Source organism: Ovis canadensis, chromosome 8 (genome assembly GCF_042477335.2).
Source record: "Ovis canadensis isolate MfBH-ARS-UI-01 breed Bighorn chromosome 8, ARS-UI_OviCan_v2, whole genome shotgun sequence".
Taxonomy (NCBI): Eukaryota; Metazoa; Chordata; class Mammalia; order Artiodactyla; family Bovidae; genus Ovis; species Ovis canadensis.
In genome coordinates, this window is record NC_091252.1 from 32316221 (window position 1) to 32559681 (window position 243461).

Sequence of the window (243461 nt, forward strand, 5' to 3'; positions counted from 1 at the left end):
TTTTCTAACCTGACTCCAAAGAATACGGATTGTTTCTTCTTCTGTGTTAGTTTTTATTTTAAAATGGTGCAAATTTTGAGTGGCCATTTTTACTCTTTGTGGACAAATGGAAACAAAATTAAAAAACCGAAGTAAAGTTTGACAGAAAAGCAGCATTCCTTAGAGGTGCTTATGATCTATACAATGAAAGTAAAATAAACTTGGAATAATACCCACCCTTTCATCTTACAAAGAAACAGAGGTTAACATAAGGGGTCATTGTTACAGTTCCTGGTGCTAATTACTGATAGGGATGGGAAGAGACTTCAGTCCTCCTGGTTTCTAGCCAAGCTTCATTTCTCCCACTTCTCCATGCTGCGTCATTGACCAAAAAGCACACTTAACTTCTTTCTTTCGAGGTCCTCATATTTCCAATGAACTATGGCCCTGCTTATTCAACTTATTTGCAGAGTACATCATGAAAAACGCTGGGCTGGAAGAAGCATAAGCTGAAATCAAGATTGCCAGGAGAAATATCAATAACCTCAGATATGCAGATGACACCACCCTTATGGCAGAAAGTGAAGAGGAACTAAAAAGACTCTTGATGAAAGTGAAAGAGGAGAGTGAAAAAGTTGGCTTAAAGCTCAACATTCAGAAAACAAAGATCATGGCCTCTGGTCCCATCACTTCATGGGAAATAGATGGGGAAACAGTGGAAACAGTGTCAGACTTTATTTTGGAGGGCTCCAAAATCACTGCAGATGGTGATTGCAGCCATGAAATTAAAAGACGCTTACTCCTTGGAAGGAAAGTTAGGACCAACCTAGATAGCATATTCAAAAGCAGAAACATTACTTTGCCAACAAAGGTCCATCTAGTCAAGGCTATGGTTTTTCCAGTGGTCGTGTATAGATGTGAGAGTTGGACTGTGAAGAAGGCTGAGTGCCAAAGAATTGATGCTTTTGAACTGTGGTGTTGGAGAAGACTCTTGAGAGTCCCTTGGACTGCAAGGCAAGGAGATCCAACCAGTCCATTTTAAAGGAGATCAGTCCTGGGTGTTCTTTGGAAGGAATGATGCTAAAGCTGAAACTCCAGTACTTTGACCACCTCGTGCGAAGAGCTGACTCATTGGAGAAGACTGATGCTAGGAGGGATTAGGGGCAGGAGGAGAAGGGGACGACAGAGGATGAGATGGCTGGATGGCATCACTGACTCGATGGACGTGAGTTTGAGTGAACTCCAGGACTTGGTGATGGACAGGGAGGCCTGGCATGCTGTGATTCATGGGGTCGCAAAAAGTCGGACACGACTGAGCAACTGAACTGAACTGATGGCAATTTATTTTAAAATGTCAAGATTCATTTTTTCCACTAACAGAATGTCAATGTATAAGGAGAGATAAGCTTTATTTTAGGGAAAAATCAAATGCCTACTCAAAATAGCACATTTATCATCATTAAATTTGATGCCATAGGTTACTGATGATATAATTTTCCACTGAGATTTAGGCAAAGTAAGCTCAGTACCACATACTTGCAATTGCTACCAAACCACACTTTTGTCCTTGGGGTGAAATCTTCAGTAAACTTTTACCCATGTTGGTAATTTATTCATATTATACCTGGGGGTTTTAGGGCATTCAGAAAAGTTTTCATCTTTCTATTGCACAAGTCAATTTTCTGTTTCTTGCTATTATACAAGAAGGACAGTACCAGTGTTTCTGTTCACAGTGAGCAAATTAATATTATTGTGTGAAGGTCAACCACATATATATTCATATACATGTATGCATGCTTGCTAAGTCACTTTAGTCATGTCTGATTCTTCTGCAACCCCATGGACTGTACCCACCAGGATCCTCTGTCCATGGTATTCTCTAGGGAAGAATACTGGGGTGGGATGTCATTTCTTCCTCCAGGGTATCTTCCTGACCCAGGGATCGAAGCTTCAACTCCTGTGGCACCTGCATTACTAGCAGATTCTCTACTGCTTGATCCACTAGGGAAGCTCATATACACATGTGTGCGTGTGCGTGCATGTGTGTGTATGTGTGTGTGTGTATGATCTCACTTTCTATTCAGTCTTTAAGCATGTGGCAACAAACAGCAACTGTTACTAAGCAGACTCAGACTACAACATTCTTGGATTGTACTATCATGGAAAAGGAAAGTGGATCTGCCTGAATTAAACAAATGTTAATGTTGTTTGGGGGAAAATGAATGGGTTAATACTAGAAACTTAGAGTACTGGGCTCTAGGACTAAGTCTTTCAGATGCCAGCAGTGTGACATCAGAATAAATTTTCTTTTTTTTTTCCTATAAATTTGGAAAAATTCAGCGATTTAAAATTCAGCGTTTAAAACTTGGGCAAAATCACTCAACCTTTTTGAGTCTCCATGTCCTTAGCTATAAGTTGAAGAAACTGGGCTTGATCTGTGGTTTTCAATTCTATCTATACACTAGAATCACCCAGGAAACGTTAAAAAATAATGACACCCTGCAGTACCCTCAGGCAAATTAAAACAAGTTCTGCGGAATCCAGCCTAAGCTAGCAGTGCTCAAAATGTGGCTCACGGACTGCTGGCATCAGCATTACGTGGTATATTAGTCAGCTTGGGCTGCCACAGCAAAATGCCAGAGACTGGGTGGCTTACATGACAGAAATTTGTGTCCCACAGTTCTGAAGACTGGCGAGTCCAAGATCAAGGTGCCAGCTGATTCAGTTTCTGGTGAGAGCTCTCTTCCTGTCTTCTAGCTATAACCTCACACTGCCTTTAACAGAACTTTCTCTCTCTTCCTCTTCTTTTACAACAAGTCCTACTGGATTATCACCCCACACTTATGACTTCATAGAACTGTACTTCTTCAAAGTCCTATCTCCAAATATAGTCATATAGGATCAGGGCTTCAATACATAAGGTGGGGGATACGTTCAGTACATGGAATTGGGACTTTAAAAAAATTTTTTTAATTATTGAGGTATAGTTGATTTACAATGTTGTGTTAGTTTTGGTGTATAGCAAAGTGAATCTCTTATACATATGTATATCCACTCTTATTTAGCATATTTTCCTGTATAGGCCAATATAGAGCATTGAGGAGAGTTCCCTGTGCTATACAGTAAGTCTTTATTACTTATCTATTTTATATGTACAGTGTATATATGTCAATTCCAATCTTCCAATTTATCTCTCCTCCCTACTTATCCCCTCTCCTCTGGGAACCAAGGGACTTTTTAAAAGGTCAGCTCCAAGCCCAGATTCTGGGAGTAAGGACCAGAAGTCCATGTTTTAACAAACTCTACAGGTGGTTCTTAGGCACAGTGTGTTTGAGAATTACTGGCTTCGACCACTTATTCTTACACTAGGCTGCACATTGAATCATTTGGGGAATGTTTAAACCTTTGATGCCTGGGGCCCTATCCCAGAAATGTTGATTCATTACAAGATGCCTACTCTAAGCAAGTTTTAAAGCTCTGCAGGTGACTCCAGTCTGAGAAGTTCTGGTGTAGAAGATCTCTAAGGATCTTTTTGGTTCGAAAATAGTGTGGATTTTAATACAATGACATACATATAATATATGTAAAATAATATTAATAATCTAGATAATATACATCAAAAGGAGGGTGATCAGATAGCTCTTTCTATTTTGTAGTTTCACATACAAACACATTTGTTAGTTTCTTTTCATTTCTTCACTATATGATACATGAAACTGAAATTATTTTGAGAATTTCTATTTTGATAGTACTGTTTTCCTAGATACATGGTCCTCATAGGGACCATATATCTTCATAGGGGAGTCCCTGGTGGCTCATACAGTAAAGAATCCACCTGCAATGTGGGAGACCCAAATTCGATCCCTGGGGTGGGAAGATCCCTTGGAGAAGGAAATGGCAACCCACTCCAGTATTCTTGCCCGGAAAACCCTGTGGATGAAGGAGCCTGGCAGGCTACTGTCCGTGGGGTCACAAAGAGTCAGATACAACTGAGCGACTTCACTTTCACTTTATGCTTCATAAAAATAGAAGATCTATTTGATGGTCAAATGTCTTTCCACAGTAAAAAACTAAAGGAGGGTTTGGGTAGTAGCCAGATGATTATGAGACATTTTAAAAGAATCTTACAAATTTGGAGACCAGGAGTAATTCTAAAAAACAAGCAAATGTGATTATTTTATAAATCTCAGAGAAGTTTATTCAACTGCACAAATAAAGGAAATAAGGGTATTTCTTAGTATTAAAACTTATATTCATTTATATAATTTTAAAATCTCTTTTGATACCAGGATATAAATGGCTCTAGGCTAAAAATGGCAGATGCCATTTCCCCTCAAAATTTATAACAATAGTTGTAGAAAGCTGACATTTTAAAATATCTGAGACTACCAGAGCTCTAACCAATGAATTTAACTGTACTTCTGTCAGCACAAAAGTTAGCACATAAAAGTAGAAAAACACTACTGATGTTTTGTCATTTCTGTTCAGGCACATGAACTATTTAAAAACTTCAAATTCATCAGAGAGGAACAAGTAACTAATGAATCAAAACTAACAATTTTCCTAATAATACTGAGTCTAACTGCAGAGGTATTCAGTTCAGTTCAGTTCAGTCGCTCAGTCGTGTCCGACTCTTTGCGACCCCATGAACCACAGCACGCCAGGCCTCCCTGCCCATCACCAACTCCCAAAGTCCACCCAAACCCACGTCCATCGAGTTGATGATGTCATCCAACCATCTCATCCTCTGTCGTCCCCTTCTCCTCCTGCCTTCAATCTTTCCCAGCATCAAGGTCTTTTCAAATGAGTCAGCTCTTCGCATCAGGTAGCCAAAGTATTGGAGTTTCAGCTTCAACATCAGTCCTTCCAATGAACACCCAGGACTGATTTCCTTTAGGATGGACTAGTTGGATCTCCTTGCAGTCCAAGAGACTCTCAAGAGTCTTCTCCACATCACAGTTCAAAAGCATCAATTCTTTGGCGCTCAGCATTCTTTATAGTCCAACTCTCACATCCATACATGACCACTGGAAAAATCATATCCTTGACTAGATGGACCTTTGTTGGCAAAGTAATGTCTCTGCTTTTTAATATGCTGTCTAGGTTAGTCATAACTTTCCTTCCAAGGAGTAAGCGTCTTTTAATTTCATGGCTGCAATCACCATCTGCAGTGATTTTGGAACCCCCAAAAATAAAGTCTGACACTGTTTCCCCATCTATCTGCCATGAAGTGATGGGACCAGAGGCCATGATCTTCGCTTTCTGAATGTTGAGCTTTAAGCCAACTTTTTCACTCTCCTCTTTCACTTTCATCAAGAGGCTCTTTAGCCTCTTTAGTTCTTCTTCACTTTCTGCCATAAGGGTGGTGTCATCCGAATATCTGAGGTTATTGATATTTCTCCCGGCAATCTTAATTCCAGCTTGTGCTTCCTCTAGCCTGCATTTCTCATAATGTACCCTGCATATAAGTTAAATAAGCAGGGTGACAATATATAGCCTTGACGTACTCCTTTTCCTGTTTGGAACCAGTCTGTTGTTCCATGTCCAGTTCTAACTGTAGCTTCCTGACCTGCATACAGGTTTCTCAAGAGGCAGGTCAGGTGGTCTGGTATGCTCATCTCTTTCAGAATTTTCCACAGTATATTTTGATCCACACAGTCAAAGGATTTGGCATAGTCAATAAAGCAGAAATAGATGTTTTTCTGGAACTCTCTTGCTTTTTCGATGATCCAGCGGATGTTGGCAATTTGATCTCTGGTTCCTCTGCCTTTCCTAAAACCAGCTTGAACATCTGGAAGTTCATGGTTCATGTATTGCTGAAGCCTGGCTTGGAGAATTTTGAGCATTACTTTACTAGCGTTTGAGGTGAGTGCAATTGTGCGGTAGTTTGAGCATTCTTTGGCATTGCCTTTCTTTATTAAGAACAGTATTTGAGCACTTGACTTAATTATAATTCTGTTTTGATGACGCCAAGGGGGCAACATTTTCAAACATATGGATGCATTCAATATCCATACTAATACTCACAAAGTAACCTGAGAATTACCAGTGAATTGTTACATCCACTCAGAAATTCATGCTCTAATCAAAGTGGGATAATGGTGTTATCTTTGTTTACAACTCCTTCAAAAACCATCTTTCAAATATTTTCTGCATCTTTCAACAAGTAAAAACATTAAAGAGAAATTACAAATAAAATATTAGAAAACATGTCAAGATGTAACTTTCTTTCCATACGCAGATACATGGCAATATTCTTTCTCTGTAAGCAAGTTTATAAGCAAAACATAATTTGGCGGAGAAGTGTTTGAAAGCAATGCTGCCATATTGCTTTTGCTTTTATTGGATACCAGTAAGAATGACCATGACCTAGCAACCAGAGAGAATGCTAACCTAAGAGATCTTGCCTCACAAATCAACAGATACAATTTTATGAAACAAAGCAAACTATACCAACACTTAAAACTACAAATGAGCTGAGATTAACAAATGCTTGCAGTGAAAAGGAAGCATTAGACGATTCTGATTTGTAATAATATTGCAAAACATCCAGCTGTTTCCACTTAACCACATCACCTGTTGTATATGCTGTATTGAAATAAAAGATCTCTATTATAGAGTTTCTACTTATGAGTGTGAAAGAACAGTAGTAACTTTTGTATGTTCTTGATCTTCAGATGTCATTCTCTGAAAGCCAAAAACCTTCCTAATGTCACAATTGAGTATTAAACTGCATTTGCTAAGTATTAAAACAGTGTTTACCATATATAGTTGTTGTTCAGTTGCTCAGTCGAATCCAACTCTTTGCAGTCCCATGGACTGCAGCACACCAGGCTTCACTGTCCTTCACTGTCTTCTGGAGTTTGCTCGAATTAGTCGGTGATACCATCCAACCACCTCATCCTCTGTCATTCCCTTCTCCTCCTGCCTTCAATCTTTCCCAACATCAGAGTCTTTTCTAACGAGTCAGCTCTTCACATCAGGTGGCCAAAGTCTTGGAGCTTCAGCTTCAGCATCAGTCCTTCCAGTGAATATTCAGGGTTGATTTCCTTTAGGATTGACTGGTTTGATCTCCCTGCAGTGCAAGGGACTCTCAAGAGTCTTCTACAACACCACAGTTCAAAAGCACCAATTCTTTGGTGCTTAGCCTTCTTTATGATCTTAATATATATAGGAGACAAAATATATGAATATAGTAGCTAAACCAAAGTTATAAATAGGAAAAAAAGATGTATTTAAATTTGATCATGTATGGCTGACAATGACTACTGAAAATTATAAGATTCTGACAATAATGGTCATTATTAAATTACTAAGAAACTAGGTCATTACTAAGAAACTGGGTAAAATATACTGTTTATTTTCAGGGAGAAAATTGCTAAAATATCACATTAAATATAATCTTTGTTTTTATTAAAAGAAGCATTGTCAGTTAGAACTATTATGCTCTTTTCTCAGTTCAGAAATATATTAAAAAGTTTTATTTGCCAGTTTTACGAGGAACTGACACCAGTGTCTGTATCTTCCTTTCCCCAATAAAAAGAATAGTTTTAATAAAGCACCTGACCTGCCTCTTGAGAAATCTGTATGCAGGTTAGGAAGCAACAGTTAGAACTGAACATGGAACAAGAGACTGGTTCCAAATCAGGAAAGGAGTATGTCAAGACTGTATATTGTCACCCTGCTTATTTAACTTATACGCAAAGTACATCATGATAAACATTGGACTGGATGAAACACAAGCTGGAATTAAGATTGCCGGGAGAAATATCAATAACCTCAGATATGTAGATGACTTCACACTTATGGCAGAAAGCGAAGAAGAACTGAAGAGCCTCTTGATGAAAGTGAAAGAGGAGAGTGAAAAAGTTGGCTTAAAACTCAACATTTAGAAAACTAAGATCATGGCATCTGGTCCCATCACTTCATGGAAAATAGATGGGGAAACAATGGAAACAGTAACAGACTTTATTTTGAGGGGCTCCGAAATCGCTGCAGATCGTGACTACGGCCATGAAATTAAAAGACTCTTTCTCCTTGGAAGAAAAGCTATGGCCAACCTAGACAGCATATTAAAAAGCAGAGACATTACTTTGCCAGCAAAGGTCTGTCTAGTTAAAGCTATAGTTTTTCCAATAGTGATGTATGGATGTGAGAGTTGGACTGTGAAGAAAGCTAAGTGCCAGAGAATTGATGCTTTTGAACTGTGGTATTGGAGAAGACTCTTGAGAGTCCCTTGGACTGCAAGGAGATCCAACAAGTCCATCCTAAAGGAAATCAGTCTTGAATATTCATTGGAAGGACTGATGCTGAAGCTGAAACTTCAATACTTTGGCTACCTGATGCAAAGAGTTGACTCATTGGAAAAGACCTTGATGCTGGGAAAGATTGAGGGCAGGAGGAGAAGGGGACGACAGAGGATGAGATGGTTAGATGGAATCACCAACTCAAAGGACATGAGTTTAAGTAAACTCCAGCAACTTCACTTTCATTTTTCATTTTCATGCATTGGAGAAGGAAATGGCAACCCACTCCAGTGTTCTTGCCTGGAGAATCCCAGGGACAGGGAAGCCTGGTGGGTTGCCGTCTATGGGGTCGCACAGAGTCGGACACGACTGAAGCGACTTAGCAGCAGCAGCAGGAGTTGATGATGGACAGGGAGGCCTGGAGTGCTGCAGTCCATGGGGTCGCAAAGAGTCATGACTGAGCAACTGAACTGAACTGAATTGAAATGAAGAAAATATAAATTATTGTTGGTTTCTATCTCTGTAGGTAACTTCTATTGCCTAGACTTTGAGATGACAAATCACAGCTCGATTATTCTGGATGGACAATAAAAGAAGTGTCAGATTCTACAGTCTGAGTGGAAGACTTCAGTATCAGAATGTATAGGGAAGCAATAATTCTCGTCAACTCCTTTAGAAATTATGCTCTGCTTTTCATATCACTATAAAGTTTTCACTTTAAATTTCTGTTTCTGTTTGGTGTCAGTATTGCTCAGAAGTTTAAACAAGGTTCACTGGCTACTGACCTCCAAGCATTGATACATGGATGAAGTATGAACATGAAGGACAGTATTTGAGTAGGTCCCTGATCTTCCATAACCTCCTTCATCTGATGCACCATTAACAGGCAGTGCCCACCAAGGCAAGGACTGTGAGCAGCTGACATTCCACCTGTTTCTTCCGTTAGATGGCATCAGTAAGGAGGAATATGAGCTGAATCTGGCCCAGAGAGCTTTGAGCCAAGATCCAAAGGCCTCTAATAATTGATCTAGGTGTCTTTAAAACTCAACATTAAGCATTTTTCATCTTTCTACACACAGTTTGTAAAAGCAAAAAAAAAAAAAAAAAAAAAACGCAAATCTCCAAACTCCCCCAAAATATCCAACATGGAGTTCTGGGAGGAAGATGTTATAAAAAGAGAATGTCATTATATATGCAGACTTACAAGAAGTGTTCCCTATTTAGTCTACTCGAAAATCATAAGAATTGTTACAAAATCTAATAATATTTCTAACAGTTCCTTTAAAGCAGATTTTCCTCAACCCTTTTTTTTTAAACTAAAAACTAATATGGATAGAGGAGATGATAAAAAATAGATATCAATAATAGCTAGGTAAATAATATATGATAAAGATACTGAAATAGGTATGTATAAAACAAAGTTTCAGAAACTAGTTTATTTTAGTCTGTTTCACTAAAAAAGAAAGATTTTCATTGACTAAATAGATTTCAAAACTCACTAAGAGATTACGACTTGTAGCTTAAAAACTTTGCGCTGGTGGTTTCTGTGTACATGGAGAGAGATCTCGTTTATGTTTACTTTCAAAGTTTAAAGATATAGACCTCTCAGAAGTATAAAACTGAAACAGTGGCATCCGCATTCTTTCTAATCTACATAAATCTGTTGAATATGTAAGAAGATGCCTTGATGCTTTAGAAAGAGAAGTAGAGGCAAGTCTGCATAAAAACAGATACCATGTGATATTGAGAAGTCTGTTCAGAGTAGCAGGAGAAGAAGGAAAGAGCAGTAACACAGATAAGGTTTAAATCAATTTGCTGTTGTTGTTCGGTCGCTTGGTTATATCTAACTCTCTGACCCCATGGACTACAGCATGCCAGGCTTCCCTTTCCTCCACTAGCTCCTGGAGTTTGCTCAAGTTCATGTTCATTGAGTCCGTGATGCTATCTCATCCTCTGACACCATCTTCTCCTTTTGCCTTCAGTCTTTCCCAGCATCAGGGTCTTTTCCAGTGAGTCTGCTCTTTGCATCAAGTGGCCAAAGGATTGGAGCTTCAGCTTTAACTTCAGTCTTGCCAATGAATATTCAAGGTTGATTTCCTTTAGGATTGACTGGTTTGATCTCCTTGCAGTCCAAGAAACTCTCAATACACTACATTTAAGATTTTTCCAAGGGTCACATAGATCTTTAAAGCAATACACTACATTTAAGATTTTTCCAAGGGTCACATAGATCTTTTAACATGCATTTTTGAAATACACCAAGAAAATTAGCAATTGTTAGAGCTGTTAGGCACCAGAGTTTTCCCACAGCTTAGAAGTAATCAGTTCATCAAAGAGAAGGTCCACCTGAATGATCATGAGTCATCAATTCCTGCCACTGGGAAGAAGGCTTCCAAGGACTGCACATCCCAGTCTTGCCCAATTTCTTCATTATGTCATCTCAGGTTTTTTATCAGCAAAGAATATCTCTTTCCCTCAACAAAGTTAAGACTGTCAAAGACTCTTTCTACCTCCTACATTTATAAATAATCATATGGTAGTATACATACATGGAGAAGGCAATGGCACCCCACTCCAGTACTCTTGCCTGGAGAATCCCATGGCCGGAGGAGCCTGGTAGGCTGCAGTCCATGGGGTTGCTAAGAGTCGGACACGACTGAGCAACTTCACTTTCACTTTTCACTTTCCTGCATTGGAGAAGGAAATGGCAACCGACTCCATTATTCTTGCCTGGAGAATCCCAGGGACGGTGGAGCCTGGTGGCCTGCCGTCTATGGGGTCGCACAGAGTCAGACACGACTGAAGCGATTTAGCAGCAGCAGCAGCAGCAGTTTACATACAAGCATAGGCTGCAGACTGCTGTTGCAGATGGTGTCAATACTGTAGAATCTCTAAACAGTCATGTATTGATTATTATTTTTATGCCTTTTCACAAGATGAATATCTCTATGGTCAGGAAGAAGCAGCAACAGTGAAAGACACCTGTAACTTCTGAGGAAAATAGCATAGTGATCAGAAATTTTTACTGCACTGGATATAGGGCCTTGGAACCAGGGAAAGAGAACTTAACTTGCTTGCCTTCTGCCAGTGTCAGGGATTCAACTAGATAGTGATGAACTGAAATTAGAAAGCATTTTATGACCTAGTTCTAAGAAATTCTGAAACAAGATTTATTTACCTAGTCTTATTTGCCTGGAGTATTTTAATTTATCAGTGACTTGGATTAATCACTCTATAAATTCTTCACTTGACAGCTCACCTTAAACCTAAGGAATCCAGAAGAATATACATCAAAATGCAAAGGCTTCAGCCAGGTATTTCCCTGTGTCTTCAGACTTTTGACACACTTCCATAAACAAACAGATTTTCATATATTTTGGGACATGTACATACGTAGACTTCAACAGGCTTGGAATCATCTGGGAAAGTGGGTCCCTGGAACGTAACATTCAGAGCAGCAGATATTCCTATTGCAGGGTGATGGATTCTAGAAATATTTTGGATGCTACCTATTTACTTAAAATTCTCAAATAGTTTATTAACAGATGAGAAAGAAGGAAAATATTTTTGGCTTTAAAAAAAGTCTTATATAAGCAAGGCTATGTTGATGTCATGTAAAAAATAATTTGTTTTTACAGCTAAAGGGCAGAAGCTAGGGAGTGGCTCACCACCCATCAGCACTTGATCCTTCGGAAGAGTGTACTAGTACTGGAGAAGTAACATTGTTTTCTGGATGCCAGAGAAAACCAAAATGTAGTAAATGTTGGGGGGAAACATAATAATGAATTTCAAAGTTTCACACTTCTCAATTAGCTAGAAGGGGTTTGTTTCTGCTTTTTGTTTTTCTCAGTTGGTTGGGGTTTTTGTTTTTCTGAGCCATGCTTTGAAAAGATACCAAGACCTTACTAAAACCACAGCTCCCTGTGGATGTCAAAATCAGTAATTAATATGAGATGATAAAAGGGGGAGACATTAACTTGAGGCCCAAATATGTCTTTTTAGAAATGAATTTGGAAGCACCAAAGAATCGGACACGACTGAGTGACTGAACAACAACCACCAGCTATGAAGACAGATCAGGTGAGCAGAGATGACAGCAGGGGCTGAGGCTAGTAGGCCTTTCTGTGCCCCAGAATTAGAGGAGTCCTGAAATACTCAGTGTGGCTACTGCAGCCAAACACAGGCATCACGGGAGGGAAAAGTCAAGTAGACACTTGATGGAGAGCCAGGTATGTACTTTCTGACTCTATCACCAATTGAGGGACATGAATAAGTCACTGCACCCAACCGGGTGCCAATAACCTCATTCATGGAATGAAAGTTTGTTATCATCTACAAGATCCCTTCACCTTTAGAATTTTATGACTCAGGATTTCTGAACTGTGGTAGCTGTGGCGTTCTAGATAAGGATAGTCCAGAAGAAATATAATGCTGGCCACATAGGTAATCTGAAGTGTGTAGTGGCTACATTAAAATATATCAAAACAAACAGGTGAAATAAGGCTTTATAAAATTTTTCCTTAATCCAGTATGTCCGAAATATTGTTATTTCAACACCCCTTTGAAATCTCAAATAGCCGTGTGACATCAAGTGCTCACAAGCGCTGTGTGTTGCTAGTGGCAGCTACCTCCCATTTTGGATAACATTGCTGTTGACAGTAGTGGAGTTCACAAATAGGAAGGAGTAGGAGTTACATTTCTCTTCGATGCTGTGAGTCATGGTTCCAAAGCATGGCTATTCACCAAAATTATTAGAGGAACTTAAAAAAAATATTTCTGAGCGCATCTCATTCCTTGAGCATGGATCATATCTTTAAAAATCTCACTAGATAAATCTGAGATGCAGCCAGTTCATTCCAATCTACAGAGCAGTGTTTAAAACCTTTTTACTGACCTAACTGAGGCTTCGTGCTGTTCAGAGTTAGCTGGCCTAAGGGAAGCAGTGATTTATGGTTAGCAACCCCCGCAGAGACCCTCCAGAGAGAACTATCTTGTCTGCTAAGTGAGCTGGAAGATTTCAACACTAATCCTGACAGCAAAGGGTGCTTTCAGTTATGGAGGGCAATTTCAAGTTAAAACGTATTTAAGAAACCAAACAAAATAGTGAGCTGATGTTGCAAAACAAAGGAGGCCAGATTCTGCTCTGCCAACGGGTGACTTGATGGAGCTGCAGCTGTGGTGATAGATCTGCTTTTGAGCCGCTTACCATTTGTTTGTAGACTGGCTGCCTTCAGTCTGAGATATTCTCCTCTTCAGATGTCTTCCAATGAGTGGTAACAGAGTGGTTGGGAGAACTTATCAGAGTGAAACATCCCACAGTACTCCATTTCACTGACAGAAAAGGCCTCCTGAAGTGTGCACACCTAGAGGGGACTGTGGAGACGCAGAAGAGCAGGCGGACAGCCAGGGCCCCTGCAGATTCTAGTGAACCTGTCATTGGCTCCTAACCCCCAGCACTATGTGTGTGTTTGCAGCCAGACTCCACCACTACACAGGCACTTGCAGCTGTCCCCCCCAGCCGACTGTGTCATGCCATCTGCTCCAGCTACTACTACTGCCTTCCCTGGTTCCTAGCCACCCGACCTAGAGGCGTCACTGAGGACCCCAATAGCCCCTGCAGCCACTGCAGATCTCTAGCAGTATTCACTAAGCATTGCACAGTTGTCAATAAGGCGGACCCCAGCAGCCTGAGCCCATTAACTCTCCCTAGGAACCCAGTGCTGCTACACACCCTAACTTATCAAGGACAAATATGAGGAAGACTGCTCCTGTGCAGACTACACCAAATACTATCTTCCTTCTAAGAGAAGGACTGTGTATCAGAAAATATTACCTCTATATAATACTGCAAATAAAGGTATATATTTAAAAGCTATCTGTAGTTTAGATTCTAGAAAATGACACTACATCACTTTTTAAAGCAGATAAGCATTATGATTCGGTATCTGAAGGCTGCTTATGTATACTCTAAAACCTTTTCTAAGAATCTAAGAAAACATATCACTAGGTTTAGATCGCTTCTAAGACTTTTTAAACTTAAAAAAATAATAATTATCAAATTATTTTCCATTGGCCATTAAAGTTCACAAAAAGCAAACATCTTGATAGAGAAGCTCTCATAATTACAAAATAAGTCCCAAATCTACCCGAGTCCCTCTCTGTCATGATGGCAAATGTCCTATGGATAGAGATAGTCAATCTATGTTCAAGTAACAGTTGTACAATTTATTAGCTCTATAGCCTCAGGAAAATTGCTCAGCATCCCCAAATCTCAGTGTTCTGGGGCTATTAATGACCATCTTGCAAGTTTATAAGGATGAAGTAAAGTGTTAGACACAGTGCCAGACAGAGTAGATTCTCAAAGGTAACTATTATTATTAATGAAACAAAGTCTACTATATAGACTTTACTGATAAACATTTATAAGATTTTCTGGAAACTAAGAAGGCCCTCATGAAGAAAGATATTTATTCCCAGTAACTATGACATTTACAGGTTTATTTGGACCATGACAAAGGAAAATATCCCCAAATTTTCCATTAAATAGTACCTAATACACACACACACACAAATCTGCCCCCCGCCACCACCCTTAGTAGTCTTTCCATCTCTCTCCAGAGGAAAAGTAGAACATAAAGTTCCTTCTGCTTAAACACAAAACAAAGGTCAGCACCAGTTCATTTGGAAAAATATCCATCAGTGTTTATATAAGGACAAACCCACAGATATATACACTTCCATGTACACACATACACACAAAGACATTTATTAATATGTGTACTTGAACTATAAATTACTAAAGACCAACATTTTAGTGCTTAGATAAAATAAATGATTAGGGTTTATAGAAGCCCAAGCACTTATGATGACCACAAGACACATGCCTCTGTCTTATTCTTAATTTTCCCTGATGCACTTGTCTGACAAACACATTCCACAATCCCACAGATTATTCTGGAGAAGGACACAGAGAGAGAGAGAGAAGGAAGGGAGAATGTGAAGAAGGAGGAGGGGAGCAGAGAGAAAGAGAAGGAGGAAGAAGAGACTAGACGGAGGGAAGGATGAGGGATGAATGAAAAGAGGATAGAAAAAAGGAAAGAAGGAAGATTCCATGTGTGGGGCATGTGTGTGGGTTGCTTGGCAAGCCAGGTCAGTTTGTGGAAGGCAACTTTTTGCTCTCCCAAAGCCTGCCCAGACTTGTCCTAAGGTTATGTTGCAAAACGGATAGTGATTTCTCTGCCAGGCATGTTATTGGAATGAATGAAGCCCCAGATCTGACTAATATTTTCTCCTTGGCCCTCTTACTTCTTTAGCACAAACATTTGGGCTGTGGTGTTTTAAAGTGGTTTAAAGCTCCTCAAAGAATCCCAAAGTTCCTGTTTTTTGTTTCTCTATTTCCTACTACCTAGTTTCAGAGCTACTGGCCTCTACCCTGACCCAGTCTATCTACACTGACCCTGCAGATTTTTAAAGTCTTTTTGCTTTTCAGAACCACCATTCCCAGCACAGCTACCTCCATGCAGAGTCTAGAAATGAGGATCAATGACCCATGTCAATTCAGTACGTATTGAGAGATTCTTTCAGGGCAGCTCCTGTGTTTGGGGAATCTTTATGATTGAGAGAAGAAATGGTTCTAACTGGTCATTTTAGATGAACTGATACCTGGACATAGTAACAGGATAAGTTAAAGCCTGAAAAAATTAGTTGTGCCTAGGAAGCTACGTGTAGATAGACAATGTGTAGATATATACATATTAATAATAGCCAATTCACACAAAGTAACATTAAGCAAGACTGTATGTGGACACTCATTCCAAAAATACATAAACACATAAAATTATGAAATATCCCAGCTAGACATCTAGTTTGACCCTTTTATTTTACTTATTTATAGACAGAAAATTGAGGTCTGGAGTAACTTTTCCCAGATGATGGATGGAGACTGGAATGGGCTTTGGTTACAGTCCAGTGGAAACTAATTATAACCAAAGAGGTTACATGCAATTAGCAAAGATTTAATGATGGGACTTAAAGTTCTCATAAACTAAGGAGCAGTGCTCTGGGATAGGAGAACTGTGGTCAGTAGAAAGATGTGTAATAAAATGTACGAGACAACTCTCTGGGTTCTACCAGAATTGAGATGAACATTCAAGACCTTTGTCTCATTCATGCTTACCAGGGAGCTTTCTGATTACAAACTCAAAAGTTCCTAAAGTCTTGAGATTAGAATTGGAGGATAGCTGATGACAGAGAGGACTAGTCAGCAAAGACTGATCATTTGAATTAAATTGATAAACCTGAGGTTATAAAAGAATATACTTGATACCACATTCATGAAAAATTAATCCAAGATGGTCAATAAGTCTTATTATCTTTTTATGGAACATTATTAAAAATTTCAGTATACATGCAACTATTTCATAAGGAGGTAAAAATAATGAAGTTATTGATAAATAAAAAATATTACTATAGCAAAATTATAGTAGATTGTAGTTGTGATATATTTAGCAAATAAGAATATATTTAATCATATTATAATCAGCTATAAAAATGGTTCCTAGAAATTTAAACATTAATAAGTTTGCCAACTTATTAACATTTTTCTTAAATAAAAAATACACATTTTAAAGTGTGACATGAGTTATCAGATTTATTCTTATCTTCTACCATACTCAAAACAGACTGTTTTCTCTCATGGTTCTAGGAAGGGTTACTCTCCTGTTGCCAGGAGATCCGAGTATGGAACCATCAAACTAAAAATCAGATGACTATTCTGTTAAAATCAGGGTTCTAAGACTGGATTCATGAGACTGAGAATTCAGCAAGGAGAAAACATTCACATCTCTGTTTTAGAAAAGTTATTAATGGTGTTGACTATATGGAAGTTATAAGAAAAGAAGGCAAAAACCCAAATTTATACTCAATCGAAACAAATGTTCTACTGGCCACAATGTAAAACCAAACTATAGTCTCAATAGTATTAGCCAATTTGAGTAGCTTTTAGCAAATGAATAAAACTTATTTTCTAAGACTGTAAATTCTGTGTAAAATGATATACACATATATAGAAATATAATATATAATGTATAGATACATATAGATGTACATTTATATCTATCTATGAAATGTACACATATTTCTACATATATCTATATGTATATTTTTAATATTTACTTATTTATTTGACCACGTAAAGTCTTAGTTGTGGCATGTGGGATCTAGTTCCCTGACTAGGGATTGAACCCAGTCTCCCTGCATTGGGAATATGGAGTCATAGCCACAGGACCATCAGGGAAGTCTTTACTTTTATATATTTTTTAAACTGAGCAGAGACATCAGCACAAGCAAATGGCAGAGGAAAAAATTTTCACAAATTTAACCCAGGCAAATTCCTAAACAAGCAAACAAAATCAGCAGCAAAAATAACCTTCAGAAGTGAAAACAAAAATCAAAATCCAGACTCATTGAGATATATTGCCTAATATATCTAGTTATGTCAGGCTCTGTGGTGCAATGGATAAGCATTGGATTTCTAATACATCCAGTTTTCAAGAAAATGATTATGACATGTGCAAAGAGATGAGAATGTGTGACCTATATTCAGGAAATAAAGCAATTAATAAAAACATTATCTGATTGTCCTCAAATGTTGAATTTTGCAGACAAAAAATACAAAACACTTCTTTTAAAAAGCAGCTATTTAGTTCAAAGCACTGATCTGGAGTTAGAGGGAAGTATGACAGCAATGAATGACAAATAGAGATTCTCAGCAGGGTGACAGAAATTAGAGGAAAAGTACCAAAGCATATATTCCTGATTTGAAAAACAAAATAATTCACTAGAAGGCCACAATAGCAGATTTAAGATGGCACAAGAAGGAATCAGTGAACTTGAAGACAGATCAGTAGAAACTATCCAAACTGAAGAGACCATGGGACAACATCAAATGTCCCAGTATCTTAGTAGTGGGAGTTCCGCAACAAGAGGATAAAGAGAAGACAGCAGAAAAAGTATTTGAAAAATGATAACTGAAAATATAACAAATTTTATTAAAAACATTAATACGCACATCTAAGAGACTCAAAGAACCCCAGGTAGAGCTTCTGCAAGAAGCTCTCCTCACTGGATTTTTTGTGACTGTGTATCCTCATGAATACTTACATGACTACTGGAAAGATCACAGCTTTGACTACACAAACCTTTGTCATCAAAGTGATGTCTTTGCTTTGTAATACGCTGTCTAGGTTTGTCATAGCTTTCCTTTCAAGAAGCAAGCGTCTTCTAATTTCATGGCTGCAGTCACCATCCACAGTGATTTTGTTGCCCAAGAAGAGAAAATCTGTCAGTGCTTCTGCTTTTTCCCCTTTTACTTGCCAAGAAGTGATGGGACCAGTATCATGTATGGATGTGGGAGTTGAACCATAAAGAAGGCTGAGCACCAAAGAAGGGATGCTTTTGAATTGTGGTGCTGATGAAGACTCTTGAGAGTCCCTTGGACAGCAAGAAATTCAAACCAGTCAATCCTAAAGGAGATCAGTCCTGGGTGTTCATTGAAAGGACTGATGCTGAAGCTGAAACTCCGATACTTTGGCCATCTGCTACAAAGAGCTGACTCATTGGAAAAGACCCTGATGCTGGGAAAGACTGAAGGCAAAAGGAGAAGAGGGCAGCAGAGGATGAGATGGTTGGATAGCATCACTGACTCAATGGACATGAACTTGGGCAGATTCCAGGAGATAGTGAGGGGCAGGAAGGCCTGGTATGCTGCCATCCATAGGGTCACAAAGAGTTGGACATGACTCGGGGACTGAATAAACAAATTTTCATGGGGCCCCCACAACTTCTTGACTATTCCTCTTGCATACTTGCCTTTATCAATCCTTTTTTTCCTCAGTGAATGTATCTTAAAGTCCCATGCAACTCATCTTTCTACACTACATACTGTCACACAGAAATTATATCCATTTTCACAGCTATTGGTAAAGAGACTTTCAAATCTTATAAATTCTGTATTTCCACTGCCTGGTTCAATACCTCTTCTTGGATATTTCACTATCTCCCTAACTGCAGAATGGATTCATTCTTGTGTTGTTCCATATTTCTTAACAGCATTAGCACTAAGAGTGGGCAGTGAGCAACCTGAAACCTCAGTTACCTTTGACTTTCCTTCTCCCTAACTTAGTTGTTAGATCCTGCCAGATTCTACAGACAACAGCTGTCTTCTTCCTATTAATTTCCACTACTACTTCCTTATTTAAGGGAAGATTTCATTACTTTCTCACTCAGATTGATCATACAACTGGCTTTCATGACTGTTCTCTTTAAGCCATCAAAAACACAGTAGTCAGATTAATATTTCTAAACCATAGCTCAGATCATTTCACTCCATGTTTAAACAACAAAATGGTAGTTTCCATGGCTCAAAAAAAAAAAAATGAGTTTGTTAGCAGAACTTTCCCTTCTGAACTGTACCACTTCCCTTCACCAAGTCCCAATTTCAGTGTTGAAAAAAAACTTTGGAGACATTTTTCAATTCAACTGAAATAAATCATAAAGTTTAAAAAAAGGATAGTTTATTTTTTGGAAAAAAAAAAGAAAAAAGATTATTATTTGTGGGTAGGTACATGTTCCCTGACAACTTGTAAATGTTCTAAGTTTTAACATTACGTAAGTTTTTGGAAGCGTGAAGTAGCCACATCAGCTATGGGAGATGAAAAGTTCAGCACACATGGCCATGGGATATGGTGAACAGATGGACAGGACTGAGGTGGAAGATTCTTTCTTGGACTTTGTCATCCAGTTATAGACAAGAAAAACTAATTCATCTACCGAACAGGAGCAAATTACTAGTAAATGGATACAGATGAACAGAGATCCTAGCACAGGGTGTGTGAGACAAGTCAGGATTAGAGCAAACATTTCTGGAATATCGAGCTTTGCTATTTGGAACCGTAGAGGAATGTGCAGTTCCTGATGGACCTAGGCAAGGATGTCTGGGCAAGGCTGCAGAGGTCCAGGCACAAGGGGAAGCTGGAGAATCTTGATTAACTGGCAAGAGCTGCTTTGTTTTATAACATGCTGCTGCCTGTACACTATTTTGCTGGAAAATGGAAAAAAGTTTTCTGTCACTCTACGGCTGTGTGAATGGAATAAGCTACATGAATTCTGCAAATTAGGTAACAAAACTCTGCAGATGCTGGTTGGGTATGGGTCAAATTTCTTAGCTACGCTTTCCACTCTCTCTGTACTTATGCCAAAAGTAGTTTTTGGTTCTGTTTATGAATTATAATGAATCCTTAATTTATAGGATCAAAATTTTAAATGTTTTGCTATGAAAGGATGCATATTAATTAAACGTAAATGGAGCCAGAAAAGTAAGGTTAATCAGGACACAAAACAGAGATGTGAAGAAAAACAAAGCTCTTGTTACAGAAAGGAACTGATGAAGTTTATCCTTTGTGGTTATTTTTGTTTCTTTTACCTGACAGGATCAATGTTAAGTGCGAAATTTCTGCTGCAAATGCTGAAGATAATCTTCGTGTTTATACCAAATTTTATTTTGTCTTCCCAAATTGCTACGGGAAAAAAAGTTTCCATAAAAAGTTTCCATATATCAGAGCAAACTTAACACATTTGATATCCTCAGAGCTATTTCTAAAAAGAGCAAATCACATGGGACATTTTAGTTCACAAACAGTCATTAGGAAGCAGGTAAAACCATTTTCTATAATATATCTGAAACCACAGATTTCATCAAAGCACAATTTTGTAAATCTTTATTTGACCTCAAGACTCTATAATAATTAGTAATAATGCTGCTTTTCATTTTTTTCCAGACTAATTCTACAATTAGAGCATTTCTGATTTTAAATGATGAATTATGGTACTATTGAAAAATTTAGCTAAAGTAAAACTTGCACAAAGCAACTTTTCTTATATATGCTTTCCTCATATATATGAGGTACTGCATAGTACTGCAGTGGGGAGCAGGGGTTGTGGGGACAGATTATTTAGATTTATGTAGCATCTCTACCATTTATTAACTGTGTGACACTGAAAAAATATTTATTGTGGGCCTCAGCTTTCTTACTGTAAAATAGAGATAATGATAGTATTTACAGTGATGGCTATTGCATTAATAAAGACAAAATCTAAACTTAGACATTATCAGTGTTGTGTTTAGTCACTCGGTCATGTCTGACTCTTCGCGACCCCCTGGACTGTAGCTCACCAGGCCCTTCTGTCCATGGGATTTCCCAGGCAAGAATACTGGAGAGGGATGCCATTTCCTTCTCCAGGGGGTTTTCCCAACCCAGGGATCAAAACCACATCTCCTATGTCTTCATTGTAAGCAGATTCTTTACCCACCAAGCAACCAGGAATACCAAATAAAGACAAATTCTAAACTTAGACGTTATCAGTATATCATTATTATTAGCTATTCTCATTACAGTCATAAATATTTATACATATCAGAGTCACTAACTGTTTTTGCAACAAAGACTATGAACTTAACCTAAAATACCCTGATATTTTGAGCACAATATAAATATACTAATAGAATTTGCTGCAAGCAAATACAGCAGATCACATGTCACTCAGGTAGGTGGCATTTTAATATTAGTGTTAAAATAATCTTTATTTTACACAACTTTTAGAAGTTATAACTAACTGTTACATTCAAATGAGCAAGACTTTGGCTAAAATTAATTCTGTCACATCATGTAGCATCTTGTACCTTGTATATCATCTCCCAGGAATGTATTTTCTGTTAACATACTAAAGATATCTATTTTTAGATTTTTCTCCTATAAAACAGATATTTATTTTTAATTACTAAGTATAGCTGAAATAAAATTCTCCCTGGATTCTAAAAAAGTTGACATATGAATGCAAATGTATAGCAGGGATGCAAATTATAATGCTGAATATAATTCTGAGAGACATGTTTATGATTAAATGTACACAGAAGAGGAGAAGAAAACAAAACTTTCAACACATTGTCTGGGTATAGTTTGTGAACCTTGGATAGTGTGTGAATGAATAGAGCAACAAGAAGTGGAATTGTTTGCAAATCACTTCAAATGGAAAGATGAAATAGAACCATTTATCTTTGAGAATGTGATTTGGCTTCAATTTCCCTAGAAGAGAGCAGAGTGATTTCAATCTTCCTTTAAAGAGTTGAAATGTTAAACAGTTGAAATGGGAATTTGCCCATTGTGAGTCAAGATGTCAAGGGTAAGAGTTCATCCATTCGTTCAACAGACATTTGTGTGATATGCTGGGGATATAAAGACACAAAGATAAGAGCTTTCCCACAAAAATATTAGAATCTAGTAATAAGAGACACATGTAAACAAATTAGTACAATAATGTTCACTAAGTAAAAATTTGTTAAAAGAAGACAGTTCTATTTTTAGCTTTTTAAGGAACCTCTATACTGCTCTCTACAGTGGCTGTTATCAACTGGCATCATCATCAACCGTGCAAGTGGATTCTGTTTTCTCCCACTCCCTGTCCATATGACTCAGCAATCCCAGCCAGCTGGGCATATACCATGAGAAAACCATAATTCAGAATGACACATGTACCCCACTGTTCATTGCAGCACTATTTACAATCGCCAGGACATGGAAACAACCTAAATGTCCAATGGCAGATGAATGGATAAAGAAGTAGCAGTATGTATATATGGTGGAATATTACTCAGTCATAAAAGGGATAATATCGGGTCATTTGCAGAGAAATGGATGGGCCCAGAGTCTGTCATGCAAAGTAAAGTAAGTCAGAAAGAGAAAAACAAATATTGTATATTAGCCCATATATATGGAATCTAGAAAAATGGTACAGATAAACCTATTTTCAGGGCAGGAATAGAGCCATGGACACAGAGAACATGTCCACATGTGACATGTGGACACAGAGGGGGAAAGGGAAGGTGGGATGAATTGGGAGATTAGGCTTGACATATACGCGCTACCATGTGTAAAACAGATAGCTGGTGGGAAGCTGCTATATAGCGCAAGGAGCTCGGCTTGGTGCTCTGTGACGACCTAGAGGGGTGGGATGTGGTGAGGAGGACGATCAGGAAGGAGGAGACAATGTACACGTGCAGCTGATTTTCCTCTTTGTACAGTAGAAACTGACACAGCATTGTAAAGCAATTATGCTCCAATAAAAAGTTTTTTAAAAGAAGGCAACTAGGATAGAGATCAGCAGAGCAAAGAACTGAACTTCTTTCACAGATAATAATGATGTTCTAAACTGCATTGTCTTAGGGAAAACAATATGGAGTTGAGAGCTGGAAAGACTTGATTTAGATGCTGGCTCTTCCACTTAGTAAACTTACGCTAAAGATCTTTGGCTTTCCTGAGCCTCATTTTTCCTATTTGTAAACTAGATACTGTACGTATCCTGAAAGGCAGTTGAGACACAAGTCAGTGCTTGCCACCTGAATGTATGAATAATATATGTATACATGCTAATTCCATTCTCTTTTTATGGATAATTTATCACTTTCTAAAATTTTTAACAGTGAATAAGGATTCCACAACCTTACCCATACTTAAGACTGTCAGTAATTTTAGCTTTTCTAGAGGAATTCTAGTAGTATATCACTGTGGTTTTAGTTTGCATTTAATTTAATTTAATATGCATTTGCCTGACTGCTAAAGAAATTAAAGACCTTTTCTTATAGTTGTTGGCAATTGTGGTATCCTATTTTTGTGAAATGCCTTTCTGGTCTCTTGCTTGTTTTTCATTGGGTTGTCTTAAATATTGATTTGCACGTGTTCTTTATATGTATGCTGGATCTAAGACTCATATATGTAATATATTCCTCTACCCCACTACACAATTGAAACTTCTCAATTATGAGAATAATAAAATGATGTGTTATTTCTAGAAATATTAATAAATAGACAAATTATACTTCCTTTTGCTCCTTCATTAAACTTGTTGAAATCATTACACTGCTTCAATTTCTTATCTGCGGCCACTGACAGTAGAGAAGCAGAATTACTTGACTACAGGTTATTAAAACTGTCTTTTGATAAATGGAGGTTCTTAATTTTAGCATGGTTCAATTATCAGTCTTTTTCTTTTATTGGTACTTTTACGTCAAAGGGTATATATCTAGTTGAAAATAGAGGCAACTGATTTATTGCAAAGATTCATCTCTTTCTGTATTCTGATTTGTGCCACTGATCTTTTTGTCTATTCTTACCCTGATACTAAACTATCTTAATTACTATAGATATACAATAAGTATTAATACCTAGTAGAACAAATCCTCCTATTTTTATCCTCCTATTTGAAGAGTGTCTTACCTATACCTCCTTCTTTAATTTTCATATATATATATATATATATATTTAGAAAAATTTTATGATCTTTTCTTTCTCTCCCTCTCACATACACATACACACACTTAAGTGCACATATAAAGCTACTTGGATTTTTATTGGAATTTCATTGAACCTAAAGCTCAGCTTCAGAAAAATTAAAATGTAAAATGCTGGGTCTTTCAATATGTGAATGTGACATAAGCCTGAATTAATTTGTTTTTTATGTCTCTCAGGAATGTTTTATGCTTTTGCCCCACAACTTTTCAATATCTATTGCTAGATTTTAAATATTTTTTTATACTATTATAAATTTTTCAGTTCTATTTGCTATTGCTACTTGTCATAGTCCTGCAATTTAAAAAATCTACAGGTAGATATTAGAATTAAATGAGCTTCACAAAGATAATCTTGTTAAAGTCATTTAATTCTATATCTATTGGTAGAATCTTTGGGATTTTCTATGCACATAATCATAACGAATAATAGCAGTTTTGTTTCTTTGAATCCTTTTTCTTTCCTTCTACACTGACTAGGACTATCGTATAAGGCTGACCAGAAGTGGGGATAATTCTCATACTTGTCTTATTCCTGATCTCAGAAGAAAAGTTTTTAGTATTTCCATCGTGTCTGCCTATTGGTGTCTTGTAGCTTTCCTCTGTTAAAGGAATTTGCTTCTATTCTTAGTTTGCCAAAAGATGGTTTTCATCAGCTGCTCTTCTATTAAGACGGTCATATGATTTTTTTATTCTTTTAAAATATTATTCTACTGATTAGTTTTCTAATATTAAACTAACATTGTATAATTACAACAAACCCATCTTATTTGTGACATATTATTGTTTATACATGTTATTTGGTTAGCTGAAATGAAGAATTTTGATGTATATGTTCATGGCATTCTTTGAATAGGAGGGTAATAGGAGGAGGATTTGTTCTACTAGGTATTAACACTTATTGTCTGACAATACTTATTGTCTGTCTGTAATAATTAAGAGGGCTTTCCTGGTGGCCCAGTTGGTAAAGAATTGCTGGCAATGTGGAAGACCTGGGTTAAATCCCTGGGTTGGGAAGATCCTCTGGAGGAGGGCAATAATTAAGATAGTGTAGTCTGGGGGTGAGAATAGACAAAGATCAGTGGCACAAATGAGAGTTCAGAAAGACATGCACTTTTGAAATAAACCAATTTTTTCTTCATAATTTCCTGTTCATGTTTTCAGGGTTATGCCAGCCTCATGAATTAAATTGGAGAGTGTTTCCTAAATTTTTTTCTCTTGAAAAGCATAAAGGTTTACTCATTAAACATTTGCTAGAATTACATAGTGAAATTCTGGACCTATATTGTAGAGTTTTAAATTAGGGATTTAGCTTTTTTTAGTTGTTATGAAATATGCATAATTTCTATTTCTTCAAGTTAAATTTTAACAAGCTATTTTTTTTTGTATCTTTTTTTTCATTCTACTAAGCCTTTTGAACTATGGTGTTGGAGAAGACTCTTGAGAGTCCCTTGGACTGCAAGGAGATCCAACCAGTGAATCCTAAAGGAAATCAACCCTGAATATTCATTGAAAGGACTGATGCTGAAGCTGAAACTCCAATACTTTGGCCACCTGATGTGAAGAACTGACTCACTGGAAAAGACCTGATGCCGGGAAAGATTGAAGGCAGGAGGAGAAGGGGACGACAGAGGATTAGATGGTTTGGTGACATCGCCGACTCGATGGACATGAGTTTGTATAGGTTCTGGGAGTTGGTAACGGATAGGGAAGGCTGGCGTGCTGCAGTCCATGGGGTCACAAAGAGTCAGACACTACTGAGCGACTGAACTGAAGTTTATACAAAATAGTTAAGACATGAAACATACGTTTATTAGAAATGTAATTATTACCAAAATTTATGGTGCATGAGAGGTGCATTTAAGAGTAGTTCTCTTTCTTATTAAAAGTTTGCCTTATTAAAATGAACTTCTTTCTGACATAATTTTTAAAAACAAAGTTGTGGTACTAAAAAGACTAAAAACATGTTATATTCTTTTGAGTTAAAATGAAAAGATGAATGTAGCAGCACACCTAATGTATTTGACACCTGAAAGGAACCATTTTTAACACCTCTCCCTTAATATAACAAAAATATTTTCAGGAATAATTATGAAATAAACAACAGTTATCATGTCCAGAAAAGAAATGCATAAATAATAGTTCTAGTAAAAAATTAATAATGTAAAACAGTAAAATTTTAGTATTTTTAAGTACACTGATTTCTTTTTTGAAAATGGAGAAAAATACTTACATATTGGTCCCCATGGCAACAAATAATCCCACTGTGGTTTCTGACTTTGAGCCTTCACTTCTGCAAATTTGTCAATGACTTTGTCAAACTGATCTTTACATATTGTGGTCAATAAAATTGGTATGGCCTCACTCATAGTTGAATGAAGGACATGTATCTATTTTAATTTCAAATGCTTCTTGCACATAATAGACACATGAGTAGCTAGGAAAGCTTTAAAATAAAAATAAGTATATCAGAGATTCATAAAAATCCCATTTCACAGTAAATTCCTGAAATTGCAATATTATCCATATCTTTGCTTTTTGGGATCAGCTCTAGTGCTTTAAAACATTTCTTCAGTTGAAAAAGTTCCATTAAAATACCTTCACCAGAAAATTTATCATAAATTTATGTTATACTCAGTAAAATTCTTCAAAGCATGTAGTGGTATCGAATTATTTGAATGTGCTTCAGGCTCAGTTCATATCTCTAACCTCTTTGATACCATGTAATCCTGTGTTTAAATATAGATTCAGAATAAACAATTACAGCACAGTAATTATGAAATTGTAAAAACAGAACTTGGCTGCTTATTCTTGAAATAAACATGTAGCTGAATACATGTCCAGAGGAGTTAGTTTTATTTTCATGTAGACTACAATGTTTGTTAAAGAGCAAGTAACCACAAAAAAAGATAATTTTCAGCTTATAATTATACTATTAAATTTCAGTAAATTTCAGTAACATTTTCTAATGTTATTTAGAACTTAGACCTACAAAATTTCTTTTTAGAGAGGGGTAGAACCTTTAGCATTGCTTCCGCTTGTCAGTGCATAGTGATAATAAAGGGCTTCAGGTGGCGCTAGTGGTAAGGGACCTGCCTGATAATGCAGCAGACTTAACAGATTCTGGTTCAGTCCCTGGGTGGGGAAGATCCCCCGGAGGAGGGCATGGCAACCCACTCCAGTTTTCTTGCAGGGAGAATCCCATGGACAGAGGAGCCTGGTGGACTATAGTCCACAGGGTTGCAAAGAGCTGGACACAACTGAAGTGACTTAGCACACAACACAGTGATAATAAAAGGTAGACTGGCTTTTTATTGGTTTATTTTATCTCTTTAAAATTTTCTACACATAAAGCAGTCCCTTATTACCTATATTAGGGGTGGGCCACTTGCACCATCCCATCTTTGGTACACCACCCCATCCTTGCTACACCACACGCTGGATTATAAAAAATAATGAGGGAAATGACAAGGAACATTTATTTCATTTTAACCCCAGCAGGCCACATATCTTTTAGAATTAAGTGATTCCAAACAATTATGAGAATAATAATGCGTTATTTCTAGAAATATTAATAAATATACAAATTATACTTCCTTTTTCTCCTTCATTAAACTTGTTGAAATCATTACACTGCCTCAATTTCTTATCAGCTGTCACTGACAGTAGAGAAGCAGAATTACTCTGATGTAATAGGGGTGGATAACCAACTGATAAAGTAAGATTAAAAATTTTGGCAAGGCAAACAAACCTCTGGAGTACTATTTGAGGTATTTCCTGCCTTATCTGTCCTTTTTAGCACCCTATTACAAACTGAAGGGAGGTAAAATCATTTTGCTCAATATATGCATATTTTTTTTTAATCTAAAGAGGAAATGCCTGGCAAATTTAATTAAAGACTTGAGAATTATAATGTGACTCTCACTAGGCTACAGCAAATGGTAAGTTGCTGATTCACAGTTTAAAAAAAGAAAAAAATAACAAGATATGGTAAAATTTCAACATCTGAAGAATGTAGTATTGCATAAGTTGTAGCAAGTAAAATGACTGGAAAAACAGCATTAAATTGTTTTGCAGTCAGGCTTTAACCAAAATGACTATACCTTTTACGTGTTCTATGCTTTATTGACAAATTTTGTTCAAAGAGCTAAACTACATGTTTCTTAATAGTCAGAAAATAAATAGCAGAAATGCCCATTGGTGCTTCCTGTTTGGTTCTGCTAATGGACTAATGTTCCCTTCTGCTGTAGCAATTGAGGATGTTTGTATTCTTGACCCCTCCACAGGGAAGCAGGAAAGAATCTGAACTCTGATGACAAGCTGTACTTCCGGCTTTAATGTGCTGTTCTGGCCTCTGCAGAGCAGGAACAGACATGAACTTGTGAAGAGTAGTGAAAATGCTAATCAAGAGTCTGACTTCAGCAGTCATGTCTTTAAGCTTCTTGTGTAAGAACATAATTTCTTAGTAACACACATAATGATTTCAACTACCCTCATAATTAGGCAGATAAAATATCCAATAAGGTATTTTCTAAAAAATATATAAAATAGCCAGTGATATTGGAAGCATACACTAATAATGGGCCTTTAGATAACAGAACTACTTGCTAAGAGCATTTAAGAGTCAAGTATTCTGAGAATGCTTCAAAGTTCTAACCTCTAAATACCCTGTAATCCAATGATTTCTATCCCTTGGACACCAGTTATGTTTCTTCCAGAAAATCATTTGTCCAAGATTCTGATGATGCGTATTAAAAAGAATCCATCATCCTAAAATGCTGTAGCAATTGCTACATCCTCAATTGCTCAATTTTCTGGAACCCCAATATCATACTAGATAATTCAGGGTCAGTTATAAGCTCTCCAGATCACATGTGGAAGCTTAAATTTTATTCTAACCCTGTCCCTTAACTTAACCCTCCTCTTTCTTACTTGTTTCATTCAGCTTGTGATCTAAAAAAAGGAGAAACCCATGAAATATGTATTTTAATTTTCTACTAGAAGATAATCTCCTAAGTCTTTGACTCACCCCTTTTAGTACCTTCATTCAGTCAGTCAGTTCAGTCGCTCAGTCGTGTCTGACTCTTTGCGATCCCATGAATTGCACCGCGCCAGGCCTCCTTGTCCATCACCAACTCCCGAAGTTCACTCAAACTCACGTCCATCGAGTCGGTGATGCCATCCAGACATCTCATCCTCTGTCGTCCCCTTTTCCTCCTGCCCCCAATCCCTCCCAGCATCAGAGTCTTTTACAATGAGTCAACTCTTCGCATGAGGTGGCCAAAGTACTGGAGTTTCGGTTTTAGCATCAGTCCTTCCAAAGAACACCCAGGGCTGATCTCCTTAGGGCCAACATATTACCCTTTGTGATGCGCTGGGTAACCAGGTAACTGAGGAGAACAGGGTCTGTTCTGGAGAAGGATGTCACTGTACCAGCTGAAGACACCTTTTCCTGACTCTTCTCTGTTCTGTCCTCTTCTTACTATCTGCACTGTAATCCCCTTTAGAACCTGTCAATTTATTTTCCCTGGAGTTGTAAGGCCTACATAGAAGGCCTGCATATTTGAAGATCGTATAAATAACACCAAACATGAATCCCAAGGCTACAGTTTAGTAAATGTGAATCATCACATCTCACTGCCTGACTGTAAGCATTTTGAACAGTCTATTTAGGATTGTATTTCTATTTGGGGTTTCCCTTTTTCTACTGGAGAGGATTTAGGAAAATATATTTATTTCTTCACCTTTCTAGTAATTTTTCTGCTGCATTTTGCTCTTACCACTATTTTCCCCATTTAGATTTAGATATATTTATTTTTCCTTTCATGAAGTCTTCATTTTAATTTATGCCCTATAAATCTGCAATAAATTTAAGGGAACACCCAATAGCTTTGCATTTGACAAATGAAGGGAGAATGTTAACAGTTTCTTTGGCCAAGCAAGAGAGAGACAGATTGTAACTATAGTGAGTCATGATTTGGCCACGTCAGCATCAGCCAGAAAACACCTACACTGCCAGAGCACTTAGATGAAAGTACACGGCAGTGAATTTGCAGACGGTCACACAGTACTATGCTGGCATCACTTAAATATTATCAACAAGATCAAAAGAGGTATGAAGATCACAGTAACTTCCAAAAGATTTCACCACAACTGGCCCGAGCAGCTCCTAAGATATTTCAAACAGAAAGGATTTTCTTTCACAGAGAGAGTTGAAGGGGACCCTTACCTCAGATTTTCCTTTCTTCTCTGTCAGTGCTTGTTCCTCAGGCTTCTGCTTTCATCTCTTCTGAGCGCCTTCAGAATGAGGATTCTTTTGCAGTTACCACAATGATGGGCCAGGGAAATTACTGAATGCGTGCTGAAAGTCAGACAACAAATTATAAATGGGTCAGGCATTTGAGGAGGCAGAATTATAAAACAGAGAGTAGTGGTCTTTCCTGCAAGGCAGAGGAAAATTATATATCATGCATCAGAGCATGGGTCACACTATGACAAAACAGAAGCTGTATAAACATCTTAATTTGCAGAAGCCCATCTCTCTCCCCAGTTGCAACACAGTGCATTAGGTTTTCTGAAAAATAATGAAAGGAGCAAGAAATCTGATGGAGAGTCAGACAGTACTCAGAAGTTATGATTAAACTGAAATGTGAGGGTGAAGTGCATGCTAAGTTGCTTCAGTCATGTCTGACTCTTTGTGATCCTATGGACTGTAGCCCACCAGGCTTCATGGGATTCCCCAGGCAAGAATAGTGGAGTAGGTTGCTGTTTCCTCCTCCAGGCGTCTTCTCAACCCAAGGATCCCACACCCCTCTGTCTCTTGCATTAACAGGTGGGTTCTTTATAACTAGTGCCACCAAGGAAACCTGGTTCTAGAGGTATACCAGTGAACACAACAGGTGGAAATCCCTACCCTGTGACATTTACATTCTAGAGAAGGGACATTTTGGCAAGGGAAGGGGATTGAGAGAGTATGTGAAGATTAAACTGATTTTTAATGTAAGGTGCTAGGAACAGTGCTGGAGAAGGAAATGGCAACCCACTCCAGTATTCTTGCCTGGAGAATCCCAGGGACAGAGGAGCCTGGTGGGCTGCCGTCTATGGGATCACACACAGTCGGACACGACTGAAGTGACTTAGCAGTAACAGCAGCAGCAGGAACAGTGCCTGGTATAAAATGTTCAACAAATGCTACCTGCCATTTCCTTATTTTACCAATAAGGAAACTGATATCCACAGAGGGAAGGAGTCTGCCTACATAACTCAGGCAGCCATTCCCTTCTCCAGGGAATCTTCCCAATCCAGGGATCGAACCCCAGTCTCCTACATCGTATGCAGATTCTTTATCATCTGAGCCACGAGGGAAGCCCCCTAAGTAACTAAGAGAGGAGGCAAATCAGGCTCCAGGCTACCCCCATTTCACCTCTCTCAACTCACTCCTAGAAGAATTTCAGTGTGGGGCTGGAAGACAGATACTAAATCAGTGCAGCCAGAACTGTCTCTTGACACAGACCTCTATACCTGAATGGAGAACTTGCTGGTGCCATATATCAGAAGCAAACACTGCTAAATGAAACATTTATTTGACATCCCTGAGGACATAGAAAAGATAAAGAGCTAAAGGAACTCATCTTGTTTGTAGCTCCAGCCAATTCTAAGTACCTTTATAACAGTCATTTATGAGGGGCTACCTACTCTTCTACATTTACATTATGACTAGGTAAAAAATGACTAAGGAAAAAAAATATAAAGTCAGTTCAGTTCAGTAGCTCAGTGATATTTGACTCTTTGCAACCCCATGGACTGCTGCGTGCCAGGCCTCCTTGTCCATCACTAACTCCCAGAGTTTACTCAAACTCATGTCCATTGAGGCGGTGATGCCATCCAGCCATCTCATCCTCTGTCATCCCCTTCTCCTGCCTTCAATCTTTCCCAGCATCAGAGTCTTTTCAAATGAGTCAGCCCTTCATATCAGGTGGCCAAAGTATTGGAGTTTCAGCTTCAGCATCAGTCCTTTCAATGAACACCCAGGACTGGTCTCCTTTAGGATGGACTGGTTGGATCTCCTTGCAGTTCAAGGGACTCTCAAGAGTCTTCTCCAACACAACAGTTAAAAAGCGTCAATTCTTTGGCGTTCAGCTTTCTTTACAGTCCAACTTTCGCATCCATACATGACTAAATAACATGGGTAAATAACAGGGATTCCTGTGGGCAAGAATCCCTCAGAAGAAATGGAGTAGCCATTGTGGTCAACAACAGAGTCTGAAATGCAGTACTTGGATGCAATCTGAAAAATGACAGAATGATCTCCATTCCTTTCCAAGGCAAACCATTCAATATCACAGTAATCCAAGTCTATGCCCCAACCAGTAACACTGAAGAAGCTGAAGTTGAATGGTTCTATGAAGATCTACAAGACCTTTTAGAACTAACACCCAAAAAAGATGTCTTTTTTCATTATAGGGGACTGGAATGCAAAAGGAGGAAGTCAAGAAACACCTGGAGTCACAGGCAAACTTGGCCTTGGAATACAGAATGAAACAGGGCAAAGGCTAATAGAATTTTGCCAAGAGAACGCATTGGTCATAGCAAACACCATCTTCCAACAACACAAGAGAAGACTCTACACATGGACATCACCAGATGGTCAACACTGAAATCAGATTGATTATATTCTTTGCAGCCAAAGATGGAGAAGCTCTATATAGTCAGCAAAAACAAGACTGGGAGCTGACTCTGGCTCAGATCATGAGATCCTTATTGCCAAATTCAGACATAAACTGAAGAAAGTAGGGAAAACCACTAGACCATTCAGGTACAACCTAAATCAAATCCCTTATGATTATACAGTAGAAGTGAGAAATAGATTTAAGGGCCTAGATCTGATAGATAGAGTGCCTGATGAACTATGGACGGAGGTTTGTGACATTGTACAGGACACAGGGATCAAGACCATCCCCATGGAAAAGAAATGCAAAAAAGCAAAATGGTTGTCTGGGGAGGCCTTACAAATAGCTGTGAAAAGAAGAGAAGTAAAAAGCCAAGGAGAAAAGGAAAGATATAAGCATCTGAATGCAGAGTTCCAAAGAATAGCAAGAAGAGATAAGAAAGCTTTCCTCAGCGATCAATGCAAAGAAATAGAGGGAAACAACAGAATGGGAAAGACTAGAGATCTCTTTAAGAAAATTAGAGATAACAAGGGAACATTTAATGCAAAGATAGGCTCGATAAAGGACAGAAATGGTATGGACCTAACAGAAGCAGAAGATATCAAGAAGAGGTGGCAAGAATACACAGAAGAACTGTACAAAAAATATCTTCATGACCAAGATAATCACGATAGTGTGATTACTCACCTAGAGCAAACATCCTGCAATGTGAAGTCAAGTGGGCCTTAGAAAGTGTCACTACGAACAAAGCTAATGGAGGTGATGGAATTCCAGTGGAGCTATTTCAAATCCTGAAAGATGACGCTATGAAAGTGCTGCACTCAATTTGCCAGCAAATTTGGAAAACTCAGCAGTGGCCACAGGACTCGAAAAGGTCAGTTTTCATACCAATTCCAAAGAAAGGCAATGTCAAAAAATGTTTAAATTACTGCACAATTGCACTCATCTCACACGCTAGTAAAGTAATGCTCAAAATTCTCCAAGCCAGGCTTCAGCAGTACATGAACTGTGAACTTCCAGATGTTCAAGCTGGTTTTAGAAAAGGCAGAAGAACCAGAGATCAAATTGCCAACATTTGCTGGATCATCAAAAAAGCACGAAAGTTCCAGAAAAACATCTATTTCTGCTTTATTTACTATGCCAAAGCCTTTGACTGTGTGGATCAAAATATACTGTGGAAAATTCTGAAAGAGATGGGAATACCAGACCACCTGGCCTGCCTCTTGAGAAATCTGTATGCAGGTCAGGAAGCAACAGTTAGAACTGGACATGGAACAACAGACTGGTTCCAAATAGGAAAAGGAGTACATCAAGGCTGTATATTGTCACCCTGCTTATTTAACTTCTATGCAGAGTACATCCAGCTGGGCTGGAGGAAGCACAAGCTGGAATCAAGATTTCCAGGAGAAATATCAATAACCTCAGATATGCAGATGACACCACCCTTATGGCAGAAAGAGGAAGGAACTAAAAACCTCTTGATGAAATTGAAAGAGGATAGTGAAAAAGTCGGCTTAAAGCTCAACATTCAGAAAATGAAGATCATGGCATCCGGTCCCATGGGAAATAGATGGGGAAACAGTGTCAGACTTTATTTTTGGGGGCTCCAAAATCACTGCAGATGGTGACTGCAGCCGTGAAATTAAAAGACGCTTACTCCTTGGAAGAAAAGTTATGACCAACCTAGATAGCATTTTCAAAAGCAGAGACATTACTTTGCCGACTAAGGTCCATCTAGTCAAGGCTATGGTTTTTCCAGTGGTCATATATGGATGCAAGAGTTGGACTGTGAAGAAAGCTGAGCACTGAAGAATTGATGCTTTTGAACTGTGGTGTTGGAGAAGACTCTTGAGAGTCCCTTGGACTGCAAGGAGAGCCAACCAGTCCATTCTGAAGGAGATCAGCCCTGGGATTTCTTTGGAAGGAATGATGCTAAAGCTGAAACTCCAGTACTTTGGTCACGTCATGCGAAGAGTTGACTCATTGGAAAAGACTCATGCTGGGAGGGATTGGGGGGAGGAGAAAAAGGGGACGACAGAGGATGAGATGGCTGGATGGCATCACCGACTCGATGGACATGAGTTTGAGTGAACCCCAGAAGATGGTGATGGACAGGAAAGCCTGCGGTGCTGTGATTCGTGGGGTTGCAAAGAGTTGGACACGACTGAGCCACTGAACTGAACTGAACTGAAATAACAGGAAAGAAACACAGCCCAACCTATCAATAAAAAACTGGATTAAAGATTTACTGAGCATGGCCCCACCCATCAGAATAAGACCCAGTTTCCACCTCAGTCAGTCTCTCCCATCAGGAAGCTTCCATAAGCCTCTTATCCTTCTCCATCAGAAGGCAGACAGACTGAAAACCACAATCACAGGAAACTAACCAATCTGATCACATGGACCACAGCCTTGTCTAACTCAGTGAAACTAGGAGCCATGCCATGTAGGGCCATCCAAGACGAACGGGTCATGGTGGAGAGTTCTGACAAAGCGTGGTTCACTGGAGAAGAGAATGGCAAAACTCTTCAGTATTCTTGCCTTGAGGACCCCATGAACAGTATGAAAAATGTAAAAGTAAACTGTAAAATGTATTTTGATAGCATTTAATACAAAATTATAATAATTATTAAAACCTCTGTCAAATAAAATAGCACTATCTTGTGAATAAAGCAAATCTGATAATTTCCCCAATATATTTAAGCCAGAGTGTTATTTTAAAGCATTTTTAGAGTCAGATGGAACATTGAAAACTTACAGGAGGCCCAGAAAATGTACTGGAATGACTATCTGAGCCAAACTCCTATGAGATGTCTAAACATTTCTTCTAATCCTTTATTTGAATGACTAATATTTGTTTGCCTTACAAGATAACTATAATGGTTAAAATCCACATGATATAACTAAACTCAAACTTGTTCCCATGACCCTCAAGTTTTAAAAAAAGGAAAAGCAAAACTGAAGGGCTTCCCTGGTGACTCAGTGGTAAATAATCTGCCTGTCAATCCAGAAGACTCGAGTTTGATTCCTGGATTGGGAGATCCCCTGAAGAAAGAAATGGCAACCCATTGCAGTATTCTTGCTTGGGAAATCCCGTAGACGGAGGAGCCTGACAGGTTACAGTCTACTAGGCTGCAAAAGAGTCAGATGTGCCTCAGCAGCTAAACAGCACAAAAAAGAGGGGCAATCAATTAAAATATGTTGCAATACATAGTAGAATATAATTTGAAAAACCCAGTTTGTTCCATCAGAGTCATGACTTATGATAACACAACAAAATTTTCTTTTATCCTTATTGTGAAAGCACTTGAACTGGAAAAAAGACAAAATAGTAAACCATGCTCTAAAAGTATAAGAGATTACACTGACTAAAAAAAAGGAAAAAAAAAGGGAAAAAGGAAATCATCAAGGCAGTGACTGAGAGTCTTGAATACAAAGATAAGTAAAGTGAAACTTGATGTAAACAGTGAGAAAACTACTCTGAGCCTAAGAGGGTTTATGTTTATGTATAATTAATGTCTCTATGAATTTTCTGATTCAGGATATGAGTTAGCAAAATTATTAGGATAGTGAGTCCAAAATCTCTTATAATAGTTAAAAGAATAGGCATAATAAATGACTAGATGACAGACTGTTCATGAGCTTAAAACCAAAAAGTTGGAATTTGTGCTTTATAAGAAAACAATAATTAAATCATTTGATTAGCTATACACAGAAATGAATGCTTCAAGTAAGAAAAAGGAAAAGAAAGCCTACTGAAGGTTTAGCTTTTAAACTGGAAAATGTTTAGTGAAGGTTTATGTCTGAATCTGCTGGTGACTTAGTGGCTTAAATTACTCCAACTCTGCTTGCAATTGACTTATAAAGGATTTACAAGCAAAAAGCATTTAAAGATGCTCATGTACTTATAGGTGTTTTGTAAGCAACCATTATCACTAACCAACAAAAAGAAAGAGAGTTCTAGTCATATTTACCAAGTGCTGCATAAACCCATTTAGTAAGCAATGCTGTGATTTACTACGGTTTGGCTTCATTTAAAAATTAGGCTGTATTTTTTTTTAATAAAAAATAAAAATTAGGTTGTAAAAGTGCAGATTGTAAATTCTTTTTCCAGGGCTGCCATACCTAAAGTACCATAAACTAGGTGGCTTAGTACAGAAAAGATGTATTGTCACAATACTGGAGGCTAGCAATTCAAAATCACAGAATTGGCAGGGTTATGCTCATGGCATCTCGTCCCATCACTTCATGGGAAATAGATGGGGAAACAGTGAAAACAGTGTCAGACTTTATTTTGGGGGGCTCCAAAATCACTGCAGATGGTGACTGCAGCCATGAAATTAAAAGACGCTTACTCCTTGGAAGGAAAGTTAGGACCAACCTAGACAGCATATTCAAAAGCAGAGACATTGCTTTGCCAAGAAAGGTCCATCTAGTCAAGGCTATGGTTTTTCCAGTAGTCATGTATAGATGTGAGAGTTGGACTGTGAAGAAAGCTGAGCACTGAAGAATTGATGCTTTTGAACTGTGGTGTTGGAGAAGATTCTTGAGAGTCCCTTGGACTGCAAGGAGATCCAACCAGTCCATCCTAAAGGAGATAGTCTTGGGTGTTCATTAAAAGGACTGATGTTGAAGCTGAAACTCCAATACTTTTGCCACCTCATGCAAAGAGTTGACTCATTGGAAAAGACTCTGATGCTGGGAGGGATTAGGGGCAGGAGGAAAAGGGGACGACAGAGGATGAGATGGCTGGATGGCATCACCAACTCGATGGACGTGAGTTTGGGTGAACTCCAGGAGTTGGTGATGGATAGTGAGGCCTGGCATGCTGCAATTCATGGGGTCACAAAGAGTCGGACACGACTGAGCGGCTGAACTGAACTGAACTGAACTGATGCTCCCTCTAAGCCTCTAGGGAGGATCTGTTCTTGCCTCTTCCAACTTCTGGTAGCCGCAGATGTTCCTTGGAGGATAATTCCAGTCTCTGCCTCTGTCTTCACGTGCCCATCTCTTTACAAGAACACGAGTCATACTGGCCCAGGGCCCTACCCTACCCCCATTTGACCATATCTTAACCAGTTACATCTGCAACATTTCATCTCCCAATAAAGTCACATTTGGAGGTAGTAGGGGTTAGGACATCAACATTTTTAAAAAACACAGTTCAATCCATAATAAGCTATAACTAGTGTTTGGCTTACGTTATCTGTCTACAAAAAAGGAGAAAAAAAGTTTAAAGTATATAAACCAGAAAAATGTGAGAGTAAGTTTCTCCATTATTGGCTCTAAAGATTTATAGATTGACATTCCAGTTTCTATTTCCAGAGCAAACCATATTACAAGTGTTAACTGATTTCCTGTTAAGTCCTTACAGGTTTCTCTTCTCAAATTCTCCCTCCTATACCTGGATCCCCCCACCAACCACTCCTCATTTCTTCACTGCATTCCTGAAATGCTCCTTCCTCTTCATCATCACATCCCTTCTGTCCTTTGAGGATCAGCTGTGTTCTCCTTCTGGAAGGCTGCCCTGACCAGTGACTGTACACATGGTGACTTATGTTCTTCCAAACCTGACTCATGGTCTTATGCCTGAATTACTGAACTGGTTACCATCTTACTGATATTTTTCAAACTGTACTCATGTAGTTAAAACAAAAAAGGAATACATTACACTCTCCAAAGTTGATAAAAGCAAAAAAAAAAAAAAAGTTGTCCTCTCATTGTGAGAGATGGACCATAAAGAAGATTGAGCACCAAAGAATTGATGCTTTCAAACTGTTGTACTAGAGAAGACTCTGGAAAGTCCCTCGGACAGCAAGGAGATCAAACTAGTCAATCTTGAACATTCATTGGAAGGACTATTGCTAAAGCCAAAGTTCCAATACTTTGGCCGCCTGATTCGAAGAACTGACTCATTGGAAAAGACCTCAGTGCTGGGAAAGATTGAGGGCAAGAGAAGGGAATGCCAGAGGATGAGATGGTTGGATGGCATTGCTGACTCAATGGACATGAGTTTGAGCAAACTCGGGGAGATAGTGAAGGACAGGGAAGCCTGGCATGCTGCAGTTCATGGGGGTTGCAAAGAGTAGCACACGGCTGAGCAGCTGAACAACTCAACCCTGAACCCCACATTCACTACACCTCCACACATCACTTTCATCTATTCCGCAAAACGAAGGCTTGGACTAGATGATCTCCAAGGTCTCCTTCAATCTGAAAACACTAAGGTCCTAACATAGAAGATATTAAGAAGGAGGGATAACACACTGTGGTAGTTGATATACTCTAAAATGAAACAGAACCTGATTTAGGAACTCAGTTCCACCTCTTTCTATACTTGTTTCTGAAAAAATATTTTTTTCTAGCTGCAGCATAGGGCATGTGGAATTTCGTTTCCCAACCAGGGATCAAATCCATGCCCCTGCAATGGAAACGCAGAGTCTTAACCACTAAACCACCAGAAAAGTCCCCTCTCATTTCCTGTTTCCACCTTACTCCAGCCACTGTTCTATGCCCTGACGATGCAGCAGCAAATTAGACTGTTAAGGTTACTGTCATCATGGTGATTACATTCTTGTAGGAGAGACAAAGAATCTAAAAACAATATAAATGTATGAGTAACTAATATGATCTTGGATAGTGATAATTACCATGGAGAAAAGTAAAGCAAGGAAAGAGATTAATGCGTGAGGAAGCTGTAAAAGATGTTTTGAATAGCATGTGGGGATATGTTCTCTGGGAAGTGCTATTTGAGAGAGTGAAAAGGTTTGAAGAGCATCCTCGACGGAAGCAGCAGCGTGAGTAAATATCCAGAGGAGGAAGGCAGATGGTCAGGCACAGGTCTGCTACTTACTTGTTTCATTTTATTTTAGAGATAGTATAAATAAAATGGACTGGAATGGTGAATTTAACTCAGATGACCATTATATCTACTACTGTGGGCAAGAATCCCTTAGAAGAAATAGAGTAGTCCTCATAGTCAACAAAAGAGTCTGAAATGCAGTACTTGGATGCAATGTCGAAAACAACAGAATGATCTCTGTTGGTTTCCAAGGCAAACCATTCAATATCACGGTAATCCAAGTCTATGCTCTGACCAGTAGTGCTGAAGAAGCTGAATGGTACTATGAAGACCTACAAGCCCTTCTAGAACTAACATCCAAAAAAGATGTCCTTTCATTATAGGGAACTGGAAAGCAAAAGGAGGAAGTCAAGAAACACCTGGAGTAAAAGGCAAATTTGGCCTTGGAGTACAGAATGAAGCAAGACAAAGGCTAATAGCGTTTTGCCAAGAGACTGGTCATAGCAAACACCCTCTTCCAACAACAAAAGAGAAGATTCTACACATGGACACTATCAGATGGTCAACACTGATATCAGATTGATTATATTCTTTGAAGCCAAAGAAGGAGAAACTCTATACAGTCAGCAAAAATAAGACCGGGAGCTGACTGTGGCTCAGATCATGAATTTCTTATTGCCAAATTCAGACTTAAATTGAAGAAAGCAGGGAAAGCCACTAGACCATTCATAAATAAAATCCCTTATGATTATACAGTGGAAGTGAGAAATAGATTTAAGGGACTAGATCTGATAGAGGGCCTGATGAACTATTGACGGAGGTTTGTAACATTGTACAAGAGACAGGGATCAAGATCATCCCCAAGGAAAAGAAGTGCAAAAAAGCAAAATGGCTGTCTGAGGAGGCCTTAAAAATAGCTGTGAAAAGAAGAGAAGTGCAAAGCAAAGGAGAAAAGGACAGGTATACCCATTTGAATGCAGAGTTCCAAAGAATAGCAAGAAGAGTAAGAAAGCCTTCCTCAATGATCAGTGCAAAGAAATAGAGGAAAACAACAGAATGGGAAAAACTAGAGATCTCTTTAAGAAAATTAGAGATACCAAGGGAACATTTCATGCAAAGATGGGTTTAATAAAGGACAGAAATGGTATGGACCTAACAGAAGCAGAAGATATTAAGAAGAGGTGGAAAGAATACACAGAAGAACTGTACAAAAAATATCTCCACAATCCAGATAATCAGGATGGTGTGATCACTCACCTAGAGCCAGACATCCTGGAATGTGAAGTCAAGCGGGCCTTAGGAAGCCTCAGAGTCAGCCATGACTGAAACAACTTAGCATGCACACACACACAACAAGAACAATAGTTAAGAGTAAGAAGCCTATTAGGCATCCAGATGAGGATTTTAGGGAATGATTGGATATAGGAGGGCCTTGACAGTCACTTAAAAAAAAAATTCCTCAGCCTACAAATGACTCCTGAATATATTAGGAGCCATTTGGTACATGAAGCAACCTAGGGAGGGAGCATATACAGAGGAGAAAAGAGGCCAAAGGCTAAATCTGGAATCCTCCCATAATTAGAAGCTAGGAGGAAAAGAAGGACAAACAAAGATAAGAAATAGCTGCCTGTAAAATAAGAGCAACAACTGGAGAATGTAGCATTCCAAAGCCACCTACAAGTTACAGGATCTAGGGTTTGAGCTTTGGCTTCCTCATCTATAAAACAGTACTTACCTATAAGGACTTGGTGGAGAATGATTGAAACTATAATGTTAAGTATCTACCAGAAAACCTAGCCATGATAAATATTCAATAGACTCTAACAGTTGGCAAAATTTAGAATGTTGTTTATACACATGACTGGGAAAGACTAGAGATCTCTTCAAGAAAATTTGAGATGTGAAGGGAACACTTCATGCAAAGATGGGCTCAATAAAGGACAGAAATGGCAGGGACCTAACAGAAGTAGAGATATTAAGAAGAGGTGGCAAGAATACACAGAAGAACTGTACGAAAAAGATCTTCACAACCACGATAATCATGATGGTGTGATCACTCATCTAGAGCCAGACATCCTGGAATGTGAAGTTAAGTCGGCCTTAGAAAGCATCATGATGAACAAAGCTAGTGGAGGTGATGGAATTCCAGCTGAGCTATTTCAAATTCTAAAAGATGACGCTATGAAAGTGCTGCACTCAATATGCCAGCAAATTTGGAAAACTCACCAGTGGCCATAAGACTGGAAAAGGTCAGTTTTCATTTCAATCCCAAAGGAAGGCAATGCCAAAGAATGCTCAAACTACTGCACAATTGCACTCATCTCACACTCTAGTAAAGTACTGCTCAAAATTCTCCAAGCCAGGCTTCAGCAGTACGTGAACCGTGAACTTCCAGATGTTCAAGCTGGTTTTAGGAAAAGCAGAGGAACCAGAGATCAAATTGCCAACATCTGCTGGGTCATTGAAAAAGCAAGAGAGTTCCAGAAGAACATCTATTTCTGCTTTATTGACTATACCAAAGCCTTTGACTGTGTGGATCACAATAAACTGTGGAAAATTCTGAAAGAGATGGGAATACCAGACCACCTGACGTGCCTTCTGAGAAATCTGTATGCAGGTCAGGAAGCAACAGTTAGAACTGGACATGGAACAACAGACTGGTTCCAAATAGGAAAAGGAGTACATCAAGGCTGTATATTGTCACCCTGCTTATTTAACTTATATGCAGAGTACATCATAAGAAATGCTGGGCTGGAAGAAGCACAAGCTGGAATCAAGATTTCCAGGAGAAATATCAATAACCTCAGATATGCAGATGACACCACTCTTATGGCAGAAAGTGAAGAAGAACTAAAGAATCTAAAGAGCCTCTTGATGAAAGTGAAAGAGGAGAGTGAAAAAGTTGGCTTAAAGCTCAACATTCAGAAAACGAAGATCATGGCATCTGGTCCCATCACTTCATGGCAGATAGATGGGGAAACAGTGGCTGACTTTATTTCTGGGGGCTCCAAAATCACTGCAGATGGTGATTGCAGCCATGAAATTAAAAGACGCTTACTCCTTGGAAGGAAAGTTATGACCAACCTAGACAGCATATTAAAAAGCAGAGTAATGACTTTGCCAATAAAGGTCCGTGTAGTCAAGGCTATGGTTTTTCCAGTGGTCATGTATGGATGTGAGAGTTGGACTATAAAGAAAGCTGAGCGCCAAAGAATTGATGCTTTTGAACTGTGGTTTTGGAGAAAACTCTTGAGAGTCCCTTGGACTGCAAGGAAATCCAACCAGTACATCCTAAAGAAGATCAGTCTTGGGTGTTCATTGGAAGGACTGATGTTGAAGCTGAACCTCCAATACTTTGGCCACATGATGCGAAGAGCTGACTCATTGGAAAAGACTCTGATGCTGGGAAAGATTGAGAGCAGGAGGAGAATAGGACAACAGAGGATGAGATGGTTGGATGGCATCATCGACTTGATGGACATGGGTTTGGGTGGACTCTGGGAGTTGGTGATGGACAGGGAGGCCTGGCGTGCTGTGGTTCATGGGGTCGCAAAGAGTCGGACACGACCGAGTGACTGAACTGATTGGGCTATTTTCATACTGGAGTTAAGTAAAGATGAACATGTTCATTTATGAATATCTGAAGCCACAAAGTGGCAAGAGTAGGATTCACAGAAAATAACAGAAAATCAATAGCCAATTGACCTTCATTTTGGAGTAACGTGTGTGTGTGCACACGTGCGCTTACTCAAATGACATCATGACTAGGTATATGTTATTTTCCAGATCATCTTAAAAGTTTCCTAAAAGGAGAGTTTGTGTGTGAAGTTTGAAGGGAGAACAGAATAAAAAGAGTATTTATGAGTGCTTACTATGTGTCATGTACTACAATAGATTATTCGAATTTACTTACATAAACTTCAGAAAACAGGAGATAATATTAATATGTTCAATTTACTAAAAGGTGTTCTAAAAAATTTAAAATTTGAATAAAAGCAATAATCAATCAGAGATGCTAATTGCCTATCAGTTTATTTTCTTCTCTTGACTTAAAAATTATTAATTATAAAAACTACTATTTATTGAGTATCTACTATGCTCAAGGAACTGGAGCTCATAATTTACATGTATTGTTTCATTTCCAAAATAGTCCCACAGAAAGATAGGTGCTATTATCACCATTTTATAGAAGGTATACTTGAGGGAATTCCCTAGCAGTCCAGTGGTTAGGACTCTGTCCTTTCACTCCTGAGGGTCCAGGTTCAATCCCTGGTCAGGGAACTAAGATCCTATAAGCTATGCAGCATGGGGAAAAAATTCAAGAAATAGAAAAAAATTAAAAATAAAGAAAAGAATATATGTCAATACTTGAGACCTAATGGGTTTATGTAGTAAGTTGTTTTAAAAATATAGTTAATAAGTCACAAAACAAGACCATGGACTCTGGTTTTTCTCATTTAAAAAGGCCTCATTGCATTCATTATACTGGACTATCATCATAATATTTTGATAATTATTCTTCATGTTCAACCTTCCGAATGTTTTCACTTTCATTTATAAAGAAGTATTTTCTGCTTAAACAGTTCTTTTCAAAATATATTACAACAAGAAAGGACACATCCAGTTCTATGTTACTTTACACACTTACAAGATTTACAAATCCCTTATAAAATTTAAGCCAAGATCAAAACAAGCAAAACTCTAGAATTTCTAAGTCTAAAGCTTACTAGGGAACAACTTGCTTCTAATGCTATCAATGTACAGTATGGGGGCAGGCAGTGTCAGCCAAACAAACAGTGTGTGGAATCAGTCAGGCTGTATGCCAGCCAACAAAGGAAAATGAATCTATTCTGTTGTGGACTGAATGTCTGTGTTCCTCCTAAAGTTCACAATCTGAAGCCCTAGCTCTCATTGTGATGGTATTAGGAGCAGGGGCCTTTTATACATGATTAAATTTAGATCAGGTAGTGAGGGTGGTATATTCATGGTGGGTTAGTGCCTGCATAAAAATAGTGAGAGAGCTCGTTGTCGCTTCCTCCATGCACACACATCAAGGATTGGCCATGTGAGCAAACAGAGAGAGTGAAGGATTACAGGCCAGGAAGAAGGCCTTTACTAAGAACTGAATATTTGGGTACCTTGATCTTAGACTTCTTAGCCTAAAGAACTGTGATAAATAAACATCTGTTATTAAAAATGACCCTGCTGCTGCTGCTGCTAAGTCACTTCAGTTGTGTCTGACTCTGTGCGACCCCACGGACAGCAGCCCACCAGGCTCTGCCGTCCCTGGGATTCTCCAGGCAAGAACACTGGAGTGGGTTTCCATTTCCTTCTCCAATGCATGAAAGTGAACAGTGAAAGGGAAGTCGCTCAGTCATGTCCGACTCCTTGTGATCCCATGGACTGCAGCCCACCAGGCTCCTCCATCCATGGAATTTTCCAGGCAAGAGTACTGGAGGGGGGTGCCATTGCCTTCTCCCAGTCTACAGTATTTTGTTATAGCAGCCCAAGCTGACTAATACACTCGGTGACATAGCTAACATAGAGCTGGAATTATATGTGATTCAGGACATTCAGAATTAGTCTAGCTGGTCTTTCAAAGAACATAAAGAGTGTATCAATAGATTTTACAGTTGCTACAGATCTCACTGAATATTCATGGCCATGTAGAGAATGAAATGAAAACAAAGAAATCAAGCAAAAGTGATCTCTGTGTTGACAGCAATTACTACTGGATAACTTAGAATTTAGGAATGTATCAATTTTTTCAGTATTTCTAATACTTCCTCCTAATTATGTTTGAATTTGACTAAATAGTTCATATTTATACAACCTTTCTCCAACTTTCAACTGGAAATATGTACTTCCCCTTTGGAATGATCTTGTGCACATGTCCTCCAATATGCAGCATAGGCTGCACAATTTTGAGTAAAATATCTGCTGAAATGTCTGCTGAGTGAGGGAGTGGGAAGGGGGCTATATAGGGAAAAGTGTTTAATAAAAAATCAGCTGGAGTAAAAGAAACAAATAGAGATTAATGTTCTGCTGATGATGATGCTAAGTCGCTTCAGTCGTGTCCAACTCTGTGCGATCCCATACATGGCAGCCCACTAGGCTCCCTCGTCCCTGGGATTCTTCAGGCAAGAACACTGGAGTGGGTTGCCATTTCCTTCTCCAAGGTTAATGCTCTACCCTTGTTCAACTTTGCACTACCTAATGTTCATAATTTATTTATTGCTCATAGAAATTTATTAATAATGTTACTTCACTTTTTAAAAACTTTCTTAATTAGTGTAGGCATGCTTTATTATCTAGTTCAAAGTGTATGAAGGAAAGTTTCTTTTCAGAATAAGTTTTCAATTAAAATATTCTTTACTAAGAATCCTCTTGAGGCTACTGAATCCATCACTGATGATATAGAAACAGGAAGGCAGGGCTATCGGTAATGTCTCTGCTTCATTAGAAATTGTGGCTTTCTCTGTAAAATGCTAAAATCAATCTGTCACAATTTCAAGCAAAGTCACAATGAATCCATACTCAAACAGTAGAGTTAATGAATAACTGAAGTGTTCAGGTTTAGATTCTGCTTCTTCCATTCAGCAAGCCTGGACTCCAGTGGGCCAGGCACTGTTTCAGGGACAGAGACATAAGGTACACAGCTGCTGCCCTTAGGATTCACTTTCTTGTGTGACAGAAAAATCCATCAGCAACTCATTGTTCATCAGAGTCCTAACTCCCATAGCTTACTTCTAGGCAAATTGCAATGTATACACAGAGGAGATACTTTAGTTTGCTTGGATAATGGAATGCATGGTTTAACAAACATAAATGCATTTCTCATCATTCGAGAACCCCAGAAGCCAAGATCAAAGTGCCAGAAGATTAAGGCTTGCAGAGGTGCACCTTCTCACGGGATCCTCCACGTGATGGAGTAAGAGACAAGTTCTCTGGTGTCTCTTGTTGTAAGGGCACAAATCCCATCGTGAGGGCCCCATCCTCATGACCTCATCTTACCCTTTTTACTTCCAAAGTCCCATCTTAAAATACTATCACATTGGGGGTTAGAACTTCAACATAGGAATTAGGGAACACAACATTCAGTCCATAACAGGAGGGATGTGTTAACTCTACCTACGGTTATGGAGTAGGGCATTGCAGAAGAATTGACCCCTGAGGTCTCAGAACAGGCGTAAGAGGTCGCTAGTGAAGAAACAGTGAAGGCATAGTTTGTAGAAAGAATAGCAGGGGGAAAGAAACACAAGGGGAAGAATGAAAGGTGATCGTTGCATCATGGATAGGAAACAGTGAATGAGGCAGAAAAGTAGTTTGAGACCAGATTGTAGAAAGGTCTGAGCATGATTCTGAGAAGCTTAAAATTTCTTTGGGTAGCAGGAAGCTGACGAAATTGTGTGTGTTATTAACAAAGTTTGTTTGGACTAAAGTACTACAACTAAATTTAATATTTAAAATTGATTTTTTAATTAAGTTTTTATGGTGAAAAACATCAAACTTAGAGATAACAAGAATAACACAAAGAACTGTATAGTCTTTACACAGATTTACCAATTATTACTATTTGGCCACATATACCTTATTCTCTTTCCTTCTCTCTCTCCATATATGTGTGTGTGTGTGTGTGTGTGTGTGTGTGTGTGTGTTATATATAACATATATATATTTCTTATATAGACACATAGATATGCATGGGTATGTATACACACACACACATTTATATATACTCACACGTATATACACACTTTTTTTCTGAACTAATTGAGAGTAGTTCATCCTTTTACCTCTTAATAGTTCAGTTTGTATTTTCCAAAAATAAAGGCATTCTCTTTTATAACCAAATTACAGTTTTCAAATTCAAGAAATTTTAATCCATATAATTCCAATTTTGTCAACGGTTCTAATAATGACTTTTACACTATGAAAAATTTTACCCTGTAGAATCAAATCTGGAACCCTGTATTGCATTTCATTTTCTTGTCTCTTTTATGTCCTTTAATCTGCAAAGTTCCTCAGCCTTCTTTTTCATGATTATGGCATTTTTAAAAAAACATTGAGAATTTTTAAAGAAAACGATATGTTAAATTCTTATTATTGAAAGAGAGATGAATGAATGAGAAAATAAGGGGCAGAGAGGTGACTTGGGAGACAGAAACAGCTTGAGGTGATAAAGATTCAGTGGGAGGGTGAAAAGGGCACCCACATGGGAAATTCAACAGCATTCAATGCCGATTTTGTGCGAAACTAAAGAAATTAAAGTTTGCTTCTAGCTTGGTCCATTCAACGGATGATGATAGGATTATCAGTAAGGATTTTGCCTTCTGTTTGATTCTAGGTTGAAGGAGGATAACCAGTTTTGCTTTCGAGTGCTAAGTGGATCTAAGTATCATGCAGTTGGAAATAAGACATAGAGCTCTGGTAAGATATCTAGGGTAGAGAAGGAGCATCTGAAGAATAACAAAACTAAATAGCCTATCTTCTGCTTAGCTTTCCATCTTCCAGCTGAGACTTGTACACAGGAGATGCTTAAGATGGATTGTAGCCTGACAACCATCTCACAGTAGCTTAAGGGAAAGGCAAAAGGGTAGTCAAGTTTTCTTCCAGGCAGATGAGGGCTGGGAGGACTCTGGGGATTTCCCTGCAGAATTGAGGAAGCCCTGAGCTGATCAGGGCAGCCCCTCCCCTGCTGCAGAGACTCAAATAGGAATTAATAGGGTCCCAGAGGAACAACACTTTGCACCAGCTTCACAATCCCCCGTTCAGAATTTCCAAATCTGGAAAACTCCTATAGAACCTTTCACCTACACTTCTCTTCTACTGTTCTGTCCTGCACCCGCTGTGGGGTTGGGAGGGAGTATGCAAAAAGGAATCAGACCATCCAGTTGGTCATTTATTGGCTCATCATTTATCCATCTATTCAAGAAATATATAGTGAATGTCTCTATTGTGCCAGATGCTGTGCTAGGTTCTTCAAGTATGGCAATTAACAAACATATTTGACGTCGTCATTGCATTTCCAATCTACCAAGGGAAACATTAAATAAATAATTAACTACAATTGCTAAGTGCTACAAATGGGGATGCTGAGTGCAGTCAGAGTGTGTGAGAGGGAGAGGCCCAGCTTGGTGTAGAGGCTCAAGGAAGTCTTCCCAGAAAAGGTCAAACGAGAAGGTAAGGAGGAAGCAGCTGGGTAAAAAGGGTGAGGAAGCAGGGAGGATGAGGTAGAGAGAATGCCAGGCAAAGCAAACTGCATAGAAAGAACCCAAGGCAGGAAGGAACTTTGCCTAAATGTGGAAGTGAAAGCGTTAACTGTGGCTAAAAGGAAGAGAGAGCTCCTGGGGTGAGGTCTTTATGCTAAAAGATAATCAGCCACTGGGGGAGGAGGGGGTTACTGGAAGCATGTGACATAATCAGCTACTGCCTATCAGGTCTCTCTGGTTGTGAGGTGGAGAAGAGATTAGAAGATCAAAGGTGAATGTATGAAGAACAGAAGAATACAGCTTTCCCCTCTTGGGACACACAGACATTTATTAATAATACAAGAGGTAACACAGAAACATAGCAAATGAGCATGACCCTGAGCAGGACTGGACCTCCTTGCTCCTGAAACACAGCCTAGCTCCACATGACTAAGGCCAGGGATTATAGAAGTCCTGGCCATCTCCAGGGAAGAAAAGGAACAAGACTCCCTCTCCAGGTAGGTCCTCAGGACTGCCTTGACCTCCAAGGGAGAAACCTGACCCCAAACAGTTTGCCTGCTCTCTCTCTCTTTATGCCAGCACATACACCAATTCCAAAATCTTTCAGCCTGACCAACTCAGTAATCTAAATACTGCTCTATAGTCAAAGAATGCTCTATCTCTTAGGACCTTGCTCCATAGTTTCTATTTGCATAGTATCTGAATAAAAATCATACTTGAGATGATTTCACCTTTAAATTTACTGCCTATAAATGCTCATCATAAGATGGCTGTGAAGTTTGCATTAAGAATCATATGTTATCATATATAAACGACTTCACTCAACTAGAGCAGCATTTACTCTGGCTTACTTCCATATTCTAAGACTTTAAGGTTGCCTGCTGGCAATAGAAACACTGCTGGAATTCATTCTTGAACAGAACTTTTTCTGAACTGGAACTTGACACTAAAAAGCAGTGAAGAAAACTTGTTACCATTCATTTATTTTGGACTTAAATTCAAAGGGTGAGAGGAACGGGAAGGACAATAGTTCTTTGACACAAGCAAGTTAGTAGAAGGCAAAAAATCTCTTTATTAGACTTGATAGCCTGAGGCAGAATAGTCAGGAAAACAATTTTGCAAAGTAGATCTTTGCAAGGGAGGGGAAAGATAAGATAAATATATGTAATGAAGCATATTAAGCAACTGCAAATGTTGTACCTGGACCCTCTAAATTCTAAAAATTCCCAACTCTTCATTTGGAATTTGATTAAAAAGAATGATAAAATTATATATTCAGAAGTTAAAGGAACTTGGACATTTGAAGTTGAACTTTTTTGCTTTCATTTTTGCATTTATATGGAAATCATATTCAAATATGACATGAAATGAGTACTGTATTATTAAAGTAGCAGTTATTATTATTCCCCAAATAGTAACAGCCACTTAAAATGTACTACTTGGAACTTACTCTTCAAGCATGATTCTATTACTTCCACTTATTTCCTAATTGTGACTGTGGGACCCAAAGGACAACAGCAACTTTCAGAAGCATAAATTTAGAAGTTTAGCGCTGAATGAAATGTCTTCCTGGAAGATGTGAAAGTGTGTCTACACTTTACTTTCTTATTACTGGACAGATCTTCCTAAGATAAACTTGCACTCTTTTTTTGGACTAAGATTTATGAATAACTGTCAAATTAAAAAGAAATGGTTTGAACAAAAGCAAATTATTAGCAGACCAGCAGATTATTAAAATTCCACAACTGTATTTCCATCTCATGTTCTACATTATGGTTGACCATAGCCAACCACTGCCAAAACACTAGCAGTCTCGGAAAATAGAAAAATGTGCAAAGCAATTTTCTTTTAGACCATGTTAATTTTACTTTCTGAACTTCAATATTCACAGTATACTATGGAATTTATTTCTGTACCCATCTCTCCACAAATGCGGCACACATTTCTTTTTTCTTCCTTACTCTGTGCACCATTCAACCCAGAAATCTGAAAAGGAGGAAATCTGGAAGGGCAGAGTCGAGTCTACAAAGCTGACTTAATTTGGCTTATATTCTCAAAAATTTTGGCCTAGAATAGCCAGGTTTATTCTAATCAGAATAGTTATAAGACTCAGACAAGCTCAAATTCTACAAAATCAATGATTTTTCTTTTTTAAAATTTAAGCAGACTTTCCAGATGAGAGAGTTTAATTCTCTTTCAGTTTACCATGCCTTGGGGTCATTTTGTTCCCATAATTTTATAAACCTATAATTACAGATAACTTTTAATTGGTTCAAATTATTCTTAAAACCATGAGAGGGAGAAAAACTGCTAGTTGTTCCTCAATATTCAGTCCTTCTTTTCCCAGAATTTTAGGTGAACACAAAATCCCTTTAGCTAGAGACTCATTTCTCTTGCAAACCAAGTTTTGCCATTGGCCTGTGAGTGGATAAGACTGTGGGATTTTTTAGGTCACATTAGAAAACTGTTTGCCTTCACTTCCTCGTTACCTATATTTGTTACTTAATAATACTTAATAATTTACAAATCGATATCGTCCAGGCAAACCAGGATGGTTAATCACCACATCTGAACCTTTTACCCAAGCCCCAATTACAAAGGTTTAGCAAGAATTTATTAAAAGGCCTGATGGTCACAGACCACATCTAAATTCCAGAGAACTGCACCGTGGTGGGAGACAATTCCTTGTGAGACCAAAAGTTGCCAGAGAAACTCTGCCTCTTCCTCCAAGTCACCTTTTCCCGGGTTTGACAAAAAGTGAATTTGTTGGAAATGGTCCAGATAATTTACCCTAAGAAGATTCATAAGCAGGACCTTGCAAGGAGATGGGAGAACACATCTGAGAAGGAAATGCAGTTCTGTCATCTTGAAGCATGTCCTGTCTGACTCTTTGTGAACCCATGGACTGTAGCCCACCAGGCTGCTCTGTCCATGGGATTTCCCAGCAAGAATACTGGAGCGGGTTGCCATTTCCTTCTCCAGGGGATCTTCCCCACCCAGGGATTTCACTGACAGGTGGATTCAACCCAAGGATCAAACCCATGTCTCCTGCATTGGCGGTACATTCTTAACCACTGAGACACCACAGAAGACCACAGCATGTGTAGCTAATCAAATAATCCTAAAATATTACCTATCAAATGTCTAGAGCCTCCCTGGTGGCTTAGACAGTAAAGAATCTGCCTGCAATGCAGGATCCCTGGGTCAGGAAGAAAAACCAGGCCTGGCAGTAGGAAGCCTTCAGCATCATTGAAACAGTGAATGCCCAGAGAATGTGGACGGAATATAGACCAACAGTCCTGCTATAATTGACCTATCCAAATTATATCCTGAGTCTTGCCGTTTCTTATCTTTTCTACAGTGACAACCCTAGTCCAAGCCAATGTCAACTCTCTCCTGAAATGCTGCAGCTGCTTCCTCATTGGCTTCCTTGCCTGTATTCTTCCACCCGACCATATCCCCACAAAACCACCCAGATGATTTTTCCAAGGCATGATTCCAATTATATCATCCTTACTCTGCCAAAAATGCAGAGATTACAGAACAGAATCCAGCTTCCTTACAGTCTTCAAAGCCTTTTACATGATCTTCTGCCCCACTATTTCTGACCTCATCCCCTCAGTAAAGTTAGTTGACTACCCAGTCACCCACTCTGTGTTGATTAGACTTGTCTCAACCTTTGTTCCGTCCTTCCTTCTCTTAATATTGCTCTTTTCAGTGGATCACCTTCTAACCACACAGGTATAACTCAAATATCATCTCCCCAGAAAGGCCTCCTCTTGATATCTTAGCCCTAATCACCTTATAAACTGCCTTTCCTTAGAGCATTTATCAGTCCCCCTAATTATCTTTTTATATGTTTTCATATTTCTTGTCTGCACACAAGAAAGTAAACTCCTGATAGTCAGGGATTTGGCATGCCTTATTCAAAGCTATGGGCTTCCCAGGTGGTACAGTGGTAAAGAATCCGCCCACCAATGCAGGGGACACAGGAGATGCAGATTCAACCCCTGGTTTGGAAAGATACCCTGGAAGAGCAAATGGCTACTCACTCCAGTATTCTTGCCTGGAGAATTCCATGGACAGAGGAGGATGGCGGGCTACAGTCCATGGGGTCGCAAAGAGTCAGACATGACTGAGCAGCTAGGCATGCTCGCAGGCATTCAAATGTATATCCCCAGTACCTAGAACATACTAGGGATTTCAGAAATATTCGTCACTGAAAAAATGTTTCCAAGGTTAATGAGGTTGAATGAAAGGGCCCCTCTGTCTTATACATTGTAAACATAACTTCAATATACCCTGTTTATCATTGGTCTACAATAATAAAGAAGAGATGCTTTGCTAAGAAAAGGCAAAACTCGTGAGATTACGGAAAATTTTTCATCAGTGGAGTCCCAGTTAATGGAGTTCTACTTCTGAAGAGGTTTTTAATGATAATGTTCTAGCTATTTTTAGAAAGAAAATAAAACAACAACTTCCAATTTTTCTTTTTCCCCTTAAGTAAACCCATTTGTAGCTTTCAGTTAAAATTGTTCTTTTCCACGGTTTAGTCATACATTGAAAAATTACTGAAACTAACAACTTCAGAAAACATAACAATTTCCAGGAGGTAAATTATTGCTTTCTGAAAATCTAAAAGCTTTTCTTGTTTAAATATTTAAATTAAGGTGGTTATATTTTATTTTCCATGTGGTATTTCCTGCCTTCTCTTTCTACATATTGGCTGATTTAGTCATTAGATCACATCTCATCTTATATAAAGACCCTGAAATTAAAAAATGTTTGGGATAAAGTCAGCAAATTTTAAACAGGAAAAAAAATAAATGCACACTGTCAGGGTTCAGTAGGATGCTGATGGCAGAACACAACAGTCCACAGTGAGCATCAAAGCCCCTCAGATACAGCACTCACATTCCAACCTTCCCCCTCTCCCCCTTCTTCCCCTGCCCATGCCACTGACTTTGTCTATACTTGCTCATCTCCAACGCTCTCCTCTAATGCCTTTTGTCTTCCTTCAAGTCCCAGCCTGTGTCCCCTCTTCTATAAAGCTCCCTCCAAACCCCCCAGGGAATCACTAGGTGCTTTTTTTTTTTCTGTGCTGAGTGCTCAGCTTGTATTGGGTAAAACATGCCTAATGTTCCCCTTTTCAAATGGCCTTGTAATGTCCTACCTCCCACTGGATAATCTCTCAGGGCAGGAACTTTGACTTTGTCCTGGAATCCTCCATTCGTATATTTTACTGGGAAGTCTCAATGTGTGTGTGTGTGTGTGTGTGTGCGCGCGCGCACGCGCATGTGTGTGCACGTGCACGTGTGTGCATGTGCGCGTGCATGTTCAGTCGTGTCTGACTCTTTACAACCCCATGGACTGTAGCCTTCCAGTTACCTCTGTCCATGGGATTTCCCAGCTGTGTCTCAACATGTATATGTATGTATGTATATATGTATGTATGTGTGTGTGTGTGTGTGTGTGTGTGTGCGTGCACGCATGCTCAGTCGTGTCCGACTCTTTGTGACCCCATGGACAGTGTTGCCCCATGGACAGTGGTGCCTGAGGCACCACTGTCCATGGGACTTCCCAGGCAAGAATATTGGAGGGGGTTGCTGTTTCCTACTCCAAGGGATCGAACCTGTCTTGCACCTCCTGCATTGGCAGGCAGATTCTTGACCACTGCACCAACTGGGAAGCCCAGGAATGGTGTTCTTGCAATACACTCCAGGGTTCTGAGAGTATGTTCTGCATACTGAACGACAACAGTTGTCGTTGTTCCCTCACTCAGTCATGTCCGACTCTTTGCGACCCCATGGCTGTAGCATGCCAGGCTTCCCTTTCCTTCACTATTTCCTAGAGTTTGCTCAAACTCATGTCCATTGAGTAGATGATACCATCCAACCATCTCGTCCTCTGTCATCCCCTTCTCCTCCTGCCTTCAATCTTTCCCAGCATCTGGGTCTCCCAATGAGTCAGCGCTTCACATCAGTGGCCTTGATAGTTGTTAATAAAGATGGGCTAGGAGGAGATTGAGGGTGAGACTTGCTATGCTCCCGTCTCCTCCTTTTCTTTATATTTTCTTGGTCTCAAGATGGGGCCAGAGACTAGTGGAGTCTGGACTGAGGTTCTGACTTGCTACACTACCTCTAACACCACGAGTAAGATACTAGCTCGCAGGTCTTTTAATTAACATCTTCTACTTCCTTTTATGAATACCTTTTATGAATACTCTCATCTATTTTCAGTCCTCAAGGACTCTTGTACCCTAAAGCTATACACCTTTTCTTCTACTGACTTCAATAATCAGTAGAATAGGGCTTTCTTATTCCTTAACACTTCTAGATTCCAATTTCAACCTAAAAAGGTTGGTTTACAGGTTATTTAAGTTACTTAAACTAAGGCACAAACATAGGTGTGTTCCTATTTTAAATGAAATTCTAATAAATTCTAATAGACTATTTTTATCTTGAAAGCTACCATTTTTGGCTAACTGTAGCACCCTGGTTATAAGCCTTCTTTCATATAAAATAAACTTTTATGAAAAACAGACATACTTAATAACTATTCATTAATTACTAACTTGCATATTGTGACAACTTGCATATTGTGACAGTTAATTTTATGTGTTTTTGGATGCAGTGCCCAGACTAAATACTATTTTTGGGTGTGTCAGTGAAGGGTATTTCTGAATGAGATTAACATTTGAATCAATGAACTCAGTAGAGTGCCCTCCCAATGTGAGTGGGCAGCATCCAATCCATGGAGAGCCTGAATAGAACAAAAAGCAGAGGAATTCGCTCCTTTTTCCCTGCCTCATGCTTGATCTAGAACATCTCTATCTCCTTCCTTTGGACTGGGATTCACACCATCTGCTTCCCTGGTCCTCAGGCCTTTGGACTCAGACTGAATTACAGCATGGGCTTTGTTGGGTCTCCAATTTGAAGATGGCAGATTACGGGACTTCTCAGCTTCTACAATCACATAAACCAGTTTCCCCAAATAAATGTATCTATAGCTAACTCCTGACATTGCTGTTTCTCTGGAGAACACTGACTAATACAGATGTATTATAAATAAAAATTACTATCAAGTAAATCGCCAAGGTCACTTCTAGTTCACTGGTTAAAGCAACCAATGCTCAATAAGACAGAGGTTCATCTCCATGTATTAAGTTTCTGATTGAGTTCCAACTATTTCAAATTACTCTCTAGTCTATTATTGGCCTCGTCTTCAAAATTTAAGCAAAAATAAAAAGCCTTCATTTACCTTGAACTCTGTCACATTTTAAGCAAGTGTTCTTGCTTCAGCTGTAATACCAGTCCAAAAAATTAACATAGCAAATGTGTTAGTTTTTGGTGTTTTCTTTTTTAATGACTGCTAAACTCTGTATTTGATCATATAAAGTAAAATTACTTCATGATTTTATGAGAGGGTTTTCTTCAATGCAGTTTGAAAATATTTTAAATTAATAATGTAAATGTTATTCTAATGTCACCATTTCTCTTTAAAGTTGTAGGAAGAAGTTAAAGATCACTTTCCTTTTCTCATCCCCATTTCCCTGGAGACCACCGCTGTTGGCAGCTGGGTACACATACTTTCCAAATATTTTCCATGTTTAGATACATATATGGGTATCAATTTATGTTATTTATTAAAGTATAATTATGCTATACTTATTGATCTATAATTTTTTGTATGTTTCTAATTTAACATGGATACTTTCCCAAGTCACTATTTGGGATCCATTTTATTCTTTCTTTAGGCTTCCCTGGTGGCTCAGAGGTTAAAGCGTCTGCCTGCAATGCGGGAAACCTGGGTTCAATCCCTGGGTCGGGAAGATCCTCTGGAGAAGGAAATGGCAGCCCACTCCAGTAGTCTTGCTTGGAGAATCCCATGGATGGACGAGCCTGGTAGGCTACAGTCCACGGGGTCCCGAAGAGTCGGACATGGCTGAGCAACTTCACTTTCTCTTATTCTTTCTTTAAAGGTTATGTAACATTCAATTATTTATATATACCATATTTTATACACATTTTCTTCTACTGACTTTAAGTTTGTTTCATTTGTGTGGGAGAAGCTCATGCAATGGACTGAAGGTTTGTATCCCCTAAAATTCCTATTTTTAAATCCTAACCCCTAAAGTGATGGTATTAGGAGGTGAGCCCTCTGGATGGTAATTAGGTCATGAAGGTGATGCTCTCATGAATAAGAATCTTGTCACTGTTTAGTTGCCCAGTTGTGTCTCACTCTTTGCCACCCCATTGACTATAGTCCACCAGGCCTTTCTATCCACGGGATTTTCCAGGCAAGAATACTGGAGTGGGTTGCCATTTCCTTCTCCTAGGGATCTTCCCCACCCAGGGACTGAACCCAGGTCTCCTACACTGGCAGGAAATTCTTTACCGCTGAGCCATCAGGGAAGCCCGAGTGAACAGCATTACTGCCCTTAGAAAAGTGACTCCAGAATGCTCTTGCCTTCCACCATATGAGGATACAATGAGAAATCAGCAGTCCGTGAATAGGAAGAGTGCTCTCACCATGTTAGCACCCTGATCTTATACTTCCAGCTCCTAGAACTATAAAAAATAAATTTCTGTTTGCAAGACACCTAGCCTGTGGTAATTTGTTCAGTTCAGTTCAGTTCAGTCGCTCAATCGTGTCCAACTCTTTGCGACCATATGAATCGCAGTACGCCAGGCCTCCCTGTCCATCACCAACTCCTGGAGTTCACTCAGACTCACTTCCATCGAGTCAGTGATGTCATCCAGCCATCTCATCCTCTGTCATCCCCTTCTCCTCCTGCCCCCAATCCCTCCCAGCATAAGAGTCTTTTCCAATGAGTCAACTCTTCACACGAGGTGGCCGAAGTACTGGAGTTTCAGCTTTAGCATCATTCCTTCCAAAGAAATCCCAGGGCTGATCTCCTTCAGAATGGATTGGTTGGATCTCCTTGCAATCCAAGGGACTCTCAAGAGTCTTCTCTAACACCACAGTTCAAAAGCATCAATTCTTCGGCGCTCAGCCTTCTTCACAGTCCAACTCTCAACATCCATACATGACTACTGGCAAAACCATAGCCTTGACTAGATGGACCTTAGTCGGCAAAGTAATGTCTCTGCTTTTGAAAATGCTATCTAGGTTGGTCATAACTTTTCTTTCAAGGAGTAAGCGTCTTTTAATTTCACGGCTGCAGTCACCATCTGCAGTGATTTTGGAGCCCCCAAAAATAAAGTCTGACACTGTTTCCCCATCTATTTCCCATGGGACCGGATGCCATGATCTTCATTTTCTGAATGTTGAGCTTTCAGTCAACTTTTTCACTCTCCACTTTCACTTTCATCAACAGGCTTTTTAGTTCCTCTTCACTTTCTGTCATAAGGGTGGTGTCATCTGCATATCTGAGGTTATTGATATTTCTCCAGGCAATCTTGATTCCAGCTTGTGTTTCTTTCAGTCCAGCATTTCTCATGATGTACTCTGCATATAAGTTAAATAAGCAGGGTGACAATATACAGCCTTGATGTACTCCTTTTCCTATTTGGAACCAGTCTGTTGTTCCATGTCCAGTTCTAACTGTTGCTTCCTGACCTGCATACAGATTTCTCAAGAGGCAGGTCAGGTGGTCTGGTATTCCCATCTCTTTCAGAATTTTCCACAGTTTATTGTGATCCACACAGTCAAAGGCTTTAGCATAGTCAATAAAGCAGAAATAGATGTTTTTCTGGAACTCTTCTGCTTTTTCGATGATCCAGTGGATGTTGGCAATTTGATCTCTGGTTCCTCTGCCTTTTCTAAAGCCAGCTTGAACATCTGGAAGTTCACGGTTCACGTATTGCTGAAGCCGCTTGGAGAATTTTGAGCATTACTTTGTTAATAGAAATCCAAATGATTAAGACATCTGGTCTATCCCTACTTTAGTAAGAATATATGATTAGGATTTCCTTTGGTTTTATTTCTTACAAACTTTCTTCCTTCAACCCACTGTCTCCCTCAATCAATCACATATTTTCTGAATGGCCGATTATGAAAGAACTGGCCTCACATACCAGCCATATTTTCTTCATTTCTCATTCATTCCTCAACCCTACATCCTGCCCCTCTACTCTTCTGAAATTTTTCTGCTAAAGACACCCATACCCACATAGTTGCCCAGTTCAGGAACTTTTCTTCCCAGTCTTCATCTTACTCAACATGGCTGCATCCTCTTAATCCTGGTTTCCTGAAGTCCTTTCCTCCCTTGTCTTTTGGGATAACATTCTCTTCTGGTTCTCCTCCTACATCTAACAGCTATTTCTCCATTTTCTCTGTTTCAGTTTTCTCTGCTTGTCAACCACATTCCCTGTCTCTGTCATGTCAGTGTACAAAGTTCTATTCTTGGCTCATCCTTTTTTCTCCTTCTACATGTCTTTCTGGTGTTCTCATCCTCTCTGATAGTTTCAACTATCAGCTATACATTTCAGTTCAGTTCAGTCGCTCAGTCATGTCCAACTCTCTGCAACCACATGAATTGCAGCACGCCAGGCCTCCCTGTCATCATCAATATGCTAAAGACATCCAAATATATCTGTAGGCCCCGCTGTTCTCCTGACCTACAAAGGCCCAGATTTATTCTTCAGTATCTCCAAAGGGGTACCTTAGATTGACAACAAAACTCACCTTGTCTATAGCTGGAAAACTCAGCAGTGGCCACAGGACTGGAAAAGGTCAGTTTTCATTCCAATCCCAAAGGAAGGCAATGCCAATGAATGGTTCAAACTACCGCACAATTGCACTCATCTCACACGCTAGTAAAGTAATGCTCAAAATTCTCCAAGCCAGGCTTCAGCAATGCGTGAACCATGAACTTCCAGATGTTCAAGCTGGCTTTAGAAAAGGCAGAGAAACCAGAGATCAAATTGCCAACATCCTCTGGATCATCGAAAAAGCGAGAGTTCCAGAAAAACATCTATTTCTGCTTTAGTGACTATGCCAAATCCTTTGACTGTGTGGATCACAATAAACTGTGGAAAATTCTGAAAGAGATGGGAATACCAGACCACCTGACCATCCTCTTGAGAAATCTGTATGCAGGTCAGGAAGCAACAGTTACAACTGGACATGGAACAACAGACTGGTTCCAAATAGGAAAAGGAGTATGTCAAGGCTGTATATTGTCACCCTGCTTATTTAACTTCTATGCAGAGTATATCATGAGAAATGCTGGGCTGGAGAAAGCACAAGCTGGAATCAAGATTGCTGGGAGAAATATCAATAACCTCAGATATGCAGATGACACCACCCTTATGGCAGAAAGAGGAAGGAACTAAAAAGCCTCTTGATGAAAGTAAAAGAGGAGAGTGAAAAAGTTGGCTTAAAGCTCAACATTCAGAAAACGAAGATCATGGCATCTGGTCCCATCACTTCATGGGAAATAGATGGGGAAACAGTGGAAACAATGTCAGACTTTATTTTTTTGGGCTCCAAAATCACTGCAGATGGTGACTGCAGCCATGAAATTAAAACACTTACTCCTTGGAAGGAAAGTTATGACCAACCTAGGAGTAAGTGTCTTTTAATTTCATGGCTGCAATCACCATCTGCAGTGATTTTGGAGCCCAAAAAAGCAGAGACATTACTTGGCCAACAAAGGTCCGTCTAGTCAAGGCTATGGTTTTTCCAGTGGTCATGTATGGATGTGAGAGTTGGACTGTGAAGCTGAGCGCCAAAGAATTGATGCTTTTGAACTGTGGTGCTGGAGAAGACTCTTGCGAATCCCTTGGACTGCAAGGAGATCCAACGAGTCCATCCTAAAGGAGCTCAGTCCTGGGTGTTCTTTGGAAGGACTGATGCTAAAGCTGAAACTCCAATACTTTGGCCACCTCATGCGAAGAGCTGACTCATTGGAAAAGACCCTGATGCTGGAAGGGATTGGGGGCAGGAGAAGGGGACAATAGAAGATGAGATGGCTGGATGGCATTACCGACTTGATATACATGAGTCTGAGTAAACTCTGGGAGTTGGTGATGGACACGGAGTCTTGGCGTGCTGCAATTCACGGGGTGGCAAAGAGTAGGACATGACTGAGAGACTGAACTGAACTGAACTTATGATTTCTCCCCTCTTGTCAAAACCTGATCCTCTGCCTATCTTCCATAGCTTAGTCACATTTCCACCCATCCTTAAGGTCCAAACTAAAAAAAATATTCAACTCCTTGCCCATCTTCATATCTGTTTTTAATCAGTTTTTTCACTGTTTATCTGAAGTAATCCATTATGTTACTACCACATTTCTAAAGAAATATTCATCAGTCCTTGTCTGAACCATTACACTTCACAACTAATATCCTAGCCTTTAGCCACACAACTTTCATTTTATTGCCAATTAAATTATTATCTGATATAATGTATGTCAGTCCCCTGTTTAAAGACCTCTAACATTTCCTAAGAGTCAGAGGATTTTAAGATGCATATAATTATATATACTATATGAATATAATAACATATATTACAAACATATACACAGAAGTACATAAAGGCTGTTAGTCATTAGACTCCATTTTACTGAAGCATCACCCCTCACTAATTGTCCTCTTTCAGTCACTCCTCAAGCTGTCTGGGCACTTGAGTCCAGGTCTTTGCTCAGGGTATTTCATCAGCTTGTAATTCTCTCTCTCCCTCTTCCTAATAATCTGATTTTTCTACTAGGACTCATCTCAAAATTATTGATATCTCCTCTGTAATAGTTCTCCCAGCCCTCTTGTCAGTTACAGGAATACAAACTTCAAGTTCTGTGCATTCACAACCCTTAGCTCACACCTCTCTTGTTCCATTTATCACCTGGTATTGTAATTATTTGTTTCTGTATCTTCTCCACAATGGCATAAATCCCTAATGAACAAAGTTCACTTCTTTGTATCCTATCACATAGTGCTGTGTCTTGCAGGTAGTATACACCAACAAATATACTTGAGTTTACTATTTGGAAAGACCAGATAGTGTGGTCAGGTCTCCAGCCTGTGCCTCCAGTCTACTGTGCTCCAGGTGACAATGCAGATCACAATGGTGACTAGATAATTTAGCAAATTTAGGTTGGCTGCTCTGTTTACTTTGTCATATTAGTAACATAGTTCTAGGATCAGCATTTTATCAGCAATTTCACTGGGGATGAACCCAGAAAACTTTCTCTTTGGAAGAGAAGAAAGCAGTTAAGATGATCGTGTTCAATTTTTAGAATCAGGGAAATGTTTTCAATGGAAGACTACATAAGGGGTAATGAAATGCTAAGTGGAAAGGATGCAGGTTATCTTCCTTTTCTCAGAGTAAGTTAGCATTACTTCCAAGTTGGACTTCATGTATTTCTTAACAAATCTTTATTTTCAAAATTTCCTCCTGAGTACAGATAGTAAAAACTAACAAAATATTTATTGACTAGAGCTCTCCGGGATATAGTAGAGGTCAGGGAGGCCTGGTGTGCTGCAGTCCATGCAGTCCCAGAGTAGGACACGATTTAGCAACTGAACAACAGCAAGAGCTCTTTTACCTTTCAGTTCATTCATCACAAAGGAACTCTTTGAACTTCGAATCTGGAAATACTGTTAAGTTAGATATATCAGCAGTAGCAGGAGGTACTGTTTCTTAAATCTGTCCCACATTTAATAAATGCTTCCACTGAGGGCACTTGTCTCCTAAAAACCATATGTTCTGTTTAGATTTATACAGTATAGTTTGCATGGCTGTTTATGCTAGATTTCAGTGTGGAATCATTCAATCAATGCAGTAAACACTGCAAGAAGATCCTCTGACTGCTAGGCATGGAAAATGCAAACCCTGGCAAAGGCAGTTATCAGCAAACAGGCTTAAGTTCCCTGGTTACACCCTAAGATTTTAAAAAAACTCAGAAAAGCAACATGACATAGTAGAAAGAGTTTTTTTTTTTTTTTTTGCAAATTATAGCACACTTCTATTGTGTCAGCATTGGACTCAGCAGTATACATGCATTATCTCTTTTAGTCATCACAGGAAGTCAAATGTAGACGTCTTACAAAGGAACTGGAGTTTTGAGAATTTTAAGAACTTCCCAAGATTACATAGCTAGGAAATGTCCAAGCCAGAATTTGAATCCAAAATAACTTTTCCCCCAGCCTCTGACCTTTATTCGCTGCAGTACGTGGTCTCCAGTCTTGTCTTTTCTAGTCCTATCTGGAGCTTCGGTGTTGGAGATAATTCTCCTCCACCCTCATCCTCAAATCTGACCTTGTTTGCAAATATTACTGTAATAGAAGCCATAAAATAAGTATGCACTTATTTTCATCAGGGCATATCTCTCTCATTTTTCCCTTCTTAAGGTTGGTGATGGACAAGGAGGCCTGGCGTGTTGTGATTCATGGGGTCGCAAAGAGTCGGACATGACTGAGCGACTGAACTGAACTAAACTGAACTGAACTGGAGGAACTGCCAATTTTTCAAGATTCTGAGAAAACTGTCCCTAGAGGCGAAGAGACACCTGTATATAGTTGCATATTGGTTCATGGTTATACCCATGGGGTGGCAGGTGCTAAACAAATGCAAACTGATATGACACAAAGCTCAACTATATGATTTAGGATTAAGCATTTGGCATCAAAAATTTGATCTTATCTGAAGTGTGAATCAGTTTTGCAGAACAGAATTACATGCTTTTTCTGAGGTTAAAGTGGGGTCAAATTGTACCTTAGAAAGAGTTTTGAGGACAGGCAAACTGGGCTTATATCCACACTCCATTACTTACTAACTATATAACCTCAGGCAAGTCACTTGACCTCTCTGAGTTTTCCTAATCTTTTCAATAAGATGAATTCTACCTATGTTAAACAAGAGATGAGATAATTTCTATCAATGATCAAATGAATGAATGATAGTCACTTTCCAACCTTCCACATTTTAGAAACAGACGTGCATAGAATGACTTGCTTACAAACCAAAGGAAATTTTAATATACAGTCTTAGAGCCAAAGAATTTATAAGGCAGAAGTCTCAGCTAACAGATGAAGTGTTAATGAAAATCAAAGCATTAAGTTATATACTATAATATGAACTTTTCATATTGAATTAATTTTTATGCCAAAAGTAGTAAATGACTGATGAAACTTGTTTTAAAACTTGTTTATTCATTATGACAGTCTGGTTGTTCTAACAAGGCTCTTTGATCTTGGGACTGTATTTAAAAAAATAACTACTATTTTTGTAACTTATATATGACCTCTGGAGTTTAATTAATAACCACAACACAAATTCATGGGAACAATATTTAAAGAGTTTATCTAGAAAATGCAAAGAAATATTTTTCCTGTATATGAAATTTCTTAACCTGAGGCATCTGAGATGCTAGATGCTTTCAAATATAAAAATTATATTTATCAAAGGGCTTTACTGTCAACTTTTGGTACTGTACTACAAATCATTATGATTTATATTATTTTAAAAATCTATATAATTATTTCTATTAATTGTTTCACATATTTTCATTTTATTAAAAATGTTTTTCACCTTACTAAAAATATAGTAGGAGGTCATTCATCAGACACACATTTTTGGGTTATTTAAATAATTAATGTAATTACACAGATTTTTCAAGTAATTCTGCCTGAATTTGATTCATTTAGTTTAAGTACTTTATCTGAAGGGTAATGGCTCACTTTGGCAAACTATTTTAAATCTATAAGCTTTATAGTAAAGAATTTGGATTGCATAATATTTGGATTATCTTTTTGGTAATAAGTGAGCCAATAGACAAGTACTTCTAGTGAGAATACTTACTCCCAAAGTAAACACACAAAATTTTTGTTAAAAAATAAATGTTAACTGAAAACATTCATTTTACCAAATAATTTTTCTTAAGATCTTTATAAAACATAAGTGCAATCTCTGTGGTATGGCATTTTAATTCTAATCTGCCTTTTTTCTACCACCTGATGGTACTGTATGTATAAAACAGCACTGTCCAATAGAACTTTCTGCCATGATGAAATGTTACACACGGTCCAAGGCAGTAGCCATTAGCCAGATGTTGCTACTGAGCATGTGAAATGTGGTGTGACTGATGAACTGAATTTTTTATTTTAATTAATTTAAATTTAAATAGCTACATGTGGCTACTGACCACTACATTGGACAGTGTAGGGCTAGAATGCATGCTGAAGTAACTGGAGCAAGCAGTGGACCAATATCCTTACTATGTCCTCATGCCCCATCTCCTTCTCAAGCTCTTCAACTCTTATCTACCCCATAGCAGGATACAAGTTAAAACTCATTTCCTTCGTGAAGCTTTCACTGACCACTCTAATACACATGCATGTCTCTCTCTTCTGAACTTCTAAATACTTACCTGTTTTATAACGGAATGTAGTACCTGGTTATACACCACGGACCACAGTTTACTTTTAATGTATGTAAACTTTAGCATAAAAACAAACAAATAATAGTACCAGCTTCTACTCATTGAAAGGTTATAATGTTAAATATTTTATACACATCTTATTTTATCTTTTAAAAATAATTTTACTTATTTATTTTTTGGTTGTGCTGGGTCTTCTTTGCTGCACAGACCTGTCTGTAGTTGTGGCAAGCAGGGGCTACTCTCCAGTTGCGGTGTGCGGGCTTCTCATGGCAGTGGCTTCTGTTTCTGGAGCATGGGCTCTAGGGCACTCCGGCTTCAGTAGCTGTGGCATGAGGGCTCAGTAATTGCAGTTCCCGGGCTCTAGAGCACACGCTTAACCATCACGGTGCATGGGCTTAGTTGCTCCATGGCATGTGGGATCTTCTCAGCCCAGGACCAGGGATTGAACCTGTGTCTCCCTGGACACATTGGCAGGGGGATTCTTTATCCCTGAGCCACCAGGTAAGCCCTTATTTCATCTTTTTAATAGGCCCCTAAAGCATGTATATATAAATGTAAAATTATAATCTCTATTTTACTTATGAGGAAACTGACTCAGAAAGATGAAGTTACTAGTGCAGGTCAAAACAGCTAGTCAGGGGAGCTCAAAATTGAACCAGGTGCATGACTCCAGCAATACAGGGTAGGGACCTTTTCAGAGTAGGCACAGTCATATGAGATTCTTTGGCCTGAGCTGATTACTGGAAGCCATAATAAACAAAGCTCAGTTTGTGTGAGAAAATTAATTGGTAACCATAACAGCTTAAAGGGAATAAAAGACTATGATTCAATTTAAATAACAAGAGTAGAGAACCAAAGTTCTGTCATCATAATCTATCAATACCACTTTCTTATAGACAAGTTGCTCCCTCTAGTGAAAAGTGGTGGGAATACCATACCCTCAAATATTCAAAGGAGAAAAATCTCTGCAGAAGCTATATTTTCCTAAGGGGTCTTTTGGAAATTTGCGGAGGTGAGTTCTATATATTACAAAGAATGGAGGTTGTTATTGGCTTTCATTAGGTGGGGCTTGGGTGCTAGATACCATGCAGGAGGTCCTTATCAACAAAACACTGGCCTATTTCTGAGAGGGAAAACCCATTTATATTTATCTGAGCCTGGAAGTTAGCATCACTTTACATATAAAAACAAAATATTTTTGCACTGTTTTACTATGCAATGAAATTTTCCAGGAAGGAAACTATGGCATTTCACCTGACAAAACGCTGTCAGTTGTATAGTATTTAAACATCATCCCTGATGAAAGAGAAAGAAAAGGGAAGAAAAACACTGCCAATTAAGCTAGGACACAATATATTCTTATACATAGTTTTATCTCTATTTAAATGGTTCCTTTAGACATATTTAGACGTACGTCAAAACGTCAAGTGCACACTTGGACACCTATAAAGGGGGAAAAAAACCCAAAATAAATTAAGGTATTTCTAAAACTTCTTTGTATTCATAAGATTTTTGACTCAGAGTTGTTAACATCCATGTTTTTCAAAACAAAATTATTCTCTTGCCACCAAGTATTTTGATGATGCTGTATTTGTTAAAACACTGCTCAGCTTGTGTCTAGGTTTTTTCCAAAGCCACTGACACCAATTATATACATTTTGACATTGGCACTTTTTTGAGCCTTCCAAAGATATTGATGGTTGAAGGGGTTGCTGCCAGGAAAAACTTGAGCCACACAGAGATGCAACCAAACTTCAACCCAAGGAATATCCCTTTCATACTGTTCTAACAAATAACCACAGACTTAACAGCGTTAAGGTACACAAATTAATTATCTTACAGGTTTGGAGGTTAGATAAAATCAAGATGTGGGTAGGGCTGCGTTCCTTTGGAGGCTCCATGGGAAAATCTACTTCCTTACCTTTCCAGCTTCTAGAGAAGCTGCCTTTAGTCTTTGGATCTTTTTTCCTTCCTCCATCTTCAAATCTTTTTTTCTCCCTCTTTTTCACTTTCTCACCTCTGCTCTGGTCATCAGTTTCACACTGACACTCCCATTTCTTTTTACTGTAATTAAACAGGGTCCACCCACTGGGATAGCCCAGCACAATCTTTCAATTTCCTGATGCTTAACTGAAACATACCTACGGAGTCCTTTTGCCAGGTAAGATAAGATACAGGTTATGAAGGTTAGGACATGGACATTTTAGGGGGCCATTATTCAGTGTACTATAATAGAAAAAAAACAACCACCCCAAAACATTTGCCTCTTTCACATCTTGAGGTAACTAACCAGTTTTAAAACTGGTATCCAGCTGTTTGTGTTCTACTCAAGGCCATCTTGGTTATCCATTTTAACTGGCTTTTCTTCATAAAAATGGAGGTGGATGGCCCCTCTACCAGTAATTCTCCGAGGTCCCCTAGCCCTCTAACACCAGTTTTCCTCACAAGTCAACAAACTAAAACAACCAAAGACACTGACATCCCTTTTGAAAGAACTCTACAAGCTAATTACCATGAACAGATACTTCACCAGAGCCAACTTTTACTACCTTCTTTCAGAACTAAACTTGTTATTAGATTAATAAATTGATGGGGCTGGAAATAGCTTTTCTATTTCCTGCAGTGCTGGGCCGCGGAGAGAGATTCAGCAATTGATTCTGACTTAATTCCTGCAAACATCAAGCAAGCAAGCTCTTCTTTGATAGATTATCAAGGTAAGGCTAGCAAGGAACAATATGCATGAATGACTTTTGTGGTAAAAAGTCGTTCAGTAGCTTTTTCTCCCAGCGATGTTACAGTCCAGAATATTTTCACTACCCGAGAAAAGGGAAACATTTTGCTATTAATTTAGTTAAAAAATAAAGAGAATTTTGCTCCTGCCCATCATGGAGTAACAGGGAGATTTACCCTCTTGCCTACTGCTACTGCTGCTAAGTCGCTTCAGTCGTGTCCGACTCTCTGCGACCCCATAGATGGCAGCCCACCAGGCTCCCCCGTCCCTGGGATTCTCCAGGCAATAACATTGGAGTGGGTTGCCATTTCCTTCTCCAAAGCATGAAAGTGAAAAGTGAAAGTGAAGTCGCTCAGTCGTGTCCGACTCTTCGCGACCCCATGGGCTGCAGCCCAGCATGCTCCTCCATCCATGGGATTTTCCAGGCTAGAGTACTGGAGTGGGGTGCCATCGCCTTCTCCCCCTCTTGCCTACAAAACCATAAAAACATGTTTTCAGACAACAGAAAGCAGTGTAGTACTGGGATCCTTACAATTACCCCAGCGAACAATCTGGAGGTACTTCCAGATGCACAGCCAGGAAGGGAGGGGGGTGGGGGTCTCACTGCTTCAGCCTCTGATTGCGAGCCACATATTTACGTAAGTCAAATTACCAATCCACCGGATTAAATTCGTAAAAATAAAGCTAACACTCGTAAAATTAAAGTGAACACTCGGACCATAGGAAGCCTGGTAAGCCATCCCAGAAGCCGCGAGTTCTCGCGTCACATCGAGATCTACTGCCCTGACGTCATCCTCACGGAGTCACTCGCGAGATTGGAGAGTGGGTGGTACGAGCGAGCAGTTTTCGTCAAGCGGGGCTTCTGAGAGGAAAACAGACATTGGCCTTCGGTTTATCTGGGTACTGCCGACATGAGCTGCCCAGACCGGGGCGAGAGGACCCCTCTCCTTGAAACCCACAGCCTCACCCCATCCGACTGTGCCGCCGGAGCTCCGGACCCTCCCCGGTGCCTGAAAACAGAGGCGTCACAGGTGATGGCGGAGACGGGTGAGGGGTATTTCGAGGCCGTCGCGCTCCCGCCACCCCAGCTTCCAGAGGAGGAAGGCGCACCCCCAACTGCTCCCCTAGATCCAGGCTGTGCCGGTACGTTCCAGATCCGAGGCGGTGGGGATGGCGGTTACGTAGCGCCCGAAGCGGGGCTAGAGCCGGCTCCGCCTCCTACGGAGGGCCTGGAAACGGCGTCTGTGTCCCTGGCAACGGAGGATAGCCTGGGAAATGGCCGTCAGCCCGGAGAGCCGCAAGGCTTGAGTCGAGAGAAGCCGCTAGAAACTTGTGGCGCGGAGAAGTTGGGGTCTGACTTGATGGCGGAGGCGAAGGCTGAGGAAGTGAAGACTGAAGAGGGCCCTGTCTTCTCGGTCGCAGTGGATGAGGAGGTGGTGGGGAAGGAAGGAGCGAAGGAGGAGGAGGGAGTGGAGCAGGGAATGGAGGTGGAGGAGAGGCCAGTCGGTGAAGAAATAGAAATGGTGGAGAACAGAGTGGTGGAGGAGGCGGGGCATCGGCCCCTGCGTATGGATCTCCGCATGAACCCGCTGGAGGCCATCCAACTGGAACTGGACACTGTGAACGCTCAGGCTGACCGGGCCTTTCAACACCTAGAGCATAAATTCGGGCGGATGCGTCGACACTACCTGGAGCGGAGGAACTACATCATTCAGAATATCCCGGGCTTCTGGGTCACTGCCTTTCGGAACCACCCCCAGTTGTCTCCCATGATTAGAGGCCAAGATGCAGAGATGTTAAGATACATAACCAATTTGGAGGTGAAGGAGCTCAGACACCCGCGAACAGGCTGCAAGTTCAAGTTCTTCTTTCGGAGAAACCCATATTTTCGAAACAAGCTGATTGTCAAAGAATATGAGGTCAGAGCCTCTGGCAGAGTAGTGTCTCTTTCCACTCCAATCATATGGCGCCGGGGCCATGAACCCCAGTCCTTCATTCGCAGGAACCAAGAGGTCGTGTGCAATTTCTTCACCTGGTTTTCAGACCACAGCCTTCCAGAGTCTGACAGGATTGCTGAAATTATCAAAGAGGACCTGTGGCCAAATCCGCTGCAGTACTACTTGCTGCGTGAAGGAGTCCGTAGAGCCAGACGTCGCCCAATAAGGGAGCCCGTGGAGATCCCCAGGCCCTTTGGATTCCAGTCTGGTTAAACTTTGCCGTTGGGAAGGTTCCTGCACAAGGTCCCTTTTTGCCTCTTAATGGACCTGTGCTTGGGCAACAGATACGGATATGTCTTCTAACCACCCCTCTCCCCCTCCCCCCCCCTTTTTTCTCTGACATTTCTGGAGCCTTTTTCCTCTGGACATTCAGTTCTCTCAGCCTCAAGATTGAGACAGTCATGGCCATGCTCCTTCATTTCCACATGGCCTTCGTGCTTTTCTGCATTAATATCACATGCTGCATGGCCCATGATTCATACCACTCCTAAATAAGCTTGTGATGTAAATTGTATAGTCTTTATCTGCACTACTTGGACCCTGTTTGTTCCCAGAGCCTCCGGTTTGACTCATATCTAGAGGTATTTGTCTAGGAGGCCATTCTACCCATCCTGATCTCTGCAGCACAGGCATATAGCCTGTAGATAACTGGGCGTTAATGACATCAAGGGAGAATTGCAGTGGGCCACTGGGCCTGTATGATTTATGTGACTCCATTGCTCTTGTTGCACCTCTGGTCACGTACTATTGCTGCCTGCTAATGGCTGTTCCCTTGACTGCTACCTACTGGATGGAGGTCTGCTAGAACGTTGTCAGCCCCACTCTGGTTTCTGGTAAACAATCTCCAGGTTTCCTGCCAGCACTCAAAAGACCCTTCCATTTTCCCCAAAAGACTTCTCCTGTATTCCTCATCCCCCTCCTCCAACCTCCCTTTCCTCCACTCCCATCATCCAGAACCCTAAAAACTGTCAGGCAAGTGGTTGAGGTGACAGGTTAGACTTCTCAGGGCAGGTTGGCCTAAAGATGGTGTCCATTCAAAGTACCAGGCTTTCTCAGTCTCTAGTGAATCACTCAAAAGCTGGGTACCTCTTTGTGCCTCCTTTTTTCATCCTGAGCGTAATTAAGTGCCAGAGTGGCACCTTCTCCGTTGTGTCTGTCCTGTCTTATATGGTAAAGCTCATAAGCATATGCAAACCAGGTCTTTTAATTTGGCTCTCCATTATTTCAAGGAACAGGCTGTCTTGTTTAATAGATTGCCAGAGCTCTTATTTTCTTCTCTCTTCTGCATCTTCCACCCCCTTTAGCAACATCTAGAGGATTTAAAAGGAGACAGATTTAGATGAAAAGTGCTATCTAGGCCATAATTGATGGAAGAATTAAAGATACTGTGATGAGTGCCCAAAGCAAGAGAAACTGAGCAGATCACATATAGGCAAAAATGAGCCAGGTTAAAATTGGGCCTGAAATTAAGACAGAGTCTTCAAGGAGGTTGTCAGTGGTGATGGGAAAAGAGGTTCTTTTCCCAGAATTAACACGTGAGAATTGAAGGGGATTAGAATGTTAAATACATTACCTAGAAAAGAGTTCTGTAAAAAGGGCAACTGAGTACTTTATCTTGTTTTCATTTGACTTAATTTATAAGGAAGGTTAGTACTGTGTGCTTTATTTCACTAGTATTTAGTAAAATCGTGTTATTTTCCTTGTTTCTGGTTACTGGGAAAATTGAGCTATACAGGCTTTATTTTGCTTTCAATTGAGAACATTTGGAAAAATGTGCTATATCTCTATGATATAGACACAAATGAATATCTGTAGTGAATTTCAGCTTGTTTCTGTTAATAATTAAACTGTATGCTTAGAAATATAATCTGTGTAACTTGTTCTTGTCATATTCTTAATACTTTGGAAATTGTCTTCATGAAAAAGTAGCCTACTAAAAATATGTGGCTTAATTGTCTGTCTTCATAATTTGCCTGGTTAACAGCTTAGTAATTCATGTGTCCTTTCCTAAATAGCATAAATACTTGTGAAGCTGCTCTGTCAAATTGAAAGTGTACCATTGATATATTTGTCTTTCTTTATATGCATGATGGTAAAATAAAAGCATGTTACTTGCTGGATTTCTTATATTTCACCCTGCATGTAAATATGCATGAAGAAATTGTTGTAGGCGATGGCAGGTTATGAAATTACTAAAGTTCTTAAATGGATATAGTAGGCATTCTCCCAAAAGTAAGAGGGGCTTCTCTGGTGACGCAGACAGTAGTAAAGAGTCTTCTGCAATGAAAAAGACCCTGGTTCGATCCCTGGGTCAGGAAGATCCCTGGAGAAGGAAATGGCAATACACTCCAGTATTCTTGCCCAGAGAATTCCATGTGCAGAGGAACCTGGCAGGCGACAGTTGCAAACTGTCCATATGGTTGCAGAGAGTGGGACAGGACTGAGTGACTTAACTCTTTCACTTTCAAAAATAAGAAAATGAGGATCACTGCTGTACCTTCCAGTGCAGGGAGGTTTGTTGTTTTATTTAAAATGTTAACAATTTTAACTTCTTACTCATGATTTCATTTTTTTCCATACAGCTTGTGTAGCATCATCCCCCTTTCACTTATCCCCAAGTCATTCAGGCTCTTTTTATTCACTTTTGCGTTTAATAAGCAAACATGCCGAGAGTTCTTATCATGAGTTATATACTTTTATATCCTTATACTTTCTTAACTCTAGAAACTTGTTTGTTCTTTTCTTCAACTTCATTACCTTCTGTCTGTCAAATCCTTTAAGGCCTGTCATAGGTAACATTTTTCTATTCTAAATATTTCTTTATAAACTTGGTGTACTTTGTAGGGATGTATGTTCTAGAAAATAACATGTAATAATTCATTATAGTGAATTTTGCACAGTGATACAGTAAAATACAGAGATATACTTTCACAAGTTTTTCACACCTTCCCTTTCTAATTTGAAAGCTTTGTGAAAATAGAGATAGGGTGTCTTTTACTTATGTTTGCCTATAGTTGTTACCAGATAGATACTAATATTTATTGAATGACAAAATGAATAACTCAAATGGAAAGAAAGAACAACTTAGTACCCAGAAAAGACTTTTGATGAGGTAGTGGAAAGAAGAAAACAGTTTTTAAGGCATTTGTAAAACTGATGTCAACAAATTTGCAGAGCCTTTCTTAAATTTCATGTTTAAATAGAAACGGTCTAAACACTAACTTTTCACTTGCCATTTCAACAGGGCATTACTTACTTAACTTTGAGTCAACTTTTGTGTGCTTTGGTTTTCTACATTTTAAGGTGACTGTCACACTGGGGATAGAAGAGGTTAGACTCTAGACATGTGCTGTCTAATAATAGTCACTTGTTACCAATGGCTGTTGAGCACTTGAAATGTGGTTAGTCCAAACTGGAATCTGCTCTAAGTATAAAATATATACTTGATTTCAAAGACTGAGTGTGGAAAAAAAGGATGTAAAATATCTCAGTTTTTATATTGATCACATTGAAATACTTTTGATAGGTTAATATATATTAATAATTTCCCCTACTTAACCACAGAGAGTGAGACATGACTTAGCATCTGAACAACAAGATTTAAAAAAATGGCTGACAGTAAATTTTATATAGAGCAGCATGGTTCTAGACTTCGTGATGAATATGTCAGAGCATATAAAAAATACCTAAAATGTAATTTTCTCCCCATGAAATTTTTTGTGACTTTCAGTTCAGTCACTCAGTCATGCCCGACTCTTTGTGACCCCACGGACTGCAGCACGCCAGGCTTCCCTGTCCATCGCCAACTCCCAGAGCTTGCTCAAACTCATGTCCGTCGAGTCAATGATGCCATCTAAGCACCTCATCCTCTGTCATCCCCTTCTCCTCCTGCCTTCAATCTTTCCCAGCATCAGTGTCTTTTCCTCAGTTCTTTGCATCAGGTAGCCAAAGTGTTGGAGTTTCAACTTCAGCATAGGTCCTTCCAGTGAATATTCAGGAGTGATTTCCCTTAGGATTGACTAATTTGATCTCCTTGCAGTCCAAGTGACTCGAGTCTTCTCCAATACCATAGTTCAACAGCATCAATTCTTTGGTGCACATTTTTCTTTGGCGCAATTCTTTGTGACTTTGGAGCAAAGTTTATCTAGCTAGAATTCAAGATGCGTAAAGTATAGCTTGGGCTTCCCCGAAAGCTCAGTGGTAAAGAATCCACCTGCAATGTGCAGGTTCAATTCCTGGTTCAGGAAAGTCCCCTGGAGAAGGAAATGGCAATCCACTCCAGTATTCTTGCCTGGGGAATCCCATGGACAGAGGAGCCAGGCAAAACTGATTTGGGGTATGTAGGAAAGATGTCGAGTGCCAAATTTGTACTGACAGTTATATTGGTTATTTAAAGTAGTGTATAACAACATTTAGGACCTGCAGCTTCCTATTTTTCTAGAATGTTTTGTATTTTTTGGTGTACAGATGTATGTGAAGCTCAGAAAATAATTTCAGTCATTAATCATATTGTTTATCTACAAATTTTAACAGTTGGCTATAACAGGAAAAGCAAGTCCCCATCTAGTATTGGACCAAATCCAATGCTTACCACTTGAAGAAGCATATTTTATTTTTTTAATATTTATGATACATTTTAATGTTCTCTGTACCTTACTGTAAAGTGTAGTGTGTTTTAGAAAACTAGTGTTGTCTAAATTGTATTAAAAATTAGTTTGCAGCAATTACAACTTATTTTGTTTGGATATTAAGGATTATATGGAATAGTGAAGTAAAGGTTGTCCTTGGGGAACTGTCTCATTGAGGGGGTATCATTCTTTGGATGTTTCTTCTTCAGGAAATTCACATTCAAACTAGTTACATGCATAAGGAGACTTGGGCATAATGTGGCCTAAAGGAGGTATCAGAGATGATCAGGACCATACTCCCCTCAGGACCATTTTCCTCTCCCTCAATGTTAATATATAATTGAGGTCCTAGACTGTACAGAAGTAACAGATAACAATATATCCTTTTATCAGTATGGGAGGTGTTTCACTTGTGAACAGTTCTGTCTTTAAGTTTGCTTGAAGTAGATTGAGCTCTGATGAGTTTGAGTCATTGCCTCTGCCCTCAGAGTTTCTCAAAACCTTAAGGAGAATTTCTCTGGGGCTATATTAGATATACTGAATGTCTACTTGGCTCTACTTTTTAAGGATTTGCATTTAACATAATTTCCTTGAGAACAGGCCAGGAAGAAATGGTTCTGTTAAGAGTGGAGTCACTTAGGTAAGTTCCTGATTTTTATGAACAAGTGTTTTACTATTGACTTGATGAAACTGGGAAGGCATGCTGGTTTTAAGTTGGAATTAACTGTTTTACAATCTACTACCCAGCGTATTTGCCAAAATAACTAGCTTCCCTGAGCCTCAGTTGTCCATATGCAGGGATGATAATACCTTTATTATAAGCTAATATTGTCCCAGCGTGTATTTGGAGAATAGATTCTATGGTTTCAGAGAGGATAATAATAAACATTTGGGAGCTTGCTGTGTTCCAAGCATTGTTCTAAAGATTCCAAGTATTAGTTAATAAAGGTTACATTGTTCTGAAAATGCCAATGCCTGGCATATGGTATAAATAAAAAAATATTAATTTCCATTTACCTGCCTCATTTAAATTTCTCATTTAATTCATATCCTGACAAGTAGCCATCTAGTTTAATATTTCTCAAACCTAACTGTTCATTATCAATAGCTGGGGAGCTTTGAAAAAAATCCTGATGTTTAGGCCCTACCTCAAACTAATTAAATTAGATTTTAAGGTGCAGATAGGATATAGAAGCGACTTAGCAGCAGCAGCAGGAGAATTTAGAATCATGGATAACCTTTCCTTGGACTCCTCAAATGAGGGAATACTCAACTTTTTTCCCAGTTTTGTTGAATTTACTCAGAATCCACTGCCTTACAACATCTAGCTGTTGCAAAGGGCCTGGCAAATAGTTGTCTCAGCACATTTGCTTCATATTTTGACCCCAGCAGTCTTGCAGAATGGAATTAGCCTGATTCCACAAAAGAGTTCTAAGTACTTGAAGATCATCCTTAACATGCTTCTCAACTCCCCACTAACCAACCTGGCTATCAGTTCCTTCCATTTCATTTTCTGTTCTGTATGCTAATTATTTATTTTGCCAGTGTTCTTCGTAAAGTCTGGTGCCTGGAACTGAATGAGATAACATCCAAAAATAGAATGAGATTTTTTCCCCCTGCCGTTATGATTAGTATGTTTCTTTAAATGGATCCTTGGAGAGCATTAGCTTTTGAGGCAGCAATATTACCCTTTTACTAAACCCTTACGTTTTAAAGTATTTGTGTGCTGCTGAGTTTGGCTAATCATCTTACCACATTTTATTGAATTTTGTGTCCAACACTTTACATGTATCTATACTAAATTTCTTTCTATTACTTTCCTAACCTGTTTACATTTGGAGGATTATTGCTAATGAGTAATTCTCCCTAATTTCATGTTGTTTGCAAATCTAGTCTGTAGTGGTGTCAGGTTCTCCCTCCTAGGACCTTGCCTTCAGAGTCACACAGCATCTTTAAGACATCATCTTTCCATCAACTATGAATCCCATCTATTATCTAGTGTGTGTATAGTTTAACACACACTATAGTTTAACTATAGTTTATAGTTCTAGGCCATCAGAACTTGGTGCCCAAGCATACTTGGCACCTCAAGGAATTACGGAAAGATGCCCCCTCCAGACAGGGATTAGGAAAGTGTGCCAGTTCTTCCCAGATATAGTCCGTTATAGCAGATGTGTTTATCTTTCAAATTTCCTTGTCAAAAAAGAAAATGACGTAGTGATCTTCATTTACCTCTGTTGATCACTCTGCTGTTTTTTTGGAAGGCAGTATTAATATTGTAATATTACTACTTCAACATTTGTGGGTTTGAAATTTTTCAAAATGAAGTTGGAAAAATATTAAAAATGTCATACAGCTTATTTTAAATCAGTCATCAAAATTAGAAAACATAAAGTATGAAAGTGCACAACTAAAAGCTTATAGACCTGATCAGTTTCCATCAAAGTAACATGAATACTCACATGTAAATGATTGTTCTATAATTGGAGACTATAAGAAATGGGAAGTACATATTATTGTGAAGACGTATTGCTGAAAGTGGGTTATTTCTTTCAGCTCTAGATAAGACCCACCATTGCACCAAGCTGATCATATATCTTGAAACTTACGATTCAGGTTCTCCTTTACAAAGTTCTAGAAATATGGGTCTTAGTAAGGGCTTCAGAACTAATTTCTTGAGGCTGAGGCCCACTGATGGAGCAGATTGGCATTGCAGAATCAGACACAGCTACTGAAAGCATGATTTGTACACCAAATTATATCTGTGTCTTTATATTCACATTATATATAAGCAAATCATGGCTCAGAGAAGTCAGGTGACCTGTGCAAATTGAATAGCTAGTAAGCACAATTGAGACATGAAGCCAGATCTGTCTGATTTCAATGTATGTGTGTTTACTCTGTATTAGGTTTGCTAGAGAAATAGAGACAATAAGAATAGACAACTATGAGGAATTGACTTGTGTGGTTATGGAGGCTAAGAAGTCTCATGCTGCGCCATCTACAAGCTGGAGACCCAGGGATGCTGGTAACAGTATAATTCCCAGCTGAGTCCCAAGGTCTGAGAACCAGGGGAGCTGATGGTATGAATACCAGTCCAAGAGCAGAAGAAGAATGATGTCCTAGCTCAAGTACTCAGGCAGGAAGTAAAGGGCAAATTCTTCCTCTACATTTTTGTTCTATTCATGCCTTTCTAGACTGGATAACGCCCACCTAAATTGGGGAGGGCAGTCTACTTTCCTGAGTCCACCAATATCAAATGCTAATTCCAGAGATACCCTCACCGATGCACCCAGAAATAATATTTAATCTGTCAAATTAACCCTGTCAAACTCACACAAAATTAACCATCGTTACCAACATACAAAGGTATGAGGTCTCTCAGGTCAGGGACTTGGCTCTGATTTCACTTATAAAAGCAAGGCTTTTTTTTTTGTGGGGTTGGTGCGTGGGGGTTAAATGTTGTCACAGAGAATCATCATAACTAAATAAGCTAGACTGAGAAAATTTTAATTTTGTAACAGAACCTAAGTATTAGATTATTATTCATTTTAATAAAATATGGAACATTAAACATTGAAAACTCATGCTGTAGTTTTTTTGTTTTGTTTTGTTTTGTTTTTGCTGCAGTTCTTTTAAAGAATGCATGGTTTATAAAATTGGCATAAATATACTCTTTGGAACAGTTTAAACTTTAACACCAAAGACAAACTAGTCAGGTTATTATTATTTTGGTTTATTATTTGCTTTTTAAAGAAAATGAGGTCAACTATTATATCTAAAATTGTTCTGTAAAATATTTTAAATATAATGGATAATTTTAAAAACTATTTCCTCCCTCTAGTGACCAAGAATGGGAATACCACATCAACAAGCATTAATCTGATTCTCAATGTGCTTGTGTACCTCCCACTAGAGGATGCCTGGGAAATTTGCCAGAGTTATTTTGGTTATTACAATGAATGTGGGTGCTACTGGCATTCATCAGGGGCATTAAGAATGCTAGGTAGCATCCTTCAATGTGATGCACGGTGCCCCATATAATTGAATAATCCGTTGCTGAATATTCATGTAAATTAAAAACATTAAGCCTCAGTTCAGTTCAGTCGCTCAGCCGTGTCCGACTCTTTGCGACCCCACGAATTGCAGCACGCCAGGCCTCTCTGTCCATCACCAACTCCTGGAGTTCATTCAGACTCAGGTCCATCGAGTCAGTGATGCCATCCAGCCATCTCATCCTCTGTTGTCCCCTTCTCCTCCTGCCCCCAATCCCTCCCAGCATCAGAGTCTTTTCCAATGAGTCAACTCATTGCATGAGGTGGCCAAAGTACTGGAGTTTCAGCTTTAGCATCATTCCTTCCAAAGAAATCCCAGGGCTGATCTCCTTGCAGTCCAAGAGACTCTCAAGAGTCTTCTCCAACACCACAGTTCAAAAGTATCAATTCTTCGGCGCTCAGCCTTCTTCACAGTCCAACTCTCACATCCATACATGACCACAGGAAAAACCATAGCCTTAACTAGACGGACCTACTAGTCAGCAAAGTAATATCTCTGCTTTTGAATATGCTATCTAGGTTGGTCATAACTTTCCTTTCAAGGAGTAAGCATCTTTTAATTTCGTGGCTGCAATCACCATCTGCAGTGATTTTGGAACCCCCCAAAATAAAGTCTGACACTGTTGCCACTGTTTCCCCATCTATTTCCCATGAAGTGATGGGACCGGATGCCATGATCTTCGTTTTCTGAATGTTGAGCTTTCAGCCAACTTTTTCACTCTCCACTTTCACTTTCAAGAACCTACTATAATCCTGCTGCTGCTGCTGCTGCTAAGTCACTTCAGTCGTGTCTGACTCTGTGCGACCCCAGAGACGGCAGCCCACCAGGCTCTTCCGTCCCTGGGATTCTCCAGGCAAGAAGACCAGAGTGGGTTACCATTTCCCTCTCCAATGCATAAGTGAAAAGTGAAAGTGAAGTTGCTTAGTCGTGTCTGACTTCGGGATCCCATGGACTGCAGCCCACCAGGCTCCTCCATCCATGGGATTTTCCAAGCAAGAATACAGGATTGGAGTGTCATTTAATCCTACATATGAAAACAAAAATTTCTGTATTCTTTATACACTGCATTTTTGAAAGCAACTTATTCCATTTACTCTAAAACATTGATTGTAAGATACATCATTACTGAAGGCTAAGAGTGAAGAAAACTGCCAATTAAGCTCTGATACACACATACACAAATAAATGTTGACACAAAGCTTTTTAAGATTTAGAATTTTTATCAACAATCAACAGAGTGAAAAGGCAACTTCTGGAATGGGAGAAAGTATTTGCAAACCATGTATCTGAAAAGAGGTTAATCTCCAAAAAATGTAGAAAACTTGATTCTATAGTTATAGCCATCCAACTACCTCATCATGTAATTTAATATAGGTATACCCAAGCATTTACAAATTAAAATAGATATTCTAAGACTGATTTACTTGCCTAAATTTCCATAGCTCATGAAAGGCAGAGCTGGAACACCTTCTTCCCAACACCAGTGACAAGAATAACACCAAGGAAATGTTATATCTAATGGGTTGATTTAAGGCATGGAGTGAGGACCAAAATTCTTGTTTCTCCCCTTAGTAATTGGGCACTTTCCCAACAATAGCCACTACTTTGTGGATGTGGGGCAGGGAATAGAAAGATGGGAATGATTTAATATTAAACTTGAATGGCCATATGGTCTTATTTCTAAGAAAGTTGCTTTCTCATTTTACATGTTGTGTACAGTTGAATAATATAATGAATGAGTGTACTCATTCCTGAGTCAGTTTACCTGGATTCAGATTCTGTCACTGCTATATGATCTTGGATGTTTTTGTTCAGTCACTAAGTCGGGTCTGACTCTTTGCGACACCATGGACTGCAGTACATCAGGGTCTCCTGTACTTCACCATCTCCTGGCGTTTGCTCAAACTCATGTTCATTGAGTGGGTGATGCCATCCAACCATCTTATCCTCTGTCGTCCCCTCCTCCTCCTGCCCTCAATCTTTCCCAGCAGGGTCTTTTCCAATGAGTCAGCTCTTTGCATCAGATGGCCAAAGTATTGGATCTCCAGCTTTCGCATAAGTTCTTCCAGTGAATATTCAGGTGTGATTTCCTTTAGGATTGACTGGTTTGATCTCTTTGCAGTTCAAGGGACTCTCAAGGGTCTTTTCCAACACCAAAATTCGATCTTGAATAAACAACTCAATTTCTCTTTGCTTCAGTTCCTTCTGAGGTAAAGTCACTTAAATAGAGGTGATCATACTACCATCTCATGGGGGTGTTGTTGGAATTAAATGAGATAACACATTTAAGTGTGTAAGTGGTGTATAGAAGACACAAAATAAATGTGAGCTATGATGAGGCTTCCCAGGTGGCTCAGTGGTAAAGAATCCACCTGCCAATGCAGGAGATGTGGGTTTGATCTCTGGGTCAGGAAGATACCCTGGAAAGGGGGATAGCAACCCACTCCAGTATTCTTGCCTGGAAAATTCCATGGACAGAGGAGCCTGGAGGGCTACAGTTCATGGGGTCGCAAAGAGTCAAATACGACTGAGCATGCATGCATCTGCATGATGAATATATACAGGCAAACCTTGGAGGCATTTTGGGTTCAGTTCCAGACCACCTCAATAAAGTGAGTATCTTAAGTCTTAAGAATTTTTTTTTTTTGCTTCTCAGTATATACAAAATTATGTTTATACTGTAGTCTTTGGTATGCAATAGCACTATATAAAAAAATAAACATACTTTAATTGTTTTTCCTCTTTTATTTTTATTATTTTTTTCTTTTCTTTATTATTACTATTTTTTTTTTTACTTTACAATATTGTATTGGTTTTGCCATACATCAACATGAATCTGCCACGGGTGTACACATGTTCCCAATCCTGAACCCCCCTCCCACCTCCCTCCCCATACCATCTCTCTGGGTCATCCCAGTGCACCAGCCCCAAGCATCCTGTATCCTGCATCAAACCTAGACTGGCGATTTGTTTCTTATATGATATTATACATGTTTCAATGCCATTCTCCCAAATCATCCCACCTTCTCCCTCTCCCACAGAGTTCAAAAGACTGTTCTATACATCTGTGTCTCTTTTGTTGTCTTGCATACAAGGTTATTGTTACCATCTTTCTAAATTACATATATATGTGTTAGTGTACTGTATTGGTGTTTTTCTTTCTGGCTTACTTCCCTCTGTATAATTGGCTCCAGTTTCATTTCATCTACTTTTCCCATCAGAATCAGAATTAATTTTTGGTCTTGACTCTTGGTTTTTCTAAGAGCTACTCTTTCCTTTTGTTCACATCATCGGTGATGGTTTAGTAACTAAGTTGTGTCTGACTCTTGTGTCCCCATGGACTGTAGCCTGCCAGGCTACTCTGTCCATGGGATTTCCCAGGCCAGAATACTGGAGTGCCATTTCTTTATCCATTGTCTCAGGGGATTTCCTGACCCAGAGATCAAACCCGCATCTTCTGCATTGCAGGCGGTCTCTTGCATTGCAGGCAGATTGTTTATCACTGAGCCACCAGGGTAGCCCTTCTTTCACAGTATCTTGCTTTTATTTTGGAGATATAATATCTACTCTCTCTGTATCTTCATAAGAATATCAATTTATTACATTTGACTATATTTTTCATGCTTATTTTCCCTTTATTTCTTTTTATTTATAATAGTTGGTTTATTTGCCTTATCTTTTACGTTGAAGGCTTTCCTAAAATCTCGTCATTAGTGTCTATGCCTATGTAAGAGTAAAAACTGAAAACCTAACTAGAGATTGTGAGTATTTGAGTAAGTCTTGTATGAAAGGTTGGCTTTGCTCTGGAAAGGCAGGAATCCAGCTCTTTCACTGGGGACTTCCTTATCAAGACCTGCAAGTATTCTCTCCAAGGAGGATAGCTTCTCTAGAAAAGTGCCCTCCAGGAACATGTTACAGTTATCTTCTTGTGGGTATTTGGATTTTAAGGTAAAAATATTTTACCCCTTCTATTCTTAAAAATCATCTTCAAATAATAAGCACAAGAAACAAACCTACTACTTCAATGAAACTAGAAAAAATTTCCAATGAAACTAGAAACATATGTAGAGTCAAACTACAGTATATGAAGACTGAACTCATAGAGGAATGGCAGATAAACTGCACAGCAGAGAAAGGTCAAGTCAAACTGCCAGCAGAGGAGTATATTGACAGGCTGGTTTACCCTGAGAAACAAAAAGATTTTGAGGAGTTGATAGGGCACTAGAAGTCAGGGGGAGTAGGAAAAATATTTACATGTTTAAAGTTTCTATAAAAAGTGTATAAAAAGCTTCCAGCTGCCCACAGGTTTGGACATTCTCCCTCAAAAGGAAGAGAGAAGTGTATATCCTGATGAATGTGAAACAAATTACTAACTCTGGGACCCCACACATAAATAAGAAGTTTGAAGCAAAGGCATATGTTCATGAAAATATCAATGATAGAACATCCCAGCTCCTTTTTGCTGCCCAGTTACAGAACCAAATCATACTACCAAATTTATTCTTATCCAAAAAATAAACATACTTTAATTTTAAAATAGTCTGATTTAAACAAACGCTAACCATCATATGTGCCTTCAATGAGTTATATATATATTTTTTTGCCAGTGAACGATTTTGCCTTAACAGCCGATGACTGATCAGGATGGTGGTTGCTGAAGGCTGGGTGGCTGTGGCAATTTCTTAAAAGGAGACAACAAAAAAGTTTGCCACATAGATTGACTCTTCCTTTCATGAACAATTTCTCTGTAGAATGCAGTGCTGTTTGATAGGATTTTACTCACAGTGGAACATCTTTCATAATCAGAGTCAATCCTCCCAAAGTCTGCTTCTGCTTTATCAACTAAGTTTATGTTGTAATCTAAGTCCTTTGTTGCCATGTCAGTCGTCTTCGTAGCGTCTTCACCAGGAGTAGATTTGTCTCAAGAATTTCTTTGCTCATCCGTGGGAAGCAACTTCTCTTCCATTAAAGTTTTATATTTATAACAAATACAATGTAAAAGTATGAAATATTATACGAGTTACCAAAATGTGACACAGAGACACAAAGTGAGCAAATACTTATTGGAAAAATGATGCCTATAGACTTGCTTGATGTGGGGTTGCCATAGCCATATTATTCATTTCGGTAAAGCCTTTTAAAAAATCTTCATTTAAATCAAATCATCAAGTTTCACTAAAATCTATGAGATTGTCACTGGACTACTATGTAAATATAGCAGATGCTAAAGAAGAAGCCACTATGCTGCCATCCTTTTCTAGCTGGGTCGAGGAGACAGTTACCTGCATGAAAGAACAAAGTTTAAGATAGAAGATAAATAAGTACAACCTGGATGGCAAAGCTAACAAGAGCTATAGAATGGTAAGTGATTAAGGAAGGTATAGGAGATGGGAGAATGCAATTTGCCAATTAATGTATGTCTGACCATGGTTAACTTCTCAGTGATACCTGGTTCTTATTTCGAAATTTACTCATTTAAAACACCTAGAACAATCTAATGAGGTAGGCTTGAATGGAGTTTTAACAAATGGGCAGGCTATTACTAATGGAAAATGATTCCATTGACAGGAATAATCAAAGCTAGCTGGAGACAGGGGTGTTTCAAGTAGTGGAGATATAAATTAAAAAAAAAATTTCATATGTACAATGCACCCCAGTGGTCAGAGCTGCAGCATTTATTAATAGAAGAGGAAAGAGGTCAGAGAAAGATAATTAGTTTGGGAAAAGTGAATCCTGTTTGCACTTTTTTTTCCCCTTCAATGGGTAACTATTAGCTCACAGCAGTCAGTCTGGCAGTCTGTCCTTGGATATCTTGTTTATGTAGTCTCTGGAAAACCTCTGTGATCTAAACTATGAAGCTGAAGGACAGGCTGTTTTTCTGTAATGTCTGCCTGTATCTAGCACCTCCCTTCTTAGCTGTGCCAGGCCTGCACTACTTCCCTCACAGAAATGTCAATATAACTGCTGACTTTCTTGAAATCCTTTCCCCTCAACTCTTTACTTCTCATTGGAAATCTCTTCTGCACCCTTATTTGAAAGTGATCATAATCTGAGGTTGTAGTCGAATTTCTATCACAAGTTATAATCACTTTTTGAATATGAATGTAAGATGTTAAACAAAAATATGCAAAATTCAAGTTTTCTTATTTTTGTTATACTTCAACCAACAAAACAGATAGTAGTGACACCATTATCAAATGAGTTGTATGAGTTCATTCTGACCTCCCCAAATTTTAAAAATATTTTTAACATTAACTTTAAAAATGTTACTTAAAATATTTTAATTGAGACAATAACTCTGGTGCCTGCAAACAGTTGATCATGGGTTGCACCCTTCAGTGAATTATCACAGAAGAAAATTTTGGCAAATTTATTGGTTTCATTCCCACAGGCATTGTGAAGCAGGAACTCTTTTCACATTAAGATCACAACTCTAGGATAAGCAATATATAATATGTAAACTCCAGTAATGCTGAAGAAGCGGAACGGTTCTGTGAAGACCTACAGGACCTTCTAGAACTAACACCAAAACAGATGTCCTTTTCATTATAGGGGACTAGAATGCAAAAGGAGGAAGTCAAGAGATACCTGGAGTAACAGGCAAATTTGGCCTTGGAGTACAAAATGAAGCAGGGCATAGACTAACAGTTTTGCCAAGGGAATACACTGGTCACAGCAAATACCCTCTTCCAACAACACAAGAAAAGACTCTACACATGGACATCACCAGATGGTCAACACCAAAATAAAATTTATTATATCCTTTGCAGCCAAAGATAGAGAAGCTCTATACAGTGAGCAAAATCAAGACCAGGAGCTGACTGTGGCTCAGATCAGGAACTCATTATTGCCAAATTCAGAATTAAATTGAAGAAAGTAGAGAAGACCACTAGACTATTTGGGCATGACCAAATCAAATCCCTTACAATTATACAGTGGAAGGGACAAATGCATTTAAGGGATTAGATATGATAGAGTGTCTGAAGAACTATGGATGGAGGTTTGTGACATTATACAGGAGATAGGGATCAAGACCATCCCCAAGAAAAAGAAATGCAAAAAGGCAAAATGGTTGTCTGATGAGGCCTTAGAAATAGCTGTGAAAAGAGAAGTGAAAAGCAAAGGAGAAAAGGAAAGATACACCCATTTGAATGCAGAGTTCCAAAGAATAGCAAAGAGAAATAAAGCCTTCTTCAGTGATCAATGCAAAGAAATAGAGGAAAACAATAATATAGGAAAGACTAGAGATCTCTTCAAGAAAACTAGAGATACCAAGGGAACATTTCATGCAAAGATGGGCACAATAAAGGACAGAAATTGTATGAACCTAACAGAAGCAGAAGATATTAAGAAGAAGTGGCAAGAATATACAGGAGAATTGTACAAAAAAATCTTCATGACCCAGATAACCACAATGGTGTGATCACTCACCTAGAGCCAGACATCCTGGGATGCAAAGTCAAGTGGGCCTTAGGAAGCATCACTATGAACAAAGCTAGTGGAGGGGATGGAATTCCTTTGAGCTATTTCAAATGCTAAAAGATGATGCTGTGAAAGTGTTGCATTCAATATGCCAGCAAATATGGAAAACTCAGCAGTGGCCACACGACTGGAAAAGTCAGTCTTCATTCCAATCCCAAAGAAAGGCAATGCCAAAGAATGTTCAAACTACTGCACAATTGCACTCATCTCACATGCTAGTAATGATCAAAATTCTCCAAGCCAGGCTTCAGCAATACGTGAACTGTGAACTTCCAGATGTTCAAGCTGGTTTTAGAAAAGGCAGAGGAACCAGATATCAAATTGACAACATCTGTTGGATCATCAAAAAAGCAAGAGTTCCAGAAAAATTTATTTATGCTTTATTGACTATGCCAAAGCCTTTGACGGTGTGGATCACAAAAACCTGTGGAAAACTGTTAAAGAGATGGGAATACTAGACCACCTTATCTGCCTCCTGAGAAATCTGTATGCAGGTCAAGAAGCAACAGTTAGAACTGGACATGGAATAACAGAATGGTTCCAAATAGGAAAAGGAGTATGTCAAGGCTGTATATCGTCACCCTGCTTATTTAACTTCTATGCTGAGTACCTCATGAGAAATGCTGGGCTGGATGAAGCATAAGCTGGAATCAAGATTGCTGGGAGAAAGATCAATAACTTCAGATATGCAGATGACACCACCCTTATGGCAGAAAGTGAAGAAGAACTAAAGAGTCTCTTGATGAAAGTGAAAGAAGAGAGTGAAAAAGCTGGCTTAAAACTCAACATTTAGAAAACGAAGATCATGGCATCTGGTCCCACCACTTCATGGCAAATAGATGGGGAAACAATGGAAACAGTGACAGACTTAATTTTTTTGGACTCCAAAATCACTGCAGATGGTAACTGCAGCCATGAAATTAAAAGATGCTTGCTCCTTGGAAGAAAAGTTATGACCAAGTTAGACCATATATTAAAAAGCAGAGACATTACTTTGCCGACAAATGTCCATCTAGTCAAAGCTATGGTTCTTCCAGTAGTCATTACGGATGTGAGTGTTGGACCATAAAGAAAGCTGAGTGCCGAAGAATTGATGCTTTTGAACTGTGGTCGTGGTGAAGACTCTTGAGAATCCCTTGGACTGCAAGAAGATCGAATCAGTCAATCCTAAAGGAAATCAGTCCTAACAGTCATTGGACGAACTGATGCTGAAGCTGAAACTCCAATACTTTGGCCAACTGATGAAAAGAATGGACTCATCAGAAAAGACCCTGATGCTGGGCAAGGTGAGGGCAGGAGGAGAAAGGGACGACAGAGGATGAGATAGTTGGATGGCATTACCAGCTCGATGGATATGAGTTTGAGTAAGCTCTAGGAGTTGGCGATGGACAGGGAAGCCTGGCGTGCTACTGTCCATGGGGTCCCAAAGAGTCGGACAGGGCTGAGTCACTGAACTGAACTGACTGAACTGAATAGGTTAAATTTTAGCAATTAAAATCCCCTTTGATTACGTTTTTCCCAGTATTGCGCAAAGGCTGAATTTGCTCTCTTACACCTGCGTAGGTCACTTCTAAGTAATACATTTTGCTACTTACAGAGAAAATATTGTCCAATTGCTTCAGAGATGTTTGCCAAACTACATAAACTTTGAAATGTGTAAGCCTACTGGAATAATCTTTTATTTTGTCTTTTTTAGCATGAGAGGAATTTTCCTTTTTAGCTGCTCCGAATTTTAAAAAATCATCTCAAGTATTTTTAAAAAGCAGTTTAGGTACCTTAGAAGTTTATTCAATCTTAGAAATCCACATTAACACACAGTTCTCACTTGCTTGAGTTTGTCTACGTCCATTTCTGTAAGCCAACTCTTCCAGACTAATAAAATTCATAATATTTTTAAACAAAATCAAATACACTTAACTGACATGCAGAATCAGAAGGCTCAGCGAACTCTCGCGCGATTTTAAGACGCTACCGCCAGACGTCACAGGTTGCCATAGCAGCCATCCTCCAGAGTGGAAAAGAAGGGTGGTGCGAGGGGCGGATCGCTGCTGCTTCTGCTGCTGCTGCGGAGGACCGCGGTCGGTCTCCTGCAGGTCTGACTTCTGCCAAAATGAGCGGCCTGGATGAGGGCGACAGCCTCCCTATCGCTAAATCCTGCAGCCCCGCTACTCCCGACCATGCCCCGGGACATCCGGACCTCAAGCAGTGTCAGGGCGAGGAAACCGAGGCGACCTCGGTGATGGCGGACACAGGTGAGGGCGGCTTGGAGACTGCCGCAGAGGGAGGCGCGGCCCAGGACCCCGCGGTCTGTGGCCTTGCGCTCCGCATTCGAGTTGCTGGGAGTCGCGGCCGCGTAGCGACCAAAGCGGGCCAGAAAGAGGCTCCGGCTTCCACGGAGGGCCTGGAAGCAGCCTCTGCCTCTACCTCGGTGGGAGCCGACAATAGCCAGGAAAATGGCTGTCAGCGTAGAGAGCTACGCAGCCCTGCAATCGAGAAGGCTCTAGAAGCCTGTGGCGCAGGGAGCTTGGGGGCTCAGATGTTGCCTAGAGCGAAGGCCAAGGAAATGACGAAAAAGTGCGCTGTTTCTGCGGCAGGGGAAAAGGAGGGAGTAACAGAGGCGGTGGTAGAGGGAAAGAAGGTTATGCAGAAGGAAAAAAAGGTGGTAGGAGGCGCGAAAGAGGAGACCCGGGCCAGAGCCCCGAAGATCAATAACTGCATGGATTCGCTGGAGGCCATCGATCAGGAACTGTCAAATGTAAATGCCCAGGCTGACAGAGCTTTCCTTCAGCTGGAGCGCAAGTTTGGCCGTATGCGGAGGCTCCATATGCAGCGCAGAAGTTTCATTATCCAGAATATCCCAGGTTTCTGGGTCACTGCCTTTCGCAACCACCCGCAGCTGTCACCTATGATCAGTGGCCAAGATGAAGACATGATGAGGTACATGATCAATTTGGAAGTGGAGGAGCTTAAACACCCCAGAGCAGGCTGCAAATTCAAGTTCATCTTTCAGAGCAACCCCTACTTCCGAAACGAGGGGCTTGTCAAGGAGTATGAGCGCAGATCCTCTGGCCGGGTGGTGTCTCTTTCCACTCCAATCCGCTGGCACAGGGGCCAAGACCCCCAGTCCCATATCCACAGGAACCGGGAAGGCAACACTATTCCCAGTTTCTTCAACTGGTTCTCAGACCACAGCCTCTTAGAATTCGACAGGATTGCCGAGATTATCAAAGCAGAACTGTGGCCCAATCCCCTCCAATACTACCTGATGGGTGATGGGCCCCGCAGAGGATTTCGAGACCCAGCAAGGCAGCCAGTGGAGAGTTCCAGGACCTTCAGGTTCCAGTCCGGCTAACTCCTGCCCTATGAGAGAAGCTCCTGCACAAGTTCCCCTACCACCCACCTCCTCTCAGATCCGTGCTTAGCCAACAGCATGCTGTCCTCCCTGTACTTTCTCTTCACACTGGATTATTTTGTCCTTTGATCCTTCTAAATTCTCAAAACTCAGTGGCAAGATGGTTGCTTATATGCCAATGCTCTCCTTCTTCTGGGCCTTCCTGCTCTTCTGCATCCTGTTCCACTGTTCCAAGTGCATGGCCTTCCACTGCTTCTATGCCAAGCACATAATACTGTAGATACCCACTGCCTTCTTTTGCATGCTCTGGGCCCTGACTGTAGCCTTCTCCCAGTTTTTAAAGCGGTTATCTACCACGAAAAAGCTTGATATACTTTTGCAGCTACTTAGCTGGGCTTCATACTTTGTGCTGACTGTCCTGATACCCATGTACTCTGTGGCCAAATCTTTGAGTTTCACTGCTGCAAGATGAAGCTGATAGAGATGATGCCAGCCATCACCTAAACTGAACATTCCAGGCTACCAGTAACTGGTTTTCAACTGTCTTCCTGGGTCCATGCCATCTACCCTGCTGGTTATTTTGCAGAATAAGCAGCTGACTGGTGGGTGGTTACTAGGCATGAATGAGGTAACAAATGAGAAGTGTTCTGTGTTATGTTGATCTTATGCCTTTGGTCACTCTGCATTGTGACCAGGTGGTGGTGAGTATGAAGCCCTGTGATACGGCCCACCCAAACCTGCTCTCAGCTTTCTGGATGAGATTTGCACAGGCACCATTCCCTGCCTCTTTAGGAACTATCTGGAGACTTAAGCTCCTGGATAGCCCACAGGAACCATCCCCCGCTCGACCCCCACCCCCTGCTTGCCAAATGGTTATCTGGAAACTGCTTGGCTGTCAGGCAGGATGGGCAGTCATAGTATCACAGTGTCTAAAGCAAAGCTGGTGGGAGGTCCTTTCCAGCAGTTAGCCTTTTTGAGCTCTAGCCAACAAACCACCATTAATCTAGATGTCCCCCTTCTGCACCCATTCTAAACATGACAAAGTTGCCAAGATGGGGACACCAAGGAAGAGGTATTTCTGGTCTGTAGGGCCTGTTATGTATCTTTCTCTCTCTCACTTTCCTGCTTTCCTCCTTTTCTCTTCCTCATCCTCCTTCTCATAAACAGTTACAGCTGAGAAAACAAACTGGCAAAGCAGGCTTTTTACTTTGCTTTCCCTTTGTGTCCAGAAAGATACCGTGCACTGGACTCCAGCTTTCTTACTGCCCTCTTCTGCCCTCATGTGTCCACCCCACTTCCTTTAGTAAAGTCTAAACATTTCAAAGGGAACTCTGTAGGGTGAATTGCCTGCTTATGGACATTGTTCGTTGGGGCCCAGTTTGACAGCCCCGTACTCTTCCTTATCCATTACCCAAAACCTGTGTGTTTTTTTGAGCCTTAGCTTAAGAAGCTGAGGGGAGATCACGGAAGGGCTTCACGACAGACCCAGAGCAGGCTGTGATCCAAGGTAATAAGAATTTGGTTTCACTCCACCTTTCTAAGCTTGGAAGCTTTTTGAGGGGCCTCGTATCACTTAGAAATAACCAAGGCAGCATTTCGAGGGTCACTCCTGTTCTCTGTATTGTTTTTTCCCCTGAATTCCCATGGGCCTGCATCCTACCACCCTGGCATTCTTGGCTCTCAGTCCACAGCTTCTGCATTTCCTTCCCTGCTTCTGACCTAGTAAATGAGGGAACAGGCTGCAGTCTCCTTGTGGGAGCTGCTGAGACTCCCTCATCGGGGGTAAGGGGGGGTGTGTGAAGTCTGCTCCATAGGCTGTCTGTGCGGAGCTGTGGGGAGGGTGTCCTAAGCTGTAGAAACTGAAAGCCCAGGAAACCAAATGAGCTTGCTGTGGATTGGGTTTGGGAATGCAAACAGGATTGATTGGAACGCTGCAGGGTCAGCAGTAAAATGAGAGGCACCTGTGGTTTTTCCCAGGAGAGGTGGGAGAATGAAAGCGTTTGATGCTTAAAGATGATGCTTGCAGATGTTAGGTTTTCTCTCCAATTTTTCCTGACTCCTTGAATTCACCAGTAGATTTTTGTACTCAAATACAAGTCTGAATGTTTTGTATTCTAGCATATATGGACAATTAATGGCATATGCTCCTTATTTCACTGTTTGAGTCAAATCCTATTAACTCTTCTCCATATTTGCTTGCTGGCAGAATTGACATTTACAGCCTGCTGTTTGTTTGTAGTTGAGAATGTGTGCAAAAATATCAGGCCTGTTTCCTGTGCACTATGAAAACTTTTGTGACTGCTCACAAATATATCCGCTTGTTCTGGTCTCTCTTCTTATATAGCTCTATTCTTAGATATATAATTTGAATGTGATCTTTGAAATCGTGCAAATTGTTGCTGTCATGTGAAAGTATTCTCAAACAGAAAAACCTAACTTTGTCATCTTGATATTTCTTGGTCAGCTGTTGTACTTGACATCTTATGTTCCCAACTTGTAGAATTGTTCTGTCAAACTAAACAAAGATAGTACTTTAGTCTTCTCCTGTGTGTTCAAAAGGAAAAATAAATCTGTTACTCTGCTGTGTTTCTTGTTTTCGCCAAAAATAAAAATAAATAATGCTCTGTTTTGTCTAGGCTAATAAATGGTTGGAAAATCATTAAAGTTATCAAGTTGTTACAGTATCGTGTTGAACCTTTTAAAAAAGGCAATAGTGCACCTTCCAAGATTTTTTGCTTGGAAAACGGTAGATAAGAAGCCCAAATGCTTATTCATAAATGTATTTCCTATACAGTCAGCATAGTTTTCGGTGGTAATTGAACCGCTGTGTATTGATTTTTGTCACTTACCTAGAATACTGTTTTCAGTGGAAAACTGTTCTCTATTGCACAGTCATTTTTAGTTACATTTATGTTAACTATATCCCATCTTTGGCTCATCCTTTAGTTGATGAGCTTAAGATAGACTTTTGGAAGAATTAATCAGTGGATATTCTCTACTACTTAAATTCTTTTCCTACAATAGTGTGGTGCTCTAAAAGGAAAGAAAAAAAAAATGACTAAAATATAATGTCTAGAAGCAAATGATGCCAGACATCACAGTGTCAGTTACCAGTAATGTCTTTTTCAGCATCTATTACATGAAGGTTTGGGAGATAAATATTTCTGCATTCTCTGAAGCAGAGAGAGCAACGAATACTACAAGGTCTGCATAAGTGAATCACTGAATATTTTTAGCCATCTAAACGAAATTTTGACATAAATGGCTCCAAATTACTGATTTGAATTAGAGGTTGTTGATTAAACCTACAGGTAAACCAGACTTGCTGACGCTTGATGCAGTTCTTATTTGCAAGCTCTATTTGCTGAAGTGTAATTTTTTTAGACCTGGAGAACTTTTAAGTATTAGCAAAGTTTTCCTTTATAAGTTTTATACTCATCTTAACTTCCCCATACTATGTTCATTTTACCTTTTCAATGCAGTGATTAATTTCTGCATTGTCAACCATCTGTTTCAAGCATTATCTTTTTATCCTATTCTGGATATAATCAGAAAATGTCATTTTTGTTGGTTTATTATCAGCTTCAGTCTAACCAAGATTCATTTTTCTAGTAGGCTGGTGCTACTCATTTGTCACAGATTAACATGGTTTCTGTTCTTTTTAGTCCAATAAAATTAGACTCAGCATTTTCTTGGATTCACTTACTACACAATTGGTTAACTCAAATAACCCTGCTCCATTTCCTTGCATTGCCTTTTGTTTTTATTCCTCTGTTCTGGAACCAAAAGTCTTAGATCTCCAAACCAGTTGACTTTCATCCTTTTTTCCAAGGAAGCATGACCATTGTGGTCTGCTCTGGCCACATTACCCTGAGTACTTCATAATTTTCTTGGTCCCTATATTAATTAACAATATTATTGGGCATCCTTATCTATTTTTTTGGATATTTAGCTTAGGCCAGATACCCACAAGGTTTTCTCTGACCTTCCTTATTCAGGCGGGCTCTCCTTCCACATCACTCCGGCTGCTGCTTTTGCTTCTGCTTTCTCATACAGTACATCAGTAGTTTTCATCATTAAAAACAATCCCCCCAAATGACCAGTATTCCTAATTTTGAGTTCCTGGTCTCATAGAGTTACAATTTAAGCCTTCAATATCTGATTTTGCATCAGATACACATTCCTTGGTTTGACAGTCCAGAAATCTAACAGCAGGTACTTAGATTACTATTCTTAGATTACTGTCATAATTCTGAAAGTGTTACTATTCCCTTTTAAGTAGTTGAGAAAACAGCTCAGAAAATTGAACTAAATTGCCTAAGATGCAAATCACAAACTTAAATTGCTTGATTTGAAGCAATTTAGGGTACCTTCCACTGTATCACAGACATCGGTATTAAATTCAGCATAAAACACAACTCTATTATGTGAGTATTAAATGGAAGGTTATTCTTAACACATTGATGATGGTCTTTGAAGAGATTTTATCACTTAAGATTCCATAGTTAGATTAAAACACTTCTGAACTTACACATGTAATTATGATGTTTGGTGCATAAATGAAATTAATAGTTCATCAAAAATAAGTGCAACAGACAAATTTTAAAAATTGTGTATTTAATTTCTGCTGTATAGCAGTGTGATTCAGTTATATATATATATATATATATACACACACACACATTTTTTAATATTCTTTCCATTATGGTTTATCACAGGATATTGAATATAGTTCCTTTTGAATAGTAGGACTTTGTTGCTAATTCATTCTGGATATAATAATTTGCAACCCCACATCCCCATCTCTTGGCAATTGTAGTTCTGTTTTCTATGTGGGTTTTGCAGATGTTCGTCTGTCGTATTTTAGATTCCACATATAAGTAATATCATGATAGTTGTCTTTCTGACTTGCTTCATTTAGGATGATAATCTCTGGTTGCATCCGTGTTGATGCAAATGGCATTATTTATGACCGAGTAGTATTCCATTGTGTGTATATATACACACCCTATCGTCTTTATTCTTTCATCTGTTGATGGGTGCTTAGGTTATTTTCATGTCTTGGATATTGTAAATAGTGTTGCTGTGAACACAGGGGTGTGTGCATTTTTTTGAATTATAGTTTTGTCCAGATACATGCCTAAAAGTAGGATTGCTGTATCATTTGGCAATTTAGTTTTTTTTGAGGAACCCCCATACTGTTTTCTGTAGTGGCTGCACCAGCTTACATTCCTGCCAACAGTGTCAGAGGGTTCCCTTTTCTCTACACTCTCCAGCGTTTGTTTGTAGACTTTAATGATGACCATTCCTACCAATGTGAATAATTGATTGTAGTTTTGATTTGCATTTCTCTAATAATTACCAACGTTGAGCCTTTTTTCATGTGCCTCTTGATCATCTGTATTTCTTTGGGAAAATATCTATTTAGTGCTGCCTATTTTTCGATTGGGTTGGGTTTCTGTTGTTGGAACTATTTGTGTATTTTGGAAAGTCTTTGCCAGTCTCATCATTTGCAAATATTTTTTCCCATTCTGTAGAATTGTGTTTTTGTTTTGCTTATGATTTCCTTTGCTGTGCAAAAGCTTGTATGTTTGATTAGGTCCCATTTGCTTTTATTTCCATTTCCTTAGACTGACCCAAGGAAAAATTGGTATGATTTATGTCAGAATGTTTTGCCTGTATTCTTTTTTATTGTGTCGTATGTTTGTCCTTTTGAGGGTGTCTGGTGTGAAGAGGGTGTATTCTAACTTCATTGATTACATGTGGCTATCTAACTTTCCCATCAACCCTTGCTGAAGAGACTATTTTTTTGCCCATTGTGTATTCCTGCCTCCTTTGTCAAAGATTTATTGACCTCAGATGTGTAGATTTCTGGGCTGTCTATATTCTGTTCCACTGCTCCATCTGTGCCACAATGCTACAAAGCTACTGTAATCAAAAACAGTATAGTGTGACAGCATGCTGTTTTGATTACAGAAGCTTTGTAGTACTGTCTGACATCTGGGAGGCTTATGCCTCCTGCTTTGTTCTTTTTATTCAGGATTGCTTTGGCAACTCTGGGTCTTTTATGGTTCCATATAAACTTTAGGATTATTCTAGTTCTCTGTAGTGTCATGAGTAACTTGACAGGGATCACATTAAATCTGTAGATTGCTTTGGGTAGTATGACCCTTTTAAGAATATTCTTTCAACCCAAGAGCATAAGGGATGTATTTCCATTTCTGTGACTTGTCAACTTTCTTAATGTTTTATACCTCTCAGCTTATCTTTCACCTTGTTAGATTTATTCATAGGTTTTTGTTTTTTTGATGTGATTTTAAAGGGGACTGTTTACATTCCCTTTGTTAGTGTAAAGAAATGCAACCAATTTTTTCTATATGTTAACTTTGTAGCTTGATACTTCGCTGAATTAGTTTATCAGCTCCTATTGTTTTTGTGTGGGGTCTTTAGGGTTTCCAGTATATAGCAGTCGAATATATATAGAAGACTCTAGTAATAGAGTCATCTGTATGTAATGAGTTTTACTTCTTCACTACCAATTTGAAAACATTTTCTTGTCTGATTACTGTTCCTAGGACTTCCAATACTGTGTTGAATAGAAATGGTGAGTGGGCATCCTTGCCTGATTCCAGATTTCAGTGGGAAAGCTTTTGGTTTTTCACATTATATTGGTTTTGATTTTGTAATAAGTAGCTTTTATGATGTTGCGATATGTCCCCTCTATATCCACTTTATTAAAGAATTTTTATCATGAGTGGATGCTGAATTTTATCAAATGCTTTTTCTGCATCTGTTAAGATGATCATGTGGTTTTTGTCTTTTGTTGATGTGGTATATCATATTGATTGTTTTATATACATTGAACCATCCTTGTGACCCTAGGATGAATCCAACTTGGCTGAAGCATATGATCTTTTTTCTGTTGTTGGATTCGGTTTGCTAATATTTTGTTGAGAATTTTTGCATCTATATTCATCAAAGATATTGTCTTGTAATTTTCATTTTTGGTAGTGTCTTTGTCTGTTTTTGGTATTGGGTGATGGTGGCTTCATAGGCCTGTGTGCTAATATTAAACTTAAGTCCTCTGTCCATTTAGACAATTTTCTTGCTTTTTTACTTCATGGAATTTTATTATCAAATATACAGCTTTTCTTCTCTAATATCGTCTTTAAAAATTTTGATGATTATTTTTCTGGCACTTTTTATAAACAAATAATAATTTTAAAAGTTTAAATGCAATTCAACAGAAGATCATTCATTAGAAGCACTGACTGCTCTGCTAGTGAAGTGGGAGGAAACTTGGATATAAACTTTAATTTCCTCTTTTGACAAGATGGAAAAAATGGAAAGGTGGTAACTTGTTCAGATTTCTTAGGTAGGTACTGATAAGAGGAGCACCAGAACTTCTGACTTGAATGAATTTCTTCTGCTCCTCAGTGGCTAAAAGAATGAAATTAACTTATTTGGAGGTTCTCATTTTTCATATTAACAATAGTTTAGAAGTATTTAAAGATGTATTATTCTTTGTCATTGACAAAATAAACATGCATAAGGAAAAATAGCTTTATTTTTAAAAGAAATCAAAGGTCTACATGAAAGTATACATGAAAACAGCATCTTTCACTTGAGCCCTAAGCTTGATTGTGCATGCTCTTTATTATATTCCAGTGAGATTTTGGAAATCAATTTCAAAGTCATTAACATTTATTAACAGATACTGAAGAAAGCTACTGCCTTTGAGGGAAAAAAATTCAGTAACTGTTTGCCTACCCTGAGATACTCAATCCCACAGTATATTTGGGATTATTTGAGCATTTAAAAATTTAACAAAATATTTCTTTTCATTGCATCTATCATCAACATGTTAAACTCTTGGCTACAAACCAAGTAAAATGATGGTGACCAGTGTTTTCTGATTCTGTCCATGATGGACAGAGTGAAATTACAGCATAAAGAGTAGCCAGGAATTTATACTGTAAACATTATCTGGGTCCAAACATCTTGCAACAAACCGCTACTAAGATGACTACATGTAGCACACAGAACACCCTGGATGGCAATACATCTATAAAACCTTTTAAAAATAATTCTTTTCAACCTCTTTTTTCATTATCACTGCCCCTTGCCCTAGAAGAAAAAAATACATTTAATAAATTTAGCTTTAAATTACACTTCTCCCTAATGAGAGAAATACTAAGGAATAAGATTTTATTGTGTAGAACAGAGATATGGAGAACCATAATCCACTGTGTTAAGATTTTTTTTTTACACCAAGAACCAATTTTTGCCCCACTGAGAATAAACAACTTAAAGTGAATGAAAAGTGAAGTAGACATTAGGGAGGGAAATAAAGAAAACATTAGAGAGGGGAAAAAAAAACCCTAATGATTAACACTGGAGGCTGAAATAGTTGGCTTCTTCTATCATCCAGGTCCCATCATGGCTGCAAGGTCTCAGAAGACATCATGTCTCTCTCCTTGTTTTGGAAATTAGGAAAATAGTATAAAATCTGATAGTTTGGATTAATAATTTAATCTTACTAGACTTGGTGTTTTTGACTATAAATTGAAACAACAGGTATAGACCAGTTATTCTCAATTTTGGCTGCATTTTCCTGGGACATATTAAAGTTGTCAATGTTCATCTGTACCCCCAGACCAATTAAACCGTATCTGGAGGTTATAGTCTAGCCAGTGGTTCTTAAACTTTAGTGTGAGTCATACTATAATTAAATGCAGATTGCTGGGTCACAGTCCCAGATTTTCTCATTCTGTAGGTCTGGGATGGGGTGTGCAAATTTACACTTCTATCAAGTTTGCATGTGCTGCTATGCTAGTGGTTTGGGGACCACACTTTGAGGGCCACTGGTCTAGGTAAATGTGTAAATATGCATGCGTATGCAAGAACACTGGAGTGGGTTGCCATTTCCTTCTCCAACGCATGAAAGTGAAAAGTGAAAGGGAACTCGCTCAATCATGTCCGACTCTTCATGACCCCATGAACTGCAGCCTACCAGGCTCCTCTGTCCATGCGACTTTCCAGGCAAGAGTACTGGAGTAGGGTGCTGTTGCCTTTTCCATGTGTATATATAGCCCCAGGTAATTCTAATTGCAGAACTACTAGTATAGAAAATATTAATAAGATTCTTTTCCACTCTAAGATACTGAGATTTTAACATAACGAGTGTCGGTGGGTATCAAGACAATCTCTATAGAAAGGAGCCCTATGGAAAACATACCAATTTCTTGGTCCCGTTTCATTAATAATTTTGTTTCTATAAAGCATTTTACAGTAGTTTTTGAAAATTAACATTTTTACAGTACATTTGCTGCATATATGGTTTTTCACTCATTTTTTGGTAAAGATAGTTTATTTGGCTGTCAGTTTCCCAGCATTTGATAAGACCAATGGAGGGTTTGGATAATAGCCTGCTGTTTTCGAATTATTTGAAGAGAACCTTGTAAATTTGTAGTCCAGGGGTAATTCTGAAAAAAAAAAAAAATTATTCTGCAGATCTCAGAAGGCCTTTTATAAATATAAACAAATCAATATTTGATAGTTATTTATAATAAAACATTTTTTAGAGTTTCATAATTTTAATATTTCTTTTGTCACCAGGATAGGTTGCACCTGGAATGAACAGTGTAGATGTCTTTTCCTATACAATGTACAGTAATATTTAAGTCAAATTACATTTAGAGATATTGCAAATTATACTCAGAGCTCTAACTAGTGAATAAACTCCTTTATTGATTTGCTACACAAAAGTAAATACACAAAATAGGAATACTCCTCTGATTTGTTTAAATATCTCTAAGGCTTTATCAAGAAACTTACATAACTGGTAAATGAGAACTAATAACCTTCATGCATGTGTGCGTGCTAAGTTGCTTTAGTCATGTCTGACTCTTTGTGACCCTATGGGCCCTGGAGCCTGCCAGACTCTTCAGTCCATAGGATTCTCCAGGCAAGAATACTGGAGTGGGTTGCCAAGCTATCCTCCAGGGAATCTTCCCAACCCAGGGATCAAACCTGCATCTCTTATGTCTCCTGCATTGGCAGGCAGGTTTTTTTTATCACTAGCTCCACTTGGGAAGGCAATAATCTTCATAGCCCTGAGTAGTACGAGAGTTATGAACAATAATCTTTGAATGGTTAGCTAAATAATTCCAATATGCACAATATGGCAACTTTTTCATATGATAAACATCACACACACACACAGCCACAAGAGGAATGGGTGGAGAGAACATAAAATTAATACTTTCTCGACTGTGGGACATCGTGACATTTTCATATAAATATCTCAAAAGCTAGCCTTCTTCCTAAGTTTCTTCAAAGAACCATTACCAGAAATATTACAAGTGAAACATTACGACCTATGTCATGTAATAATTATTCATTCCACATGCAGATACTGGTTAGCAATCCTTATTTCACAAATTTTACAGGTAAAACATCATTTGGTAGTACTGAGTGTTCCGAAAATGATACTAAAATAAAAATTATATTTTAAATGCCAGTGAGAATCATTAAGACCCAAACAGTTAAATCCTTATGAGGAAAAAACTAGTGCTGAAAATTGCGAAGAAGGAACACTGCCTTTCTGAGGTCAGAGAAAACTAAGATTACTATGAACAGAAAAACATTCAATATTTTTCAGTATTAATGAATTTCACTGGTCTTCACTGCTTCAAGTTAGCTGGAGTGTGTTTTCAGCCATTAAAAAGTCTCATAAAAAAGCACTGGAAATAAAATTGATAAAACTGAGTTTCAAAAATAGTGCACCTGGGGTTCTGGATTTCTCGTAAGCCACCAAAATGATACAGGCTAAGAGCTGACCCAACTACCTCTTTCTCCGTCTTTCCTATACACTTCCTAAAGTAAAGGTAGCTATTATTAAAAGGTTAAAATGATTACATTATCAAAATGCTTATAAAGCAAACATTGCAGTAATATATATTGCAAATTTTATAACATCTATCAAAACTGCTTTTAAGGAAATTCTGAAAGAGATGGGAATACCAGACCACCTGACCTGCCTCTTGAGAAACCTGTATGCAGGTCAGGAAGCAAGTTAGAACTGGACATGGAACAACAGACTGGTTCCAAATAGGAAAAGGAGTACATCAAGGCTGTATATTGTCACCCTGCTTCTTTAACTTCTATGCAGAGTACATCATGACAAACGCTGGGCTGGAGGAATCACAAGCTGGAATCAAGATTGCCAGGAGAAATATCAATAACCTCAGATATGCAGACGACACCACCCTTATGGCAGAAAGGGAAGAACTAAAGAGCCTCTTGATGAAAGTGAAAGAGGAGAGTGAAAAAGCTGGCTTAAAGCTCAACCGTCAGAAAAATAGGATGATGGCATCTGGTCCCATCACTTCATGGCAAATAGATGGGGAAACTGTGGCTGATTTTTATTTTTCTGGGCTCCAAAATCACTGCAGATGGTGACTGCAGCCATGAAATTAAAAGACGCCTACTCCTTGGAAGGAAAGCTATGACCAACCTAGACAGCATATTAAAAAACAGAGACATTGCCAACAAAGTCAAGGCTAGTCAAGGCTATGGTTTTCCCAGTGGTCATATATGGATGTGAGAGTTGGACTATAAAGAAAGCTGAGCGCTGAAGAATTGATGCTTCTGAACTGTGATGCTGGAGAACACTCTTGAGAGTCCCTTGGACTGCAAGGAGATCCAACCAGTCCATCCTAAAGGAGATCAGTCCTGGGTTTTCACTGGAAGGATTGATGTTGAAGCTGAAACTCCAATACTTTGGCCGCCACCTGATGCGAAGAGCTGACTTATTTGAAAAGACCCTGATGCTGGGAGGGACTGAGGGCAGGAGAGAAGGGGACGATAGAGGATGAGATGGTTGGATGGCATCACCGACTTGATGGACATGGGTTTGGGTGGACTCTGGGAGTTGGTGATACATAGGGAGGCCTGGCGTGCTGCGGTTCATGGGGTCACAAAAAGTCAGACATGACTAAGCGACTGAACTGACTGAAGCATTTAAATGTCAATGAGAGAATCACATCTAACAGAATATGGACGAATAAAGAAACTTTCCCTGGTGACTCAGATGGCAAAGAATTCATCTGCAATGCAAGAGACCTTGGTTCGATCCCTGGGTCAGGAAGATCCCCTGGAGGAGGCAATGGCTACCCACTCCAGTATTTTTGCCTGGAGAATTCCATGGATGGAGAAGCCTGGTGGGCTACAATCATGGGGTCGCAAAGAATCGGACATGACTAAGCATGCAAAGAAACATTACATGAATTCAGGAATATTTCAAGTGACAATGGTGAGTATCAGGTTTTTCATTCCCTATCTCCTTTAAAACAGAAATTTTATTCTGTCTACCAGGTAGCACAGGAAGCAGAAAGTCTACTAAGGTTAAGAAACTGGGTGTGGAATAGCCAAACTGAGGTCAGATGACTATGCTGTTAAAGAAAAGGATGTCCAGATTGGGGATTCACCAAGAGGGAGATATTTGCATCTGTCTTAGAAAAATCACTGTTGGGTGCTGTTTGGAATAAAAAAGAATGATAGACAACCAAATTCTTGTTTACCACAGTAATCTTCTATTATAACTGTACACTGAGTACATTATCAACCACATTATCTAACAATTACATGAACTGAACCAAAATGAATATGCTTAAACAGTTAAGTTCAGTGTAAAACAGACAGAAATACAACAACTCTTGTGACTTTTCTTTTCTTTAAGATATTGCCAGGATAACATTTATATAAAGATTTTAAAAGCCATGACCATCATACTGTTTTTCTTTCAGCCATTTTTTTTTAACTTGGAGGCAGATTACACAGAATTATCCAAATTTACTGAATATGTTACTGAAATAATTTCAAGTTCTGTGAGAGGATTTCCTTATGAGAATGTGATCATAAGCATTGAGTGCTAAGTTAAAGAGAAATGAATACTTTGCTTTTTGAGGAAATGTCTTAGGCATCAAAATCAATACTGAATATAATATACCAACTCTCATTCTTTCTCCACAAAAAAAAATCTACTTTAGTTTTGTTTGACTACTGATGAGTCCAACTAAGTATTTTCTCCTAAAAAAAGTTAGAAGACAAAGGCTCTGCCAAGTTCTTTTTCATGGTGCTGAGGAAGAAAACTTTGGGAAAATGAAAATGAGAGACACACTGATGTTGTTATTGCTTCTTGAAGGAGAAGTGATTACCCTAGAAGACGGGATTATTTTCCCATTTTTTTGGAGAAATATTTAAATCCTAGAATGGAGAGTCACTTTTCTTTGAGTCTCACTCTTTCACAACCATATCCCACTGAACAGCTTTTAGAATAATTCAAGTACTTTAGAATAGTTCATTGACTTCCATTATCACAAAATCCTACTCTCACTATAAATTTGAGTCCCTCTACAGGAAAGAAAGTGAAATATAAAAACTTAAAATGACAGTGTAATTCTGGGCCGGTCCCTCCCTTTACCATTAACATGGTACTGGAGAAGGGGGCGGCAGAGGAAGAGATGGTTAGATAGCAACACCCACTCAGTGGACATGAATCTGAGCAAACTCCAGGAAATAGTGCAAGAGAGGGAAGTCTGGCATGCTGCAGTCTATGAGGTCGCAGAGTCAGACACATCTTAGTGAATGAACAACAATAAACATGGTACTGTCTCTTTTCATCTTTTGATATTCAAACTTTCTGCATCTAATATCTTATTAGAGATTATGATATGCATTTGTGGTTTGACAGCTCTCATCCTTTGCCTTATATGTTAGAACACTTTAACTCCAGCCACTCTAATGAGATTTATATGCCCCTGGTGTCAGGTCTTAAACTTCTTTCCTTATTCAAACCTCATAGGATGAAAACAAATTGTTTCCAACTGTAAATATTCACATATTTACAGTTCCAATTTATTCACATATCCTTTTGTTGCTGTATATTCATTTATTCTTGTGTTTCTAGTCTTCCAATAGGGATCATTTTTACTTTTGCATGAGCAACAATACCCTTTAGTGTCTTCCATAGTGCAGGTCTTCTGGAGATACACTTCCTCCATTTCTGTCTGAAAGTGAAGTTGCTCAGTAGTGTCTGACTCTTGCAACCCCATGGACTGTAGCCTACCAGCTCCTCCATCCATGGGATTTTCCAGGCAAGAGTACTGGAGTGGTTTGCCATTTCCTTCTCCACGGGATCTTCCCGACCCAGGGATCGAACCCGGGTCTCCCGCATTGCGGGCAGACACTTTACCATCTAAGCCCCCAGAGAAGCTCCATTTCTGTCTATACATACTTTTCTTTTTTATCATTTAATGATATTTTTACTGGGTACAGAATTCTATCAAGGGTGACAACCATTTTCTGCCAGTAATTTAAAGATATCACTCTGTGGTCTTTTGGCTTTTGTTTCTCACTCTTTTGTTGAAATACTCCTTTGAAATCAATGTCTTTATTCTCTGACTGCTTTTAGTATTTCTTAATTATTTGGTCTTTAACAGTTTCTATCTCCTGTGTCTCATAGTCCCTCTGCTTGTATCTCCCATGCTTTTTCCTCTTCAGGATTTACTGTGGGTATTTTTTGGCTGATTTTCCAGGATACCAGTGCACTTACCCTGTGGCTACTCTTCTGTTAAATCCATCCATTCAGTTCTTACTTTTGACTTTTTAATAAGAATTTTCATTTTCCCAAGTTTTTATATATCTACCAAATTTCTCATTCCCTTCTTTTCTATCCTTGAAGTTGGTTACTTCTGTTAGTGTAGTCTTATATCCTCGCACACCTGGCTCTTTTTTCATTATGTGCTGAACACTATATAAATTAAAAAAAAATAATTTGAGTCCTCAAAGACTTTTATCTGCCTCAAAAGAAGAATGATTTAAAGTTGAGCTTCAAAGAGTACATAAAAAGGTAATGAGATGAAAGAAGATCTCAGTCACCAAAATCTCTATTAAAGAAAGCATTGTATTGGTCCTAAAGTAAGTATCTGAATTAACCATTATTAGTCAAAGGTAAGAATAACCCACAGGGTGTAGATGCATGCTCAAGAAATAGGAATCACCTGCTAAGTTGTCCTGTATGACCAGGAAGTAAAGGATTTAAAGTTCTCCTTGAAAAGAGAAGGAGAAAGAGATCAGAGAAGGAAAATCCCACAAATGGCAAGAAAAAGAAGAACAAGGACAGATGTATTGGATGGTTAAACCATAACCAAAAAAGGTTTAAATAAAATATATATATAAAAAGCTGAGCTTCAATTCCTGTGAATGCCTACTTCTAATTCATCCTTCAGGGTCTCAAGACAGATTGAGAGAGTCCACCAGGTCTATCCCTCCTTTGGCAGGTCTTACCCCGCCCCCCTCCACTTTCTACCCCTGTACATTCATGAAACTACAAAAAAAGCCACTCACTTCTTTGGGTGCCTTCTCTTCAGTTAGCAAAGAGGAGGAAAAGCAGGCCCCAAAGCCAGCGTTGCCCAACTGGGCCTCCTTAGCATCCTGTCCTTGTAAGTTTCCCCTAGCTTTATCCTGTGACTTCAGGCTGATTAAAAAAAAAAAAAAAGTGCAGCATTTGCAGTTGGTTCCAGCAGACAGGCAAGTCCTAATTACCTCAGCTGCCATATCTATATGTTATCCAAGAGAAACCTACAAATGTCATGGGAAAATTTTCTTCTTTTAAAGAACAAAACTTCACTGTTTGCAGATGACATGATACTATACATGGAAAACCCTAAAGATAGTATCAGAAAATTACTAGAGCTAATCAGTGAATTTAGCAAAGCTGCAGAATACAAAATCAATACACAGAAATCACTTGCCTTTCTATATACTAACAATGAAAAAAATCAAAGAGAAATTAAGGAATCAATCCCATCCACCATTGCTACAAAAAAGAATCAAATATCTAGGAATAAACTTACCTAGGGAGACAAAAGAATTGTACACAGAAAATTATAAGACACTAATGAAAGAATTCAAAGACGACATAAACAGATGGAGAGATATTCCATGTTCCTGGGGAGGAAGAATCAATATTGTGAAAATGACTATACTACCAAATGCAATCTACAGATTCAATGCAATGCCTATCAAATTGCCAATGGCATTTTTGCCAATGGCATTTTTTCACAGAACTAGAACAAAAAATTTCACAATTCATATGGAAACACAAAAGACTCTTGAATAGCCAAAGTCATCTTGAAAAAGAAGAATGGAGCTGGAGGAATCACTCTTCCTGACTTCAGATTATACTACAAAGCTACAGTCATCAGGACAGTATGTTACTGGCACAAAAACAGAAATATAGACCAATGGTACAAGATAGAAAGCCCAGAAATAAATCCATGCACCTATGGGTACCTTATTTTTGACAAAGGAGGCAAGACTATAAGAGGGGGCAAAGACAGCCTCTTCAATAAATGGTGCTGGGAAAACTGGACAGCTACATGTGAAAGAATGAAATTAGAATACTTCCTAACACCATACACAAAGATAAACTCAAAATGGATTAAAGACATAAATGTAAGACCAGAAACTAAAAACTTCTTAGAGGAAAAACACAGGCAGAACACTTGATGACATAAATCAAAGCAAGATTCTCTATGACTCACCTCCTAGAGTAATGGAAATAAAAACAAAAGTAAACAAGTGGGACCTGATTAAACTAAAAAGCTTTTGCACAGCAAAGGAAACTGTAAGCAAGGGGAAAAGACAACCCGTGGAATGGGAAAAAATAACAGCAAATGAAACAACTTCACTCTGTGTAATAGGTTCTAGGTTCATCTACGTCATTAGAACTGACTCAAATGTGTTTCTTTATGGCTGAATAATATTCCTTTGTGTATATGTACCACAACTTCTTTATCCATTCATCTGTCAATGGACATCTAGGTTGCTTCCATGTTCTAGCTATTGTAAACAGTGCTGCAGTGAACACTGGGATACATGTGTCTTTTTCAATTTTAAAACTCTTCCTCAGTGCACAGTAACAGGTAAAGCTTCTTAAGTATTTTCCCTCTTACCTGCTATTGCTTCAATACTTGGAATTGCAATAGTGCTGTAAGCACTGATTCGCTTACAAGACCATGTATAAACCAAGGAATCTTCTCTATTTCCCAGTCCGGAAACTGAATCAATAAAAAAGGAGCCCCATTTTTTAGATGATGTATTTAGAGGCTTTGCCTTTGATCCCTGAAACAAGAAACAGAATAATGAAACTGATTAATTAGCATTCAACCTCATTTTCCCCACAACTAAGTAAATCAAAATAGAAAAACTCTGCAGAAATTTCAGTTGTTCAGCCAGACCATATAAAAAGTAAAACAAAGCTCAGTAGTCCTTCAAGCGCTTCCCCAGTGGCTCAGCAGTGAAGAGTCCAGCTGCCAATGCAGGAGACACAGGTTCGATCCCCAGGTCAGGAAGATCCCCTAAAGAAGGAAATGGCAACCCACTCCAGTACTCTCACCTGGGAAATCCCACGAACAGAAGCCTGGTGGACTACAGTCCATGGGGTTGCAGAACAGTCAGACACAACTAAATACCAAAGTACTCCTTTGAAGTACTCTTCTGGCTTTGCCTGGGAACGCCTTTCTCAGCCTTTGGGACCTGGTGTGGATGCCACCTAGGATGTTTCCCTTGACTTTCCAAACTTAGGTGAGATTAGGTCTCCTCCTCCATTTTCTCACACTCTTGAGTTTATTCCTAATACAGTACTTTTCAAACCATCTTGCAATTATCATACTATTTACTTTTTGCCCTAGACAGATTATGAACTATATAAGGTTAAGAACTATCTCGTGTATTAGTGTATTGCTAGGGCCTAGTGCCTAGGACATAGCAGGCACAGAAAAAATGTAGACTAAATAAAAGATTCATTCAGGAAATACTTCTCAGTGTTTTATAGGTGTAGTATAAAATTAAGAATAAAAAAAATCCCATCACACCCATATAATTTGAATTATAAAATCTGTCATCCTTTCTGGATGAAAGTTTTGTTTTAGAGCATCAGAGAGTCCCAAATATGCCTTTAGACTCATGATTCTTTCTGCTGGAACTCAATTTGTGAAGCAAGATGAAAATACATGTTTTTCAGATGATGCTGTTTAGATGGTGTTTAGAAATCCCTTAGCAAGAATCTATTTGGATTTCACCAAACATACTAAAAGCAGTATGGAATACAAATATCTGTGCTACTGTGTATGCATTTAAGGTACATTTAAATATAATTTCTCAAGGTGTAAAGAGAAGCTTATAGTGTAACTTCTTTATTTGGTTCATTGTCTTTGTCTAATGAGTCTAAGGAGAGATGACTCACACCACACAGACTATATGTAGATAATGGTTCTGCCAACACTGAGTGGCAATCTGGGCTGCATGTTATTCCTCTGAGAAGAGGAAAGCAGACTTGTTTACCCTTTCTGGTTCAATGTATTACGGATGCTGTTACTGTCTAAATGTTCATGTCCTTCCAAAATTTGTATGTTGAAACTCTAATCCCCAAGATGATGTAATTATGAGGTGAGGCCTTGAAGAGGTACTTAGGTCACGAAGGTGAAGCTCTCATGAATGGGGTTAGTGTTCTTATAAAAGAGAGCCCAGAAAGCCCATTATGTAATGTTGTATTTGTAATGAATTAGCAAGGAAAGGGGTCTATGGGAGAAGATGGAGCTACTGTTTACATAATGCTGAAGGAAATATTCCCACCGTGTCTTCACTTTCTTTTCATTGTCTGTGCATTCTCAACTCATTGTAAAGAAACCAAATTTCCTTATTTCTCTTTGAGGGCAACTTCCTCCACAATCCCTCAAGTTAGAGGGTCTACCTCCTGGAAGGTTATCTTAAAACTCTTAACTCAGTCCACAGAGCTATGCAGTTCACAGAGTATCCAGTGTCACACTGAGGACTAAATGTTACTCAACAGAAACCTTGTAGAACCTGACTCCTTTATTCTCACATAGTAGTCTTTGTTCCTTAGAACACTTTTAGGTTTACAGATAAGTAGGGCAGATAGTATGGAGACTTCTTAAATACGTTGCCTCTGCTGCTGCTGCTGCTGCTAAGTCGCTTCAGTCGTGTCCGACTCTGTGCAACCCCAGAGACGGCAGCCCACCAGGCTCCCCCGTCCCTGGGATTCTCAAGGCAAGAACACTGGAGTGGGTTGCCATTTCCTTCTCCAATGCAGGAAAGTGAAAAGTGAAAGTGAAGTTGCTCAGTCGTGTCCGATTCTTAGCGACCCCATGGACTGCAGCCTACCAGGCTCCTCCGTCCATGGGGTTTTCCAGGCAAGAGTCCCGGAGTGGGGTGCCACTGCCTTCTCCGATGTTGCCTCTGGTCCACCCCTAACACGATCTCTCCTCTTATTAACATTCTGTATTAATTACTGTGTTATGTTTGTTACAACCGTGCTCCATTTATTCATCCCCTTCCCCTCTGAGCCCTGGGGCATTCACCAGTCTCTTCCCTGTCCCTACACGTCTGTCTTTTCCAGAATGTCATACAGCGGCGTATAGAATGGAGCCTTTCAGACTAGCTTCCTTCCCTTCTTTCCCCGTAACATGCACTTTAGGTTCCTCCATGTTTCTCCATGGCTTGATAGTTTCTATTATTTTTTGATTTGCTCTTTGGTTTTTGACTTTTTAGATTCTTCCACTGGAATGAATTTAGAAGAATGCATAGTGCATTTTAGTTTCTGATCTTTCTCTTTTTTTCTGCTTATTTTTGCTTCTATATACTACTTTCCCTTTCTAGACTGATGACATACTTTACTTTTCTTTCCCTCCAAGTTCACTGGGGGTGGCTCGGGAGTAAGTTTAAGGGAGCTACCAATTTTGGAAGTTAGACCCATGGAAAGAGAGCATGAGGGCTTTCATGGCTAAGCCAAAGAGACAGAGTGTAACTACAGCGCGTCAGGATCTGGCTGCCTCGTCATCAGCCAAAGCACAGCTGTGGTGCCACAGCACTGAATGAAAGCAGGGAGCCCAGAAGACAGACAGATGGTCAATGGCTTTATCTCAGCATCATTTAAAAACTACCCACAGGATCAACTGCAGAGTTGAGAGAGCATGAATACCACAGTTAAGTGCCAACAGACTTCATTGCTCATGGCAGAAGCAAGCACTTTCTAAGATATGACAAACATAAAGGTCTTTCTTCCAAGGAGAAAACTAAAGGAGACCCTTACCTCATATTTTCCTTTTTTCTCTTCAGGTTCTGATTCCTCAGGCTTCCCATCTTTGTCCCCTCGGAGCTCTTCGAGGATAAGGACTGTCTCCCAATTACTATAATGACAGGCTGGGAAAATATCTGAATGCATGCTGTCACCAAAGTAAACAACCTATAAGTCAGACAGCAAATTTTGGCTGAGACATGAGGATTGTGAAGGGGAGTGGTGGTCATTTTACAAAAGGCACAAGAAAATTCCTTAACAGCTATCAGAGTAAGTCATGTAAAAGCTGCATAAGCATCTTATATTTCCTTGGGTAACTTCACAAGTGACCACTGACTTGTTCCATTTGATTCACAGGGTGTCAGGTTTAAGAAATTACACAATTCATTTGCATGCAGAAGAAGAGCAGAAAATAAGTGAACTTAATTCAAATTTCTGAAATGAAAACGAAAGAGCCCAAATGGTTACAGTTAAACCTGCCCCTGGAATTGAAGAGCTGGTGACATACTGGAGATGGCCTATTATAGAGGATTAGACTAGCAAGAACACTCACAACAGAACCAATTTACCAAAGTTTATAGGCCCCACTCACATCTGCTGAAACAGAGTCTCTGAGAGTGGGTAGGGTGAGGCAGGTGGACTCTAGGAGCCTCCCCAGGTATTCTGAGGCGAAGCTTACAGACGAGGAAACTAGGTTAAGAGCACATGAGCTAGAACCTCCAAGTCAGAGGCCCCAGGGGGCTGTGACGGTGTGTGACCCAGTGGATCAGGGCTCAGTGATGGACTGACCCATCCTTCTCACGGGGCTCGTGGCAAACATTTTTTAGAAGGAACTGTCCTGCTATTAAAAATATACCAATGTCCAACATCAACAATATGACAGGATGTTAAAAGCTAATGTGTCTTTAGTCTGTAATATAATCAGTTATTGCTGGTTTCACATATAAAAAGGTCCTTGATGGGCAGTTAGCAGGATAACATTCCTCAGGTAACCCACACATTATTCTAGGTCTGTGTTCCTGCTTGGAATATTTGCTTTTCTTTCTTAGAGATAAAAATGTACATCAAAGGAAAGACTTATTTAAGCAGAAGAGGTAGGCAAGGAGGTTGGCAGACAGTTTTGCGGAATGCATTTAGAGTTACGATTTTAGTTGACAAAGGTTTCTCTCTCCAAGTGGGCCACAAAGACTCCACCTCAATGAGAAAATACCTTGGGTTCAGGTTTGCCAGTCATTTTCTTCAGAAGTTCATAAAGGTGGACAGCATTCCCTTGGGAGTACCAGCCAGGTTTATCCAGAGATGGCAGCGCCTCCCGTTCCTCGTCATTCTCTGAGAACACAGGTAACAATCATACGTTTTCATCAAGTGATAGCACTCAGCTGGACAGACCACGGTTTGCGTGGCTGAAGGACATGTATAAGAAGGAACCACGTGGGGACGGCAGCTACCATTCAGCGATCACCTATACGTCATGAGCACTTCGCTGACATAAAAAATTCAGAGCAGTTTTAACTTCGCACAAAACAGAGAGGAAGGTACAGAGATATCCCATTTACCCTCAGCCCTCACAAAGGCACAGCCTCTCCCATTACCGGGGGTAATAAAATAGTCCAACATATAATAATGTAAGATGAATTTCTACACAACCTCAGTCATTTTGAACAAAAAATTCTAAAATCACAATTACAGATAATTAAAGCCACATCACAGCTAAAAGTCAAAAGATATTCAGGCCTATCTGGGTGACATTTCAGCAGCCATTTTTTAATTCTTTTATACAATCAAATGAAAACCCTACTATTCTCTAAAGAATAGGTCAAAAATGAGCCATGTTTAGCCTAACATTAAGAGTCTAAGAAGACTCATCATATTCCTGGAGAAACATGGTGAAAATCAATTATTTCTCATGTCTGTCTATCTTTACTTAGTACAGAATGTCTTGCCACGTAAATAATGTGGGTTTGATGGCAACTGGAAAATGATTAACGTACACATTTATTTTTGAAAGCAAACCTACATTTGATATGTAGAGGCCCCCTGTGTAGGAACCATTGGGAAGGGAAGCTTTCTATTGCTTAATAAAAAAATATAAACCTATAGAATCATGATTTCTCAGATACTGGGACTCAATTATTAACAAAAAAGAGAAAATTTCTTCTTTGTATGAAAACCAAAACAAAAAACTCACTTTACACAAATATACCCCTCCCCTTCCCTGTTTCCAGCCCCCAGACTGGAAGCTGCTCTGTAGGGTCCTATCCATGCAGGGCAATGTGGAGGGCTTAGAACCTTCGTAACTGGGAAGCTGTGGCACTGAGAAAACTATTAACTCCAGCAGCAGACAGCCAAGGTGGCGTATGAAAGCATCAGAGCTGAAGCAGAAGTATACAATCCAAGGAAACAAACTCAAGGAAGTTTCAAGCACCATCTTCATAAACCCAAATGCAATACTTACACATTTCTTCTCGTGCTCTATGGGAAGCACCACCCTCCCTTTTGGTGTCTCCTGACAACGGCTGACATCAGTCCCTTGCAACTGCCTTCCTGTGGGCACTCTAAGGTGGCCTCCCAGTTTACTCTGTGTCACCAGGCAGTCACTGCCACCTTGACAGGCAACATGGCCTGTAAGTCCATCCCACGCATTCACCACCTTATGTGTTTGTAACCTCATGAGGGGAAAGGACACTTATCTCTTTAATTCCCTTCATTGCTTCTAACATGAAATTTTGCACATGGCTGTCAGCCAACAGGTTATTTATTAAGTGAATGAATAAATTTTAAACAGGAGAGGAAAGACACAAACTGTGAACTCACCAAGTGTCCGGAAAGGCCTCTGACTTGGTAAATGAGAGAAGAAGCCAGGCTTCAATGCATTTGTAATCACAATGTCAAAAAGATCTTCAAAATCATTCCTAAAAAGCAGTGACATTTTTCATAAGTTTATTTTAAGGAATTAGAAAAGGTCCATAAAAAACAGAACTTAATCTTTGCCTATTTGACCAGAGCATCATTTCTTATTTTTTGATTAAGAAAAAAATAAGAAAGGGGATAGAAGGCGGTCGAGCACTAATTATCCAGACGCCACCCTGAAGCATACACATAAGGGGAAAAAAAGCACATTAACTCATTAACTCCAAGCTGACTTTCTCACTATGGCAACAGTTATAAATTCAACAGTTCTAACATCTATGTATTCACACACTATGTCTTCAAATTTAGGGCCTGAAATTTGTTTGAATTTATTAGCATCGAGTTATTAATAATTTTGTGTATCTCATGGGTCTTACAGAAAGCCAGCAATGTATTGAGTCAGGAGACATCTTTCAGAGAGTGTTAAAAAATCAGGGTAGTCTTATAATATGGTTATTTTTAGATAATAATAAAAATGTTTTTTTAGTCTGTATTTAATACTATACTATGCCAAAGCCTTTGACTGTGTGGATCACAATAAACTGTGGAAAATTCTGAAAGAGATAAAATACCAGACCACCTGACCTGCTTCTTGAGAAACCTATATGCAGGTCAGGAAGCAACAGTTAGAACTGGACATGGAACAACAGATTGGTTCCAAACAGGAAAAGGAGTACATCAAGGCTGTATAGTGTCACTCTGCTTATTTAACTTCTATGCAGAGTACATCATGAGAAATGCTGGGCTGGAAGAAGCACAAGCTGGAATCAAGATTGCCGGGAGAAATCTCAATAACCTCAGATATGCAGATGACACCACCCTTAAGGCAGAAAGTGAAGAGGAACTAAAAAGCCTCTTGATGAAAGTGAAAGAAGAGAGTGAAAAAGTTGGCTTAAAGCTCAACATTCAGAAAATGAAGATCATGGCATCTGGTCCCATTACTTCATAGGAAATAGACGGGGAAACAGTGGAAACAGTGTCAGACTATTTTTTGGGGCTCCAAAATCATGGCAGATGGTGATTGCAGCCATGAAATTAAAAGATGCTTACTCCTTGCAAGGAGGGCTATGACCAACCTATACAGCATATTCAAAAGCAGAGACATTACTTTGCCAAGAAAGATCTGTCTAGTCAAGGCTATGGTTTTCCCAGTAGTCATGTATGGATGTGAGAGCTGGACTGTGAAGAAAGCTGAGCACCAAAGAATTGACGCTTTTGATCTGTGGTGTTGGAGAAGACTCTTGAGAGTCCCTTGGACTGCAAGGAGATCCAACCAGTCCATACGAAAGGAGATCAGTCCTGGGTGTTCACTGGAAGGACTGATGCTAAAGCTGAAACTCCAGTACTTTGGCTATCTCATGCGAAGAGCTGACTCACTGGAAAAGAGTCTGATACTGGGAGGGACTGGGGGCAGGAGGAGAAGGGGACAACGGAGGATGAGATGGCTGGATGGCATCACGGACTCAATGGACGTGAGTTTGAGTGAACTCTGGGAGGGGTGATGGACAGGGAGGCCTGGTGTGCTGCAATTCATGGGGTTGCAAAGTTGGACACAACTGAGTGACTGAACTGAACTGAAGGATTATTTGGGACAGCGATGGGAAGATAATTCTTGTTTCTGACAGACTCACTATTACATTGGGGAGATAATATTTACTCAACACTTTAGAATAGTTTTGTAACAGCAGAACTGTACTACAGAGGAATTCAGATATGAAGAAAAATTCTGGTAACCTACACTAATGAAAAAACATACTCCCAAGTGTTTACTCTGAAGCATGGTCCCGGTACCAGGACACAAATGTCTCTATAAAAGGCATTTACTTCCCAAGGCACCTGGGACTGCAGCCTTAATTCACTGCAAAGGATTCCATCCCTTAATATTAATAAGAAAGCAGAAAGACACCAACAGACTGTCACTGTGCCACAGGTTAGTCTGAACCTGCACGTGCTGAAAAACATGGGAATCAGGAAACTAAACCAGCCAGCAAGGGGTCAGTCTGGAGGGGAAATTTTGCTTCATACTCACAGCAATTCAGTACAGTGTCTGATAAAATTTGAGGAAACATTAGGGCAAATCTAATAGCCGATTTCAGAATCTAGATCTGACCATGGATATTCCCCATAAGGATACCATAAATAAGTATTCAGTTCAGTTCAGTTCATTCGCTCAGTCATGTCTGACTGTTTGCGACCCCATGAATCGCAGCATGCCAGGCCTCCCTGTCCATCACCATCTCCCAGAGTTCACTCAGACTCACGTCCATCGAGTCGGTGATGCCATCCAGCCATCTCATCTTCTGTCATCCCCTTTTTCTCTTGCCCCCAATCCCTCCCAGCATCAGAATCTTTTCCAATGAGTCAACTCTTTTCCACCTCTTCACATGAGGTGGCCAAAGTACTGGAGTTTCAGCTTTAGCATCATTCCTTCCAAAGAACACCCAGGGCTGATCTCCTTTAGAATGGACTGGTTGGATCTCCAATGCTTACTAAAATTTATCAATTACTCTGCCTAATACTTTAACCCGTATCAAGCTATTTAAATTTCCCCTAACACCTATGAGGTATTGCTGTTGTTCAGTAGCTAAGTTATGTCCGACTCTCTGCGACCCCATGGACTACAGCATGCCAGGCTTCCTTGTTTGTTCTTCACTATCTCCTGGAGTTTGCTCACTGTCCCGTTTTTAAGATGATGAAATGAAGGTTTAGAGAGGTTATAGAACCTACCCCGGGTTACAGAGCAAGTTGCAAGGCAGGGCTTCTGTCCATATCTGCCTTGAGTCTACACATTTATACTGTCTTGATGTTCATGGATATCAGCCCCACACCTGGATGGGTAAATGGTGAAGTGCCCGGCTCCACAGGGAAACTGCTGCAGGGGGCCTGTATTCCAGGTGAGTGTCAGGGAGTATAATCTATAACTCAGTGTCCCTCAAGAATCACCCAAAGCTGAGAAACCACAGACACGAGGATGGCCGGAAGGACTTGTGGTCTGTCCACAATATTTTTCAGAAAATCTAAAGCCCATCAGCTGTGAGCGTGCTGGGCCTGGCAATATTGCTCTGCTGAAATGTACTTGGGGCATCTTGCTGTCAGCAGATGTTGAGGGCTGTTACGAGAAACAGCCACGTGTCACTCAGTATTGTTTTATATAATGACATGGTCACGGCTGAACACTTTTAAAATGGCACTGGTCTAATCTGTTATCAGGATTTTATAAGACCATGAAAACAAAATGACTCACCACTTACCCAAGGATATATTCGCAGAGGAGTCTACAGTAATCACTGTGAGAACTGGTAATTAACATAAGGATTTTGCCAGCATTCTTTAGCTGTCGAAGCCATTTTTTTACTGATTCCGGACAAGTGTGTAAATATTTGCCTGGATCTCTTTTTATTTCTGGAAAATATATTCCACAGTTTTCTGAAAAATAAAAAATATCACAGAGATTAAAAATTTTTTTCTGACTCAGTGTATTCTCAAATAAGTACTTCTCTCTCAAATTATAAAATTAAAAGGATAAAAGCTATCTAGCAATCTAGCAACAATGCCATTACTAACTTCTTGAATACTTATTGTTCTTTACTTAAAAACACGATGACTGAAAATGTCAGTTGAAAACATTTTCTGGTTTTTTGACAAGTGTTAAAACAGATAACATAATAAACAAGATATATCAGCACTTTCAAATCAGAGAAAAACTTACTGTATTTGAAATGTCAATAAATATTCTTTTAATCATTCAACAAATACTTACTGAATTTAGATAACAAACAAATACGTTTTCAGATAATGCAGCAGGAACACATCTTTGGCATGAAGCAGTGGAGAAAGGAGCTGGGTTCTGTTTCAGATGGAACTGAGACTAGATGTCCTGGGTTACAGCCCTTGGGAGGTGCTGTGATATTAAATGGAAAAACAAGCCAGAAAAGGCAGGAAGGCAGTGCAACAGACAGAAGTTGAAGAACCTGAGTCACTGAGCTGGCCCAGCTCTGTTCCTTTGGGTCTATAAAGAATCCAGGGAGTCAGCCTGAGCTCCAAGGCAGCTGGTGCCAACATTTCGAGAAGTCCTGGTCAGATGCACCCAGTACGGAGCCTTCAAAGTTATGCGTGCTTAGGCAGACAATTGCAGGTTTGGTTGAAATGCGATTAGATTCATACAGCACTTTAGAGATACAGGTTTTGCATCTGCACTGGTAAGCACAAGAGAACCTGAGTCCTTACTTTCCTTAACTGCTAGAGAAAAGACACGTGCATGGACAAACCAAGAAGTGAAAGAGCTTGTGCTGAATGATAACATTCTGCAACAGATATAGTCTATATATCTGTAATTCTGTTCAGTGTCATGCACTTAAAATAAGGGAAATGAAGTTTTACTTCAAGAACGTTAGGACAAGAAAGAAGAGTCTCTAAGCGGGGGTGGGGGAAGAAACAAACAACAAAAACAGAAATGGCACCAAATACTGTTATCTGACTGCCAAATCCACTCTCCCTCTTCTTTGCTGGAGAGCATTCTAATTGTGTTGGAGGTTTCTGAGGGGCTGGGTGCTTAGAGAGGGTGGGTCTCTCTACCAGTCCAACCTAACAGGGTAATTTCTTCCCATGTCCTGGTCATGTGAAACAACCCAATTTAGCAACAGCTTAACCATTAAGGATATCTATTATTTGCAGCCTACAACAGCTTTCTTCAGAAAATAATACAATGTAAGAGTTATTCATAATCAGACAAAAATATTACTTAACAAAAGAAAGAATGTTGTAAAATGAGAAAAACAGCTGTAAGAGTGCCAAGAACAACAAAAACAAACTTCATGCCCTCGAATTCTGCCCTACAGAGAACATGTGTTCTTGGATCTCTTAATATCCCAGAAGCTATGTAATGGCCCTTGAAAAAATTAAAATATATCTTCTGTTTTTCAGGGATGAGAAGGAACTAGTAAGAAAGGACTAATTTAAGAAAGAAAAACTAATATATTTAAATAGCTAAAAACAGAAATAGTTTGATGAGTAATGATCAAAGCAATGGCAGAAGCTTTGATCTCCCAGGATTTATCTGAGGCAGTCATATATAAGATTATTTCACCCAGAAAAACAAAGGCTTTTGTAGTAATATTATGGGCTGGATAACAAAAGATTTGTAGTATGTAATGCTGAAGATACTTAAGCATCTGGATTCAGAAACAATTGCTGAGAAAAGGCTATTTTTTCCTTAGCTTATGTGTGCTTACCACACATAAGTGTGGTCAAAATGCCACCTAGTGGTCAAAATGTAAATTACTGTTAAAAAGCTATTCCATTTCCAAACGAATAAAAAAATATATATATATACATTGAAACAGAGCATTTTGAAATTCCTGCCTAGATTAATATTAGTTTCCCTTAGTAAGCCTAAACTAAAAGAGCGCAAACATAATAGTTTAGTTGGAGAAAACTGCTCCCTGAGGAAATAATGGAGATGTTATCGCATTGCTCACAAGCCAGAGAGAAATGAACAAATTAAAAAAGACAAATCCTGTACAAATGGATATTTTATGGTAGATTATGGGTTACTCTTTGTATAAAAGGTCACTAGCCGTGGTTGGGGAAAATATTTTTCATTCCTTGTAACCTCAAATCATTAAGGGAATACGAGGTATGTTAATATAAATACACACTCATCTTTTAAAGTGTATTTTTACTGATATAACTAACACATAACGCTGTGCAAGTTTAAGGTGTACAATGTGTTGATGTGACATTTATATACTGTAGGAGACTATTACTGTATTTAGCTAACACATTTTGCACAATCATTTCTTTTTCTTTTTTTGTGGTAAGAAAAATTAATTATCTAATCTCTGAGCAATTTTGAAGCTTATAATTTAGTACTGTTGTCCATAATATATACCCTCATTTTTACTGAAATAGTCAAGCTATTAAACCAGAGGAATTTATGTTAAATATATTATGCTGGAATAATAGCTGCCTATTAAATTATTTCCCTAAAGGCAGGGAGTCTGTCTTTCTGTTTGACATCGAGCAATCATTCAATGGATGAATACTTAAACATAAGTGGAGAAGCAGACACAGGAACATTTATGTTTAAAGTCAAAGCAATAAATGATTTGTAACATATAACCTATGACAAAAATTCTATTATTCATGTTCTATTAATGTCATCCTATCTAAAGTACCTCCCTTATTGGTAAAAATAATCAGGTTTATTCTGTTTTTATACTTAGAGATTTACACTGACTAGACAAGACAGGGAACCGAGACTGAGGCCTAAGGTGGAAAGAAAGGAATGGTCTTGTTTGTTCTCCACTCACAAAGCAGCCTGTGTTTTCACTTAACCTCAAAAGAATTCTATTTCACTGCCATTTTATGTAACTCATTTTCCTGGCCTTTACACTCCTCTTCTATCCTTAGATGCTGATATTTTCTGTATCCAGAGGGGATTAAAAGCAAAAAATTTAAAAACCTAGTTCTAAAGAATAAAGGTTTCACTCTCCTATATTAAAAATTTGGTATTAATGCAGTCATGGGAATAACGGCAAAGTGTTGCAACGGTCCTCGGGCAGAGAAAATGACCTGCATGTAACCCTGCAATTCAGGATTGCGGGACCCCTCGTGGTAAAAAAAATAAGTACAACTTGAATATTAAAAATGCTTTTTTAGTTTAAGAGACGATTGTGCCACACCACGATTCCTATCATCATGGAATAAGTAGGCATTTTCCTTGTTAACTATATCGCCAGTGCTGGTGTGACGTGTGGTGCGTGTTCTCTAAGCTGCTGTGCGGGAGGATCAGAGATTCTGGAATGCTATCAGCTCCACCATCAGCCTCCAATTAAGGTCTGTTATCATTTCCATTGCAGAACATAATTTAAGAGAGTGAAATATTTACAACCTTAGTAGGTTATAGAAGAGCAGGCCAGTGAACAGCTAAAATGTTCAGCCATGAACTGTTTAAATATATCTGCAGTAAGGAATGGTACAATTTTCTGAAATACACATATACTATATAAATTTCTTTTGGCCAAGAGATACTGAAATAGTTTTTGAAGGATAAATGAGATAAACAATAGATTTAAAAATGTTCTAATTTTTTTGTTTGTTTATAGAAGGCAAAAGATGAAACTGAAATTTAATGTTAAAACAGATTTTCTGTTTATGGACCTTATATGGGCCCTAAATGGTTTGCTTTTAATATTTGTAAATAAATCTAGAACATAATGCTTGAAAAAGGACAACAAGAATTGAGAAATGAAGGGTAAATGTATTGAAAAACATAATCCATAAAATTCATATGAACAGTGTTTGACTTCTATCTCTGTATCTGTGTCTTACCCCAAAGATTCTGATTTAATTGGTCTGGGCTGGAGCCGTGACACTGATATATTTTTTTAAAGCTCCCCAAGTAATTTCAATGTACAGTTAGGATTAAGAATTACGGCTCTAAGCATAAGAACTAGAACTTTTGCTATTATTATCTGTATATCCTGCCTGCCTCATTGGAATCACTGGCTCTCAGAGAGCAGGGACTTCTTAATTTTATAGTATCTTGTTACCTAACATGAGCTATGTAACCTCATTGCTTACGTGTCTAAAACCTTATTTTAAATTTAACTTATCAGGTGATCAGTGTCTGTTAAAGAAAAATAACATGTGCAGAAGAAGCAGAAGTGAAATGCTTCAAATCCATAGTCAGTGCTTTAACTGTGGAATAATATGCTTTTCCTCACAATACCTACAGAAGTTTTTTGTAGTGACTGAGCTGACGTTGGGCTTCTCTGATAGCTCAGTTGGTAAAGAATCTGCCTGCAATGCAGGAGACGCTGGTTCGATTCCTGAGTCGGGACGATCCCCTAGAGAAGGGATAGGCTACCTACTCCAGTATTCTTGAGCTGATGTCATCTATGCTATTCTCTGGGAACTGAGATTTTATATTGAGATAGGCCAAAAAAAAAAAACAAAAAACAAACAAACCCCCAAAAATCCAAATAAATGTCTTCCACATTGAGGTATAAGCATTACCTTCCTTTGTGGAATGCACTGTCCTCTCTCTGCTGCTTTAGAAATGCTTGCCGCTCATCTGTCGAGCGTCTCCCAACACCGTCACCCACTCACACCACCTCTGGACATCATTCATCACACTGCACGATAATAAACACTTGAAATAAGTGTGTTTATGTATTTTTCTTTCTCCTGAGACTGAGATCTTTTAGGAAAATAACTGTCTTTACCTTGGTGTTTACATTCGCAAACCGCAGCCCGCAAGCTAAGAAAGGTATTTACTTAACGTGGCTAGAGAAGTATCTACATAAAGCCTATACTCTTTACGTGATCTGGTCCTTTGGAAAAGTTACTTGATTCCTGAGACAGTATTTCATAATTTTAAGACAGTAACAATGAACAATAGTTATAACTCAGTGTTAGAAAATGCTAGCAAGACTAATGAAGTTGTTCATTTGAGAGATCCTGTTGAAAGGTTTCATAGCATCTCAGCAGAGTGACTATTAGATCATGTGTGATAAAACTGCTTTCTGAAAGACAATATAAATACTTTTCTGTATTTTTTTTCACCATGACATACCTGCTAAGTGCTGAGTTGCTCAGTCATGTCTGACTCTGCGACACTATATAAACTGTAGCCCACCAGACTCCTCTGTCCGTGGGATTTCCTGGCAAGGATACTGGAATGGGTTGCCATTTCCTTCTCCAGGGGATCTTCCTGACCCAGGAATCAAACTCGCGTCTTCTCTGTCTCCTGCATTGGCAGGCAGATTCTTTACCGCTGAGCCGCCAGGGAATCCCTACTTGTAGCCCCTCAGTTATTTTCTGGCCTGGGTCTTCTAACAGTCTCTTCTACTCAACCAGAGAAGGTTCTCGTCACTTTTCCATCTTGTTAAAACAAACCTAAATCTGTCTTTGCCGTTGCCTGTATGATTTTGATACACCTTATTTTTTAGTCTCTGAATAAAATATTTCCAGGTTCATTTGCTCTGCTTACTAATGGAGTAATTTATAGCAAGACGCTTCTAGTCCAGGCCAAAAGCTTACAACTGGTAATATTTTCCCTTGTGAAGGTCAGAGGCAGTAGAAAGATCCAAGAAAGGCACATGAAGACAAGATGACATCATCAGAAGGACCTAAAGAGCATGTCGCTGGGGATGAATAAAGGCACTACTGCCTAAACACACACAAGTCAGCTTCACAAGAAACAGGAATGTTTTCCTTGGCAAACCAACAATGCCCCAGGTAAAACCTGGGACAAGTTTTAGGGGCCAGCTTCAAGGAGACGCACTGTAAATTTTGTCTCAAAATAGGTTTTAAAATGTATTTACCAGGCATCATACCATCTTGCATGGGTTTTGTCTTCACCAGAGGACGTGGACCCACATATTAATCTGACTTGAAACCTCCCAGCTCCTCCAGAAGAAAGAAGATGGAAAAAATCAGAACTAAAACAGGACAGCCTGGGGCAAAGCAGGCTCAGAGAAGCGCTAATGCTTAGTCCTTTAAAACAAAGTTGTAGCTGGCTTCTCTAGCTCTGAGGCACACAGAGATCAGAAACAGAAGCAGGAATAAAGCAGGCATATGCCAGACAGTAGGGTTCGTTTACAATAAATGTTTTGAGGGAACCTTCCTCCTACTGAGGACGCCAATGCTCAGTTACTTAATGATTCTTAAAACAAAAACAAATTTTTCTTCTGGAGTAGGTAGCTTAACAGAATGCCGAGACAGCATTTTAGAAGGTACACACAATGCTCAACTCAGCTCCCAAAAGAACATAAATAACTAAAAAAACCCCACTATAGGAACACAGTCTTCGTTCTACAATAATCCATTTTGAACAGAGTGGACAAAGCCTGGGGGCACAGCTGACCCAGCCTCAGCCACTAATACACAGCCTGTAGCCTCTGCATGGAGAGGGCAGGACCTCAGGTAGAAATTGGGGAGAATGGGCTGGAGGGGTTCCCGAATTTTCTACTGTAAGGAGTGCTTTTAATCTTCTCAGCCTCTCTTTTTCCTTCTTTGGCCTACCTCCTTCCAATTTGACTAATACAAATACGTTTACGTATCTGGGGTACTTTTCTGAACTAACAAACATATAGTCATAGTAAGATGACAACCATATATATTTTTAAAATACTTAAATAAGAAAGACTTCTAAAACTAAAAATCAAAAAACAACTCAGCCGGGTTAACATGAAAAAAATCTTAAAAACAATGTTAAAAATTCAATTTTACACATACATACATATATACACATAAAATTAAAGATTTTGAAAGAAAGATATTTTTCTGCTTTCTCCATCACACTATCTTAAGCCATTATTCAAAACCAATTTCTTTTCTGCTTTTCTAAATTCCATCCTGCTTTTAGGAGTCAACATAATTTCCACTTTTTCTACTTTTCAATCTGCCAGCTACTATATTTTGGTTTACATACTCCAACCCTTAGTCATATATTTTTCTATATGGTTTATTGTATAAGAAGTTTATCTTCTATTTAACCTCTATAAATCAAATTTCTTTGTGTCATTATAGTGACTAGCATTACAACAATTATATTCTGAGCATAGAACACAATCAATAAATGTAATGCAATTAAACTTTCTCTTAAGGATGTTGAACATACTTGCTTGAAATCTTGGTGAGTATAAAGTATTATGTGATTCAATGAAATAAACAATTCCTTCCGTAGTCAAAGAGAACTGTATCTCTGCTCAATCTAAATGAGAAAGTGAGAAAGTGAAGTCGCTCAGTCGTGTCCGACTCTTCGCGACCCCGTGGACTGTAGCCTACCAGGCTTCTCCATCCATGGGATTCTCCAAGCAAGGATACTAGAGTGGGCTGCCATTTCCTTCTTCAAAGGATCTTCCTGACCCAGGGATCGAACCCGGGTCTCCCGCATTGCAGGCAGACACTTTAACCTCTGAGCCACCAGGGAAGCCTAATGAGGCCTACTTATAAATTTTAGGGCTTTCCAGGTGGCGCTAGTAGTAAAGAACTCACTTGCCAATGCAAAAGACTTAAGAGAAATGGTTCAATCCTTGGGTGGGGAAGATTCCCTGGAGGAGGGCACGGCGACCCATTCTAGTATTCTTGTTTGGAGAATCCCATGGACAGAGCCTGGTGGGCTGCAATCCATAGGGTCACACACAATTGGACACGACTGACGTGACTTAGCATGCATGCACATATAAAATTTAATTAAATGGAATATCAGTCAAGACTAAAGTTCTTAGGAGAAGTAGTGCAGCTCTGACTGTTGGTATATATTTAGTGAGTATCACCCATGTTTCAGAATAAAGCACAATAAATCTGCTATAAGTATAGAATAGTTCTAGTTATCAAGGCAGGGATCCTGTAAGTTCCCCAAAGTGTGTGTTAGTTGCTCAGTCGTGTCCAACTCTTTACAGCCTCATGGACTATAGCCCACTAGGCTCCTCTGTCCATGGGATTCTCCAGGTAAGAATACTGGAGTGGGTTGCCATTCCCTTCTCCAGGGAATCTTCCTGACCCAGGGATTGAACCTGGGTCTCTGCATTGTAGGTAGATTCTTTATTATCTCAGCCACCAGGGAAGCCCAAGTTTTCAGAAAACCCAAATAAAACAACACTGTCCTAATCAAACTTTGTCACTATGAAAAATTATATTCTGACTTCTCTTGACCTAAGAAAAAATCTGTTAAGAAAGCATACGACATAAATGAGCATACTATTTCTTTCTAAAGGAAAGGTGCTGTCAACATAAATCCAGAGAAGCAGAAAGCCTAGAATTACTCAATAACCAAGAAAGAAACAAACATTCAAAATTCAATTTAAGTAAGGCAAATATTTTACTCACAGTATTTGGCAAAAGTTAGCAATAAACACCAAATGAGCTATGTGTACTAAATGAAGAAAAATGTGAATGAAAAGGAAATTGCACCAGACCTCACAGATGCCCAGTAACAATTCCATTTATCTGAAAACTATGACAAAGAAAAGGTTTTTCCTTCCAGATAAGAACTCCATTTACATGTCCAAACGAGTTTAATCTAAATGTCTCATGCCAGCAAATTAAATCACTATAGAGCAGAGGAGGAGAGCAAAAGGAATTCGTGATTTTTCAGATGAAGTCATTAAGTAATGGCTCTTGCTGCTGATGCGAGGAGAGCAGCTACTCCCTTCTTACTGAAAAATCTTCAAAGGACAGAGCAGTTGTGTGCAGAGCATATCAACATATATAACAAGCACATTACAGGATGCAGTCTGGGGTGATTCTGGACGGCCGGAATCTCAATCAGACAGTCCTGATTCAAGTCTCAGTTGCGCAATTTGCTTGGGTAAGTGTCCCGGTCATTCAGACACTTTGTTGGCTTATCTGTGAAACGATGATGATATTAGAACCCACCCAGGAAGATTATCCGGTGGATGAAACACAATAATGTATGTGAAACACCTGCTCAGTGCTTGGCACATGGTAAACACTCTCTGTGAGCCACCCTGGCTTAAATACAGGCTTAAATCAACTGTGAAATCCCCCCTCCTATGGGCCACATTGCATCAGGAGCGTGTCCCACACGGGTTGAATTCATGATCAACATGGTACTTACTTGCAAAACATATTTGGAAAAAACTTCAAACGTTCTACTGACCAAGAGGCAAGGCAGTGTCTCTTTTTGCCTCTTCCAGAGAAGAACACAGGACTGAATGCCCACCGCTCCATTATTTGACATTTCTCGTAGCCCTGGGCAGACAACCTTGCAGACCCCAAGGCCCCATCTCCTCACTGTGGATACTGAATACAAGGCCTGGAGAGGCTGACTTGCCGGTCAGCACACAATGGTGTTATTGCACCTTTCATTTCACTGTCCATTAATACAGCAGAGAATCTTTCTGTATTGTTATTAGTCACCATCTTTCATTCCTTTTGCAGTTCTATCTATAATACACAAGGTTGGGAATGAAGCCCTCACCAAAATTTAAAAAAAAAAAGAGTTTGCTGAATCAGCTAGGTGAATTGAGGGCTATTAATGTCATATTACTTGATTACAAAAATTCACCATATTCACTTGGAGAGCACTTGGTAAACGCAAGTATTATTAACTCCTCAGGTATTTCTGATTCCACCAAATGCCTACAGGCTCACATCAGAACATTATTCTCTCTTATCCAACTGTTTCCCTGAAGGACCAAAGGCCACGGTCTTCAAGGCATTTTCTAAATGGGCCTATGGAAAGTTAGAAGTGTGTACATTTGATGATCACTCTGCATGTATGTAAAATAGATAAATAAATTGTGGTAGAGTCATACAACTGTGTGCTATACAGTAACGAACAGGAATGAATACATTATACAACAGGCATAAATTACAGAGACATAATGTTCAGGAAAAGAAGCCAGGCAGAAGAACACAGATATACCCTAATTTTACTTCTATAAAGTTAAAAATCAAGCAAAATTTATCTATGGTGTGAGATATCCTTCCAGGCAAGGGATATTGGCTAGAAGGGAGAATGAGGAGAGCTTCTAGGGGACCAGAAATTGTTGAAAATATGAAAATATAAACTGAAAATATGTTCATGAATAACACTATTTAACAACAGTACTTATAAAAAACTGACACAACATTTTCATGACCATAAACTTAATACAAGAAACTGAGTAGAAATAAGTGCTAAATCAGAAAGTTAAGAGTCCGATCAAATGAGAATCTATGTAACCCAGCATTGTAAAACTGTTCAGAACAGAAAAGCAAGCATTTAGCAAATTAGTTTGTTTAAATTTTCATTAAATAACATCTTAGAGTAGCTTTACTATTTCCTGTCTCCCAGCACAAGAAGTGGTTTTCTACTATCATGATCTGTGGGAGATAGTTGTCCATTAAACTTAACTTGAAAGCATTGTATTAAGATGTCAAAGGCCATGTTATAAGGAAGAAAACTTCTAGTGGGATAGGACCCCAGATTTTTTTGGCATTTAATATTGCTCCTAATAATATATGTTACCTTTGTATTTTCCTTATGCTTTGAGAATTTCCAGTACAGAATCTGTTAAGTAATCAAAAACTGTCATTCTAATTTTTTCTACAGAGCTTCTGAATTTACTTGTACAATTCAATAACAGTAGTAATGAAAAGAGCTGTCATTGTTTTAGTATTTATCAGTAAATGCATTCTCAATTTATAAACCACAGTTCCCCTTTTCCCAGACTATAATCTCAGAATTCTGTTCTTAACTTAATGGAAATATCATGTAGCTAGATTTTTGTCTGGCTCTGTAAGTATCACTCAATCCTGATTTAAAGTGTCCCTGAATTTTGCAGGCATCAAATAACAGATTTGTATCTGTAATAGAAAACAGTCCTTTGTTTTTAGAATTAAAGAAATAAACCTCTTGCCAATAATAATTTTCTAAAGGTTCAGACTCTTAAAGGTAGGATCAAGGGCATATGAGACCACTGTTCCCTCATTTCCCCCAAAGAGTATGGTGATTAAAACTCAGCAGCTTTTATTTTTTAGGGTTGACTTAAGATCTCATGACTTTCAAGTCAGAAAGAGACAAACAAGTATTGTATATTAACACATATATATGGAATCTAGAAAAACGGTACTGATGAACTTATTTTCAGGGAAGGAATGGAGACACAGATGTACAGAATGGGCTTGTAGACATAGTCAGGGAAGGAGAGGGAAGGATGAATTCAGAAAGGAGCACTGATAAAACCATGTATACATTGGCTAGTTAGTGGGAAGCTGTTCCATAAAACAGGGAGCCCAGCCTGGCACTCTGTGATGACTTAGAGGGCTAAGGTGCAGGAGGGGAGGGAGGCTCAACAGGAAGGAGATTATAAATTATGACTGATTCGCGTTGCTATACAACAGAAACCAACACAACACTGTAAAGCAATTTTCGTCCAATTAAAAAAAAAAAAAGATCTCACAACTTTCAATTTAAATGCGCTAAAATTTAGTAGGAACGTTGGCCAATATATTTGAAACATCCAAAGCACAAGAAAAGAAAGTTCCTCAAAAAAGTAATTTTTTCCTAAAAGAAGGGCCAAGCACACACAAGCAACTCTGAGAGCTAACATACAAGAGGAGCCTATATCCAATACTGTCTAGACCTGTGTTGTCTAATATGGTCATTAGCCACACGTGGCTATTTAGAGTTAAATTAACTAAAATTAAAATGTGAAAGTCAAGTCCTGCAACACCCTAGCCACATTCCAAGTGCCTGGCAGCAGCATGTGGCTAGTGTCAGCCACACTGGACAGCACAGATATAGACCATCTCATCCCTGGGAGGTTCTACTGGTCAGAACTCCTCTAGGATAACTTCAGTTCATGATTCCTAAAATTATCAGCCTTGGCTGCATAAAACTACGGTGTGGCACTGGGATCAAAATAGCAAGCAAACACGATCTGGTCCAGAAATAGAGCATCTAAGAAAGCAGAAGTCATAATTATAATCATGAAACCATGCCAAGGCTGCCGTGTGGACTTGTGGGATGGCCAGAATCAGGTGGCTCGGGCTCTACACCTGCATTTCAGCCGTGTGTCTCTGTCCTCACCTGTCAGATGGCAGTCATTATTAGGGTTAATAATCATGGTACTGGGTGGGATGGATGACAGACCTAAATGATGCGGGTGCCTTAGGAGAGTGGTAAGCACTTGCTTATGTCATTATTCTTATGTTAAACAACGCTTTTGTTATCAGCAGTAAGCTTAACTACATCAGTGCTCAGCTCACTGTGGTACTTGAAACCAAAAAGCATCATCAGGGTGATTTCAGGGTAGTTATATTAGGGAAGCTTGATTGATCAGTTCTTAAGTACTAGCAGATTACAGAACACTGCTCTCTGTATAATGGAGTGATTGTGAATTCAGTATTTATAATGAACCGGGCTCGTATACATACTTCTATACAGTGCTACATGCCTGGGAAGAATAATCTGTTCACTGAAATACGGAGGGTGGAGTAAAAGGTGAGAGTATCACAAAGAAACCAGGTGTGTGCTAAGTCACTTCAATCACTTTCGACTCTTTTCAACCCTATGGACTGTAGCCCGCCAGGCTCCTCTGTCCATGGGATTCTCCAGGCAAGAACAGTAAGTGGGTTGCCATTTCCTCCTCCAGGGTATCTTCCCAACCCAGGATCAACCCTGTGTCTCTTCTGTCTCCTGCACTGGCAGGCGGGTTCTTCACCACTAGCTCCATCTGGGAAGCCCCTACATTAAATATTTTTTTATCCTGGAATACAATGTCTCACCGAGGTTTTACCATCGTGAAGGATCTCCCCATCTTCTATTCCTGTTCTGCATATATCTCGGTGCATTACTTGCTGGGCAGTCTGTGCTTCACCTGACAGCTAAAAGGGGGTGCTGCCACAGTACCTCATCTTTCCATTCCTCTTTGAGATAACAGAAATCAAATAGGGAATCTTCCAGATCTTGGTTAGAAGAAAGAACCTATAAAATGTAAAGGCAGCTCTGACAAGGTGTGGTAAGAAGGGAGCACATGAGGATTTCCCCACAACAGAAAGTAAAGCTGGTCTGCCATCAGATTTACACCAACATGGTGAAGACTGTTATGTGATACATAAGTACCAGAGAGAAGGACATTAAACATCACCGTGAGAATGATGTCTGGGAGAGATTCCACAAACAGACTTTTAAACCTTAGGGAGTCATATACCAGAGCCTGCTACTATCTTTCTGGATAAAATAAAATTGTTTATAATAGTACCTTAATTTTATTTAGCTATACTTTTAAAAATAAACTTTCGAATAACTTTAGATCTACTGAAAAACTGCAAAGACAGTAAAGAGAATTCCCGTCACTCACACTATTTTCCCTATTATTAACACTTTATAATATTACATGTTTGTCACAGTGAATGAGCCCACACTGATGTATTATTAAAATGGCCACGCTTTATTTTTATTTCCTTAGTTTTTATTTCCTGTCTTTCTCCTTCTTCCAGGATCCCATACTACATGCAGTGGTCATGTCCCCTTAGACTCCTCTTGGCTGTGACAAGTCTCTCAGACTTTCCTTGTTTCTGATGACTGTGGCAGTTTGGAGGAACACTGATCAGGTATTTCGTAGACTGTCCCTCAGCCGAGATTTGTGGTGAGACTGGGGTTATAGGTTTTTGGGAGAAAGAGCCCAGAGGAGAGGTGCCATTCTCATATCATATCAAGGGTATTTATGCCATCAACATGACATCTCACTGCTGATGCTGCTCTTGAGCACCTGGATGAGGCAATGCTCATCAGGTTTTTCCACTGAAAAGTTACTCTCTTTCCCCCTTACCATACTGCACTCTTTGGAAGGGAAGTCACTGTGCACAGCCCTCAGTTAAGGAGTGGGGAGTTATGCTCCGTCTCCTTGAAGGTGAAGCGTCTGCAAAAATTATTTGGAATTCATTTGCATAGGCAAGCAGTCTCTTCCCTCATTTATTCATTCAATCATTTATTTATATCAACAGACTCAGTGGTATTTATTTTATACTTTGGGTTATAATCCAATTTTACTTTATTTACTTTGTTCTTTTTTTTTTTTTTAATTTTACAATCTTTAATTCTTACATGCATTCCCAAACATGAACCCCAGCTTTGGCCACTGGGAGCTCTATTATTTGATTCCTGGGTCCCTTTGCTGTGTCCCATCATTATGTTTTGGTTTTTCTTTTGAACCACTTCCCTACTTTGTGGCACCACAGGATGCTCTAGCCATTTTGCATGTTGCCTACCCCAGGCTTAGAGTCAGAAACTCCTCCAAAAGAGCTCTGGTTCTGATCTGGGTTCCTGTTCAGTTTCTAATGGTGTTTTCCTACACATGCTTCTCTCACATCCACAGCCCCTTGGACTGATGGGTAAAACCAAGGTTTTGAGTAGCTGAGGGATTTGCTCAAGATCAAGACTAATAATGGCAGGGTTGGGATAAAATTCAGTCTTTCGATGACAATATTGTTCTTTTCCATTACTGAGTGATTTCTGGGTGAGGACCTGGCCTCAAAGACCAGTCTCACAACTTATAGGAAAAAGGAAAAGAGAAACTGACATTACGAGAACACAGTCCTTCCAGGAGAGAAAATATTAACAGAGGTATGTGACAGACTCTGTCTATCTAGAAGGAAACAACTGGAGATTCTATATTCTATGGAAAAAGGTTTGTATTACAGCAGTGGTGCTCAACTGGAGGTGATTTTTCTCCCCACTCCACCTCTCCCCTACCCCGAAACATCTGGCAATGTCTGGACACATTTTGTTAGGGAGGGGTATGCTGCCACTGGAGTCTAGGGGAGAGAGGTCAGGGATGATGTCAAACATTCTATAATGCACAGAGGAGCTCCTGCAAAAAAGAATTATCCAGTTCAAAATGACAACAGTGCTCACGATGAGAGACCCTAAACCCAGGGACCCCTAAAGAACTTCATCCAGTTTTATGCCATCTCTACTCTTGCTGAATTACTTTCCCATTGGTGGCTATGAGGGACAATTGTGGAAGATTCTGGGGGGCGGATTCTGTGGCCTAGTGAGTTAGTCTATTAGCAGGAAAAAAAAAAAAACAAAACAAACCAACCCATTTTGATTAAGGGATACGGCTCACCATCAGATAAAAGAGTTCTCCCTGGTGGCTCAACTGGTAAAGAATCTGCCTGCAATGCAGGAGATCAGGTTGGATCCCTGGGTCGGGAAGATCCCCTGGAGAAGGGAATGGCAACCCACTCTAGTATTCTCGCCTGGAGAATTCCATGGACAGAGGAGCCTGGTAGGCTACAGTCCGTGGGGTCACAAAGAGTCGGGCATGACTGAGTGACTAACACTTTTGGTTCTTACATGTGGGTCAAACAGAAGAAGGGGTGCTCTTTAAAATGAGCAGTCGTGGCTCATGTGTTTACCATACATGCCATCGTTTACTAGTAGGCCATGCATCTGCCATCTTCTAGTTCAGGAACAAGCAGTGCAGAACGGTATGGTGGCTTAGAAAGTCTGCCAATGAACTGGTCAGCCTTACTAAGCAGATGCTGCTCCCCAGAAACTGTTGTTCACTGCTCAGTGACCTCAGTTTGGAGAGGAAGTAAGTGACTGAGTCCCTGTTTGCTGATGCTCTCAGTGACCAACCAGCAGTTTGACAGAAGAAAAGAACCCTTGTTTACTATGACCTCTCTTGGAAGCTTTAGAAAAGCTTGCTCATTCTTGGTACTAACATTCAATGGAGGACATTTTTGGAGCAAAGCTAGGTGTGTCCTGGGATCATAAATCACCACAGCCCTCTATAAAAAAAAATAGAGCTTACAGGGGCAGTATAATTTGGGGTGATCTTATTTGGGGAAATCCTGATGATGCATATGGGTATATGTAAAAATACTCCATGCACCGTAATGTCTGGTACATAGTAACTGCTTGTCAACTGTAGCAACAATAAAAACCCAAATGTTTACTTAGTGTTTCCTAGGTGTCAGGCCCTGTCCAAAGTACATGTTTATCTCATTAAACACTGATAACTAGCCTATGAGATAAGTGCCACTATCACTATTACTACCTAAGTTATGAAGGGAGTCAGATGCTTATGGAATATATGATAGCTAAAGAAAGGAAAATGTCATCTTGCGATACAATCTTATTCCTGGAGATGACATGAGGTCATAAGACCACAGTGATAAACAAATGCCAAGTTTAGCCCCTTAACATCCCCACATTACCAACCACAGTCTTATAGGAGGTGTCAAACACTGGACGGGATGGGTGGATGCACCAGGAACCAACACAGTGTTGCAGGTCAATTAAACTTCAAAACAAACAAACTCACAGAAAAGAGATCAGATTTGTCATTAACAGAGGTGTTAATGGGGACAGGGAATCAGACGAAGGCAGTCAAAAGGTACAAACTTCCCGTTATAAGATAAATATATACTTGGGATGCAATGTACAATATAATAAATGTAATTAACACTGCTACATATGAAAGTTGCTAAGAGAGTAAATCCTAAGAGTTCTTACAAGGAAAAAAAGCTTTTTTCCTATTTCTTTACTTTCGTATTTATATGAGAAGATGAATATTTACTAAACTTACAGTGATAACCATTAATGTAATTATTATGCTGTACACCCTGACTTATACAGGGCTGTATGTCAAGTGCATCTCAATAAAACTGCAAGAAACAAAATCGAAAGTTTCTAGGTCTATACACGCCCCTCTTCAGTCCTGCATTCAAAAATCACCATTTTTAGTCATTTGTTCTTAACCTTTCTGATAATTTACATTCACAGCTCTAAGTAATATACTTAAGTTCTTAATTCATAAGCTTTAGACAATATCCATCAGCTTCCTACTAAGAAATATGGATTCACTTAACTCACATTAACCTTTATTATCCTTTTCCTTCCTCTTTATAATATTTATAGTTATATTCAGATTTATTCTCTTACTGGTCACTTTTTAAATACTGCACATCCAGCTCTATTTATTGTTCCATCAAAACTTAACTCCCCACAACATAAAACAGGCTATCAGTAATTCTCCTTCCCATCAACTCTCCAACTCCCTTCTACATTAAAAGAAAAAAAAAAAAGTTATTTATCTGACTGTGTTGGGTCTTCATTGTGGCATGCAGGATCTTAGCTGTGGCATGTGGGATCTAGTTTGCTGAAGGATTGAACCCCGGCCCCTTGCTTTGGGAGCATGAAGTCTTAGCCACTGGACCACCGGGGAAGCCCCCTTCCCCTTCTATATCTTACCATCTGATCATCACCTTATCTTTTTTCAAATTACCAACAAATCTTTCTGTGCTTTATAAGTTGCTTCTAAAAATCAAAGGTAAATAATCTGTGTTTACTGTATTGCGATCAGTAAACATTATTCATTACAGAAACAAGGAATGTTTTAGAATTATGTTTCTATTTCCAGAAGTCCATTTTTTATTGAACTATCATTCAAAAGAACATGTTACTAGAATAATGGTCAAGTGGATTTCTTTTTCTTAGTTTTCATAATTGCTCAAAATCACACATTTTCGTTGTACTGTGATTGGACAATGACATTATTGTACATTTTTAAATCTGGAGTTTCTAATTGCATTTACTTTTCTACTGTTCATATCATCAAATTTTTATAGCAAAATTATATTTGGGCTCACCAAATAAAGATGAAAAATTCAAAGTTCATTATAGCAGACTTAAAATTAAAACAAACTTTGGAAAATACTATTTTGTTTTTAAATTCTTAGAGATAACTTTGTGCTTATGTGTCCTTTAACACAGAGATGAAGTATATTCCATATACATCAGTAAGATCCATGTATATGATACTTTCAGTTTATAAAACACTGCCTGCAAATATTGTTTTGTGCTCTCAACCCATGAAGGAGGCAGAATCGTCTCTATTTCACAAATACAGCAATTTAACATCAGAGAGAGTGAAAGATTTAGCTACAATCAGACAGCAAGTAAGCTGCAAGTTCCAAATGTGAAACCACGTTTTCTTTTCCCCCTCAAAGTCCAAGGTTCTTTGCTTCTACCACAGCTGCCTAACACATGGGCTCTTTCTGCCTTTTGTTTAGAAATAAAACATCATGATTTTGGTTTAGAAGTTTTGTTATCAATTAGAGGACTCCTATGGAAAGCAACACACTACTCTCCCTCCTTATTTACTAAGGATAAGGCAGGGAAGGATTTTTGTAAATAAACAATAGAAAAACTGGCAGAACTTGAAAACACAGAAAAACACAAATCAAAAGGCCATTACACAAAGACGCTACAATGACAAACAACAGTCAAGGCAGGCCAAAGACTCACAAGCACTAGGCTTCTCAGGGAATAAATGAGCGCCTATAGGCACTGGGGTTACTACTCCAGCAAGATAGTGCTGACATGGAAGGGACACTGATCCCAACCATACGCTCACAAACCAGGCTATCTCACACACATAGCCTTTGAGGAACAACTCTGGGTACACTCTCTGAGAGTCAAGGGCTACCAAAGAGGAGAACCAGGGTCCTGAGAAGATGTCATGTGAGGAAACCAGGGGACGTTCAGCACGGAGAAGCAGGCTCACGCTGCAGTCATACGAGCACAAAGAAATGGGTTTCAGCACAACACGAGGAATAACTCCTGACAGAGGAAACATGCCCTCAAACACTGACAGAATAACAGCATTCAGACCAGCTAGATTCTGGTTAGTTGAAGCTTTAGACTCTCTATCCAGGTATGAGGCAAAAGCTGAAAATTCAATTTCTGAACTTTGAATTTCATGTTTACCATTTATAATAAAGCAAATATTCTTTAAAGTTATTTAAGATTTGATTTTGACTTTACATCAGAAGAACACAGTTCAGGAAAAATAGTTTCTTAAAACAAGAACTTACTTGATGTAAATATTAACCGAAACGCAGAACTCAATTTGAGCAAGAAATGTCTAGGCTTTCATCTTCTATATATCTAAACTCTAATATGTCAACTTTTTTTGAAATAATGGGGGAAAGTAGGCAAGTTGGATTGTTTTTGTATGTAGCTATCCAGTTTTCCCAACACAGTCTAAAAACTGACAGTCTTTTCCCCATTATATGTCAATTAATTGGCATATTATAATATTGACTATATTATATGGCCAATTAATTGACCATGTACGTGTGAGTTCATCTCTGGACTCTACTCTGTTCCACTGATCTGTATGCCTGTTTCTGTGTCACTACCATATTGTTTTGATTACTATAGTATAGTTCAAAATCATGAAGCATGACACCTCCAGTTTGTTCTCCTTTTCTTAAGATTGTTTTGGGGTCTTTTGTATTTCTATATATTCTAATTCTGTGAAAAATGCTATTGATATTTTGATAGGGATTGTACTGAACCTGCAGAATGCCTTGGTTATTACTATGGTCATTTTAACAATATCAACTCTTCTAAATCATGAGCATGAACTATTTTTCCATTTGTTTGTATCATGCTCAACTTATTTCATCAGTGCGGTATAGCTTTCTGAGTTGCTCAATTTATTTCATCAGTGTCTTGCAGCTTTCTGAGTACAGGTCTTTTTCCTCCTTTGATTTATTCCTGGATAGTTTATTCTTTTTGATGTGCTTATAAATGGAATAGTTTTCTTAGCTTCTCTTTCTGACAGTTGTTAGTGTATAGAAATGCAACAAATGGAATATTACTCAGCCATAAAAAGAATGAACTCTTGCCATCTGCAAGAATACAGACAGACCTAGGCTGCATTATGCTAAGCAAAATAATGATTTCACTTATATGTGGAATCTAAAATACAAAACAAATGAACAAAGGCAGGTGACTGCCAGAGGGGAGAGGGGTTTGAGGGGATGAGAGAAACAGGTGAAGGGCAAACTTCCAGTTACAAAATAAATGAGTCACAGGTATTAAGCGTACAGTGTAGGGAATATAGCCAATAACTACGTGATATCCTTGTATGATGACATACTATAACTAGACATTCTATGGTGATCATTTTGAAACATATAAAAATACCAAATCACTATGCTGTACACCAGGAACTTATATAGTGTTATAGGTCAATTATTCTTCAAAAACAAGCTTACAGAAAAAGAGGTCAGATTTGTGGTTACCAGAGGCAGGGAGTGGAGGAAGGGGATACTGAATGAAGGTAGTCAAAAGGTACAAACTTTCATTTGCAAGATAAATAAATACTAGGAATGTAATGTACAATGTGATAAACATAATTAACACTGCTATACGTTATACATGAAAGTTGTTAAGAGAGTAAACTCTAAGAGTTCTCATCACAAGGAAAACTAATTTTTTCTTTTATGTGTACAGGAGATGAAGGATGTTTACTAAACTTACTGTGATAATCGCTTCATGATGTATGTACATCAAATTATTACGCTGCATACATTAAACTTTTATAGTGCTACATGCCAATTATATCGGAATAAAACTGGAGGAAAATATCCAAATGACGGGGAAAACATACATAACTCTCTAAAGCAGAAACATATTTCATAAGAATATTTGACTACATACAAAAAGGGAATCATCCCTTTCATCAGCAACAGTATTAGCTGATATTTACTGAGAGATCACTACATTATTAGGGACTCTGTTTCACCCATCATATGCACTACCACTAATAATACAATTTATCTCAATTTTAAATGTGTGCTGAAGACTTACAGGGGTTAACCTGCCAAACCTAGAGTTAAGTCCAAACTGACATCCATCTCTTAAAACATCACATCCACTACCACTACCTACCTATTCAGTGGACTGGAAGTTCAAGTGATAAATTCTTACCATGATATTAATGATTATCAATTTTCATCTGAGTAATGGGCAAAAAGGAGATTAATCAGATGCCTTTCATAAGACCAAATTCTCACTCTCATGTTTGCTGACAATTTCTATTATCCTTATTCTGTGTGGATAGAAAGGGAAGTCAATATAGCTCAAAGTAGCAACATTAATTTAAATTCATCTCTGATAATGTTTCCTGCTCCTTGCTGGTGAGGACATCAATAAATAATGAAAACTTGGTAGACTGAAGGTCTAGGGAGTATAGAAATACTGCCTATCAGTACATACAACTTTAGGAGTCAGGTCGTAGGATAAACATTTCAGAGTTTGATGTTGATTGTAGAAACTTATCTCAACTACTTTATCACATAATTGTTAGACAATTTTGTAGATTATTTTCAGCAAAAGATTTTCTTTACAAACTGTTTAGACAGGCTATTCTCCCACTGCAAGTCATTCCGTATACATGGTGGTACCATGTATGTTGAACAATCAAGATGTGATTACTCCTACGTATCAAATACATAAATATCTTTTTGAGTTAGACAGTGACTGCTGAAGGATATTTCATCTTATCAATAAACTATAATCTATTAGTAAATATTTATGAAGCACCTACGAAGTAGAAATCACTTGCACTGTAAGACCGTTCTCTTTCCTCCTCTTTCCTTCCACAGAGAAACGGGAACTATAATATTAAGTACAACAGGGTTTTTTTGTTTACTTATGGTTAACATTTTTTGAAGATCTCAGATGCTGTTCCTTGTTTTGCATCTTGAAGCAACAGGTCTTGTTTCAGGTCAGAAGTAATAAATTCCAAGGAAAAACAGTTGTTTATTTATTTTTTTTAATTTTCCTTTAAGACACTGACGTTCAAGGCTGAATACTATTAAATAAGTAGAAGCACACATTACATTTCTAAGGAATGGTTTCTCCTGTTAATAGCACTGAGCCCAGGAGTTCAGAGGCTCAGGTCCTGGTTCTACTGTAACACTCACTAGGCAACTTTGGGGAAGTCACCTTGGACCTCTCAACCCCAGTTTCTTCATTTAAAATAAGGAACTGGAGTTGGGTAATTTCTCAACTCAACCCCAGCTCATAATTCTAGGGTTTCCTCGTAATGGTCTTTAGAAACAGGGGTAAGTCAGGTGGCGCTTAGTGGTGAAGGACGCCCCTCCCAATGCAGGAAACAGAAGAAACATGCATTTGATCCCTGGGTGGGGAAGATCCCCTGGAGGGCATGGCAACCCACTCCAGTATCCCTGCCTGGAGAATCCCATGGACAGAAGAACCTGGCAGACAATGATGTCCATAGGGTCACAAAGAGTCAGACATGACTGAAGCAACTTAGTACACACAAGTTACTAATGAGGATGCTTATAGAAGCACCACACAGAACCCCATCCAATGAAACTAAGACCACATCTCGGCACCCACTCAGATTACTGAAATCCAGCAGACCTATCACTTGCTCCTCAGAAGAACGATTCTTTCCATACCACATGATTCTGGCAGTTCAGCTGTCAAGAATCCAGAGACCATCACATTTTTGGCAGCTTCACAGGTCTAAAATCTTTCCTGTTTGATTTTATTCAAGACCTAATAAAGCAAAAGGTTGTGCCAAAGTACAAGCTTTCTTCACTGGGTGTTTATTCCCATACCCACCCTCACTTTTATTGCTCTTGACGTAAATTTAGCTGGGCAAAAAGGTCAACAAATGGGATGGGAGAGCGTTTGCTTTGTTTCCTCAGGATGCAGTGCTCCTATCTCGATACTATGCTATACTCTCCCTCCCTTCTCATTCTGCATCCAAGTAACTGTCCATAGCTCCCTCATCCTACATCTACCAACCTAAGAACCATCAGAAATTACTTCCTTTCATCTTGCAGCAGTAACTTCACTTTTCAAGGAAAAAATTCCCCAGTATTTCACCTAATAATGAAAGAAAACATAGGATGATAATTTTAAAAAAATACTCTTCTGACTCAGGGAGGCCTCACTGATAATACAGTGCTAGGAAAAGAAAATAAACACATACTATCTACTACATGCCAAACACTTTCTATGCCTCATCTTATTTAACAGGGTTGGACATGACTTCACTTTCCCTTTTCACTTTCATGCATTGGAGAGGGAAATGGCAACCCACTCTAGTGTTTTTGCCTGGAGAATCCCAGGGATGGGGGAGCCTGGTGGGCTGCAGTCTGTGGGGTTGCACAGACTTGGACATGACTGAAATGACTTAGCTTAGCTTACAGCCTTTGTGATAGATATTGTTATACCCTTATCACAGATGAAAAAAAGCCCGGAGGTTAATTCAGTGAGATAAAATAACTTGCTCATTATTTAAACAGAGACTGTGCCGTTTCCATTATATCATGCTGTTCGTATTACTCTGACATGCTCTGAAAACTATTAAAAGAAAAGCATATATTTTATTTCTCCTGTGAAATCAGTTTAAACATCTTGAAAGGCAAATGCATGATATAGCAAAATATACAATAAATAATTATGTACTCACTCTGAAGTGATGCTAATATGAACTTGGCATTTATTTAGGGATCTGCTCTGCCTACCATTATTTCACTTCCCTACCTGCTGAATAGATTTTTGTATCCTTTTCCTTAAGGATACAGTTCTATTAAAATCATTTTATTCACCCTCAAAACATTTTACCATAGCCAACTACAAATATTTACCCTCACTTGACAAGCAAGAGTCTTTTTAAAGGAAGAAAAACAGTCCGCATAGCTGGTTTAAACTTTTGAACTCTATTTCATCCACAAGAACGACAGAGGACCAGCAGTCTCATAAACACAACTCAATGTCATCCAACTTGCCTTCATCTGTTTATACGTACATTCATGTGACCTCTCCATGTACAAAAGATCTGAATTACCTGCACAAAATGCTTAGGAAAAGATAAAGATACAGAAAGAGTAAACATCACAACCAGAGGAAATAAGAGTAAAATGTCAATATAAGAGAGACAAGAAATAAAATGTACACCTATGCCAATACTGGGGCTCTATGTAAGTTACCAACTGAACTCTGAGCTTACTTACTAGTACTCAAAACGGGGAAAATTACATACACACAGTCCGTCATACAACTCTATCGTTTTATGAGAGAAACTTCTGGTTAATCGAGGTAAATCTTTGATCACAATTCACACCTAAAAAAATTTCTCAGGAGTGGAACTAAAAAAAGAGAGCAAAATTTAAGTAGAAAACGTATACTGCCCAGATCCATTTTATCATCAGAAACTGCAAAATGTAGTAATCAGTTCTACTATTGCTTTTCCTTTTTAAAGCTGAAAGTCTTTTATAAAGAAAAGCTTTCATGCATCAACTATTTAGTTACTGCACATTAGAATATGTACAAGAGATAATTCTTTCTTTCCATTTATTTTCTATTTTCAAAACTAGTTCCCTTGTATCCTCAAAATAATGAAATAATATAATAATAAATTATAATATGTATATAATATATATTAATAATAAAACATTTATTCCTTTAAGGGAATAAAGTAAAATACATCTTTTTTCAGACTATATAACTAAAAAAATTAAAATAATAATCATGTGAAATAAAGAAATAGAAATCTTTATCCTCTTAGGTTAAATTCCTCAATTTTATAGAAAACTGGATGGTATTTGTCAGTCTAAAAACCCAAGATTTTACTGTGATGATGGCTTCTTGCTATTTTATGCCCACTGACATTTTTCTAAAGTTCTAACAAATGTTAATTTGCTTCAGAGAAATCACCGGTTAACAAATCCTTTAAGATAAGGGGCTTTTGTATACATAAAGAATCTTGGCTAGCATTATGTACATTCTTGTGTATTTCCAAAAGAGAGAGAGAGAAAAAAATCACTCCAAGTAATAACAGGAAAAAAACAGGGCCCAAGAGGTTATATCTTAATCCAATGAAATCTTATAATACTAGGTTATCACTGAAGCTGCTTTAGAGTCCAATGATCATGCTACCAAATGGTTACCAAAAATCTGCGATGTTTTTGAATAGCCTCGAGGATTATTAAAACAATTTAATATGTTAATTTTTTAAGAAAGTCTTTGTGGTTGCTCATATTCAAGGAGAAAACAGAACGCTAAAACCACAATTCTCTGAATAGAAGTATTACTGCCTGATCAGAAAAATAAAGTAAATCCTTTCCCTGATAGCTCAGGTGGTAAAGAATCCACCTGCATTGCAGGAGAAGCCAGTTTGATTCCTTGATCAGGAAGACCCACCAGAGAAGGGACAGGCTACCGACTCCACTATTCCCTTGTGGCTCAGCTGGTAAAGAATCTGCCTACAGTGTGGGAGACCAGGGTTTGATCCCTGGGTTGGGAAGATCCCCTGGAGAAGGGAAAGGCTACCCACTCCAGTATTCTGGCCTGGAGAATTCCATGGACTGTATAGCCCATGAGGTCACAAAGAGAAGGGTATGGCTGCAAGACTTCCACTCACTCCTGCCATGATGCAGATATCAGATTCTCTATTTTAATGTTGAGGCAAGGAGCATTTTGACAGCGACAGTGAGACATGCTGGAAGAATACCTATTGTACATTATTTCGGAAATAAACAGCTATCCCTCCCCTCATAATACCTCAAGGTGAGTATCTCAGTATGCTAAATAAATTACAAAAAGATGCACATATTTTATTTTACAAGTTTTCAACCTGACTATTTTAGGGCCAAGACTTACTCATTTGTGTAACGATAAGAATGAGGATTATGGAAACTGTTTCTTTCTACTGCTAATTAGCACTGTATCCTTAGACCCATGAGAGACAACACAGAAGATCTGGAAACGTGTATCGAGTCAAGGAAGAGTTGTTTAGGGCATGATGGTTTATAATGTGAACAGTGAAACATCAAATTTGTTAAAAGCTGGAGGCTTTTGGTTCTCACCTAAGTCAATAAGCCCAAGAGTTGCTTTTGGTTTTGTTTTCACTATTCTGGCATCTTTGCATTTTTTGGGGGGAGATCAGTTAAGGAGTTTATCACTGGAGGGAAACTGTTCTATGATTCTAGAAAGGAGATAAAATTTTAGACTTTTCAATGAAGCTGTCTTCACCAATATCATGCTTGTTTATACTGAGTTAGATATATTCAATCCTTAGAGGAGAAGGTGGAGCTCTTGGTAATTTGACTTCCACACCAGCTTATCCTAGTGATACCTGCTTTAACATCAAAAGACTGAAAGTTAGTTTTCTGCTTCACTGTAGAAATCCCTTTTAATGAAACTGGCAAGTCTTTTTTTTAACTGAGGAGTAACTGACATATATTATATTAGTTTCAGGTGTACAATGTATGATTTGTGTTTGTATATATTGCTAAATGGTCACCACAATTAGTCCAGTTAATGTCTATCACTATATAGTTACAAAATTTTTTTCTTAAGATGAGAACTTTGAAGATCTACTCTCTTAGCAACTTTTAAATACATAGTACAGTGTTAACTGTTTAGCTGTATATTACATCCCCATGACTTACTTATTTTTATAACGGTCCTTTTGACTGCCTTCACCCATTTTTTTTGGCCAACTCTCCTCACCCATACCTGGCCTCTGACAACCACCTATCTGTGTTTTGACCACCCAATTTCTGGATTCCTATACCTAGACATAAAATCCAGATAGGTCTATGGCTTCCTTCTATCCCTTCCATGAATCAGGCAGGCAGACTTTATGTTAAGATGTTGAGGCGGGTTTTCTGGATCTGTCCTTTGGTGGTGATGGTTTAGTCGCTACATTCCATGTTGTACAATATACCCTTACAGTTTATTTTATACACAACAGCTTGTACTTCTTAGCCTCCTACCCTTACACTACCCCTCCCCATTTCCCTCTCTCCACTGATGACCACTAGCTGGTTCTCTATACCTGTGAGTCTGATTTTTTTATTGTATATATACTTATTTTATTCCTATAACTATATCCAGTAAAAATAATAACGTGTTCTTGACTATGACAATTCAAAGAAATCACAAAAAAGATTTAAAAGGCAAACGTTGTTTAGAAGCCGTCTTGTCTGACTTGTGATCCTATGGACTGTAGCTGGCCAGCTCCTCTGTCCACAGGCTTCTCCAGGCAAGAACATTGGAGTGGGTTAACATTTCCTCCTCCAGAGGATCTTCCTGACTCAGGGATCAAACTCGCGTCTCCTGCACTGGCTGGTGGATTCTTTACCACTGAGCCACCAAAAAAGCCCTTGCTTTACTTCTAAATACACTTTATCATGTAATTTTCTTTACCTAAGCAGCATTTTAAATTTAGCAATAAGGTTCACGCTTAACTAGAAAATCTGTATGATTAAAGCTCACGAATATTTTAAACCCAATTTACAATAAAACAGATGGAAGTTATTTATAATACTTAAGAGAGTGGTGAGTTTCGATCACAGAAATAATAAAGTCTAGATCTTACAGTGGCACTTGTCTTTGGATATACTCTATCCAGTTTCTTCCTTAAAGTCTATAATACCCATGAATGAAAAACACAGTTAATTGAAAAGTATGACATGAATGTTATAAACAGTGAAGAAAAAAAGCAAAAGAACATAATTTGAGGCTAAACTGAATTATTTGTACTGAGACTTTGTTGGAAATGAAAAGCTCACATAATAAAAACTTAATTTTTAGAGTCTTGTGCATGAATTCATTTTATGAGAGGATCTGTATCAAAACTATATACTAGACCATAAAGAAACTGCACTACAAATGGGAACTTCAGATTTTAGTTGTGGCACTCTAGACATTTTCTAAGTCCACATGTCTCAGTATTCAATTCAATATAAGAAACTGTATTAAAATTACATATAAAGTTCCCATTAACTTTCTGAAATATTACTGGGGAAGAATGAGCTGTTTAAGAGGGAGAAATATACTAAATGTAGGACAGTGCAAAATACAGTTTGTGTTACTGCCTATCAGTTTACTATCAACTGCTATGGAAAAGCTAATGATGTTTACTAAGTACTTAAGTGCTTAATGGAAAATTGTTTGTAAATCTTCCTTTTAATACATTAATATTTTGAAACAAAGAAGAAAACAAATGTGGGAAAAAAAGCTGGCTCTAAGGTAAAAACTGAAAGGTTTTAAAAGAAATCTGTATATTATACATAATGGTTTCACTATTCTGTTTGGGCTTTTTTTGTGCTATGTTATTACTTACAGTGATAAGCTCCAAAAAGCATTTGCAATTTTACACAGTTTAAGAGACCCCACCATTTATGAACTGAAAGGTGGGGGAAGTATTAGAACCATTGAAGCAAACAGAAAGGGAGACAATGAAAATGGATTGGGATTTCTTTCTTAACTCAAGGGATGAGAATGGCTCATGAACTTTCACCAAGCTAGCTATGATCCTTCATTAGTTGAGAACAGTTAATGAGAGGAGGAATTTATTCTGGAGAAGGGAATGGTTACCCACTCCAGTATTTTTGCCTAGAGAATTCCATGGACAGAGGCTACTATAATGTTTAATATATATCTGAGGATATTCTGATATATATGTTTCCCCTAATACGCAGTTTTTGTTTTTGACTGTGCCTCATGACTTGTGGGAACTTAGTTCCCTGGCCAAGGATCAAACCTGGGTCCATGGCAGTGAAAAGTGCCGAGTCTTAACCACTGGACCAGCAGGCAAGTCCCTAATAAGTAGTTTTCAAGAAAATATCCAAGGAAGAATTAAAAAAAAAAACAATGATTCCATTAACGTCCAAAGATTAAAACGACCAGAAAAAAAGGATCTATCTTAAAAACTACCTCTTACATATTACGTTAGACGATAAAAAGCAAGAAATAAAAAGAATATTTAACAGTACAAGATAATAAATTTCCCTTATGACATATCTGGGAAATACTGATGTTCAGCAAAAATATGGAGGCAGAAACTAAAGGGAAGCTGCAAAAAACAGCATAGATGAGAGGGAGGTAATTTTCTTTCACTAAGTCTACTGTATTTAAAGTGAAAGTCGCTCAGTTATGTCCAACTCTTTGTGACCCCACGGACTCTACAGCCCATGGAATTCTCCAGGCCAGAATAATGGACTGGGTAGTCTTTCCCTTCTCCAGAAGCCTACTGTACCGAAGCCTGTAAAATTCTTGATCTTTGTCAAAACACTATCAAACGTGCAATGCTTATTCATTAGAGAGCTCCTATTCAATTTCAGTAAGAAAATAAATTCTATTTTGCACCATAGACACTGAGCAGGCATTTTAAAAGCATCCATATAATTTGCAACTGAGTATCTTTATTTGGTAGAAAAACTTTACGTAAAATATGGAGCTGTTCAAACATCAACAGGCAAGCTCTGCTTCTGGTTTGGATGAAGGAGGATGTGGAAGACCTTTTGCTCCTGCTGAAAGCACAACAAATCCCCAGCTAAACCTCAACACAACACACTACCTTCTACAGAAGAGGTGCGAACACATAAAAATGTAAACCAATTGAACAGGAAGAGGCCAGTTTCATATTTTAGACCCATCGCCGAGCTTGGAGAAGTGAGCCCGTCACAGAAGGGCAGTCTGTCAGGCAAGAAGTAATCAAAGGGACTCTGAATATATCTGTGGACTCACTTGTCAGATTTAAATCTGGAGGGGCTCCAAAGGCAAAGGCAGTACTCTCTGCTCAGTCACTGTCCTGCTCATGGGGACTTTAAGAATCAGCAGAGGTTGGGTATAGGACACGTGAACTAGCTCACCTGTGGCATGGCACTGGAGGAAGGGCGTCCGACACAGCAAAAAGTGGCAAGACGACACCGGCTACAATTTTAAAAAGCTAAGCGTGGGCCGGCATGCCCGCCTGAAACAGCTGAGAGCCCCTGAGGGGGTATCCCGCCCTCACAAGGTTTGCACAGGCCTCCACCAGGCACTCACGGCGAAACTGGGGGAGAGGCAGGAGGCGTGACAGAACTCTGGTCCAAACAAAGCAAGACACAGAGCAAAAAATTATGGGCGCAAGCAGCAGTCCAAATTTTAGCTGGACAAAAATTCAAGATGGCTTCCATTAAAACCAAAAAAGACCAAAAAAAAAAAAAAATACCACCTTACTGAAAGTCATAAAGGGAGAAGCCAGAATTCTCCAGTCTGCCTATTCTTCATGTAAGTCTCATTATTTTCATTATGAAAGCAAGCAAGAATAAGGAACACTTTATTCATTAAGCATTTGCATCTAGTCATGGGCATAATCTGAGTTAAATGTTTCACTGAACACGCATACCATGTTTTGCATCAGGAGAGAGGGAGAACATTAACATTGGCGAAGACTCCTATTACTGTCAAAACAGTTTGTTTGCAATGTTCTTACAAACGAATTTCAAATCAGTACATTTTCAACCCTGTTTCAAGCAAGCGGGGGAGGGTGGGGGTTAACTCTTGTCTCCCAACCTTGCTGTGGGCTAGACTGAGTGTCTTGTTTTCAAAGAACAGAGTATAAACTAGGGAAAAATATTAATAATGCTATGTTGGTAATCAAGATTATATCATGAGTGATATCTCACCGATAGTATATATCCCTGGTATGATGTGAGGAGAATACCATTTCATCTCTGTGGGAATCTTCTTCCAAACCCACAATCCCAGTCTAATCACGGGGAAAAAAACCCCAAAAAACCTCAAGTGGAAGGACATTTTACAAAATACTTGGCTAGGACTCCTCGAGATTGTCACGGTCATGGGAAATAAGGAAAAACTGAGAAAATGTCCCAACTAGAAAAGACTAATAAGACATGATGATTTAATGTAATGTGGTATCCTGGATGGGATCCTGGAACAGAAAAAGGAGATCAGTGGAAAAATGGGTGGAATCCAAATGAAGCCTGGAGCTTAGCTTGTAGTGATGTATCAGCGCTGTTTTCCCAGGTTTGACAAGGTAAGAAGCTAACCTCAGAGGAAAACGGATAAGGGATATACATTATATCTCATATTATCTTTGACACTTTTCTGTAAATCGAGGGATTATTTTCAAAAGTTTATAAAACAAAGTATTTTTTAAAACCCCACGAAAGACTTCTGATACACTGCAGTGAATGGAACCCAGTTTTGCTTGTAAGACACTCTTGCCAAAAATGCATAGTCTGGGTCCAATCAGGGTATACACCAGACAAACTCAAGCTAAGGGACACTCTACAAAATAATTGCATGCTTTAAGAATGATAAAAAAAATTCTGATAGATTGTTCCAGATCGAAAGAGACTAAAGAACCATGACAATTACATGTAATATATGATCTTGGATTGGGTCTTGGGTCTGAAAAAGTAAATGCTACATAGTTCATCCATGGGACAAGTAGTGACATTTGAATAAAATTGGGATATAAGAATCATGAAAAAAATAAAAAATAAAAACCCCACAAAAGTAATATGTCTAGGAAAAGAGGAGACCAAGGGAGTTTCTCTGCCCTGTGCCTGGTATCCACGAGCACATAAACCCTCATGTACTTGTCTTGTTCCTGCTGCTGGAATGGAACACTCCGTGTGAGTGAAGCTCACTGCTCTGAAGTGGACTCACAGACTGCTTATCCCCTCATACCACAGCACAAGAAAACTCTTTTCTGTTGTCCAGAAAGCACAGAGGTAAAAGACACTTTCAGTGTTTTCAGCAACACGCCACAGACATCTCACCACCATCCCAGATGGGTGCAGTTATTTCAGTTTCAGGCTGTGAAAGGCAAATATATCAATTTCTCCCTATTTTTAAGTTTCCATTTTTTGACCTTTAAGACAAAATTTTGAGAGCTTCAATCTGTATTTCAAGTGAGTGGTACTGAGCACCCTTCAACAGTTACATGATCAGTGGATCACTCAGATGGACACTGTGAAGGCTTGTGGTATGACACTTATATATAGTTTTTGATTATTTTTATAACAGTGTTTAACTTATTCACATAATGGGCCCCTAAAGAAAGACCAGAAGCATAAACCCCACAAAATTCGAACTTTAACAAAATATGGTAGAATGTAAAAATGACTAATTCTACAGGCTTATACCCAAATAATTATACCTATGAACATCATTGTCATCTGGTCAAATTTCTTATGTAACAAACCAAAATATCTCTGGTATTTCAGTAAAAAATGTTAAAAGAAACAATATACAGAGGATTTTATCCTGATTATCACATCTGCCATGCGAAACTGTAGAAAAGTGCTTGCAAATAGAATCCTGGAACAGTCTTTCATATCTTATCACTCAAAACCAAACAGGAACAAAGAGATTTTCCTAAAGGTCAAAATTCAAGAATTCCCAACACCCAGACAGGAAAACTGTTTTTTGACTATTTTTGATGGCTTAACACATAAGAAATACAATAAACGCTAAAAATTCTCAACAAATAATTTTCTTATAGTATAAATATTTCCAAGAATTATCCTAAAATGACTTTACAATATCATCTTTAATAGGATGCTAATCTGTTCATAATTTTTCACAGAAAATCATATCCTATACCATATAAAAATGAAAAAATAATTTTCAAAATTTCTATGAGAGAATCACAACATCATATTACTTAGAAAAGCATTTGTTGCTGCTCAGTTGGTAAGTCATGTCGGACTCCCTGTGATCCCCATGGACTGAGTTCCCAAGGAAAGGGTTTACAAATACATAGGAGGTTATGAAACATTCAGCAAGTTCAATTATTTGGATTTATAGATGGAAAAAATTAACATCCAACGTTTATTCAAATTTCTGTAGAGTCTGGAAGAAAAGAGACAGTGTTAGAGCAAGAACCAACTTCTCTTTGTTCCTCACAATCTTCCCACAAATAACTTCTTTAAGAAACTGTGGCCTTCATCTGGTGCCCAACCATCAACAGTATCCTCACTGCTAAGCAAAGTGGGTCAGAAAGTGCTCCATCCTTGGACTTCTCTGTGTGTAGGAATTAGATTTAAAGGTAACTATTTAAGCACATCATCAACATCAAAACACAAGGCTTAGCAATTACACACTCATACCAGTGGTTATCCCAAGGATTCTCACTGAACCCCAGATGCCAAACACAGCCCCCTTATTCTCACCATTGGAAGAAAGCTAAAAACTTAAGAGTTCAGAATGATCTTTAAAATCAAAAGTAGAATAGAAATTATCAGAAAAAAGCAGAGAGGTACAGAGGATCTCTAATGGAAAATTCAGCCAAATCATATTTGGGAAAAGCTATCTTGCTACTTTGCTCTCCTCTCACCTCAGTACCACCTTCCAGATCCCTCCCAAAAGCTAGTTCTTAAGTTATATGACATTTATGATTTAAACTGTTAGCTCAGCTGGTAACGAATCTTCCTGCAATGCAGAAGACCCAGGTTTGATTCTTGGATTGGGAAGATCCACTGGATAAGGATAGGCTACCCATTCCGGTATTCTTGGGCTCCCCTGGTGGCTCAGCTGGTCAAGAATCTGCCTGCAATGAGGGAGACCTGGGTTTGATCCCTGGGTTGGGAAGACTCCCTGGAGAAGGGAAAGGCTACCCACTCCGGTATTCTGGCCTGGACAATTCCATGGACTGTAAAGTCCATGGGGTCACAAAGAGTTGGACATGACTGAGTGACTTTCACTTTCTCTCATTTTGTAATTACAGGTCTGAAATCTGATTATTATTATAATCATCATCTTTACCACCATCTTTACCATCATCTTTACTAACACTTGCACAGCATTTTTTGAAAGTAAATTTCAAATTTCTGATAGCTAGGGTATAAATGGCCTTTTGGAACAGTGTCTATTTGTAATTTCCTTTCACAAAACGTTTTTCTAAGCGAAAGCAAAAAATACATATTTGACTGTATGACTGTATGACTTGTATTCTTTGTAAAATAATAACTGGCAAGTAATTAACAAATAAATTAAGTGATGAAAACATTAAAATATGCAAAACCATAACAGAGATGACAACTATGTTTTAACAGTTCATTCACACATTTATTAATTTATTCAACAGTCATTTATTGAACACTTAGTAAGGATAAAAGAAAAAGATGAATGTTCACTACTTTTAAGGATACTATAGAGCAGCAAAGAGAGATTCCTGAGTGTCCCTTGGACAGCAAGAAGATCAGACCAGACAATTCTAGAGGAAATCAACCCTGAATATTCGTTGGAAGGATTGATGCTGAGGCTCCAATACTTCAGCCACCTGATGAGAAGAGCCAACTCATTGGAAAAGATCTTGATGCTGGGCAAGACTGGAGGGCAGGAGGAGAAGGGGGTGGCGACAGGATGAGATGGTTGGATGGCATCACTGACTCAACAGACATGAGTCTGAGCAAACTCTGGGACGATGGTGAAGGACAGGGAAGCCTGACGTGTTACAGTCCATGGTGTCACAAAGAGTCAGACATGACTTAGCAACTGCACAACCACAAAAGAGAGACGGGGGCTTCCCTGGTGACTCAGTGGCAAAGAAGCTGCCTGCCAATGCAGGAGATGCGAGTTCAACCCCTGGGTTGGGAAGAACCCCTGGAGAAGGATATGGCAACCCACTCCAGTATTCTGACCTGGAAAATCCCATGGACCGAGGAGCCTGCAGGCTACAGTCTACGGGGTTGCAAAGAGTTTGACATGACTGCAAGACTAAACAACAACAAAGAGACAAAGACCTGGGAGCCAACAAGTTCAAAGAACAGTGGTGGGGTAATCAGTGGGGAGAAGGAGCCATCGAGGAGACAGGGCGGGGGATACAGAACTATGTGGGATAGGATACGTGTTGGGAAAAACCTCAGCGAGGGGAGACCCTGGAGCTGAAGTTTGAAAGATAAGTTGGCCCTCATAGATAATGAAGATGGGATACATGTAGGGTGGGGGTAGGACGCTGATTTTTCAAGCTGATCCACTGAAGTACTGGGTAGAGTTCTATGACGTACATTGGCAAACAGTAAGTAAGCAGTCGAGTAAGGCTAGATTTTGCAGGAGTGAGGTCCAGCAACCTCCAAGGTTTAGTTACGGCTAAGAAACATAACTCGATCCATACTTCACTGTTTATGGACACAAACCATTTTCAGAATTTAAAGGTAACTTCAACAACAACCACAACAAAACTCAATAGCTCAAGTGAACTGAGCACTTATTATGAGTCAGGCATTTTACATACATTTCTCATTTAATATTATAGTCTTGAATAGGAACGACTGTTTCTGAACATAGAACTTTTTCAGCATTTAAAGGTAACAAAAACAAAACTAACAGCCGTGGTGTATTTATTACTATTTATGACCAACCTAGACAGTATATTAAAAAGCAGAGACATTACTTTGGCAACAAAGGTGTGTCTAGTCATGGCTATGGTTTTTCCAGTGGTCATGTATGGATGTGAGAGTTGGACTGTGAAGAAAGCTGAATGCCAGAGGATTGATGCTTTTGAACTGTGGTGTTGGAGAAGACTCTTGAGAGTTCCTTGGACTGCAAGGAGATCTAACAAGTCCATTCTAAAGGAGATCAGTCCTGGGTGTTCAGAAGCTGAAACTCCAATACTTTGGCCACCTCATGTGAAGAGTTGACTCATTGGAAAAGACTCTGATGCTGGGAGGGATTGGGGGCAGGAGGAGAAGGGGACGACAGAGGATGAGATGGCTGGACGGCATCACCAACTCGACGGACATGAGTTTGGGTGAACTCTGGGAGTTGGTGATGGACAGGGAGGCCTGGCGTGCTGCAATTCATGGGGTCGCAAAGAGTTGGACACGACTGACTGACTGAACTGAACTGAACTGAACTGATGGATTAGGTACTTGACATACATTTGTTATTTATGTTCACAAAACCCTAGGGATAGGAATTATTTCTATCAGATAATGATGACTAGGTAATCTGCCCCCTAAGCACACAAGTAAGTAGCAGGATGGATTTCAATCACAGTTCAAATTAAACCTGTACCCTTGGGACCCTCTCTTTGAATAACAACTTTTAAAAAGCACATATGTCTGTACCGTTATTATCTTCTTCTCACTCAGATCACACAACCGTGGGGAGACTGTATAAGATAATTTCCTTTGATTCCATATCTTCTTTTAGCTACCACTTCCTCTTTCCATTCCACAGCAAAACCAATAAAAAGCTGTCTACACTGGTCATATCCATTTTCTCTCTTCCTATTCTCCTCCCATAGTAGTTCTCCTTCTGAAGAAACCCGGAATCTGTTCTGGACAATGTTGGCTATGGCCTCCCTATTGCTAATTCAATGGTCCAACTGTCCTCATATCACTCCACAGTTTTTCTTAGCTCCTGGACACTATTCTCCCTATTTTTGTTGTTTTCCTTTCCTTATTACCTTATCTACCCTGCTTCTCGGTGGCTCTTCTCCTTCAGGAACTCTAAATGTTGGACTGTCCCTTGCTCACCCCTGCATTTCCTTCTTCCTTTTATGAAGTTTAATGCCATCTATATGGTGATAATCAATACATTTTTATATTTAATCCTGAGCTCCAACTATTTGTTCAACTGTCCATTCATCGTTTCCAGGACATCAAATGGGTATCTTCAACTTAACAGAACTTAAAATAACTCTTCACTCCTCATGTTTTACCCATTTAATAAGTTCTCAATGAAAGAAAAAAACCTTAGCACAGAAAGATACTATAGGCTTCCCCGTGGCTCAAGAGGTTATGCAGTACTGCATGTATTTAATCAATATGCAATATGAATAGCTAAGACCCCAAAGCCTTGTTTAGATATATATGTTTCTACGGTGTATTCTTCTCTATGGGACTTGGGTGCATATCATGATATTCTCGGTAATCACTTTGCTTACTGTGTTACAGAAGTTGAAATTTTAAAAAAAGTGAAAGTGAAGTCACTCGGTCGTGTCCGACTCTTTGCGACCCCATGGACTGTAGCCCACCAGGCTTCTCCATCCATGGAATTTTCCAGGCAAGAGTACTAAAGTCAGTTGCCATTTCCTTCTCCAGGGGATCTTCCTGACCCAGGGATTAAACCTGGGTCTCCTGCATTACAGGCAGACGCTTTATCATCTGGGCTACCAGGAAGATTAGCCTCAGTTAAAGAGAGAATTAGAAGTAAGACCAGAAGAGAACTAACAGATAACAGAAAATACTGAAAAGAAGAAACATAAAGAATCAGTAAAAGCATCTCCTAAAATACATATAACTGAAATTTCAAAAAAGAGCAGAAGCAGTATTTTTAGAGACCATAATTAGAAATTTCCAAAAATTGATGGTGTTAAGTATACATTTGAGAAACCCTGAAAGTCCCAAGGGTGTAAAGAAAAACTACATAAAGGTATACCATAATAAAAGGCTAAAATCCAAAGATGAATTTTTTCCAGTAGTCTAAGCAAAACAGATTTTGCCTGGAGAATCCCAGGGATGGGGGAGCCTAGTGGGCTGCCATCTATGGGGTCGCATAGAGTTGGACACGACTGAAGCGACTTAGCAGCAGATTAGAACAACCCAACAGAAACAGTAGAAACTAGAAGGTAGTTCAGAAAATAACCAACATCTTACATTTCTATTCCTAGAGAAAATATCCTTCAAAAAGATAAAATAAAAACATTCAGAGAACAAACACAAAATACATAAAGTACTATTTTTACATTTCAGCTGAATTAAACAATCATATCTATTCATCACAACTTAAAACCCACACAAAGTAATTACTCAACAATGGCCATGAAGATATTGTCTTTTCTTAAAAAGTGCCTGGGATAAATAAGAAACAAAGAAATTGGCAAGAAAATGAATAATCATATAGATGTAAATTGTCAAATCTGGATAGTTAAGCAAAATCATGTGAGTAAAAAAAAATACTGGTGATTTGGTAAGCTGTCTCTTTTTTCTCTTTTTAGAAAAAGGTTATTTGTCTCTGACTTTTGATAAGAATAAACACACAGCTGAGTCAATTTTGAAAAGGACTAAGAATAAAAATCAATAAAGCTACAAAAATGTCACATGATATTGTATATTTAAAAAAATACTACTGATCCCAAAAGAATGGCTTAAGAAGCAGTCTTTGTGTAAATGCCCAACACTGCTAGTTAATAAGTACATAAAATGATTTTCCTTCTAAAAATGCACACATCACTTAGATTGATTAACTAAAGCTACTGAAGGATTTGTCTTTGGAACGTCTGAATGCAAGTGTTCATGCCAAGGTGTCATTCCATTCTTGCATTAGCACAAGGGATCAAATAAATGGAATTCCCCAATCCCCATCCACGTCTCAATAAGTCACCAACTGTTGGAAAACAACAGAAATTCACTCCCTCCTGGAAATGAATCAGAAGGCAGAGCATGATTTGGCAGCCAGCATATAATTCAGCAGAGCTTCGTATAAAAAGCATAAAGTTCAAAAGGACCCAAAAGAAACCTGGAAGTAGTGGACTGGTTTTCCTCTTCCTGGAATCACTGTCGACAGCACCTGTGAAATTCTGACTGTGTGGCACTGAAGAGCACACCAGGATAACAAAGGAGTGACTTTTAAAGAGCAGCCAACAACAAGCACTCAGGGACCCTTTCAGCAAATACAGGTAGGAGGAATGCAAATGGATGATACCAATAATGTGATCCAATGGAAAGCAGGGCTTGAACACGCGGCTATTGAAACATTTCTCACAGGAGACAATAAAATGTATTTACAGAAAATATAACACTTTTTTTTCTGGATCTCGTAAGACTGCTGTTCATGACTTTCTGTCTTCATTCAGCAATCAAACGAAAAGCAAACCATTTCCAAACTCAGTATTTTTCTTTCTTCATGGGAAGAGACACTGGAATAGGCAATTTAAGCAGGAGGAACGCATCCATGCAGATGTACAGAACAAACATGAGAGCTAGTGTCTGAAATTTCATGTATCTTCAAATGAGGTATCATCTTTAAGGGACTCCCAGATCCTCTGTAATCTTTTGTACTCACTTTAGTAATACTAAAAACCTCCCAACAGCAAGAGAAAATCAGCATGGTTAACTAGTTCATCATGCAATAAAAATGGCAATAGAGCCATCTGTCCTTATCACAGCTATCAACACTACAAAGTTATTGGGAGTTCAGAGGGACCACATTGTTCTTAACTCAAGGTGTTAACATGTGATGCTTTTTTCTCTCTAGAAATGAGAAATGTCAAACAGAAGATGGGCAAACTGACAAGTACAAAAAAATATATAATTGAAATATATGCTGTTCATTTTTCTGAATGTTCTTGTAATATTTATATGGCATTTTGCTTTTGTACTTTAAGAATGCTTTTAGTGTCTACAAGACGTACAACTCAAGGATCTAAGGCTTTCAGAAGGAGCCTTAATAGGATGGGTCAGGTCAGCTACTGACCTTTATGATCTATAATTTCCCTCTTAAAGCCTCTGAAATGTGCCTCTCAACTCTGCACCCTTGCTCACTTCAACATTCTAATTCTATTTGACTCTTTATTTGTTTAAAACTGAGCCCTAACAAGAGGAGGATAGGGAGATACCCTCTCTTGTGGTTCACTGTGCCTTTTTGTGTGGTGGTGATCTACTGAAAAAGAAGAACTCAAAACACTTGCAATTTCACATATACTTTATTTCCCTCTGGAGTCAAATCTCTGCAATAATTAATGTCAGTATTTTTCAAATTTAAAAAACTATTTAGCTTTAAGACTGACGCTGGGTTTTGACAGACAGCTTTTTCAACAGTTTCAACTCTTTGAACCTGTCCCCACAGTTCACTGCCACAGTCTGGGCTTCCAAGATAGCAGTGGCTAACAGACTAAAATGAGTGTGGATGCCCATAGATGTTGCTTGTCTAGGGTTCCCCTATACAAGGTACACTAACAACTGCCTGGTCTCAGACAACTTACACTTATACAGAAACTTAAAGCACTGCAATTGATTCAAAAGATGGGATGGGGGGGAATCTTCATTCTTAGACCAACTGAAGTAAGAAACCACGAGACAAAGGGAAAGGGGGTAAAATACCTGGGATACAAATAAAGTTTCACTTTGTTTTCCCCTTCTCACCCTAAACAGTTCAGGTAACTGCAGCCCAAGATTAATCTCCTCCCTTCCCTGTCTTGTTTGGCTAGAGGAGAAGTGATATTATGGAGTGAGTATAGTTAGGCAAAGACAAAAACACAAAACAAAGCAAAATAATAAGGTGTAATGAGGAGAGAGGAGCAGTCCTTCTTCCTAAGGAGTAAGTGGTTCCTCCATGGACCAGGGGCTAGATGCAGATTCGGGTCCTTAAAACACAAGGAACTGTGTTGTGACTGGAGAGTAAGGTGGGGTGAGGACTGGAAGCACAGTCAGTCATCTAAGCTTAATTATCTTCATATCCATAGTCATCTTTGGTAACAATTTCAAATGCAGTTTTTACTCAAGATATACTGAATGTCAGAAGCAAATAAGAAAGGGTCATTAGAATATTTTTAGTGTCATCCCTCCTGACTCCCCTCACACCTCCCAAGTTGATTAAATCCATCTCTCAAGGCAACTTAAATTACCCTGCCTCCAGGAAGGATACCTCATGTTCTCCTCATCATCCCCAATTAGGAACCTGTAATTCCCCCACCCCGTCCCTTACTTTATCCACAGCGTCTTTCTGACAGGTTCCTTTCTACTTAGTATAGTCTGTCAGTATTAATTTTAATACTTTGGGGATAAAAAGCAGAAAGCACATAATACTTCTTTCCAAATACTCAAAGCTCATTAATTCTGTCAGAAATTTAGAGGGACAGGGACCAAGGAAAACACTGCAGAAAGTAAATGTGAAACAGGAAAACAAGAGGCAAATGGGAAACATTCTTTATTTATTCTTCCCCCAAATAAAGGATGACGGGGACTAGGAGGCCAATAATATTATTTTTTCAAAGTAAAGAAATATTATTGACCTTAACATAACTTTAAGAATTTTATGCAATGGTATAATCAGAAACGGATTTTTGACTACTAGCATAATATTTCATTACAGGAGATAGCTCATTACTGAACGTGATTTAAATCAATGTAATTTTTCCCAGACTATTCCCAACCCTAAATGCCTTTAATTGCTTATTTTAGTTTCTTGCATATTCCTCCAGTTTTTTGTTTTTAAAACCACCCTCCACTTCTGTTTATACAAAAGATAGCATAAAATGTATGTAATTCTGTACCTGGCTTTTAAAAAACTTATATATCCTAGAAATCCTTCCAACTGAACACATGCAGAACATTTTCCTTCTTTCCTTCCTTCCCCACCTATTTTTTTTTTTAAAGGAGAAGTGTATTATTTCTCTGTGTGGATACACTATAGCTTATTTAACCATTCCCTTCTAGATAGATAGAAGCCTTGCTTCTAATCTTTCGCTTTTATGACCAATGTTATAATGGATAACCTCATTCATGTGTCCTTTCATTGATGTGTAGAATACTGGCAGGAAAATACATTTGCAATCCTCGACTGACTCAAAATCATTTTAAACTGTTCACTTTAGGCTCTAAAGGACATTCTAACTTCTTTTTTTTTTTTTTTTTTTAGAAATTTTATAGCTTTTAAAAAAGCTTTTAGTTTATTTTTTTTTAAGTTTTTTATTTTTTAAATTTTAAAATCTTTAATTCTTACATGCATTCCCAAACATGAACTGGACATAACATATTACATTATTTAATCCCCAAATATGGTCTTGGCAAAGACTAATTTACACTAGTCTTTTAGATGACCTAGAAAGCGGCATTGATTTCCAGAAGAGGTGTCTGTGCTGATGAGAGGCAAGAACTATAAAATCAAACTACTATAAAGTGCTAAATGAAAGATTTTTATCTCTCTCAGATTGTCCCAGATTGTATGGAAACTTGGAGAAGTTAGGAAACTGCACAATATGCAACCGTCAAGACTGTATATTTCCTGTAACACTGAAGTTTGCATGTTAAATATTTGTAGTCTTAACTATCCAAATGGAGAAATATTTCAGGGCCATATTGCATTCAGTTGGCCACATATAAAGTCTATATATTCCCTACCTAAATAAAGTTCTGTTCTATCATAAGGGCCTCATTTTAAATCTGTACAGGGAGTAAAAAACAAAACAGATAAAGAATGATGTGATTTTAAGCCCCCCCCCCCCCATTTTAGTCCTGACTTCCTATTTTTATCTTATCAAGAAATATTATATTCTCAAAACAATTCAGTATTTTTCCTCATTTATAGGATGTTATAGCCCAGTCAAGAAATGTAACAAGATGCCTCTGCTAAGAAATACTACCTATTTATTAATTCTGATTTAATAAAGCATATAAATATTGCTTTATTTTTTGTTTCATGGCTGAAATAAAACAGAACAAATAAGGAATTATTTAATCCCATCAACAAAAACATCCCAAATACTTCTCAAGGAGGCTCTCGCCAATTCATAATTAAATTAACCTGTAAGTTTACCAAATAAACACCATGAACAGGGTACTTTTAAATGGTTATAACAGTACCTCACTGTTCTGGCACTTTTTAAAAAAGCAAATACAAGGTCTTCTGTATTTTGTTAATCAACATTTTGCTGGAAAACTTAAAAATAAGGTTTACAGAAAAATTCCGAAACATCAGTCAGATCACCTGTAGCAAGGAGTACAGCATGTCTGGGTGAATCTATTGGCTGAGTTCAGGGAAGAAAACAGGTCATAAATATGCCTGCCCTGTGAGGAGACTGGGTCACCATGGACAGTGTTAGGATATAGGAATGGGAAGAGATTCAAAGCCTCAGTGACAGGAACTTCAGATATTTTGCTGCTCTGTTTAAGTAGTAAATGTATTTATTTACCAACTATTTTAAAATTTCACATACTGTTAACACTACCACGTGGTAACCAAAAATAAAATTATTAGAATATTATAGTATTACTATTCCAAGGGGGGAAATACGTTGCAAATCAATGTACTGACCTTAGACCCATGCTTTAACATCTTTTTGGTCAATCACTTCAAATATATAAACACTTAAACATATAAGTCACTTCAAATGCATAAACAAAATAAACCTAGAAATATTCCCTTTAGAGACATGTATTGCCCATCCTGATTTACAAGATTCACCCTGCACTTTCTGAGTGCCGTAAACATAACTTTACACTAAAATGGTCCTTGGAAACTCTCTGGTATTTAATAAGCTTTAGTCTGAGGGACTTCCTGGAGGCTTTGATGGTAAAGAATCTTCCTGCAATGCAGGGGACCTGGGTTCAATCCCTGGGTCAGGAAGATCCTCTGGAAAAGAGAATGGCTACTGACTCCAGTATTGTTGCTTGGAGAATTCCATGGACAGAGGAGTCTGTTAGGCTACAGTCCATGGGGTCGCAAAGAGTCAGACATGACTGAGTGACTACCACTTTCACTTTTTTTTTCCATTGTCACCCTGAAGGTTACTTTGCCAAACTGCATTTCTAGGCGTGTATCTTTCACAAGGTCTCACAAAGAAGGTGAAAAAATAATCCTGTCAAGATAAAAGCTTTCACTTACCAAAGCTTAACAGCCTTCAAATGACAGGAACTATGCAGGTCATTGCATGAAATGTAAGAAATAAAAATGACCAAAACAATAAGAAAATTACTAGGTTGAACTACCGATATTTCACTGTTTTTGATATATAAAAATGGTAATTTCATGTGGTTCAACTTAATATATTCCTGAATCATGAACAGAAAGAATGGTGTTTATAACCAAAACTTAATTTGAGGAGACTTAAAAGAAACTGGAACAAAATGTTTTACAACTTAAATGAAGACATGGAATATTTTTGTTTCATTTTGAACTCTAGCTGAACACAGACTCTACAAAACACTGTGTTTAACTATAAAGTGAATGTACTCATCTGACGATAGGTATTCTTTCTTTAACAGATGTAAAATCACCTTCAAGGTATTTATGAAACTTTCAGAGCTGAGATCTGTTTATATTCTGTGCCAGAATACAATTTTAAAATATACTGGCTTTTTAAATGTCTTATCAAAATACAACATTTTATAAATTACAGCTATAATCATACAAGGTCATAATTTTTAAAAGTTTTTAAGAAAATTCTAACTAGCTTGACTATTCAAGATTAACTTATTTATGTTTACATATCCATGTATGTGTGCATATGTGTAAAGGCATATACATATTTATATACCCGACATTTTATAAAATGTTAGACACTAAGCTATTTCAAGGGATTAAGATTTCCTTCCTTTTCCAAAAGCAATGTAATTCAGCCATCTAGTGGTAAAGTATAAAGCAATCACCTCTCTATATTTTATTATGCTATGAAAATAAGACTAGCAGTATGGAGGGGGATTATAGGTTATTTAGATTTGCCGTTTTTCCCCCTCTGGTGAGACCACATAGCCTAACCAAGAAGTCAGAAGCACTTTCTTTGTGGATCTTTAAAATGTATGTTTAAATATCAACACGGCAAAGCATCAGTTTTTATTTTTTATTGTACTGTAATGAGCTATACCATTTAAAACATTCTACCAAAAATTGATTACTTTGACAAATAAACAGATTTGGCTCTAAATTTGCTGACACAAGCCTTAAAGCTACAGGAGATACAGTCCTTTGGGAATAGGATATATATATAAGTCACAGGAAATACAGTAAGTGCTAATGTAAGGCTCTGTAGGAGCAGAGAGAGAAATGATTTTAAGCTTGGCCACAGTTTCCTTGAGGAGAGGTTGTTGGAGCTAAATTTTGGAGGCTAAAAAAAGAATTCACTTGATGGGCACATGTGGCATCAGCATCCTCTTCATCCTCTCGGCTCCATGTCCTCCTTCATGTCTTCAATTTCCACCTACAGTCGGGTTCCTTCCAAGGCCATTATCTCCATATCAGATCTATCTCTGGAATGCCATTCACACAATCAAATGAATAACTGAAGCCCAATAGATACTTCCAACCCTACATGTTCAAAGATAAAATGATCATCTTTGAAAGCTTTGCTCATTTTCTCATACTCCAAATCTTAATGGATGGAGTCACAAACCTTTAAGTGTACAAGTCAAAAAGCTCAAAGTCATTCCTTCACTCCCACTATCCCTATCAAATGGAATGTAAGATCCTGTAGATTCTACCTCCTTACTATATTCTGTAAATATCTCATTTCTGTATCCTCTGAGACTCCTCAGTTTTGTTTCATAACATCCTTTATCAGGATGATTACAACAACCTTCAGATTCCTAACTCTCTGTACCTAGTAAATTTCCAAAAGGATGTTGGAAATGTGAGTCTGAAGAAGAGGCCAGGTGTCTTACGTAGAGACCAGAAAAGGGAGAATAAGCCTGTGAATAAATGGTGAAGTTATGGCAATGGCTGTGGCCATCCAGGTAGGCCCTGCAGTATAGACAGGACTACACACAGACTCTTTAGGAATCTCAACGTTCATGGGAGGAGCAAAGAATAAGAAAGAAATCACGGAATACGGTAAAGAAGAAATTCAGAGTTGATAGGGGACCAGGGAAAGAGGAAGGAAGAAAGCCAAGCGGACAGAGTTTTGAGAGTGATTTATACAAAGTCAGACGTTTAGAAGAATGGCAGTATTATACTGAAAATGCATCACTGGACTTGGGAAGTGGGACTTTCTGGCTGCTTTATTAAGAACAGTAGAATGGTGCCAAGAACTGTATGCGTTGCAAAAGGAAAGAGGCAAGTCTAGAACAATTACCTAATAAGTATGGCTGTGAAAGGAGAGAAGGAAAGAGAAGAGAAGGAGCTGTAGGCTATAGGAAGGTTCCTCTTATTTCACAGCATTCAAAGTCCTGAAAATATTAAGGGGCTTACATAAGTATGCAAAGAATAAATGTAAAACAAAAGTCCCATGTGAGATAGAAGGGGATGAACAGCGTATATAAGAGTTGGACTGCCCTGGAGAAAAAAGCAAGGCACCTCATTCTCTGACATGGTAGCATGGACAATTAACAGAAAAATTAAAGGTAGATGAAAGAGGAGCTAGAAAAGTTGTTACCTAACATTTTCTTTTACCTTTGAGAAATAATAACCCTTTGCCTCTTGCAAAGGGATCTATCTTACGGTGAAGAAGCAGGGGCCAGGATGAAAGACGGAAGTCGTAAAAGAAGTTGCATAGTCAACTGTTGTAACTTTAAGGTGATAAAACCCAAATCATTAACAGAAAAGAATCAAACAGCCCCTATATTTGCCAATCACATATGCCAATTTCGAATTCGGAATCTTCAAACTGGTTTAACATTCGCATTTCAGAAGTTAACTGCACTGAAAGTTTAATGAAGTAAAATGAAGACAGTGTTTCATTTTAAAAAAGGCTATGGAGTACAAACCTCACAAACTTATATCCTTCAAAATTTCCATTTCTCCTTCTCTTTTGTAAGGAATAGAGTACCAAAATAAACCAGGTCACTGCAACCCTGCATATCAGTCAGAGAAGTAGCTCAGTAAAATGAAATAGGTGTTTTCAATTAAGTTGGCATCAACTACTCCCCAAATAACATGTCCTTATTAAGCTTTAGAAGCCAAAATAAATGCCTTGATGCTCTAGAAACAAAAGAATTTTGATGAGACAAAATGATTAGATTATGAATGTTTCAACAATCAAGAAGAGCTGTTATTATTCACAGGCTACAGTGAACCATTTTGTTGCTGTTTATTATTATTATTAAAGTTTTACTTGCTGTGCTAAACTGGTATTTATTACCAAAAAAATAAAAAGGCCAGCGTTTATTCCTATTATAAATGGGAAGCAGAAATAAAAAGCAATGTTTTCTAACATTTATACTATCTATATATCTAACCGTAAATTTAACAACCTAATGCCACATTTTTCAATATTTACGTGTACAATTTTCCTGATAACACTGAATTCTAGAAGCATACCAAGAGGCCACATATAAATTATATACATTCCATGGCCCTATACTAACAAACTTAAACAAGGAACAGCATGAAAGAAAGGGTTTGGAAAAAGATGTCTTCTGCAAATAGAAACAATAAGCAAGTGGGGTCACAATACTCATGAGACGAAACAGACTTGAAAACAAAGGCTACGAAGAAAGATAAAGGAAGGACACTACATCAGTATATATAGAAAGAAAGAAACTTGCAGTGCTCAGTGTTTCAAGTGAATAAGTGAATGAATGAAGGGAATAAATCCCTGTTTTACAAGGCTCCTAATCATATGATAATTCTGGAGGGCACAAGCCAAAATCAATATACATTGAAAACATTTAGGATTTTCCTTCTTGTGTAACTTATTTTGAGAAAAAATTAGCCAGGAAAAATAGGCACTGTACAATAAAAGTGTATTTGCACGTATGATTGGGGTTTAAGATGGCTGACACACTCACTGAGAGGTGCACACTGAGAATCCTTCACTGCACAGGGGGAGGGAGAAGTGAAGAAGGCTGGTGCAGGCGCTGAGGGCAGTGGGAAGATGGGCAGGGCACTGCACAGGAGCAGAAAAGGGATGAGTAAGGGATGCAACTAGGAGATGCAAACCCGACTTCCTGTTCAAATTCAGAGATAAAGTCCAGAAATGAGAAGATTTTCATCAATAAAACATAACATTTTTAAATGCTGTAAGAAGTTGTCAAATGTCATCTTATAAAAAATCCTAAAACCACATATAACCTGAAATTATTTCTATTCATAAAGTTTAAACGCCAATTGTAGTACCTAAATCAATTTATATAATATTTAAATGTAAGCTCTGTATCCATTACACACAATTTTAAGTGTTTTGATATTTCCAAACTCTCCACATTTGATATTTACTACTTACAATATTCCAAGATTCTCCAGTTTGCCTGTTATCATACAATATGATGAGAATATATGACAGAGAGCTACAACAGCAAGCAACATGAATAAAAATAAGCTTATCAAATATTGCAAGATGGTGCCCCAAACTCTAAAAACTAGCTTTTAAATATCACTTTTACCCAGCTACTTCACTCCACACACACCACACCATTCTAAGACACCATCTTCTTAATGACCTCCCAGTGACCACTTATTCCCCAAAGTTCTGCATATTGTAGCCAGAGTAAAATTTAAAAAAACACATATTTAATAGGTCACTTTTCTGCAAAGATCCTTCAAGCCTTGGCCTCACGGCTTCTGTCGAAGGTCAGACTCTTCGACTGGGTCTGCACAAGTACAAGCTCTAGCTCCTGCGCTTTTGGTCTCTTCCTTCTTGGCCCACAAGCCTTCTTTCAGGTCCTGAACAGTAGTTTGGGGGCAATCCTCAAAGAGAGCTATCCTAGGAAATAAAAATCAAATGTTGTACTAACACAGTCACTTCTACCTACCTCTGAGGGGGATATCAGACTTTAGATAAAAAGCCATGAGTCTTAATTCTGATTCTTTGTGTAAATCAAATTCCTTCTCAATTTCCTCATCTCTAAAGAAAGGGCACTTGTCAAAAGGATCTCTTAAGAATTTTCAAGCTCTCCAATTCTATAACTTTTTCACCACTTATTTTTATAGATATTGCAGCCTCAAGGGTTCTTTCCCAAAAATCTATACTGATTTGGTGTACTGAGATTAAATTCAACTATTTCCTTTTTAATTCAGTGACTGTACTAAGCAATGGGACTCTTGGAAAACAGCTCTCTCTAATTTCCAGTCCAGCCGCCCTTTTCAACAGCTGTCTTTTGGTTCACCTTTGTTAAAAGCAATAGTGCTTATATATGTCACTATTCAAATAGCACTTTGTTTGGAGACTCCATCTCAGACTCACCTTATTTATCTTACTAGAGCAGAATAGGTCAGTGTTGTGTTAATATTGGTAAGGAAATAACTTACAGGATTATAATCTTAAAATGTAAAGTCAGTCTAGTATAGAAACACACTGTCTACTCGATTTCCTGTCCTACAGAGTGGGAAGAAGCATAAGTGAGTATGCAGAAATGGCTTACAATGCTCTGAAACTGCACAGTGACAAAAACAGCTATTTATGCTATTAATTATGAAAAATTCTTAATTTAAAATTTTAGAAGTCACTGGGTAAAATTGTGTTGAATTTGCTAATAATATCACTTACAACTTCCAATTCTGACTCAAATGTGTAATTACCCTAAAATGGCCTGCCAGTAAAAAATATTTTGAGAACTTTGTTGGTTTGCTGTCCACCTGTGTTTATCCATGTGGCGCTAGTGGTAAAGAACCTGCCTGCCAACGTGGAAGACGTAAGAGATGCGGGTTTGATCCCTGAGTCGGGAAGATTCTCTCGAGAAGGGCATGGCAACCCACTCCAGTATTCTTGCCTGGAGAATCCCATGGACAGAGGAGCCTGGTGGGCTACAGTCAATTAGGGTCTGGAGGGTCGCAGAGTCAGACACGACTAAAGCAACTGAGCATGCATGCATGTGTTATCCATGGACTGTGCACCTTTCTTATAATAAAGAAAGAAAAATTCAAGGAACTTGTGAAAAAGACTGAAAATTCAAACGAGTAGGAAAGTCTGGGAAGAATAGTCAATTTCCATTATTTAAATTTTCACTATGTTCTAGTAACAAAAAGGATCATCAGCTCCTTCAAATAAACTGTAATAAATCAGTGTCAGGTAATACATATTTATTGAAGATATTTCTTTTGACTCGATTTTTATTTTCCCTTTTATGCTTCCAACTTGATTTACTTAACAGAAATGACTGCCTACAGAGGTAACCACTCAAAATGTGATTTTAAAAAGTACATTTATCTTCATAGTAACATTATTTTGCTCAGTTTTCCCACAGAGAAACACAAAAAGCCCCCAAAATTTACTTAATAATGACTCTGTTATAGGAAAACCATTTGACTTTTAGCCACTACTTCCTTAACAAATATATATATATATATATATACATGTACTCATTAATACTTCTACTAACATGTCCATATTTTAAGAGTACAATGAAAACTGATATTCACAATAATGATCCTAAGGCAATGTTTAAGATTCAGAAGAAAAGTTATGACCAACCTAGATAGCATATTGAAAAGCAGAGACATTACTTTGCCAACAAAGGTCCGTCTAGTCAAGGCTATGGTTTTTCCTGTGGTCATGTATAGATGTGAGAGTTGGACTGTGAAGAAAGCTGAGCACCGAAAAATTGATGCTTTTGAACTGTGGTGTTGGAGAAGACTCTTGAGAGTCCCTTGGACTGCAAGGAGATCCAACCAGTCCATTCTAAAGCAGATCAGCCCTGGGTGTCCTTTGGAAGGAATGATGCTAAAGCTGAAATTCCAGTACTCTGGCCATCTCATGTGAAGAGTTGACTCACTGGAAAAGACTCTGATGCTGGGAGAGATTGTGGGCAGGAGAAGAAGGGGACGACAGAGGATGAGATGGCTGGATGGCATCACTGACTTTATGGACATGAGTTTGAGTGAACTCTGGGAGATGGTGATGGACAGGGAGGCCTGGCGTGCTGCAATCATGGGGTCGCAGGGAGTCGGACACGACTGAGCGACTGAACTGAACTAAATATTAGTAAAAAAAAAAATTAAGCTTTAGTATTATAGTTATTTACTACTGTATTCAAATACTCAAAAAAGCAGGAAATCTTTTTTTTTCCTGCTTTTTTGGAAGGCACGTATAGTAAACTCAGTGAAAACAAATCATACATTCTTTTTTCTCCTTTTTGTCTTTTTACAAGATTTGGAATAGATTAATGTGTTAAAACATTCAAAGGTAAAAATGGGCATACAATGGAAAGTCAGTCTTTCTTCCACACCATCCAGTTTCCCTCACAAAAGATAATCCCTCTCACAAGTTTTTTGGTCCATCTTACATAAAGTGTGTGACAGCTTGTGTTACATACACAGTTACATGTATTTTACAAAAGGACTGTTTTAATATATACTCTATACATTTTTTTTTCTACCAGCTGTATTCTGGAGGTCTTTTCAAATCAGTCTCTAATAAGGCAGCCCCACCTTTTTCAGTTCAGTTCAGTCCCGTCCAACTCTTTGCGACCCCATGAATCGCAGCACGCCAGGCCTCCCTGTCCATCACCATCTCCCAGAGTCAGTGATGCCATCCAGCCATCTCATCCTCTGTTGTCCCCTTCTCCTCCTGCCCCCAATCCCTTCCAGCATCAGAGTCTTTTCCAATGAATCAACTCTTCGCATGAGATGGCCAAAGTACTGGAATTTCAGCTTTAGCATCATTCCTTCCAAAGGACACCCAGGGCTGATCTGCTTTAGAATGGACTGGTTGGATCTCCTTGCAGTCCAAGGGACTCTCAAGAGTCTTCTCCAACACCACAGTTCAAAAGCATCAATTCTTCGGTGCTCAGCTTTCTTCCAACTCTCACATCCATACGTGACCACAGGAAAAACCATAGCCTTGACTAGACGGACCTTTGTTGGCAAAGTAATGTCTCTGCTTTTTAATATACTATCTAGGTTGGTCATAACTTTTCTTCCAAGGAGTAAGCATCTTTTAATTTCATGGCTGCAGTTACCATCTGCGGTGGTTTTGGAGCCCTACTTAATGTTCCACTACTCAGATGAATGAAACTGTAGCTAGTATTTATTAATGAATATTTGAGCAGTTTCCCTCTTTTGCTATATAAACAAAGGTATAATATATATAAATATATATATATACACACACACACGGACACACACACACACTGACACATATATCCTCTGTACATATACAATTTTATCTGTAAGATAAACTTTCAGAGATGGAATTCTTGAGTAAATATGCACATTTAAAAATTTTAACGTTTGTATTAATTTACACTTTCTGCAGCAGCTTCTGTTTGTAACTTATTATGAAAGAAATGGAATATCTTTGCACAAGTTTACAGTCATACTTCCTTTTCTGTTAATTGTTTATATCCTTTGTCTATTATTCAGTAAGGTTATTGTTTTTTAGTATGTTTTAGAAAAACTTTAATATTTTAAAGACTATTATTTCCTTGTCCATTAGATGAGCTGGAAACTTTACTCTTGGTTTGTCATTTGTCTTTAATTTTGCTTTTATTTTTCTTTATATGCAGAAAGTGAAGTCGCTCGGTCGTGTTCGACTCTTTGCGACTCCAAAGACTGTAACCTACCAGGCTCCTCCGTCCATGGGATTTTCCAGGCAAGAGCACTGGAGTGGGTTGCCTTTTCCTTCTCCAGAGGATCTTCCCGACCCAGGGATCGAGCCCAGGTCTCCCGCACTGTAGGCAGACGCTTTACCTTCTGAGCCACCAGGGAAGCCTCTTTTATGCAGAACATTTTTAAATGTTGTCAGATTTGTACATCTTTTCTTTAAAGGTTTCTTGGTTTGAGATTATACTTAGAAAGGTTTTCTGATCCCAAGATTTAAAAAAATACATATTTGTCTTACATTTTTTTAACAGCAACTTAATGACTTCTTTTTAATGGTCAGAACTTTGATAATCTGGAATTTATTTTGGTGTTAGGCAGGGCACAACTTTATTTTTCAAAAAGCTACCCATGGGTTAAACAAAACTTCTAGAATAATCCATTTTCCACCGATGGAGAAGGGAATGGCCTTCAGTATTCCGGGCCGGAGAATTCCATGGACTCTATAGTCCATGGGGTCGCAAAGAGCCAGACACAACTGAGTGACTTTCACTTTCACAATCAGGAAGAATTACAGATCAGGAAGAATAAAAAACAGATCAGGAAGAAATCACAGTACACAGAAATATGCTGCTGTATCTAATTATAGGAAATTATAGGATGTAGATAATATAAATATTCTTCCTAGCCTTAATTCTTACTTGTTAATTCATTTATCTTTCCCCTCTCCCTGGTAATTCTTTCTTTCTTTAAGAAGAACATTTTCAAGTGGCCATCTGAGAATTTTCCTGGTTTCAACCCAAAGGGATTTCTTTTCCCATCTTGAGTGAAGTAATTCCAGTAATTTACTTAAGCCATATGCCTGCAGAGATATTCCTCTTCCCCTTTTATTTGAACTTGAAAGGTCAAAGTACGATCAAGTCCATTTTATAAGCTATCTAGAATTACAGGATGCCGCCACATAATCAACAATGTTTTTCTACAGCCTGGATAACTTATTTGCTTTAATCCTTTTTAATCATATCCTGGCCTGGAATCTCAGAAAATTCACACTGCTTTTTATTAATACCTTAGGGACTCTCTGCCCCTAATCCTGTTCACTCACCTCAATTTCTATCTACCACAAAATATGAAGTTTTTCCTAATCAGCACTATCTATAACCATAACCAACAAGTTGGGCTGTGTGCCATGCGGCTGGCACCTCTGCTGCGTTAGGAGAAAAAGAAAGACTTCTTTTTCTGTGCTGCTCTCCAGAAACAAGTCAGGGAAGACTTCTGCCTGGGGGCAGTGTTCTGTGGAAAGCCTAGTGAGTGAAGCCTAGACTGCATACTAAATTAACATAATTGCAAAACAAAATTCTGGGCACCTGTTCACTGCTCTTAAATACTGTTGCATAAATGTTAAAAGAAGGTGAGAAAGTACCAAAAAAATCTATTTGGTCAGTTTGCAAATATAATTTTCCACTCATCCATGTAATAACTACTGGCAAATAACAGAATGAACTGCTAACAAAATATAAAGTGAGAAAGCGAAACAAACCATTTTCACATTTGACTGCATAGAAAACACAGGTCTGATCTTTAGATCTCTGGCAATGCCTAAGAGAAAGATCCAGAGGATCTTCCTGACCCAGGGATGGAACCTGGGTCTCCTACACTGCAGACAGACTCTTGAACGTCTGAGAATGTGTAAAATGCTAAATAAATAAACACTGGGTAAGAGATGGAAAGAAAACAGTAAGATGACAATGGCAGGATTTATAATAAAACAACACAGAACCCATTATAATATCTTAAAGTCAAGCTTATGCATTTATTCTCAAGCAATGATTATAACCAACCTCTTTACCAAGAAATGTTAAAGAACACAGAAAACCACATTTTAAAAATCAGCATTCCCTTTTAATCATCAATTTAGTATTATTTAAGTTTTTTTTAGACTTTCACAATGGATAGTTATTGAGCTCAGATCTTATGATGTAGATAATCCAAATATTTTATTGCCAACTTGGGAAAGGAATACGTCAAGGCTGTATGTTGTCACCCTCCTTATTTAACTTATATGCAGAGTACATCATGAGAATGGAAAATGGAAACAGTGACAGAACTTATATATATTTTTGGGCTTCAAAATCACTGCAGATGGTGACTGTAGCCATGAAATTAAAAGACACTTGCTCCTTGGAAGAAAAGCTATGACCAACCTAGACAGCATATTAAAAAGCAGAGACATTACTTTGCCAACAAAGGTCAGTCTAGTCAAAGCCATGGTTTTTCCACTAGTCATGTATGGATGTGAGAGGTGGACCATAAAGAAAGCTGAGTGCCGAAGAATTGATGCTTTTGAACTGTGGTGTTGGAGAAGACTCTTGAGAGTCCCTTGGACTGCAAGGAGATCCAACCAGTCCATCCTAAAGGAGATCAATCCTGAATATTCATTGAAGGACTGATGCTGAAGCTGAAACTCCACTATTTTGGCCACCTAATGTGAAGAACTGACTTATTTGAAAAGACCCTAAAGCTGGGCAAGATTGAAGGCAGGAGGAGAAGGGGATGACAAAGGATGAGATGGCTGGATGGCATCACTGACTCAACAGACATAATTTCGAATAAACTCTGGGAGCTCGTGATGGACAGGGAGGCCTGGCATATTGCAGTCCGTGGGGTCTCAAAGAGTCAGACACGACTGAGCAACTGAACTGACTGATTTCATCACACCTCACCTTTCAAAACAAATACCATCTGGAGACATTTAATGGTAAGCAGTTATCATAACACAATTTGCAGAGGGAGGGGAAGATCCTAAAGAAGCTTCCAAACTATTACAAAGCTTCAAACCCACAGGAAGGTTTTATGTTCCATTACTTTGCTCACATATTAGATTTAAAAGGCACTCCATTTCCCATGTGTTGATCTGATGTAAGAATCAAACCTGAGATTTGTTTGTTCATTCACTCTGAGAATACTTCAACATCATATTCTAGCTGAATCCTTACTCTAGCTCCTCAGATCATGTCCCCCCACTGCTGGCAACAAACACACTTTAAAATAAATCCAGTAACTTTCAACAGAGTTGTGCAGACAACAGTCAATGCTGTCAGTCTAAGATGCTTTGGTTAAAAAAAAGTCTCATTTTGAACTACATGCCAAAGAGAGGTCTCCGTCTCCTATCATGCACACTTGCAGCTGTGCTATGGTGAACTAGCTCAAAGCTGTCAGAGACCAATGCCATTGGCTCATTATTGGTTTCCTTCCTGTTATCACATCCAGTCCCTTTAAAGATTGTATTACTGCTGTGCAGTCTTAAGAAATAGTTCGGTGTGTCACAAAGTCTGGTGTGGATTAAAACAGGCTCTAAGAGTCCACTGACTAGCCAATTTGAAATCAACACTAACTTAATTACACTCAAATATTTGAGTTCTAAACTTAGAATCTTTTACTTAAAGTAACATAGAAAACTAGAAAAAGATATGTTTTCAACAAACATATTCAGCAGTTTTGTGCATGTGGATGGAAACTGTGTTAAATTTATATTTTAACACTGTAACAAAAACAAATGTTGTGTCACATTTTGCTATAAAGTGGATTCCAATTATGTAAAGCCCTAGTGTGAGCATGCTAAGTTAGGTCAGTCCTGTCCCACACTGTGTGTGACCCTATAGACTATAGCCTGCCAGGTTCCTCCATCCATGGGATTCTCCAGGCAAGAATACTGGAGTGGGTTGCCATGTCCTCCTCCAGGGATCTTCCTGACCCAGGAATTGAACCTGCGTCTCTGACGTCTCCTGCATTGGCAGGCGGGTTCTTTACCACCAGCACCACCTGGGAAGCATAAAATCCTAGGAGTCCATATATAATGTTCGAGTGCAGAATGGCCAATACCAGGAATACATCAGTCCTGAATGTCATCATTATTGAGAAATCAGTGACCAAACTTATCTGTGAAATAATCAAATACTATTATAATACTTAATGACTGAAAAATCATAATGAAAAAGCTCCAATCTCTCTAAATTTCCCCCCAAGTTGTCAAAACATTTAAGGCCATCCCTTTCACATCAGCACTTTTATAAAGGGTTGTAAACATCTTATTGTTATAGATTAAAATCTAGTAGAGAAAATATATCACAACGAAACACTGCTACAAATTCAGCCAACTACAATTAACGACACACAGCAATAACCTTTCTTGATTTGAGTACAATAAAACAAATTATAGTTAATTTTTTGAGTAAATGACTTATTTCCTTATAGACTTATCCATAAAATGATCACTTGTCTTTAAAAAAAAAAGGCACACTCACATTCTTTACATATGGCTAACAAGGACAGTGTAATTTGTTGGCAGTTTTCATAAAGAGGAAAAAAAACTATAAGTAGTAGGTTTAATTCATTCTGAAAAAAGAAATCAAAATAAAAAGGCAGAAAAACATAGTACTATTCTTTTAATGTTACTTATGTCAGTGCAAATTCCTTTAATTACTCTCACAGTATGAGTAAAATGTCAGGTATTTTGATATTACCCCTAAATACTATACAAAATAACAAAAATCATGTCTCTGGGAATTTCACAGTAATACCAAAATACGCATGACAGAACTAGAGCCTTCTTCCAAATAAGATATAAACATAACATCTATGTTTTTATCCATGAATTCTTCCCACCGTAAAACATAAAAGAGAATAGTTAACCCAGATTTTGTGAGGCATCCACCTGACTTCCACATAGAGCTGAGACACCTGGAGCAAAGAGCTTGGAATCAGAAACTATCTCCCAGAGCTAGTAAATACAGCACCTTGCATCTTCGGCAGTCTGAAGAATACAGTTAACAAGAAATGAAAAGAAACAAGAAAGGCAGTACCAAATTATTTTTCAAGGTTTGAAGAACACTACACATGCACCGACTGCTTCCTGCTTATTTTGAGCCACTGCCATGAGCCTCTCTGAGTTATCACTCTACCAAGATGCCCAGATCACTACAGACAGCCCTTCTGCAAGCACAAAGTTTAGCTTCCACCACACACTATCGTCTCATTTTCCTGTACATGTTTGTTTTCAGATTCCAACAGAATTCAACAAAATTATCAGACACAAGTTACAAGTTCATTTAACATATTTTAAGGGTAAAAAATATGACTTTGATAGTGGAACTGATACTGATGATACATAAAATAATTATGTATAATATGAAACTACTCTTTTCAGTTGACAAATTAAGCTGTCTGTGGCTTTGATGTTTATGTTACTAAATTTTTTTTTCAACTCAATGCAATCTCTACTACTTTTTCCTAAGAATTTGCCAGGTAAACCTTTTTCAGGTTAAAAAAAGCAAAAATGATGTTTAATAAAACCGAGTTTGAGGGATTATCCTTTAAAATTAAATTCCTAAAACTGGCCCCCTAAATACTAAAAAATAAAATGGAATATCTGTGAATTGTATTAACATTAGTTTCATATTTTAGAATGAGAATCTATTTACCCCCTTAAAGTTTTATAAATATGAAAGTAAAAAATTTACTTTTCATATAAATATGAAAGTAAAAAAAATAAAAAAGGAATTATTCTAGCAATAATTCCATTTGTATCACACATTAGAAATCAGCCATGAAGTGAAAATATGGTAACAAGTATTTTTAGTTTTTAATCCAAGCAACTTCAAATTTTTCATGTAAAAGGAATTCCTCTTTATTTTTCCAGATTAGAAACATACCACTTTACATACTTTTCTCAGAAAACCACTTACTAAAACAATTAGAACCTAGTAAGAGAATTTTCATTAATTAAATGCTGATCAAAAATGCTTCCATGGAAATATTCTCCTGTTGGAAACTCTGATAATGAAAATGTGGTGCTTTATTATTGTATGAAAATAACATTTCCTTAAATTCAAATGTCAAATATAGACTTCAGTTGATAATTTATGTAGAACTTTTTCAAGTAAACCTAGAATTTCAAATTCTGTAAAAAGAATGCTCACCTCTCTCTATTATACAAAAGAAAGTCAACCAAAGTAAAATTTAGTGAAACATTCTCTATCATCATTCAAAGAGGTGTCGTTCTTTGAATATACAGTGGCACAGAGTCCCACTTGAAAGTTGGGAAAAGAATAACAGTAACTTACTGGATCTCAATGAGTCAGTTTTAAAAATAGGGTCTTCCTTGGCTAGACAGGTACAGACTACACATAAGATGCTGTATATTTGCAAAATACTAACTAATGAAAATCAATATTCAAAACACAGAAGGGATGCTCAAAAAACAATGATGACAACAAGAAAAGACAATTTAAGAAATATGGGCAAAGATACCAACAGGCGTTTGAGAGAGGAAGAAACACAACCGGCCAATAAATATATGAAAAGACGCTCACTCTCATTAGAAATCAGAAACATGTAAATAAAAATCTAATGAGACAGCATCTTTATAGCCACCTTGAAGACTGATAAACCTTAAAATTTAGGTGAAACCACGTAATTCTTATGCTCTGCTGGTAAAGCATAAAATGGCTTTAGCAAACAATCCAGTAAAACACAAAGTATGTATATTCAATATTCCACTTACAGGTATCTTACTTGAAAAATTCTTTTGTGGATAGATAGGAAACATGTAAAAGAATGTTCAAAGCAGCATTATTTTTAAGAGCAAACAAAAATAAGCTAAATATCCATCAGCAGATGAGCAAATAAATTCTGATATACGATGGGAAAGTATATAGCAGTAGAACATGAACAAACAGCCACATACATAATACAGATCGAACTCAAAAGCGTCATGTTGCATCAGAAAGTCAAGCTGCAGAGGCTCACACATGCTATAGTTCCTTTTAAACAGAATTTTAAAATATCAATGAAAAATGTTGTTGTGGGCTATGCATGTGTTTTAGGGGTGGGATATGGGAGGTTATCCTTTCTATGATGACAGATGAATAACATACACACAAATTCAGCAGTTACCTATGGGGGAACACACGGAATAAGTCAGGGAGGTGGGCACAGGGGCTTCAAAAGTAGTGATAATACAGGTGTCTTTTAGGTGGGTGGCAGATACATATATGTTCACTTTTTGTAGGAAAGGATTACACAGTTATAAAGAATTATATATACTATAAATACATCAAAATTTCCTCAATTTTAAATACTAAAAAGGGGGTCCTTGTTCTTGGAAATTGTCAAAAGCAATGAGGTGAGGCAGAAAAAGGAGACTGGCATAATGTGGCCTGATGAGCATTAGAGCTGTTTCCACCCTGAGAAAGCAAGGCAGCCAAATGATGTAAAACTGGGACATCAGCGTTTCAGCTAGTTTATAAGGGATGGAACTCCAGCCTAAGTTGATCCACTGAAGGGGAAATTACACAAAGGGGGAATATTTAAAAATACCTAACTGTATGCTCTTGCGGCAAACACTACTGTAGCACTTGACCCTGGCATCTAAACTCTCCCCTCTGCCACCCACTGGCCTGACAAACTCAAGGGTTTCACTAGAGTCTTAAAGACAGACAGCTTCTACACAAATGGCCCTTACCTTGAAGACGACGACTTAGTTATTTATAATGTCTGTTAAGAAAAACTCAATTAAATTCCTATTTCTTACTTTCCTCTCATGAAAAAAATACCTAAAGAACCATAACTCATTGAAGTGCCCCACATATGCACTTTTCAGTTGAAAAATAAGACCTTAAAGTGCTATAAAAGTTAAATGTAAAAAGATATAAGAGCTCTTTACTATCATACAAAATGTTTTAAAAAACTCTCATGAATTTATCAATACTGCAAGAGTCAAGTGCCTTTTAAAAGCAGTTCAACACTGTTTTACTGTAGCACACAATATGCATTAAAATGCCCAAGAATTTTGATGTCATCAGTTCTGAGAGTAAAATAAAGTCTAAGTATAGATGGTTCCCAAATAAAATAATTTCTCAGAATTTACCCTAACATAGATGGTTCTCAAAGACAATTATTTCTCAATATTACCATGAAGTTAGCTATTAAATGGTATTATCCAAAACATAGTGTTTTACCCAAAATCCACACAAGTTTAATCAACATTTGTACCAAATAACAGAATTTTAAGTCAGTAAGTTAATACTCACAAATTGTTGATACTAGAGTGCTTCCCCCCACCAAAAATAAAACATATTTGATAAGGCTGCCTGTTCCCCTCCACAGGCTACAAAACTCGTTAACAATTCCCTCTTGAAATTGCAACCCACTCCAGTATTCCTGCCTGGGAAATTCTGTGGACAGATGAGCCTGGTGACCTACAGTCCATGGGGTCACAAAAGAGTCAAATACAACTTAGCAACTAAACAGTAACAATATGATCAATAGGCGTTTTGCTAAATTAATTTTTAGAAGCTTTTCCTAAATTTGAAGAAAAAAATTCTGTGATAAGCATGTAATTGGTCCCAGTTCAAAATAGGGTGATGCTAATTTAAAACGCATTTTTGGTTTCTGAAACCAATACAATCACAGGAAAAGCTGAGTCCTTTATGTTGTATTTGACAACTCAAAAATGACTTTTCCATTTGAAGTGTAGGAGTGAACTAAAGATAGGACTTTTGGTTAACCTTTTGTCCAAAGTTGAGTTGTTTTGAGGATATTAAATCTAAAGAAATAATAACATTTGAAGATGTAGGTCAAACAAAGCTCACCCAGGATATATTAGCAAGAGAATTCAAATAATAAATCAATTTATAAAAAGCTCTCTGCCTTTTCTTTTAAAAACCACCAAACTCTCTGAAGTTGAAAATCCCACATTAAGGTTTCCCCACTTAGAGATCTCTTTTTACAGAAGAAAAAGGCTTCATAACTTTTGCAACAGTTTAGCTATTGTTAGGATTAAAATATGTTAATAATTTAAACATCTGCCAAAACACAGAATCTTTTAGTAATACCACCGTGCCTTTCAACCATTTTAAAAGACCATGATGGGCTAAAAATAACCGTAAAAAACACTTCCTCAGGATAAAGGCAAACATAACAACATTAGCACCATCTGCTTTTTAGTTAGCTTCTTTTTAAATTAGCAAATTCTAAACTAACCCAATCTAGAACTGAAACAACACAGCTCTTACGATGGCAAAGAAATCTGAGAAGCTGATCTGGAAAGCAAGTATAATGGGATTTCACTTTCATACACATTCTTGAAAAAGAATGGCCAACACAGTTTTAAATTAAATAGTACTATACTTAAAATTATACTGGGTCCTGTGTAAATCCTCAAGAGATATATCTACAGAAAGCAGTAACTGTATCATCACCGACTGTATGATCTTGGCTAGAATGCTTAACCTCTCTGAGCCTCAATTCTTCACGTCTAAAGATGACAGTACCTACTTCATGTGGCTGCTACAAGGAATAAATGAGATAATAATGCAAAGTCCTTAGAACTATATCCAGCACATGATACAAGCTTAATACATATAAGCTATGTGGTGGGTATTTTCTAATGGATTTCAAAACTCTAAGACACTTGATTCTCCATAAAAATTTTAGGTATAGTAAATAAGAGTATTTGTCAAAACATGACCAGGGACCAGGGGTGATACATAGCTACAGTAGCGCCTGAGGTTTAGCTAAGCAGTATCTTTTGATTGAATTAAAGTATAATGAAGCTAGAGTAAATACTAAGCACAACTTATGGAAAATATTGGCCGGGGGCGGGGGGGGGGGGCGTTCCCTGGGGGCTCAGAGGTTAAAGCGTCTACCTCCAATGTGGGAGACCCGGTTTCAATCCCTGGGTCAGGAAGACTCCCTGGAGAAGGAAATGGTAACCCACTCCAGTATTCTTGCTGGAGAATCCCATGGACAGAGAAGCCTGGTAGGCTATAGTCCACAGGGTCGCAAAGAGTCGGAAATGACTGAGTGACTTCACTCACTCACTCATAAGTTAAATTATTAAAATTCTATTATGTTGTTCATTAAATAATGAAGTGATGCATTACTTGTGGTTTTAATGGAAAAAAGTTAATTCTCCTCAAACATAAGTTTGCTAATAAATAGAGGTATGTGTGTATATATGTGTAATTATTGTTATCTAGAAGACTTAATGAGTCATAAAAAACGGGTTTATGTCTGCTTCAGACAAAATGTAAATATCAGTCTAGTACTTAATAAGATTAGTATTTCTTGCAGCTCAAATATTCATTTTTTGATGATACTGAATGTCTCAAATTTTTTATCTTACAAATTTTAATGTTCTAAGATATCTATATCTCAAACTCCAAACAATAATTTATTTTCCCTTTAAGGGTCACATTTAGGAAAGAAGATGCTAACAGGTAGTCTGGGCAGGGAAAGAATTAATAAATGCTGTCAGCAGTCTATGAGCCTATTTTTATTTCCTGGCATATGTGTTTAATACTTTGAGGATTTTAATGAATTGGAATATCAACAAGTAAATGAGGTATGGATGGGTGAAAAAATTTGGAAAATAAAGCACAGGCTAGTCTAAAAGTTATCTGTTGCTCTAAAATTATACAGTTCAGGTTTCTGAGACATTTAAAGAAATCCCTGTAAGTTCCCAAGAGTATGGGCTCCTTTTCCTTCTCTCTCTATTCAGCCCCTCTTCTACACCTACACCCTTAACTCTACACCCCCAACCATAGCTACCTAGAGGAATACTGTCTTTGGAAGATCTTACTCTGAAATGCTAACCTGATTACCAACAGGAGAGTTGAAGGTACACAGTCTCTAAAACAGAAGCTACAGTTACTTTCTTTTGCAAAATGGCTTTTGGGAAGCAGTTGTTAATTCCCAAAGCCATGTAGGAAGCTGTGACTTCCATAAGAATTGAGAGTTATTTTAAGGTTAAACAGAGACTGAAAAGACTCAGATTCAAACCAACACTATGCAAAAGGATCCACCCGAGTGCCCACAAATATGAGACAAGATGCCCACACTCAGTAAACACTGAAATCTGGTCTCCTAAGGCTCTTAATTCCTTCCTTCAGCAAATATTTACAAGGTCCATGTTCTGTACCAGGCACTAACTGTGCAGAATGGAGCTTCAGTGGTAAATAACCAATAGCCCTTGACTTACATTCATAAACAATTAAAAAGTGTGATGATCTGGAAGATGGTTTCACACCAGAATCCATGAAATCTGGATTATAAAAAAGCCAGAGCAAAGGCTGTAAGAGGCTGTGTTTGGTATCTGGCTCCTTCACGAGAGTAAGACCATCAGCAGCAGGTTGCGTGTGTGCCAGGTCACTTCAATCGTGGCCAACTCTTTGTGCCCTCTGGACTGTAGCCCACCGGGCTCCTCGGCCCATGGGAGTCTCCAGGCAGGAATACTGGAGTGGGTTGCCATGCCCTCCTCCAGGGGATCTTCCCCATTCAGGAATCAAACCCGTGGCTCCTGCGCTGCAGGCAGATTCTTTACCACTGAGCCACCAGGGAAGCCAGGTTAGCAGCATCTAACCTAGCATCTGGCACAAAGTAGAGATTCAGAGTTCAACGAACACTGGGGAAGACTAGCACTATGAAGAGGTTCAAATATAACGTCAGAGGTATTTAATTCTTCAGCATCGGGGTGGACACCTCCATCATTCACATTTACTGAGCATTCCCAGACACCGTTCCACCACTTCACATACATCTTTCTTCACCTTTCAAAGTTCCTAATAAAAAGAAGAGAAAACAGGATAGGACCATACAGTTTCTACATTTCAGCCTTACTAGGATCAGAAGTGGCAAAATTTACTTTGACACAGGTGATTGATTAAATATGACTGACAGAAGCTTAGAACTAAACAGGTCATGGGGGGTGGGGAATGTAGAGAGGAGATACTACTATTAATAGCTGTTATATCCCTATGGTGTATAAATTTTATTTTCGATTTTCTACATGTTCTCTAAATAGTCATTACTTTAAAAATCTGAAAGCTAGTAAGCAGACTTGAGGGATTTCACTAAAGAGGGGACCAGGGTGCAAGAAGTTGGGAGCCAGAGACGGAAGGAACTAGTAGTCCCTTAGCCCGAGTCTACAGAGAGGGGAGAGGTCTTCTGGCCAGGTAACAAAGTGTCTGACTAAACATTAAGTAGATGAAGGCTCAGCATTACTTCAGCTGAAAACTCCAGGGTGTATTTTAATTGCTTATATGAGCAAGTTACTGCTGCAAGGAGCATCAGTCTTGAAGGCAGGTTTCTTGGTGGTCTGTGTTGCCACCTACAGAAACTGTGCTTCTCACCCTCTAATGGATAGTGACCGTGGAGCTGTCCTGTGTATGATAATAAATGGGGGAGGGGGAGCACAAAGAGATATAAATAAAAAGCATCACCCCATGATTTCTCCAATTAATACTTTAACTCTCTAATTCCTCCTTCCAACTTAGCAGACTGCACATGAGAAGCTGAACTTGTAAATAAAATAGGAATACACTTCAGTGGAGGAGAACCTGTTAGGTGGCCAAGATCCTTGAAGATTTCAGGTCAACGAGCCAAGAAGCTCTATATTTTAAACTCAGCAGGTTACTATGAAAAGACGGTGATCTCATTAAGCACCTGAGACATAAAACTATGAGTTCTTTTAATAATGTGGCAATTTATGCACCACAGAAAATACAAAGCCTTTGTTCAAACTTTCCAAATGACTCTCAGTTTTTCTTGACCTGGCCTGAAGTTTCATCAACACCTGTCTTTATGCATGAATTTCTCCTTTCCAGCCCTCAGCAGCTATCTAACCACTAAACCACATTAGGTCATTTACACAAATAGATCATTTTTAGCTCTTGGGTTCTGTAATAGGATCAACGAATGTTCTTTTAAAACGTTTTCAAGAGGAATGAGGTACAGCTAGGTGGTGGTGGAAGCTGTGGGTCTCCAAGCGTCTTCACTAAACTTCTGGGCACTTTCCTCATTTCCATGGCTTAAAAGACTGAAAGATTAGAGGAACAGGAAAGTCAGTATCCTGCTTAGGTAAGGACATGAACACATGAGCTTCATCTGTGGTGTTTGCCCTCAATGGGCTCCCTCATCAAAAGCCCTTTACTTCAGAAACTCAACTTGATTAAACATCAGGGAACACGACATTCGTAAGAGAGAGCTAGTTTTCTCCTCTAAAGAATAAAATGACTGATCTAGATAACCTTTAATGTTCCTTATAGCTAGCTCTGAGTCTCTGAAAGAACAGTAATATTCTGCATTAAAAGTTTATGCAAAACGTTTAAATGTTACAAAAACTTTTATGAGTCAACTAAAAAGATAAACTGGGAAAAAAACATATGCAAGCTATATCATAAAAAGAGGAAACAGACCACTTCTAGGATTATGCTAGAAATATGGTCTTAACTATATGAAAAGGTGCTCAGTCACACACTTAGTAAGAAGAAGGAAAATACTAGGCCAAGACCCCAATTTTCATTTCTAAAATGAGGAAATACGAGAAGTTCAACAAAATCTAAATAACACATCCTATTGGTGAGACAGTGGAAAAACAGGAACTCTCACACAGTGCTGGTGGAAATGGAAAATGATACAATACCTATGGAGGGGGACATCATAAGAGTTAACAAAATTACCTTTTGGCTCATGTATTAACAAAATTACCTTTTGGCTCATGTATCCATGTGTAAATATACTTATATGAGTGCATGCTAAGTCACTTCAGTCCTATCCAAGTCTTTGCAACACTACCGACTACAGCTTGCCAGGCTCCTCTGTCCATGCGGATTCTCTAGGTAAGAATACTAAAGTGGGTTGCCATGCCCTCCTCCAGGGGATCTTGCCAACTCAGGGATCGAATCCGCATGTCCTATGTCTCCGACACTGGCAAGTGGGTTCTTTACTGCTAGCACCACCTGGCTGCTGCTGCTAAGTCACTTCAGTCGTGTCCGACTCTGTGCGACCCCATAGACGGCAGCCCACCAGGCTCCTCCATCCCTGGGAATCTCCAGGCAAGAACACTGGAGTGGGTTGCCATTTCCTTCTCCGATGCATGAAAGTGAAAAGTGAAAGTGAAGTCACTCAGTTGTGTCCAACTCCTAGTGACCCCATGGACTATAGCCCACCAGGCTCCTCCATCCATGGGATTCTCCAGGCAAGAGTACTGGAGTGGGGTGCCATGGCCTTCTCCACACCACCTGGAAACCCAAATATGTATATGGATTGTAAGCATTATATATGTGGATTACACATACACACATATATATTCAAGCTAATAAGCAAGGAAGGATAGAATTAGGATATCTACGTAATGCTCATTCCAAGCAACATCACACACAACCAGCAATGAAAGGTTTCCTAATTAAAATACACAACACCCACTGGATCTACAAAGTACCCTTGGCTAAAAAGTATTCGTGTGTGTACATCTCAAACCTAAATCCGATTGAATCTCTAGATCTAACTACCAATTTTTCAGGAAATGCAGCATACAGAGAAGCATGTTAAGTGATAGGAAAATCTGAAGTGTAGGAAACTACAGGCGAGAGGACCCAGTTTCTCAGCAAATAAGCTGTAAAGGGAAAAAAGAGATGTGGATAAGAAACCTACATTAACGGGGCATGTCAATTCAGGGAACTTCATGAATCTAAGTTGAACAAACAATAATCAATAAAAAACTATGAATATGTATGTATGTATACTACATATGGGCTTCCCAGGTGATGCTAGTGGTAAAGAATCCGTCTGCCAGTGCAGGAGATCCAAGAGACAGAGGTTCAATCCCTGGTCGGGAAGATCCCCTGGGGTAGGAAAAGGCAATCTGTTCCAGTATTCTTGCCTGGAAAACCACGGAGAGGAGCCTGGAGGGCTTCGGTCCTTGCAGTCACCGAGAGAATCAGATACAGCTGAGTGACTAAGCACACATCCTATATACGTGTTTGTATATCTCTACATACATTTTAAGTATGCATGTATATCCACATCCATACATACATACGTGTGCGTGTGTGTGTATACCTACATAACTGAGGAAATCTGAAGTGAACTAAAGCATCTGATAATATTAAGAAACAGTTAATTTTGGGTTCATGTTGAAAATACTATTTTAAAGAAAAAGAACTTACCTTCAGGAGAAATATACTAAAATTTCACAGATGAATTGGTACAGTATATTCCCTGGTGGCTCAGACGGTAAAGTGTCTGCCTACAATGTGGGAGACCCAGGTTCAATCCCTGGGTTGGGAAGATCTCCTGGAGAAGGAAATGGCAACCCACCCCAGTGCTCTTGTCTGGGAAATCCCATGGACAGAGGAACCTGGAAGACTACAGTCCATGGGGTCGCAAAGAGTCAGACACAACTGAGCGACTTCGCTTTCACTTTCATGGGATTTGTTAAAAATGTGGGGGTGAACAGAGGAAGGATTGAGTGGCAGTGACTTGAGATTAGTTAAGTTGGGTAGTGGGTACATTCATGGTTACCATTCTCCCTACTTCTATGGATAAGACGAAATTTTTCTACAGTAAAGCTAAAAGCCACATGAGCAAAAACAAGAAAATTTATGTATCTAATACTAACAAGCTGGTAATAGAACACTGATATCAGATTAAGACCTTCTAACTTAGAAGCCCATCATGCTCATCCAAGGAGCTTTTTCAAAATACAGTTTCTGAACACCATTATCTTAATGAATCCCAAAGACAGAAGGAACGGTGTTGTGTCCCTCAGGACCGTGGGAGTGTGGAAAGAAGGTTGAGAACCACCTATAGTGTTTAAACACCGTAAGGGTGGGGGCTGTACATGATTCATCCAGCTCTTTTACCACCATACCTGACATGTAGAAGGTACTCAAGAAATATCTGGTGAATTAATGATAACCTGGGAAGTGAAAATGAACATGTGAGCTTGCTGCTGCTAAGTCACTTGAGTCGTGTCCGACTCTGTGCAACCCCATAGACAGCAGCCCACCAGGCTCCCCCGTCCCTGGGATTCTCCAGGCAAGAACACTGGAGTGGGTTGCCATTTCCTTCTCCAATGCATGAAAGTGAAAAGTGAAAGTGAAGTCACTCAGTCGTGTCTGACTCTTCGTGATCCCATGGACTGCAGCGCACCAGGCTCCTCCATCCATGGGATTTTCCAGGCAAGGGTACTGGAGTGGGGTGCCATTGCCTTTTCTGACACGTGAGCTTAATAGCCCCTAAATGCTAGTGTGCAAAAAACATCTTCGTATTTGATATTGAAAAAAAAAAAAACCATTTAGGTTGCTGAGTTTAAACAGCATGACTTTCTGTTCTTTAAGTAGAATAGGTTTTCATTATAAAGCCACAGTCTAGTCACTTTCAACAGCTACAGGTAAACTCCTAGAATAAAAATAGCTTTAAATACACAATTGGGCAGGGTGAAGCTAGAAAATATTCTGATTCTACAATCTGTTTTGGACAAGACAGTGCTTTTTATGTGACTAACAAAGCAAACAGTAGTCAGATTCCTTGTACTGAAATAAACACACTATTTGTAAAAAGGGTTGAACGTACAAGGCTTATTCAATAAAGATACCACATTTCCCAAAATTAAATGGGAATATAGAATGACAAATACCCACATATATTTACATATCCCCCAAAGAAGACATATGACCACTTGGTATGGATTTTGTCTCTAATAATTACTAAATGGAGCCAAGCCCACTGTCTCACCACAGAAAACAGCAAAATACCTCAAGCACAAGAATTACCTAATTTTAAAGTTGGGAGGAGTTTAGAAACTAATCCAAACTTTTCATTGTGTTGATGAAAAAAGGAACACCTAGAGAGGTTAAGGTGAAAAGTTCTGGAAATAGTTGAAGCAACCACGGATAAACACATGGTCGACAGGTACACAGAATGAAGAGCTGAGAATTATTCTCTGAATTTTCACGTGAATAACAAGGAACAAGGTATCAGTCTCAATTATCAACAAATAAGTATGTGTCACCATATATACACATAAAAATACTGGAATATACATTTCTAATAAATCCTTTTAAAACAAAGTCTGTAACCTAGTATTCAAGGGCATCTAAAACGTTACCCCACTTACTTCTTCAAAATCTTTCCCAAGAGAACCATAGTACCTGGAAGGCAGCCATTTCTCTCTCTTATCTTTTGTGGACTCTTACAGATGTAGCAGAGGACACAGTATAATTACAAAAAGTATTATTCCATAGATAATTTTCAAATGATGCAAGAATGGTCAGAATATATAGGAACAGACAAACAACAAGGCCCTATAGTTCCCTTGCATAGCAAAGGGAACTATATTTTACATCCTATGTGAAGCCGCAATGGAAGAGAATAAAGACAAAGTGTGTGTGTGTGTATATAACTGAATCACATTGTTGTACAGCTGAAATTATAAAAGTCGTATTTCATATGAATCTGTATTATATAGAGACATGGTAAGTTTTTAGATATAGCAACCAATAAAAGGTTTGAAAGTGTGAGTTAAGAGAAAGGAACGCAGTGAGATGAGTTATCCATTTATATTTCTACAAGGTGCTATGCAAGGCTTAGCTCAAAATATATGCAGAAAATTACATGCAGGGGAGGAAGAGGGAAGAAAAAGAACAAACCCTGATTTCATCCACTGGTCAAACATTTAATTTCAATTACTGATCAATCCTGAATCCATGCCACTTTAATTCTACAGAGGTTTTTTTTTTAAAAAAAGACATATCTATGCCTATTATGGAATTTTCCTTCTCACCTACTTCATCCATAAAGTTGATGTGACTTAGCTCCAAAATGACGAAATGAAATAAGAATCAGAATTTGGCCTCTCAACTTGCTGTTATTAGATTCTTTAGGACCCTGAAAACTGATTTTAAGAGTCTCCTATTATTGTTAGAGAGAATACTAGCTACTGAAAATCACAATGATAACATTTACTTTCATCTTTTGGGGGAAAAAGGTTTCTAACTGAGCTGATTTGAGATTCTAGAAGGAATCTGCAAGGCAAACCGATAATACTTACAAAAAGCTGAAAGTAAAGTCTGAAGATTAGTTTTCTTCTGAAATGAACACAGCAGCCTTATTTAAATGGACATGATATGATATGATATTATCAAGTTAAGGGTTTTTGTACCTCCTCCACTGCAACTCTAAAATAAAACCCAAAATTAAGCAATAAAATCTGCAGCCATCTACCAAACACAGGAAGTAGAGTGTTGTGAACAATGAATTTAAATCCTTCAGGGTAGCTACACTGGCAGCTCTCTATATTTATGGATGTCTTGCTTCTGTTTGAAAAATTTTAAATAATTAAATGCAAAACTAAAATGTTTATATGCTAACATATTTTACATTTCTCTTATTAACATCTGAGGGCTTACATTAAGATCCTGAAATACAAGACAGTATACCCACATTTTCACTACTGTGCTTCTTCCAAGCCTAAAAATAAGAATTGGGGTATGCTATTTTCATAAAAGTTTAGAAACATTCATGGACACATTGATGGCTTTATGTAATAAGTGAAGAATTTAGGTGATGGTTTAAACCCACACTCCCCTCCAAAAGACTTCTTTCCCTACTTTTACATACTCCCAAGTATTTTCAACCAAGTAACACAAGAACGTGCTTTCTAAAAATATAAAGGGGCTAGGATCACCCCATCATGAATGAACAACCTAAACATCTGAGTAATAACTTCTAAAATAAAATCACAGAAAAAGATGGTGCATTGCTAAAACTATTAATAAAATTTAAGACAAAGAGTTTATTTTTCAATAAGAAAACAAGGCAAAGGGAGCCCAACCTGGTCTTGTATGCCTGCCCAATAGAACTTTCCACCATAATTAGTGCTTCCACCTCTGGGGCAGGGGGAGGAGCTTAAACTCAGGGTGACCTCACGGAGCAAGGGCTAAACAGTATAAATGCTGCAGGACAGCTCTGGAGAGGGCATCTTCTGCAGTGCTCACCTGGGCACAGGGCAAGGCACAGCGCACTGGTAAGAAGCCACCTCCAGGAACTCCTAGAGTCCGGGTAAGTCCACTGGTAGATCTCCATGTCAGCGTATTTGGAAAAAAGTCTCAGTTGCTTGCTACTTTGTGATTTAAAATAATGGCTTTCCACTAAACTCACTCAGAAAGTTTAATTTGTAGCTGTCTGTAAAATATACTCTTAATTATATTTGCAAAAACACGTTGTAATCTGAATTTCAGTGTTTTTGAGACTATTGGTAACTTCAGTCTGTACCAAAGATCTTGGGTTATTTAATACAGACATCCAACTGCAGTTTCTGTGTTTCTTTTATTGAAATCATTTTATTTTCACTTGATTATCTGGACACGGTTTTTAAAACCGACGAAGACATATATTCACCTAATTAACAATTATAACTCTCAACTTATGGAATATATTTAAGATATACAGAATAAGGTTAAAAAGGTAGATGAATAATTCATCTATGCGACATTAGAAAAATAAACCAGGTCAATAATGAAGCTGTATGAAATTATTCTTTTCTGTTTTTCAGAATCCAGCTGAGATCATGCTGCCACAAACAGCCTTTTTGCTGCTAATGTCCTTGAACTTGGTTCATGGAGTGTTTTATACTGAGCAATACCAAACACCTACGGGCATAAAAGGCCCACCATCCAACACCAAGACACAGTTCTTCATCCCTTATGCCATAAAGGGTAAAGGTAAACTGAACTATATATCTTGCTGTATTAACTACTGGGTTGTTGCTGTATATAATCTTAACGATCTCTTTAGCAAAATGTTTTTTTAATTTTATTTGGCATTAAATTACCTTCAAACTCCTTAAATAGCCCAAAATGGAAAAGTAGGTCTATTCAAGAACATTCACATCCTTTACACAAGAATAGCAGAAATACCTAAAGAATATTAGGAAATTTTAGGTGTAGAATTTTTTCCCTCAAATGTGTGCTTTTTGCACAAATAATTCCCACAACCTAGACATATTAATCCAACCAAATTAGTCATGTTTAAATTGTTTTAACTAAATATAACTGTCCATTGTACACAAAAAGAGTAACAGGTTTATATATCTAAATGCTTACACACATTTCTTTTTACAGCTTTTTTTTTCTAGCTTACAAATCCATACAAAATTGAGTCTTAGCTATCAAATAACATGAGATTCCCACAAGAGAAATTTAATAGACAAATGAAGTAGCAATTCTCATAATTTTTTTTAATGCATTTTGGTTTAGTAGTTAAGTGCACAGACCTAACTGCTTTATGCAACCCTGAGTTAGTTACTTATCCTCTCCATGCTTTAGCTCACTTATTTGTAAAACAAGGCACATATGTCTATTTCAAAGGGCGGTTCTGAGACTTAAATTAGTTAATATGCAAAGTGCTTCAGTTCAATTCAGTCGCTCAGTCATGTCTGACTCTTTGCGACCCCATGAATCGCAGCACGCCAGGCCTCCCTGTCCATCACCAACTCCCAGAGTTCACTTAAACTCATGTCCATCGAGTCCGTGATGCCATCCAGCCATCTCATCCTCTGCCATCCCCTTCTCCTCCTGCCCCCAATCCCTCCCTGCATCAGTCTTTTCCAATGAGTCAGCTCTTCGCATGAGGTGGCCAGAGTACTTAAGGGTTAGCTATTACTACTACTGCTTCTATTTTCCATACTACTTCCATTATTTCTATTCCTATTATTACTTCTCTCCTCCTCTTCCTCTTCCTAATACTCTAGAACTGGTGCTGTAGCCTTAGGTTAAGTTTTAACTCTTTTCTTGAATCTGTTCTTCATCTGCTCAGCTTTCTTGACTATTATGAAGGGTACTGATATCATGTATATAGAGTACTAACAAATCCTCAAGCAAGGGCAACTTTTAGGTTCATATTCACCAATTTCATTTAATAGCCATTTGGCACAAACTGCCTGCTACATTACTGAACTACACTGAGTAATATGAACTGACTGTAGGACACAAATTTCTTTCCCATAGTATTTTTCCATTATGCTTACATATTTTAACCTATAAAGCTAAGAACAGTTGTCATAAAATTTAAAAATTATGCTTCTGGAGACAACTATTTTTAGCAAACTGAATGTATAGGATTGTCTTTTTAAGAAGAAAGATGAAATTTTAAATGTTTCATGAAAGGTAGCTTAATGATCAGAAATAAATGCCTAAGTACTCAATAGATACCTTTCAATGCTCAAATACAAACACAGTATAAGAAAGAAAACAGTTAGGAAAAGAATTAAATACAAGAAAATCTGATACTTTGCTTGAAGCAACAAATGCAATTTGAAATGCTATGATAAGCAGTACTGAACTACACTCTGTATGATCACAAATTCAGACTTTTTTGTAGCTTACAAGATCATAACAAACAGTTGTGAATTAAAATAAAATGCACCACCACTATTAGAAGTTTAAAATATTTTCTATCTTTTCACCATAATATACTGTATCATTTCGGTTTTTCTTTTATAGAAAAAGTGAAAATATATCTTGTTAACAAATGAAAAATTTAGAAGCCATATTTTAACTATTAAATCCACTTTAGTTTACTTGGTAATACAAAGTAGAAACAAATACATTATTGCTATTGCTAAGTCACTTGAGTCGTGTCCAACTCTGTGCAACCCCATAGACGGCAGCCCACCAGGCTCCCCCGTCCCTGGGATTCTCCAGGCAAGAACACTGGAGTGGGTTGCCATTTCCTTCTCCAATGCATGAAAGAGAAAGGTGAAAGTGAAGTCGCTCAGTCATGTCCGACTTAGCGACCCCATGGACTGCAGCCTACCAGGCTCCTCCAGCCATGGGATTTTCCAGGCGAGAGTACTGGAGTGGGGTGCCATTGCCTTCTCCATCTAGCAGCAAATAAATGAAGACAAAAGCCCACAATTTATATAGTGAAACACTGAATTGCTAACAGATATACAAGAAATTCCTGTGCAGTTGTTAGGCACATCTGTTCAAAAAGGTTAAGAGAACTCAGTCAAAACACACTAAATTATGCTGCAGAGGGTTTCATTACTGGTGAGTACACCGGAACCATACTCTGACACAATCAACCACTCTGTGGACATTTAAGAAACTTCTCTCCTGCAACCTACCAAGGTAACATTTTAAGTGACAGAGATCACTGTCTTTGGAGTTTCAGTCTCAAATTAGGCTCAATTCAGTCATTCACAGCAAGACTTGCTTTTCCTCTCTACTTTAACAGTTAAACAGATTTCCAACCAGACCAAGACAATTATTTTTATATAGACATGATCTTTATAAAATTCTGAATCAAACCCCAATTTAATATGATTTGCATTTTAAAAATGTCCTATTTTACTGCAAACCATTAAGAAAGCCTTTATTCATTTACTCTATTTGCAAGGCATTAACACTCGTTCATATAGATATATCACATATGTACAGTAACATCACCAACAATATGTGCTAATATATGGAAATCTTTTCCATAAATTAATTTTTCTCATAGTCTTTTTCCTCATATCATTTTCTGAAAATCAATGGGTAAATAAAACTACACATTTGTTTGAAAAATGAAATATAACTTCTAATTAGTACAACATATAAAGATACTCAAATGATTTTCCTATTTCAGTATATGTTTTAATGACTATGCTCTGTATTTTATACTTCATGTATTATCAAATGTTTTCCAAATATCAGGAACATCTCTATCCAAGAGTATACATTAGCAACTACTATTGGCTGACTACTTCTTACATGCCAGTTAATTAATATGAAAGATTTTAAAAATACAGTAATGTACCAGTTAACATTTAAAAGAAATTATACCCATAAAAATATATTTTCCAAGGCAATTTTCAATTCTTTTAATATCAGTTTCATTTTAGTCTTCATTTTTATATTTAAGCCATTAAAGATTTAGTTAAATGGAGTTGAAGCATATTAACATGTTTTATACAAAAGAAGATGGAGCTCAAAAGTCACAGTTCTAAGTCATTTTCAGGGTTTTGACCAAACTACTCAACTACTTTGACATCTACTAAATCTACCATCACTATGAACCATTTTCTGACAGCATAAGAATCTAATATTAATAGTATACACAGATATTCTAACTATTTCTGAGAATTTATTAAACAGAAAATTAATTTTAAATAAATCCTGCAAGTAGATATTTAAAAATGTAAGTAATTTCATTACCATCTTGGCTAATATAGAAGAATTTCTGAGAAAAAAAGACTTTTATCTAGAGGCATATGATAGTGCTGCCTAAAGATCCTTTGACATGGTGATACTTCCCCAATAGTGTATCCTAAAGCTGGCCATGCTCTGTTACACCCCACCTTTGAATGACTAAAACCAAAACTCTGGACACCTCTTAAAGCACTTATCACATGGACACTTGTTTTATTCCCTTTGGGACTACAGTTCTTACAGGGTGTGTTTTGTACTTTTCTTATACTTACAGTTCAATAATAGATTTCACATTACAGGCACTGAATAATTTTTTAGTTTAAATTTACTATACCAGAAGTATTTAGTTCAAATGAACCCACAGATCTATGAAATCAACAATATCTGCATTAATCAAAGAAACTTTTATTTAACCATTTTAATACTATTTTATGTACCTTGCAAATTAATTCTCTAATTCTTTATTTCAATTTTAAGTCAATAACAGAGAACATAAGAGCTCATGCTTTGTACTGAGGTCAAAAACAACCAAACGAAAGAAAACCCGAAATCTAAACTGTTTACAGCAGGGTCATGGCAGATGTAAATTAAAACAGACTGTGTTTCTCCTTTATCTTATAGGATAGCTTTTGTGAAGGAAAGTTGTTTTAGTTCTTAACCTGTTCCTTTTTTATTCTGTACTTGCCTTTTTCCTCTTTTCCTATCAAATGCCATTTTTTCCTTTTCCTTTTTCTAGGGTAGACAATTTTCCTATAATAAATGTGCTAGTAAGTTTACCTCCAATGCACTCTTATTCTAAATGAATGTTTCAATCCCAGCTTATTTTCATGGATCATCAGGACGTAATGACAATATGATGGTAGCCACGGTCTTGTGAAACCATCTTCTCTAGCAGTATGTTTTAAAACAATATAAATGCCTGAAAACAATATAAAATTGTCTAAAACCATTTAAGACTAGTCTGCCAAAATGGTCTGACTGACACTGCAATAACTACCCTGTCCTCGTTTATACTGTGAGAAGCAGTGGTTCCTTAGCATCACTAAGCCCTTAACCCATGTGTTCTGTGCGTGTCTTTCAGGCGTGTCACTAAGAGGAGAGCAGGGTATCCCCGGTCCACCAGGCCCCGCTGGACCTCGAGGGCACCCAGGCCCGTCAGGACCACCAGGAAAACCCGGCACCGGAAGTCCTGGGCCCCAAGGACAGCCAGGGTTGCCAGGACCACCGGGACCATCAGCCACTGGGAAGCCAGGTTTGCCAGGACTCCCAGGAAAACAAGGGGAGAGAGGACTAAATGGACCAAAAGGAGATATTGGACCAGCTGGTTTACCAGGACCACGGGGCCCACCAGGGCCACCTGGAAGCCCCGGCCCAGCTGGAATTTCTGTTCCAGGAAAACCTGGGCCACAAGGACCTACAGGAGAACCAGGTCCCAGGGGCTTTACCGGAGAAAAGGGTGCACCAGGGGTCCCTGGACTGAATGGACAGAAAGGGGAAACGGGGTATTGTGCTCCTTGCCGCCCAGGTGAGAGGGGCCTCCCAGGTCCTCAGGGTCCCACGGGACCACCTGGCCCTCCTGGAGTGGGGAAAAGAGGTGAAAATGGGTTACCAGGACAGCCAGGCCTCAAAGGTGATCAGGGTGTTCCAGGGGAAAGGGGACCAGCCGGCCCACCAGGCCCCCAAGGCCCTCCTGGGGAACAAGGACCAGAAGGCATTGGAAAGCCAGGAGCCCCTGGAACTCCAGGCCAGCCAGGGGTCCCAGGGATGAAAGGTCACCCTGGGGCTCCAGGAACAGCTGGGCTCCCAGGGGCTCCTGGCTTTGGGAAACCAGGCTTGCCAGGCCTGAAGGGACAAAGAGGACCCGTGGGCCTTCCAGGGAGTCCAGGTGCCAAAGGGGAACAAGGCCCAGCAGGTCATCCTGGGGGAGCAGGTCTGCCCGGACCCTCAGGGAATATGGGACCCCAAGGACCAAAAGGCATTCCAGGTGACCCCGGGCTCCCAGGCCCTAAAGGCGAGATGGGGCCAGTGGGGCCTGCAGGAAACCCTGGGGCAAAGGGAGAAAGGGGCTCCTCTGGCTTAGATGGAAAACCAGGGTACCCAGGAGAACCAGGTCTCAATGGTCCCAAGGGTAACCCAGGGTTGCCGGGCCCAAAAGGTGACCCTGGAATTGCAGGATCCCCTGGTCTCCCAGGCCCCGTGGGTCCAGCAGGAGCTAAGGGAGTGCCTGGACACAACGGTGAGGCTGGGCCCAGAGGTGTCCCTGGAATACCAGGTACTAGAGGTCCCATTGGGCCACCAGGCATTCCAGGATTCCCTGGATCCAAAGGCGATGCGGGAATTCCAGGGCCTCCTGGCCCAGCTGGCATAGCAGTCAAGGGCCTCAATGGACCTACTGGGCCACCAGGGCCTCCAGGACCAAGAGGCAATGCTGGGGAGCCTGGCCTCCCAGGGCCCCCAGGGCCCCCAGGCCCTCCAGGCCAAGCAGCCCTGCCCGAGGACTTTGTAAAGGCAGGCCAAAGGCCGTTTGTTAGTGCCAATCAGGGAGTAACAGGAATGCCAGTGTCTGCTTTCACTGTTATCCTCTCCAAAGCTTACCCAGCTATAGGTACTCCTATCCCATTCGATAAGATTTTATATAACAAGCAACAGCATTACGACCCAAGAACTGGAATCTTTACCTGTAAGATTCCGGGGATATATTACTTCTCTTACCACATACATGTGAAAGGGACCCATGCTTGGGTAGGTCTGTATAAGAACGGCACCCCTGTAATGTACACCTATGATGAGTACATCAAGGGCTACCTGGATCAGGCTTCAGGGAGCGCTGTCATCGACCTCACCGAGAACGACCAGGTGTGGCTCCAGCTGCCCAATGCAGGCTCGAATGGGCTGTACTCCTCTGAGTACGTCCACTCCTCTTTCTCAGGATTCTTGGTGGCTCCAATGTGAGCATATTCTCACCGAGCTAACACAAATCTGCTTGAAGAGGCATTCCCCAACTCCACCCCATCCCATGAAATGCATATGGAGGTAGGCTGAAAAAATGTGACTAATTTTAGTTTTCCAAAGTACAGGCCTGAGCTCTCAGATACGGTAAACATATGTGAAGATCCTCTTGAGTTTCTAGTCAGCAATCCTAAAACTCCTAAAAGTTTTCTGAGAACTCCTTCAGTATTTAAAATTTTCATCCTGATAAGCTAAAAAAGTGATCGCAAAAAATCCCTGAAATGTGATGTGAAATCATATCAAATTTGATTTCAGAAGTTCAGCATTTCCTTTTAAAAATAAGTCTGTTTCTGACAATTAACAGGAAAATTTCCAGGAAACATTCGGGAGATTTCATATATCTTTATGGGACTTAAATACTTGAATATTCAAATTTAAAAAACACTATATACCCTAAGATCTTTCTGATGGTACATTACTTGAAGGTTTAAGTGGCCCCTTTTGTCAATATCTATTAAAGTATACAGGTGCATATAGACTTTCTACAGCTCTCATAAGAAACCCAAAATATTAATGTTAAAGTTAATCTGAAATGCAAGGTGCTTTAGTCATGAACCTTTTCAAATTTTTCTGTGGATTGCTGAAAGCTTTCTATATACCCTTTAAAACTTGGAAATGGTGTCTAACCTATTTTATTTATTTGACACAAGTGTGATTAATTTGCTTTAATGACTTCTTGAGTCTTATATAATGTTAATATGATTTTGTGGGTTTATAGAGTATTAGCATATGTACCTTGGGCCTCCCATTCCAGTGAAATTGTAATATCAAGGGTTTCAAAATCTGACTAGAAATGAAAAGATATTTATTTCTGCTCTGTACTGTATTTTAATGTTTCTGTTTAAAACTCATAAGCTGTGCCTCATGAAATGTTTTATCTACTCCTTATTTACAATGCAATAAAATAACATCAATAGATGATTATGTTGAATTTATTTGAAACCAGCAATTTGCTATTCTCAACCACTCTTTTAAGGGTTTTCATCTTACAAAGTTAATAAAAAGTAAAATGATAAAGTGGTGGGTAGCTTTTGCAAGGGGCATGGATATACCCTTCTACTGGAGATGGGCATTTCCACACACCCAAGCACTCATTGTTGACTGTGAAAAGCCATCAAACAGAACCACATGTGATCTACAGGGTGAGGGGCTGGGGACTGGGAACAGAAAAGTAAGACAATCACCCAAGTCAGTGATATTCTTCTAGGAAGCAATGAAGCAGGCAGCAGAGAAACATGTAGTTTGAACAAATATTCTGCAGTTATTCACTGCCTTGACATGTTTTTAGTCATAATATTTAGGATCATTTTGATGGCTTAATGACATTAAAAGGCAGGCAAGAATTTTTATGCCAATCAAACAGCAACATTTTTATTTTTCTCAGCGAAAAACACTGCCTGTGAGCATCCACCAGTCCAAAGGATGAATTAGGACAGTCTGGTTCAAGTCACTCAGGTACCAAACTATAAAGGCATCTCTTAATGCCTTAGAAGCAATGTTTCTGTGTAACCCAAGCAAACCTGTTGATGGAACTGTAAAAGCTTGGGGTTGGGTTGGTGATCTCTGCTCCCATTCTGTGTGAGCTCAACCTGCTTTTAAGCATTACGAACAGAATTTTCACTCTTCCTCTCCATCTATAATTACTACACTAATGGTTATAGCTGTCACCAATCTCATTTCCAAGCCAAGAAAGACCAAATTCTGGGGTATCCACAAAAGAGTCCTATTGCTAAGCATGTAAAAGACAGCATCTCTTAGAATACTGGCAATGATGGCCATTAAACAGACATGAAGAAAAGCAGCTCTTAGACTATAACCAGTATCAACTTTATAGCAATATCTAGGGCCAAATTAAATCCTAATTAAGGTACGTAAAAAATAGGTACCTCCTAAGTAATTCATCAGACGCACAGCACTGAGCAAACATCTAAAGCCTCTCTCCAAGAAATGGAGACACAGACACAGAGAACGAACTTGCGGACACAGCCGGGGACGGAGAGGGCAGGAGAAGTTGAGAAAGGAGCACAGACATACACACACTATCATGCGTAACAGATGACGAGTGGGAAGCTGCCACATAACACAGAGCTCAGCCTTGCACCCGGTGACAACCTAGAGGGCCGGACGGGGTGGGAGGGAGGCCAACGAGGAAGGGGGATGAATGCACAATCATGACTGATTCGTGCTGAGGTATGGCAGGAAACTACTGCAACACTGTGAAGCAACGATCTTCCAAAAAAAAAAGAAAAGAAATAAAGTTTCTCTTCACATTACTCACCTTTAAAAGCTGACATCTTATAATTATGTTGTATACCAGCAACTATGTCCTTCCAAAAATCAAATGGTTTTTGACCATTGTTCTGCTAAAGAAAAAAAAAAAATCCAAATGTGACACAAGTAATAATTCTGTTTTTAAGCATAGTAGAAAACACTTGGCAAACAACTATATTACTGTACTGTAAAATAGGGATTCGTGTTTTAGGAAATAGATTAATAAACTTCTCACTTTTCCAGATGGGATCGTAGAAAAATATCTTCCATGAAAATCATGGCTATAAAGATATATATACATATGACTAAATATTAATGTAACCCATATAACCCAAATAAAATAAAAATTTCCATGCATTATAAAGTCTAAACAATATACACTACTTTTAACACATGAACAAACCTACAATGTTATAGCTTAGGAGGTATCAGGATATGTTGCTTCCTGTACCATGGCATCAATGGAGCTAAAAGGCCTGCAGCCTTAAAACTGCAAAAGCTGGTTACTTTACGATTCTGTGCACATTTACCTGAGTTTCAGTAAACAAGAGCATCAAGTCTCTACTGGTGAGATGAAGGAGGTTCCTAATCCAAAATTCAAATCATTTATGCTAAGTATTTTTTTTTAAACCCAGAAAGCAAGTAAACAGGAAAATATACAACCCTATAGCCCCATGCTTCCTTGGAGATATTAACCAGTGTCCTATATAAACAAATACTAACTACTAGATAGTATTTAAATTATATCAAACCCAAAATATTTAAAGATCGGTGCATTTGTTACAGTCACTATAAAATGAGAAGCTGACTTCATCCCGTAACAACTTCTACAAGCCAGAACTATGGCTCAACAGAAACTTTCATAAACACATGACTGTAATTCTGATTCAAAAAGAAACCATCATCTAGTCCTATCTGAATGCAGAGTCCCAAAGAACAGCAAGAAGAGATAAGAAAGCCTTCCTCAGCGATCAATGCAAAGAAATAGAGGAAAACAATAGAATGGGAAAGACTAGAGATCTCATCAAGAAAATCAGAGATACCAAGGGAACATTTCATGCAAAGATGGGCTCAATAAAGGACACAAATGGTATGGACCTAACAGAAGCAGAAGATATCAAGAAGAGGTGGCAAGAATACATAGAAGAACTATATTAAAAAGATCTTCATGCCAGACATCCTAGAATGTGAAGTCAAGTGGCCCTTAGGAAGCATCACTAAGAACAAAGCTAGTGGAGGTGATGGGATTCCAGTTGACCTATTTCAAATGCTAAAAGATGATGCTGTGAAAGTGCTGCACTCAATATGCCAGCAAATATGGAAAACTCAGCAGTGGCCACAGGACTGGAAAAGGTCAGTTTTCATTCCAACCCCAAAGAAAGGCAAATGCCAAAGAAAGCTCAAACTACCGCACAACTGCACTCATCTCACATGCTAGTAAAGTAATGCTCAAAATTCTCCAAGCCAGGCTTCAGCAATACGTGAACCGTGAACTTCCTGATGTTCATGCTGGTTTTAGAAAAGGCAGAGGAACCAGAGATCAAACTGCCAACATCCGCTGGATCATGGAAAAAGCAAGAGAGTGCCAGAAAAACATCTATTTCTGCTTTAGTGACTATGCCAAAGCCTTTGACTGTGTGGATCACAATGAACTGTGGAAAATTCTGAAAGAGATGGGAATACCAGACCACCTGACCTGCCTCCTGAGAAATCTGTATGCAGGTCAGGAAGCAACAGTTAGAACTGGACATGGACAACAGACTGGTTCCAAATAGGAAAAGGAGTACGTCAAGGCTGTATATTGTCACCCTGCTTATTTAACTTATATGCAGAGTACATCATGAGAAATGCTGGGCTGGAAGAAGCACAAGCTGGAATCAAGACTGCCTGGAGAAATATCAATAACCTCAGATATGCAGATGATACCACCCTTATGGCAGAAAGTGAAGAGGAACTAAAGAGCCTCTTGTTGAAAGTGAAAGAAAGTGAAAAAGTTGGCTTAAAGCTCAACATTCAGAAAACTAAGATCATGGCATCTGGTCCCATTACTTCAAGGCAAATAGATGGGGAAACGATGGAAACAGTGACAGACTTTATTGTTTTGGGTTCCCAAATCACTGCAGATGGTGACTGTAGCCATGAAATTAAAAGACACTTGCTCCTTGAAAGGAAAGTTAGAACCAACCTAGACAGTATATTAAAAAGCAGAGACATTACTTTGCCAACAAAGGTCCATCTAGTAAAAGCTGTGATTTTTCCAGTAGTCACGTATAGACATGAGAGTTGAACTATAGAGAAAGCTGAGCGCCGAAGAATTGATGCTTTCCACCTGTGGTGTTGGAGAAGACTTGAGAGTCCCTGGACTACAAGGAGATCCAACCAGTCCATCCTAAAGGAGATCAGTCCTGAGTGTTCACTGGAAGGACTGATGCTGAAGCTGAAACTCCAATACTTTGGCCACCTGTTTCGAAGAACTGACTCATCTGAAAAGACCCTGATGCTGGGAAAGACTGAAGGTGGGAGGAGAAGGGGATGACAGAGGATGAGATGGTTGGATGGCATCACTGACTCAACAGACTGAGTTTGAGTGAACTCTGGGAGCTGGTGATGGACAGGGCAGCCTGAAGTACTGCAGTCCATGGGGTCGCAAAGTCAGACATGACTGAGCGACTGAACTGCGGCCTACCAGAAACATCACTGTCATTTTGAAAGACAATATAGGCAAAAAGGAACGGGATTCTGGCATAAAACCAATTTATGTTCATAGTTCTTAAGCTCTAAGTATAAACTGATATAACCAGAGATCTATTTAATCCTGATACCTAGGACAAAGAAAAAAACTATATAAACTATGCTCAAAATGATCATTTTTAACATTTCATCCCATTTTTCTGGTTTTATACTATCTAACAATGCTTTAAAAGACACATGGAATTTCTTTACATTTCTTTTATTTTAAAAACTCTGCTAATGAAACCAAGAAGTTATTTCTCCACATGCAGGTTTGGTATTTTCTTTTTCTAGACTTTTGCACCCCCTGCTGGAGAACAGGTTTATTATCCTTAGGTATGGTCATTTAATTTTCCAAAAATACTTTGACCAATTTCTCTATGTCTTTCCTTCTTGGTAACCTCTGAAAGGAAGGAAATTGAGTAAAGTCTCAACTAGAAAGACATATACAATTGAGTCCTCAGTGTGCATGTGCGCTTAGTTGCTCAGTCATGTCGGATTCTTTGCAATACCATGGGCTGTAGCCATCTGTACATGTAGGCTCCTCTGTCCACGGAGATTCTGGAAGCAAGAATTCTGGGGTGGGTTGCCATGCCCTCCTCCAGGGGATCTTCTCAAGCCAGTTCTCCTGCATTGCAGATGGTTTCTTCACCATCTGAGCTCCCAGGGAAGCTCAAATTTATAAGCCAAAAAGCTCATAAATTTATTAAGCTCAAAAGCTCCGATTTATGGCCAAATAACATACCATAGTTTCTAAGAAATGAGGCCCCACTCACCTTTGTTAAAGAGTCTACCACTCTGGCACATAGAAGAGCTCCAGGCAGGTCAAAGTAGTTATCATAAAAGTAGTATTTTCCTAAAAAGAACACAATTTTAAACTGGGATCAAATTAATGCCTCATTTATGTGATACGGAAAACTTGGCTAAAAGAGGCTATATTTTGGTTTAGTTACTTTAAGGGGCTTCTATTTCAATTCGGAACCACTCTACTACCCTGTCATCCATTGTCTTTTAAAGAAGGCTTCATTACAATGACTCTATTAATATAAGAAAGTTATAATAAAATATGATATGTATAAGTTAAGCATTTTATTAAAAACATTTTAATGCAAAATTAAAGACTATATCATAAAAATGAAATAGATTATGAAAAAGTCACAATTTGTATTATCAGTGTCACTGAATTTCAAAACCATCAACCTAACACTGGAATACCACGAAGTGCATTCACTAATCTGTGTTGGTTGATCCCGTGGAGTCTCACATTCAATCTTTATGCAACTTCAGACAAATTTCAGTGCAATGTAAGAACAGCCAGGGTGAGAAAAGGGACCAAAAAAAAATGTGTCCTCACATCACGCGAGGACACAGTGTGTGCTTATCTTAGAAAAACTTAAAACCAATACAATATTGTAAAGTAATTAACCTCCAATTAAAATAAACAAATTTATATTAAAAAAAAAAGAAAAACTTATAAGCACAGCACAGGCACTCTAGATCTTGGAGAGCAAAGGGTTTGATTTATCCTCCTTGGCCTGAGGCTAGAATTCAAGTTGAGCCCTTCCGTGGCACTGACAGCACTTTTGAATCTGCTGTCCCTGGGCAGAAGACACTTTGGAGGACCCACGTCACATCCCCTTGGTCCACGGCTGACCCCAGCCACAGCTGTGCTGAACACCACTGTCCTTCCTCAAGCCACACCTGCGTCATTCCCTCTCTCTGGAAGCCTCTAGGGCCCACGTGGCCAGCCTCAATGGTCAGGTCAGGAATCAGTGACTGTAGGCCCCAACTTCCTGTCCCTCGGGTTGACAATTCTGGGAAGTACTCTCTGCGCCTCTCCTCAGAAGGCCTGGTGGAATCCAGGGCGCTTCTCTGGTCTTTCCTTTCACGTCACACGCTCGCTGCTCTCTCGCTCCGGCAGACTGCAAGGAGGAGCAACCACTCCACTTTGAGCACAAACCTCACAGAGTCCTCTGTCCTGAGAACTCCTGGTACAAAGAGGAATCGAGCAGGATCAACAGGTGGAGCCGGATTTCAGTTTAATGTAAGGGAGTACTTTTCAAATTACAATTACTTTGTGCAGATTATTGTAACTGCCTGCCCCCTTCCTCCATTTGTAAGCTATGTATGAGGTCATGGAACATAGCGGCCTTGTGTCTTAGTGTCTACTACGCACAATTTCCAGGATATTGTAGGCACTCAATAAATGCTTGTTGAATGATCCAAAAATTGAATGGATTACAGTCAACCTTTGAACAACACAGGTGTGAACTGCACAAGTCCACTTTTACATGTATTTTTTTCAACACGTAAATAAATACAATAAATACTATAGCAGTTCACGATCTGTGACCCGCAGTAAGTTGAACCCACAGATGAAGAAACTGAGACAGGGAGGAACTCCAATTAGGGAGGCCTGACAATAAAGTTATACTCAAGATTTTCAACTTCTTGAGGTAAGTGTCCCTAATTCCTGAGTTGCTCAAGAGTTAGCTGTATGTTGGAAAGAAGAAGCGTCACGGTAAATTAAGAGAAAACTCTCTGTAAGGTCCAGATGTTTATCCCTTTAAATGTTACTTACTTAACACCCTCACATCTTCATGCCAAATTATCAAGAATATAAAAGAAATGAAGTCAAGTTCTGTTAATTCACAAACTGGTTGCATAGGTTTGCATGTCCTTTTCCTCTGTTAAGAATACTAGGGTTGTCATAGTCGTCTTTTTTTTTTTTTTACTCTTTCCCAGCTAAAATTGTTGGGGGAAACATTTCAGACTAGTTTTCATTCTTAAGAAAGGCTAGGATGTCTTTGTCAGTATGAGGAAAAGCAAGAATTTGGAGAAAAGGGAGAAGACGGCCCACATACATCTCTGCCCACCCTGCTATGCTGTCAGACCACATGACACGCCAGGGCTGCAGGGACCAGGACAGTGGACACAGATTCCCAAGGCTCACTACCCGCAGTGCATCTAATCTCCTGGTGTGTGATACCAGAGCGACCTGCCTCAACCAGCCAGCTGGGGTAAGTGGACCTGCCCAGTTCAAACCCATGTTGTTCACCCCTATTTACAACTGCCTACATCTGGACAGATGGCACAGTGGTACCGCCCGCCAATTTAACAGGCACAAGAGACGCAGGTTTGATCCCTAGGTCGGGAAGATGCCCTGCAGTAGGAAATGGCAACCCATTCCAGGAAATTCCATGGACAGAGGAGACTGGTGGGCCACAGCTCACAAGAGTCTAAAAGAGATGGACGTGAATAAGCATGCACGCTTGTACACATACATCTGGAGAGACTACAGGAGTCCTCCTTACCACCTGAATAAAAAGTAACTTCCTAGCATTTAACTTCCTAGCATTGTGAGCTGAGATGTGTGAAAGCATTCTACACCTAACCCCAAGGTGAAATCTGTTTTTCCTATCAACTTATTTTATTAAAATAATACATACTTCCTGACGTTTTCTTCTCACTATGAAAAAACAAACCACCTAAAGACGACAAATATGACAAACAAAAACACAATAGCAATAAGGAATAACTCCAACCATTTTCCAGTTACTGTATTTTCAAAAGGAAAATAGGTGTATTTCAAAACTGTAGTATGGGAGAAAATGACCAAAAAAACCTAGAACAAATAAAAAACTAACAATTAAGACTTTTAATGAGGTCTGTTTATAAGTGTTTTAATCATTCTTTATTAATTTATGCACACCTGTTGTCTATAAATAATTTTTGAAAAATCTTTTCATGTTTGCTCATGGTAAAACTCTTTAAGGAGAGTGGGGAAAAGTTGTGTAAAATCACTCGCAATAAAGGGGGGGAAACAATGGTAGAAGATATTAGAAATGGCAGTAAAGAAAAGAATTCTAGAAAACAGGAGAGGTGAGGAATATGAATGTGGGGAGAAGTGGGGAACGGAGAAATAAAAGGACTGTGCAGGTAATGAATTAATAAAAATACAGAATAAGTAAGGTATTATTCCTAAGTGCTAAGTCTTCGTTACTCCAGAACAAGTAAAAGGTGAATCAATAAAAACGTTAAATAAAACCGAACCAACTGCCAAAGAAAAACCAGACACACGTGGGAAATAATACATCCAATTTCTATGAAACCTCAGCTGCTGTCTTGTGCATCCTGCCCAGCAGGGGGCAAGGACAGTCTGTTCTGTGTCTTGATGCCACAGGTTCAGGGTGCAAAACAACAGGCGAGGGAATGGCGGTGCTGCCCCCACAACCGTACCTGACCGGAAGGCCATTCCCGTGTCCGGCATGAAGTGCTTCCACTCCTTCCTGCCAAACTCCTCCGCCAGCGCCTCTGGAGACAGCATCTTTGTGCCGTGGCTGGCCCTGGTTTGAAGAGATGAGGCACATGGTTCATCAGTGGTTCCCTTGAACACTCCTTCCTCCAGCCTTGCTATTATTAACTTATTAATTCACTCCAATACTACTAAAGGGTTTTTTAAGAAAAAAAGTTTCCAACTGGATGACTTCCCCATTTAGGATTCTGTAAGGATTTCTCTCTTTTTTTATTATGTTATTTCTTAAATTTTATTTTTAAAATTTTTATTGGAGTATAGTTGTTTTACAATGCTGTACTGCAAAGTGAATCAGCCATACATAAACATATATCCCCTCTTTTTTGAAAGGCATTTCTCTGGACAGCTCTTTTTCTCCCTCCATTTCACCCCTCAGCCAGCAAGTGATCAGGAGAAGCACATTCTGAGGTCAACAGTGTGATAGGTGCCCCAGACCAATCTATAAACTACAACTTCTCTGGGAGAAATAGGACAAGCCTTGCCTAAGAAGTTGTCCATTAACCATGCAGATAAGACTTGTCTAATGGAACAAAGAGGAAACAACTGCAGGGACTAGGTAGGAAGCTGGCCTATGGGGAGGAGAGAGTGCAACAGTCAGAGCAAGAGCTGAGGCCTGCAGGAGGAGAGATGTGCCTGGTACCCAGGGCTGCACAAGCACAGGGACTATGAAGATGAAGACGGGGTAGTAATATGCCACTGAAGGACATAACAGAGCTAAAAACACAATGGGAAACAGCAAGACCAACGTGGCAAAACCTGGAACAGAAAGACAAGAAAGTAGCTATTTTTGTGCTCAAAATACTGCTTTTACATCGGTTGGGCCTGGTTAAGGGAATCTTACCCTATTGAAAAACAGTTAATATTTCATGTAGTTTATTATGAGAAATTACAATGCTAAGGAGTATCATTCTTCTTTTCTTGGAGTTAGACTGTGGTAGCAAAGCAAAATGAAGAAAATGGAAATGAAATAAGAAAGGCAAATGGAAGAAAATCACAATTAGGATCCTTTTTATAGAGAGGTTAACATTTATATAATTAAAGCTATATTAAAGGGGAGGAATCTTGAGCAGGAAATACAAAAAGGTATCTACTATGTCGTTGGAAAGCAAGCATCAAGGATATAAGCTTATAAACTCAGGAGGAGCTGGCCAGTTAGCCAAACTTGAATACAGATGGTCAGACCTTGGGGAAATGATGTTGGGAATGGGGACAGACAGACAGACAGACAGACAGAACAAAGAAAGAAGCAAAGTTGCAGAATGATTTCTATTCTTTTAACCATGACTGAAGATAGCTAAGTACACTGTAAGAATCTGAAAGGGACATTAAAGGTCACGGTCAAAGCTGCATTGTGTGTATGTATGTATATATGTGTGTGCATATATACATTTATGTTTATTTATACATACAAATGAATACATACACTCATATCTCTAGCTGCCTGAGGAAAAAAGATGAAATGAATTACAAAATTATCAGAAGTGGAACGACATCTGCTCCAGCTAGCTCCACCTTAGGGGGGAGTCTGGGTAGAGGGTGAGCCTGTACTGTACAAAAGGAATGAGGCACCCAAAGGGATGAGCATCCTCTTCTTGGATTCCAACTGAGTCAGCATAAATAATAAATCACACAACTGCACAGCCCTGTTAACTTGCCTGCACTGTCAGTTTTGAAAGGAAAATAGACGCTTACCCCATGGTACCTTTTGTAAAACACAGAGCAGTGATGCCAGCTGTTTTCCACTGCTTGTTCCGCGCTGTGCCAAGTTGCTTCAGTTGTGTGCAACTCTTTGCGACCTTATGGACTGTAGCCTGTCAGACTCCTCTGTCCATGCTTGCCCTACTCTTATTAACACTCAAAGTGTTGGACTCACCTTCCCTGGTGGCTCAGATGGCAAAGAATCTGCCTGTGATGCAGGAGACCCGGGTTCAACCCCTGGGTCAGGAAGATCCCCTAAAGAAGGGAATGGCAACCCACTCCAGTATTCTTGCCTGGAGAATTCCATGGACAGAGGAGCCTGGCGGGCAATAGTTCATGGGGTTGCAAAGAGTCAGACATGACTCAGGAACCAACACTAACTAACTAAGGAGAGGGAAGGAAAGGGAGTCAGCCCTAAGCTCGGGAGGGGGAGACACTGATGAAGGCTGGAGGAATCTAGAAACACTTCCAGAAGCGGAGATAAAACATGAGTCCTGCACGACAGGGGCAAATCTGGACAAGTGGAAGAAAGAGAGGTGTGCCTAGACCACCAATTCTACCCCATGTCCATTCTTTCCTTCTTCCTTAATAAAGAGAGCTTCTATTTTACTCCAGGTTAATGTGATAAAATTCCCAGGCTCTTTTGCAGTAGAGGCAGTCAAAAAGCAAGTTAACATTCTACTGTATTTCCTGTGCAAATACTTCTGATAAGCTAAATGTAAAGAATTAGACTTTTCAATCTAATGCTCCCAGATTCATATTTAAATGGCTCAAACGATTCCTACAAAGACCTGCAGGCACACAATCTCTCATCTGATTGACTAAAGTAATAATCTTGTTTAATCCATACCTTAACAGTCTAATCCTACATGGTAATAAAAGAGTAAAGTTTCAACACCACAACTAAATTCTATTACCTGAGCACGGTGCCGTTATCTGCAAGTTTAATGAAGTTCCCATCTTCCAGATCCAGTGCCAAGCCCTTGCAACTGAAACAGAAAAGTCTGATTACCAATCCGTTCACATACTTATTAATACTTAACTCAAGAAATAATAAGTTATATTTTCAAAAAGTCCTAATACTAAAAAAAGACTCTCCCACCCAGGTGAATAACATGTTAATTAAACAAGTAAGCTCTTGAATTCTAAAATTCAAGAATTCTGAAATTAAATATCCTCAGAGCGAGTACATGAGGAAAGCTGCTATGTGGGCAAACCAAGGACAGCATACGTAGTGTCTAAACTCTTTGAGCTGAGGAAAAAAAAAAAAAAAACTCAGAACAAAAAATGAGCACCATTGTATGCCTCTGCTAAAATGTACAAATGTTTTTCATTAAATAAAACACACACAAACACACATTCATATTTTACAAGTTAAGATCTTGGCCAGAATCTTTTCTGTACTCTTTAGACTGCCTCAATTTAGGTCAGACTATGAGAACTAGCCCTCTGGGCTAGGCATATTATTGAAAATCACTAAAAGAAAGTCAAACACTAAGTTTTAAGTTCTTCACTGTAAAAGACTTATGGGATTTGGGAGGAAAAGTGGGTTCAGAGTCATTATTATGAGTAATAAAAACAAGACGGCATAATGGCCACCAAATACCAACAGAATGAAAAAAGGACAGGGTACTTTACAAGCATTACTTACTTTGGTCCACAGTAACATTTCCATAGGAATTTCATATGGCAAAATGTTTCTGCTTCTTCCTTTTCAGAAAGGGATAAATCAAAAAGGACTAACCAAACACTCGAAGAATGCAAAATAGATGAACACTGTTGCTCTAGAATTATTTCCGGATGTATTTTTCATGTGTTTCAGGACAACTGTTAATTTTTAACTGAACAATTTAAAGTGGTTTAATAGGACTTTTGTTTGTTTTTATTGGTTAAATGAGGAAGAGAGACAAAGGAAACCTTGGGAAGCTGAGACTCCTAAGCCAGGAAGGGAGTAAGCTGTCAAGAGTCTCTGTTATAGGAATATCTACCCAAATTACACAAAAACAGATGTCCTGATTCAGACATTTATTAAGAACATGGGAATTTCCAGGTGACATGATGGTAAAGACTCCGCCTGCCAACGCAGGAGACACCAGAGATACGGGTTGGATCCCTAGGTTGGGAAGATCTCTTGGAGCAGGAAATGGCAACCTGCTCCAGTATTCTTGCCTGGAAAATTCCAGAACAGAGAAGCTTGACAGGCTATCATCCACAGGGTTGAAAGGAGGTGAACACAATTGAGTGCACACACTCGCACACACACACACACATTCAAAACACCTCTTCACACAGTTCTGTATAGGAAGGGCAGTAAAATAATTTTTTAATAAAAGATGTACATTTTAGAGACAGTTCTTAATCTCTGAAACTCTTAATAATGATAGACTTAACCCATGCAAAAATACCCAAATTAGTCACATTCGCTCTTAATTTTCATACTTAACTAAGCAAGTCTAAAAATAGAAAGGACTTTAATTCATCAAATATAAAACTTTTAGAACGGCTCAACTTCACATTTCACTTTCTGTCTCCATGGAAGAGGAAGCATTAAAATTTTATCCACAAGAATTAAAAACCAGAGGGAATGTACAGACCTTTAAAAAAAAGCTGCTTACCAGAAATCCCAATCCTCTGGGGTTACCGTGAGCAATCCCTTGTCATACCCTTTCTCCTTGACCAGGAACTGAGCAAAGCTATTATAAATGAGCTGTTCACAGAAAGGAAAAGAGATTAAATGTAAATTTCACCATTCCTTCTTAACTGCACAGGCCTGAAGACCTAATGGAATCAGCCAGGAGACAGGTGGGAAAGAATCTGTATTATCTGTTAATTGTGAAGCTTCCCAGGAATTTATGCATCCCTGTGAGCCCCAGGTAGCTGCTGTCTTTTTTACATTATCAGTGTACAGTTATACAACCAAGGACAATTATTAATCTTACTCCTGAAGCCTAACGGGTTGGAGATCATTAAGACTTGACAAAGCTTTGTAAACTGATTTAACACTTCACCAGATGATAAACATACTGACCACTCTACATCCACCCTCTGTCCCTCCTTTCCAGAAGGCCCCATGGCAGCTGACAACGCTACTTCATATACTTGAGCCCCACACAGTGGAGGCCACCCCACTGGCCCAGACCTTGGCACAACCTAAACCTAAATCAGTGTGCACTTACAGAAAACCCCTGTCAAGGAGACCTAACACACACCAATCACAATCCGCCGTGTCAGCTTTAGCTCGCTTACCGCTCCCTAGAGAACAGGGCCCTCCATCCCGATCAGGAAATTTCCAACCTCCTAGCCAATCAGACTCTGTTTTTGCGTTGCCTGATCTAACACTATAAAACACGGTCATGCCCAAAATCTCTGGGGAAGAGTGCTCCACTGCACTCCCCCAATCCATGAAACGTTTTCTCTAAATGAAGGGACATCAAATTCATTACTACTTTTACTTTTGTCTTCCTTGTGGCTCAGCTGGTAAAGAATCCACCTGCAATGTGAGAGACCTAGGTTCGATCCCTGGGTTGGGAAGATCCCCTGGAGAAGGGAAAGGCGACCCACTCCAGTATCCTGGCCTGGAGAATTCCACGGACGGTATAGTCCATGGGGTCGCAAAGAATTGGGCACAATTTCTTTCTTTCTTCTATAGGGGAATCTTGAAGAGAAATACACATGAGGACCAGGCAGGTAATCTACAGGAGGGATCACGGCGCCTTCATCAGACACAGGGACTCTCTCTTTTTATCCACTGTAAGAAAAGCAGAGGGGAAAGAAAAAAACAAAAGACAAACCTCTGGAAGCAAGCATAAAAGTAAATGCTCTGCTAACTGTCGACAGATTTCATTCTCAACAACAAAATTCCAGGTTTTTTGAGACCAAACAGCGTCCAAGAGGACAGAGTATCCTGACCCTTCTTCTGCAGGTTTCAACAGCACTGGAAAGGCACAGAGAGGAAGTGGGAATAGATACAGCTGGAAGAGTGGAAGGCCTCCCTGCGGGAGTGATGTTCACACTGACACCAGCAGGACAGAGCAGTTAGCTGGGTGAATCCAGGGGGGAGAGGGCCACACAGTCCAGGGGACACACAGCTCAAGCTGGGGATTGGGGTCACGAGTGTCAGGAGAAGAGTACAGAGAAAGCAAAGGCTCCTTGTCAAATAGAGCTGTTTCCTGTCATAAAGCTAATGAAAATGGCTATACATGTACCCCACACAATGTGACCCTGATCCAGGTCAGTTGTTCAGAGTTACATTAAGTCAACACTATGTACAAACAGTCCTCAACCCTGGGGGTGAGTCAGAACCACAGGTGATAGTTCTTAAAACCACCCAGAAATTCCAAGCCTCCAGGACAGGGTGGGGCCCCTACCAAATTCCTGAAACTCTGAGACGATTAAAAATCACTGACTTCTATGTTATATGAATTTTCACTCATATGAATTATCACTCATAAAATGTACTGAGTCACTCGAAGGTACAAAGTACTATGGACAATTAAAAAAAAAGTACATATCATGATCCTGCCTGCAAGAAACCAGTGCCCCGGGATTAACAGATGTAAATCCCATGTGTAATGTAAATCCTCAGATGCTTAGAGCAGCACATGGCATACAAGTAAATTCAATTTAGGTATTGCTATTATCTTCAGTCATGTGCTGGTTAAAAAAAAAAAAGAAAAGCCCTGACTCATAGCCTTTGTTCATTTTCATGGTACAGATATCCGCTACCATGGCACGTTTCAAGCTACCAATGGTTACTGCATACCATTAGACTTGCCTCTGGTCAAGGTAAGTATTTTCAGCCTTGGACAACTGGAATTTCTCACCCTTTGGCAATATTGATCAAGACACGGATATGGGATTCTAATAAGGTCAGATTCCTTCCCAAGGCAAAGAGCCCTTTCCAATAGGGCTGCCTATGGCGGCGCCCACAGCTGTATTTGGAGGAGAAGGTTCTATAATAGGAGAGAATGGGGTCAATGTGTAAGGAGAAGCAGAGAACAGCAGTGCTGAGAAACACAGGGAAGGCTGTGTCTTTGAAAGCCCTCTTCCAGTCCTAAGCCCTTGGCCCTTGAAGCTTTCCCTTAAATTAACGTTGACTCACCCCAGAAGCCCTCATGGCATAGGGCCTCCACCACCCACCCCTTCCTCTCCCGGCCTTAGCTGCTAACTTACTTTCCCAACAGTCTCACCTGACTGACGAGCATGCAGAATCCCCAGCGGTTGCAAACTGGTGCCCTGCAGGTGGCAGGCAGACCACAAATTATATCTGGTTCCCACTGAAGGATGCCAGATAAAATATGAAACTCCTAGGTCAACTGGATTTTCGGCTAAACAGCAAATACTGTTTTAATATAAGCATATCCCATGAGACAGCTGGAACACACACACACTAAAAATGTTTTTGTTCTTTGAAACTCAAATTGAACTGGATGTCCTGTATTTTTCTTCGCTGTATCTGGCAATCCCATAATTCTGCTGTGTTCTGAAAATGAGCTGGCACTGAAAAAAATTGACAGACTTCTCACACAAGCTTCGATTTCTAACTTGTCTTGAGAGAATTAGATCTGGCAAGACTGAGCCTCTACGCCCCACGACAAATGCTGGCAGATGAGCACGGCTGTGTATGTGCGTCCTCCTGGCTGCCAGAGACCCCCACATTCCCCGTCGCACATTCAGGTTAACTGCCTGGCCCCGAACTCTCCTGAGTCTGCAACTCCAGGACAACACCTGTGTCATCATTTCTAGGATGTTTTTCCTGAGCCCCTGTTGAGGTGATGCACCCAGTTTCACATTTGCATAACGCTCTGCACTTATTAAACGGCTTCCCAGGTGGCGCTAGTGGTAAAGAACCCACCTGCCACTGCAGGAGACACAGAGACTCTGGTTCAATCCCTGGGCTGGGAAGATCCTCTGGAGGGAGGGCATGGCAATCCACTCCAGTATTTTTGCCTGGAGAATCCCAAGGACAGAGGAGCCTGGTGGGCTACGGTCCATAGGGTCACAAAGAATCGGACATGCCTGAGGCGACTTAGCACACAGCACACTGTCCTTAACTAAATATGCCCATGAGGCCCTCAGAGACCCACCACGCAAACACCACTGCCATTCCCCACCTTCTGCCTGATACCCAGCAGATCCAGGTGCTGTTTCTCATCTCTTGGTCCTTGCCCTGGCCATATTTCCTCTGCCTCAAATGTTCCTCTTTGCCTTCTCACCTGCCAATTATCACTCCTGTGCTGGGACCCAGCTTAAGCATCACTCACTCCAAGGTCTCCCTTTGGGGCTTTGCAGCACACAGAAAGCCTGTAGTAGGCGGCAGAAACCTGCCGGCCAGCCCACCATGCTGGGTGATCCTGGACAAGCTACTTATCCTTTCTGTGACTGTGTCCACATCTCTAAAGGAGGTTAATAACATCTACCTCATACGGCTGTTTTAAGGATCAAACCAGTCTGTATCAGCAGAATGCTTATTAGAATAGTGACTGTGAGTGCCATATTCAGTTACTGAAATAACTTATTTATTCAATCGTTTCATAATTATTTACTGAACTCCGCATGTGCAGAGTCAGCTTGGCACATGGAACACACAATAAAGTCACAGATACTGAAGTCAAAGGGTCATGGCTCTAGGATCTAGGGGAAGGTTCTAACAAGTAAATAGGAAAAATTCAAGGCAGTGTGTAAGTGCTATGAGAAATTAATGCTTTATGGAAAACTGGAGGTAGGATTAGGATAAGAAGGTAAACTTTAGGGGGCCCAGGCTACTTAACTTGAGACCTGCCAGATGACGGGTCAGTGTGATGAAGAAAGGAGGGCCCCAAGCAGAGGTAACAGCCAAGCATCAGCAAGGGCCAGGTAAGCTGCCGTCAGCACAGGGGACCAAAGCTCACCTTCCAACATCCTTACCCATTACAAGGCCACCTGAAGCCCTGTGTGTTATCTCTGTACTCCTAACTCTATTATGGTGCTCAGCACACAGAAAGATTTCTGAACCAAACAGAAAGAAAAAGCACCAGATTACTGTTTTCAACCTTTAAATATCACTTATATTTGAAGCTTGTAGTAAAGAACTCTTGCTTTTGGGAAATCTTGGATTCTGAAATTGTATGCTCACACATGCACAAAATTGACTTTTAACAATATTTCCTTCAAAAGAAGGTGACTAGAGAGGAAGTGCAAGAAAATGTTAATCAGGGGGGAAGATTTGAAAGGCAAAATAAGGAAAATATGAATCAAAGACCTAGACGAAGTAGTGGCCAGAGAATCGAGGAGAAAAGTCTCCTTAACTCTCAACATGAGGAAGGAAACATCTGTACTGTGGGAAAGCAGGAACACACATTAGGAACAGTTTTTTTAAAGCATCTGTACATAGAAAACAGGAGTAATTCACAAACCTGTTTTGACCTTTGACCGGTACCCAAACTGCGAACTGGGGCACTGAACCTCATCTTATTGAGGAGCTGCCCTGGCTGATGTCTGCACCAGCTACTTGGCGCTCTATCCTAAGTGGTCAGGTTGGACAATGATTCCAGTAGTAACTACAAAACCCACCACCTATGTCAGAAACAGCTCTCAGCATTATATATCCATTACCTTTTTAATCCTTGCAACAACCTTTCCAGGTAAATCGAATTATTAGCCCAGTTTTACAGTTGAGGAAACTAAAACTAGACACAGGTTAAGTAACTTGCCCAAGGTCACAGCGCTAGTAACAGGAGTAGTGCCTTAAGCTAGGCAGTCTGGCTGCAAAATCCTGGCTTTGACGACCATAGCCAGTTTTTTTTTTTCTGTTTTGGATACTTAGATCTTTGACTTACCAAAAAAAAAAAAAATGTTTATTTCTCAAAATCAGTTTCCATGTGAAACTAAAGGAATGGGGGAGGGAGAACAATTCACTTAAGGGTACATATATGGAATGATACACACTCCACTTCCTACTCCTTCCCTAAGTGCAGGAAGGGCTGTTGTCAGGATTAAAACTTGCGTGGAGCATGGAATAGATGAGCAATACTTGGTTCTTTCTCTTGGTAAAAGGCAAAATTAGGGCTAAGATCTTAATGACTTTCCAGTTAGTCTTCTTTCCAAAACACCACACTATTTTACCCAGACGGCAGCATTTAAAAACTGACAGGTGGTCGCATGGAAGTGCAAAAGGAAAAAAAAATGCAGCCAAGGACGAGGACAAAAGTCGCTAACCAGGTGGCTGTATCAGCGCTCTGCTGGGAGCCAGAATGATTTGCTGAGACGTTCCAAGACTGGGGATCTGCAAAGGACACCCCCAGTTTCCCCGGCCCCGCCCTTCCTCTGCCCCAGGAACCGCTTTCCCAACCCAATCTTGCACAGCTTGTCTTTCCTTCCCTTTTCTCCCCTACCCATCTCTCAAACTAGGCTATGGGCTGGGCCAAAGAAGCCGGTACACAGAGCAAAGGCGGAGACGCAGTGGGCGGGGGGCAGGTACGCACGCTTCCTTCCGCCCCGCCTTGCGGCGGGAGGCCGAGTTGTGCGCAAAGGCGCAGCGGCTGCAGGGCCCCGGCGACGCCCGCTGCCGCCTAAGCCGGGGGGAAACTCGAGCCCGCGCCACCATGGAGGCTGCACGCCGGGCGCCCCGGCAGCCCGCGCCACTCACCCGGGCGCTCTCGGGCAGGTTGTAGCAACACAGAGTGTGGTCCAGGTCGAAGCCGACCACGTCGCAGGCGGCCAGGGAGAAGTGCTGAGCCATAGTTGCGCGCGGAGCTCCAGCGACTGCGTGGACGCCGGAAGGTGGCGAAGAGCACGCGGGCAGGACGCTGCGGGACTCCCCGGCGGGACGCGGCGGAGCGGGGCGGGGCTCCAGACGCCGCACGGCGGCCCCGCGCGCTTCCCGCGCCCGCGAGCCCCGCCCCCGACCACGCTTCTCTCCGCCCCTGGCCGCCGGCCTTCTAGGCGCCCGGCCTTCGGGTGACACCCCCAGACCGGCTCCTGTCGCATTGTCACCACTCTGATCGCTGCCCCTAAGTCCGAAGGCGGGATATGGCCAGGAGCGGAGCCACTGCTGCAGGGACTGGGGGCGTCGCTAAGTCCCTGTTGGTGCATAGTTTTTGCCACAAAATTAACTCGGGCTCCGCAGCGTTATCAAAACACCAGGGAAACCGCGAGACTACCAAGTTACACCTGACTCTACTCTTGTCTGCGAAATCATATAGGATTTTGGAGAAAATGTTATCCACTAATACCCCTCTGCCCCAGGTAGCCTATAATTTGGAAGTTTGGTTTTTTTTTTTTTCCGCGAGATCTCTAACCATGGATTGAATCAAAAATTTTACATCCCTTAGTAAATTCCTATTTCTAAGTAAAATGGGAGACTTCAACATTTCACCCCCTGGAGCTTATTAGAAAATAAATTTGTTAGAAATCGTGAAGGACCATTTTTGCAAAGTGATGATGATTAAGGAAACCAATACTCGTTGTTATTTGATTATCTTACTTTTATTATAGTGAAGAATTTTTCCCATGAAAGGACTTTAGAAACTTCCTAAAACATGCTGCAGAAAAGAAAACTTTATGAAAAGAAGTTTTAAAATTTATACAACACACAGCGATTTGAATGACAATGTTCTCAATTTTCTCAAGGACTGTGTATAGCGAGTATCATTTTAGATGCACAGAAGAAAAGTTAATTCATTATGTACAGTGGATGCTCAAGGCATTTAATTCTGAGAACTCCTGGATATGAAGGGCTAGGACTCTGAGGTTTTTTAAGTTGTTTATAAGAGAAAATACAAATCTTGACATTAAAAAGAGAATATAAATGTATTATCTTTGTACTGCTTCTGTTTTAAACTTAAAAGAAGACTTTGCCCAAAGGGAAAAAAATCAATAGTCATGACATAATGAAAATATAATAGATTGAGAATTATACTTAACCCTTACAAATACTAATCCTTATGAGGCTAATAGACCAATTAATTTAGTACAATAAATAGTTCAATCTGGTAGGACACTTATTGTACCCAGTGGACCCGTTTGAATAAATTAATAACTTGTTCCATTATGACTTGTGAAAGCCCCAAACAAATCTGTCTGGACTAGGAACAGGAAGGAATCCTCAAGAAAATTGAGCTATTCACTGGTTAAAGCCCAATAGCCATGTATCTGTTAATATCTGTGAATCAAAAAAGAAAAAGCTGTATTATTTCATCACTTGAGCCTGTTTCTTTTTCGTGAATCTGTTGGCCATAGAATTGACCTTAGCATTCTTTCTTGGCCCCTGCAGTAGAGTGTGTCCCAAGGTCACACTATAGGTAGACTACACATTGAAGACCACAAGTCTCCTTGAGGGATATTTTGTTTTATTGTGGGACTGGGCACTTCAGGGACTTCTCTTAGTAATGTAAGTGTACACATGCACGCATTGCTAGAAGGAAGAGTATGAAAGAATTGGTTTTTTATGGCGTAAGTGGTCATGATCCTGGACTGGAGTTGGCCCTAAGCCCTGGACATGCTTATCAGTGGTCATATCTACTTGCTGAGAAACAACTCTTACATGTCTTATATTCCTCAAGGCCTTGTCTACAATGTTTACATTTTGTAGGAGGGTTTAGAAAATAACCTGACCCCATCATCCTGAATGAGCTGTCGCTCATCATGACTTTCCATTCACCTTTCTTGCCCATTATGTTAAACCTCAGTCTAACTTCTGTAAGAACATGTGAGATGGTCTCCCTCTTTTCCTTCACTCCCTACATAACCTTGAACTTAAATACTGACATTTACTTCATTTCATAGGCTTATTTTCAAAGGCAGATATTTTCTTTCTTTGTATACATTAAACTTTTATCAAATATAGTGGCACGCACACCTCTTCTGTTGTCAACCAGAAGTTCAGTGTTCTACTCAGACTCCAATTAATTTCTGTTTCTTTGAATGATATGTTAAATATGTCAGTATTTGGGACTGAATTATGTCCCCTCAAAGTTCATATGTTGAAGCCCTAAGCCCCAATGTGACTACATTTGGATATAGAGATTTAAGGAGATAAGTATGGTTAAATAAGGTCATAAGAGTGGGGACCTAATTCAATATGGCTTGTGTGGTTATAGGAAGAGGAAATACACAAGGGATGCACATACATAGAGGAAAGGCCACTTGAGCACACAGGGAGAATGTTCAACCTGCTAGCAAGAGGAGAGATTTCACCAGAAACCAGCCCTACCTGCACCTTGATCTTGGACTTTCAGCTGCCAGAACCATGAGAAAATAATTTCCTGTTATTTGAGCCACTCAGTCTGTGGCCTTCTGTTAAGGCAGTCTCAGCAGACTGACTTATAGATGTTGTTTTGTCAAATGAGCAAATAACGTTAATATGTATTGTCTGAAAGATCTTTGGGGAAAGTGTTAGTTGCTCAGTCGTGTCCAACTCTTTGCAACTGTGGACTGTAGCCTGCCAGGATCCTCTGTCCATGGAATTCTCCAGACAAGAATATTTCCAGTATTCTTGGGAAGGGTTACCATTCCCTTCTCCAGGGGATCTCCATGACCAGGATTGAACCTGGGTCTCCTCCATTGCAGGCAGATTCTTTTACATGGGAGCCACTGGAAAGTGAAAGCCGCTCAGTCATGTCTGACTCTTTGCCACCCCATGGACTACTGGAGTGGGTAGCCGTTCCCTTCTCCAGGAGATCTTCCCAACCCAGGGATGGAACTCAGGTCTCCCACATAGCAGGCTGACTCTTTACCAGCTGAGCTACCAGGGAAGACTTAAATGATGTGAAATTTGTTTAAATTATTTGTTAGCTTAAAAAATTTTGATACTTTTATTTGTATTTAATGTCAATACCATGCTGTGGAGTTTTAGGTTTTTTTTATTTAGTGTTCCATGTACAAATATATATGCATTTTTCTTATAATTAAGAAGTTATAAAATAATTTTGAAATGCTCAGAAATAAGTTATGATTTTTATTGATCATTTTCTAGGTTTGAATATTATCACTATAACTGACCTATATTTTTATAATGAAAATACTATAATTTAGGAAACTTAACCTTAGGTATGCCTTAATTTGTTACTACCTAGGTAGTAACTTTGTGATCAGCTAGCTTAAATTTTAGACTCTAAAATAGCACATTAAGTGATATTTTTTCGATTTATAATACTGTATTTTAACATATAAATTGTAAATATTCACCAGGCTTATTAAGAGGGGGAGGAGGGAAATAGTCTGTTTAATTTTTCATTAGTTTAAAATGTGCTTTTCTAAATATTCCAAAATAAACATTATAATGTTCAACCTTTTATGTAATCTAAGCCAATCTACACATCTTCTCTGGATCATATAATTTGTTTAAAGGGGAATAATTAAGATTATTTAGTACTTTAAAATGTACAAATGCCTAAAAATTAATCTCTCTAAGTCATTTAGCGAAATAGAGCCAAAAGCTGATTTATAATACTGGGCTGTGGCCTTAAGATGGCAGCAGTTCTGCATTAGGAATATTTTTCATTTGATTTGATTTCTTTAATCTTCACATTTAAATACAATATTTTCTACTCTCCATTTCTCCTCTTGCCACAAGAAGAGAGGCCTACTTAGAAATTTTACTGTAAGTTTTTTTGTGTGTGTATTTATTTTTGATGGTGTAGGGGAGAATGTGATAGAATGAAGTCCTTTGGTAAGAAACTGCTTAGATGTGTGTGAATTAAAAAAACAAAATGTTTACAATGTGAAATGAGTGCCTCTTGGAGAGAAAACGAAAATACTAACTAGCAAAATTGTGACTCAAACAGATCTCAAACGATGTAGCAGTGGATTGAAATTTAATTAGGACAAATGTTAAGTTTGGGGTTAGGGTTAAGTAATCAACTTTATCAGTCTGTTATGGAGCATCTTGACTGATCAGATGTTAAGTCAGAAGTAAAATGTGGATAAACTCAAGGTGAACTCAGCTAGCTCTGATTTGAATTCAGTTTCTCTTTAATTGACTGTCACTTCACAATGCTTCCCTTTGCCTTGGCTGTCTGAGGTATGAAGGTTCTAAATTGCAGAAGGTCTACCATGTGGTCAAGGAGTCTGGGAAGAGGCTTTAGGTCCTTGGTTGCTGGCATCTATGCAACTGCTTTTCCTCAGCTAGACCGTCCCTGTCAGTCTTTGGTTGCCTCTGGCCATATTGGCCACACTGGCCCCACCATCAGCATCCATCCCTGCTGCATAAATCCTGAAACACCTCTAGTTACAGAGTCATCAGGAAAATGGATAGTTTGACCCCAACCATGAAATCATCCCTCACTCTACCAACCTCTGCTCCTCTCTTGAGCAGTTCAAGGAAACCTTCACAGGAGACTTTCAGCTTTGGAGCCACAGAAAATCAAGGTACATGTTATGGCGAGGGAAGGCCGGGGGGCTGCCTCCGACCCTCTTTCTACCTAGCTGTGACCTCACCCACTGGTCCTATTCTAGTGATGGCCCTGTCTTGTCATTGGACATTCTGCAAAGCTTTTGAAAAGAGAACTAGGATTCAAGTCTCTCTGCTTTTGGATCCTCAAGCTCATGTGGAAGGTTCTTTTGTTTCCCACACAGGGGATTTAACCTTGTAATGGGATAGAATGTAGGGTCCCTTTCTCAGAGACCCACACAAGTGACTCACTCTGATGCTCTCCATTCTGTTTCCCTCAGGACTCACATTGTCAGATAAGATACAGAATGTCTTTCAAGTACAGAGGTGAGTAAAAGTTTTGAGTCTTCAAGGGCATCCAAATATGAACATATCTCAGAAACCCCTTACAAAGAGTGATCCGGTCAATATGGAGGCAAGACTCAGGCATGAATCCAGAGCTTCTTTGTCTCCAGACATCTTAACCAGGATGTTTATTTTCATGATTTAAATGACTGAATGCATCTTACCTGTGTATTTTCATCTTTGACTATTTATCCCTGTCTAATCATGCATTTTTTATGATGTACAAAGTGTTTCATTAAATGGATAACAATACCTTTCATAATTTAATATTGTTTCTTTATTTTGCCACAGTTTCTTTATCTGTAGAATCAGATATTTGAAATTAAAAAAAATACTGGTATCTATTTACTATTTTAACAATGACATTCAAAATTGATTATTTTATTGCTTGTCCATCCTTCTCTACCATTGTTTTTTTTCATAAATGCCTCTTAACAAAAATATTCACACCAACCCTTTTATTCTTTCTTTTTTTTTAAACTATGAAAGCATGATAACACATTTATAGTAGACTTGGAAAGTACAGAATAAAGTTACATATAGTCCTGCTATTATTACAATTATTTTTTAAGTAGAAAAATGAAGATTTTTAGTTAAAGTTTCAATATCAAATCTCAAAAATTAATAGAATGAATATACAGAAAAGCATAAGGATATAATAGACCTGAAAAGCACCATGAACTAAACTAATTCAATGTAATTAAGGTTTATACAATTTTCAAACAGGAGGATGCAAATTCTATTCAAGTTCCCATAGACTATAAACTCAGAGAAACTGGAACATATCCAGGGACATAAAACAAGGTATAAAAATTTCACGGTCTAAAGGTTTTGAAATCATGCAGCATCTGCTTTCTTATCATCCACACTAACCCATTTGAAAAGCAATGTGCAAATGTCAAAAGAGTCTTAGAGATGGTTTATATGTGTTAACATCTTTAACCCTCTTCACTTTCTGCCATAAGGGTGGTGTCATTTGCATATCTGAGGTTATTGATATTTCTCCTGGCAATCTTGATTCCAGCTTGTGTTTCTTCCAGTCCAGCATTTCTCATGATGTACTCTGCATATAAGTTGAATAAGCAGGGTGACAATATACAGCCTTGACGTACTCCTTTTCCTATTTGGAACCAGTCTGTTGTTCCATGTCCAGTTCTAACTGTTGCTTCCTGACCTGCATACAGGTTTCTCAAGAGGCAGGTCAGGTGGTCTGGTATTCCCATCTTTTCCAGAATTTTCCACAGTTTATTGTGATCCACACAGTCAAAGGCTTTGGCATAGTCAATAAAGCAGAAATAGATGTTTTTCTGGAACGCTCTTGCTTTTTCCATGATCCAGCAGATGTTGGCAATTTGATCTCTGGTTCCTCTGCCTTTTCTAAAACCAGCTTGAACATCAGGAAGTTCATGGTTCACGTATTGCTGAAGCCTGGCTTGGAGAATTTTGAGCATTACTTTCCTAGCATGTGAGATGAGTGCAATTGTGTGGTAGTTTGAGCATTCTTTTGCATTGCCTTTCTTTGGGGTTGGAATGAAAACTGACCTTTTCCAGTCCTGTGGCCACTGCTGAGTTTTCCAAATTTGCTGGCATATTGAGTGCAGCACTGATTCTTGAGAGTCCCTTGGACTGCAAGGAGATCCAACCAATCCAGGAGATCTGGATTCTGAAGGAGATCAGCCTCGGGATTTCTTTGGAAGGAATGATGCTAAAGCTGAAACTCCAGTACTTTGGCCACCTCATGTGAAGAGTTGACTCATTGGAAGACTCTGATGCGGGGAGGGATTGGGGGCAGGAGGAGAAAGGGACGACAGAGGATGAGATGGTTGGATGGCATCACTGACTTGATGGACGTGAGTCTGAGTGAACTCTGGGAGTTGGTGATGGACAGGGAGGCCTGGCGTGCTGCGATTCATGGGGTCGCAAAGAGTCGGACATGACTGAGCGACTGAACTGAACTGAACTGAACTGAACTGAACATCTTTAATCCAATTCTAGACATCTGTCCTAAGATTTCTATCCCAGAAAAACTTCAGGTAACAGGGTGATTGGGTAACGGTAGTGACATTTCCATAATCTGCCCAACTCCTGTGTTTCAGCTAAACATTCCAATCACCATTCCTCTAAAATGGATTTTTGAAAACAAAACAGAAGAAGGCAGAGAGAGTACAAATAAAAGGAATGCTAAACATTTGGGAGCAATAGAAATATTAAATTATGAGAGGTATTGTTATCGATTTAATGAGACACTTTTTGTACATATAAAAATGCATGATCAGATGGAGATAAATCATCAAATATGGTAGATTTAAACACAAGCATAATGATAATTTTTTACTGGAGTCTAGTTGCTTTACAATGTTGTGTTAGTTTCTGCTGTACAAAAAGTGAATCAGCTATATGAAGACATATATCTCCTCCCTCTTGAGCCTCCTTCCCACTCCCCCCAATGATAATTATATTAAATGTAAATTATCTAAAGACTCCAATTAAAAGTTGTCAGTTTTGTTCAAAAAGCAAGATCCAAGTATGCCATCTAAAGAAACCAACTTTACACATGAAGCTATAATACCATTTGAAAAAATTGGAGGTGTACCATGAGGTATCTGCCATCATGGAAAAACTTTAGTATAGTGATTCATTTTATTAATTTTCTCTAACATATTTCTATTAATTTGACTTATTAAAAGCAAAAATGGAAGATATAAATGAAGAAGGACTCTTGCTTAGATTTCTAAATTTCTGGATCATAAAGCAAAATCAGGTTAGTCATCAAAAGACTTGTGAGGAAGCAAAAAGGAAATCGTGTGTTATCTCCCCTATCTTTGTTTTTGAGTTGCTTTTAACCTCCTTTCTCTATTCTTCACACCTACCTGCTGAGAACTGGTATTGAGATCTGTAGAAACACAAACACATCTTGTTGGCCAAGGTCAGTTTCCAGACAGCACCACAGTTCCCACTCACAAGTGGGTTATAGTCTTTAAAAACGTGGCCAGGCATGTCAGGATCAGGGATGAGGGAAACAATGAGCAATTCTCTGGTCTTTTGATGGTTGCTGCTTCTTAACCCTTTCACCATTTTTGTTAGCATAAAGAAAAGCTCTTGTCATTTTGACCATATTAACTAGTTTTGCCTCATTAAAATAGGTGCACTAGTTAGAAATGGAATTGAGTAATAGGAAATCCACTTGTGTAAGGCACACATTACCCAATACTAAGGACACTAAGTATTTTTCCTTCAGTGTTGTTTCATTATTGACTGTTTTTCTGTCAGACTTCTCTACCAGCTTGGAGAAGGAAATGGCAACCCACTCCAGTACTCTTGCCTGGAGAATCCCATGGACACAGGAGCCTGGTAGGCGATAGTCCTTGGGGTCACAAAGAGTCAGATGCGACTGAGCGACTTCACTCACTCACCCACTCTATCAGCTGTAAGTTATTGCAGACTGGGAACTGTGTTCTTGTTCATTTTTATGAGCCTTAGTCTGTAGCACACAGCCTGGCACTTAGTGCCCATTGAATGAGCGAATGAATTTCCGTTTCCTAATTTCCATCTTCATCCATTATGAACTTTTGAGTGGGTGCAAGGAAGCTTTTACTTGGAAGGCAAGAGGCACTATGTTTCATTGACACTCTAAATCCCTGTTCTCAGTAATCAATAAATCAGGATTCACATTTCACAGATTTATAATAAAGATTTTAATCTCTTGGAGCCAGTTTCAGGCAGTGTTCTGACAACCATTAATTTTTAGTCCTGTCAAATACTAGTATAAGTGTATCAGGCACAAATTTTTTATTTGACCTTGTATAGACTCTTCATTGTGCGCACCAAGCTCTGATGCAGGCTGTATAAATTATCACAGGGTACAAATAGCATATGCCAACATTTTGAGAACCTAAGAATTAACTTCCCCGGTCACACTTACTTTTTAACAGTATATCATGTAGAAAAATACTCACTTTAGAAACTTTGGTTTATATATTTAATGGTAAAGTTCATAGAACTTTTCTAGTTTCTATAATAGATTCTGCCTATATTGCGCTAATACTCCCCATTAAACTCTTCATTAGGATTGTTGACCCTTGAACTGTAGTATTTTTTATACACTATAATTTATTCTTATCCTTCAAGCAATATTTTTAAAATGTCATTTGGACATGCAAACAGTTCTTAATGAGAATGGTTGAATAAAGTCTGTTTTTGGCTTGCAGTGGAAGTGTCAATATATGCATAATTTATTATTATTAATTTCTTCTGGAAATTAGTCAAGTAGGCATTATAAGCAACATGTCCATTTTTTCCTTTTTTCTTTTTTTCACCCACAAATTTGACAGTAGTCCAAGGAGAGTACAAAGTGCTAATGTCTCTGGGTGCACACGTGACCTCTGTCCATCCTCTTGCTTTCTGTGATGTGCGGGTGTGACCACACACACAAAGCACTTGCATGTGGGTGGGGAGGGCTCGTCAGTAAGTGGAGAAATAGCAAACATTGAGCTTGAGCTGTGAGGACTGAAATACCCGACACAAACCCTGGAACTATAAAAATTCCATAACCAACGTTTGCTTTTAGGAGTCTGTGTGTCCATCCCAAACTCTTATGAATCTTCCTCAATCCAATAACTGGACTCCAGGCTGGCTACACTCATTTTTCCAGATTGGTCAAGGGGCATTAAAAGCAGAACAAGGCTGTCTGCATGGGAGTGTTCTACTGTTATTGATCTTGTGGATAAACAATAATATTAGCAAACAAGTTAAATACCTCTGTCTAACAAATCCTGGCATGTCATGTTCATACCTGCTGGAAGATACTGAGGATATCCAGAAGCTGTGACACTCTATTCCTGGATCAAAACACTGTTTCCTCCAGTTTTCATTTTCCAAGGTACATTGTCTTGTAAGACACATCAGTGTTCAGCTTTGTGTAACTGCTGTAAGAGCACGTGTTGATCTGGCAGGGCCGGAAAAAAGGAAGGAATCTGGTGACAGGCAGGATTTGCATTACGAAGCAAAGGTGATTCTCCATCTTCTCTGAAAGAAAGAAGCATTGGCTTTCTTCATGTACAGTCCTTGGAATATAGGAAGTGGTCAAAAATGTTTGTTCAATGAGCAAGGAAATGTGTAAATAAATACAACAAGCAGGAAAGAAGTCAAGGGGGTAATCACAATTTAAACTAGAGGAGAGAAGACCATAAACTTACTAAAAGATCATACTGAAATAGCTCTGTGAACCTACCTACAAGGATCAAACTACAAATTTGAATGAGGTAAGAGATGAGAAAAAAAGAGTTGTTATTAATTTCCTAATTCTAAAACTTGGATTTAAATAATCACAAGAAAATAAATAATACTATTAACCATTGAGGGCCTCAGTTCAGTTCAGTTCAGTCACTCAGTCATGTCTGACTCTTTGCAACCCCATGGAGTGCAATACTTCAGGCCTTCCTGTCCATCACCAACTCCTGGAGCTTGCTCAAACTCATGTCCATTGAGTCGGTGATGCGATCCAACCATCTCATCCTCTGTCGTCCCCTTCTCCTCCCCACTTTAATCTTTCCCAGCATCAGGGTCTTATCAAATGAGGCAGTTCTTCTCATCAGGTGGCCAAAGTATTGGAGTTTCAGCTACAGCGTCAGTCCTTCCAATGAATATTTAGGACTAGTTTCCTTTAGGATGGACTGGTTGGATCACCTTGCAGTACAAGGGACTCTCAAGAGTCTTCTCCAATACCACAGTTCAAAAGCATCATAGCTTTCTTTATAGTCCAACTCTCACATTCATACGTGACTATTGGAAAAACCATAGCTTTGACTATATGGACCTCTTTTGGCAAAGTAGTGTCTCTGCTTTTTAATATGTTGTGTAGTTTGGTCATAGCTTTTCTTCCAAGAAGCAAGCATCTTTTAATTTTATGGCTGCAGTCACCATCTGCAGTGATTTTGGAGCCCAAGAAAATAAAGTCTGTTCACTGTTTCCACTGTTTTCCCACCTTCTGCCATGAAGTGATGGTACCAGATGACATGATCTTAGTTTTTTGAATGTTGAGTTTTAAGCCAACTGTTTCACTCTCCTCTTTCACTTTCATCAAGAGGCTAGGTTTTGTTTGTGCCCTCCAAGAGTCTGTTTCGCCAGTGCTATGTAAGTTCTGAGGGCTCTATGGTGGAGTTAATGGCGACCTCCAAGAGGGCTTATGCCACACCAAGGTCTGCTGCACCCAGAGTCCCTGCCCTTCTGGCAGGCCACTGCTGATCCATACCTCCACAAGAGATACTCAAACACTCAAAGGCAGGTCTGGCTCAGTCTCTGTGGGGTCTCTGGGTCCTATTGAGGGCTAACTTTGTGTCAAAAATTTTTATAAGCATTTTACAGCTATGAACTCATGTAATCTTCACAGTGATCCTGTGGTGTAGATACTATAATTATCCTCATTTTTACAGATGAGGAACTGGGCATAACAAGATTTTAAAAACCCCAAACTTGTTTGTAATCACATAGATGGTAAGTAGTCATGGAACAGACAAAACGTGGTGACCTAGCAGTCTATTTCATCTATTTCGTCCACAAGTGGACAAATGAATTCATGACGATGTAAGAGTCAGATTTTCTCCCCAAAGGGGAGAGAGAGTTCAACAAGCAGGTGGAAGAAGAGAAACTGAGCGAACTTGGTGAGAGCTGGTGAGGCGAACTTGGTGAGGCGATTGAAATGAGTCTGATCTCTGCTCCTCTTCTAGCTGAGCATTCACAAGAGAGAGGATGGTGGGGGCTCCCGGTGCAGGGAGTATCCTTTGCTTTCCAGGTTGTAACCAGAGAAGACCTCACCTAACAAGGCATGACAGGGTCAGGAGTCAAGGTGGATAAATAGGGACAACCACTCTGATTCTCTTGTGTCTTTGGAGAACAGTAGTAAGTTTCCCATGTCCCTGAATAGAGCTCTCATGTAAGGCAATTGAGAGCCAAAGATGAGAAGAAGCGTTGGGATGAGACAAGGGGAGTTAGATCTCTCCAGTTTGACTTTTAGGCAAGGAAAGAATCAAGGCAAGTTTTCAAACGGATTTTGTGTCTGCTGATGATCTCCATGGCAATTTGATTACTATATGTGAACTTTTGCTATTTACGAACATTTGACCATAATGCAATTTTTTAAAAGTATTTTAAAAATAATTTTAACATTTTTGCTCAAATTTAGTTTTGTCCCATGTATATCTGATTACCTGCAGAAGTAAAATAACTGGTTAAATTCATTTTGTCACATAAAATAAAGAAGTACCAGCATATTTTGTTACCTAGAGGTAAGGTCATCATCAACTACATGGTTTAGGCTGAGATTTCCTCATTTTAACACAGAAAGCCTTTTGTACCCGGAGATCCTCAGTGTTTGGTAAACCGGGGTAGTTAGTCAGTACCTGCATACAAATCACATTTCCCTAACATTAAGGGAATTCAGATGAGTCAGTCCAAGTATGACTGGTTTTAGCTCTGCAGAATGTGCTGATGTTCCATCTTAAGCTCTAGGTAGGCACTCCTCATTTGGACTCATTGAGGACTTCTTGAGTCTTCAGCAGGCCTCTGAATTGCGGGTTTGAAATTTTTCTTAATATTTTCTAGGAAGATGCAAGATATCTAAGTCTGTGAAAAAGCAAGAGCTAGGTGATAGAGAAGCATCTGTGATAGCTTCACAGACCATACAGGGGTAACAAAGGAGCAGGTGATTTTGACTTTTGTGTCTCTGGAGAATAGGAGTCAGTACAGGACAAGAAATTCTCTGACAGCCTCCTTTGCCCTAGCAGCCGCCAGGAGCCAGGATTTTGGACTTTGTTGTCAGCTCTCTTATTAATTCCCTCAGCAGTCCTTGGCATCATAGCCAAACATCATTTAAGCTCTCAGTCTGTCAACTCTGGATATTTCTTAGCTATCTCACAGTGTTGTTGTGGGAATTGATTAATATTTATGAACACATTTAAATGGAGAAGTACAGTATAAATATTATTGAATGAATTGAAAAATTGTTTCCTACATAATATTATACATAAAGGAAAATAAGCCATAGACTGTAGTGCCTTCTTGGAAGAGTTTTAAAATAATGATCAGTTATCTGCCGTTTCCCCTTTCATCTTTAATAAGTTTAGTGTTTTGTTATTTAATGTTTTCAACAATGATTTCTGCTAAGTTTATTTACTTTTATTGTTATTGTATTGATACATTTTGTTTCCTGTTAAGTTCAATTTATCTCTTTATTTCCAGTTAAGGTTTTCTAAGCCACTGACCATGATTTTTCTTCCATTGAAATTTATCTAGTTTGAAAGGGACATTTGTCATTACTTAAGAGTAACTATTGAAACTCATTGCTTAAGAGAATAGATATTTCCATAGTCAGGATCATTGCATCAAATTTTTGTTACATGAATTCTTGCCCCCTTCTTACATTTTTGTGTATAAAATTAAAAGTATATTTAGCTGGAAGAAAATGAGGCTTTTAGCATAATAAAATTTTACTCAAGTTTTTGGTTAAGCTTATGAGTTATGGAAAACAGAGAAGTTATTCCTTTTAACAAAACACATATTAATAACAATTCTCAAAATATTCATAATGGTAGTATTTTACAAATGGCAAAAAATACATTCAATGTTAAAAGACAGTCCATTTTAGAAAGATTATGTTTTAAAAATTCTGTCTCATATGTTGTGACAGCAAGGAGAACTACCTGCTATTGTTTTAACAATTCAACATTTAACTGCTTAACTTCTGCATCATGTCTAACTTTAAGACCAAAATTATTATTGTAAATGTTTCTTTAATTTCTCATAACTTCAGCATATGTAACTCTTCCCAACCATAGCTGCTATTTAGTTAAGACACTGACAATGCTGTCTCCCATCACCAAATGCTGTGTCACCGAAGGGTGGCAGCCATTTCAGACTGAGTGTCTTGGAGCATCCATATCTTAGTAGAGTCAATGCTGATGCAGGGCCTGGATCTCAGTAATATATATTTAGAAACTTTAAAAAATATCAACTTACTGCAAATGATTAAATTTATAAAATATATCCTAGTTAGCCATATTCACGGGAGAATGACTTATGAAACACACATCAAAATTTTAACTCCAAGTTAAAGGTATACTTGGTCACACTAGTAAGGTACATTCAGGAGCCCCACACAAAGAAAACTGCTTACTGAACACAGACTCTGGAAAAGGAAATTGTTATCAAATAGATGAGACGTCACTCTAATATGTTCTAGAAGGAGAGCCTTTCGCATTCTTAACAAAATTCTGTAATTATAACTGATAACTAAAAGTAGAGTGCAGACAGTAGAGACACACTAAAATATTCTTTTTGTTTACTCCTCTCTTTCTATTCTTCTTATCAGTAACATACACAGAAAATCGTTCATAATTACCTAACAAATTTCCTCATGACAAACATATTACATTTATTGGAATCTATTTCAAAGGGCTACTTCCTTTTTCAGGGACACCCTAAGTCTTTTGCTGACGTTTGAGAATCACTCTAATCTTAACAGAGGTTTATTTTATGTTCTTCTAGATGTCTCCCACTGCTCAACTCCCTGGTACAATTTCCACAGAGGTCTAACTTTATCTGCATTATCAGTCAGTTAGGGTTAGGTTAAGGTCTGCAAGAAACAATACTTGAAATCTCTGAGGCTTAAAACAACCAAGATTATTTCTCCTTTAGGTTTTATGTATCTGTCTGGTAAGTGAGGTTCCTTTCCATGTTTTGCTCACTCAGGGATGCAGGCTAATAACCTTTGTCTGGAACATTGTTGTCATGGTAGGGAAGGAAATGTAGTTAATTGCACTCTTCCTCATACAGGCTTCTATTTGGAAGTGATACATACTAGTTCTAATAACCTTTTATTAGTCAAAGCAAGCCATGTGGTCACGCTTACCTTCAACGGGATAGAAAGTACAATTCTACTATATACTTGGAAGAGAAAAACTAGATATATCTTTTAACAGCAATAATAAATGCCACCTCTAGTTATTTTCATTAATATTTTCATTTTTAAGGAGCAATGTTTTCTGATCTAGTTCTCAAATGAAAGGTTCAATCACTCAACAAATATTCATTTGAGTGTCAACTTTTTCAATCTGTTTTGCCAAATGCTATGAAGAGAGGCAAAAGGCAAAGGAGAAAAGGAAAGATATAAGCATCTGAATGCAGAGATCCAGAGAATAGCAAGAAGAGATGAGAAAGCCTTCTTCAGCAATCAATGCAAAGAAATAGAGGAAAAGAACAGACTGGGAAAGACTAGAGATCTCTTCAAGAAAATTAGAGATACCAAGGGAACATTTCATGCAAAGATGGGCTCAATAAAGGACAGAAATGGTATGGACCTAACAAAAGCAGAAGATATTAAGAAGAGGTGGCAAGAATACACAGAAGAACTATACAAAAAAGATCTTCATGACCCGGATAATCACAATGGTGTGATCACTCACCTAGAGCCAGACATCCTGGAATGTGAAGTCAAGTGGGCCTTAGAAAGCATCACTACGAACAAAGCTAGTGGAGGTGATGGAATTCCAGTTGAGCTGTTTCAAATCCTGAAAGATGATGCTGTGAAAGTGCTGCATTCAATATGCCAGCAAATTTGGAAAACTCAGCAGTGACCACAGGACTGGAAAATGTCAATTTTCATTCCAATTCCAAAGAAAGGCAATGCCAAAGAATGCTCAAATTACCACACAATTGCACTTATCTCGCATGCTAGGAAAGTAATGCTCAAAATTCTCCAAGCCAGGCTTCAGCAATATGTGAACCGTGAACTTCCTGATGTTCAAGCTGGTTTTAGAAAAGGCAGAGGAACCAGAGATCAAATTGCCAACATCTGCTGGGTCATGGAAAAAGCAAGAGAGTTCCAGAAAAACATCTATTTCTGCTTTACTGACTATGCCAAAGCCTTTGACTGTGTGGATCACAATAAACTGTGGAAAATTCTGAAAGAGATGGGAATACCAGACCACCTGACCTGCCTCTTGAGAAATCTGTATGCAGGTCAGGAAGCAACAGTTAGAACTGGACATGGAACAACAGACTGGTTCCAAATAGGAAAAGGAATACGTCAAGGCTGTATATTGTCACCCTGCTTATTTAACTTCTATGCAGAGTACATCATGAGAAATGCTGGGCTGGAAAAAACACAAGCTGGAATCAAGATTGCCAGGAGAAATATCAATAACCTCAGACATGCAGATGACACCACCCTTATGGCAGAAAGTGAAGAGGAACTAAAAAGCCTCTTGGTGAAAGTGAAAGAAGAGAGTGAAAAAGTTGGCTTAAAGCTCAACATTCAGAAAACAAAGATCATGGCATCCGGTCTCATCACTTCGTCGGAAATAGATGGGGAAACAGTGGAAACAGTGTTAGACTTTATTTTTTTGGGCTCCAAAATCACTGCAGATGGTGAATGCAGCCATGAAATTAAAAGACGCATACTCCTTTAAGAAAAGTTATGACCAACCTGGATAGCATATTCAAAAGCAGAGACATTACTTTGCCGACTAAGGTCCATATAGTCAAGGCTATGGTCTTTCCTGTGGTCATGTATGGATGTGAGAGTTGGACTGTGAAGAAGGCAGAGCGCCGAAGAATTGATGCTTTTGAACTGTGGTGTTGGAGAAGACTCTTGAGAGTCCCTTGGACTGCAAGGAGATCCAACCAGTCCATTCTGAAGGAGATCAACCCTGGGATTTCTTTGGAGGGAATGATGCTGAAGCTGAAACTCCAGTACTTTGGCCACCTCATGCGAAGAGTTGACTCATTGGAAAAGACTCTGATGCTGGGAGGGACTGGGGGCAGGAGGAGAAGGGGACGACAGAGGATGAGATGGCTGGATGGCATCACTGACTCGATGGATGTGGGTCTGGGTGAACTCCAGGAGATGGTGATGGACAGGGAGGCCTGGCGTGTTGTGATTCATGGAGTCGCAAAGAGTTGGACACAACTGAGCAACTGAACTGAACTGAACTGAACTGATGAATGATACAAAGATGCAAGAAGTATGGATCTAAGGACTTGTGTATAATAGAGTACAACAGTCGTCTTATAGAGCTTGGTACTTCTGCTTCATAGTCCTTAGCAAGTAGTGATTATTTCTGCAACTGTTTGTGTCATGTTGTCTCCTACCCCGGTTTATATATTCTATATAGGTTATGGCCTGTATCTCTTTTCATGTCTATAAATATAATCTCAAGAGCGAGCACTGTGCCTAACACCCAGTAGGTGATGTTCAATGATTGTTTACGGAATATATTATAAAAGAAAAACACTCATGAGGAAGTCAAAGAGAGAGACATTACCCCCAAACAAATATATACCTTATTTGAACTTGTATCTCCCGGTATTTAGCTGGTCAGTATTTTGGTTGGGGCTAGGTTTGTAGCAGGAATTTGCATCTCAGTTCATATGTACTATTTTAAGTTTTGATATTCTGAATTTCTGTTAACTGGGGAAATGTACCAATGTGTACAAAGGAGCCTGGTGGGCTACCGTCCATGGGTTGCAAACAACAACAAAAATGTGTACAATCAACCATAGTATAATGAATACTTTTTTCTAAAGATGAATATAGCACACGGATTATAGGTTTTTCATGTTAACATGAAGCAAATGCATGTATCACTCTGTACATGAGGGTCAAGATGTGACTTGTAGTTTAACTTCAACTGAGGAAATGCAAACTACCTTCTAATATTTATATGCTGAATATATTTTCTTTGATAATTCTCCAAGGAACATAAATATTGAGACTTGGTTATATTTCCAAGATGACCAACCATCTTTCAAGGTACAGGACGGCAATTACACCAGGACAGCAAGTACAATCATTGTGCCAAATGCACCTCTGCATGTTATATGGTTTAACAAGAGATTTTCAATGTAAATATATTATGTTCCTAAAACATAATTATTATGAGCTAAGTTATTAAAATGCCAGGAGTTTGAAAAAAAATCTAACCATCCTAAAGAGACTTTTGTTATTTTTGAAAATTTATTAGAGGTATTTATCTGAAGTCAGCCCAAATATTTCATTAACCTTGACTGTAAGTAGTAGGAATTTATGAAAAAAAAAAAGGATTTGTTTTTCTTTTAAATCAAAGGAACAAAGGAAAATAAATGCTTAAAAATGAGACAATCAGATAATAACCACTTATGTAAGCAGTGGAAATCTAAATGTGGTTACTTAGGAATAGTTCAGTATCAAAAGAAAGAATGCCAAATATATTACTTATTTATTGAGACACAAAAAAAGGCCTGGCGGAACAGGAAATTCTTGAAGCTCTGCCCGATTGCTTGGCATGGACATTGGAAAAATCTAAATCTAGGAAGTTTAGTGTATTTAATAACATTTTCTTTGTGTTTATATAAAATCATGTATGTATAAGTAAGAGCCAGTACATTTGTTATTGCTGATAATGGATAACAGACATAACCTAATATGATCTCTTTTAATTGGAGAATGCCTGTTGGACATATGGCAATATTCTTTTCACCCTTTGGGTTAGGATTTTGTGAAAAAATTTTTGCAAGTACTAAGAATGCTAAAAAAGTAAGTACTGTTGGGACTTATCGTTATCATAAATTCATCATTGTAAGAAAGGGAAGCCTGGGCTCAGGTTAAATGATTCACGGATACCATAATTGTTGTTGCTGTTGTTGTTCAGTCACTAAGTGGTGTCTGACTCTTTGCAACCCCGTGGACTATACCCCACCAAGCCCCTCTGTCCATGGGATTTCCTAGGTAAGAATACTGGAGTGTGTTGCCATCTCCTTCTTGAGGAAATCTTCCAGACCCATGCATCCTGCTTGGCAGGTGGATTCTTTACTGCTGAGCCACCTGGGAAGTCCAGACACCATAATTAGAAGCATACAAAATAAGTTGTCTGGATGGAAAATCAGGAGATTGGAGCCCTATCCTGAAGCTAGCATAACCTGGTTCTGGGATCTTGAATAGGGCCATATCAAAATTATCCTTGGTCCTCTTCATCTTCTACTTCTAGATTCCTCTTCCCCCAATTATGACAACCAAAGATTGTATGGAATCCTCTTTTGATTGAACTTCTTGAAGCAGAATTCTGTGCAGTGGAAAGGAAGGATCCTCCAGGGCAGGAATGCTGGATATTCCTAACTTTATCATCAATAATAGCTCAGTGACCAGAAGCATGTCACTTCTCATTTCTGAGCTATTTCCTTCATTCAAACAACAGAATGGGAAAGACTAGAGATCTCTTTAAGAAAATTAGAGATACCAAGGGAACATTTCATGCAAAGATGGGCTCGATAAAGGACAGAAATTGTCTGGACCTAATAGAAGCAAAAGATATTAAGAAGAGGAGGCAAGAATACACGGAAGAACTGTACAAAAAAGATCGTCACGACCCAGATAATCATGATGATGTGATCACTAATCTCGAGCCAGACATCTTGGAATGTGAAGTCAAGTGGGCCTTAGAAAGCATCACTACGAACAAAGCTAGTGGAGGTGATGGAATTCCAGTTGAGCTGTTTCAAATCCTGAAAGATGATGCTGTGAAAGTGCTGCATTCAATATGCCAGCAAATTTGGAAAACTCAGCAGTGGCCACAAGACTGGAAAAGGTCAGTTTTCATTCCAATTCCAAAGAAAGGCAATGCCAAAGAATGGTCAAACTACTGCACAATTGCACTCATCTCACATGCTAGGAAAGTAATGCTCAAAATTCTCCAAGCCAGGCTTCAGCAATATGTGAACCGTGAACTTCCTGATGTTCAAGCTGGTTTTAGAAAAGGCAGAGGAACCAGAGATCAAATTGCCAACATCTGCTGGGTCATGGAAAAAGCAAGAGCGTTCCGGAAAAACATCTATTTCTGCTTTATTGACTATGCCAAAGCCTTTGACTGTGTGGATCACAATAAACTGTGGAAAATTCTGAAAGAGATGGGAATACCAGACCACCTGACCTGCCTCTTGAGAAATCTGTATGCAGGTCAGGAAGCAACAGTTAGAACTGGACATGGAACAGACTAATTCCAAATAGGAAAAGGAGTACATCAAGGCTGTATATTGTCACCCTTCTATGCAGAGTACATCATGAGAAACGCTGGACCGGAAGAAGCACAAGCTGGAATCAAGATTGCTGGGAGAAATATCAATATTATGGCAGAAAGTGAAGAGGAACTAAAAAGCCTCTTGATGAAAGTGAAAGAGGAGAGTGAAAAAGTTGGCTTAAAGCTCAACATTCAGAAAACAAAGATCATGGCATCTGGTCCCATCACTTCATCGGAAATAGATGGGGAAACAGTGGAAACAGTGTCAGACTTTATTTTTTTGGGCTCTAAAATCACTGCAGATGGTGACTGCAGCCATGAAATTAAAAGACGCTTACTCCTTGGAAGAAAAGTTATGACCAATCTAGATACCATATTCAAAAGCAGAGACATTACTTTGCCAACTAAGGTCCGCCTAGTCAAGTCTATGCTTTTTCCTGTGGTCATGTATGGATGTGAGAGTTGGACTGTGAAGAAGGCTGAGCGCTGAAAAATTCATGCTTTTGAACTGTGGTGATGGAGAAGACTCTTGAGAGTCCCTTGGACTGCAAGGAGATCCAACCAGTCCATTCTGAAGGAGATCAACCCTGGGATTTCTTTGGAAGGAATGATGCTAAAGCTGAAGCTCCAGTACTTTGGCCACCTCATGCGAAGAGTTGACTCACTGGAAAAGACTCTGATGCTGGGAGGGATTAGAGGCAGGAGGAGAAGGGGACGACCTAGGATGAGATGGCTTGATGGCATCACGGACTCGATGGACGTGAGTCTGAGTGAACTCCGCAAGATGGTGATGGACAGGGAGGCCTGGCGTGCTGCGATTCATGGGGTTACAAAGAGTCGGACATGACTGAGCGACTGAACTGAACTGAACTGAGGCTTCCTTAGTGGTCTGGTGGTTAAGAATCTGCCTGCCAATGCAGGTAGGGACATGGGTTTGATTCCTGGACCAGGAAGGTCCCACATGCCACCAGGCAACGAAGGCACAACTGCTGAGGCTTGTGCGCCCTGGAGCCTGCACCAAGAGCACTCACTGCAGCGAGGAGCCCAGGTACCGAAACTGGAGAGTAGTGGCTGCTCACCGCAACTAGAGAAATCCCTTGTGCAGCAATGAAGATGCAGTGTAGCCAAAATAAAATAAATCTAATAAGTTAAACAACAACAACAACAATGAGGTAACTGGACTAAAAGGTCTTTATTTTTTTTTTGTTGTTTTTTGTTTTTTTTTTTAGTTTTTTATTTTTTAAATTTTAAAATCTTTAATTGGTCTTTAAAATCTCTCTCAGGATAAAGGAAAAAATCTAAGAGACTAGACAATAGCATTACTTTCGAAGGTAACTGATTGCTAACAGCATTTATCTGCTGGTGTCCTGCTCAGAGAATCAAGCTGAGAGTTGTCACTAAATTTCTGCTACACAAACTGTGGTCTAGAAATCAGCAGCAAAGGCATCCTCTGGGGCCTCTTTAGAAATGCAGATTCCCAGGCCTCATCCCAGATCTATGGAATCAGAATTTATGTTTTTAAACAAGCAGATTCAAGTCTGAGGAGCAGCTGGGCTAGATCAAAATCGTGAATGTTGATGCCGGCTCAGTAATACTTTGTGTCAGAGGTGAGAGGGATGGAAGGAAGTCCAAAGCCCAGCCAATTTCCCTTGACCATCTGCAGGTCCCTCAGCCTGAGTCCTTTCTTGTTTAAAGTGAGAAGTTAAGCAGAGTTGAGACTTCTCTGGACCTGGATAAGATCTCCTGGAAATGTCAAGTGAGGGTAGCCTTTAGTTTTGAAAGCACACCTGTTCTATTTCCTCTGGATCTCTATGCTTGCTTTCCTTCCACCTGGGACACTTCTCATCTTTCACTCCCCCTTTCACTTATTCTTATTTCACTTATTCACTTATTCTTATTCTTTCTTCAAGAATAAGAAATTCTTATGTAACTCTTACGAAACTCTTTAGTAACTCTTACTCTTTCTTCAAGTCTCAGTTTAGATGTCACTTTTTCTAAATGCCCCCTTTTCCCACCTGCTTATCTGAGATGGATTTCTGTAGGTTTCAATCTATCTCATTAACAGAAATATTGTGGTGTGTGTGTGCATGTGTACCCACACACACAATCTATTTACTAATGACTCTGTTAACTTACATGGCTCATACAGACCCATTCTCAGACTTTTCAGAGACCCTTCCGTATTGAAAGCAAGAGCAAGAAAGAGACCCCTTCCACCCCATTCATGGGGCTAGGACATAACAGACATGAACAAAGGCATTCTAGTGTTTCTGTAACATTATTTTATCATTTGAAACTTTATAGTAAATTTTGGTATTTTGGTGTCTTTTAACATCAAATCTTAAAATAACACAAAATATAAGATGGAAACGTATTTTAGTTGATCTACTTGGGCGATGCAGGTGTAATTTTAATTTTAGTTCACACAAACTTATAAATTGTTATTTTCCTGAAAGAAAAATGCAAATGAAAGAATGATGAGAGATGAGGAGAGGGGTGCAGCAATGGTACCCCACTCCAGTACTCTTGCCTGGAAAATCCCATGGATGGAGGAGCCTGGTGGGCTGCAGTCCATGGGGTCGCGAAGAGTCGGACATGACTGAGCGACTTCACTTTCACTTTCCACTTTCATGCATTGGGGAAGGAAATGGCACCCCACTCCAGTGTTCTTGCCTGGAGAATCCCAGGGGCAGCGGAGCCTGGTGGGCTGCTGTCTATGGGGTCGCACAGAATTGGACATGACTGAAGCAACTTAGCAGCAGTAGCAGAACTAAGAAATGATGGATGGGATAGTAGTCATATGGAGAGAATTTCTGGGGAAAATCAGAGATTTTAAAGGATGTTTTCCCATGCAATCTAACTGTTTCCTTCATATGCTCACAGACAATAGTTTTGGCTATGCATGCAGCAATGCTTTTGAAACTGGATATGTAGCCTGCATTTTGCTTTTGCTTTAAGTGGGAAGTGAGTTGGAAATGTGACAATTTCCTTAGCCACTTTCAGTAGTACAAGGAGAGGGCACCTCTGGGTACCCAGAGGTGGCCCAGTTCATATTTTCACAATAATGACTAATATTTATTGGACACCTGTGTGTCCTGGACAGTGGGATAAATATTTTAATGTATTTCCACGTTTAATTCTTATAACTTTATAGAGCAAACATTACTGTTTAGGAATTGTCAGAGTTTCACAGAAGAAACTGAGGCTCAGCAGTCAATAATTTATCCAAGACCACACAGCCAAAGAGTGCCAAGGGACCAGGAAATCTCACCCACAAGCCACGTTGCCTCTCTGTGACAGTACACTGGAGCGCTCTACCCAAATGACATTGATTAACAAGCAGTGACATTTGGGTTCATTTCTTCAGCCAGGTGTGATTCTATCTAACTTCACTGTTATCTGATGTACACTAGAAAAATCTTCTTCCTAGCAATGCTGATTAAGAATTAATCTTTTGACAGGAGTTAAACCCCAACAGAGGCATGGCTCTGCTAACCTTATTTTGCACATGAAGTTTGGAATTAGTCAAGAAACTTATAAGATTAACAGTAGGAAGCATACTTTAATACTATACATGCTCATGCTCTATCCAGCCAGAAGTTTTCTCAAGTTTGTCAAAATAACAGAAGGGCTTAAGGAAAAGGCAAACAAACAGAGACTTCTAGGTGTTTTCATTTTTTTTTCATTTGGGGAAATTGTGATGGTCGCTAACAGACTAGAGAGAGTCCTGAAGATTACTAAAATAATCTTGCTGCTAGATAAATGAGAACCTTGATTAATGAAACGTTTGTTTAACAGGGAAGGACAAATTACCTGAGTGAACCATGCATATCTATCTTCGTCTTAGAAAAGGCTTATCAGCTGCTTCCAGGAGATTGTATATATGAGAATATTAACTCCTTTTTGAAAGCAAGTGGAACTTCCATTGGTGGTTAAGACTTCCAGTGGTTAAGACTTCCAGTGGTTAAGACTGCGCTTCCCCTGCAGGCTCGACCCCTGGTCAGGAAACTAAGATCCTACATGCCAAGTGGTGCCGCCCAAAAAATTAAAGAAAGAAAATTCATTGCCTCTTGACAGATATCTCTAGAATATTTGGTTAGTATCATGCTGAAATCTAGACATATTATGTCTATTTCAAGTCCTTGATAGTGCCAAGAACAAAACAAAGAGCTTTAAACAGGTTTTACCTTTCTTTAGTTAAAAATTTTCAAAACTTTCTCTCTGAAGCTAAATTGATTTACTTGCAGGTAAGAGAATTCACATCAGTAAATAAATTCACTGCATAGTTTACTGAGGGGAAAACATGGTGGTTTCTGAAGTGTTAGAAATGGAGTTTCCTGGTTATACTCTTGAAAACATACCCTCTGGATAGTACAAAATCAGTTCAGCATTTGCCTATCTTTAAAGTAGTCTATTGCCATTGGTCAGGAAGGATGCCTTAGCTACGGTAAGGATCTAGCATGTTCCTCAAAATTCATATCCCTCAATAGTTTTATCTTGTTTCAACTAATTCTGAAACACAGGTTTGGCTTTGATATTCCCCTAAGTGCTTCTATCCTGGCCCAGTGGTAAAGCATCCACCTTCCAATGCAGGAGATGCAGGTTTGATCCCTAGGTTGGGAAGATCCCCTGTAGTAGAAAATGGCAACCCACTCTACTGTTTTTGCCTGGGAAATTCTGTGGACAGAGGAGACTGGCAGGCTACAGTCCATGGGGTCACAAAAGAGCTGGATACCACGAAGTGACTGAACACGCACACATGCACAGTGCTGCTGTAAGTGAAACATTTTCCTTTTGCAAAAATTGGAGTTAATTTGGCTTTTTTAAAATTTATTTTTGAGTCCATGTTGGCTTCTAAAAATCAAGATGTCTGCTGGAGCTCTAGCCACCTCAACTCAACCGAGTTTCAGGCAAGAGGAAAAAGAAGAGAGGGAAGGGGAAAAGAGTAGGTTCTCCAGCTGAGTCTGTTTTCTTAAGGGATTTTCCTGAAACTCCAACCAATGACTTTTGCTTACTTTCTTTTCTAATTTTAACTGGAGGATGATTGCTTTACAATGTTGTGTTGGTTTCTGCTGTAGAACAATGTGAACCAGCCCTAAGTATTGATCACTTCTGGTTGTAAGGAAGGGTGAGAAATGTAGTCTCCAGCATTTCACTTCTGTAAAAGTAAGGTTCTGTTAGTAGGAAGAAGAAACTGGACACTAGGTAGGCAAATAGATGTTTTTGTCTCAGAAGGAAAGAAGGTGCAGGGATTTGCAGATGTAGATATATCTTTTTGATGCAAGAGAAGGACACTGAATCTGTTAATGTTGAAGAGATTTGGCATTTCTGCGAATTTCGGTGACAAGTTCATCACTAGAGAAAAGGGATATTTGCGGACAGTCTGAGAAGTATGGGGGACGATTTGGAATAGTGCTATGAAAAATGACAAGAACCACATCTTAGTGGACCAGCACATAAAAGAATGGTGATAAGGGCTTAGCAGGAGCTGGAGATCATTAATTTGTCCTGGTACAGAACTGAATAGCTGTGGGATTTTCAGCTATTCAGTGCTTAACAAATCAGATATAGGAGCATGGCTTAATTCATTTAACATTGTCTGTGCGTTGAATGTGGGGTTGTAGGAGGTAGAAAAAAATCAAGGAAGAGAAAAATTATTTTGGCAAAAACGGACAAAGTAATTCCAAAGGAGGTGTGGGGTTTTTATTTAGGCCTCAAAATGCAGGTAGGAGTCTACTGAGAAGGGAAGGAACACCAAGCAAAAGAATGGAAACAGAATCTGAGAAGGGAAGGAACACCAAGCAAAAGAATGGAAACAGAATCAGAGATGGGAATGAACAAGACCTATTGGAGATACAGTAAGTCTATTTGGCTGAGTAGAAGGGTTAATCTAAGGCAGTAATAGAAGGCGGATATTGAAAGAGTACATCTGATAAAGACCGAATAAAGAACAAATTCTTTAGTCTTGAATTCCAAGCTGTATTTTCCAGGCAATGAGGAACTGTTGAAGGTTATTGTGCAGGAGAGTGATTTAAGAAGACTGATGTGGTGGCAGTGTGCTGTAAGGATGAGAAGAGAGTGGTTGTGAGAAGAGGTTTAAGAGGCTGGCAAAGGACTCTAACATTCAGGAGATGATGCATGGAAATGAGGGGACTAAAAGGCAGCCAAAGCAATCTTGAGAAAGAAGAATGGAACTGGAGAAAACGACCTGCCTGACTTAGGCTCTACTACAAAGCCACAGTCATCAAGACAGTATGGTACTGGCACAAAGACAGACATATAGATCAACGGAACAAAACAGAAAGCCCAGAGATAAATCCACACACCTATGGACACCTTATCTTCAACAAAGGAGGCAAGAATATACAGTGGATTAAAGACAATCTCTTTAACAAGTGGTGCTGGGAAAACTGGTCAACAACCACTTGTAAAAGAATGAAACTAGAACACTTTCTAACACCATACACAAAAATAAACTCAAAATGGATTAAAGAGCTAAACGTAAGACCAGAAACTATAAAACTCCTAGAGGAGAACATAGGCAAAACACTCTCCAACATAAATCACAACAGGATCCTCTATGACCCACCTCCCAGAATACTAGATATAAAAGCAAAAATAAACGAATGGGATCTAATTAAAATTAAAAGCTTCTGCACAACAAAGGAAACTATAAGCAAGGTGAAAAGACAGCCTTCTGAATGGGAGAAAATAATAGCAAATGAAGCAACTGACAAACAACTAATCTCAAAAATATACAAGCAACTTATGCAGCTCAATTACAGAAAAATAAATGACCCAATCAAAACGTAGGCCAAAGAACTAAATAGACATTTCTTCAAAGAAGACATACAGATGGCTAACAAACACATGAAAAGATGCTCAACATCTCTCATTATCAGAGAAATGCAAATCAAAACCACAATGAGGTACCACTTCACACCAGTCAGAATGGCTGCGATCCAAAAGTCTACAAGCAATAAATGCTGGAGAGGGTGTGGAGAAAAGGGAACCCTCTACACTGTTGGTGGGGATGCAAACTAGTACAGGCACTATGGAGAACAGTGTGGAGATTCCTTTAAAAACTGGAAATAGAACTGCCTTATGACCCAGCAATCCCACTGCTGGGCATACACACCATGGAAACCAGAAATGAAAGAGAAACGTGTACCCCAGTGTTCATCGCAACACTGTTTATAATAGCCAGGACATGGAAGCAACCTAGATGTCCATCAGCAGATGAATGGATAAGAAAGCTGTGGTACATATACACAATGGAGTATTACTCAGCCGTTAAAAATAATACATTTGAATCAGTTCTAATGAGGTGGATGAAACTGGAGCCGATTATACAGAGTGAAGTAAGCCAGAAAGAAAAACACCAATACAGTATACTAACACATATATATGGAATTTAGAAAGATGGTAACGATAACCCTGTATGCAAGATAGCAAAAGAGACACAGATGTATAGAATAGTCTTTTGGACTCTGTGGAAGAGGGAGAGGGTGGGATGATTTGGGAGAATGGCACTGAAACATGTATAATATCATATAAGAAATGAATCGCCAGTCTAGGTTCGATGCAGGATACAGGATGCTTGGGGCTGGTGCACTGGGATGACCCAGAGGGATGGTACAGGGAGGGAGGTGGGAGGGGGTATTCAGGATTGGGAACACATGTACACCCGTGGCGGATTCATGTTGATGTATGGCAAAACCAATACAGTATTGTAAAGTAAAAAAATAATAATAATAAAATCCTAAAAGAAAAAAAAAAAGAAGAAAGTCACTAACGTTCATGCTCCCAGCTCTTTCCACACCCTGGGCTCTCATTTGTGAATACTTGTCAAAGTGTTCATCTTACCACACTGGGTCCTTCCTCGTCCTTCTTCCTTCCTTCCTTCTTTACCCCGCCTCCCCTACCCCTCTTCCCTCCCTTCTCTCCTTCCCTCCCTCTTTCTTCTTTCCTTCCCTCCTTTCTTTCTACAAATACTTACTGAATATTTACTACTTACAAACTGGACATTGTATAAGGCACTGAAGATTCAGAGAAGGAAAATTCATTCCCTTGGGGAATGCAAACAAGTAAGGAAATCAAGTGGAATTTAATAGGGGATCAAGTGGAAGTGTGTGTGTCAGCTTTTAAGGGCACAGAGAGTAGGGTCCTCTAATCTATTATGGCAGAGATGATACTTTAACTTGCCTGGAAAAATCACCAGGGAAGCAGGTAGAAGAGGGAGCAAAGATGCAGCAGGAAAGAGGACCCTGGGCCTCAGGGGCAGCTGGTGGCTTGGTGAACCTGATCACAGTGTGTCAGAGCAAAGGACCGTGGGGTTCAAGAAATTACCAGAATCTTGTGTGTCCTGCTAAAGACATTAGATTCTATTCCAAACATGTTTTGGAATAGGATTTTACAAAGAAGAATATTAGCTTTTAAAAGAGTCATTGAAGGGGCTTCCCAGGTGGTTCAGTGGTAAAGAATTTGCCTGCCAATGCAGGAGACACAGAGACGCAGGAGACGTGTGTTCAATCCCTGGGTCAGGAAGATTCCCCGGAGGAGGAAATGGGAACCCACTGCAGTATTCTTGCCTGGAAAATTCCATGGACAGAGGAGTCTGGCGGGCTACAGTCCATGGGGTCACAAAGAGTCCAACGTGACTTAGCAACAAAGCATGCAGGCAAAGAGTCATTGAAACAAAGGAGTTAAAATTTCAGGGCTGGAGTCAGATTGAGACCAGGGTGTTACTCGTGGTTCAGCTACTTGGGGACTGTGTGACCTTGGGTGAGTAACTTAACCTCTCTGCTCTTCATTAAAAAAAAAAAAGAAAAAAAAACCAACAAAAACTACCTTCCTCGTAGGATTTTTTTTTTTCTTTTTTCTGATAGTTAAATGAATCACCATTTGTAATATTCTTAGCACAGTGCCTGGGGCTGAGAAAGCCCTCAAAACTGATAGCTACTTTTGCTAGTACTCATATCGCCTCTGGCATTGTTAACTACTACAATAACTGTTCTGGGAGCGGTGTGGAAGATGAGATAAGCTGGAGGAAAGGAGATTTGTCAGGAGGCCTCTGCAATAATCTAGGGAAGAATATTTGTTTTATCCAATACCTAAATGTCATTCAGAAGGAATACAAAATGTAGAATAAATGAAAAGACGGACAAGTAGAATTTAGTGACTGATTAGCTCAAAGAAACCAAGGAAAGAGTAAAAGATGACCGCAAGGTTTCAAGCTCAGGTGACTGTAGAATTCTGATACTATCTGCACAAGGAAGCTCTTCCTCTTCCCACCCATTCCCTCAAGTTTCTCAGGCCACTGCTCGCCTGACATCTTTGGATGGCCAGTTCCTTTTTCAGTTTCATTCACTAGGTCGGTGACTGCTGTGCAGGTCTGCCACTCTGCCTTTTTCTGGAATGCCTTGTCAAAGTCATAATGAAGGCATATTTGAATTTAGAACCTTCAAATTTCTGAAGTGTTAAATT

The 243461-nt window shown here is 39.1% G+C and overlaps 4 protein-coding genes and 1 long non-coding RNA gene across 6 annotated transcripts; 4 read left to right on the plus strand and 1 right to left on the minus strand.

The window, feature by feature from the left end:
• Positions 1 to 2604: 2604 nt before the first annotated feature.
• Positions 2605 to 26994, plus strand: LOC138445274 (uncharacterized). Its single transcript, XR_011258788.1, has 4 exons — positions 2605 to 2710; positions 11480 to 11539; positions 12228 to 12305; positions 26035 to 26994. It is a non-coding gene; the product is annotated as an uncharacterized lncRNA (long non-coding RNA).
• A 40143-nt stretch (positions 26995 to 67137) lies between these two features.
• Positions 67138 to 72503, plus strand: TSPYL1 (TSPY like 1). Its single transcript, XM_069599159.1, has one exon. It carries the CDS (start codon positions 69298 to 69300, stop codon positions 70594 to 70596), a length of 1299 nt encoding a protein of 432 aa, XP_069455260.1. The 5' UTR covers positions 67138 to 69297; the 3' UTR covers positions 70597 to 72503.
• Positions 72504 to 88076: 15573 nt separating this feature from the next.
• On the plus strand, positions 88077 to 92546 carry TSPYL4 (TSPY like 4). Its single transcript, XM_069599160.1, has one exon. The coding sequence runs from the start codon at positions 88660 to 88662 to the stop codon at positions 89899 to 89901; it is 1242 nt and encodes a 413-aa protein (XP_069455261.1). The 5' UTR covers positions 88077 to 88659; the 3' UTR covers positions 89902 to 92546.
• Positions 92547 to 97450: 4904 nt separating this feature from the next.
• On the minus strand, positions 97451 to 214301 carry NT5DC1 (5'-nucleotidase domain containing 1). 2 transcript variants are annotated; one of them, XM_069599162.1, is made up of 12 exons: positions 213844 to 214301; positions 207833 to 207924; positions 206135 to 206206; positions 203444 to 203550; positions 199981 to 200060; positions 196482 to 196566; positions 116227 to 116401; positions 112880 to 112977; positions 111276 to 111394; positions 110081 to 110233; positions 106923 to 107091; positions 97451 to 99386 (listed from the first exon to the last, which is right to left on the minus strand). In XM_069599162.1, the coding sequence occupies exons 1-12, from the start codon at positions 213934 to 213936 to the stop codon at positions 99271 to 99273; spliced, it is 1359 nt and encodes a 452-aa protein (XP_069455263.1). In that variant the 5' UTR covers positions 213937 to 214301; the 3' UTR covers positions 97451 to 99270. The 2 variants fall into 2 exon arrangements, with proteins under 2 accessions (XP_069455263.1, XP_070148602.1); XM_070292501.1 differs by having other exon boundaries at positions 196482 to 196563; positions 213844 to 214100.
• COL10A1 (collagen type X alpha 1 chain) lies at positions 187003 to 195122 on the plus strand. Its single transcript, XM_069599161.1, has 3 exons — positions 187003 to 187061; positions 187555 to 187723; positions 192276 to 195122. The coding sequence occupies exons 2-3, from the start codon at positions 187570 to 187572 to the stop codon at positions 194144 to 194146; spliced, it is 2025 nt and encodes a 674-aa protein (XP_069455262.1). The 5' UTR covers positions 187003 to 187061; positions 187555 to 187569; the 3' UTR covers positions 194147 to 195122.
• Positions 214302 to 243461: the final 29160 nt, after the last annotated feature.

Bases quoted from the DNA above. Each gene is read 5' to 3' on its own strand.
- TSPYL1 (XM_069599159.1), top strand. From the start codon at position 69,298: ATGAGCTGCCCAGACCGGGGCGAGAGGACCCCTCTCCTTGAAACCCAC.
- COL10A1 (XM_069599161.1), top strand. From the start codon at position 187,570: ATGCTGCCACAAACAGCCTTTTTGCTGCTAATGTCCTTGAACTTGGTT. The intron at 187,724-192,275 runs GTAAACTGAACT...CGTGTCTTTCAG, and splicing joins TTATGCCATAAAGGGTAAAG to GCGTGTCACTAAGAGGAGAG.
- NT5DC1 (XM_069599162.1), bottom strand. From the start codon at position 213,936: ATGGCTCAGCACTTCTCCCTGGCCGCCTGCGACGTGGTCGGCTTCGAC. The intron at 200,061-203,443 runs GTACGGTTGTGG...TGTTCTTTTTAG, and splicing joins GGGAATGGCCTTCCGGTCAG to GAAAATACTACTTTTATGAT. The intron at 112,978-116,226 runs GTAAGTGGTGAG...ACTGCTTTTTAG, and splicing joins CTCTGCGAATATATCCTTGG to GAATGATTTTGAAGATCTTT.
- TSPYL4 (XM_069599160.1), top strand. From the start codon at position 88,660: ATGAGCGGCCTGGATGAGGGCGACAGCCTCCCTATCGCTAAATCCTGC.